The sequence below is a fragment of the Panthera tigris genome, chromosome A3 (genome assembly GCF_018350195.1).
Source record: "Panthera tigris isolate Pti1 chromosome A3, P.tigris_Pti1_mat1.1, whole genome shotgun sequence".
In the NCBI taxonomy this organism is placed as follows: Eukaryota; Metazoa; Chordata; class Mammalia; order Carnivora; family Felidae; genus Panthera; species Panthera tigris.
The window spans coordinates 4,831,677-5,116,326 of record NC_056662.1 but is presented as its reverse complement, the minus strand read 5'-3'; the positions used below and the strand labels follow the sequence as shown (position 1 = coordinate 5,116,326).

Below are 284,650 nucleotides of genomic sequence, written 5' to 3'. Positions count from 1 at the left end.
GAGGAGAAGGCACACATACCAATGCAGAAGTTCACCGAGACTAGGATGCTCAGAGATGACACGGGACCCAGCGAAACCGCACGAGATTTCTTTTTTCTTTTTAATTTAAATCCAAGTTGGTTAATATATAGTGTAATATTGGTTTCAGGAATAGAATTCAGTGATTTCTCACTTGTATATAACATCCAGTGCTCATCCCAACAAGCACCCTTTTTTATGACCATCCCTCATTTAACCCATCCCCCCCCCGCGACTGCCCTCCAGCAACCCTCAATTTGTTCTCTCTATTTGAGAATCTCTTATGGTTGGCCTCTCTTTCTGTTTTTATCTAATTTTTCCTTCCCTTCCCCTATGTTCATCTGTTTTGTTTCTTTCATCCACATGAGTGAAATCATATGATATTTGTCTTTCTCTAATTTCACTTAGCATAATACACTTTAGTTCTATCCACCTTGTTGCCAATGGCGAGATTTCAATCTTTTTGATCGCCGAGTAATACTCTATTGTATACATATACCATAACTTTATCCATTCATCAGTCGATGGACATTTGGGCTCTTTCCATACTTTGGCTATTGTTGATAGTGCTGCTATAAACATTGGGGTGCATGTACCCCTTCAAATCAGCACTCCTGTATCCTTTGGATAAACACCTACTAGTGCATTTGCTAGGTTGTAGGGCAGTTCTGTTTGAACCGCCATACTGTTTTCCACAATAGCTGCACTTGTTTGAATTTCTACCAGCAACGCAAAAGGGTTCGTCTTTCTCTGCATCCTCGCCAACATCTGCTGTTGCCTGAGTTGTTAATTTTAGCCATTCTGACAGGTGTGAGGTGGTATCTCATCATGGTTTTGATTTGCATTTCCCTGATGATGAGTGATGTTGAGCATCTTTTCATGTGTCTGTTGGCCATCTGGGTATCTTCTTTGGAGAAGTGTCTATTCATGTCTTCTGCCCATTTCTTCACTGGATCATTTGTGTTTTGGGTGAACAATACACAATTTCTTGGTATAAACATAGTGTGGCATAAGTATGCTCCGTGAAACTCAAATTTAACTGGACATCCTGTATTTACTGAATCTGGCAACCCTAGAGCCCTCGGTGGTCAAGCTGATTGAAGATTGGTCGTTCATGCTGACAGGAGGGTGAGTGGGGGCTCTGTTCATAGTTGGTTGAAGCAAATCCGTGCCCGTCAGTCAGGAAGGTGTCTTCAGGGAGCGCCTGCAGGTGGCAGCGCAGGGCCTCCGCCTCATCTGGGTCCTCCACCAACTTTGGCTGCCTGACAGCAGTTTCAGGGAGAGGCCCAGAACCTCGCAAGACCCACCGAAAGTTCAGGCAACACCTCAGGAAAACCAGAGCTGGGCTTCTTTCCCACTGTCCTTTGCTGCTTGGGTTGGACACCCACGGCCAAGCTCAGCTGCTTAAAAATCATCCAGAGAGAGAAGGGCCTCCTGATTATCAAGAGAGAGGAGGAGGATAGGATATGTGGACGCCCCATCTTCCTGCAGGCCCTGCTCCTAGGGAGGAAGAGTCACCCCCAAACCCAGAGTTCACGGTCAGACGAGGGCCTTTGAAGTTTGCTTCAAATCCTTTCTCTCCCACCAATTGTTCGAGCCGGTTTTCCATCCTACAAAATGTCACCGAAGGAATCCCTCCTTCGTGAAATTGGAGAATGTAAAGAAGGATCCAGCTGGGGTCCAGGGAATGCTGGCGCCATGATGGTTACTATGGCGCCTCAGGAAGGCCCACGGGGCTGCCCCAGGTGAGTGTAGCTCTCTCCCCTCTCAGGAAAGAAGGAATCCCGCCCTCCGGGCCAGTCCAACAGCCGCCCACCGCCTCTTCTTCAAAACTGACATCTTCAAGAAGCAAAGCCCAGCTCCAGTCAAGGCCTCATTTCCATCTCCCCACACTGTCTCCCAAACCTTCGTGCCTTTGGCCAAAGACGCCTCCTATGCCGAGGCAACCCACAGGCTGGTCGTTGGGCGACGTTCTCCGTTATTCGTGAGCACCAACCACTCTGGCAGCATGCAGAGCCATTCACATTTGCTCCCCCTACGCCACCTCCTCAGACCCCTACAAGTTCATTTGGCAGATGAGGACATGGGCTCAGAGAGGTCAACCAACTTTCCTGAGGCCACTGAGATGGAACACAGCAGAGGCAGGGCGTGAGGCCACATCCAGTCCCAAAGCTTGGACTTTGAACCTCAACCACTTCTCATCCTAGACCCATCCCCCAGGGTGGCCCATGCAGCTATTTCTGAGGAGAATGGGCAGAACTGGCAAACTCCTACTCATCCTTCAAAACCCAACTCACTCCTCGCCGCCTCTGTACTTCCCTGCCTCATCAGGGACACGCTCTAAATCACATCATCCTACTGTTACCCCATCCAGAATGATGAAACGATGCGTTATCATCTGGGGGCATTCACATCTGTGCCCCCACTCGACTGACCTCCTGGAAGGCACTGTCCTTGCTTGTCCATATCTGTACCCACCACACCTTCCAGGGATGCCTCCAGCTGCACTGGCCTCCTTAGTGTTCTCCAGACCCTCGGGGCCAGCTCAGCTCAGGACCTGGGCTTCCCTACCCACTCACAATAGTTCTTCCCATACCTCTCCCCTGACTCCCCATCACCTTGAACCTCCTTCCTGATTTAGCCTCCTCGGGCCAGACGTGTCTCCCTGGCATGAGCCGGTGTGTGCATTTGTTTATTGCCTCATTGTCTTTCCTCCAGACGTGTCCACCCCTCCCCCTGGGGCAGGGGCAAAGACTTAGTCCGTCTGGTCCCTTCCTGCATCACCGCGCACATCAGAGGTGCTCGGCAGACATTTGTAGAATGAATGAGCCCGGCATACAGAGACATTCAGTAAGTGAACTTACTCTTAATCATTTTAACAGAATCATCTCGGAAGCTTCCCGAAGGGAAAGCTGACTTTGCCCTCCTACATGATGGATCCTCCTCTCCCCGCCATCCACTGTTCACACAGCTTTCCAGATTACTTACCCCCTGTTGTAAGAATGGTGGCTTCACAAAAAAAGGCCCGAAAGAAAACCCTGAGCCCACCCGGACACTTGTCCAGCCTGCGGCAATCCGACCAGGCCCACCAGCTTGCTTGGCCAAGGGCATAATGTGTACCACATTCATGAATTAACCTATCCTCTCTAATTCCAGCCCCCACCCGGCCCCGTCACTGTTTTGGCTGAGTGGGCAAATGGGACCACCCCGATTTGGGGCCTCTACCCAGCACCTCCCAAGAGCCAAGAAAAATATACACGCCTTGGGTGCGGAGAACATTGTTATATGTAAATACATCCCCCAACAGCCCCATAAAAGCACTAATCTGTTGATAAGGGAGCAAGGAGGTCAGGGAAAGGGAGGGGGGCAGACATTCCAGGGAGAATCACAGGTACCCAACTGGAAGGTAAAACACCCACGCCCCCTCAGGTGACCTTGGTAATTATCCCAGAGATGGCCTGTAGTTCAGCAAAAGCATGATGACCCCCTTCGCTCAGTCCCATGAGTCTCTGGGCACCTGTGTACCTCTTGGCTGCTTGGGCAAAAAAACATGGCGCCCTGCCCTCCAAGTCTGTCCATTAACTGTTGTCTCTTAGACCCATTGTCCAATTCCAGGCCTCTGACAATGTGGGCTGGTGGAAACCTTGGGAGATCACCAAGTCAGTCAACGAACTGATTGAGAACCCCAGTCACGAAGGGTTGGTGTTGATGGGCATGAAGGAGGGTGTGGGTGTGGGGTGTGCAGGCCATATTATCTGTGCATTTCATGCAGGGGATTGTTATAAATGGTGAATACCAGCAGAAATGCATACATACGCGACGCTCTCCCCAAGCCATGTGCAGGAGCTGGGCTTTGCTTCTTGAAGATGTCAGTTTTGAAGAAGAGGCGGTGGGCGGCTGTTGGACTGGCCCAGAGGACGGGATTCCTTCTTTCCTGAGAGGGGAGAGAGCTACACTCACCTGGGGCAGCCCCGTGGGCCTTCCTGAGGCGCCATAGTAACCATCATGGCGCCAGCATTCCCTGGACCCCAGCTGGATCCTTCTTTACATTCTCCAATTTCACGAAGGAGGGATTCCTTCGGTGACATTTTGTAGAATGGAAAACCGGCTCGAACAATTGGTGGGAGAGAAAGGATTTGAAGCAAACTTCAAAGGCCCTCGTCTGACCGTGAACTCTGGGTTTGGGGGTGACTCTTCCTCCCTAGGAGCAGGGCCTGCAGGAAGATGGGGCGTCCACATATCCTATCCTCCTCCTCTCTCTTGATAATCAGGAGGCCCTTCTCTCTCTGGATGATTTTTAAGCAGCTGAGCTTGGCCGTGGGTGTCCAACCCAAGCAGCAAAGGACAGTGGGAAAGAAGCCCAGCTCTGGTTTTCCTGAGGTGTTGCCTGAACTTTCGGTGGGTCTTGCGAGGTTCTGGGCCTCTCCCTGAAACTGCTGTCAGGCAGCCAAAGTTGGTGGAGGACCCAGATGAGGCGGAGGCCCTGCGCTGCCACCTGCAGGCGCTCCCTGAAGACACCTTCCTGACTGACGGGCACGGATTTGCTTCAACCAACTATGAACAGAGCCCCCACTCACCGTCCTGTCAGCATGAACGACCAATCTTCAATCAGGAGCTCCAGCACTGGGGTGGCCAAAACCCCAAACCCCACCCCAGCGGCAGCAGGATAGACTTCGGGAGTGGAAACGAACAAAGAACACGCCCAGGCACGCACAGCAAGGTGGATGAACCTCTCAAACACAACCTTGGGCCCTGGACGAGTCACTTCTGCAAAGTTCAAATGCCAGGGAAACTAATCACCCCCCCAGAGAAGTGGACAAGGCGGGGGGGCTGGAAGGTCCTAGTTGATAATCCAGACCGTGGCTCCCGGGGGGTGCGTTCCTCTGTGACAGAATTCATCAAGCTTGGTACATTTAGGATGGGTACACTCGTGGGTGTGCGTACTTGCCTCGCAGGCCTAAATTTTAAAGGGGGAGGGTGGTGAGGCGGTGAGGCTTCCCTAGGGCTTCCCGCACAGGAGAAGGGCTGCCGCCGCCGCCAGGGCCAGGCAGGTGGGCAGGGAGGTGGGCGGAGGGCTCGGAGGCGGGCGGAGGAGGGCAGCGGGCGCACGGCCTCGGCTGGAGCCTCGCGCCCGCACCCCGCGCCAGGTGCAGCACAGCCTCCGCCTCCGCGTCCCGCGTTGCTGGGCAACCGGTCTCCCTGGCGACGCGAGACGCCGCCGAGCCCAGGGCTGGTGCGCGCCGGGAGCCCAGAGACCAAGAGCCCACATGACGCAGAAACCTCTCAGCACCGCTGCGGCCGAGCGCATGAACCTCGTCGCCCAAGACGAGATCTGGTAACGCCCGGGATCCCGTACCCGGTGGGCGGGGCCGTCCCCACCTCGAGCGTGCACACCTGGCGGCCTCAGTTTCCCCTCCAGCTCCTGGAGGCGGTCGACCTCCGGGCGCCAGGACCGTGTGCTGGAGGTGGTCTGGGCGACGTCAGGGACATGAGGGCCACCAGAAAGCCTTTCTCTTCTTAGGCCCACGACGAAAGATAAAAGATACTACATCTGGTTTTGCAATCATCTGCAAATCTTTGCTTGTTGAGCCGACCAACATGTTATTTTTAAGATTTACCAAATTACAAAAAAAAAATAAAAGAAATATCTTAATACTTAATTTGAATGAGGTATGCATAGGCTCTTTACATTCTTGATTTTCCTGCCTTTTTAAATAGTAAGACATTTCAATTTAAAAAACCGATCCATTTTCTAAAAGGTTTATGTTCAGCAGACATTTGTCATGGGTGTTTTTATTCGGCGCTCTATTGAATCGCTAAATACACCATCTCTGAAGTTTCCACCAATATGGGAGGTTACTAATTTAGATGCAAGTAAGTGAAGTTGAGTAACAATGAAGCATAATTGCTTACCTCTTAAACTTCAGTTATCCTGCTGGCCGTCTCTCTGATTTTTATCATTTCCTTGTAAAACCTGCGTTAATCACTTCATATTTTTCTTTAAACTGGCTTTCTTTTTCGCTCAAATTTATTTTTATAGGAAACTTTACCTCTCTCTTGTCAATGGGAAGCCAGAATCCTTTGGCATAAAATACACAGCTATTCATTGTTTTTTATCTTTGTCTCAGACACCTGTAAGACTGCCGTGACAGGTATGTTCCGTCCGTTTAAAATGCCCCTCCGTCCCTTCTCCACCAGACAAACTCATACTCATCCTTCAGGACCCAAATCAGATGCCCCCTCCTGTGTGAAGAGAGCCGGTTCAACCCTTAGACGGTTCTGTCCAACATCCAAAGTGGCTCCTGAGCCAGTGGCTGGCCCAAATTGGAACGAACTGTAAATGTAATAGAAACAACAGATTTCGAAGATTTCATACCCCCCAAAGAAACTAATATTAAAATTAACTTCAGCCGTTTATTTTCACTTTTCCGTTAGTGTGGCTTCTAGAAAATTGTTATTATGTACGTGGCTCATACCTGAGGCTCACGTTATATCTCCATTAGACTAGACTCTGCTTTAGATGCTCAGTGCCCAGAGCAGAAAGCTTGTTCGGGACCTCCAGAACGGTGGAGACACTGGGCTCTGGAGGGGTGGGGGGTGGGGGTGGGGTGGGGGTGCAGACACTGATTCCAAAAGAGGAAAAGAAGCTTGAAAGTCAAAATGAGTGAATGTTTAATTAGATGTGTGCAAAATGTGACAGGCCAGCCCTCAACTAGTAGGTCACTGTATATAAATCATATTTACTGTGGAGCACAAGCAGGACCAGGATTAGGGCGGGGCCAGTGGGGGATCTGGGGGGCAGTATTTAAGGAGGGCTCATTCTCAAGGTCAGGCCATGCTGGCTCTGCACTTGCCAGAATCTGGAAGTGAGCACCCCTTAAATTCTGCACTCCAGACGCCTCACCCCACCTCACTCACTTCACCAAAATAAGGACTCTAATACCTACATGGCCCCTCGGGCAGAGCCAGCCCCAAGTCTTGTCCCCAGCGTGCCATCCAACCCGTACCTCTGGGTCTTTAGACGCCTGTCACCCCTCGTGGTCCCCAGAGACCGGGACTCCTGCTCCCTCTGGCACCCAGCTCCCTTTCTGGCACAGAGGCATAGTTCAGTCGATAACACGCATGGAAAAAAGTAAAATTTTCCCCAGTGGACCTTTTAGAGCTTGCTACTTTAACCTTTTTCCAATGCCGCCCAGCACTTAGGACTTTTTTTTTTTTTCCAGGAAATACCGCCTGAAAGCTGAAACCGAAGCGCGGCAAAACTGGGCCCAGAACTGGGGATTTTTAGCAACCCCTCTCGAGGAGGTAAATAGAGATTTTATGAGCCTAGAGGTTACAGAATTGATTATTTCAAAGAATAAATGGTTAGGAAGTGCATAATTTGTAAGAATAAAGTTAAACGGAGTGCTGTGTACGAAAACCGGTAACTCTGAAACCTATAGGTTCCTTCCTTTCGCGAATTTATTGAGCACTTACTACGAGCCAGCCATGTTCTGGGTGCTTCATCCGAACCAGCTCGTTTAATCCACACAACAACTCTTGCACAGAAGGGAGTGCTGTTTTATGCCCATTTTCTGAATTAAGAAATTGAGCTCCAAGACTTGCAAAGTCATACAGTTAATACAGGGAAGCACCAAGGGGAGAAACTGGTCTGCCTGGTTGCAGGGCCACTTAGCCTCAGACTACCCATCTGTAAAATGGGTTGCTAGTCCTCAAGCGGCCTCATTGGGTGAGTGTGTAGTTCAGATGGGACGAGAATAGAAGCCAGGTGAATATATAGGGATTACCGGGGAAATATTCTAGGTATTTCCTAAACCAGCCAGGGAACAGAAACAGGCAGAAGCGCCAGGCGTAATTACTAGGGAGTGGGAGATGTGACTGTAGAAACCCCTGGGCCCATGCAGAGCTCATCAGCTCAGCTGAGTGCTACCTGATAGACAGGAGAAGTGCAGATGCCCCGTGGCTCAAGAGACTCCAGAAACCCACCCGTTTAAATGAAATCTGGCCAGGGGCGCCTGGGCGGCTCGGTCGGTTGACCGTCCGACTTCAGCTCAGGTCACGATCTCCCAGTTCACGGGTTCAAGCCCCGCGTCGGGCTCCGTGCTGACAGCTCAGAGCCTGGAGCCTGCTTCGGATTCTGTGTCTCCCTCTCTCTCTCTCTGCTCTCCCCACTCACTTTCTCTCTCTGGCTCGCTCGCTCTCTCAAAAATAAAAAAAATATTTCTTTAAAAAAAATTTTAAGTAAAGAAATGAAATCTGACTCTTGAGTAGTGGCTCGGGTCTGTAAATCACCTTACAGATGTAAAATGCTTGCATGGGCTTCAGTGGGACGGTGGCCACCAGACTACAACCTTTCTTTCTTTATGTTTATTTATTTTGAGAGAGAGAGCGAGTGGGGGAGGGGAAGAGAGAGAGGGAGGGAGAGAATCCCAAGCAGGCTCTGCACTGGCGGCCCAGAGTCTGACGCCAGGCTTGACCTCACAGACTGCAAGATCATGACCTGAGCCAAAACCGAGAGTCGGACACTCAACCGACTGAGCCACCCAGGCGCCCCATGACCACAGCCTTTCAAACTACCCCCAGGACACAACAACCTGGAGACCACATTTCTCGGGAGGGACCGCAGAACGGCACAATAATCGCATAATTCCAAACCCCATTTGTAATTGACCCCACCCGCTAGCTTTCAAATTATGCCACTCTTAATGAGTTTTTTCAATACTTACAGAATTCTACAACTTGAGATTTTATGCATAAAATGAGTCCTTATTAATACAAAATGCATAAAAAGAGTCTGTATTAATATTCCTCACATGTAATTAAGTTGGGATTTCGGAGTTCAAAATCGCTTTAAAAATTAAGAGGGGGGATGGGGACTCTCCTCTAATATTTTAAAGATTGGTCCTGGAAGCTTGTTGGCAAGTTTTTGAGTCCGCAACCTGTGAGGTTTTCCCAAATTACGACGCGGGAGTATAAATTAGCAGGTGCAAAAGCTGGTACAAGGCACAGCAGCCAAGCGCCGAGCTGACGGTCCCCAGTCTGCCCCTTTCTCTCAAGCTCCCCAACGTTTCTGAGCCCTGCTTCGGTCACCTGCAAACGGCGGCGTTCCGGGGGGACGGGGACGAGACGGCTCCCACTAACCTCAGTCTGAGGCTTCCCGTCTCTGGGGACTGTGTTTCAGTTGCTCAAGGGTGACGAAGAACCCCTCACCCCGAAGCCCAAAATCGAGCTTCCCGAGCGATTCCGCATCCGGCCCGTGACCCCAGTGGAAAAATACATCAAGGTTCGCCAAGTCGTTTTGAATACTTATTTTCCTAAGTAAGAAATGAGCCCTGCAGGGAACTGTGTTCGCCCCACTCCGCGGTAGGTAAGAAGGCGGTGGCGCCCAGCAGGTGGGAGGCCAGTTTCCAGGCCCTGTCGGAGCCCCCGTGCGGGGAACACATCAGGCTACCCGTCCCCACACGACACTCGCGAGGACCCCTGCGTCCAGCGCTGCAGAAGCAGAGGGCGGCCGAGAAAAGGATGGGGTTGGTCCCGTCATTCAGCAAACACTTCTAGGGGCTGGGCCCGAAACCGGGGCGGGGGAAGGACCGGGCCCAGACCACCGGGATCCAAATCCTGCTCGGCTGCTCACCCTCTGCGTGGTCTTGGGAGCGTCCGATTGCCCTGCGTCTCCTTTCCCTCCTGTACGATGGGGGCTAACGAAAGCACCTATTTCAGGGAATAGTGTCGGGGTTCCGTGGGAGAACGCCTGCGAAGGATTTGGAACGTTACCCGGTGGGTTTTAGAGAGTTCCAATGACGGTTAGCTGTTGGTGGGTGCCAGGGGCTTGCTTGGGTAAACAGTGGTAAACAGGAAGAAAAGACAAGGGGGTGGGGGGGGCCCACATGAAACAAGAAAATCAACACAATTGTTAGATGCTGTGCTGAATGCCATGGAGGAAAGAGACAGGTGAGGTTTTAGAGGGTAACAGAGGACAGGGTGATGCCCCTTGAGCTGAGGACTGAAGGATGACAAAGAGCCAGCCCGGACAAGCTTTCCAGGCAAAGGGAACAGCGTGTACAAAGGCCCTGAGGCAGAACAGGGCCTTATTTCAAATGGAAGGGGAGAAACTAATGTGAACATTTGCCCTCGTTTTCCAAATATTTCAAGTCTGTCCAGGGAATTGACGAACAAATCGGTGGTTTTTCATTTCAGACAGAGCCTCATTTTCCTTCGGTCTTTAATTATATTCTATCACTTTTCATTCCTGTGGCCTCTACAGTTTGGTGGGGGGGAGTGTGGGTGCATGCACACACGTTTCATAAAGCCTCCTGAGGAAAACGGGAGTATTTGTAACCGCCGGGATACCATCCGACAATATTGTTATATATTTTATAAAGGGGGATGTGAACTTACTTAATATGTCTTTTTTTTTAATGTTCACTTATTTTTGAGAGAGAGACAGAGCAGGGGAGGAGCAGAGAAAGAGAGAGAGGGGGAGACAAAGAATCCCAAGCAGGGGCTCTGTGCTGTCAGCGCAGAGCCCGGTGTGGGGCTCGAACTCGCAAACCGGGAGATCATGACCTGAGCTGAGACCAAGAGTCGGACACTTAACCAACTGAGCCACCCAGGTGCCCTGATATTTCTGAACCTTACTTTTTTTTTCCTTTTTGCTCTTTTATCAAATAAAAATTATCTTCCCAGGGGCGCCTGGGTGGCCCAGTCGGTTGAGCATCCGACTTCAGCTCAGGTCATGCTCTCGCGGTTCATAAGTTCGAGCCCCGCATCGGGCTCGCTGCTGTGAACCTGTCAGCCTGTCAGCACAGAGCCCATCTCAGATCCTCTGTCTCCCTGTCCCCCGCTTGTTCTCGCTCTCTCAAAAAATAAATAAAAACATTTATTAAAAAAACAATTACTTTCCTGGAGGCCATGAGTCAGTGTGTTAGGCATGACCAGATAAAGAATCACCCCTGGCTTCATGGTTTTGTGGCGAGAAGCGAGTCTCGGGGTCCAGCTGACCGGAGCGTGTGTACCTTGGGCGCATCTCACTTAGGGAGACCTTCCTGTCCTTTCCCCATCGGGCTTCATGTGCCGATCCTGGTGCCTCGGTGGGCACGCCCCGTGTCACTGTGGCCCAAGGTGGCTAAACCCCCTACGTCTCCATTCCAGATCCTTCCGTCCCCGCCAGTCCCGAAGACGACCCAGGGCTTCATCGGCTGGAGAGCCGGGGTGCCAGGCCTGAACAAGGGTCTGGCACACGCTTTTGAGATCAGGAGCTGCAAAGGGGCGTATGCCAAAGAGCTAGGCTGGCCGGAGCAAGGCATCCACTGAGTCCAGAGGCCAGCCGCTGGGCACCTGCCGGCCAAGCACCAGGCCGCTGATGTCGAAGCCAGCGCAGGGAGGAGCTCCCCAGCCCCCCCTCTGCAGATACAGCTCCCCTCCACGTTTGCTCAGGGGATGTTGCAAAGAACACAAAACAGCCCCTTGACATTTTCAATTCATCAACACCTCCCCTCCAGAACGTTCTCCTGACACACTCATTCCTGGCTAATATAATGAATAAGGCAAAATAGAGTCTCTGAATTCTGTTTTGATACCTTGGGAATTTCTAAGTATGGCTTTTAAAAAACAACGTGACTGAATTTTAAGAATCAAATTTTGTCTGGGCCCTTTATTGTCACTTTTGATCCTACCTGTCACCGTCCGTTCAATGTCGCGTATGGATATGTATTTGAATATATACATACGTACAACAGAATATTACTCGGTGATCAAAAAGAATGAAATCTTGCCATTTGCAACAACGTGCACGGAACTAGAGGGTATTATGCTAAGCGAAATAAGTCAGTCAGAAAAAGACAAATATATGATTTCACTCATGTGGAATTTAAGAAACAAAACATGAACATAGGGGAAGGGAAAGGAAAATAAGATAAAAACAGAATACAGAGAACAAAGTGAGGGTTTTGGGAGGGGAGGTAGGTGGGGGATGGGCTAGATGGGGGATGGGCATTAAGGAGGGCACTTGTTGGGATGAGCACTGGGTGTTACATGTAAGTGATGCATCACTAAATTCTATTCCTGAAACCATTATTCGACTAACTGTTAACACGGATTTAAATAAAATTTTAATAAAATAAAATAATAAAATAAAACCTCCCCCACTTACCTGCCCCAGCCACCCTGTCACAGCACCTACAGCAGCCGAGCTGGCCAAACCAGGCCGTTTTCCTTCTGCCGTGGACATGTGATATTAACCCTTTGGTTAACATTTTGCTTCTGGTCCCTGACGGGCCCTGAGGCTTTGTTCCAGGGCCTACAAATGAGGGATCGAGGTAGGTGTAGAAAGTGGGGGCATCCAGGTGGTCAGAGAGTGCCAGAAGGAAAAGTCAGCATGCTCACAGGCCCCTCCATCCGGGCCCCAAGGAGAGTTTGTAAGAGGCTTGTGGAAGCTGGTGTGTGTTTCTGAGGAGCAGACCTGGAGGGGGCAGGACGGGAGGGGCCATGCTCAGTCATCTGTCCTCCAGGGAGACACGGTCCTTCCCCCTTCAGCTCCTATGCGTCACTGGTCACAGTCCTCCCTGTGTTTGCTTGACTGGGGCCGGGGTGCGGGGACTTCTATATGGTTCGATCCACTTACAAAGCCCATCCACCCACTCCTTTCCTGCTCACCTTCCCGTCCAGGCATTGGGCGTGCTTTACCAATCCAAGAATCCCTCATCTAGAACCTTCCCCCAAGCCTCAACACTGGCCTCTCCAGCAGGCTCCTAAACGGACTCTGACTTTGAGGGCACCAGATACCAGGCGGACAGAATTCCTACTGAATCTGGGCTATGCCCTGCAAGGGGGGGCTCGGAGCCTCTAAATCCTAGAAGCCTCCGGAAGAAGAGCTTCTCGTGTTGTCCGCAGACGTAGTTCTCTGGAAGGTCTGCGGAACGTGACCTGATTGACTGCAGACACCTTTAAAGCCAGCTGCTCGGGTACTGAGAACAGAGCCGCATGGCCAAGCTCACCTGCAGCCGCCCGTTGGTACTCCCCCCACCCCACAGCCCTCCTCCAGCCCAGACTGGGCGACTCAGGTGCTCATGGCTTCACCTGGAAGAACCAGAACAGAAGCAGCCTCCGGGAAGCCTTTCCGGCCTCCCTGAGCAGGGGCACCCCCACTAATCACCTGCCACCCCGGCCGCAGCCGCCAGGAAAGCCCACAGGCATCTTGGCTCACGTCCCCCCTGCCACCCACAGATCACACAAAGAAAGGAGAAATGTCACAGCTCCTTAGGTTCTGAGGAAAAGAGAAGCCAGGTATTACGTGGGTTGAACTGTGTCTCCTCCTAGAAGGTATGTTGGAGTCTCCAGGGGCTGTGAACGTGACCTGAAATATTGCCGATGTGATGAGCTAAAGTGAGAGGAGGTCATACTGGAAGAGGGCAGGCCTTTCATTCAGTATGATGGGCGTCCTTATAAGAAAAGGAGAGAGACACCCGCAGGGAGGAGACGGACCGCCGTGTGAGGAACAGACGCGCAGGGGAGGAGGCCGCGTGGTGATGGGGGCAGAAAGCGGGGTGATGTGTCTACAAACCAAGGAAGGCTGAGCATTGCCGACAAGCTAACAGAAGCCAGGAGGAGGTAAGGAAGGATTCTACCCTGTAGGTGGGCAGAAGGAACATGGCCCGGCTGTCACCTTGCCTGGGGACTTCCAGGCTCCAGACCCATGAGAGAATCAGCTTCTGTTTCTCTCTCTCTCTCTCTCTCTCTCATTTTTTTAAATAATTTTTTTTAAATGTTCATTGATTTTTGAGAGAGAGAGACAGAGACACAGAGCACAAGTAGGGGAGGGGCAGAGGGAGAGGGAGACACAGAATCTAAAGCAGGTTCCAGGCTCCGAGCTGTCAGCACAGAGCCCGACGTGGGGCTCAAACTCACAAGCCATGATGGTGACCTGAGCCAAAGTCGGACGTTTAACAGACAAAGCCACCCAGGAGCCCCTCTCTCTCCTTTTTTTTTTAAGTTTATTTATTTATTTTGAGAAAAAGAGAGAGAGAGAGAGCAGGGGAGGGACAGAGAAGGAGAGAGAGAATCTCAAGCAGGATCTTCACTGTCAGCACGGAGCCCGACAAGGGACTTGAACTCACAAACCGTGACACCGTGACCAGAGCCGAAACCAAGATTTGGATGCTTAACCAAATGAGCCACCCAGGCGCCCCAAACTTCTGTTTCTCTAAGCCCCTGGGGTTGGTCCTTCCCTCAGGCCAGGACTGAGCACACCGGGTCTCCTCTCTCCTCCCCTGCCCAGAAAACACCCTCCTGAGAGCACGTGTCTCTCACTGGTCTTGACCCAGCTGCGTCTCCAGGAGAACCGGTCACGTGGCCCATTCAACTCCCAAGATGTCTCCAATCATCCAGATGTTTCGCCTGATGTAGACTAAACAACACGATGCTTGGCCAAGGCCGTCCCTTTCCAAACCTAATGTTTTGGCATCTTGGTCGTCACTGCAGGCAAGGCGTCTGCCCTTGAAGAAACCCACGTCACTTCTTGTGATCGGAGGCCACCACCACGGTTGAGCGGAGCAGCCAGGAAGGACGGCCGTGCGGGGCCAATCATCCAAACCCAGCAGGATCGTAATTCTGTCTGACCGTCAGGTGTGAGGCAGCGAACACCTGTGGTCCGGGGAGAGCCACCAAGGGCAGGTGTTGCTTTTTGTTCTAACCTTTTTTTTTTTCAGTAGGCTTCACATCTAGCATGGAGCCCAACATGGAGCTTGAATTCACGACCCTGAGATCAAGACCTGGGCTGGGATCAAGAGTCAGATGCTCAACCGACTGAGCTACCCAGGCGCCCCACTTTTTGTTCTAATTCCTGATCATAAAATGAATCTGAGAGCCATCTCGCACCGTGTGCACACTTGTAATGCTTTGGCCGCAAAAAAAGATGGGGTCCCTTGACCTGTCTTGACTCCTACCGGCATCCTGACCAAGCCTGGACAGGGATTCAACAAGCCCAGTTCAACTCCTCTGAAACTTGATGGTGTGACTTTGATTCTGTTTGTTTGTTTTTTTTTTTAATGTTTATTTATTTTTGAGAGAGAGAGAGAGAGCACGAGCGGGGAAGGGACAGAGAGAGGGGGAGACACAGAATCCGACGCAGACTTCAGGCTCTGAACTGACAGCACAGAGCCCGACGCGGGGCTCAAACCCATGAACGGTGAGATCGTGACCTGAGCCGAAGTCGGACGCTCAACCGATTGAGCCCCCCAGGTGCCCCACTTGTATTCTGGTTTTAACGGACTGGTCTGTGTGGCCTGGCAACCTCACTTTAGGGAGACAGGTCAGCAGATACCGTTGACAGAAACGACCACGGTGGAGCTGAGAAAGCACTCCACTGAGCCTCTAGGAAGACAACAAGTCAGGGCTGTAAAGGTTTGTGAGGCTGTGCTGCCCCTCGTGGTCACTGTGTACCAGTGGAGGAAGGGGGCCCACACCCTTGTTAGATCTTCCCAACTGTAGTTGCTCCCGAGCAAGAAACATTTCAAAGACCCAGATCAACCTAGTGCCCTATTGGTGGGAATGCAAACTGGTGCGGCCACTTTGGGAAAGAGTATGGGGGTTCCTGAAAAAATTAAAAATTGAACCACCATACGATCCAGCAATCCCACTCCTGGGTGCATAGCCAAAGGAAACAAAATCTCTGTCCCAAAGAGATGTCTGTACCCCTATGTTGATTGTAGCATTCGTTACAATGTCAAAGATATGGAAACATCCTAAGTGTCCCATCAGCTAATGACTGGATAAAGAAAATGTGGGGTGTACTTATATACACCATTGGCAACAATGTGGATGGGCCTTGAGGGCATCATGCTAAGTGAAATAAGTCAGAGAGAGAAAGACAAATACCGTAGGATCTCACCCATATGTGGGATCCAGAGGAACCAAACTCATACAAACAGAGAACAGATTGGTGGTTGTCAGAGGCAAGAAGAGAATGTGTGCAGGGAGTCAAAATGTACAAACTTCCTGGCACAAAAATGACACTCAGATCAATGGAGCAGAATAGAGAACCCAGAAATGGACCCACAAACGTATGGCCAACTCATCTCTGACAAAGCAGGAAAGAGTATCCAATGGAATAAAGACAGTCTCTTCGGCAAGTGGTGCTGGGAAAACTGGACAGCGACATGCAGAAGAATGAACCTGGACCGCTTTCTTACACCAGACACAAAAATAAACTCACAATGGATGAAAGACCTAAACATAAGACAGGAAGCCATCAAAATCCTCGAGGAGAAAGCAGGCAAAGACCTCTTTGATCTTGACCACAGCAACTTCTTACTCAACACGTCTCTGGAGGCAAGAGAAACAAAAGCAAAAATGAACCACTGGGACCTCATCAAGATAAAAAGCTTCTGCACAGCGAAGGAGACAATCAGCAAAACTAAAAGGCAACCGACAGAATGAGAGAAGATATTTGCAAATGACATATCAGATAAAGGGTTACTATCCAAAATCTATAAAGAACTTATCAAACTCAACAGCCAAAAAACAAATAACCCAGTGAAGAAATGGGCAAAAAACACGAATAGACACTTCTCCAAAGAAGACATCCAGATGGCCAGCCGACACATGAAAAGATGCTCCACATCGCTCCTCATCAGGAAAATACAAATCAAAACCACAATGAGATACCACCTTACCCATCAGAATGGCTCACATTAACAACTCAGACAGCAACAGATGTTGGTGAGGATGCGGAGAGAGAGCATCTCTCTTGCATCACTGGTGGGAATGCAAACTGGTGCAGCCACTCTGGAAGTTCCTCAAAAAACTAAAAATAGAACTACCCTACAACCCAGCAATTGCACTACTAGGCATTTATCCATGGGATACGGGTGTGCTGTTTCGAAGGGACACAGGCACCCCCATGTTTATAGCAGCACTATCGACAATAGCCAAAGTATGGAAAGACCCCAAATGTCCATCGATGGATGAACAAATAAAGAAGATGTAGTATATATATACAATGGAGTATTACTCGGCAATCAAGAAGAATGAAATCTTGCCATTGGCAACTACATGGATAGAACTGGAGGGTATCATGCTAAGCAAAATTAGTCAGAGAAAGACAAATGTCATATGACTTCACTCGTATGAGGACTTTAAGACACAGAACAGATGAACTCAAGGGAAGGGAAGCAAAAAGAATATAAAAACAGGGCGGGGGACAAAACAGAAGAGACTCTTAAATATGGAGAACAAACAGAGGGTTGCTGGAGGGGCTGTGGAAGGGGGGGATGGGCTAAATGGGGAAGGGGCACTAAGGAATCTACTCCTGAAATCATTGTTGCACTCGAGGCTAACTAACTTGGCTGTCAATTTAAAAATTTAAATTTAAATTTAAAAAAGTACAAACTTCCAGTTATAAAATAAATAAATTATGGGGATGCCGTGTACAGCATGGTGACCAGAAGTTCTAAAATTTGTTTTCAAAAAGAGAGAGACTCAGATTAAAGTCTGAAGATGCATACTCCCTTTGGACAGTGATTGAAGGATGAATTCCTTTTCACCCTTCTGTACTTGTTCATACGCAGATGGTTAGGTTTCATCAACTAACCAACACGTTGAAAACCTCAGTTGGTAGGGTCTTTCTGCCTCCGATAATTTACTTACCAACTAACCACATGTGTATTTCATTTTAAAAAGTGTAAATGAGGCAATATTTCTTCGGGTATCAAATTCCACTGCCCTGAGCCCCCCACTCCCACTGTGTCCCCTGGCCTCGGTCAGACCTAAGTAATTGGGGCTGCTCTTGTGGGCTCATAACAGCACGAACGTCCAGTCAACAGTCTCGGTTGAGAATCTAAGTGGACAGCGCTCCAGGATTCAATTACCCTGGACGGTTTCAAACTTGACATTTAATCTATGGAAATCAACCTCTTTGTGGGTGTCCAAATGGGCTCATAAATGTCACCACACACTGTAAAATACCACAACATTTCCAAGGTCGAGACGAGGCTGGTGAACCTGTGTACATGATGCCGAAATACATCACAGCAATGAACCTCCAGATGGGCCTTGGTCTAAATGAGCGGCCTCTGAAATGATGCAAAACATAATTGGGTTGGGGACTCAGAATGGATTCTGTCACAAGCACATCTCAGTCCGAGATAAATTAGAAACTCCTACGTCTGAGTTACAGGAGAACTGCAAGGTGCAAGAAAACAAAACCACTAGAAAACGCAGCTCTCGCTGCTACATGTTCAAATACACCTGTGTAGAAAGGCCCCAGCGGGCACTGATGTCCAGTGGCCAAAGCCTGAGGCCACGTGTGTTCGAGAATTTAGGACTTCGTCGATTTCTGTGTATCACGTTACCCCTCTGACAAGGTCTGGGGCAGCCCCACACAATTAAACCCATTAATCTTTCTGTAGCAAAACTTAAGACTATTCACGTGGAGTCAAGACTCTAAGGCACCAGGAATCAGTTAAGGTCAGGTTTTTGCCACCATATGAGCATTGCTGTCAAACTATAATAGTAACGTTTCTTAATTTGGGAGTATTTTGGCACTGGGGATTGATAAAGAGATTTTGGACTTAAAAGGTTATCAGCACTGGCACGCCCGGGTGGCTCAGCCGGCTCAGTGTCAGTCTTCAGCTCAGATCATGATCTCACCATTCACGGGTTCGAGCCCCGCGTGGGGCTCTGTGCTGACAGCTCAGAGCCCGGAGCCTGCTTCCGATTCTGTGTCTCCCTCCCTCTCTGCCCCTAACCCACTCGCACTCTGTCTCTCTCTCAAAATAAATAAAGGTGAAAATTTCTTTTAAAAAACTGTTCTTAGCAGGGAAAAGATAAAGCGAAATAAAATAAAATAAAATAAAATAAAATAAAATAAAACAAAATAAAATAAAATAAAACAAAATAAAACAAAATAAAAAATGAAATGAAATGAAATGTGTCCTTAGCAGTCTACGCGGGCTGGCTATATCTTCTCTTGAGTCAGTGGAAAGGTGAGGACACAGGCAGTGTGCTGCGTGGAGAGTGGGGCTCAAACCCAGGCCCTCTGCTTTCAGACCGTGTGGCTCATGGGCAGGTGGCCAGACCTCCCACCCCTGCTTCCTCAGCTGAGAAACGAGGACACAGAACTATCCCCTGGGGGTGGTGTAGGGATCAACAGGGATGAGGTTAGAAAGGGCTTGGCCGAGCATACACCACAAAAGGCGTTGGTTGCATCCCTTGAAGCAAAGGAATAGATTCTTTAGAAACAGCGTAAGGATAAAATGAGAAGCTGGCGATAAAGTATCTGTTAAGACGTCTAGCCTGGCCAAGGGATTCAGCCAAGGGTGAGTGTTGCTACTGTTACTGCTGTTCTTGTTGCTGGTTAGAACGATAGAACGATGCTCGCTCTTCAAGAGGTAGAATAGGGCTGTCCCCGGGCACTTTAGTTCATACACATGTATTCACCACGTACTACATTTAAGACCTGGCTGTTGCTAAGGCTCAAGAGAAAGCTGGGCGCTCCTTCCGAAATCCACAAGTAAATGCAACTCCGCCCATATCCCCGTGAAAAAGAGAAATCTTCACATCCTTCTGGGCCATTCACTCAAACTTTCAAGAGGGAGGCCGGAATAATTGTGGATTTTACACTCGCCATGTGTAATCGCATCTCCGGGAGGCAACCTGACTGGGCTTCAGTTTGGGGAGATGGTTGTGTGGCTAATAAGCTGCGTTCTTCATGGGCGGGTGACGATTCTGATTCCACGAGATGCAAACGATAACTCCTGGATAAGCCGCAGCCTTGGAATCCCGGCACCCGGAGGGAGCCGTCTGTTCCCCCGGAGACATTCAGACAGGAGTTGAGCCACTGTTGTCTGTGTGCTGGTGTGTGGGTATGATTGATCGATCTGGCGGTGCAGGATGCTCTCATTTAATTAGGAAATAAATCTTGCCTCTCGATGTCTGACTATAACATTCCCACGAGGACACACATGGAATTTTGAGCCGGGGGACACCGGGCAAAGAGAAAGCCACCTGCGCCGTATGGTGGGCACAGAGCAATAGAGCAGAGCCAGCCCCGGAACCAGAGGCTGGGACCCCGGGTGCCCCGCAGAAGGGGTGCGTTGCCAGGGCTGAGCCTGCTGGTGGTGCTCCTTATAGGGACAGCCACTGGGGGTGGAGGGAAGCATTCCTGGGTCTCTACGAAGCGTCAGTGTGATAGTCTGACCCCATGTTTTTATATCATACTGCTCACCCATCGGTCTCCCACTCTGCCCGCATCTGGGCACACGGGGAAGAAGGCAGGGCGCCCGATGCTTTGGCACCCGTGGCAAGTTCAGCCCCGCCCCGCCCCCAGCCACCACCGTAACCCCAGCCGTGCACCCCCTTGGTCTTTCCAAGAATCCTCACCACGTGAGTAATAAATTTGTCCCTGCCTTCCGGGTGTGTGCAAGGCCACCAGCCTCGACGGCCGACCAAAGTTGGAGTGGAGCCCGTTGTGTCTCTGTAGGCTGGGGGGTGGGGGTGGGGGCTGGCCACGGCACCAGAGGCTGCGCTATTTAGTGCCACACCAATGTGACGTCATCGTGGCTTTCGAGACTAAACAGAAAACCATCCAACTTCCCTCCTGTGAGCACCCACGTGGGCCACGGCACACCATGTTGCCTCCTGTCACCTGCCGTGGCGGACTTCCTGTGTAAATTGAGCAGGCCGCAGGGGTGCCCGGATCAAGCATTAATTCTGGGTGTGTCAGCGAGGGGGTTTCCCGGTGAGATTAGCATGACCGGAGACGGCCCTCCCCGATGGGGGCTGGGCTCACCCAATCCGCTGAGGGCCAGAATAGAGCAGAAGGTGGAGGAAGGAGAAATCCCCCCACATTTTCGTCCCGTCTGCCTGCTTGAGCTGGAATGTCTCACCCCGGGTTTCCTGGCCCTCCCTGGGCCTCCAGGCTCGGACCTCCCTGGGTCTCCAACTTGCCGATGGCAGATCACGGGACTTCTTAGCCTCCATAATTGCGTGAGCCAATTCCTTATGGAAAACAAATATATGCTTACTGGATATATATAATATATATAACATGAACATATATTACATTATCATTATATTGTATATCATATAATGAATATATTATATACTATACATATATTTTCTATATTATATCTAATGAATGTATATTATATTTTATTATATTATGCATATTATATATAAGGGATCTATAGTATATATTCTACATAAGTTATACGTATAACAAATATGTATATGCATACCTGTTTTATATATGTACATACAGATAGTTCTGGAGAACCCTAAAAAAATACCACGCCCATCTCTGTTGCAATGACATTCACGTGGGAGACCTTTGCCTCTCATCCCTGGTCTCGGCAATTCCTGTTTTCCCACTCGTCTTCGTGAAAGGATGACACTGAAATATAGGAGCACAGTCACAGGCTTGCACCGACAAAAGCCAAGGGTGCCCGGGGCCGTCCCGATCTTGGGTGTGCAGGTTGCCCCCGAGGCGGCCGCTGAAATTCCTCCGCTGGCTGAGACAGCAAGGGTGACCCTCTGACACACAAGAAAACGCACCAAGTGTAAGAAAAAGCACATGGCGTCCGAATTCCTCTGGAACATGACTCTCTTGCACCGTCTTTTGTTGAGCTAGTTTCAGCGGAGACGTGGGTGCGGAGGGCCCTCTCCACCGCAGCATCCTGAGTGAAGCAATGAATGGCAACTGACGTGCAGAGTCAGGGCCCCGGGGCCTCTGGGAATGGCAGTCGAGGTGGCAGATTGTATAGCGACCCTGCTCCTCAGCGCTGGCAGGTCGCCGCCGCGGGAAATTGGGGCCCAGCGTGGCCAGATCTGCCCATTATCCAAAGGAGGCAGGACACTTTGGATTTTATAAATGTAAAATCTCCCAAATTTTACAGGTTTTAAAATCTTTTTCCTGGGGCGCCTGGGTGGCTCAGTCGGTTAAGCATCCGGCTTCAGCTCAGGTCACGATCTCGTGGTCCGTGAGTTCGAGCCCCGCGTCGGGCTCTGGGCTGTTGGCTCAGAGCCTGGAGCCTGCTTCCGATTCTGTGTCTCCCTCTCTCTCTGCCCCTCCCCCGTTCATGCTCTCTCTCTGTCTCAAAAATAAATAAACGTTAAAAAAATAATAAAATAAAATAAAATCTTTTTCTTTCTTTGTATTTTTTAAATTTTTTTAACGTTTATTTATTTCTGAGACACAGAGAGACAGAGCACGAGTGGGGGAGGGGCAGAGAGAGAGGGAGGCACAGAATCGGAAGCAGGCTCCAGGCTCCGAGCTGTCAGCACAGAGCCCCACGCGGGGCTCGAACTCACAGCCCGTAAGATCATGACCTGAGCCGAAGTCGGACGCTTAACCGACTGAGCCACTAGGCGCCCCAACATCTTTTGTTTTTAATCTCTTGTGTTTAAATCACGGTTGAGTACAATGCCAGTTAAACCAAATACGCCAGCAGCCCAGTTTACAATTTCTAAAATAAATTCGTGTTTCCAAGTGCCTTTCTGACACCTGCTTTTGGATGCCGCAGAGGCATCTCCAAGTTGACGTGTCAAAAGAGAAATTCTCGATTCCAGCAGTTCTGTGGCCTCTGCTGCAGCCACACGTCTTGGCCTCCCCTGGCCCCAGACAACGATCCTTCTGCCACCACTGTCCCCGCAACAGAACGGTCATGGGGCGCGTGATCACACCGTTTGGGGGGGGTGATGGTGGTGATAGACGGCACGGTCCACGACAGATGTCACTGCACGCTGGCCTGGAGGCGACACGTGTCACTTCTGTTTACGGCTCATTACCCAACGTAAGTCTCCCAACCGCCCCTCAGTGTAAGGGGGGAAGAAATCTTCATGAGCATCAACAGCGTCGACTGCAGGGACTAACTACTTGTATCAGTAGTAAGTTTTTGTTTCGGTAAGTAAAGATATTTTTCAAATTTTTTTTAATGTTTATTTTTGAGACAGAGAGAGACAGAGTGCGAGCAGGGCAGGGGCAGAGAGAGAGGGAGACACAGAATCCGAAGCAGGCTCCGAGCTGTCAGCACAGAGCCCAACGCGGGGCTCGAACTCACCGACCGTGAGATCGTGACCTGAGCCGAAGTCGGACGCCCAACCGACGGAGCCACCCGGGCGCCCCAGTAAAGAATATTTAAAAGACATAACCATCAGCACCGTTTCTGAGAGGAGGGCTGGCCAAATCTGGCCTGCCACCTCTTTTTGTCAGTTAAGTCTTATGAGGAGGACACAGCCACGCTCATTTGTTTGCCTGCTGATGTGACTGCTTTCCTGCTATGTGGCCGTGGGGGGTGGTTTGCAACAGAGACACTGCAAAGCTGAAAATACCTGCTTTCTGGCCCTTTACAGAAAAGGTCTGCTACCCCCGGACAAGCACCATTTACAACGCAAGTATCTCATCAAAGAACAATTTAACACCAACGAAGTAAAGCACACAGTCTCTTGGAATAGAGGCCAGGTCTTAAATCAGACCTTGATGGAAGAGATGTGATGTCTTCATTTTCTTCATTGATCTGCAAAGACAGTGGCTCAGCAGAGACCTGCATGGGGCACAGACAGGTGTCCTTCAGGGGCTACGTAGTCGGAGGCTGGCGGGGGCGGGGAGCGGCCGGAAAGTGAAGTGGGTCCAATGGACCTAGAGCCACCTGCAGAGCTCAAGCTCTCCTGGTGGGGGCGCCACGCAGCTGAAGTCCCTGATGGTCACCGTGCTCAGCGCAGGGGCTTCTGATCCGCTCCAAGAGGCCAAAGCTACAGAGCTCAGGTTGCCCGTCAATTCCTAGTTTAAATTTTTAATGTTTATTTATTTTTGACGGCGGGGGGGGGGGGGGGGCGTGGGGGAGGAGCAGACACAGAGGGAGACACAGGACCTGAAGCGGGCTCCGTGCTGACACCTCAGAGCCCCACGCGGGGCTCGAACTCACGAACCGGGAGACCAGGACCTGAGCTGAAGTCGGGTGCTTAACGCGCCGAGCCACCCAGGCGCCCCCGTCAATTCCCAGCTTAAAGAGAAAACTGCCGGGGACTGATCGCATGCCTGGAATGGAGGAACAGGAACAGAAGCTCGTGGCAAAAGGGGACTCTTCCACCTTCTCGGTAATGTTTCATTGTTCGAAAAAAATGAACCACAAATGAGCAGAAGTCATAAAAAAGGAAATGCAGTACAGGAAAGCACTGACATGCGCTGCTCGCTACAACACGGATGAGCCTCAGAGACGTAACGCGAGTGAGAGAAATAAGACACAAAAGGCCACCTGTTGGACGGAAAACAGTCTGTAGGTCTCTGGGGGGAAACACAGAAATATCATACGATCCAGTAGTTCTACTGCTAGGTATTTATCCGAAGAAAACGAAAACACTAATCTGGGAAGATATATGCGCCCCTATGTTTACAGCAGCATTGTTTGCAACAGCCAAGATAGGGAAGCAACCTCCACGTCCATCGGTAGATGAATGGATAAAGCTGTGGTATACGTACACGATGGAATATTACTGAGCTGTGAAAAAGCATGAGGTCTTGCCATTTGCAACAACGTACATGGTGCTAGAGGGCATTGTGTCCGGTCCCACGGACGTGAACTCTCCCAGAGAGATAAACCCAGGGAGCCAGAAAGCGGGTTGGTGGTTAGCAGAGGCTGGAGGGGGTGGGGCACGGCAGAGACTGCCGATGGGGACCGCATTTCCCTTTGGAGGATGAAGATGGTTTAGAAGCAGAGGTGACGGCCGCACCACATCATGAATGTAATAAGCCAGACTGAATTGTGCATTTTATTTTATTTATCTATTTTTTTAATGTTTGCTTTTATTTTTGAGAGACACAGAGACAGAATGCGAGGGGGTTAAGGGCAGAGAGAGAGGGAGACACAGAATCCGAAGCAGGCTCCAGGCTCCGAGCCGTCCGCACAGAGCCCAGCCCCGAGCTCGAACTCATGAGCCGTGAGATCATGACCCTGGCCGAAGTCGGACGCTCAAGCGACTGAGTCACCCAGGCGCCCCTGCATTTTATTTTATTTTTTTTTAACGTTTTATTTATTTTTGAGAGAGCGAGAGAGCACATGTGAGCAGGGGAGGGGCAGAGAGAGAGGGAGACAGAGAATCCCAAACAGGCTCTGCAGCTGTCAGTGCAGAGCCTGATGCGGGGCTCAGACTCACGAACCGTGAGCTCATGACCTGAGCCGAAATTGAGAATCAGATGCTTAACCAACTGAGCCACCCAGGCGCCCCTGAACTGTGCATTTTCAATTTTTTTTATTACATTTATTTATTTTTGAGAAACAGAGTGAGACAAAGCGCGAGCAGGGGAGGGGCAGGGAGAGAAGGAGACACAGAATCCGAAGCAGTCAGCACAGAGCCTGACGCGGGGCTCGAACCTACGAACTCTGAGATCGTGACCCGAGCCGAAGTCGGATGCTCAACTGACTGAGCCACCCAGACCCCCCTGAACTGTGCATTTTTAAATGGCTCTTTTCATGTGATGTGAATCTCACCTCAATAACAACAACAACAACAAATGACCAGAAGTGTTTTAAGTTGTCAATTCTGGACAATGTGTGTGAAAATATTCTTTTGTATTTCCTCCACTTTGGTATATATATCAAAGTATCCGATAAGCACTGCATAGGTCAGATTAAGCCTGATGGAGGACGAGACAGGCCCCTGAGCCACCGGCCTGCCACCCTGGATCTCGAGCATCTGTGATGGCCATCTGGGCATCGCTCCTATAAGCCACAACCACCCAGTGGACCTGCTTCGCGGAATCTTTCCCCGCCTTTGGAAAACTGCTCTGGTGGGATCAGAGATAAAAATAAATCCCCAGCATGCTGGTCCAAGGAAGCCAGACACAAAGGAGAACGTGCCTTGTGATTCCATTTACATCAAGTGCAAGAGTTGGCAAGACTGAGGGAGCCAGAGAGAAGTCAGGGTGGCGGGGTCTTTGTGGGAGCAGGGGGCTCCGGGGCGGGGGGGGTGCAGAGGAGCAGGGGCCGGGGGGGGGGGTGGTCATCACAACGTGTGGCTTAATCTAGAGGACGGTGACACGGGCGTGTTCAGTTGTGAAACTGCACGAAGCCAGACAGTTAGGACGTATGCCCTCCCTGTGTCACGAGCACTTCCGTGTTAGAGAAGTTCCAAAATAAGTCGTAATTGCGTAAACCCATCAGATACATCTAACTTCCTGCCAAATCTTTGAAATGCAGACCCAGGCCTTGGCTTCAGGTTGCAAGCCGCCAGATGGGTGAGTCTGTGGCTCCAAACCTCCATCCCCTAGGATGCTAAGACGCCCCTGAAGGAAGTCGAACACAGGGGAGGTGGATTGCAATGGCTCATCACAGCTCTGTCCTCTGCACACAGAGCCTTTCCCCGCTCAGGATCCCCTCTGGACGGGGCGTACCCAGCTCGGGGAGCAGAGGGTCTACGCGTGCTCCTGTGGACATCCAGAGCTCAGGAAAGAACCCGGGGTGCCGGGATGCTACCAACCCAGACCAAACTGTTCTCAGGCTTGAAAGCGGGGAAAAGAGACACGGGCTTGCAGAGGGCAGACGCTTCTCTGATCCTTTTAGAAAGAATTCGAATGCTCTGGCCTGTTACTGAGTCCTTGGAGAAGCTTCTGGCCCCCACCTCCCCTCCAGGGGCTCACAGACACCTAGGAAGGCTGTGAAGGCCCAGGACCATGCCCAGAACGGCCTTCAGAGCTCCCAGCCCCCAATCCTGGCCCAGCGTCCCTGGCCCTTTGGGTCCGATACCATCAGCTCAGGAGTTTCCAGTTTGTCAACATCTGCGGCAAACGGCAGGCCGGGGATTCTATGAGAGGAGGGAGGGAAGAAAGTGAGGGAAAGGGTGGAGAGGCATTGATTTGTTTTCTTTCTTTCTTTCCTTTTCTTCCTCTGAACGTCCCCTGTGCTTTCCCAGGAAAGGGACAGCTCCCTAGAGGTGGCCAGTGATGTGCACTGAGCAACCAGCCTGAAACCAGATTGCATGAGTTCAAATCCTGGCTCCGTCCCGCTGGGCTGCATGACCCCAGGGATGAGCTGCCTTCTGGGTGACCAGGTGCTCATGCCCTCCCCCCGGGAGAGCGTGGGGGAGGCAAAGGGTGTCTGTACACACGGCACCAGGTGGTGGGCGAGTTCCTCCGACACCAGCGGCCCCCTCGCTAAGGAGGATCCCGGTGACACGATTGCCCGGTTTAGCATCTGTCCCAGGCAGAGCTGTCTGGCTTCTGCCACTTGCACTGTCCCCCTTGGTCACCGGCGGGGGCTGGCCTGGCTTCAAGCCCCACCTGCACCACCAACCTGGGCAACGTGGACCCCCACGGGTCACGTGGCCTGCGGCTGTCGTGTGGGTCAATGACACAGTGCACCTGCCGGCTCGAGATCCTTCCTTCAAGTTGGCAGTGAGGCTGGCAGAGCTCAGAACTGTCCCAACACTGGGACCAAGGATGCCCTTACAGGCCAAGCGTCACGGACCTTGTTCCTGACTGGGCACGTCAAGAACCCATCTTTTTTTTTTTTTTTTAATGTTTATTTTTTAGAGAGAGAGAGCATGAGCAGGGGAGGGACAGAGAGAGAGAAGGACAGAGGATCTGAAGCGGGCTCCGTGCTGACAACAGCACGCCCAACACGGGGCTCACCCTCACGAGCTGTGAGATCACGACCTGAGTCAAAGTCGGACGCCTGACCGACCGAGCCACGCAGGTGCCCCAAGAACCCATCTTAAGCAGGGTCCCCCAAAAGCGGAGCCCTTGATGAGCACTTGGGAGCTGGTGATCAGGGAAGAGAAAGTGAGGGAGAGAGACGGGCCAGGACGGTCCGTTTGAAGATGAGTATCTTGAGGCACGAAGTTGGGGAAGGGGCTGCCCACAGGCCCCAGCAAAGGGGGTGAGCCTACTTCAAACCCTGATGATCTGGCTCTGGATTCTGGCCGTTGATTCCCACAGACCTTAGCGGTCCCTTGAGGGCAGCGGCCAAGAATGGGGTCCAGGGGTCTGCAGACCCGAGGGCTCAGCACCAGAGTCCAGCTCAAGCCAACAGAGGTTTTTACCACCTTCCCCGGGGGCCACAAGGGCTGGGCCTCGGGTCCCCCGGCCCTGAAAAGCCCTCCCCGGCTCTCATTACCCCAGCCATGGCCCAGCCCGAGGCACCCCCCTTTCAAAAATAAAACACCAGAGTGGGGTTGTCGTTCAGCAAATTCTGTTCTCTGCCACTCATGGCAGGATCCTGAAGGAAGACAGGAACACAGAGTCCTGCTATCTTCTGGGATGGATAGAAAGAAAGGCAAACAGCAAGAACGCATCGCAAATTAATATCCTCATAAACCAGGAGGCCCCACGCTTGCTTTGTGAGGCGCTCACGGGCCTGTCGGGTCTCAGCCAGCCTGAACCCTGCCGGGATGCACTTCCCGCTTCCTGGGTGACAGTGGGGGCCTGACATTTAACGCAGAGGACATCTCTGAACCGGGGCCTAGACAAATAGCACTCACTTCTGAATCCATTCCTCCCAAAGGTCACCAGCCGGACACCCACGGAAAACGCGGCAGGCGCCGGCCATCCGTCATCCTTCTCACCCCTCCCCCTCCCTCTCTCCGTCCTGTGGAGCCGGCACAGGCCCAAGGGCACCCGCCAGACTGTCACCCTCCCGGCTCCTGGCATCCCCTGCTTCCCGCCTGGGGAGGGCCCAGCAGGAATGCTCACGCACCTGTCTCACCGTGGGAGGAGCAGGAGGCTCCTGGGCCCAGAACCTTCTCCTGCCGCCTGAGGTCCTTCCCTGCACCGGGAGGAGACAAAGCCCCGTGGCCAGGTGACAGCCCCACGCCCTGGGAAGGGAGGTCCTTCGTGAACCCACAGCAAGTGTAGACCCCTCCCCGCCAGGCGCCGTTCCCGCCAACGGAGCAGCTCACGCCCACAGGTTGCAAGCCTCGGCCCCCCGTGTGCCCCCCGACCCCTGCCAGCCTCCGCACATCCTTCGCTGCACCCGGAGCATCTCAAAGGTAGGCGGTCCACTCACCTGTGGGACCAGTAGCGGGCACGGTCCACAGCCCCACAGTCCGGAGGGGCTGGGCAGCTCTGTGCCTCAGTTTCCCCCTCTGAGCTCGCAGACGCAGTGAGTGGGGCCGCAGGGCCTCGCACATCCAGGTCTGTTGGCCCTGGACACGCCCTTTGCGGGACGCCACGCTCCCTGCGGACCCCAAAGGTTCTGACTTGTCTAAAGGGAATCTTCACCAGCTCTAGAAACGTCTGCGTTTTACACAGACCATGCTGGAGTCCCATCCGAGGGGGGCAGGGGGCAGGGAGTCAGGAGGGACGGCACCCTTTAGGGGTCTAGAGTCCCGGTCCACCTCTTCTGTGCTGTGTGACCTTTAGCAGTTTGCTTAACCTCTCTGGACCCCAGTTTTCCTGGGAAACGGGAACAATGATAAAAGGTGGTACCCACCTCACGAGGTTACTGTGGAGATAGCATTTGGTCACCACGACATAAAGGTCAGTGATTCTCACAGCTTGGGGGTGAACGCAGCGGCACACCCCGTCCTTCTGGAGGGGACAGTGGACAGACACTCATCGGCAACCCAGCCACCTGCTTCCCCTCATGCGGGAGACCACTTTTGACTAAGCATCCCGCTAAGAGCTCACTTTAGCTACATTTTCTCCGTTAATTTATGTCTAAATGTGCTTTTATCTAAGAGTCTTAATTTTTTGTGGTTTTCTTTTCACATTATGAAAGGCAAGGCACACTTGCCTTTGTAGAAAATGAGTAAAATATAAAATGCACAGAGATGAACAGAAGACCCCTCCCACCAGCTCTGGCCCCGGGGGCGGGGGGGGGGGGGGAGGGGGTCCCCCCTCCCCAGGTGCCACTCAGAGCTGTGATGTGCCCCCAGCCTCCTGGCACAGGCCCCTCATCCATGACATCACAGTGCCTAGAGCCACCCACAGCGACCGTACAGGGAGGAACCCAGGCCCCCACCATTATTCACTCCCTCGGGCCCCGTCATTTCTTCACTCGGTCACTCATTTGATGAGCTAAGGCCAGCAGCCCTGGGTCTGAATCCTAGCAGGCCTGTGACCTGGGCCCCCCCTTCCTCATCTGTAAAATGGGGCCACCCTAAGGATTCCATAGGGTAAATACCACAAGGCCCTTTCCGAAGTGCCTGGTATACAATAAGCGCTCAATAAATGCTATTGCTGGGGGGGGGCAATGGGGGGGGGGGCAAGGGGAGGTGTTCTCAAGGCCGACACCACCTGGGCCCCTGAGGCTCAAGCCCACGTGGGAAGTGGGGTGAGGCACCATACTTCCTCTGGTCATCTCACCTGCGGGGCATTGACTGCCACTCCCGCTGGACACTCCCGGGGAGGGGGGGTGGGGGCTGCCCCAAGGGGACGGTAACTCGCTGGCACTTGGGCCCGGACCCGAAGGTGGGGCTCGGGGAAGAGCTGCCCGGGACAGCTGCGGGGGCCGTAAGGGCTGATCCGTGCGGGCGGGGGGAGGGGCGCCGCCAGTTCCAGGCCCCCCGCGGAACCCCGTCATTGCAAAAGGCAGAATTTTGCGCAGCGAACCCGGCAGGTGTTGGGGGTAACAGCTCTCGGCTCTGCGAGCCCCTCAGAGTTCGGTGGAGACCGCACAGAAGCAGGTCCCCGTGGGCCACCGTTCAGAAGACAGGGCAACGGGGGAGACACATCCAGCCCAGATACCCCCCTCCCCTGTCCTGGGAGTCCCGCTCCCCTCAGCCACGGGGCGCACATCTACCAAGCGGGGCACTCGGGAGGAAAAGGCCCCGGGGCTGCAGGCTGGGAATGCGCGTGCCCACGCCGCCCCCTGCTGGACAGACGCGGAGTTGCAGGAACAGAGGGGGCGGCGCGCGGGGACTTGGGCGCCAGGGTGGGGTCCCCCGTGGAGGGGTGGAGGGAGGCGCGGGGCCTGGGGTCTCCCCTGCAGCCGCAGCCGCGGGCGTGAAACGCCTCCCTTGCCGTCTCGCGCCTTAGAGAAGGGGGAGCGGAGCTGACACAGGCTGGGGAGCGCCTCCGGAGGGATCGGGGCAAACGACCGTCCCAAACCTGCAAGGACAGGCCCGGAGAGACGGTGGCGGTGGCGCCCGCTGCCAGGTGGTCCCTGGAAACGCCCATATCCACTCCCCCGGTGCGTGCCCCCCAAGACACGGAGTGGGGTGAAATGGAGAGTAAGATTGAAAGAGGCACCAAAAAGCCAGCAAGCAAAAAACAGGGTTGAAGATAAACCACATTTTCAAATTCAAAATCAGGGGCCTCTGGGTGGCTCAGTCGGTTAAGCCTTGGACTCTTGGTTTCCGCTCGGGTCCTGATGTCGTGGTTCCTGAGTTCAAGCCCCACTTGACAGTGTGGAGCCTGCTTGGGATTCTCTCTCTCTCCCCTCCTCTGTCCCCCACCCTGTTCGTTCGATCTCTCTCTCTCTCTCTCCCTCTCTCTCCCTTAAACTTTAAAAAAAGTTTTTAGATAAATACAATAAAATTCAAAATCACTGCAGGCATAGCCATGACGAACAAAACATGAAAATTCTAAATGAAGACGGGATCGGTATTACTGATTTTTCCCTTTGCCCAGGGCTCCAATATGACTTAGAGCAGCACTGTTAGTTATCCATCTTTATTTAAAGCTTTGCTGTTTTGTTCTTCAGGGATTTTTTTCTAATTTTGATCTTTTAAAAATTGCATTAAAATATCATTTATCTTGATTACTGTTTCTGCCATCCCCTTACGTTTCTGCCCCAGGCGAGTGCCTTGCTGGCCTCACCGCTTGTCCCCTCCGGCTGTGCCTCCCCTTGGGCTCTGCAGGCAGCCAGCCCTGCTGTCGCCCCAGGGTGGCTTCTTAACCATCTCTGCTGCCTGGGGTAAATTACTCAGCCTCTCTGACCCTCTGTTTCTTCCTTCTTCTGACACAGTTGTTTCTACCACACAGGTTGTTGAACGGATTAAGTGAGCTAATGATGCGTGGGAAGCAATTAGCCTTAAGCCAACTGCTTTTGAAAAGCCTAGTGACAGCATTTGTTTCCCTAGTACACAATTCAGAGCCTAGTGATGGTTCGGAAGGAGGTGTACATGCAGCCCTTTAGCAGGAGAGGAAAAAAAAAAAAAAAATTCCAATTGCTGAGAACGCTCGTGGGGAACCCAAAGCCCGGAGCGAAACATCCAGTCCCTTCTCGATCTTCATCTACGTGGCACAAGAGAGTGGGGTCCCTGCGGACCTGAGTGCCACTCCTTGCTCCATCGTCCCTCTCTAGGACCCTTGGGACAAGTGACTTTGGCTCTCTGCCCGGCAGCCTCCTCCTCTCAACAGTGGGAATGCTGGCTGTGTCTCATAAGGTCCTACGAGCAAAACACCGGGACGGCACGCAGTAAATGGCAGCTAACGTGACCTTTATTAGGAGCATAATCGACACCACTGGCTGAGAGCACAGGCCACGTCTTTGTGCTAGGCCTTGCCAGCTCTGTGCACATGACCGCACGTCTTCAAGCCTCAGTCTCCTGGTCCACATCAAGAGATTGAGAACATTCTACATTCAACGTTGAACATTTAGCTCCCTGCCCCACCACCCCGGAGGGGGAGACACCCCCAGGGGAAGGGCTGGGAGAACTGGTGTGCAGGCCTCTCTCCTCCTCGGACGCCTGGCCCCCCAGCCCCCTGCACCCCAGGGGGTACATCATTCAGATATGAGACGTGTCCCGTTTTCATACGGTCAGCTGTCATTTCACGCGGTCTCTGGTGACAGGAGCCCACGCACACTCCGTGGTTTATGATCCCTACAGATGGAATTATAGCCTTACTATGTGTAATTGGCCACGTATAAGCCCACGTTTTATTTTTATGTATCATTATTGCTAGTTATACGGGCAACCCCTTGTCATGTAGGGAAGCATATAAATTATATCTCACTCATTTGTGCAGAAATGCTTTCCAAAGGAAGGAGAGTCAACAGGCCCATCTGTCTCAAGAAAGATTTTATGCTCATGTATCATACGTACATGCGTCCCCACACATACACGTATATTCCATATATTTTTATATACATATACACACATATAGATGGATACATGTACTTCCATTTCTTTCCCACCTCCTCCAACCTCCCAGGATCTGGGAGTTTATTTTCAAAGGAAGCCCCGTACAAAACAGACCGTTTGATGGGTCAACTTAGCCAGACTGCAGTCTCCAGGTAGGCAAGCAGATACTAATGATTTGCAGACGCGATTGCAGTCCATGATCAGGTGTCCTCGATGCTCTGGGTGGGCCTGGTCCAATCAGTTGAAAGGCCTTGAGAGCTGGGCTCAGGCTGTCTGGTGAAGAAGAAATTCCACCTGTGGGCTGCAGCTTTGGCTGGTGCCAGAAAGTTCGAGTCCTTCCGGATGGCCTGGCCCACGGATTCTGGACCTGCCCGGCTAGCTTCCACAATGGCCTACGGCAACTCCTTCCCCTACTGTGTACCTCCAGCTGGTTGAGACAAGGACCCACAAAACAGGCTGGGGGCTCATGAGCTGAGATCTGGTACAAACAATTTAAGTGAAATCATTGAAGTCCTGTGAGTCACTTAGGCCCTCTGAGTTTGGGAGAATCATTTTAAAACTCTAATTCTAAGAGGCCAGCAGCCTATTCCAATATCTTCAAGACCCATTAGCCCATCCTTTCAGTGGGGAAACTGAGCCTCAGGGAGGGTGTGGACCACATTGAGACCACCCAGGGAGGCCCAGCCTCCCCCATTTTCTCGGAATCATCAGGGCGCCTTCCCGTCCCCCCAAACACCAGCCGAGCACAGCTCTTCAGCGAGGGCTTCCCTGACTCTCCTGCCAGGTGCCCTGTTTCTCGCTCTCCGTACAGTCTCCCTGCAGCTGGTGATTATACAGTTATCTGCAGGGTCCCCTGTGGGCACCCCCCTCCCCAAGTGTGCTCACCATAGTGCCCCTGGTGCCCAGTCAGGGAATGTTCAAGGCACGTTTACTGACTGAGCTGATCGAAAAGCCGTCAACTGGCTGGGTGAGCAGGGGTGGATCTGTCCCTCCATCACTGGACAGAGATCTCAGGGCTGAGGGCCTGGGCTTCGGGGGTCTGGCCGGTCTAGCTCACCTCCGCACCTGGTCTAGCTCACCTGTGAGTCTAGACAAGCCTCCTGGAGGCATCGACGCCTCCTTCTCTCCCCGTGTGCCCTGGGAGGCCCTGTGCAGCTCTTGGTAAAACAAACCTTTCTCTCCAGGTGTCCCACCCGCCCCACATGCGGGCCGATGGCACCTCTCCCGTGGTCCTGGCCCTGTCATCTGCTGCCCTCTCTAAGCCCATCCTGTCCCCACCACCAGATCGTCCCAGGCCCCCCCGGGTAGGAATCCCAGCCCCGCCCCTCGGGTGCTGTGTGAGCTGGGGCGGGTCCCTTGGCTGTCTGAGTTCCCCCTTCCTTAAAGAAGGGTAACATTAACCCCTTCTTCACAGGTTGTCCTGAGGATTCGGTGGGTCAGGGACGGTTTGCGGTAAGGTCACTGTGAATGTTAGCCTCCACTGGCAGCATGAAAGTCCCCTCCTCCAGGAAGCCCCCGGCCCAGCCATAGCTAAGCGGCTTCCACTGCGGCCCCCACACCCGCCACTCTGTCACACCGCCCTGTTTCTGTCATTGCCCTGACCACAGTCTGGACTTTTCTGAGTTACTTGGTTTGGAGCACAAATCCCTCCTTCCCCCACCAAGTCCCTGTACTCCCTGAAGGGAGAGATTTCCAGATTTTTAGTGCTAGATAACAAGTCACTTTAAGATCTAGTGACATGATGACCCAAGCTTCTTGTGCCAGGGCTCTGGGCAGGGCTGGGCCGGATGGCTCACCTCTCTGCACGGAGGGGGTGCCATGGCCGGGGAATTGGGACCTGGGGCTGGCCGGGCCTCTGTTCTGTTTCTCTGTCTCTGTGGTCCCTCAACTATTTTCTTTTTTTCATTTTTTTAAAATTTTTTTAATGTTTATATTTGAGAGAGAGAGAGAGAGAGAGAGAGAACGAGTGGGGGAGGGGCAGAGAGAGGGAGACACAGAATCCAAAGCAGGCTCCAGGCGCTAAGCGATCAGCACAGAGCCTGACGTGGGGTTCGAACTCAAGGACCATGAGATCATGACCTGAGCTGAAGTCGGACGCTCAACCCACAGAGCCACCCCAGTGCCCCGTCTCAACTATTTTCTCTTTCCATCACAAGGTCAGTCAATGCACTTGAGAGCCGTGACCCCCACATTCCCCTGGGCCCCCCTGGGCCTGCAGATGTTCCCTCCCCCTTATTGGAAGATTCTACCTCACTCTTGCTTAAAGGACAGGCAGAGGCCCCAAAGGAGACGGGTGCCCCATAAGCCAATGCCCGCCCTCCTTACATCTGCCCCCAACACCACCGCCTTAACCGAGACCAAATCCCAACATGGTGACACCGGCTGCTGAGAAAAGAGGGGGCCCTGGCCCCCCACTCTGGGGAGAGTGGAGCCTACAGCAGGGGGAGGGGGCGTCAGAGAAGCAGAGCCAGGGTCAGTGGCCTCCGTACAGGTGAAGGTTCAGAGGCCTCACGACGTGGGTGTGGACATTGTCATCACACCCCACCTTCTCCCTCTAAGGGAAAGGTGTCTCTGGTCCTGGGGACCCCACATGCCACACCTGCTGCTGTGACCCACTTATCGGGCAGCACGGAAGGGGCCCAGAGCCGGAGAGGACTCCGTGGGGGTCCAGGCTGCAGCTCAGGCAGCTCACCTGCTTGGGCCACGGGACCCAGAAGATTCTGCGGTCACTAGAAACCAAGAAAGATGCCGTGGGACATCTCTGGGAAGCACCAACGGGAAAGTCACCGTGAAGGCCTCGGGCTGCCAGATCCCGGTTGTGGCAGAAAAAGCCACAGGAAGCTCCTGGCCTGCTGCCAGCTGCTGGTGGGACCTGGGCATCTGGCCACGGGACGTGAAGGGACCACGTGGCCAGACCACAAGGCCAGAGGGGTACAGCAGCACACAGGAAGAGGGCACACGGAGCCTGCATGAGCGCATGTCCTGACCACATCACCCACCACCACTGTGCCTTCTTAAAGGAGGTGGGGGGGCTGGTCCGTAAGGCGAGAAGAATATGTCTGGTGCTCCGGGGGCCGCCGTCGGAGCTCTGACGCCAGGGACAGCAGCCCTGGCCCCCTAAGGACGTGATACCAGGAGCTCAGACCCCTCCAGGATGAAGGTCTGGGTCGCCCCCCTGGGCAAAAAAGTGCCAGCCAAAGGGAGGCGGTGTCCAGAGTATCTGATGGGGGAGGGAGAGGGTGGGCAGCCGACATGACCGCAGGACACGTTCCTCGTCTCCCCCGCCCTCCCCTGAGGGAGGTCCTTCTGTCTGAGCCCAGGGCTGATCCCAGGAGGCAGATGAGGGGAGCAGCAAACACCGAAGGCAGCCCGTTCAGAAAGCCCTAGAAGGTCTTCAGGAAGAAACAATCTATTGGACAATGGATAGATACATCTGGATAGAAAGGAACTTCGGGCGACGGGCGAAAAGCTGGGGGTGAGTCAGTACGTTTAAAAGAAACACGCACACACACACACACACACACACACACACACACAGGAAAAGTAAACCAACAAGGAAAACGGTGGCTCGTAACCCCGGGAAAAACAAAGTCGGACAGAAAAGTAAAAACTGTCATCGTTTCCCATGTGGCCAAGCCACGTTTATATTGGACACGCTGACTGTTGATCTCTAACTCGAACAGGGGTAGGGTGGGTGCAAGCACGGGGGTGGGAACAGCAAAACCCCGCTTCCAAGGTAACCCCTAAAACGGCAGGATCGGGAAGGGAGCAAACCGAGCACCTGACAGGTCTCTCCCGAGTGGTCGGCTCCTTATCCGTGCCTGCTTCCAGCTGCTGGCATCTTGCCGCGTCCCCAACACACACCTCCGTGCCCCACACTTCAGGGATCCTTCTAGGGGAAATCTCCAACGTCGTGGGCTTGCCCTGAGCCGGCTCCAGGGCCCCGTCCCCCTGCCCTCGGGAACACGGAGCGTGGAGGGGACGCTGCCCGCGCCACCGTGTCTTTGCCGGGCACTCGGCCCTCCGCACGGACCAGGGCCGAGTGGACACCCAGCCGGGGAGAGAAGTCCGCCTCCCACGTCGCGGACGCCCCCCACCCCCGTTGCCGTGCTTCCCCTGAGCGTCCCTCGTTTGCCAACCTGCCGCGATCGAGTCCTTCAGAAACGAGGGACCAGGCGTCGTCCGAAGTCTTGGCTACATTTCTCATAGGATCAGGTGCCCTCACTAATATTTTGTTTGTAACAGTATAGCTGTGTTTGAGAAAGACCTTGTCTTAAAAAGGAGAAAGTGGGGTTTCGATCAACGCTATTTTACTTAGGGAAAGGGAAACTCACCTGGAGGCCATCAACAGGAGAGGAGAAAAAAATAGACGCCGTTGAGTTGGTCATTATCAGGAAACTGTCCTCGCAAGGGCCATTATTGGTTCCCGTCATAAATGAGTGCAGTAAAGGCAGAATTCTAAGATGACCATGATCCAGCTCCCACTGTCCACACCCTTGTGTTGTCCCTTCTTTGGAAAGTGGGCAGGACCTGTGACTCGCTTCTACCTGACAGAACAAGGCAAAGGTGAGGGAAAATCACCCCCGTGATTAAGTTATATGGCAAAGGTGAAGGGACTTTGCAGGCATAATTAACATCCCTAATCAGTTGCTTTGAATTACTCAAAAGGCAGATGATCCTCTGTGGGTGGGCCTGACACAGTCCAGGGAGCTCTTTAACAGAAGGTTTGGGGGCGTCTGGGTGGATCAGTCGGTTGAGCGTCCGACTCTTGATCTCAGCTCAGGTCATGATCTCACAGTTCACGGGTTCGAGCCCCATGTCAGGCTCTGTGCTGACAGCTCAGAGCCTGGGGCCTGCTTCAGCTTCTGTGTCTCCCCCTCTGTCTGCCTCCCTGCTCATACTCTCTCTCTTTCTCTCAAAATAAATAAACATTAAAAAAAATTAATTTTTAAAACTGAAAGAAGGTTTAGAGGTGAGAATCTCTCTCTGTGTCTCTCTCTCTCTCTCCTCTCCTGACCTCATAGAAACTTAAGAAAATTCTACAACCACAAGGAACTGCATTCTGCCAACAGCCTGACGGAGCTGGGGGGCTCCTACCCTAGTCAGGTCTCCAGATGAGATCGCGGGCTGACCAGCACTTTATCTCAGGCTCGTAAGATCCAAAAGGAGAAGCCGGCCAAGCGGTGCCAGACTTCTGACCTAAGGGCTGTGGGATGATACGTGGGTGTTGTTCTGAGCCACTAATTTTGTGCTAGTTTGTTACACGGGAACAGAAAACTAACATGACGAGCCAACTAAGATTCGCTTGAAGCTGCAATAAAGTCAGCGATCGCGCTGAGAAGATCACCAACACCCGTCGGGGATAAATGGGGCACGTGGCCCAACGTCAGGCACACGTGCCTTATAATCCCACGTTGAGCGACAGCCTCGTAGAGGGGATGTGGGAAGTGCTGTGTTTCTCGCCACCCGGCTGGGAAGGAAAATGGCGGAGCTCTGGAAAACGGGGGCCCCTCAAAAGGCCGGGCGATGACAAGGACACTGGAGGAGACCCACGTGAAGAGTTGGCCTAAAACTGATGGATGGAACGTGAAAAAAGGGATTCTCCTTGTTGCCAGAGTAACACCTCGCGTGTTGTGTGATTTTAAACACGCACGCAGCACTAGACGAAGAAACGTCGTGAGTAGGCATTTGACCATCTCATCCACGTCTCAGCCAATATGCTCTCTGTGCTCAGATCTTAGCGGGAAAATGGGGAGAGTCGCCTTCTGGTTCAGGTCCCCATGTAGTCAGGCATATATGGTGATTGTTGTCAGTGAATTCACGGGTGTCTGTTTCCCAAATAGGTTGGAAGGAGGGGTGCCAGGACGCAAAGCAACCACATTTGGCCTGAAGACCATCCTGTTCAGACTACTCTAGACACACCTGGAGGAAGTTTCCAGGACCGCAGGAATCCGCAGACGGCGGGGACATAGAGGTGGCCCTGGGCCCTTCCGCTGGAATCACAAGTGTCCACAGGCAGCAAGGCCAAGGCCCCTCCAGACTCCCCTAAACCTCTTGGTTCGGGTGCAAAAACCCACACATCTTCCCCGGCTCGTCCCTGAAACTCCCAGAGATAACAACTTGGCTTTCAACACAATTTCAGTTGTGTTAATGGAAAAAAAATATCCCTGAACTAAGGGTTTTAATGACCAGCCATACATTTCTCATTCCCCAGCCCATAGGGATATGGATCTTGTCCATTTACTGTCCCCACTGATATTTGGGGTAATGTGTCCCAGGAACCTAATTCTCAACCATAATGGCAGAGAGAGCCCATTTGGGGGCCACATTTTGAGTTAATGATATATACTCACTTAGCGTATGGACAGCTAAAAGCTAAAATGCGCAGACAGGAAATTACTGTCAAGTTCTACTTTTTTACTTTAATTTTGTTTTTTTGGTTTTTTTGTTTTAAGTTCCATATATCACAAGAGTTGTGAAAAGGTCTCAAACTTTGATAAAAAGCCACACATCAAGTTTGGTTCCCAAACTAGGCCAACTTAGGAAAAGAGATGTTGCCCCCCCCCTTTTTTTTAACCGTAAAAGAATTTAATGAATAGAAAAATTTATTCTTCCTACCCCACACCCTCTCCTTCAGGAGAGGTCCCAGGTGTGACTGGTACCCCATTCCCAACCAACATGTGTAGGGGACGGACCGTGAACCAGGCTGGCCAACCATAATGGAGTTATCCTGCTGGGCATGTGACTCGAGTGGGCCAATCAGAGACTTCCCTGGGACTTTATGCTAAGAGAACTTCTCTTTCTTGAGCTGTGAAGGGCAGGTAAGCTGGAGCTTCCTGCCACCATTGTCCCCAACACAGGGAGGGACCCAACCTCAGGAAAAGAGGGACACAAACGTGAAAGCAGAGATTAACGGAGCTGTGAGAGGAACAGAGAGAACAATCTGGTGATGCCACTAGATTCTCTGAAGCCTCTAGACCCGGTGGTACCCCTGAACTTCTCTGTTTCACGAGCCAACAGTGTCCAATGGGGGCCAAAGCCTGTTTGAGTGGATTTTCTGTCAGTTACACCCAAGATGTCGGATTGAGGCAGAGAACTTCTGTCATTCATTCATTCACGCACTCAGACGAGAGAGACGCAATCCTGTTCCATGGGGAGGACAGGGGAGCAGAGGCGGCAACTGTTGGACACAGGTGGCCCAGGGAGTTGGTCGCCAGGCGGGGCCCTCTGGGGCATGTGCCAAGGGAAGCCACCTCCAAACGGGGGACTCGGGGCATCTTCCCCAGAACTGACCCAGATGATTGACAACAGCTCCCAAACTCCCCGTTTTGGTCCTGTGGGATTTTCTTCTTTAAGTAAAACAAACACTGTCATCCCACTCTCGAGAGAGACACCTCCGCCTCCTCCCGTATAGAGATAAATACTCCTCGCTGTCACAGACAGCCCTTGGGGACAAATGAGCCGCCTGAAACAAAGTCTGGGGGGATGTGTGATCTCCTCGCTACCCCCGGAACGGACCACTGAGCATCTCCCAGGAGGACACGGGGGGCCCGCTGGCCTGCAGGCACGCGGACAGCATCCCACCGTGGCTCCGAGGTCCCCACATGCCATGCAGGGTCACATGCAGGAAACTCCCCAGAGAAGCTCTGCTTCCAAAGGAGCCAGCGGCCGGTAGTCACTAGGCTTGAAAAAGTGCCTGCGTGTTGGGGCACAGACGCCGTCCTCTGAGGGTGGCAGGCCCCGCCCAGCACCCCTGTTCTCGGCCAAGGGCACCGGACTGCCTGCCCCCCTCCAGAGTGGCTACCTTGCATCTGGGGGGACTGCCTCTCTAAGGGAGCCCCTCCTCCAAGGCCTGTGGGTCGCTGTGCAGAGTTGGCCCCATCATCTGGGTCCCCCACCCTGGCCACACCCTCGCCCCCCCCTGTTCTGGCCACACTGATGTCTCACCAGGGGTCACAAACACAGACACACCCATGCAACACACAGACATGCATGCACATAGAGACACAGACACAGACACACACAGATACACAAATACACAGACACACAGACACACGGCGGGGGTGGGGGGGGAGCAGAGGGTGTGGAGCTGAGTGTGAGAGGGAAGCAGAAGGGAGAAGGAAGAAGAAGGGACAGGATGGCCACAGACACTTGGGATCACCGTGGCTCCCTGCGGTGGGTCGGGGGATCGGGGCCCCAGCTTGGACTAGCCCAGGATTCAGCCGCCTCTGTGGGACAGACTGGATTGGAATCCCAGCTCCTCCCGGAGCTGCCTGAGCCTCAGGGGGGTCTTCCTGTAGAGGGTGGAGGTGACAGCAGCAGCCTCGGGGGGGGGGGTGTGGACCCCAGGGTCTTAGCACGGCGCCTGGCGCAGAGCAAGTACGCATTGCAGCCAGAACAGCCCTCATGATTTTAACACTGAGAAAGAAAGTTCCGCTGGCCCAGAGTCTGAATCAGAGAGGGAAGGAGAACAGGTGAGCTGCACCGTCACGTCGGAAGTAGCAGCCTCCCTAGAAACTCTGTAAGACGCTGGGCCCAGTCAGCACTGCTGGGGACCCCGACAGCATGACAGGAGCGCTCAGGGTCTCGTCCTCCCCTCCCCCGCAGCCCAGAGACGGTGGCCGCCGTGGCAGCGCCCAGGGACACCAGCAGAGGGCAGTGATGGCCAGCAGATAGACCCGTTCGGGAGGCCATATGTGACAACCTGGAATCCCCCAGAAATGTCTGGGCTTTCCTGGGGACCCAGGTGGCAAGGGCACATCTCGCTGATACTAGGCAATGAAAGTGGCCCCCCCCGGACCCCCCCCCCCCACACCGGCCAGTGAGAGACGGAAAGGTCAGGCCCATGAGCAGGACTCGTTCGTCCTGTTTGCAGAAGGAACAGGACTAGAGAGGCGTTGGGCTGGGAAGGATCCAAAAACACAGACAGCACAGACCCCGTGGAGATCAGCACTGGGTGCCACCCAGCCGCCAGCCAGAGGAGAGCGCGCCTCCTCCAGGGGGGACGAAGACAGCAGCCCCTGGGAAGGGGGGGGGGAAGGCCTTGGCCTTGCTCCTTCCCGCCTGAGGGTCGTGCAGCCCGTCTGCTTCTCCCAACACCCGACAGAGAATTTCTCTGTCTTTAAGTCCACAAACTTTCAGGCGTTAACTCTCTGCCGGCTCCCTTAAAGAAACACGGTTTCACGGAGATATAATTCACGTACCGCAAAGAGCACCTATTTCAAGTCTACGATTTCAATGTGTTTATACAATTCAACGGTTTGGGGTATTTTTACGGACTCACGCACCCATTGCCATAATTTCATCGTGGAGTGTTTTTGTCACCCCAAAAAGGCAGCTCCATTCCCATGAGCGGTCACCAGCATCCCCCTCCGCCACGCCCCCCTCCGCCACGCCTCCTTCCCAAGCAACCACTGATGTATTTTTCTGTCTCCGGGTTTGCCTGCACCGGGCATTTTATACCAATGAAATCCTACAATATGTGGCCTTTTGTGACGCGCTCCTTCCACTGCCCGTCCTGTTTCTGAGGTTTGCCTTCTAGATGCCACCATCCCCCCCACAAAGACACCCATGCGGTGTCAAAACAGCTGAGATGCTGGCCTTTCCTTCGTGCAGCTCCCCGCACTGAGACGGAAACGGAACAATGATGGCGGCGTAAATAGTTCGTTGTGACAAGTAAGGGGTGCTCGAAGGACCGTGCCAGGCCAATGGCGAGGGGCCTGCTGGGCGAGCAGCCACGCGGCCGCAGAAGGGGAGAGTAGGTGGGGTCAACCTGACGAGGAGAGCCAGAAAGAGCGTCCAGGCAGAGGGAACAGCATGTGCAAAGGGCCTGAGGAAGGGAGCGAATAAAAGAGGTCGCGGAGGAGAGGAATGTGGCCCAGAGCAAGACCCACATGAACTTGGTGGGGCAGGAAGAGTCTTGAGGCCTTCGTCGGGAGTCTTGACTTCCTTTGAAGAGCGAGGGCGGGGGAGGGGTCATGGAAAGTCTGCAAATATCAGCACAATTTTGCTTTCAGAGACTATTCTGAAGGCCGGGAGGAGAAGGGAGGGCAGCAGGGAGACACGAGACACTGCCCAGCGGGATGAGACTTGGTGGTGGGGCCTGGGACGGCTGTGCCACAGGCCTTGGAGATGGGGCGGGCACGGGAGCCACAGAGAGGCCGGGGCCCTGGTTTGGGCACCGTCCAAACAGTGTTCCGCACGATCTGGGGACAGTGCAGCTGGTGGCTTCCGGGCCTCAACCTCCCTACCGAAAGGCGGCTCGGCAATGAACTTGCATACGCGGCCCATCAGCCCGTGCGCGTTGTCGGGTAATTTAAAGGGCATCTGGCCCGCTCCTCCAAGCGGCTGCCACCTCGCTATTTCACATCAGCAGCAAACTGGCACCGTCGTAAAATGACGCTCCGCTCCCAGTCGATGCCTGAACCTTAACCGTTTGCTGTAACCAGCGCCCCTCGTGCCCGCTTTAATCCCCAACTGATTTATCGACCCGATCTATTATCAGGCCTCCACGCAATCAATACTGGCTGCGGTTCAGCCGGAAGAGGCGTCTGATTGGTGAACGCCGACACTCCGGGGGTGATTTGAGATCCCGCTTCTGCACGGCAGTGTCCCCCACCTCCCAAGTTCCCGGCCGGCCTCGCTGCAGGGCAAGCCAGAGTCAGCATCCAAATGACCAAGCCGAGCCGAGATGTGCCGGACCCTCTGGACGCCCTAGGCACGCTCTCCCTTCCCAAAGGGGCCCCCATCCTTGCTCCCGGAGCGCCCCGGCTGGCCCTGACCTCAGGACCCCCTGGGAAAGAAAACTTTCACAAACTACGAAGGCTCTGCGTAAACCCGAGCAGAAACGGGCCCTGGGAAGGGGGGGTGGGGGGGCGAAGGACATAGGTGCCCTGTATGAATTGTGTCTTACTACTCTAGGATCAGGGTCTAAACCAGATCCTTATCTTTTGGTCTCCGGACATATGAAAACAGGATGTCGGGGTTTCTTGTTCCCAAGGATTTAGCAAAACTTTTGCTTTAAAAAAAAAAAAAAAAAAGGAAAGAAAAAGAAAAAGATTCCAAAAGTTTTTCCTTCCAGAAGCAGGGTCATGGGGTCTGAAACCAAATATAAGAGGTCAAGGCCTTCCCTCTTGAACTTTCTCTGGCAAAGGCTCAATAGAATCATATCCGCTGATTCTAATTCTAAACTTCCTGGAGGCGGCGGACGGCAGGACGCCTTGCCCAATCTATAGCCTTTCTCAACATAAATCACCAGCAGGTCGTGGCAGCAACAGTTATTCAAATATTATTTGCTGTCTCCGTGTTTTTCCCCCCCGGCCCTCTCTTTAAGCAGACTTGGAAATGCCTTTAGGCAGGGAGAAAACTTATCAAAAGCTCGAACCAGTTATCTGGTACTACATGCCTTCAGGCGCCCACAAGTTGTGCAAACTGTGTGGCAGGACTAGGGGAAAGTCGTAAGGACTGGGGTAACCTTAGAAAGGAGCTCAGATACTGGGGTCCTTGGCCTTGCCAAAGCCTCTGGTGACACCCCGGCCCCCAAAATAGGTGCACGCGTCCTGTGCCATCAGGCCATGTGAGGACCAAGTGTCCTGGAACCGCTGATCGATGACCTAAGCTCGGCAGTCCAAAAAGATGAGCCCCCCCCCCCCCCCCGAGTCAAAACTTCAATCTACATCCGAGGAATATTTTCCCTTCTGCTTCCTCCCCCCATCGTGAACCTTCTCCTAGGGTGGGGAGCAAGCATTTGGTGCCATTGCCTCTGAGAAGGGGTCGGGGGGCGGGGGGGGGGGGGAGGGTTGGGCTGTGATCTGCAAAGAGGAGGAAAACCAGAATCGGTTCTCGGCTTTGGGATGTCAAAAGTCTCATCCTCAGAGAAGCGGGGAGCTATCGGGGATTGTGGAACTGGGAGCAGTTCTGGGGAGAAAAATAGGCTTCGTAGAAAACTTACTCCACCTCATCCATCCCTGACGTGGGCGAAGTTTCTCCAGGAGGGGATTGCTAGGGGGAGGGGGTCCTCTTTTCAGGAAGAAGCCCCTGGGAAAAGGACAAGGCCCTCACAAGGATGCGGCTTGCCCAGGGTTTCTAAGGCACAGAGGACACGAGCTGCTGTGGCAAGGAGGAGGGGCAGCAGAAGGGTGCTGGCTCCCCACCAGGGGTTAGCCCCAGGATGTCATGGGAGTAACTGGCTAGGGTCGTGTGGCCTCCCGGGCCCCCAGGTTGCTCCAGATGGTAGGGGAGCAGCTCAATGATCCCACTGTCCCAGAGAATAGAAGGGAAGTGGCCCAGAGACAGCGGGAGCAGGCAGGACCCCGCAAACATCCAAGGGAGGGTTTAGCGGTCATCTGCATGGAGCAGAGTCTGAAGGTCAGGCTGGACCACACATGTCCATGGAGGCCAGCTGCCCAGCCCTGCTGCCTACGTGTGCCACAAATGGCACAGAACAGAATTTTTTTTTTTTTAAGTTGCTTTCCCGTGTCTTCCGGTCGGAGGGCTTGGATCAGACACTCACCAAGCCTGGTGCTGAGGTTTCCCTGAGGCAGTGCTATGTTTGTGCAAAAGGGGATGGGAAACTTCTGGGAGAGGCGCTCAACTGGTAATGCACATGCAAATGTCCTGGGGTTTGTTGAAACGCACACTGACTCAGCAGGAACGGAGATTTGTGTGCCCAACACACTCCTGCGTGAAGGCATGCTGCGTGTCCAGGGAGTATACTTGGAGTAACGGAGTTCTAGAAGGTGTGGAGGGAAGACCCACGTCCTGGAATGCACTGGAAGCCCGGCCAAAGCTCAAACGCTGCCTCACTGGGGGCTTCTGGTACATTCTCTACCTGGGAATTAAAGTTAGCTGATAGGGGTGCCTGGGGGGCACAGTCGGTTGAGCGTCCGACTCCGGCTCAGCTCACGATCTCACAGTCTGTGGGTTCCAGCCCCGCATCGGGCTCTGTGCTGACGGCTCAGAGCCTGGAGCCTGCTTCGGCTTCTGTGTCTCCCCCTTTCTCTGCCCCTCCCCTGCTCGTGCTCTCTCTCTCTCTCTCTCAAAAATAAGCATTTAAAAAAAATTTTTTTTTAAGTTTAAAAAATAACAAAATAAAAGGACTCGGGGGGTGCCCCAGTAGCTCCGTCAGTTAAGCAGCCGACTTTTTTTTTTTTTTTTTAAGCATCTGACTCTTGACTTCAGCTCAGGTTTTGATCTCTGGGTCTTGAGTTCAAGCCCTGCGTTGGGCTCTACGCCAGGCATGAAGCCTGCCTAAAAAAATATGAAATGAAATGAAATGAAATGAAATGAAATGAAATGAAATGAAATGAAATAAAATAAAAGGACTCCAGACAGAGCAAGCACACGCAATGACCAAATGAAGAGGGCCCAGTGTGGAACGGCTGTAACAGACATTTGGGGGCAACTGGGGCGATCCGCACACGGACTGGCCGCTAGGCACTTTGCTCAGCTGGCAGACGGCCCCTGGAGATGCCCTGGGACCTGGGACGGGTTCTTACGTGCAACGTGCCTCTGCGGCTGTGAACCCTGAGAGGGGGAGTTACCCCGACCCCGTCGAAGCGTGACGCTTCTCATGGGGACAAGGAGGAGGGTGTGCCCGCGAGAGAGCAGATGTGGCCACGAGAGGCGGGCAGGGAGATGCCACGGGCGAGGCGGCCACGAGCCAAAGCGTGCAGGCGCCTCCGGAAGCTGGAAAAGGCGAGGGGGCGGACTCCCCGCTAGAGCCTCCCGGGGGAGCCAGCTCTGCCGACACCTGGAGGTTCAGCCCAGTGGACCCGTTTCAGGCTTCCGACCTCCGGAGTGGAAAAGTAACGAGTCGGTGCTGTTTTAAGCCCCTGCGTCACTGTGGTCATTTACGGCGGCCACGGCAGCCGCAGGAAGGGACCACAGAGGCCACGGGGAAGCTTTGTTGGTCTGTTAGGGCGTCGCAGTGGCACTGCCCGTGTCCTCAGAAGACGCAGACCACGCGGTTCGGGAGCGTGCCCGTGACCCTGGCCAGACGGCTCTACGGAGGAAGCGGATGCGGCCACAGTGAGCAGCTGCGGTCTGATCTGCGGGTTCTGTTGTCTTCGCGCTTGCTTATTTGTTGCGTTTGAGAAAGAGAGAGAGCATAGGGAAGAGGGGCAGAGAGAGAGAGAGAGAGAGAGAGAGAGAGTGTCTCAAGCAGGCTCCACGTGGTCAGCATGGAGCCTGACCCGGGGCTCAAACTCACCACCCTGGGCTCGTGACCCGAGCCGAAACCAGGAGTCGGACGCTCAACCCAAGTGAGCCACCAGGCGCCCCTGTTTGCTTCACGCTTAGACTTTTCTGCAATAACGAGGCGTTAAAAGCGTGGCTGCGGGACGGGCTCCGCCGTATCCGGGGATCCGGGCCTGGGCGGGGGAGGGGGAGGGGCCTCCGCGGACCCCTGGGCCTGCAGGAAGCAGCAGCCCCTCCGTCCCTGGGCCTCTCGGAGGGCCCGGCTCCCCCGAGAACTTCCCCTGGGGCCCGCTCCCCTCCCTCCCTGCCCCACGGTCCACCAGACCCTTCCCTTCGACACGTGAACCGGGCCCCCTGGCTCCCGGCTTTAAAACAGCACCTCCTGGGGCACCGTGGGGCCAAACTTCCAGAAGGAGCTGTCCTCACCCGCAGGCCCCTCTCCTCCAGGCTGGCTGCCGGCTCTGCAACCGCGCTGGCAAGGAGTCCAGTCCCCCGCGTGCCACTGAAGGTGGCCTTGTCAGGGACACTCATGATGCCACCTTCTCTCTCCACCGCCAGCTGGCTGGGCTTCTCGGCAGCTTTCGGCTCCAAAGACCACGCCCTCCACCCTCAGAGTCTCCCCCCTCCGCGCCCCCCTCCCCCCGCACCTGCTCTCCTCCTACTTTGCAGCCTCCCCCCCTTCCCTGAACTCTCTAGGAGCCCCTCAGCTCTGTCCGAACCGCTGCTCTGTTCCATCCAAAGCCTCCTCTCTCTGTAGTTTCCTCTTGACTCCACCTGCTGGCTGACAGCCACCTGCGACCCCCCCACCCCCCCCCCCCCAGCCATCTGTGCCCGACGTCCCCGTGGACCAGTGGTAGATACCCCCCGACAGAGCCACAGGGGTGGGTGGGGTGGAGGATAAGTCCACCTGGAACCTGTGAGTGTGACCTTCTTCGGAAAAAGGGTCTTTGCAGATGCGAGGAAGGGTCTTGAAACGAGATCGTGGAGTCGAGTGGCCCTAAACCCCATGACAAGTCCTTATAAGAGAAGCGGGCACAGACAGACACACAGAATGAGGCCGCGCAGAGACCGGAGTCGGGGCAGCGACGAGCCGGCGGATGTCTGGAGCCACCAGAGGAGGTCGGCCGTGCTGGTGCCTTGACTTGAGACTTCTGGCCTCCAGAACCGGGAGAACCGCCGAGTCCACAGCGGCCAACGGAAACGAACGCCCCGGCAGACACAGAAGCGCCCGTGACGGTCGCGACAGCCCTTCCCTTTCCTCGGCTTTCCCCTCCTTGGAAAACAGCCTCACCACACACTGGACGGCTCGGTGCTCTGTCTCTGACCCTCGCGTCCCCCCCATTCCCAAGCTCCTATCTCCGGACTCTGCCATCACAGCCCGGTCCAGCCACCGCCTTCTCTCACCTGGACATCAGCAACCTATTGGCTTCCACTCTTGCCTCCCACAAACTAGTCTCTTAAAACCGGCAGGTAGCTCACATCATCCCCCCTCCTGAGCCTTCAGTCACTCCCCCTTGCTCCCAGAACAAAATCGAGACGAGGGCGTCTGTGAGGGAGTAAGACATCGGCCCCAAGTCTTCACCCCTCTCAGCATCCAGCCCCTGCCACAGCCTCATCAGGGGTGGGGTTAATTTCTCGCCCCTTGACTTTAAAGTTGACCGCTTGACTTGCCTGTTCTATGATCTATTGTCAGGGGTCATCATTTGGTGGCTCTGAGCTGGTACCTCCAAGGGGCTTCACCAGTTTGGTGACGTGGCAAGACCACGCCCAGCCAACCTGCTCGGCCAAGGAGGGTGAGAGGCCTGTGGGGCAGAGCGGCTCCAGCCAAGCCCAGCCCGGAGCGGTCAGACCCCAGCTGCCTCACTGACATGTGAACGGGACTCTGTCACCCGGAGTCCTAAGTGGCTCCCCAGCATGGCCGTGCCAACGGCTGACTGGGACAGCCTCTGAGGCACCAGTCAACTGGCCCTGTCTCCTCTGCTGTGTTTGTTGGACCACGGCCCCCAGAACGGCAGGTTCCTGAGGCAGGGACGGACTGGCTTTGCCACGGTTTCTCAGAACGTCGAATAGGATGTCTCCTGCTTTCTTGGAATTTCAGCCGAGGAACACGGCTGCAGACGGGAAGTGAGGTGTCCCCATCTTCCAAAGAGAGGCACTTATCAGTCAGGTAACATCCGTACTTGCTAAGCGACGGCCAAAGCCACTTCAGAGACCCACACCCCGTTCCAAAGAAAATAGCTAGCCGCTATTTTCCAGAAGGTTAGAAACTCAGCACGGGGAGTGAGGATCTCTTTGGAGGGAGTTGTCCTCCTGTAGGGGGCTCTAGGCATCTCCCCCACTCTCCCCACCACCGAAAGCCAAGTGAAAAGCATCTAGAGACACCTTGACAGGGACTGGGCCGTCCCAAGGGAGACTGACATCTCACCCGCCCCGGGGAATATTTACCAGGCCGGTTAGAGACCTGGCTCATGGGAGCAGACCGTACCATACTTCAAGAATCTGGGAGGAAAAGGACAAGGATGTTTTCCCAGGGGCCAAGTGAACACATAGGAGGCAGGCAAAGGGGCAGGTCCCATCTTGAAAGCCTCCCCCTACCCAAGAGTCTTGCCTGCCCGTGGGACCCACAGAGGCCAGGTGGTGGACAGTCAGAGGGAGGAGGGCGGGTTTTATGAGGTCAGCAGGGGACCACCACTGTGAGCTGGAGGGGTCTCCAAACACCCATTCAGTGCCTGGAAACCCCAACAGAGGACTTTTGGCAGCCAGGGGAGAGTCACATGCCGCCTTCTGCCTTCACCCTGCAACCCCGTGCCCACCCCGCAGACATCAGAAACGGCTGGGCAAGTGGGCAGGAGTGGGGGACGGAGAATGAAGGCACACAGCCCACGGCCACCAGCAGAGCCCCTGGCAAGCCTGGGTCAGCCCTGAGCCGGCAGAGGGGGCTTCCGGAGAGGACTGATTGCAGTCTCTATTTGCACCAGGCTGGGCTTTTAAAGATTTGCAAAAGATGGCTGTTGACTAAAAGCAGAAAATGGACAAAGGGTCTGGTGACTGCTCAAGGCAGGCAGGGGAAGTCGAGCGGGCAGGTGTGCAGGGCAGTAGTGGGGCAGCGACGAAACCATTGCCCATGACCCCCAACCAGAGGGGCCTAGAGCCTAGAGGAACTTTCTAGCACCTGAAGTTCCACCACCAAATGTGTTGAATGCACATCAGACACCTCCCCTATCGCTGTCTGAAGTCTAACGCTCAAGCTGCTGGGTACCAATTCATTTCTTTTCAAAGGAAGTAGCTTTGTCTATCCAAGCCTCTGTCTCCCTGGGGTGGAGATACTAACACCTCCCAGGGTCCTTACAAGAAGCAAGTAAGATTATGGGGCGCCTGGGTGGCTCAGTCAGTTAAGCGTCCGACTTCAGCTCGGGTCATGATGTCACGGTTCGTGAGTTCTAGCCCCGCATCGGGCTCTGTGCTGACAGCTCGGAGCCTGGAGCCCGCTTCCAATTCTGTGTCTCCCTCTCTCTCCGCCCCTCCCCTGCTTGTGCTCTATCTCTCAAAAATAAATAAATGTAAAAAAAACCTTTTTTTTAAAAAGAGAAGCAAGTAAGATCCTTTGTAGGTCCGGCAATAGCAAATCTGATACATTTATTTCATTATTTCAGTATAATTCCTAAACCATGTGTGAGGTGAAACAGGTAGGAAATATACGGCAGTTTGCTACCGGGGAAGTAAATCATAAAGTTCTTTGAAGATGTAATTTGGTAAAAATAACGCCAATGTGGGTTCATTTCAGGCTCAGCCCTTCTCTGCAGGCTGGGGCATATATTTTGATGGGGGGTGGGGGTTGGGGAGAGATAACATTGAGGATCCTGGGTTGCAACCTACCTAAATTTGCAACACCCCTTCTTGCTTTTCTTGTTTGCAGCCCCTCCTTGATGATAGAGACATTATTTAAAACGTTCATTAGAACTGCAGGGAGGGTCCTGGACTTTTCCTCCTTTTGGGGGGTTAAAAGAAAAATGGAATTTATCTCTAAAGCTGGCTGGCTCTTATCCCTGACCCCTCACCCATAATCCGTGAGGCCCTGGAGGAAGAATCTTTGGGCGGGAGCACCGTGTTTCTTTCTGAATTCTTATGTTAACTTTCCGTGAAAGTACTAATTACGTAAAGTTAGGTTTTTTAAACATATTCTATACTATACACAGATCAAAGCAGCATGAAAGAATCAAGAATGGAAAGCCCTTGGGGCATAATGGTAGAGAGAGAGAGAGAGAGAGAGAGAGAGAGAGAGAGAGAGGAGAAAATGAAGGAATGCAACCCGGTCTACAGTTTCTGTGGGGCCCCTGAGACGCTCAGTCCGGATCAAAGGACGTTGCCGGCGCCCAGAGTTGATCCGCGGTCTCGCTGCGACACCTGCTGGCCGCCGCGCCCGCCCCCCCGAGACGGCAGCGCGCAGCAGCGCCACCTGGCGGGAGCGCCCGGCCGACGCTGGGAGGCCTGGGGAGGGTTCGGGAACCCCCAGGGGCCTGTCCCCGAGGTCGCCCCGAGGTTTGATTACCTGCTCCTCCATCCGGAGCTCTGCGCTGCCTGGTGGGGCCCAGCAGGGCTCTGGGTGAACACTCCTGTGATGCTTTGAAAATGAGGGCCAGTATTTTCTGCGTTTTACAAACAGGGAAAGGGGGTCTTGGGGGGGGGGTAACCAAGGTCACAGCCACCAGGCAGGCTGGTTCGCCGCTGGAGAAGAAGCGTGGCCTGGGATCAGAGAGGTTAACACCGTCAGGTGCTTGTTACCACCATGACCCAGGTCAGGTACCTTCACGCTGCCGTTTACGCGCTGTGTGACCCTGGGCAGGTTGCTGACTTCTCTGCGCCTCGGTTTCCGCAAGGCAAAAGGAGCACGGACTAGACCAGGCTCAGGGCCACTCAAAGCCAGCATCTCTGGGTGCGTGTTAGAAATCTCGGGCTCTGCCCCCGACCCACTGCATGCAGGGCTTCTGGGAGGTGGAACCCATCAATCTGTGCCTTTATAAGCCTGCCGTGTGACTGATGCAGGCTTAAGGTTGAAGACCTCTGACTCTCAGGATGGCTGAAAAGACTCAATGAGATCATGCATGCAAAATGTCTGGCCTGGCTTAGGTGCTCAATAAATGATTAGTCTCTCAAACTTCGGAGAGCTCCTGTGGCGATTTCTCTTCCCTTCATTTTTTTTTTTTTTTTTGATATGTTTTTAATTACAAATGTAACATGTGCCGTTAAACACAGAATTACCTCATGACCCAGTGGTTCCCCTTTTAGGTGTATACGCCAAAGAATTAAAAACAGATCCTCAAAAACCCTTATACCCTCATGCTTACACCAGCAGCAACATCCACAAGAGTCGAAGGCGCAAACCACCCAGACGGCCATCAACTAATGAAGGGACAGCAATCAGGTATTATTCAGCCAGAGACAGGAACGAAGTACTGACACATGCTATGATGTGGATGAACCCCAAAAGCATCAGGCTAAAAAGCCGGATACGTATTGACTAGATTTTTAAAAAAATCTTTTTTAATGTTTGTTTTTGAGAGAGACAGAGGGAGCCCGAGCAGGGCAGGGACCGAGCGAGAGGTAATGGAATCCGAAGCAGGCTCCTGGCTCTGAGCCGTCAGCACAGAGCCCGACGCGGGGCTTGAACTCACAAACCTTGAGTTCATGACCTGAGCCGAAGTCGGACGCTTTACTGACTGTGCCACCCGGGTGCCCCATATTGACTCGATTTATATGAAATATCCAGAATGGGCAAATCCAGAGAGACTGGAAATAAATTGGTGATTGTTCGGGGCTGGAGGGAATGGGGAGATGGGGGAAAGACTGTTCATGTGAATGGGTCCTGTGTTCCTTTTTAGGGTGATGGAATGTTCTAGAACTAGATAATGGTGATGGCTGCGGCCCACTGCAAACGTGCAAAACATCATTAAAGACAAATTGTACATCATGTGTATTTCACCATAATAAAAAAAAAAAAGAAGAAGAAGGAGAAACACTGGCTGTAGCAATTTCGAGATGTAAAAAGCAACCTCACTGCCCTGAAGTAGGCAATCGTAGGAGCTAGATCTTTGACATCATTATTTTTGCTCAAGTAAACGTATATGCACATTTATTGGAGGTGCCTCCTTTTTAAAATTGTAACTCAATGATCTCATGCACGTCTCCCGGGCAACCTGCTGTTTTTCACTTACTGACACATCACACTCCTCCCGGCCGTGCCTTGGCCCGTCCACACAAATCATTTCTTAACTGCTGCACAGCGTGTCACTGTCACCCTCACTGGTGGGCATTTGGAGCGTCTCCGGCGCTCGCCACCGTGAAGGCCCTCTCGAACATTCGCACACCCGTCTCATTACGTTCTGGGGCTCCGCCTCTGCAGAGTGGAGGCGCGAAAGTAGGGTAGCGGGGCTGAGTCGTGGGCATTGAGAGCCCGTGTGGTGGGATCGTCATGCCGCAGGGCCACCGGAACCGAACGGCTCCCCCGTGCACGGGAAGAGAAGCCACTTCCCAGGTCCCCCCCCCCCCCCAACCCCGGCCACCTGCGCGCGCACGCACAGGCCCGCGCCCATCACGGCGCCAGGCGTGGTCGGTATTTCTCGTCTTTCCAATTGCACGAGGCCGGGCCCAACCGCAGGGTAGCGGGTGACTCCAGACTGAGACGTGGATGTGATCTGACAACTGGCATGGTGGGCCTCGCGACGTGGCCCAGGTTTTGGAGCCTGTCGGGCAGGGGTCCACCGATCCTTCGAGGATGTGAGGGGGGCTGTCACTCCCCGCACCCCCCCCCCCCCCCCCGCTCAGAGCACGCGTGTGCGCGGACACGCACGTTCGCAGACAGCCGCGGGGCTTGGGGCAGAAAAGCCCGTCTGCGCGCCCCCGTCACCGAGCCCTGCTCTTGAGTTTCCAGTGCGGTGCAGGATCTGTAGCATCTCTGACATTTCCAGCGAACACAAACACCGGCGTTTTTCTAAATGTTAATGGGTTTCTGTGCCCTCTGCTGGATGCTCGCGTCGTCAGGGCGGCCCTGCGGAGGCCGAGCTGAGCGGCTGGAATTTTCCTCTCATCTCAGAGCCCTTTTTTTTTTTTTTTTTTTTTTTTTTTTTTGCCTCTCTCTCTCTCTCCTGCGGAACTGGCCACGCAGTTTTCAATTCAGAACGACTTTCTAGAAGTTGCTGAGGAAGCCCTGTACTTAATACCGAAATCAGCAAGTTTCAGGGCAATTATAATCTCCCACTTTGGGAATTATTAGCTCTGGATGGAGACTCTTACTGTATCGGGTTTGCGGAAAATTTATGAGGCTATCTGGAAACCGGGAGCGTATTGATTCCCGGTGAGTAAACATTTTAAGCAAATTAAGTGCTGGTGGTAATAATAATACTAACTGCCACTATTTTTCAAGTGTCTGCTCTGTGCCAGGCATTTAATCCCTCCAGTGGTGACAGGGGCAGATTTTATTACCCAAATGTTACCGACGAAGACGCTGAGGCTCGGAGAGGGGCAACTGCTTGGCCCCGGGACACGCAGCCAGTGGCGGGGGAAAGTTCTAGACCCGACCCGCCAGGCTGTGAGCCCAGCCAGCCACACGGACAAGGCTCCGGGCCCCGAGCGCACGGCTCACATCGGTCCCCTCACCTGAAAAACACGGCCAGGTTAGGATGGAGACAGTAGGGGCCTGTGACGGACAAAGAAAGCGGAGGCCTTTGGGAGGTGACAGTTTGCACCGAGGTCACACAGTAGTTAGGAGCGGAGAGAGGAATAGAATGCCGACTCACAAATATCCTGAAGACAAGCCCATGGCTTTCAATCCTAGCAAAATCTTCTTGCCTGCAGAAGCCTGCCCTTTGTGTGCATTTTTAAAGGGGAGATGAGTGGGGCGCCTGGGTGGCTCAGTCGGTTGAGCACCTGACTTCGGCTCAGGTCATGATCTCGTGGTTCGTGAGTTCGAGCCCCGTGTGGGGCTCTGTGCTGACGGCTCGGAGCCTGGAACCTTCTTCAGATTCTGTGTCTCCCTCTCTTTCCCTGTCCCTCCCTGCTCATGTTCTGTCTCTCTCTCTCTCTCTCTCAAAAATAAATAAACATTGAAATTTTTTTTTAAAAAAGTCATTTGGGGCACCTGGTGGCTCACTCAGTTGAGCATCTGACTTCAGCTCAGGTCATGATCTCGCAGTTAGTGAGTTCGAGCCCCACGTCGGGCTCTGTGCCGACAGCTCGGAACCTGGAACCTGCTTCGGATTCTGTGTCCCCCTCTCTCTGTTTCCCCACCCCTACTCATGCTCTCTCTCTCTTTCTCTCTCTCTGAAATAAACAAACATAAAAAGGGGGGATTAGCAAGGCTCAGAAAGGAGTCAAAAGCTCACTAACACCAAACACACTTTCTCCTTGTTGGAATCAGGACTCGGAGTAATTTGCACTGGGAATCACGTTTTCAGCCTGTGTCTCAGTGTCGTTCAATGCAGTGTCAGGGCCATCGAGAAAGTCCCCCACGTTGCCACCAGGGGGAATGTCCTTCCGCCTTTCCGGGGAGCTCTGGTTGCTGAATACTCCTCAGGCGAGGAGGCATCCAGGGCTGAGACGCACGGAAGATTCAATGGCAAGGGAGAGACCCAGGCAGTGGCTGATCAAGGCGCCCACATCCGGGTTCTGGAGGATGCTGGAGACCAGGCCATTAGAGCAGATGTAAAGTTCAGCACCTCTGTTCAGCTGCTTCTGAGACAACGGGAGCACAGCAGGGTGAACCAGAGGCTGGATGGCTAGGAGGCTGGGTCATCCCGGCCAGGCCTGGGCAGGATGTTCAAGTTATCCTCTGAGCCCCCATGGTGTGTGGGATCTCTTTCTGGGTTGTACTGCATTGACTTCCAGAAAAGATTTGAGGCAATTTACAAGTAAACGTGTGTCCAAGAAAGGGCAATTCATTATCACTCGTTCAGGGCAGGGGAGAAGTTAGGAGGAGGGGTACTTGCTCCCGCTAAGCATCCTGGCAGGCGAAGAGACTGGAAACGTAGGGCTGGCCCCGCTGGCATTTTCTGCTTCTAATGAGTCGTGCATTTCTCCAGAGGGCTCCCCAGCCTGGACTGGTTTCCAGGCTGACGCGAGGCAGAACGACAAGGGGAGTGTAACTGGATATTATACCCACGAGACTCACCAGAGCTCCTTTCCAAGAGGACCCCGTCCTTCGACACTCAAGGGAGGTCCACCTGGGCGGTCACAGACCACAGTTCCTTCACCGCTGAAGACCATCCCCCGGTCCCCTGGGCCAAAGAGGATTTCAGGGTCCCACAAAAACGCTTGAAATCTACCCCACAAAACAATTTTTTTTCTGTTAGTTCCTAAGTATGACCAAAAAAAAAAAAAAATCAAAGGCTTAAGGAAATACCTACAAAATATAACACAATTGTGACCAATCTCTTCTATGGCCATGAACATATTTTATTCAATGGGTGATACAGGCTTGTTTGGATATAAGAGGCCATACACTAAGAACGTCTAAGGGGCGCCTGGGTGGCTCAGTTGGTTGACCGTCCGACTTTGGCTCGGGTCATGGTCTCACAGTTCGTGAGTTCAATCCCCACGTCGGGCTCCGTGTTGCCAGCTCGGAGCCTGGAGCCTGCTTCGGATTCTGTGTCTCCCTCTCTCTCTGCCCCTCTCCTGCTCGCTCTCTCTCTCTCTCTCTCCCTTTCTCAAAAATAAATAAACATTAAAAAACTTTTTTTAAAGATTGCCTAAAATGAAGGCCCCTGGGACATGTGGGAGCGCACAGATGACCCCTGCCACAGACGGAGCAGAACTTTAACCACGGAGTTTGGAACTTGCCCCTTTTCTGGCCACGTGTTTAATTGAATTGGGGGCATATGAAGATACAGGGCCTGCCTCCAAAGTTTTGGGGACAAGTGTCGGGCAGTTGGCTCTGCTAACAACAAAGACAGCAAAACAAAGCCGCTGGCAAACACATCACTTTGAGTAATGCCACTTGTTACGTTAAAAGGGTCCCCAAGTCGCCCCGCCAACACCTCATTAGCTAAATGAATTGACCCGTTGGATGGGGTTATTTAATATCTGTCTACTGGCTTTGGAGAACGTCTGCCAGAAACAAGATCTCAGTTTTGACATAGTTGATGCTGAGCTGTATTTTTTTTTTTTTTTCCTGACGATTATTTGTCAAACAGATTGCTGAGCCGGGTACAGCCACGTCTCCTGAGTGGAAAGCCACATCGTCAACACAGATCTTCCTTGTTATGACAGCGGGAAATGCAGCCAATTAATTTAAAAGCCGAATCCGGTTATCGGGGTGTGCGGAGGAAAGAAGGGCGGCCGGGATACGGGGCCGTTTTCCATCACTTTACAAGCAGAACTTCCACGGTCGGGAGGCCAGCGTCACACAGGCCCCAGAGGTGTCAGACTATAGGGCTTTAGAGAAACACGCATAACCGCGCAGTGGGAGAGTGGAGGGTACCCATCGCCCAGCAAGACCCACGGCCGTCCGGCCTGTGGCTTCTGAGCCCTGCGTGTTCCAGGAGCCATTGGTGGCTTCTGCCGTTTTCCTCAGTGAAACGAAGTTTGGCGACGGGAGGCAGTTCCATAGGCGTGCCTCAAATCTGCTAATCCTTCTGTACCACGCCACCATTTTTAAAAAATTCAGGCCAGCCCTTCAAGATCGGGACTTATCTGGGGCGCCTGGGGGGCTCGGTCAGTTAAGCATCCCACTCCAGCTCAGGTCATGATCTTGGCAGTGGGTGAGTTCGAGCCCCCACGTGGGGCCCTGTGCTGACAGCTCGGAGCCTGGAGCCCGCTTCGGATTTTGTGTCTCCCTCTCCCTCGGCCCCTCCCCAGCTCACGCTCTCTCAAAAATAAATAAACGTTAATTTTTTTTTTTTTTTAAATCGGGACTTATGGTATCAAAACGCTCTGGAAAGATCTAGCAGCCTTTGGCTCACGTTTCCTCTGGAGCTGAGTCGCGGCGCCCCCTTCAGACAGGGGTGTGAACGTCCGCTCGCCCTGGTCCCCACCTTCCCCTCTTGCTCCTACTCCGGGCTCAGACACGTGGCAGGCTGGGTCCCCTGCAGGTGCACAGCCCTTGCGAGGTACGGAGCCCGGAACTAAGCGTAGGAAGGTTGGTGGTGCTTTCGCGGTTCTAGCAGGGAAAGGAGAGCGGACCACCGGGGGCGGGACAAAGGGAAAGAAGGTGCCAGCTCGGAGTCTCTCCTCCACGAGCTCATCAGCAGCCTTTACGCTGTCTCCTCCAAATCCAGTGGCGACACATCACCTTCAGCAAGACTACTAAGGCACCCCGTGGAGGACGTGTCTGGAGAACCAAGCTCTCTCTGCTCTTGCCGCCCCCCCCCCCCCACTTCTCCACCCCTCAAGCAGCAGGCCCCTCAGAGGCGGGCCAGGAAAACTTCCGGAACCTCGCTAGCTTGGGCGGCACGTAGCTCCTGGGTTTTTACAAGCCGAAATTCACAGCCCCCACGGCCCGCAACTTCGCGACATTCCCTGGCGCTGGTTTTATATGATGGAACAGTGCTATTCTCATTATTGCTATCACTTCTCTTATGCTGACGCATTAGATGGTCTCCAGACGGGAGGGAAGGTAATTGGTGCCCATCACCCCGAGCAGCGTTAGTGGAGGCAATGTACAAATAGCAGAAAATTAAAGGCTGGCGTCAGAGGCCGCTCAGTCCGTAATGGATTCCAGAAAGAGCACAAACTCACCTACCCCCTCCCCAACACCGTGCGCAAACAGGACAGATGATTTAGTACCTGATTCAGAGGAACTGCCACGTTTTCTTGGCTTCCTGCTCACCGAGGGCCACTGTGGACTTGAACTCCGAAAAGTGACCCAAGTCAGCTTCGACGTGCACACGTGGCCCGTGGGAGCTACATTTGGCCCTTCTTGGAGCCAAACCCACCCTTCACCCTGTGAGAAACCTGGTTCGCGAGCAGTTTCTTCGGGTCCGTCGTCCCTGACTTTGTCATCCAGTAGAAAAGGAACATCTGCCTCTCACTGTGTCTGCGGTTCATGCGCCGGGCGATGGACATGGGGGTCTCCCCCCTGGCATCTTTGTCGGTGACCGAGGCCCCGAAGTTGAGCAGCAGGTTTATACAGTCCAAACGGCCCATGGCCCCAGCCGCGTGCAGGGCGGTCCTGCCCATGGGGGTTTTTTGGAGACAGTTGGCTCCTGTAAAATAAGACAGCTGGCTGAGGGAGGGTCGCCCTCCCGGCCGCGAGCCTCCCCTTCGGAGTCACGTTCGAGAGAAGCGCGGGAGGGGCGAGGCCACGGAAAGAAAGCTCGGGAGAATCCAAACTGCCCCCGACCCCAGCAGCGAGTGTGAGAGGGGAGGCGTTGCTTCACTGGCCCCAGAACCCGGCACCGCCTTGCCTCCTGTCTGCCCAGAACGCACACTTGCTCCAACCCCATTTCTGACGTCCGCTATCCTTGCGGTGATTTTCTAGGTTGTCAGTGCTCTGTCTCACCTCTACCTCCCCCTATCACTTCCAGCATTACCCCCACCCACCCATGCTCTTTGCCCACTCCCTCCATGCTCCAATTATACCAGGCTTCTATCTTTATCGCTTAAACACACCCTGCTCCCTCATCCTGCCCCAGGCCTTTTGCATATGCTGTCTCCTTTGCTAAAAACCCCGTCACCTTTTTCCGCGCCCCCCCCTCCCCGCCCCGGGCTCTCTTGGCTATCCTTCATTTATTTCCTCAGGAAACCCTTCCTGAGCCCCTCTTCCCGTGTATCCCCCCCACCCCCATACGCTCAGTAGACACACCGTATCTTCAGAACATGCCATGCACGATTGACCATGGAATTAATTATTTGTAATAATTTGCTGACTTCCCTTCACAAACTCCACGGAGGCAGAAAACACACTTGTTTTGATCACCGCTGTTTTCATCCCCAGCACGTAGCACGATGCCTGGAGAAGACAGGCACTCGGGAAATGACAGACGATGGGCACCCTGACTCAGGGACAGATTTCACTTCGATTGAATTCCTCACTGCCTCCCGCAGATGGATGGGCTAATGACAGGTGTCCAATATGGACTTGTTGAATTGAATCAAATTCTGGGTAACAAATATCATGACACAGAAAACAAGGCGATTCAATTACATGCAGCTGACATTTCTGTAGCCAGTTTTTATGAGCTATGGCCGGTCGGCGAGGTAAAGTTTTAAATAGATTCTCCTAACGCCCAGCCTCAGCCACAGCATGGCTTTTTTGCAGCGGCTGTCTGCAAAGCCCAGAAAACCTTGCAGAACTGGCTGTAATGTTTTAACTGGTGCTTGCGAATACATCACAGTTCCATCAGAGTGAAAATGACTTTTTATGGGCTTAACGGACTGCTGGGCTGCGAACAGCCAAGGAGGAGGCCGCTCAGGAAAACCACCACCCGCCAGACAGGCGCAAGCACCATTCTGCCCAGGCCGCGGGGATACTCCCGCCCTGCTCGCTGGAAGCAGGGGGCGCAGAGAGGCTGGGGTCAAGGCCGCGGGCAGGAAAGAAAGGGTTCTGACTTGAGGGCAGGCTGATATGGGAAAGCCTGGGATGAGGCTCCCTTCTGAGCCTCAAACCACTGACCAAACGGCACGTCACGTTCTTCCTCTTCCCCAGGAAGCCGGCGGCCTGGGCCGTCTGCAACTATTGTCTATTGTTCTTGGATGGTCGGCACCTCGATCGGTCCGTGGGCCTCTTTGCCCAAAAATATCCTACGTCCAGGGAAGAGAAAGTATACCGTGGTAGGACTATACACAGAAGACTTTAATCCAGAGACAATGCAGACAAAGGCTTCTATGTCTTTCTTTCTTTGTTGTTTTTTTTTTTAAGTTTCTTTATTTATTTTGAGGGAGAGAGAGAATGAGCAGGAGAGGGGCCGAGAGACAGAGGGAGACAGAGAATCCCAAGCAGGCTCTGCACCACCAGCACAGAGCCCGACGCGGGGCTCGAACCCACGAGCCACGAGATCATGACCTGAGCCGCAGTCAGACGCTTGACTGCCCGAGCCCCCCCAGGTGCCCCGAAGGTTTCTATTTCTATGGACAGAGAGAGAAGGAGCAACTTGCCCTCTGGGTGGGGGTGGGGGGCAGAAATGAAAACGGGGTTTGGGGTAAGTGTCTTCTGAGCGAAATAAATCCAAAGCCTCAGAGAAAGGAGACTGGCCAGAGACCGATGCCGGCTTGGGGCTGGGTGCCTCGGACCGTTGCTGAAACCCAAGTTCAGGTGGGGCAGAAATAGCACAGACAGTTTGGGGACATCTCCGGCAGTGTGTCCGCTTTGGACGTAACAGGCCGGGAAGCCCTCGCGGCTGCTCCTGTGAATTCGTGTCCTGAAAGCTGCATCTCTCGCAACAGAAAGACTCTTCTGGAGTCCTGGCCAAGAGGGGGGGACACAGCCTTTAGTAGGCAGGTCCTAAGACGCCTCGGACAGACGGCGAGTGGTCCACCGGGACCGTGACTGGTGGTGGAGACAACTTGAATCCAGGATGCCATTGCCAAAGGGGCAGAAAGCCAAGCCACTGGGTCCCCCTACCCGCACAAGACCCCAGCTCGCGGACACACTCAGCTGTCTCTCCGAATTACCGTGCTCTAGAAGGTACTGCACAGCATCTGGGTGACCTCTGTGGGAGGTAATGTACAAGGCCACGAACGCCCTCTGACATATCCATTCCTTCCTCCGCTCGCCTCCAAGATGCTTTGAATTTGCGGTTTGGTAGACGGAGTCCTCGTCAACAGCAAGACAAGACAGCTGGGCAACAGAACGGGGTTCCGCACAGTGAGTCAGAGTTACTTCAAAAGGGCACAACCTGCCTGGTGGGGGCCGGGACCCTCCCCAGGGGGAGGTTTGCTCAAGTGGCAAGTTGAGGCTTGTGATGGACACAGAGGGGGGCAAACCCTAACTAAGAAGCCAGGACACCCCCCGGGGGAGGACATTGTTGACCACGCTATGCATGTCCAGGAAATACGCATTTACCATCAGGCAGGCTCGGGAGGCAGGAAATTCTTCCTGTCGGTGTTTTGAAGAGAAAATAACTTTTCTGGGTGTCCAGAGGAAGGTGGCTGTGGCCGTTAAGGAAGACACCAGCCAACACGAAGTGGCCTCCCCAGAGGGGAGTGCACTCCTCTGGAGACTTGATGAAGTCTGGCCTTCCGATCTATTTTCGGGCCCATTGTCTCTGCTAACTTTTGGAACGCTCTGAACTCCACTCGCGGATGAAAAATAGCCCCATAATATAATCATCTCATGCTGAACTAAGGCTGTGAGCACGCGGGCCCCGACAGAGAGGAACTCTGTCCTAGATCTGGGGCATCCGGCGTGGGAGCGGCCGTGCGGGGAAAGCAGAACCCGAAAGTGTGGGAGACAGGAGGGAATCCCGGGGTTCAGGGCAAGAGCCAGAAAACCCAGGCAGGGCCCAGGCCTCGGTGGCAGAGGGGAGGCAGGGGAAGGCCAGGAGCAGGAGGAGACCGGGGAAGGACCCGGGAGGGGAGCCCCTCCTTCTAAGGCTGCTGCACACAGGTGGGGGGAGGGGGTTCCAGTCAGCCCTGGCCCCGCCTCCCCGGAGACCACCCACCCTTCCCAGATCTAATTCCCAGCAACCCTCCTGCAGCCCGCCTTCCTCGACCCCTTCCCCGCACACTCACGGCCTTCCATCCAAATGTGCCTTCTAGAAGGAACATACACTTGCCCGCCCCTGTCCCCCCAGCCTCCCGTCTTCACTGTGGGGCAGACCGTTGGGTTCCCTCCTCCCTCCTCCCTCCTCCCCACTGCCCACCCAGAGCCCGGCCGAGAGCTACAGCTACGCACAAGGCCTGGCAAAGACCAGGCACCTGCTGTGTATCGAGTAGTGTTGCCTTAGGGGAGGGGCAGACCCGCATTAGGACTTTCTTTGGACTACGCGTGCCCAGCTACGGGGAGCTCTTCGCTCACTGTTCAGTCAGGTTTTCAACTTTACAAAATCTACATGCGGATAGAAAATGCACTGCCCTGTTTCGTTTGTGGGGTAGCGTGGGGCATGAGTGGGTTACAGGTGAACGCCGTGAGACAGCAAACCCGAGAGTGACTGGAACCACGCAGTGTAGGATTTGATCATTAGGGGCCCACGATTCCCACGCCACCCTCCCCCACACACATCCACAGTTTACGGTTGCTTCATGAAGTATAATATCCATTTAGAGAAGCGTGAAAACACCTTACTGGGATTCCCCTTCCACAGCCGCCAAAACCAGTTCCGTCCATCCATCATGATGCCAGATACATAATGAAATAATTCCACCAGGAACAACATCGTGGAACTTCAGTGTGGTATCATCCATCAAAACTCCTACAGGGAATAAGTTTCTCTTTAAAAAAAAAAAATCGGGTATTAAAGATAAACAGTTACATTGGTTAACTTAAGAGATTATCTGACCTTGGGCGTCACAAAGATAATTTTCAAACCTTGAGCGCCAATCTCATCTGATGACTCCACATGAGTCTGTTTGTGGTCGTCAATGCTTTTTGGAAAATTAATTTGGCTCAGCTCAAACAGAAGCGAAACCACCCCCCAAAATGGCAACAATTTATAAAATTCTGTAATTATAACTTGTTCTGTTGGGGAAAAAAAAAAAAAATACACGAGCCGGGAGAGTCATTTTATGAGGCGAACTCTAGAAATAGAACTACCTGACAGTAAACAGTACAACGTATGTGCGTCAGTCATACCTTAAAATAAAATACTAACTCTGGTTGGTGTTGTTAACAGTTGGCTAAAGATGTAACAATGACGGAACTCGGTTGCGTCTCTACCGCAGGGTTTCTCAATCTTGATGCTACTGACATGTCAGACTGGATCATTCTCTGTTGTGGGGGGGGTCACCCCGGGCATCGCCAGGTGTTAGCAGCATCCCTGGCCCCTACCCACCAGAGGCCAATAACCTGCTCACCTAGTTGTGACCATCAAAAGCGTCTCCCGGTGTTGCCAAAACGACCCCTGGGGGGACAACTCGCCCCAGCTGAGCACGTATGGTAAGGGAAGAATTGTAATGTTGACGTTCACCGTGATTTGGCCTTGAGACGTTACAACTCCTTTGTGTTATCGCCCAGAGCAGCCCTCCACGCACAGAAAAGGATGGGGTGAGTGGATCGACTCACACTTCATAAATTCAGACTCTTTGGGAAAGAATGTCAGGGCTATAGAAGACTCTAGAACATTTTCAGCAACGTTATCTTCAGCCTACCTTTTTAAATACACACTTCCTTACGTGGCCACCTATATTCTTGCTTAGGGGTCGCATAATTTCTTTTCTCCGCGAGCAACCCCACAAGCGCAAAGTCTCAACTCTGCCAGGCTGGATTTACCATTTATTCCGAGCGGAATTCATGAGTTTGGGGGATTCGCGACTGAGTGATTACTAAGCGCCTTGTACCGAGCGCCTACGTTCTTTAACCCTCGTGACAAGCTAAGTTTGTCATCTCTGAGTGTCGGTGAGCACACGGAGGCTCCCATGGCTAGGAAAGAGTAGAGCCAGGGCTCCGAACAGACCTGCCTTCCCTCCAGTGCCACGAGCTCGTCTCTCAAGGCTCCGCTGGCCCCCCCTTTGGTGACGAGAAACTTCAGACGGTGGATGTAAACAGGAGTAGCGATTAGCAAATTTGTTAATTAGGGTCCTGTCTGTGGTTCTCGCACAGAGGATAATCAGTCATCAGTCTTCAGCAAGACAACTTGACTTCCTAACGACTTTGAAAAAATTGAATCAAGCTGTGTTTCCCCAAGAAAGAGTGCAATTCACACATGCCGAACAGCTCGGCAATTCTCTGTTTACAGGCAGCAACTGCCTTCGGCTTAGACAAAGACTAATTATCACCAGCTAAATAAATTATTAGAGTTGACAACAGACGTGTAAGGTCGACCCTCATCCATGAATTTGCTCACCCCTTTTAGAATCGTGTCCCTCAAGGTTTTCACACACACGTGATCTCACGTAATCCTCCCTGGCAACCTTGCGGTGGGTAGAGAGGCATCAGCGGATCATTTATAGGCAGAAACCCAAATTTCTTTTATCAACGTAGTGACACCTTCTTCCCGTCTTGTTTGCTATCAACAGTAAGGACTGCAGCCGCGAGAGAGGTCAAGCTTCCAATGGTTGCTAAGTGCTTGCTGACTGGTAGGATTGTGACATCAGTGCTAAGTCACTCGGTCTCTTTCACTGCCTCTTGGCTTTCTCGGATTTACTGCTCAGCATAGCTCATCAGTGAAAATGAATTAACAGAACGGGTGCCAGACATTAACTGTCCCTCAGCCGCTCACCTCCTCGTTAGTGTGTTAAATACACTCTGGGTTCGAGATCTACTTCTCTCCAAATAAAGCCTCCGCCAGGCCCCCAGAGCATCTCCCAAACACTCCGATAGCAAATTAAATACGTCGCGGGAGATGCTTCACCTATTTCAAAGAGAGCGGAAGGAAGGTATTTTTGGCCTTCAATGTGCATTTTGAGTTTCCCGAGTCCTCTCTGCCCAGAGCGGGATACGGCCCTAAGGATTGGAGAGCTAAGAGGCTCTGTGTTACACATTAGGAAACTGAGCCCCGGAAGGGCAGCGTCTGGGGGAGCGGAGACTGTGGAGACAGGCTGCGCTCAGATCTCAGTCTCCATCGCTCCTGGCCCCTGCAGGGGTGCTACCGTATGTCTGCATTACGGGCTCCTCACGTTCTCTGTGCAGCAGCCCAGAGAGTTTTTTATATCTCCGTTTCCTTGAAGTCTTTTTGCACTGATTTCAACCGGGTGGGGAGATGATGGAGCCCAGGGGCGCTGATCCTGTCCTGTTCTCATATCCTAAACATTGTAGACACCGGGACGGGGACAGCCAGGTCCTCAGGCTGAGGGAAGGAGATCGATGGAGGGAGAGACTGGGCTCCGAGTCCTTACCCCACATGGGATCTGTCTGGATAGGGGGCCTTGGGGTCCTGATCTAGCCACAGTGAGCTTTGGGTGCTGGGTTCTGATTCTGACGGGGCTAGTTTTGAGCTCCTGATGTGGACAGGGGACACACCTTGAGATTCGGGGCTCTGGTACGAACTGAGTTAGTGCCAGTACTTGGGGTTCAAACGTGGCTAGAGTTTGTTTTGAGATTTGGGGTCCTGACGAGGGCAGTGTTTGCTCTGGATTTGGGGATTCTGACGAAGGCAATGTTTGCTTTCTGTTTGGGGGTCCTGGTGTGGGAAGGGTCTATTCTGGGATGTGGAATCCTTGTGTGGGCAAGACTTGTTTGGGGATTTGGGGTTCTAACACAGCCCTGCGTACTGTAGCAACGCAGGGTAAGGAATCGGACAGGTCAGCCCTGGGCTTTGAGGGTCTTGAAGGCGACAGGCTCTGCTCTGCGATTTGGGGTCCCGAGATGGTCAAGGTTTGGCCTAGAACTTGGGGTTCTGGTATTGGTAAGGTTGCCTGAGGGATTTGGGGTTTCAAATACAAACAGAGCTTGCTTCGAGTTTTGGGGTCCTCACGTAGGCAAGGCTCGCTTTGATCTTCGGCTTCCTTACATGGATATAGTTGGCTTAAACATGGTTTCCTTGAGACTTGGGTTTCAGAGATGGGTATGTTTGAGTTTTGGGGTCCTCTTGTGGGCAGAGTTTGCCCCATGCTTTGGAGCCCTTAGGAGGACATTTTGCTTAGGATTGGTGTTCTGGTGTCGTCACGGTGAGCTTGGGAACTAGCTCCCAGATGTGGGAAGAGCTCATTTTGGGTTCTGGCATCCTCACACAGACAGAGATGGCTGATGGATCGGGGTTCAAAGGCACAAGCGGTTAGAGACTGGGGGCTCAGAATTGGGCTTGTCCACTCTGAGCTTTGGCGTCATGATCTGGGAAGAATCTGCTTTGGGACTTAGGGTTCTGTTGTAAGCAGGGGTAGCTTGGGGAATTTTATTTGGGGTTCAAACTTGGGCATGGTTTGCATAGAGGTATGGGGTCCTGAGGTGGGCAGTTCGTCTCAGGCATTAGTATCCTTCAGCGGACACGGTTGCTAGAGGATTCGGGGTTTTGAGGGTCACAGGGTTAGCCTGGGGATCTGGGGTTCAGTCTTGGCCAAGTTTGTTCTTGGTTTGGGGGTCCGGGAGTGGGCAGCGTTTGTTCTGAGCTCAACGGCTGGCTGGAGGGCTGGGAGGATTTACGAGTCCAACATGGGGACTTGGAAGTTTGCGGTGAGTTTGGGGTCCCGATATGGGAAGGTTTGCCCTGGATTGTGGGGTCCCACTCAGGACAGGCTGTGTTTCAGGCTTCTGGTTTGGTGTGGACGCTGTTGGCTTTGGGATTTGGGCCCCTGATGGAGACACAGCAGCCCGAGGGTCTGAGGGGTCCGGCTGTGGCAGCGCCTGTGTTGAGATTCGGGGGTCCTGACGTGGACAGGTCTGACCAGACAGCTTGCTTCAGGATTGGAGTCCTGACGCGGGCAGGATTTGTGGGTTGGGGTCTTGCTGTGTGGACTGGGTCTGCCTTGAGATTTGAGGTCTAATGTGAACCTGGTTTGTCAGGGACTGGGAAGTCCTCGCGGGGGCCTGGGCTGGCTTTTCCATCTGGGGTCTCCTGGCGGGGGGTGGGGGGGGGTCTGTCCGGACACCTGGGGGCAGCACGTGGGACCCCACGCTGGGAAGGGCGGAGGCCAGGCACTTGGCGAGGGAAGGGGGCGGGCGGGGGCCACCTTGGTCCAGGTACTGGAGCCTCTGCAGGTCGAGGGGGATGCCGACGACGAGTTCCAGCTCCTCCTTGAGCTCGCGCACGGTCATGTCGCTGTGGCAGTGCGCCACCTGGAACATCTCCCCGGTCTCCTCCAGCAGCACCCGCAGGACGAAGACGTCCGGGGCCTGGTCCAGTGCCAGCGCGGGGCTCCCGAGGGCCGGGGACGGCGCGGGGAGGGGCCCCGGGCCCGCCGAGCCCGCCCCCCGCCCGGCGGGCCGGCCCACGGCGGGGTTGGGGTCCGGGGCGCCCCCCAGCGGCGCCCCACCGTCGCCGGCTGCCCGCCGCCGCCGCCGCCGCCGCCGCCGCCGCCGCCGCCGCCGCATGGTTCCCTGTCCCCCGGCCCGCGTCACCGGCGCCCCCGGCTGGCCCAGCCCCGCAGCGCAGACCGACCGCGGAGACGCCCCGCCCCCCAGGCCCTGCCCTTCGGGTCAGTTCCTGGGTCCACCGCCAGGACGCGGGCCCCTGGTGTCCACGTCCGGTTAAAGAACAGTCCTTGCCGAAGTCGGGGCCGGCCACGCGGGGTGAATAGCGCCCCAAATCCTCACCGCGGGCATCGACTACCGAGAGCTGTCAAGGGCAGTCTCCAGTCATGCTTCAAAATCCTATGCCGGGCACGAATGAAAAACCCAGCACGGCGTTAACAGGCGCCCTTCCTGCTCCCCGAGCGAGCGGAGACGCGCCGCCAGCCCCGCAGATGCCCCCGAACGCCCCCCAATTCCGGGAGACAGGTGCTCATGAAGACACTTAACACGGGGGTGACGCCTACTGGACGAGAAGCGGAGACGGTTCCATCGCGAAGAGACCTTTCAGAGGAGCGCCGTCTGCGAGAAACCCATCTTGTGCTTTTCCATTAATTCGCCCAAGAGGAGGCAGAGTGTTCAAGTGAACAGGAAGCTTACGTGAGATGCTCGGATCACACACACTTAACACCCCGCACCTATGAACAAGTAAGCTCATCAAGAGCTGAAGTGACGGCGTAAGCAGCCGGAGAGAAAGGAAGGAGACACAGAACCATCTTAGAAAAAAACCTCCGTTGTTACAAAAGAAGAACATAGGAGCTTTGCACATATTTTTTGGCAGAGAGATTAGTCATGAAAAAAAAAAAATCTTTGCACCGGAAAGGCATTCCTATCAAGTTATGGACGATCTTCAGTGTATAACCGGCAATGTTTAAAGGTTGGATTATTTACGGGAGAGTCCCTACAAGCACACTGGATTCGGCACCCAGATGCTACATTACACATCAGGACACAAACCGAGGGGAATTTTTTTTTCCTTAGTGGAAAATTAACCTCTGCACAGAACCCAAGATTCCAGTTGAATAATTCTACGTGCTGCTAGATCAACAGATTTTAACAATAGGCCAATCTCAATTTCTAACATGAAAAGGATCAAAAATGGTTTGTTACTGAAGCAAAACAATTAGCTCCATCTATTTCCTTGAAGAACACAAGATGGACTGATTTTTTTCCCCCCCCCTCTCTCTAATACGTAGCCTCCAATTTATTGGCTCACTCTTTGCTGAAGTTGCCAAAATGCTACCCTGGGTTACAATTTGAAATTCTCACACATGTACCTTATTTTCTTTGGCACGGTATAGATTCCTTCCTTTCTTTTTAAAGAATCAACTCAGTGGAATTTGGGGGAGGGGAGAACATCCTGTATTCCCGGAAATTCAATATATAGCTGCAGAGATTTTATTTTTTAAAAAAAGGGAGAAAGAAAAGACGGACAAGAAAAAGATCCAAGGGGAGAATGGCCACAGCAACATGACCTTTGCAGGCAGCTCTTGAACCCCAAATGGGCCTCTCCTTCCTTCCTTTGATGCCTACTTTCGAGAAGACAAAGATAGAAATAAAAAGAACACGAGCTTACACATTCTACAGAATTTATGCAAACGTCTGTAGAATCTTAAATGATTAATGGAAAACTTGTTTAAGTTTCCAGAGCATCTTTCTCTCACTCTAAATTTTAAAAGCGTGAAATGTTAAGTTCTGTGTACTCAGGTCAAGTTGAAGGGTGTCATAATCTAACCCCCCAAACGACTGGCAAGTATATGAACTGATCAGATCTGCGGGGTCCTATTTTTCTGTTACTTTCTGTTAAGATCCTAGAGCATTAGATACAAAGTCGATATCCATGCATCTCAATGATCAATTTCCCTCTCTCAAATGTATGATAATGAATCCATGTAAGAGCGAAAAATCTTTCTACTTTATGCTCTGTCAAAGGCCAGTACGTGTCTTTATGGATACAGTTCCTACGAGAAGGGGAGGGGTAAGTGCCTGAGGAACAGTTCCAAGTACAGTTTATACAAAAGTACAATATTAGAAAGACTTCCATAAATCATTCTTTAGTAGATTTCCTTAACTATCACATTTTTCAAAAGTAAACAAATTGGGCTATATTTGCAGTAACTCAAAGTGCAGCATAAATTTAAATGATGTATTTGTTCTGCTCACTGATAGGAGGCTAATGTTACGTTAATATATTAGCTCTTCCTGTCAAGAGCTATTTACATATGTACATTATTTCAGTTAAAAATAAAATGTGATACCATAAACTGTATTTTATAGGAAAGCATAAGGGAAGCCAAATGTGCAAGTCTATTAAAGACTTAAAATCTTCTAATAAACTACTTGATGTGTGGGGGGGGGGGGGGCGGGGGGGGGAGGGGGGGCTTAAATAATCTGGTCTGCGGGAGAGAGGGCAGTCTGATGTTCTGGAGGCCCCACCCCCAGCCACCCGCCTGGTTCCACCACCTTGGCCCGGACCTCCTGATCAGGCAGGGAGGGGCGCAGAAGCGTGGCGCCTGGCCCAGGTGCAGTCCCTGTGACTGCGGGAGGGGAAGGCGCCATCTGAGTGCCCACCCTCAAAGTTTCAGGAATCTTTCCTCCCTCGGAAGGTGTGACACAATCAGACCCCCCGACAAGCTGGGGTGAGCAGTCCGTGCCGCGTGCGAAGTGCCCAGAGCGTGCGCGACCACAGAGGGGTTAGTTCCGCTCTTCTAGCACACGGCTGTCTGCAGTACTCCGCCGCTTGGGTTGGAGAGTGGCAAAAAAGGACACGTCTGGGTCCGGGTCGGACTGCAGGGCCAGGACGGTCTCTTCAATGACTTCAAGATGAGGGTTACCGGCATTTCTCAAATACGCTAAAGACAGAAAACAGTAGTTGGGCTCGCGTGTGCCATGAACTGTGCTCCAACACAGACCCCAGTTTTGGGTTTTTCTGAAACCACACCTCAGGACAATAAATCGTTCTTCCCAGAATAATCACACACACAGGGCCTCGCAAAGATAAAATGATTGCCTCCATCAAAGGGTATTTCTTAAATTTCAAAGATGAAAGAATGGGTAGGTATGCACATTTTTAAAACTGTAGTTCAGAAATGTTCAATGTCATGTCTTCTCCCCTCTGCTACAAAATAACTGACAGCATGTGGAGTACGGTGTGGGGGGCGGGGGGCGCGCAGGTTTGCTGGCAGGGGGAGGTGTGGGAGGGAAGGGGCAAGGGAGGTACGTTCGGGGACAGAATGCCCCGCCCCACCCGTGGCTTAGATGTGATCGTGTCATCCGAGGGACACAATCTAAAGTTAAGTCCTGTTCAGGCTGAGCTCGACATTTTTCTGACTACAAAATTAATACCATCAAAACCTCAGTGTAATTAAGGCTTACATTTGCTGCCTTTCATAATGTCTATGTCCTAAGTCAACGTTTACAAAAGTTTCCCGCATTTCTAGAACACGGCGATGTTTTGCATTCTAGCATTACGTTCATTAAATGTGAAAACCGGACCACATTCATTTCCTTAGTCATTTTCTGAACAACGAACGATTCTGCATAAAAGTGAATACATCAAGTTATATAATAAGTCTGGAGTTTGCTATCATGCAATCTGCCACAATCTCCTAGAGGAAATCTAGCTGCTGCCCGATGAAGTTTTTAAAACGTGTAAGTTCAGAAAAGCGGTCCACATACCCTTTTCCAACAGCGTCTGCCGCAGAGCTCTGGCTAGTAAAACTCTCACGTTGGGCACAGGATCTGACACGAGGCTTAAAAGACTGGGGAGTAAGTGTTCGACAAACTGGTCTGCGGGGATACACTCTTCGCTCACCACCGCCTGTGATGGAAGAAAACCACAGTCAAAAATTGATACTCAAGAGTGATCAGCATGTTTTTTTCTAAATACGTACACTTCTGTAAATCCAAGCCTAACTTGGTCACTCATTAGCTTCACAGCTTTGAGTATATGGCTTCGCCTGTCTGGGTCTCAGTTTTCTCATCTGTGCAGTGGGGAAGTGATGGGCAGGGCAGATTGCTTCCGCAAAGAATCTAGCAAAGCGCCCACCTGTTAAGGTTAAGAACCCTCACCTTTGTTACTCACCAGACCTCAGGTTCTGAGGGCAGGGACCGCACCTGTCTTATCGACAGCCCAACCCCCATCTCCAATCCAGGCCGGGCCCTCTGCGAATACCCAACCAACACCGCCTCCGGGATGATCGCCAGCGCCTGCCCACCGCCACTCTGCTTACAGAGTCCCGTCTCATAGCCAGCCACGGGAATCGGCACAAGCCTAGTTTTACGGGTGAGGCAATTCTGGTCCAAAGTGGCGACGCCCAAAGGTCTCCTGATTCCAAGCTGAGCGTGTGGCTTCTAAGTCCTATACATCTTCCCACTACAGGGTAACAGCTGACATTTATTAAGTGCCAGGCAGTGTGCAAGGTACGTCAAATGCATCAGTTCATCCCCACCTGCCACGTGGGCCCTCACTAAACCCCAGGTTAGGATCCGTCCCTGGAGCGGCACTGAAATTGCCATCAAACGACCCTTTCCTTTTGTCTGTCTGTCTGTGGGTTTTCTAAATCTTTAATAATTAATTCGTGAAAGCACATACACATTGATTTTTCTTGAACAAAATTAGTTGGGTGTTTCTTCCTTTTATCTCATCATGGATTTTCTAAATCTCAGATGGAGAACTAAAAAATAAAAGCGAAGGTATCTCATTCGCCCTTTCTCCACAAAATGACCTGGGGCACTGACTTCTTCTTTGCAGAAATCTGTGGCGTCAGGCCTGCGGTCTGTTGAGTTTGGCACTTAAATCCGTCAGTCGCTGCACTCTGCAAAGCTGACCCCCAAAGTACCGTGTGATGCCCCTCCAGCCCAACAGGGGGCCCTGGTGAGTCCCTCAGTGGGGGAAGGGGGTGTGAGGGAGAGAAAGGGGGCTTTGGGGCTTGGGTGAGCTAGAGTCCCATTACAGCTTGACTGTAATATTGACAGAGCTGGGTGAGGGGTTCATGGAGAGTCATGCTGTTCCCTCCACCTTTGTACATGCTTGAACATGTGCATGGGGAAACATTAAAACTTCTTAAATAACACGTTAGCGGGAAAAGAAAAAAATCACGGCTTTATGTTTCCTGTGTGATTTTGACTGAGTCACTTAACCTCTCTGGGCTTCAACTGCTTCCCCTTCAAGAAAAAAAAAAAACCTGGTCTGAAAGTACACAGGTGTGAGGTGCCTGACACACGGCAGCTCTTGCCACTGAGGATCAGATGAGCAGGTACCTGGCACGCAGCAGCATTCCAGAAGTGGCAGCCATCAGCCCCAGGCAAACCTCGACCCCACCATTTCCAGGACACTAAGTAGGGACGGTGCCCAGGAGCCGGACCGGCTGACGTGAACTTCCCTGCAGAGATGAAATGGTCTCAGCCCCAACCCTACTGCTCTATTCTTCACCGCAGCCTCCCTCCAAGGCAGTTGGCTGAGGGGAGGTGCCACGATGGCCACTGCCCTGGACAGGGCGGGGGGGGGGGGGGGGGCAGGGCTGCGGGCCCGGCCCTCACCTCACCGGAGGGGAAGTGCTGGGAGAGCAGGAGCGAGTTGGCTCCGCACCGTCTAGAATGTGCCTGGCACACGGCAGGCGTTCAGTCAACGCCTTCAGGACGAATGCACAGACGGGCTGGGGAAGCCTGGGCAAATCATTCTGCCTGAGCGGGTTGGCCGCAATCTCCCGTGAGATCAAGGGGTTCGTTCGGTGCACTGATCTCCAGATGCCTGGCTGGTGACCTATGTCTGACGCATCTGATATCAGTCCGTGGCAACGTAAGAAAATCCCAGCGGAGAACCCTGCCCCACCCGGCCGCCCCTGGCCATGCTAACCTGACAAATGAAAGCGAAAGCTTGCCTTCCAACCCACTTAGCACAGTGCCGGAACCTTACGATGAGCTCATGGACGAAAGCTAACCCCAACGCACTTTCACTGTGTGAATAGAACTTCTGCAGAATGGCCACAACCTGTAACAAATATCAGAAGAGCACATTTAAAATGCTGCCATCTATTTGAATTATGAATCCTACTCTACGTGGAGACTAGGCATTTGTATGGCTCTTAAAATGAATTTATAAGCGTGGGAGAGGGTACTTTTTGTCACGGTCATCATTAGAACACAGAGGAGAAAAGACTTGTGCAATACACATACACTCGCACATGTAGAACCCTTCAGAAAATGAAATTCAAAAAAGGACTAGCATTAGGAAAATACATTCTTAATCTTAAGATTTCCAAATTTTAGGAAATGTCCTCTTGCATAATAACTAAATCATTACCTTTCGGAACATGCCACGTTTGTAAAATTTTAATACCATCAGAGTACCTTAGTAAGACAATATTTCCAAATGAGATTCCATCCCCCCACCCAGTATTCAGCTGGTTACAAGCCCAGGTAAGAAACAGGATAAGCCTTTTTTTCCATGACAGAGCTTTTGCTTACTAACTACTTTTCTACAAAACCATGCCGTAGGGTTAAGCCCAGCCTGTGTTTAAGGAAACACTAAGCCATCATTTACAGGGTCTCATATAGAAAATGATTTATCCATAATTTCTATCACTGAAGCATACAGCTTAAGAAAAAGGCTATCTTACGTGCTGATAAAACCATAATGCAGTTCCTAATTTCAAATTAAAAAGCTGGCTTCATAGGTATACTGAAAAATCAGCCCCAGAAAGTAAAAGGGTTAAAATGGAAGAAACAGAAATGTTCCTATTTCCAAAAATCACAAACAAACAGACAAACAAAAAAGCCACGATTCCTTACAAGCTTGAAGGAGATCCATCGAACTTCAGAAACTTTATCTGCACACAACTTCAAGGCAATATGCATTAAATAATCATAAACATCATGGGGATTATAGAGTTCCAAAATGAGTATCAGCTGTCTGAAGAAAGAAAAAAAAAAAAGGAAATTGGTTTTTAGGGCAAAAAAAATACCTTACTAATGTCTCCTTACTCTCATTTCATTTTATAGATAAAAAGAGCCGGGCTGGGAAATTAAGGGCACATGTGGACCTAGCGAGGCTTTCCGTCAGTAAAATGCCAAAAGCAGAAAGCCGAGGGAAATACCACGCAAAATAAAGTGGAAAAAGAAAATCGTCTGTCTTCATCTCACCCAAACAAATCCAACAAAAAGGAAATAAATTAAACTTTGTAAAACAGAGGCTGAGAAATTTATGAACAGGGATAATATTTCAATTCTGGGTTATCAGTTGGAAAGCACATAAAACTCTGAAAAATCAGATAACATAAAAATAGCCAGAACGCTGAAGTTCCCAGAGATCAACAGATCAGGGGAACCTCCGAGGAGCCTCGGCTTTGTTCCCCAAGCGGCCGGCAGGCAGCTCGAACCCTTTTTTTTTTTTTCCCCAATCAGCAAGGTCCGCTTGGAGAGAACTGGGAGCCTCGGCTCTCTACTCCAAGGGAAAAATTCATAAGATGGCTGGACGGGAAAACCTACCACCAAAGCTCTCACTCTCTTCTAAATGGGGATGGAGAGAAGGGGTATGAAAATAAATGGCATTATTTCCACGCTGGCAACGAAAGGAAATGAAAAAGAGATTGGAAGGAAGTTAGAACCAGAAACCAGGAGTGCCGGGGAATACTTTCATATCAAAAAGCACTGTTTTCAGAAAAATGATACCAGTACCGTGGGCGCGGGGAGCACAGAATTCATATCAGTGGCTCTGGCTTCAATAACCACGGCAGAGATGGGAGATAGCCAGGGCTCCGAGATAACGCTGTCGGCGGTGCGAGCCCCGCCGGCCCGGGGCCCGCGGAAGCCGGTCCTCGTGGCCAGGCCCCGGCTCCGTCCCCCACTCGGTCCCCCGCCGGGTCCCCATGCCCGGGGCCCCGGGAGGCGGGTCAGTCCGGCCCCGGTCCCTCGGTCCCAACCCCGTTCCCGGGAGGCAGGTCAGCCCGGCCCCGGCCCCCCCCGCCCCCACCCCATCGGTGCCGGGTCCCTGGCCCCATCCCCGGCCCCCATCCCCGGTGCCCAGCCACCGCCCCCGGCCGCCGGGGAAGCGGGAAGCGGGTCGGCCCGCCCGGAGACGGACCTGGCCGAGTTCCCGCGCGCTGCCGCTAGAGGGCGCAATGCTTTCATGGAAAACGTGGGCCTGTTTTTCTCGGTTCTCTGAGAATATAAACTAGGAACATGGCATAATGACTAAAACCTCAATCTCTCAAATTAAGCATAATGATTAAAGATCACAGCGAAGAGAAAATCTTTTAGTTTGCCCCTGGCATCGGCCAAATCATAGCCTGAATAGCTGCAAAAGCCTGATGGATTTCTACAGGGAAGACAATTATTTGAAAGATTTCTAGTTGAGGGCAAGAAAAATGAAAAGTAAAGCTACCGAGATAAATCCCGACAAGGTGAAAACTAACACCCACACGCCCACCATCGCCACCAAGTCCACCCAATACTGTGCGATGCACAATGACCTGCCTCAGGAAAGAGCCCTATTAACAGCTTTAACTCTTTGGGAATCAGGGACACCTTTAACATTCCCTGTGCCGGCACAGGCTGGGATTAAGGAAGTCCTTCACACACGAGATGATGTGCACAGAGGAGGCACCTTGGGGGACGTTTTTATGTAACAATCGTCTCGTCTCACTGAGCCCCTTTCGTGTCTCTCTCTGTAGCGTAATTTTCTTTAGGAGCTGAAGTGCATAAGCACGCTGTGCCCTGCAGAGAGGGCTACACTCAGAATGTTCGGGAAGGCTTTGGCAAAAACTCTTCCGATTAATAGGAGAATACTGAAGAGGGGGTGATTCATCTTTTATTTGGTTCGAATAAATTGCCTTAGAGAACAGCAGAACACTCTAATTCCAAAGTGACTCGAGCCCTGTCTTCATCAGAAAATGAATATCTCCCCGGAGACCGTGGTATTTGTAACTTAGTGCTGCGGAATTCACTTTATCCCTTAATAAAAACATAATCTCTTTATCCAAAAGAACGCTATTACTGCGAGCTTAGAAATCAATTATAAGGTAGGAAAATTAAGAATTATTCCATCTAATTTGCCTTCTCGTGTCCCCAAACAGGTTTTACTTACTCTGCTAGTTCATATCGAAACCTCCAATTCCTGCTGTTATCGGTCACTACAAATTCTTGAAGCTGATAAAGATATTCTCTCCTCTTGTCTTCATGAAGCAACTATTTTTGAAAAATGTATACATAAATGAAAGGGCAGAACCCCTCCGAACGACCCCGAATGTATTGTTTTATTACACTTGAACTCGTACGATCGTCCCCGGCAAGATCTGTGCATTCCCCCGATGCCTCGAGCCCCGTCTATCACCCGGTGTGGTTGTAAATTAAGGCTGCTGCTAAGGGACCTCACGTGTACCCCCGAATGCCTCCGACCTCCGCCCCGGTGGGTGTGTGTGCCTGTGTGTTCCTGAATGCCCCCGAGCTCTTCCCCCTCTCACGGTTTCCTGCCTGAAAACAACACGTGCGTGTGTGTTCAGAAAACAACGCCACTGCTGTTTCCCAGGGAGTCAGCTCTCTGCCGTCAGCAGGAGAGCAAAGCAGAGCCGGTGCGTCATGAGCCCCAGTCCGTCAAGGGCAGCTCGTGGTCGTGTGGATGCGAGTAATTAGTTTCTCTAGGTCATTTTTAAAGCCTTATTTTTACACTCATCATTCCTTTAAGACAAAAATTGGAGAGGCCGGAAGGGAAGCAGCAAGGTCTTGCAGAGAGAGCCCTCCCGCAGAACTGAGATTGGAGCGCAGCCGGCTTCTTCCCCCGGGTGACCCCGGGCACGGTGCGCACCACCCGGGGGGCCGGGGTTCCTTCGTCCTCACGGGGCGCGCTAGGCTACGCGTCTAGCATCCTCCGTGGGATGAGGCCTCCGAGGGACAGGAAGATTCAAAGGCAACAAATAACAACAGCCACCCATCACCGAGAACACCCTCTGTAAGACTCTGGATGGTAGACTTCAACCGAAGAAACCCAGACTAGTTGCTTTTTGTTTCTCACTGCTCCTTCACGCAGCCAGGGGTTTGTTTCTGTTTTTTTTAAGACATTGCTTTGAAGTGGGAAGGTCTGCTCTTTATTTTTAATCCTTCTTCCTACCTTTAGAAAGTCATACAGGTGTTTGAGAATTCCTATTCGTACTTCATCCAGGTCCTTTAAAAATCCGTTGAAGATGGGCACCAGGTCAGCTGCTGTTAGCTGGTCCCCAAGAATCGCAGCCAGCTCGTGAATAGAGAAGGCCAGGGTCCGCCGCACCTTCCACTGCGGGTGCACAGAACACAGATCACGGGAAGCAAGCGCGAGTCACCGTCACCAAGAGCACAGATGGCATTTTTAGGGCAGAACTGACACCTCCAGGGGTCGGCCACCAAAGCGTTCATCTCGTGAAGGCCTGGTAGGCGTGCCAGATGGCACCCACATGAGAAACAGGCCAGCACGCCCTGTGGCCCTTCCCTTTACTCCCAAGCAGACGACCACCGCGCCCCCCACCCCGCCCCCCCAGTTCCGCGTGTGCCGCCGAACGGGCTCGTTTTACCTGCACGTCAGAAGCCAGCGTTTCGTACGTATCTTTGAGGCAATGCCAGTTTTGCCTGCCCAAGGTAAGCGCCACCCCCGGGAGGCTGTAGGCGCAGTGCTTGGCGATGTCGGTATCGACAGTCTGGGCTCGAGCTGGGTCAGTCATCGACACGTACTGATCTAGCAGGGGCTGAGGTATTACATCCTGGGAAAGAGCAGAGAAAGGAGACCATCATGCTCGCAGGAGAGAAGGAAAATGCTGAGAAAAACAAGGAGTCTGGAATTTGGAGGTGAAAACAGCAAAGCAGAGACGTCAGAGGAACCAGAGGCCTTCGTCAAAGCTCAGGGCTCTGGATTGGTGAACTGCTCTGCAGGAGGTGAATTTTCGACTTGGACCGAATGAGGTTAAAGCAATGTCTAGACCCATCTTTTCCAAATTTGTCTAACATGGGATATTCCAGAGAACATTCTAGACACCAACATCTGGTTAGTCCGATGCACACGCTCTTGAGAACGGAAACCACCTTGTCTTGTGACTGCCTGGCACCTCGAGCCCATACACGCAGATTTTCACTAGCTTCTCCCAACTGATGGGATGGGTCACCGCCTTCCTCAGACATCACCCACTTACCTTTAGGTCTATAAGGATAATGGAATACAATCATTTAAAGCATTTAAGAGACCCTACATAACACAAGAAGCCAATCCACAAGATAGAACCAAGTCAAACATAGTTCAACCAAAGAATCTGTCAAAAATTTTTCAGACCAAAAAAACCCCCCAAAACCGAAATGACTTGTATAGATACTATTAAAGGACAGGTGTCACATTTTTTTCTCATACTTGATTTGCTTTATTAAAATACCGTTCTAGATTGTTCAAAAGACTCTAAACACTCCTTCAGAACTTGTGTTTTTTTTTTAAGTAAGTTACAGAGGAAATATCAGCAACACAGATGATGAACGAAGAGAAGTCATTAATATCGATGGGAACTCTCTGGTTCCCCTGGCCGTTCTTAAATTTAACTTCCAGAAAATGTGAAGTTTTCAACTGCTTTTCTTTTCAAGGAACAAACCTGTAATTTAGATTTATTCTCCTCGAGTGGGGCGGGGAGATGCCTCTGCTCGGTCTCCAGAGGGTCCCTGACTCCACCGCAGGGTTCGCCAGGGTCCTGCAGAGTTGATGGGACACGTTACGAACTTACCCCAAACAGGAAGCTGTCCTATTGTTCCCCCCTCAAGGAGTCCTCTTTCGGTGCCGGAAATGACCTCCACGGACCAATACTGGTGCTTCCCTTCCAGTCACTGGTATCTCTCCAGATGTGAAAAAATACATTTGCACGGTTACAGACGACATGGTAGAGGTCGGTCACCTTAAGTGCCAAGGCAAACAGATGTCGTACATTTTCATCTCAAGACTGCTTGAGGCCCTTAGAGAGGACAGGCTGATGTTGGTGAGAACCGACAACCTACACTGACCATCCTTTAAGCCCCAGGGTCCCGGGGTGGCTAATCAATGCCCGGCAAGTAATGTCACAAGTTTAAGACAAAAGCCATCCCAGAAGGCAGCTCGGAGCGAACTCGTCCGGCATTTCTCGGGAACTGGAGACACCCGCCGGGACGGATGGAGCGGAGTAAGGGGAAGACCTGTTCCGTCTGAGCGAAAAGACACAGCTGATAAAGGAGTATTTACCTGGAAAACCATTCTCGATTTTCACGTGTACAAACACTTCTAACGTTTGCTGATGGACCTTTACATTAGGTTAACAATTAAAATGAGCAGGAACACTCAGCGGTGACATATTGGTCTCTGATCATTGATTACATTAGCAGAGATGAACCTGACCTTCTCCTCCAACCGTCACATGGGTTCCTACGTGCACTTGAAATGTCATGCTGTCTGCCAGCTTAATGGATCCTGACAAATCAGCTCAATATATGATCCAGGAAAGTCGATTAATACACCGATAGATGCTTCGTTTGCTCCGAGGCATATGCTACCACAATCTTCAACCCCCCAGGTTTCCACTGAAACGTACTGCTTGTTTCAACAGAGGCCAGCCCCAAACAGAAAGGTTTTGGTATGGTAACCCAAGACCTCAATTTCCCCAAGTTAATAAATGCGTATATGTTAATACGCAACAAGTCATTCGTCTTCTCGCAGGAGTTAATCTGACTCCGAAGTCTCTGGTCCGGTTGTTATGCACAGCACTCGCCCCGGGTGCAACGTACCACCACCAGTGACAGCAAACCTCAAGAGGCACTGGAAGGTCATTTCCCCAGAAAACCACCACCTGGCAGTCAAGACACAGGTGAGAAGCTCCAGGGCACCATCCCCCCCCCCCCGCAACCGCCCCCCCCCCCCCCCCCCCCCCGCACTGGGCATCTCGCCACACGGACGGTGCGCGAAGAAGGCAGAGTAGACACAAGGGGCGGGGTCAACACCGAGGCACTGCACTAGCCAGCCGCCCGGCCTCGGCTGCTCTTCTGTCGTCTCTGGGAGAGAACACTGTCCTGATCACTTAAGCTCTGGGAGTTTTCTGTTCCCTTTCCCTTCTTTTGCAATGGGAAGCATCCTGACTGATCCCAGTGGAACCTAAGAGTCCAGCTGCGGATCCAAAAGCCCTGGCACCCACCCCAGAAGCCAAAGGCCTGCTTCACACGAGCCCTTTCCAATCCCTCACGCCACAGAGCCAACTCGGAGGAATCTGTCCGTTTTCTTTTCTCTCACTTCCGGATGTGACAAAGAAGCCAGATTCCGATCACGTCTCCACCACAGCAGACACGGCCATGCCTTTCTCCCTAACCTGTGATCTCCGCCCTCTAGGCAACACGCTACCAACGACAGTTTTCTTGCCTGTTTTTGAAAACAAACCAGCAAAACAGGACATCACCTCATTTCTTACTGATCAAAGACAACCTGGACAAACCCCTAAACATCTTATATTCAGGCTTTTCAAGCGGGTCTTTTGTTTTGTTTTATTGGAACAGGCCCAGAGGGGAAGGGAGGTGCGGAGTTCTCTCAGTCCCTAAGATCTCATTATGGACGGTGTGGGTGGTGCAGCCGCTGGGGCTCCGGCCCCCCCGAGGGCCTGAGACGATCCACCATGGCACAGGGACGGAGGAGAGGCCAACACGCCCATGATTTCATGGTCCTGGACTCCTCCCAGACTTTGAAGCTCTAGTCTCACCCCCTGAAGGACCCCAGCTCAAAGTGGCCCCAGAGCAAGTTACTAGGAGTTAGGAAGGCGTCAGAGCCTCTCGCCACTGGCGAGCTGGAAAGCTTAAGGGACCCGAAGTGAGAGCAGACTGCGGGCTCCCTCCTCTCCCTGAATGCAGACTCCCAGTCTCACGGGGGCCGGTTCCAGGCTGCAGGATAAAAACTGCTGAGCCGTTGGCCTTTCAAAGTCTCTCCTCCAAGAAACAGCATGCCGGGGCCACCACTGGAGCGACCATGTGCCAAGAGAGCATCTACAGGGCGAGGACCGGACATGGTGGGCCACCTGCTGAGGCCTGGGCCAACCTCCAGCTCTAGGAGCCGCCTGAACCCACCCTGTGCTATTACCAAAAGCTGTAAAACAGCGGTGAATCGGGGCATGTGTATGGTTAATCCTCCCCCAAAGAACCAAGATTCGTCCTCTTCGGAGAAGAGGGAAGATACTCGTTGGTCCCCCCACTCCTGTTTTTGTGGAGAAGAGTCAGGGTTATCAATCACCTGATTGATTGGTTGTCTAGTTATCCAAAACATGACCTTAAGAACAAAATTAAATTTGGCATTTATCATCTCTGCCAAGATATATTAATAAAAGAAAATGCAGCTTTGTGATTTCTGTCACATCCTCGGGGGCAGAGGGAGAGGGCAAACGCTTACTGTGCTTTGTAATATCCTGGCCACGGAGAGCTCCTTCTGCGATGATGAAGCCGACAGAGCCATCTGATTGTCAGAGGCAGGGCTGGGATCTGAAACGGACACTTCATTTAGACCTTCTGTCGGCTTGTGCGCGGGCTCATTCACAGAGTCAAGCTGTGCGGCTCTCAGTGCAGCTGATAATACCTGAACCTGAGCTGCAGGAAGAGAAGTTTCAAGAATTTTAATAACTTTATTTGATTTGCAGGGACTCACTTCAGAGGGGTGTTCACAACAAGGCAGCCTGGCTGTGGGTGTGCCACGTGAGCACGCGCCTTCTGCACATCTGTCCAGGCAGTAGCCGTGCTCCGGGGTCCCAGAACGAGCTCTCGGGGAGGTGGTGATATTTACGGCCATTAACTTTAACTGTTCCAACTAAACACGAGCCATGCACAGAGCATCAAATCTGAACTCGAAACGCCTCAATTAGGACAATCAGGGTTTGCCTCCATCATCTTCCACGGTGCCTGAATGCCAGTGTCTGTAAGGTCCACCTACTCGGTGAGGGGTCCTGCTCCCCATTTATAAAGCAAGATGGCTGCCTTCACCACATACACACACACACACACACACACACACACACACACACACACACACACACTAGTTCCTACATCCTGCTTTCTACTAGTTACATTCAACAGACCTCAAGATTCATTGAAATGTTTACAGCTTGGAGCTGGCTTCCCCGCTGGGCCCAGGGCAAGGTCCCACCTCCTTAACGCAGCACACCAGGCCCTTCCCAATGGCCCGAGTCACATTTCCAGCAGCAGCCAGTTCACAAATAGCCAGCGTGTCGTTTATTTCTGAAACTTTGGGGGTCACAGATCCCTATGAGCTCTGATGAAAAGCCACGGGTCCTTCTTCAAAAAAGAAATCAGGCACGCGCATACACGTGAGCTTTTACAAACGACGATTTCCAGGAGCTGAAGGAACCCTCTGAAACTCATCCCTCTCAACTCCTCTGGACGGCGGGCTCCTAGCCGTCGTCTTTCGGGGGCCACATCAAACGCTGCCCGCTCTGCAAGGCCTTCCCTCAGACACTTCCCCTGTCCTCAGGGGTCCTGCCCCGTGCTTCCATGGCGCACCATGCCTCCTCCCGTCCCAGCCCCTGCTGCACCCTGTACCCGTGGCTCGTTTACCCCTCCACCTGACCGTAAGGTCACTGCTGCCCCAACACCCGGCCCGGGTCCCAGCACTGAGATCAACGCAGCTTTCGAAATGTGTTTTCCAAAAACAGACCTTTGTCTGTAGCTATTAGAAGTGATATGTTACATGTGCTCAATCCTTCAGCAAACATTGACTTAATTTCCTTTATAAATTTAAAGAAACAGAATAATCAGAGGGCTAACTGGATTTTCACATTTCCTTTCCCGAAAGCTTCACAAATCTTTGCCCGGCAACAGCAGCCAGTGTTGTTTTTTCCAATTTCCCCAACCCAAGGAAGAATACAAATATAGCACTGTTTAGAGCAAGGAGAGGCGTGATAATGGATATGGATTGCAAGGCCCGGCTCCCAGATCAGATGCTCAGTGGGAGCACTAGTCATAAAACGAAAAATACCCCAGAGAAGAAGTTGTACTTTTCCTTGCTGTACAAAGACAAAAACCTTAAAGTTTGGCTAAGGGCTGAGTTAATAGGCTCCAAAAGGAGCACCATTCTCAGCGGTTTGTAACTAGAAAAAGCATTATAACGTGGGAAATGATGTAACAGCATCCAAGGAGCTCATAAAATTTCCACTGCTACAGACGGGCCCCGCAAACTATCTGCCTTTCTATTAAAGCTGACTTCGGCCTCGCACAGCTGCAAAACCAGGAGGCAAAACCCGACAGGTACCTGCACAGAGATCCCCAGAGCTCCAGCGTGGGGAGACCAAGAGAGAGTCTCTCCTGCCCACGTGGGCACTGTGTGCGTCGAGGTAAGCACACACAGGCGCTGTGGCGCACAGCCCAGAAAGGCCCCGTTTTCTCTTTAATCACGATGGATGACGTTTACCTTGAACATCTGGATCATCCATCACATGCTCCTGTAAACTATCAAGGACTTTCTGAATCTCGCTCCTGGCCACGCAGCTGTTTTGCACAGCCTCGGGTCTGCTGCAGCCTTTTTCGCGTGGCCCAGCCTCGCTCAGAAGCAGCTCTTCTAGGTCCTTGCTTATGTCAGGGAGAGGAGTTCGCCAATAGAGGAAATTATTGAATACGTCCTCAGGACTCTCTGGGCAGGTCCAAGAGCCGGGTCCAGGGTGGCTGTTGACGGGGAGGTCGTTCCTCTCAGGGAGCTTGAGGGTGGCACTGGCCTCTGGGGAGAGCCCGGTCAGCTCAGCTCCAGCCAAGGCAGAGTCTTCCACTGGGTTTCCCATCATGCCACGAGAGGAGCTACGGCACGGGAAATTGCTGGTTCCCGCGGACGTGCCTCCCGTGGGCAGGTCTGGCTCCGTGCGCGCCGGCCTTGCGGAACTAGGTTAAGATTGAGGGGGGCACTTTCAGCACCATGTAACAGACTGGAAGTAAGATGGGTAAACGTGAAATCCACATCCTCCCGGGCCCGGTCCTCCTCTTTCCCTGGCCACCCGACCCTCCCGGGCCTCCCGGGGGCGAGCAGATCATAGCCTCACGAGAGCATGAGAGGTCTACCCAGCCCCCTCTGCCCCACTGGGCGTATCGCGTGCAGTGAAAATGCCACGCAAAAGTTCAGCCAATCCCTCCATTATATGCAAGTGGGGAGTCACCCTGGCTTCTGCCGCCACATGCCCAAAGCCAGACTGCGTGTGCCTACCGCTCATTAGTACCCCACCGGGGGGCAGGCACCGGAAAACAAAAGGTACTGAGCGACACTGGTGAGCGCTATTTGCTCACCACTTGGAGACTCTTGAGGGACGTGTGCACTCGGGCCTAACATTCGGCAGGAGCTCAGTGAATGTGGAGGGACAACGATGGGGGGGAAGGACGCACCGGTCTCAAAAAGGAGGTGTGCTATCTGACGTGTAAATCACTACTCCCGTGCTCTGGTGTGATGTTGACAAGGGAGAGACGCTTGCAAACGACCTCGAGCGGTCTGGTTAGCGTTGTACCCGTGATCCTCAGACAAAAGATGAAAAAACTCCGAGATCGATCGCTAGAACTGACTAGAGAAGCAGCACAGCATCCGCCAACGGTGGGTCAGGAATGGCCCCTTTACGTGCACGCGATATCCCACGTTTACGCGCCCGTAACGTCATCCCACGGCATAAGCGTACATTTGAGGGATTTCACATCTTCGCTTGCGTAAGTCACCCAAAGAACTTCATTAATCAAAAAGTAAGAGAAAATTTTCTTTACAGGTTATTTAATCACTACTCTCAATGAATATTTTATCTAAATTTAGGAGACACAGTAGCTTCATTATTTATAACCCAGTAGTCATGCTTCAAAATCATTATTGCAATTACTTTTTGCTTCTTTACATAATTAAAGCTCTAATATTCCATCTTGCCCAGGAGGTCACTGTTACTAAAGCTCCAGACAAGATAATTGCTAAAATTTTAGGTGGACGCTTGAGGTGAAGCGCGGGCCCTGGTAATCATCCCGCTCGGAGCTCACCAGGCCGAGGACGTGCTTCCACAACTGCCTGTGCCGGGCGACCCCGGGGTGAAGTCAGAGTCCAGGCCCCGAGCCGGTGGTCGGATGCTGAGGGGGCCGTCTTCTCCAATATAAAGGCCAGCCCTGGGGGGGTTCGCGAAGGTGGAAATGAAGGGGCCCAGGGACTGGAAGGCCGCCTGGCGCACCTGCGAACGGAGAGAACAGAGCAGCAGATGTGGCGTCGGCCACACGAGTCAGGCCCCAGGCCGGGCAGCTGGCTGACCACCAGACTCGTCACTGTCCGCCGAACCGGGTCTAGCGAGGCAGGTTTTCTAAGGCTTTCTCCAAATTCCAAACAGACCATTTTTCAACGGAAAATAAGGGAAAACTCAGTCCCATCCTGTGGTTTCTATTCTCCCAGAATTGCAATCCCACATCGAGTGACTGCACACTTCACAAAGTGCCTGACCAGACTGTATGGACCACAACGGGCATGTTTGTGAGAGGAACGGAAAAGGTTAACTCTTCGGTCAGAGTGTTTTCCTTCTCGTTTCTCTGATACTCGTTCACGACAGGCATCAGGGTGTGTGCCGCCTGCTGACCACGCACCAGAGCTTCTGCGACTTTAAGCGCCCTCACCCTCGCAAGGTCTAAATACGCCAATCAGTAGCCGAAGAGACACAAGTCCAGGGGCCGAGACGAGGCCAGTCGGCCCGCGGTGGCTGGCGGCCAGCGCTGCCCAGCGGCCCGCACTTACCCATCGGCAGGGGTCGCTGATGAGTCTGATGAAGAGGGGTGACAGCTGCGCTCTGCGGACCTCCGGGGACGCGCTGTAGGACACAGCCATGAAGCACTCCGCACAGGCTTTTCGCATCCCCCACACATTATCTGAGCAGAGCTCCAAAAACTTTGGGATCTACCAAAGCAAACAAAACCGTGCTACTCAAACCTGATCACCCTGAGAAGGGCAGAAAGCTTTTTTGGTGCCTTTTTTCATTACGCCATATCCATAAATTAACGACAAAGAAGAGGGAGATACATCCTAATCATTTGAAAAGGAAAGAAACTATGGAAGGACATGAGGAAACATTTCCTTTAGAGATGGAAGTGATAGAAGGTAAATTGTTAAAAACTGACAGTAATGCAAAATAATTCCTATCCACAGAAATGCCAACGTGTCCGGTGGAATGTGCTCGATGATCACCCTGGGCGCTGAGCAGTTCTGAATCCGCATGCAAGTTCGCGTCGGTATCCCTTGGTCTGACCATGAACGCGTGGCCCTTCGAGTTCCCCAGTAAGCCAGGTGTTGGACCTTACCGGTTCCCTCACGAGTAAAGGACTTCAATAAAATCTTTGACCTCTTTCTTCACTTGCTATCTGTAGGAGGGTCATGACCACATCCTCTTTTAAAATGTATCCTTCAAAAACGAGGCTTTGTTTTTGATATCCCAACGTAAAATAACCAGCCAAAATGCTCCACAAACGTGAATACCCGACTGTGGAAATATCCACCGACAGAAAGGTTAGCATGTCGGGCACTGCTGTCCTTCATTCAGACTCATTACACAGAAGACTGTCGATTCAGAGCGACGGCCCACGAAGAATTATTTGGGGGGTCAGAAGAATGGTGATCTGGTGCCCATTTGAAATAAAACAAAATGAGCTTCTGAACTTGAATTTAAAAATCAATTTAGAGAGTATACTTTTTGAGCTTGCATTCTAACCATACAGGTGACACATCCTGTCCGGTAAAAATCCCGTCCAGTAAAAGTCAAATAAAAACGCAGGCTGGGCATCCTGTCAAATAAAAGCGGCCAGCCCCTATTTAGCATAGTTCTGCGTAGGCACCAGGGAAACAGAGAAGAACAGGAGAGGGTGAAGACCCCACATCAGCGGAACCATAATGAGGTGTGATGAGACATGCACGTACTCTGAGCAAAATGTTACGGGGGTGCTGAAAAGGGAGGGATTCATTCTCTCTGGCACAGTGGGTAGGTGAGCCTCGACAAGGAGAGGACTTTGGAGAGGCGTGTGCACATTCGAGCCGGGTTTGAAGCGCGAGTTGGGTCCCACCAGGTGGGGAAGACACTGGAAAGAGAGGGACGGTGAGGAGCAGAGGTGTGGCAGGGGGAAAGGCAGGAAGCGCCACGGGAGCCGAAAGGCCACCTGCTGGCTAGGGAAGTGGTTCTCTGTCCTGCCGTACATCAGGATCTCGAGGGGACTGACGGGAAATGCAGACCCCTGGGCTTTACCCACCCCCCGCCCCCCATGAGTAGGACACAAGGCCAAAGGTGAGACCCACCCAGACTAGGGGAGGTGGCAAGAGATGAGGCAGGAAAGGTACTTATGAAGGGCCCCCAAAGGCCAAGAAAGGTCTGAATTTTAACCTGTAACCTAGAAAACTCCCACTGGTCTGGGAGCCCAGGAGTGAGGGGGTAGAGTCTAGGTATTCTAGAAAGAGCAGAGGAGAAGGGACAGAGTAGCTTAGAGAGTAAGAAGAGACTGGGGGGGGGGAGGGGAGGTAGTGATCAGTGAGGAGGTGACAGCAAAAGGCCACAGTAAAGTGGGCCGGGGTTGCTTCCACTCTGTTCCATGGGCCAGCTGCCTAACACTTATGGGAAAAGGCTTCAGAAGTCAAGAAATTTGGAACGGATGAATGCAAAATTGAGCTGTCATTCCGAAGTAACAGATTCATAAGTACAAAACTTCACACTTGATTTTAAAAGTGCCCTAAGAAGTGCATCAGCGATTACAACTGGCAAAACTTCACATACCAGAAATTTCTCAGTGGCTTCTTGTCCAACGGCATGACAAATATCACCAAAATTTGTAGCACACACCTTAAAAAGGCAAAAGGCATACCCGTTATCCTCAGCTTTCTTTTTGTCTTTCCAAATCATGACAACTAACAAGCAGAAGCCTCGAGGGCAATGACTCCTCTAGTCAGGCACCTAACAAGCATTTACTGAGCCGGCCGCCCACACGGCACAGCCCAGTGCCCCTGGTGCGTTGGAAACAGAAGACTTAAAACAGAGTACCAAATCCTAGGACTTTCTGGCTCCCAACTGATCTCAATACATAATGCATTTGGTGAGCAATAAAGCAAAAGAGACCCCGAATATTCTCTGCGTGATCGATGAGACCTCTCTTCTTGCCGATGCGTCACAAGGAGAGACCAGAGGGAAGGTGGCCAGTGACGCAGCAAGGAGGAGGAGGAGGAGGCTGTCTGGGGAGGCGTGGCAGTGGCCTCGGAGAGGAAGAATCTGGTAACCAAGTGAACAAGCCACCGAAAGGGAAGGGGGAGGGCAGGGGTTGGAGTTGGAAGGTACGGCAAAGGCTAAGAGGGTTCTGGAACAAAGGGGCGCAGCTCCTGAAGGACTGTGCACGTTAGGGCACAGCACCTAACTGCAAGTCAGTGAGGTCCCGTTGCCCGTGTTCCTGCGACTAAGAGTAGGGGGCTGCCTCACGCAGGACCCCGTCTCCAGGTCCCTGCGCACACTCCTAGCTGCAGCCGACATGGGCAACGCTGTGCACAGGCTCCCCTCACGTGGTTCCCAGTGGCCACATTTTTCTTCCAGCCTGCGTCTACTAAAGCAGCCGAGAAACTGCCAAGGAATCGATTTCGAATTCTCCAACCGTTGGAATTTTTTGAGTTTCGAAACTCCGTGTCCCAACCTTCCGAACTTGAAAGAGCTTCCCGTCCCCACACAGTTCACAGAATCGAGGGAGCAGCAGGCGTTCAACTGTGCTCCTGTTCAGCACCGAAGCCAGTTTGCAGATGATCTAGAAGCAAGAGAAAAAGCAGAGTCACTTGACACACCACAGCCCACATACTGCACGCACCTCCCAGTAAATTCCAGAAGCTGATATTCAAAACACGGCCCAGATACCCAGGAGGTAAACGTGGAGAACACTTTCTTTTGAGTCCTGCCTAGTAATGTGATCGGTAGAAGGCCAAATAGTCCTCAAGGTTTCCTCAGATAAGAGTCCGTCTGAAGCTCAAGCATTGCCATTTGCCAGGTACCTAGCATGTGTCCGAAACATAAATGAACAACTTGTGTGTGTTAACTCACTTTCCTTTCCCCAAACCCTATGACCTGGGCATCATTTATCGTCACTTCTGCAGATAGAGAAACTAACACTCGGAGAGATTAATTAACGTGACCCAACCCCAGCAGTGGTGAGGCAGGAAGTACGTAACAGCTGGTCAGAGTAGAAAAACAGTTGTTGGCGATCCAGTAATGACACTACTGGATATTTACCCCCAAAATACAAAAACACTCATTCAAACACTATAAACACTATGCTTATGGCAGCGTTATTCACAACTGCCAAATTATGGAAGGCAGCACACACACAATGGACTATTACTCAGCCATAAAAAAGAATGAAATCTCGCCATTGGCAACAGCATGGATGGAGCTAGAGAGTATAATGGTAAATGAAATAAACCAATCGGAGAAAGAAAATTACCATATGATTTCACTCCTATGTGGAATTTAAGAAATAAAACAAATGAACAAAGGCAAAAAAAAAAAAAAAGAGAGAGAGAGACAGAGAGAGGGAGGGAGGCAAACCAAGAAACAGACTCTTAACTGCAGAGGGCACCGGTGGTCACCAGAGGCGAGGTGGGAGGGGGGATAGGTGAAATCGGTGATGAGGATGAAGAGGACATTTACCACGATGAGCACGGAGTGATGTATGCAAGTGCTGGATCACTGTATTGTACACCCGAAACTCACATTACACTGTATGTTACCTGTACCGCAATTAAAGTAAAACGAAAATGACTGGCTGCCACTGGGAAAAGATCAAGGGCTGGTAGAAACTACAGGAGAGCAGATCCTTGAGAGAAGGAGCCATGCTCCATAAAAATGCACCTTGCTTTTCTGCCCAGGCCTGACCCGCCCCGTTCTGCATTGCTACACAGTGTAACTGGACCTCAAGCAAAAAGTACAGCATTCCTGGCTTGAAAAGTCCGAGAACAGAGAGGGAGGTTGCCAGAGCAGCTGAAAAATGAGGGCAGAAATCCTAGGAAGGAAGGAAGGAAGGAAGGAAGGAAGGAAGGAAGGAAGGAAGGAAGGAAAGGAGAAAGGACAAAAAGGGCAAGCCCTGCTCCCCCAGGTCTGTGATTAAATACTCCTTTAATTCTTGGCTGAACTCAAAACCGTGCATACCCAGAGGAGATGGGGAGGTTCACAGGGAAAAGCAATTGCTCAAAGGCAGAAGGAACTGAATAGTCTCAGCTGCTGACTACCGCAGAGGGAAGAGAATCTGAACTATTTGCTAGAACAAAGGCAACACTCTTCAGAAGAAAATAACAGAATCCAGAGTGTCTACAATGTTTCGTCGGTTGCTAACAACAGACAATAAAAAGCTCACAGTACACTTACCACGAGGAACACGGAACACGGGGTGATGTATAGAATTGCTCAATCACTAGAATGTACCCCTGAAGGTAACATAACACTAGAGGTTAACTATATTGGAATTAAAATTAAAAACTTAATGTTGCAAAAAAATAAAAACAAAAACACAGATCTGGAAAAAAATTCATACACATGAGAGGAAATAGGAAAATGTGGCCCACAGTCAAGAAAAATAGTCAGTAGAAACAAACCCACAGAAGAGCCAGATGTTAGCATTACCAGACATTAAAAAGCCTCTGAAGCAGCTCAAAGGCTAAAAGGAAATAGAGTCCTAATGAATGAACAGAGAGGAAATCTCATCAAAGAAATGGAAACTATAGAAAAGAACCAAGCCTTCTGGTAATAACACAGTCAGCTTGATCTGACTTACCCTCCTGCACATGGCAACTACAGAATCTTGAAGAAAAAAAATTAAAAACAACCATTTAAGAGCACTGGAGAGCAACCAAAGGCGGAAACTAGAGGGGACGTTATCGTTAAAAGACGAGCTGCAATAGGAAAGATTTGCAGGGCAGCTCCAAAGTGCGTGCGTGATTCAATTTGCTAAAATCTGTGATGGACTGCTAAATTATACGTGCATGGGGGAGATCCTGGGAGACCCAGCAAACGAGTAGTGACCAGAGGTTTCAGCAGCTACACACCACAAAGGAGAGAGCAGGGAGGTGGAGATCAGACAAAACAAATGCCCGCTACATGAAAAATCACTTTTAGAGCACCTTATAAAACAAAATAGCCATCTTATGACCAAAAAAGGAAAAAAAAAAAAATCACGTCAGAGAAATAAAACAGAATCCAGACTCTCAACAGTGTATCATTTATAATGTCTGGTGTTCAATTAAAAATAACTACCTATGGGGGCGCCTGGGTGGCTCAGTCGGTTAAGCGTCCCACGTCATGATCTCACGGTTGGTGAGTTCGAGCCCTGAGTTGGGCTCTGTGCTGACAGCTCAGAGACTGAAGCCTGTTTCAGATTCTGTATTCCTCTCTCTCTGCCCTTCCCCCACTCATTCTCATTCTCTCTCTCTCTCTCTTAAAAATAAATAAACATTAAAAATTTAAAAAAGAAAAAACTACCTATGTGTTGACAGGAAAAGGTGATCCATAATAAAGAAAAAAAAGTGGTCAACAGAAATCGACACCAAGGTGAGATCCCATGTCACAACTATCAGACAAGGACTTTTAAAAAGCTCTTATAAATATATTCAAGGATTAAGAGGAAAATGTAAGCATTACGAAGGACACATTGGGGTGCCTTGGTGGCTCCGTCGGTTAAGTATCAGACTTCAGCTCAGGTCATGATCTCGCAGTTCATGGGTTCAAGCCCCGTGTCGGGCTCTGTGCCGACAGCTCAGAACCTGGAGCCTGCTTCAGATTCTGTGTCCCCTCTCTTGCTGCCCCTCCCCACTCATGTTCTCTCTCTCTCTCTCTCAAAAATAAACATTAAAAAGTTTTTTTAAAAAAAGGACACATAAAGAATCTCTGTATCACAGAGATTACAGAAACTATAAAAAAGGTCAGAGCAGAAATACTAGAGCTGAGAAATACAGCAACTGAAATTAAAAACCTAATGGGTAGGCCAAACAGCAGATTAAAGATGACAAAAAGAGTCACTGAACTTAAAGACAGATCAATAAAAATGATCAAATCTGAACATCAGAGAGAAAATGACTAAAAAACCAAACAGAACCTCAAAGACATGTGGGGCAGTGTGAAGCACCCCGACTCTGTGTGATCTAAGTCCCAGGACGAAAGGAGAAAACAAGAATGATACACAGAAGAAAAGCACTCGAAGGAACACCGGCCGAAATTTCCCGAGTCAGGTGCAGTGCACCAACACACAAATCCAAACAGTTCAATAAACACAAATCAGCATAAGCATTCACTCTGCAAAGATAAAGAGAAAAATTTTAAGAGCAGCCAGAGGAAGAAAGGTTACTATAAATACAGGACCGTATGAATGACAGCTCGCTTCTCCAGAAGACTACAGGGTGAGATCTTTAAAGCAATGCCAGAAAAAACAAAAATAAACCTATAAAGCCACAAGTCTGTATCTAGTGAAACCATCAGTCAAAAATGAAGGCGGGGCGCCTCGGTGCCTCAGTTGGTGGAGCATCCGACTCTTGATTTTAGCTCAGGTCATGATCCCAGGGTTGTGGGGTCGAGCCCCACATGGGACTCCGTGCTGAGCATACAGCCTGCTTAAAATTCTCTCTCTCTCCCTCCACCCCTCTCCCCCACTCATGTGTGTCCTCTCTCTCTCTCTCTCTAAGAAAAAAGAAAAAATGAAGGCAAAATAAAGATATTTTTAAATAAAAAATGGAGAGATTTCATCCTCAGTCAAGCTAAAAAAAATACTGAAGTTCTTTAGGCTGAAGGTATGATACCAGATGGAACTTTAGATCCAGGAAAGAAAGGAAGACTACCCAAACTGGTAAAAATGTGAGGCTATTTTTTTCTTTTCTTAATTTCTTCAAAATATATGATTGTTTAAATCAAAAATTGTAATACTGTATTATCAGGTTCATAAGGAAGGTATATGTCCCAATGTGTGTGAAAACAACAGCACACGAAATAGGAGAAGGAGGGTGTGGAATGACTTCATTGCAAGGTGTTACAGGTTTTGAAAATACTCACAGAGGAATTAAATTATAGCACTACAAAAATACTCAATTGGCCCAAAAGAAGGCAGGAAAGAATGAACAGAGGAACAAAAACAGACGAGACAAATGGAAAAAAAATAACAAAATGGCAGAATTCAATCCCAATATAATCAATAATTACATTAAACATAAACAGACTGAGTGCTCCCATTCAAGAGCAGAAACGGTCAGACTAGGTATACAAGCAAGGCCACCTCCATGCTCACGAAAGCGGAATACTTTAAATGTAAAGACACCTAATGAGGCGAGTAAAAGGACACACGCGAGTACACTGTGACAAACCGTAAGTGTAAGAGTCCTGGAGGAGTTCTACGAACATCGAAGTAGACCACAAGACGCAGATTGCGATCAGAAGCAGCATCGTTCCTTAATAAAAGGGTCAAAATAGCACAAAGATATAAACGTAAAAGCTTTACATGCTTAAAAGGGAAAAGATGGGCTTAAAAGTAGTTTTTCCTCCCTAATAAGCTAGAAAAATATAAGCAAACTGAAGTAAGTAGAAGGAAGGAAATAATAGTAGAAACCAATGAAAAAGAAAACAAGCAATAAAGAAATCAACAAAGACAAAAGTAGGTTCTTTGAAAACATCAATAAAATTGATAAAGCCCTAGCAAGACTGATCATGAAAGAAAAAAGGGGCGGGGGGGGGGGGAGGTGCGGCTGGATGCCTCAGTGGGTTAAGTGTCTGATTCAGGTCATGATCTCACACTTTGTGAGTTTGAGCCCCAAGTCAGGCTCCACACTGCCAGTGCAGAGCCTGCTTGGGATTCTCTCTCATCGTCTCTCTGTCCCTCCCCCACTCACTCTCTCTCTGTCTCTCTCTTTCAAAATAAATAAATAAACTTGAAAGAAAGAAGGAAGGAAGGAAGGGGAAAGAAAGAAAAAGAAAGAAAGAAAGAAAGAAAGAAAGAAAGAAAAGAAAGAAAGAAAAGACAAACTATCACTGTCATAATGAAAGGGGAAAATACTACAGATCTTACAGGCATTAAAGAAGGGATAAAGAGGGGCGCCTGGGTGGCGCAGTCGGTTAAGCATCCGACTTCAGCCAGGTCACGATCTCACGGTCCGTGAGTTCGAGCCCCGCGTCGGGCTCTGGGCTGATGGCTCGGAGCCTGGAGCCTGTTTCCGATTCTGTGTCTCCCTCTCTCTCTGTGCCTCCCCCGTTCATGCTCTGTCTCTCTCTGTCCCAAAAATAAAAAATAAATGTTGAAAAAAAAAAAAATTAAAAAAAAAAAAAAAAAAAAAGAAGGGATAAAGAAATAGTATAAACAACTTTAGCCCAATAAATTTAACAACTTAGATGAAATTAATGAATTCCCTAAAATACACAACTTACCCAATGACACAAATGAAATAACAAATCTGATTATAACCCCCTATCTGAATTGGACCTGCTATCAAAAGCCATCTCACAAAGAAAACCCTTGGACCAGAGGTTTTACTGGTAAATTCTAACAAATATTTAAATTCTAGCAAATATTTAAAGGGAAAAAACCACAAATTTTGAATAAGACCTTTCAGAAAACAAAAGAGCAAGGAAGGCTTCCCAACTCATTTCTTGAGGCCCAAATAACCCAGAGTCTAAAACCTGACAAAAAATATAACAGGAAAAGAAAATTGCCTACAATAGTCCTCTTGAATATAGATGCGAAAATCCTCAGCAAACCGTAAGCAAATAACAGAGAAGGGAGCACTCTTCATGGTAGATGGACTCGAACAGTCAATGGACGTATACTACTAGGTGGAAATTTGATGACGAGCACACTTACAAAGCCTCAAAGTAACTCCCCTTCTTACGTCCAGAGGGGAAAGAAGTCCCTAAAAGCTGGGCAGACACCGCCTCTATCTCCCCAATCACCAGAGTCCACAAAGGCCAACTTCAGAACAAACTGGAGTCTTGGGCCTCCCGCCAGGACACATGAGAACATGTTACTTCATGTTTCTTGCCAAACAGAGCCTGAATCCAATCATGAGGAAACATCAGACGAACCCAGATTGGGAGACATCCTACCAAAGAACTGGCCTGTGTCTTCACATGGAAACGTTACAAAACTCAGAGGCTCGGGGCCTGCTCCAGATAAAAGGAGACCGAAGAGATGGGACAATTCCATGCACCTAGTGATCCAGGACTGGATCCTGGACGAATGACAACATCTGAACTTGAACTGTGGAGGAGATAGCAGCATTGTACCAGTGCTAGATTTCCTGATTTTGATCAATGTGCTATGGTTGTTTAAGAGAGTATTTCCTTGTCTTTGGGAAATACACACTGAAATATTTCGGACTGAAGGGGCATAATGTCTCTCACTCCCAAATGGCTCCGATAAATACATACACATACATACATGTGTATCTGTGTGTGTGTGTGTGTGTGTGTGTGCGCGTGCGCGTACACGCACGCATAAGGAGGGAGACTCAAATAAATTCTCCCGGAGAAGCTGGATAGAGGGTATGCAAGAGTTCAAGAGTTCATTCCTGAGAATTTTCTACAAGTTGAAAATCAAAACAAAATGAGAAATTATCCACCCCCCCCAAATTCTTAAAGAACTCTCCCACTCCCCGCCAAAAAAGAAAAAAGTGGGGGGTCGGAAGGAAAAGACAAAAGGAGGGAGGGAGGAAGGGCTTCCTGACTCTGAACCTGCTTTCCTCACGGCACACACCGCCCGGGTCAGCAGCTCACCCGCTAGTCTACGTGGAATCTGCACACAGCAGACAAGAGGGGGCAGAACACTGACTGGTGGGAGGGCGGCGGGGGCGGGGGGCAGGGGGGAGGGCTGCGGAGGGGGGGAAGTTATCCTCACAACACGAAAAGGCTTGCGCGCCGAGCTGGGAGGACACGGCTCCCTGACCCGGCTCGAGGCAGACTTGTACAGAGTGGTGGCCGCAACAACTGAGCACGCAGGGCTCCCGTATCCAGGGCAACGGGCAACTGAAGAGTGCCCAGTCTCTCCAGCCGCCCCTCTCCTCCGCCACACCCACGTGACCTTAGTACAACCCGCAGAAAACACTTCCAGAATCATTAAAAGCCGGCCAGCGCGCCGAGCGACAGGAAGCGATATCCTGGTGGCCCCGGGAACGAGTCGCATGGAATGACCATCTTCACAAAGTTACTCGGAGCCAACTGTTCTTTAGAAGACACCACCACGGCCTCCTTTTTAAGGAAATGCGCAAATAAAGATGAGCTTAAGAACAGGAATGACGACAAAAAGCGAGGAAGCCTGAATGTGAAAACGTGTTGAGAGAGAAAAATAGGCTTCTGACAATTAGTTATAATCTCAGAATGCTAATGGCCTTCCTGCGAGCAAGAGGAATTCTAATTGGTCTCCGGTGGCCTGTTTATGCTGTCTAGATATAATTACAGAATGTGGCGCTGCCGGTCTCTACCGATTCATTCATTCAACAACTAACATTTATTTAGTACTGACTCTGGGCCTGGCACTGTGCTGGGTGCCGATGGGAGAAAGCCACCTGTGTTCAGAAGCTCACACTTCTGAAGGAGAAATCAACACACGGCGCAGTTGCCAAATGACGGAAGACAGATGATGAAGCCAGCCTTCTGACTGCACGGAGGAGGGGGTCACGGGCGCCGTCTGCCAGACAGAGAGAGATTTCACGAACCGGGATGCGTGTGCCCGTGAGAGAGCAGGGTGGAAGAAACCAGCCTGTAATTTCCATCGCATAACTCAATTTACAAATGCCCAGGCCACGTCTCGTTGGCTACCTCTGATTTCCCTAATCAAGTGCGCACCAGGGTCGCCGGCACCAGCATGAGCTGACTGTCGCCTCGAATGGGAGCGAAGGGAAAAAAGTGCACATGCACATTTTGCCTCCAGAGGCACCCGGGTTCCTCTGGGCGAGACGCGGAGAACCGCACTGTTCTAGGAGCGCGCGCGCACGCGCGTGTGTGTGTGTGTGTGTGTGTGTGTGTGTGTGTGTGTGTTTCCGTGTGGTCGGCCGCGTGGCTGGAAAGAGAGTCCAAAGCACGAGGGTGTCGGAGCAGCACAACTGACTGCTCTCCTCACCTGTCACCTCACAAGCACAAGTGGGTGCTCACAGTGTTCGGGGGTCACTCACGGACCAGCTGAGAGCCCTGCCCTCCTTGGGGAGCTCTGAAAACCACACGTGTGGGCTTCTCCTTGGGGAAGGAAATCTGCTCTCTGCCCATCCTGTCACTTCTGAGCTAAAGAGAACGGTGCCCTCTGTGCACCTTGACACAGCGTGTCCGAGGGGTGGGTCCTCTCCAGGAACGACCCCCTCTTGGCCTCCGGGCTCCAGGAAAGGGACACAGAACAGCTTCTGAATCTGACCAAAGCATGCATGGGTTGGACAAGACAGCCTGAATCCTGCTTCCAACAGGGCTCCATGGGAAGGGAAGGGGGGCTCCTCCAGAAATACCCTGAAACGTGGGTGCATCCTGGCCTGCAAAGGGTTCAAGACTAAACGTTCTTTGCAGCCACGTCTGGAAGCTTTCACATTCAAGTAATGATATCAGTCACTCACTTAGAATGAAAAACACAATTTATGTAAACTAATTTGTTCTGTAAGTGATTTGCGGAGATAGCTTTTTGAAGGCTTGTTGTATTTTCCAAATATTTTCGCCAGAAGAAAAAAGGAGGAGGAGGAAGAGGAGGAGGGGAAAAAGAATATTGCTGGCAAGAATGTAGTGGTTGAAACAAAACCAAATAAAAATCATGCAAAAATGCCTCCAGCATTATTTTTCACGGTATTATCAGGCTGGAGGGATAAGATACTTGGTTGTCGGTCGTAACCTCGGGTACTTGCCTAACCAACTTCCCAACAAAAAAGATCTAGCTGGCAAAGTTCACTGCTCAACTGCCAAATAGTCCAACTAAATGCTATTATCCGAGTTCATTTTGCAAAATAAATTTAATTTCTTATAGGGAAACTTGAAATTTATAAAAGAACCCTGGAGAATTTGAATTTTAATAATCAATTATTCTTCAGCCTGATTCATCTTACAAACATATGGAATATGCAAAAACGTAAATTAGTTTAAAAAGCCAGCCCTGTAACTCACAGTTGAGGAAAACTTCTACATAAATGAAGAAGAATTACCAAACGCCCTCATGCTACAATAGAATTTTCTAGCTCCGTGCTGCTTGTTTCCTCACTTCGAGAAAGAATCCTTTTCTCTCACCTCATTCTTCTTCAACCAAGAAAACAGCCGTCTCCTGGATCTTATTGTATTCAGAAATAAGGCCCAGGATTTTTTAAATCCTTACGTGTGGTTTTTCTAAACTGCTAGGATAATTCTGGGGTATTTACTCTCGTAAGAGAAACACGGGGCGGGGGAGGGGGCGTGCCGTGCAGCGGCAGTGACCCACTGCTTGGGTCAGTGGACAGGGGAGCAGCCGCACAAAACAAGATGGCCGCGGGTACGCTTCCCTCGGGCCACAGAGGAGAAGGCATGAGAGTCTTCGAGAGTCTTCGTCTAAGCCCGGGAGTCTCTGTGTAAGGCGATACGTGAAAGCTGGTACTGGCTCATTAGCAGCTACTTCGTGAGTGAAGGTTCCAGAAGCCAGGAGAAAGCCCACGACTATACAGTCACTTCACAATGGGTACAGAATCATACAAACCCAGGGATGCCACGAAATTAACTATTTTTTTAAGTTTATTTATTTATTTTTGAGAGAGAAAGAGGAAGCGCGCGTGAGTGGGGAAGGAACAGAGAGAGTGGGCAACGGAGAGTCCCAAGCAGGCTCCGCACTGTCAGCCCAGAGCCCGACACGGGGCTCGAACTCACGAGCCGTGGGATATGACCCAAGCTGGAATCAAGAGTCTGACGCTTAGCCCGCTGAGCCACCCAGGCGCCCCTAGAATTCAAAGAAGAAAATGGAGTATTTGCCCTAGTCCTCTCACTATACACCTTGCACTGGTGTGAGCACCGATACTTGAGTGGGGCATGTCTCAAACTGCTGCGCTCTCCAGAGTGGACTCTCATACCCACTGACACACCTACGTCCGGCCTGTCCTCACCTATCAACAGACACACAGGCCGACTGGATCTTTCCTGATCGCCCAAGGACTACCCAAAAGCATCTCCCGTACTACACTGGGCCCCTTACTTTGGGAAACAAGGCCCATGATCCCAGTGGGTTCAAGGACTGACCGACCTATAAATCTCTGCATCTCGCCCGGCAGAAGTCTGTATCTTGCCTCAACTCTGCCTAAACTTTGATTTCGACAGCTCTGCTGTCTTGAAACAACCGTCGACCCGAGGATGATTGCTTTCGAAACGCGCACGCGTCCGAACTGTGGACCTTCTCCGGCCAAGGCCGAATCGCCCGGCGCCACGTTCGGGCAAGTGCCGGCCAACACCGAACACCTGTCATACTGCCAGTCGGGCTCACTCCGAGCTTGGGACCGTCCACCGGGGTGTGGGGCTGTCGTTCCCTAGACAGACTCACGTTCACGGCTTCTGCTTTATATTCGTCGTCGCTGTCTGGGGCAGAGAGTGCCAGCAGGATCGGACACACTTTGTTTTCAATATCGTGCTGGGAAATTAGATCTTGTTCCAGAAGAATCAAGAGCACTTCCTGACTTGACTTTCTAACCTAGAAGAGGACAAAAGGCCAAAGGTGAAACACGGAACGAGCGGAGGTGCTCTCGGGACCCAAACTCCCGACGCAGGGTGCCAAGCTGGCCCTGTCCCCTGCCGCATGCATGGGCCACACAAGGCCTCCCGCCTTCCACCCGTGCTTCTTCCCGGAGGCCCTCCCCAGAATACGCCGCTCCCCCTGCCGGGCTGGTTCCCTCCGTTCCTCTCCTCTCAGGCCAAACATCCCTTTCCCCAGAACCCCTCTCAAGGCATGTCCCCCATCGGTCTGTGACATGCCCCCCCTTTTCCCTCACGACCTGTACCCCAGCTTTCTACACGGACACTCGCCTACGCACACATAGGGGGCCGGGGGGCAGGGGCCCAGAGAAGACCCTGCAAGACAGGACCCAGAGGATGCCTCAGTCCAGACCAGAGAGGAGCCAGGCCGACGAGCTCTTTGTTCTTCAGAGTGTGGGGGGGGCGAGCGAACACTGCAACTCGGGGGGATCCCAGGAAGCTGCCCAGAGAACACGCTTGGGGAAATGAAAGCGCAGGAAATTCCAATTTACAGCCCAGGTAATGGCAGACGCGCGGCCCAGCACGGTGAGGCTGAGGCAGGAGAAGAGGAGCGGGGCCGAGGGTGTGAAGACAGAGTGGCAGCTTGGCAGACGACAGTTACAAAAGACGCCACGCAGGCACTCTGACGCGGAAGCCTCCCAGCAAGTGACAAGATGAAAACAGTCTTCTGGAAAGATCATTCCGGCAGTGGTGTTCCAAGTAAATTGGAGGCGATGAAAGACCGAGGGCAGAAAGGTCGGCAAGGCGGCTACTGCCACAGTCCCCGTGGGAGGGGCGGGGAGAGAAAAGATGATGCCCCGGCAATATTGCCAGGCTGAGGTGACAGGAGCTGGTGTCCGACTAGAGGCAGCAAAAGCCCCCAATAACTGAGGTGTCAAACGCTTATTGAGCTTCTGGCGCATGCCTGGAGCAGAGACCGGGAGAGCAGCGCAGACCAGGAGGGCCGGCCCCAGTCCCAGGTGGCAGCTGAGGCGCAGCAGGCAGGAAGGGCAGGGCCTGGGCGGACGCGGAGGAGAACGTCAAAGGCGGTGAGAAGCCAAGGTTAGACGCCGGGGGCGGTGGGCGAAGCTATGTGTGCATCCGATCTCTGGAGCCTTTGAACGCGACCTCCTTTGGAAAACAGGGTCTCCGCAGATGGGATTGGGGGTCACGGTAAGGACCGGAAGGCCATCCAAGATTGCCAGGATGACCCTAAGTGAAATCACAAGTCTCCTCACAAGAGAGAGGCGAGGGGGGAGGACGGACTGAGGAGGGGGCAGCACATGCAGACACAGGCAGAGGCTGGGGATGCGGCCAGCAGCCAAGGGAGTCGGCACCTCCGGGAGCCGGAAGAGGCAACGAACAGATTCTCCCCTGGAGCCTGGAGAGCGAGCGTGACCCTGACGACACCTGGGTCTGGGACTTCCAGCCTCCGCATCTGTGACAGAATAAACGTGCGCCGTTTTAAGCCCCCTGCCTTGTGGCGCTGTTTCGGCCGCTCCCGGGCACTGCTAGAGCAAGCAAGGGATGGGGACAGGACAGCACAGCACATGAGCCGAGACACGAGACAGGGACACGGGCGGCCCAGGGGAGGGAGGCTGAAGGGCCGGCTGGGGTCGGGCAGGGCTGGGGCCTCTGGCGATGACTCCCGGACACCGGGAGCCCCACGCGTGGGAAAGCAGAGGAGTGACAAGACCAGACACGGCTTCGGGGAGGGTGACCCGTGAGAAGCCTCAAGCGGCCCTGAGGGCTGCAAGGGCGGGTGAGGGGTCCCGGGGCACAGCTGCTCTGGCTTTGAGCGAGGCATGGTTTCGGGGGGTGGGGCACAGAGAGGAGAGGGGAGGTTTGAGAGACGCTGCCGAAGAGAGCTCAGCTGGTCACTGCAGACGATCCTGGAAATCAGCTATGCCTCGGGCTACCTCCGATCACCACATGGAAGACATGGAAAGAGGGGCAAGACCGAAGGTAAACAGAACAAGAGTGGGTGCTGGAGTCTGAGGGCCCGACGCGACGCAACAGATGCCCCGGGAGAACCATCAGGGCGCTGTGGGGACGCGCCAGCTCTGGAGGCCTGGGTGAGAGGCAGCCACGTGCCCGCAGAGGCAGAGGGGATCACCCAGGGAATCCGACACCGAGAAAACGATACCGTGGAGGGCGGGCCAGGGCCAGGGCCAGGGCCTGGGGAGGACCAGACCGGCAGGAAGGCAAGGGGTTGGGGGGACACTTGGGTCGCCCATAGGAGACACCGCAGTGGTTTCAAGGCTGCGCCTCATCTGCATCCCACAATCAGTAGCTGGGCCCCCTCGGGCAAGGGGCTGAGCCTCCTGGAGCCTCGGCTTCTCGTCCACAGAAGGGCACGATGGCCTCACCCGCCTCCCAGGGCAGCCATGGGGGGCACGACCAAGGGCTCAGAACGGTGTGAGGGGCCCAGTGGCCCCCAAATGAATGCCGCTTCACTGTCACTGAAATCATATGGCTAGTCACCAAGACAGAGACATAGGCAGTGAGGTGACCCTGGTGCACATCTGCTTGACGACGAGCTCCGGGAGGAACGGAGAACGTGGCCCGGTCGGCCCTGTGCCCCATCATGGGGGAGAGCAACGTTAAGTGGCCAGGAGACATCCAAGAAAGGTTCTTCAAAAACCCGAAAGTAGTTAATGGTGACAAAGGGCACAAAAAGATCACGTAAAGGCAAAAAAGAAGTCACTCAAAAGATAAATAAATTGTGGAAAAAGTATGAATGCAATAGTTTCAAATAGTTAAGATGAATGACCAAGAGCTCTCTGGATCAGTGTGGCTAGATCTTAAAACGGAGGAATGAAAGCAAGGGGCAGAAGGCAAAGTACGGTCTGATGCCATTGATTTAAGGTTCTAGAGCACCTGAAACAAGGCACTCTCTTACTCGGGGCCACCTGCATGACCGGTGGGAGTCTAAAACTCTGGATGGGAAGGGACACCCCAGGCTCAGGGTGGTAGTTTCCTACAAAAGGGGAGAGAGGGAGAGGAATGGCATGAGAAGGGGCACAGCACAGTTTTAACCGTATCTGTAACCTATAAAGAAAGAAATTACATAGGTCTAAGGCAAAACTACGAAAGGCTAACATTCGTTGAGTGAGTGTGTAGGTATACCGCTATTTATTACACAGTCCTCTCGTGTCATTAAAATATTCCACGGTATTTTAAAGATCAAAACTATTTTTGAAGAAACAGAAACACTGGATTTCACAGTAAGACAGCTGAGTCCCCAGCAGGACACGTCTCCATCGGCTGCAGTGGGTTGGGTTGCCGCCTGGCTGGGAGCCCTTGCAGGGAAGAGGCTACGGACGCTCCTCTTTCAAGAAGCTCGGCAGTGGTCCGCTCAGGGTCAAGGCCAGGGAACAGGAGGCTGAAGGAGATGTAGGCATGATGATACTCAAAACAGAAAAGCCAGTGCGGGAGACTGGAAAAGTAAGGCAGCTAGGAGACAAGAAGCGGGAACAAAGAGGGAAATGAAGCCATCAAACGTGAAGAGGGGTCGGGACGCCCATTCCCCGGAGACAGAAGCCAAGTAGCTCAGGACAGCTGAAGAAATGTGGCTACACTAGCGAATGGCGTCGGCTCATTCAGTTCTACAGCCCTCCACTCCAACTCTACCGGGTCCCAGGCCCTGGGCTCCGTCTCAGAGATGTATCGCATGAAGACGCGGTTCCTACAGTCAGTGCTCAGAGCCTGAAATGGCGGAGAAAATACTAGTTCCAGGATCCAGAAGAGCCCGGGCAATCCCCGAACACCTACCAGATGAGCCTCAGGAAACCAAGCCCCGCATCCCGGGGTCCTTCTCCAGCTCAGCCGCGCCCCAGCACACACAACCACGTTTCTCTGCACCTCAGCTCCCTCACCTCTAAAACAAAGAGGAACTAATGAGCCCCTACTTTGCAGGGTGGTTAGGAAGGGTAAACAAGATAATCCTCGCTAATCCTGGAGCATGGCGCATCACATGGTGGGAGATCAAGAAACGGAAGCTGTTCACAGTACCAGCGACCACAGTAAGGATACGGACACCCGGCATGATTCTGTGATTTCACACCTCCCACGAGTCACTGCAAGTGCAAAGGCCAGAAAGAGTACCCGATGACGATGACATGATGATGACGGACGGAGGAAGGCCTGGGTTGAGCTGCAGACACTCCGGGACCGGGACCGGGGACGGACACACACCCCCTTCTCATATGCAAAAGAATCTGGATCTTGGCCTAATTCAGATCTTGCTACCCCCTGGGGACCGTGAGGCACTCCCACAGGGTGGGAGGGGGGATTTCTGAAAGGGCTGGCCTCAGTCACAGTGAGGCAGAGCTAGACAGGAGGAGGAGAAGAGGGGCCTCTGGAAGGAGCAAGGCTACCAGCCTGGGCAGAGTGAGGGGGAGGCACCAATTGGAGGTGCCATGGCGGGTGGGGGGCTGGCGGCCCATGGGGTCGGCTGTGCCCGAAGGCATTGCAGAGTCTGAAGGAAAACCCTCCGGGGAGATCGGACTCTGCTGCCTTTCTATGTTTGAAGGTGATAAGAACGGAGAAGAGGGGGCGCACTCAAGAGTTGTATGTTTATCGTGGACAGAAAGGACACACGGCAAGGTCCAGCTGGGCGAGGGAGGCGGGAGAAGGGAGGATTTCGATGGCCCCAGGCTGCGGCTCCGGGGGACTGGAAGAAGCAGACGCGGCTTCCACTCATCGAGGGAGGGGATGAAGACCGAAGGTCTCTATTTCCTCTGTGGAGGCAAAGGCCAGGTCACCTGTTTGGTGCCAGGCAGGGCAAGGTGAAGAGGCTTGATGACAGTGGCAGAGGCCTGAAAGAGCTGCCTTGGGCGACGTGGGAGCAGCTGAGCAGGGACAAGTGAAAGGGTAGGCGGACAGTGGTGCAGTCGGCTGCGATCGAATCCATAAATGTGCGATGGCACCAATCAGTGCACCCCCCGCCCCGCAGACTCAGCCTCCGTGATGCAGGAGGGCTGTGATGGGCAGGCAGGACCAGAGCGGCAGAGGCACTGTCAGAAGGACACAACTGGGGGCGGGGGGGCCGCGGGGGAGGGTGCCAGTGGAGAGACCAGAAAGGGGGACATGAGGGAGGGGACAGCCGAGGAGGACCTCAGGGACCCGTGAAGCCTCAGCGCGGTGGCCGAGCAGGGAGGGCAGGCTGCGGTGAGGGGGTGGAAGGCCCTCTTAGGGACTTGAGCTCCGGAGACGCCAAGGCAAAAGGAGTGGCCACCGTGCGAGGGCAGTGGGTCTGGCTGTCGCAGGGCCTGAGCCACTGATATGACTCTTCGGCACACACAGCCGAGAGCCTGGGGTCCAAACCACCGTTCTAGCCTCTCCCCTTCTGGAACCAAACAGATGGCAGTGATCTATGACAAAGGTCAAGGAAATGTCAAGTTCTCTGACCCAGTGCAATCTCATTTTCAAAAAGAACAGACGCTCACTGCATCTACCGTATCAAAAAAGCTGGAAGAAAGCTAAGCATTCAACCAAAGTAAAAACAGGAAGAATATGAAGATGTACAATGTCCACTACGTGCAGATTCGCTTTCTGGGGCAGGAAATCGGTCCCACTCAGGTCTTTATCCCCAGCACAAAGCACCACGCTTGGCTCATATCGGGCACTCAGAAACCGCCGGAATAAATGAATGGATGGGGAAAACTGCATCACGTTAAGCTCAGACCTATGTGGGGGAAGATGGAAGCACCTAGACAAGAACACGTAAAAGTAATCAAAACACTGACATCAGGAGAGTGGAAACAGAAGGACTTTCTTCCTTACTGGAACACTACCTTTAATCCTGCCATAGTTAACAGCTCAAGTATTTGCTTTTTAAAAATACTCAGAGCAAAAAAAAAAAAAAATTTTTAAATAAAAAAAAAAAAAAAGGGGTGCCTGGGTGGCTCAGTCGGTTGAGCGTCCGACTTCAGCTCAGGTCACGATCTCGCGGTCCGTGAGTTCTAGCCCCGCGTCGGGCTCTGGGCTGATAGCTCAGAGCCTGGAGCCTGCTTCCGATTCTGTCTCCCTCTCTGTCTGCCCCTCCCCCGTTCATGCTCTGTCTCTCTCTGTCTCAAAAATAAATAAATGTTAAAAAAAAAAAAATTTATAAAAATACTCAGAGCAAGGGAGAAATAGCAAGCCAAAATGGCAGAACTTCCTGAAAACAGTAATAATGAAAACTTGGCAGATCATTAAAAATCATAAATACATTTAGCCTCTGGGGTGCCTGGCTGGCTCAGTTCATGAAGCATCCAACTCCTGGTTTCAGCTCAGGTCATGGCCCGCGTCGGGCTCTGCACTGACAGCACGGACCCTGCTCGGGATTCTGTCTCTCCCTCTCGCTTCTCCCTCCCCTGCTCCCATTCTCTCTCTCACAATAAATAAATAAACTTAAAAAAAAAAATACATTTAGCCTTTGTGCAAATCCCAGAGTAACTGACAAATAGAAAGGCTGCGAGGCTACCTGTGGCAACAATTCTGAAGTGACAGAAAAGTAGAAAGAACCCAAATGTCTATCAATAAACTACGCTCCATCCTTGTAGTGGAGGAGCTTGCTACTGGAAAAAGGGATGAGGGAGCTTTGCCTAGACTGCAAAGGCGTGATCTGCAGAATACCCTGGATGGTGTGGAAAGCAAGGGACAGAGCATCAGGCATGGCCCGCCACTTTGCATCTGAGAAACGAACAAGGAACACAAGGACATACACGTATCTGCTCAGAGTTACCCGCTTGTGTGCACTAAAAAAAAAAAAAAATTTTTAATGTTTATTTATTTTTGAGAGACAGAGAGAGAGGGAGGCAGACTGCACGCAGGGGAGAAGCAGAGAGAGGGAGACACAGAATCCGAAGCAGGCTCCAGGCTCTGAGCTGAGCTGTCGGCAGAGACCCCGACGCGGGGCTCGAACTCACGGACTGCGAGATCATGACCTCAGGTGAAGTTGGACGCTTAACTGACTGAGCCACCCAGGGGCCCCCCCTCTGTGTATTTTTTAAAGGTAAGAATAAATTAAAACCTAAGGGGCGCCTGGGTGGCTCAGTCTGTTGAGCATCCCACTCGATTTTGGCTGAGGTCACGATCTCATGGTTCGTGAGTTCAAGCTCTGCCTCGGGCTCTGTGCTGATAGCACGGAGCCTGCTTGGGATTCTCTTTCTCTGCCCCTCCCCTGCTCATGATCCATCTCTGTCTCTTTTGCTCTCTCTCAAAATAAAAAAATAAACTTTTTTCTTTTTTTAAAGAAAAAAAGAATAAATCAAAACATAGAAAAAATGGCTATCTACAGAAGGAGGAGGGAACAGATGGAGGAGGTAGGGATAGAAGTCAGATGTTTCTGAATGTGCTTTGTTTTACAGTTTTGACTTGGAATCATGGACAAACATCTTAAATAATTATTATAAGTCTAAATTAAATCCAAATGTAAAAGCTAAAGCAATTCCTAAAACTCAAAAATAAATGAAGATAAATGAGCCTAACGGCAGATCAAGTTGAGAGCTTAGGCACAAAAAGGGTTAATACAAGTAACTTTGAAACACAGTCTCATTACTACTAATGTTAATACGACTGTGCGACTGTGCGTCTCTAGTGGGAGACAGTCCAAAAACAAAAAGAACGGCAAAGAAACCTTAAACTATATTCGGTTATCCCACCAAACTGTTAGTAATCATACTGGCATTTTTATTTTGGACACACACACACACACACACACACACACACACACACACACTAATGCCATTAAAAAGCAAGATGTGTACCGTGTAAAAAGACAAAAACAAAACAGAAAAAAACCACAAGAGTTACAAACATAAAATCAAATAAGTAAAAGCCCTATAATCCTCAGTTTAACTTGGAAATATCAATACAAACTCATGGTGGGGAATTTTGTAAAGAACAGATAAGGCTGACAAAACCCAAGCCACACTGCTTTTGTGCTTCCTGATCTGATACAGCAGCAGGGCCTAAAAAGGATTCTTATCCAACAACCCAAAACTCTGAGTCTGTCCAAGGCTGTAGGCTTAACTAGCAGTTCGTAGGAAGTACTGGCAACAGAGGAACATCTCAAACCACACTATGGGGATGTGATCAGCCAGATCCCAAATGTGGGGAATCCTATAGTCTTATGACTTAGTTTCCTTAGAGCAGAGGAATAAAAGGGAGGATGAATTATGACAAATTAAAAGAAATTGTAAAAGGTACATCAGTCAAATGTAATATATGGACCTCATGTGGATTTGATTTAAAGAGACTGCCCGCGTCAAACCAGATTTCTGAGAAAAGTGAAAAATCTGAACAATGACTAGAGATTAGTGAAATAGCAAAGATCTATTCATAAATTCTATCCATGTGATAATGGGATTGCTATTATGTGTTTTAAAAAGTATCTGTATTTCTCAGAGAGTAATACTAAAGCATCTGCAGTAGAAATGATACGGTCTCTGGGAAATGCTTTTATCCGGGTTGGATTATCTTAAGATAAATGAGAAAACACTGGTCAAATGTTAATGACAGTCGAAGCTGGGTAGAGAGTACACGGACATTCATTTTAATATTCCCTCTACTGCTGTGTGTTTGAAAATTTCCATAATAAAAAGTTAAAAAAAAAAAAGAGGTATCTCATGATAATGAGAATGAGCGCTATGTGCCTGAACAATTGGAGGAACCGAGCACAAATAGATCTTTTGTTCTTGAATCACTTAACTCCACAAAGCTGCTTTCTGAATTATGGATATCAGCTACAAATATGACGAAGGAGAATTCGCTGCACAGATCGTAAGGTTACAATTTTTCACACCTGGTTGTTCGGATCCGTGAGGTACCTCACTACGATCGGTGTAAGACAGTCAGTGAGCACCCCTGGAAAATTCGATCTGTTTTCTTGTAAAAAGACGGCAATGGGAGGAATCTGTTCCATCAGGTCGGTCCGCACCGTGGGCTCTGCAGCAATAAAAAATCAGAAAAGAATCGTGTAAGAATAAGCCAGGCATCTTACAGAGTGTATGGCGATAGTTTCTAGCTTTTCTTACTAAAATACTTCATCGAGGAAATTAGACAAACGCAGTTTAAAAATCATTTCCCGTTTAGAGTATTTATGCTACAGACAGGCTTAAAAAGCTAATAAGCTATCCAGCAATATAAAAACATAAAAGGAAGGGAGAATGACAACTCTATTATAACAAGCCATATATAAATCGAGGAGGGAGCAGGCAGTCTGCAACGCTGGGCCAGCGTCCAAAAGCCATTACAACTAATGGCACATATGCCAGACCTATGGGTTGTGCTTATTTAAATTCCAGCCGGAATGTATACATTATAAATAATTCTTTCATAAATGCACTCCCCCACAATCCACGCATCCCAATTATTTCTAAGGCAGAGCATTAAACAAAAGAGCGGCTCTAGCTCCAATATACCACATTAAATTTAACACAAATATATAATTGCTTCAGTACTGTAAATGGTGACTCATTTACAAAGAGAACCCATTTAAGGATTCAAAACATCCACTTGGGCCTTTTTGAAAGCATTGTGTCATATTCATCTGAATATTTTAAACTAATACAGGAGCTATATGGAATGCTTATTTTTCTATTTTCAGTGAAAATGATCAAAATCTAAAGCAGTGTTAAGATTTCAGAAACTTTCTGAAGCTGTTCACTGATCGTTACAAATGGGGGGTCGGGGGGGCGCAGGGCAGCTCTCAGTACTGGTAACCCCACCACTCACTCCTGCGTGCACGGGGGAGGAGGGGCGAGGAGGGACATCTCAGTGTCTACCACCCAGCAGCGTGCTTTCCTCCCCGGAGTGCAATCATGGAGAAGTAGACAGAGAGAGAGAGAGAGAGAGAGAGAGAGAGAAATCAAGATCAGCCTACAAAGATTACAGGTGACGGAAACTAATGACTGGGATTGTTCTAATCCAAAAGACTTGTTTTGATGTGGTCTTTCTTAGCAACCAACAGTCGGGCAAAATGCATGAAATACAAAAGGCCTTAACTGCCAGGGCAAATGGCATTCATGGCCATTAGTCATTCTAATTTTCTAAAAATAAGGATAATTTGATGCCAAATAAGACACCCATTGTTGATGACAATATCCATTCATGCTTAGACATTGCTTAAAATTTTCGATCAATACCCAGGTTTTCTTTTTAATTCACTATCGGTGGTTATATGCAATTTCTTGGAAACACACAAGTGAAAAAATAAACGTACACAATCCTGGTACACACCTGCGTCTTCTGACAATCTGACCACAATCTCCATGACCGTTAAGAAGTCCTCCTCGTTGTTACTGAAGTCCCGGAGGATGTCATTCAGCCCTCTGGCAATAATCTGACTGTGGAGATGAGAAATGATCTACACAGTTACTTGGGCAACACTGAGTGGCGGTATGCTAATTACAGGCACTGTGTGAAGGGCAGGTAGTAAAACCAAGGAACAAAGCAAAGTCAGTGACCTCTGTCCAGAGGGAGGAGAGACGGTCAAGGAACGTCCAAAGATAGTCATTCCCATGTGGGTCACTGTCCTATAGGAACCAGACCTGTGTCCTCTGGTCTGGTGGTCACTGGAGGTTGAAACCGTCCACTTGGAACTGGAGAAAAACGACTTTCTCCTTTTTGGATTGATTCTTCAGGCCTAGATAGACTCGGGAGAGAGGCTCCATGACAGTAGGCGGGAATTCAGTGACCAGTAAATGCAGAAGGAAAAGGTCCCAAGAGGCATCCAACGGCCACCTCAATCTCAAATGGCCTCTACCCACTAGGTGTCAGTAGAATCCCCCTGGCTGCCCCCCACCCCATGATGTGACAACTAAACTATGTCTCCGGACATTGCGACAGGTCTATGGGGGCAAAAATCAGCCCTGGTTGAGAACCATCTCATTAGGAGATTAAAGGTATAAGGAACCCTCTGTACTAGCTTTGCAACTCTTCTGTAAATCTGAAACTGCTGAGGGGCACCTGGGGGCCACAGTCAGTTAAGCATCCGACTCTTGATCTCAGCTCAGGTCTTGATCTCAGGGTCGTGAGTTCAAGCCCCACAATGGGCGTGGAGCCTACTTAAAATAAAATTTAAAAATTAAAAAAAATAACTAAAATTAATACTTTTATTAAAAGCCAACACCTTTGCTGGCTTTTTATTAAAAGCCAACACCTTTGCTGGCACAGATATGGGGCAACAGGAACCCACAGATACTGTTGGTAGGAATGCAAAATAGTACAGAAATTTAGAAAACGGTAGGTTCTTAAAAAGCTAAATATGCATTTATCATTCAATCCAGCAATTCATTCTTAGGTATTTGGCCAGATGAAATGAAAACTCATGTCCACACACAGACTTGTGCACAAATGTTCATACTGGCGCGATTCACAATAGCCACAAAGTGGAAGAATTTCCATGTTCCTCGCCGAGGGAATATACACACAAGGCACCAACTGTCCATACAATGGACTAGGACGCAGCACTAAAAAGGGAACAGCCTAGTGGTAATAACGGGGATAACTTCCCAACGTATTTTACTAAGGAAAAGAAGCCAGAGAGAAAAGACAACACGACACACCATTCCGTTTATAAGGAATTCTAGAAAAGGCAAAATCTTCGCCTCCAGACACAAATCGCTGGTTGCCTGGTCCGCAGTGGGGAGGAAGCGAGGGACAGAGGGCAAAAGCAAGAACAAGGACACAAGGCGGTGATGGCAATGTTCAAATGTGCCTCTGGTTGAGGGTTGCGTGACTGTTGACACGTATCCACCTGGGTGCTTTAGGTGGGTGAATTTTATTGCCTGACATATATGCCTCAGTAAAGCAGCGTTTTGTTTTGTTTTGTTTCTCAATGTGTATTTATTGTTGAGACACAGGGAGAGACAAGCACGAACACGAGTGGGGTAGGGGCAGAGAGAGAGAGAGAGAGATAGAAACTGAAGCAGGCTGCAGGCTCTGAGCTGTCAGCACAGAGCCCGACGTGGGGCTTGAATCCACAAACCATGAGATCACGATATGAGTCAAAGTCGGACGCTTAACCAACTGAGCCACCCAGGCGCCCCAGGAAAGCAGTTTTAAACAAAGACATTAATACAGGGGAAAGTCAGTGTGATCAGCTGTGGCCTGGAGGCCTCTGCCCAAGATGAGGGACAGGCACTCTGGAAAGGCTTCTTGGAGCCAATGGAAAGGAGCCCCTGCCCGCCTCTGCCTGTTCCTCTGAGCCCCTCACAACCCAGGAACAGCACGCATCATTTCTGGCCGTACATCAGAATTAGCTGAAGTTGCAAACCCACCTTGATTTGCAGGAAAAGACTGGAAATGTGGAATTCAAAGAGGTAGTCGTTTGGCCCAGCACACGACAGGAAAAAAATCCAACTCAAGCCTGTCCTCGGAGAGACTTATACCACCCCTGGGATGAAAGGTCGAGATCTGGCAGCCAGGAGGTTTGGGAAAGTCGAAAACAGACACTATAAAGTCCCTGATTACATTTCACTAGGCCACATTCAGGTTGGCCTCCCCTGGGAAATCAAGCAACTAAGATCCCCAATCTGCTTCCAGGGCCATAGAATGGATAGACAGACCTGAATCCAGCTTTGAGTGGTCGCAAGGGACCTGCCCTCTTAAGGGAAGTGAGGAGAGGGGCAAGAGAGGGCCCCTGAAGCAGGGAGCGACAGTGTATCCGCTGCAGTGAATACAGAACGGGAAAGCTAAAGACTCCCACACGCCAGTGCTCTGGCACCAACACTTTGGAAAACTTGGCTGCTTTGGGCTGGAATGACCTGGAGAGGTCATAGTGGATGAGCACAGTCCAGAAGCATCAGGCTCAGTCCTTCTCAGTGCCAGCTATGCTAATGAGGAGAAAGGAGAGAGAACAACTGTGCGTGATTCAGAAAGCATTAGAAAGTTCGATGAGCTCAGCCACCGGAAGCTCAGGGCATGGTCCCTGGCCCGTGGTAAGCCCTCAAGCGCATCAGCCATCAGTATCACAATACAAGCAAAGAACTGCAATTAAAATGTCTAGCAAAAGAGGGAAGCTTAAAGAAGTTATGCTAGATCTATCCATGGGCATGCTGTATAAGCAGTTTCAAAGTTACCGATAGATATGCCCTGACTTAGAAAGACGCCTGTGATACCGTAAATGAAAAGATGACGTGAAGAATTTTATATACAGTATGAGCCCATTTCTTAATACAAACTATGTTTACGTATGTATGTGCGATACACGTTACTTGCCTATGCATACGCTCATTTAGGGAAAAGTCTGGAAGCATATATTACCTTAGACTGTAGTGGTGGGGGAGCGAGACTCCCTGTTTCAGAGAACTCCTGAAATTGCTAAATGTTTCAAGAATGTGTTATTTTTGTGAATTTTTTGAAATATAAAGTGGATGACTCAATTTTACTCAGCAATGTTCCCTGGAACTCTTAGCATGGAAGTAACCTCTTGTGTCTTCGTCCTTCCTTCTCCCACCCACTGGTGCGGTCACTGTCGTGAGTCTGTGAGTTAGCCCAATTACCCAGCCCCAGACGCAGGGCCAAGAGATGCCCGTGTTCCAGGGCCTGCCCTGAGGGGCACAGCTCCCACCGGGATGTAGGCAAGCAAATGAACGAGGATGGACAGTGACAAGACCCTCAAGAGAGGGGAGGAGAACACAGGGGAGTGAGCCAGATGTGCAGGAGGAAGGCAGGAGGACATGGAGGGGGAGGACATGGGACCCAGACACAGACCGATCACACAAGGACTTTAAAATAAGCATGATTATCATGCAGAAGGGCTGGGGTGCCTGGTGGGGGGGGGGGGGGCTCCATCGGTTAAACGCCAGACTTCGGCTCAGGTCATGATCTCACGGTTCGTGGGTTTGAGCCCCACGTCGGGCTCTGTGCTGACGGCTCAGAGCCTGGATGGAGGGATGGAGCCTGCTTCGGATTCTGTGTCTCCCTCTCTCTCTGCCCCTCCCCTGCTCATGCTCTGTCTCTTTCTGTCTTTCTCTCTCAAAAATAAGCAAACATTAAACAAAAATTAAAAAAAAAAAAAACACGTGGAAGGGCTGCTGGGAAGGCTGGACGTGCTCAGACAGTGAAGGATACAGGAACTCTGCATGCTCGGCTTGATTTTTCTTGAAATCCAAAACTATGCTCAAAATTAAAGTTTATTAACTAAATGGAAGCGAAATAAAGACTGTTTCAGATAAAAGCTTGTGAGAATTCATGGACAGCAGTCTTAGACTAACAAGAATCGAAAAGGAGGTTCTTGCGGCCAAAGGATGCCGAGTGAGAATGGGCATTTCACAAAAAGAAATGAAAAGCACAAAAACAGCCTAAATGATGGCAAATATCAAAAAAGTATGTTCCTCATTTTCATTGCTTTAGAAGATAGTTGGCTATCTCCAGGAGATAAAGTAGCAAGGTACGGTGGGTGGGAGGCATGATGGCGTGCACTACAGAAAAACAAGAGGACCAAAGGTGGGAAGAGGCAAGGGAAGCCCCCCGAGCGTAGTCTGTACTCTCAGGACGTGCTCACGCAGGACCTCGCACCGTATGCAGAGTGGCATCATTTCATTGGAATACATGTTGTAATAAGTTAGCGAAGTACATTATACTCCCTAGAACAACCAATACAAATTTATTAAAGGAAGCGTAACTAATAAGCCGATAGCGAAGATAAACTGGAATCGTAAAAATGGAACCAAAAAAAGTCCAAAAAAAAATGATTCTTCTATTTCAAATATGAAATACAAATTGTTTATGTTCACACACCCCCTCTCTGAAAGCAGCAGCAAAGGAGAAAAACAGCAAGACGAGTGGAGTCGATAGAAAACGAAAAGGGGGCATCTGGGTGGCTCAGTCAGTTAAGCGACTTTGGCTCAGGTCATGATCTCATGGTTCATGGGTTCGAGCCCCGCGTCGGGCTCTGTGCCGACAGCTCGTGGAGCCTGGAGCCTGCTTCGGAATCTGTGACTCCCCCCCACCCCCGCCCCGTCCCCTCCCCAGCTCATGCTCTGTCTCTGTCTCTCAAAAAATAAACAAACGTTAAAAAAATTTTTTAAAAAAGAAAACGAAAAGAACGATGGTTGACTTCAACCAACCAACCATATCAATCGTCACTTCAAATGTGTATGACCTAAACATTCATATTAAAAGGCAGAGATTATTAAATTGGGTAAAAAGGCAAGACCCAACTCTATGCCTTCTATAATAACTACACTCCAAATATAAGACATGAATAGGTTAAAAACATACGAACATACGAACAGAAATATATCATACAATCAGTAATCAAAGGAAAGTGCATATGTTAAATTCAGGGAGTAAGGTTCAGAGAAAGGAGTATTTACTAGGGACAAAGAGAGGCATTACACAGAGACAGATAGATCAATTTATTCAAGAAAACAGAACACTACTAAATGTGTATGCACCCAAGCACAGAGGTTCAAAATACACCAAAGAAGCTGTTAGAATTGAAAAATAGACAAATCCATAATCACAGCAGCAGATTCCAACATCCCTCTCTCAGTAACTGACAGAACAAGCAGACGGAAAATAAGTAAGAACACAGAAGACCTAGACAGTGTTTTCAGCCAACTTGCCCTAACTGACGTTTATAAGAAGATACTGTACCCCAAAATACTGGGATGCACATTCCCTTCAAGTGTCCGTGGAACTTCCACCACCTAAAGCAGTTTCAGAAACGTTAAAGGAAGAGAAATAATACAGAGTAAGTTCTCTGACCACAGAAGACTTAAACTAAGAATACAATTAACATAAAGATACCTGGAAAATCTTCAAATACTTGGAAATTAAACAATGTACTTCTAAATAACTCATTGGTCAAAGGAGAAATCATTGTAGACATCAAAAATACTTGATAGCAAAAAGCAATATAAATATTACTATCAGAATTTGAGGATGCAGCTAATCTAACACTTAAGTATTTCCAGTACTTAACAGCAACCTGACAATGTTATTTTAAAAAAGGCCAGGGGGTGTCTGGGTTGCTCAGTGGGTTAAGCGTCCAACTCCTGATTCCCGCTCAGGTCATGATCTCAGGTTCATGAGTTCAAGTCCCACGTTGGGCTCCGTGATGACAGTGAGGAACCTGCTTAGGATCCTCTCTCCCTCCCTCCTTCTCTGCTCCTTCCCCTACCTCAAAATAAGTAAATAAACTCAAAAAAAAAAAAGGCCAAAAAAATAGCTAAACATACCTCACAAGAAAAAGAACAGCAACAAAACTCCCCTCAAAAAAGAAAATAATATGAATTCGAGGAGAAATTATTGAACTAGAAAATAAACACAACATAGGGAATATCAAAGCCAAAACTTGATTCTTCAACATAACTAATATACTTGATAATCCCCTGGTAAGAATTATCCAGGGGGAAAAGAAAGAAAAGGCAATAATAACAAAAAACAGAATGGAAAATGGGGCCATACTACAGATTTCACAGACAATAAAAAGAAAATTACCATTTTCTAACACAGAATGAGATAATAGATCTAAGCAATGATTATTTGTGACCACTAAAGTCATGAGAAGAAAGGCTGGTGGGGAATTTTATAATGAAAGAATCCAACACCTACACCCACTGCTCGACATGAACATCTCCAAAAGTGGAACACCCGGACATTGTTTCGGGATGTTTTGTAATGAGAAATATACAAAACAACACAAGAAGTATTGTTTAAAAAAAAAAAAATTGAAGCAAAATCTAATCAAGTCTCCAAGTGTAATTTTTGGTTCACAGAAAACACAAAGAACAAAGGAATATGTTAAATTACACCATGAGAATAATGACCACCAAACCCAGAATGTGGAAAATTCTACAAGACTAATGACCCCTTCAACAAATAGATGATGTAGGGAAAAGATGAGAGGGAGAATCAATTAGAGATTAAAAGGGATTCAAGATCAAAAGGAAAAAAAAAAAACTGCAAACCAAAAAAGACTTAAGAGACACATCTACCTAATGAAATGTGTGGACCTTCTTTGGATCATGATTCAAACAAATCAACCATAAAAAGGCATTTCTGAGACAGGAAAAATTTAACATAGATTGGTAGGCTGAAGGCATTCTTGTTAATTGGGTTGAGTGCGATAATGGTACTGCAGTTAGATTTAAGTCTTTAACTGGATAAAATGAAATGTCTTGAATTTCTTTAAAAATACACCAGCAAAAAAAAAAAGCGCAAAACTTCCACAGAGAAAATGACCAGATTTTTATCGGGACATTCAAGAAAACCTACATAAAGAGAAAGATATACCATGTTTATGGATTGGAAGTCTAAATATTGTAAAGAGGACAATACTCCCCAAACTGATATATCCATTCAATGCAAACCCAAGCAAAATCCCAAGAAGTGTTTTGTTTTATTAGAATCTGATGAGCTGATTTTGAAATTTATATGAAAATTCGAAGGACCAAATCATGTCAGAGAAGAAAAACAAGGTGGCAAGTCTTGCTCAATCAAGTATCAAGACCCACTACTAATCTACAGCAATCAAGACAGTGTGGTACTGGCTGAGGGGGAGACGAACAGACTGCTGGAAGAAGAGACAGCCCAATCACAGACTGGATTATAACGGAGGTGGCACCCCAGCGCAACGGGGACAGACCTATTTTTGCAAAGTGGTATTGTCATAATTAGGAAAATGAAACTGGGCCGCTTGTTCATACAAGGAACAAAAATTACTTTCAGACGGATCACAGACCCAAATGTGAAAGAAAATAAAAATCTTTAAAGCAATATAAAACATTATGTTATGATCTTGGGGTAAAGGAAGACATTTTAAGGAAGCTTCAAAATGCACTAAGGCTAAAAGAAAATGTTGATAAATTTACATCAAAATGAATAGCTTCTGGTCACCAAAAGAACACCATAAAGACAGCCGAAACACAAGCCACAAGATGAGGAAAGATGTTTACCGTACATAACTGACCAAGGTTTGAAATCCAGAATATACAAAGAGGTCCTACAAGTCAATAATAAAAAGAGAGATTGGGAATGCAAACAGGTGCAGCCACTCTGGAAAACAGTATGGAGGTTCCTCAAAAAATTAAAAATGGAACTACCCTACGACCCAGCAATTGCACTACTAGGTATTTATCCAAGGGATACAGGGGTGCTGTTTCGAAGGGGCACATGCACCCCCATGTTTACAGCAGCACTACCAACAATAGCCAAAGTATGGAAAGAGCCCAAATGTCCATTGATGGATGAATGGATAGAGAAGATGTGGTATATATACAATGGAGTATTACTCGGCAATCAGAAAGAATGAAATCTTGCCATTTGCAACTACGTGGATGGAACCGGAGGGTATTATGCTAAGCGAAATTAGTCAGTCAGAGAAAGACAAATATCCTAGCACTTCACTCATATGAGGACTTATGGAGAACAAACTGAGGGTTGCTGGAGGGGTTGTGGGAGGGGGGGATGGGCTAAATGGGTAAGGGGCACTAAGGAATCTACTGAAATCATTGTTGCACTAGGTGCTAACTTGGATGTAAATTTAAAAAATAAATTAAATTAAAATTAAAAAAAAATAATAATAGTAATAAAAAGAGAGACAATCTGTCTTCCTCACCAAAGAAAGATTTCAGCAGGCACTTCACAAAAAAGAAATACAGATGTCCAACACACATATTAAAAGGTGTTCAAACTCATAAATAAGATGTAAATTAAAATCACAAAGCAATACTGTCATATCTACCAGCACACTACCAGACTGGCTAATATCTTAAAATGTGACAATACCAACTGGCAGATAAAATGTGGGGCAAAGGTGGGAATACACACTGATGCAACCACTTTGGAAAACTGGCACCATCTCCTAAAGCAGAAGACAAGCATGTCTCATCACTTAGGAGTTCTTGCCTGGCTGTACGTCTTACAGAGATGTGTACTAATTTGCACCCGTCTACATATATTAGATTGTTTATGGCAAAATTGTTCATAAGAGTGAGAAAACCTGGGGCACCTGGGTGGCTGAGTCGGTTGAGCGTCCGACTTCGGCTCAGGTCATGATCCCGCGGTTCGTGGGTTCGAGCCCCGCGTCGGGCTCTGTGCTGACAGCTCAGAACCTGGAGCCTGCTTTGGATTGTCTCCCTCCCTCCCCCCTCTCCTCCATTTGTGCTCTGTCTCTGTCTCTCTCTCAAAAATAAAAAGGAAGAAAACTTGAAGTACTCTAACAGTGGATGGATAAGATATCAGTACAGTATATTCAAACAGCACACTGTTATAAAATCAACAAACTCAAAACGACATGCAAAACCACAAAGTGACATATCCTATATGATTTCCCACATTTCAAGTTCAGAAACAACAAAATTAACTTGTTCTATTTGGAAGCAGATACTTAGGTGCTAAGACCGGAAACAAAATGAAGGATGTAATGAACATAAACATCAGAAGGTGGCCACCGCATGGCAGGGAGGGAGTGGTGGTCAGGAGGGTAGGGAGGACACGCATCTGGGATGACCTCAGTCATGGCCACACGGGCATTTACTTCATAAACACTTCTTGGGTTTTTCATACACGTTTTATCCAATTATCTGCAAGTGCTATATTTCATAACAAAAGAAGTTTTCAAGAAAGTTGGAAAAAGATTAAAGGAGAAAAGCCATCTTCAACAGATATAAAAGAAGCATTATATAAAATGCAGACCTCATTGAGGATTTTTTGAAAAACTCTTAGTAAGTTTATTCTATATAATAAATCACCTGTACTCTTCAAAACTGTCAAGAGTATCACGAGAGGCGAAGAAAGGCTGAGAAACTGTTAGAGATTGAATGAGCCTGAAGAAACATGACAATCAAATACAATACACAATGCTGGGTTGGATTCTAGACCTGAAAACCAACCAAACAGACAAAAACCCTGATTTAAAGGACACTCTTAGGACCACTAGAAAATTTGATTAAAATCTAGATATTAGGTAACAGTATTGTATCAAAATTGAATTTCCTGAGTTGGATCACTATTCTGTGATTATATACGTGAACAGTGAATGTCCTTGTTAGAAAAAAAGCACAAGGAAGTCATTAAAGAGAAAGCAACATGATGGGCACATTTACTCTCAAATGGCTTTGAAAAACCGGGAAAATAAAGACAGACTGAATGTTGAAACAAACTTGATGAATCTGAGTAAAAAACAGACAGGAATTCTTTATATTACTCTTAAAACTTTTCTGTAAGTCTGAAATTATTTTTATTTTTATATTTTTTAACATTTTTTTAATATTTATTTTTGAGAGAGAGTGAACGTGACGAGGGGAAGGGCAGAGAGAGAAGGAGACACAGAATCCGAAGCAGGTTCCAGGTTCTGAGCTGTCAGCACAGAGCCCAAGATGGGTCTTGAACCCACAAACCGTGAGATCATGACCTGAGCTGAAGTCGGACGCTTAACCAACCGAGCCACCAAGGTGCCCCTGAAATTATTTTTAGAAGTTTAAAAACAGGAGCACCAGATGGGCTCGGTCAGTAGAGCATGAGACTCTTCATCTCAGGGTTGTCAGTTCGAGCCCCACGTTAAGTGCAGAGATTCTTATAAAACTTTTAAAAAATTGGTTTTCATTTAAGAAAAAAGTTGAAACATAATCTCTTAGCAAATAAGAAATACACATTTTCTTTTTTTCTTTTAACGTTTATTTATTTTTGAGAGAGAGAGAGAGAGAGAGAGAGAGAGAGAGAGAGAGACAGGGTGCGAGCGGGAAAGGGGCAGAGAGACAGGGAGACACAGCATCCAAAGCAGGCTCCAGGCTCCGAGCTGTCAGCACAGAGCCCGACGCGGGGCTCGAACTCACGAACTGTGAGATCGTGCCCTGAGCTGAAGTCAGATGCTTAACTGACTGAGCCACCTAGGCGCCCCAGAAATATACATTTTCTTAAGCTGATAAGATGTAGCTACTAAAAATATAAAACAAGATAGGAAAGGAAGAAATAAAACTATCATTTTTCACAGACATCATTGTAGTATGTAGAAAACCCAAAGAACCCCCAGGGAAGTTATTAAAATTAATAAGTAAACTTAGCATAATCAATGGAGACAAAATCAAAGTATAAAAATGAATTCCATTTTCATATTATCAACAACCATTAGAATATAAAAATTTTAAGAAATGATACAATTTACATTCACCTAAAAGATCAAATACCTAAAACTAAATGGAAACGATACAGATCTCTACAACAACGGAAAACCATGTATCATAGTTTTAGTTATTTATGTGTATGTACACACAGAAATTTAAGAAAATCTTCAAAAAAATGGAAGTATCAGAAAACTAAATATAGTGCAAAGGTGTCAATTCTTTACAAATTGATTTATAGATGCAACGCAATTCCAATGAAAATCCCAGCGGGTTTTTTTCTAGAGATTGATGAACTGGTGCTAAAATGCATTTGGAAATGCAGAAAGTCCAGAACAGCCAAGACCATTTGAAGAACAAAGTGGGAGGACTTTCTTTGCTTTATACCAAGATTGTGATGATAAAAATTGCAGAAATGAAGACAGCGCGGTCCCAGCGCAATGACAGACAAACAGACCAAAGGGAGCAGACCAGAAAGTCCAGACGTGAACACTTGATTTAAGACCAAGGTGGCAAAGCGAAGCGCAGATAAAAGGCAGTATTTTCAATAAACGGCACTGGGTCAAGTGGATACCGTATGGAAGGAAATGAACCTTGACGCCCACCTCACATCAAACACAAAGAAAGCAATTCCAGGTGGACTGCAGTTCCAAACGTGAAAGGTAAAACAATAAAACATCAAGAAGACAATATAAGGAAATATCTTGATGGCCTTGGGGGAGAACGTTTCTTATACGTGACAAGAAAGCCCCGAGCATAAAAGAAAAAGTTTCAAAATCGTGAACTACATTTAAATTAAGAAGTGCTCATCAAAAGACATCATTCAGAGTACCATCATTTCTCTATCTGTAAAATTGGGATAATAATCGGACTCACTCAGCAGCAATTGCTGTGAACCTTCCACGATTTAATAGACAGAGAGGCACAGAATGTAATGTTTTTAAAGAGGCAACGGAAGGCAGGGAGACTCAACGAGTATCATCCAGCCTTCCCAGAACGGTGTACTTAAAGACAGGTATGAGGCAAGGCCACAGGTAGACAAGGCCAGAGGACTGTTTGGAATGAGAAACACACAACGGCTTGTGAGTGGAAGGAAAGGGTGTGTGTCACAGGCGAGAAGGAGGATGCTGAAGATAGCAGGTGTATGTGAGGGGGGAAGGGAGACAAGAAGAGAGATGCCTCCTCCCGCCCACTCGCCCCCAAGACAGGAGGGAAGAATGCCCTCAGACTCAGGTTTGGGCAGACTGTAAGGTGAAAAGAGGTGCCTTAGTTTCTTACTTCTTTAGGAAATAACAGTCAAGGTCATCTGTCAAAGAGGCACGGTCTGAGGCTGGAGAAGAGTCCCGCCAGCACCCCAAGGAGTGACATCACATTGGGACAATCTGCAGGAAAGTTCCGGTCAAAAATCAAAACAAGAGAGCCATGCTCCCAACGGATGCTCCTCAATTATGGGGACGCATTTTACTTTTCTGCGAATTGCACAGGTGGAAAGAAAGCCGGTCAGCAATCCTATCTAAACACCATTAAACTGCGTCACCATTTTATTCCTGGCTTGTACCAGGTGATCAGCAAAACGGTCACAAGAGTAACAGAAAAATCTAATCAAATGGCGCCACTCAGACAGGATCCGGCACCCTGGGAACAGCCCGCGTTCCACCTCATCCACGACAGTCCTCAGAGCTGTCACAGAGAAACGGCCACTGTTGTCAGCTCAAACCAGACCCAACAGAGGGCTGCGAGCGTGGGAAGGACTGGCGAGCTCACCGGTTGAAGACGTTCTCACTGAAAGCATACTTTTCCAGGCGAGCGAGGGGAGGCAGGTTACCCTGGCCTGGAACGTCCAGAAAGGCCGTTAGCCTCGTGCTGTCACGATCCGGGCCGTAGTCTTCAAATCCATCTAAAGGGGAAGAGGGGACAAAGCCACACTCATCAGGTCACACCTGAGCAAAAGCAGGTCCTCGCAGCAAACCTTCTACCTTCACACCCTTTCCCGTGGGAGTCTTGAGAACTTGACCGACTCCTCTAAAATGAAGTGAGTAGGCTATAACGCAAGAGAAGGGTGACCGGACCAGAGTCATAAAGAAAAGCTAAGTGCCTTTCTTTCAGGGCTGTCGACCTGACTTGGGAGTCACCTCTCATCAACAGGATGGGAACCTCTCCTCTACTGGGGAACTCAGAAGCGAGGGAATGAAGCAGCTGGCCGAGCCCTGGCAGAAATGTCCGTGGAGTGCTATGCAAACAAGTGTCAAATGGTCAAAAGAAAAACATATGGGGCGGCGGGGGGGGGCGCCTGGGTGGCTCAGTCGGTTAAGGGGCCGACTTCGGCTCGGGTCATGATCTCGCAGTTTGCGAGTTCGAACCTCGCGTCGGGCTCTGTGGGCCGATACCTGGGAGCCTGGAGCCTGCTTCGGATTCTGTGTCTCCCTCTCTCTGCCCCTCCCCTGCTTGCGCTCTGTGTGTGTGTGTCTCTCTCTCTTAAAAATAAATAAACATTTAAAAAAATATTTAAAAAAAAAAAAAAAAGAAAAGAAAACAGGTGAGTTTGACCTCGTAACCAAGAATCGGAAAGAAAGTCCGCCCCGTATCTTGTCTCGCCCTTAACGTGCTTGTCGCGCAGCTTCACACACTCCGTGACACTGATTCCCATCAAAGCACGTGGCGACACCCAAGCGGAGCCCTCCACGTGGATGTCTAACGGCTTCCTCCAACTCAGCCTGGCCAAACACGAGCCCGCTGCCACACCGACTCTTCCCCACTAAGCCAGCTCTTCCCTGCCTCCCCAGCGGACGGCAGGCAACCCTCGCTCCAGGGCAGTGGGGAAGCGCGGCCGAGCTCACGGGCACTGGAACCGAACGTCCCTGAAATGAAATGAATCCCACGACCGCAACTCACTAGCTTCGTGCCCACGTTAAGTGATTTAACCTGTCTCCACCTCCGTGCTCTTACGTTAGGGACGATGTAAAAACGCGCTCTCAGGATGCTAAAACAAGGGAGACTGGGCATGTCAAGCCCCGCAGATCTGGCCCCTCACGGTCTGGCCAACCTCGATGGTGGCCACCACCCTTTCCCCACCCACGCATCAGGGGCATGAACGCTTCCCTACTGTCCCCTGCACGGAAATAGCTGAACAGGAAATGCTACTCACGCAAAAAAGCAGAGGCTTCCTACCTGGCAGAGAGGAAAACCAGCTGATTTAGGCAGTAACTGATAAGAGTCTAAAATAAGAAATGACACGTTTGTGCCTAGGTGTTTACTTTGAAACACTAACCACATTTTCCCTCCACAAATTCTTTTAGGCTAGTAATTAGAGCTTATTAAAAATTTACATTGTGTAACAGTTACCCAGAGAATTTTAATAAAGAAGTATACGTCTGTAGAAAAACTACGTGTGACGCACTCAAATACATCATTTCTTGCAGGACCCCTGCCAGGGAGGAGTGGGTCCCCACTGAATCACAGCCAAGCCCCCACCTCACCCCCGACCACAGTCACTTTGTAGGAGCTATTTTCAGTGCGTTTCAGGGCCCATGAGGAACACACAGCCTCCAACCCACAGACATTTACAAAGCAGCGTGAACCTAGCCTGCAGGGGACTTTAAAAACATGAAGTTTAAAAAGCCGAGGTGTCTTGGGGCGCCTGGGTGGCTCAGTCGGTTGAGCGTCTGACTTCAGCTCAGGTCACGATCTTGCAGTTCGTGAGTTCGAGCCCCGCGTCGGGCCCTGTGCCGACGCCTCAGAGCCCAGAGCCTGCTTCGGATTCTTTCTCTCCCTCTCTCTGCCCCTTCCCCGCTCGCGCTCTGTCTCTCAAAAATAAACATTAAAAAAAAAATAAATAAAGCTGAGGTGTCTAAAATGTTTGGGGTCACAGAGAGCTTTGGAACTGGATGACGCCCACAGACATACATACTCAGAACTTTTCCTAAAGAATCAAGGGTTTCAAAAGATCCCCCGAGACCCACCTACGTACTTGGTGGGTTAAGAGGCACTCTTCAAAAAAACTCTATCTGCGAACTAAAGAACTTAGCAATTAGTTCCACAAAGAATAACTGTTATCAGGGAATATTAATGATTCTATTATATTAACTATATAACATTATACTAACTATATACGTGGAAATAAAAGCCATAAACCATAAACTACTGGGTGATAACTAATCTTCATTGATCTTTCTATAGGCCAGGAACCCTGCTAAGAGCTTCGCGGATAGCGGTGGTTCATCAAATCCTGACAACCGCACTATCCCCACGTTTCTGTTAAGGGAGCTGAGGCTGAGAGGATCCGAGACAGCTGGAAAGGCCACACAGCCAGAGAGGAGCAGAGTCGGAATGAGAACCAAACAGTCGGACTCTACGGGGCGCCTGGGGGGCTCCGTGAGTCCAGCGTCCCATTTTTAAAAATTTTTTTTAACGTTTCTTTCTTTTTGAGACAGAGAGAGACAGAGCATGAGCAGGGGAGGAGAGGGGCAGAGAGAGAGGGAGACTCAGGCTCCAGGCTCTGAGCTGTCAGCACAGAGCCCGACGCGGGGCTCAAACCCACAAACTGTGAGAGCGTGACCTGAGCCGAAGTCGGGAGCTCAACCGACTGAGCCCCCCAGGTGCCCCTCCAGTGTCCCATTCTTGATTTCAGCTCAGGTCATGACCCCAGGGTCGTGGGATTGAGGCCCGTCAGGCTCTGCACTGCTTGGAATTCTTTCTCATTCTCCCTCTTTCTCTCTGCCCCTCCCCCAATCACACTCACGTGCTCTCTCTAAAATTAAACACACACACACACACACACACACACACACACACAAAACACAGTCAGACTCTAGACACAGCACTATGCTGTACTGCCAGAGAGGAAACCGACATTTTAATTTTCGAAGAAATTCCTCCCACGTCCCTCTCTGGGCTTCAGGCACGGTGACCTTCCCTTAGTTCTTCAAATGCACCAAAGTCCTTCACCTCAGTGATTTTCTACGTGTTGTTTCCACTGCCCGGGACGCTGTCATTTCTTACCCCGTAGCCCCACCCCAGCTGAGGTCCCCCTCCGGGGACGCCAGAGAGAAGGCCCCGCCTCTGCGTATAGCCTCTCACGGAGCTGGGGACTCGCCTGTCCTAACACTCCCCATGAAAGTGGCAGCATCGGGCTTTGTGACTGTCTTGAGTTCGTCTCCGAGCTCCGTGGAGGCGCTGTGACCCCAGTGGCCAGTATAGTACCTGACAAGTAATAGGTGCTCAATGAAAAGCAGCGAAATGAGGAATGATACCACCAAAAGAAACTTAAATAAAGAAAAACAAACGCTGAAACAAATGGGTGGTCTCATACAGACTCGTAAAGAAGAAGGAACCTTACAGCATGCCTCGATAAACTCCCTCACTTTATAGACCACTAAAGAGGCGCACCCCCAAAGCCAGCGGCAGAGCTAGGATTCCTAGAGCCTAAATGTTCCGTGTTCCAGGCCAGTGCTCTTTCAGGAGATGAGCAGAAAGTCTACTCAGGTGAGGCTAAAGGAATCAAAGAACACCAAGGCCGGAGGGAAGGGTTATGGTCTCCGAGGGAACTGAAGGAAAGTCAAAGACTTCCGTTTCCAGCCAAGACGGTAAAAAGGCCTCACGTTTTACACGTCTAGAAAGCCAGAAAACCGTCCATGAAACCAGTCTTCAGGCGCTAGACAACAGGTAGCGCAGGACCAGGGCCCTCAGACAAGGGACGCAAATAAGGAAGCCCTGAGACAGCAGCCTCCGATCGCCCAGAGTCCCAGCTGTGGAGAAGGAAATGTGAGGGGGCCAAAGAGGATGGAGTCTGCAAAGGAGGGAGTGGCAGCGGCCAGCCCAGTAGCCTCTGGAAGCTTCCACCGTGTACTGAGCCATGCACACGTGATGGAGAACTACCGAGACTCGGGAGGAAACATCAGAAAGGAGCCAGCGGGTCCTTCCCGGCACTGACCTGTAGGGAATAGCAGTCTGTTCCCAACAGCCAGAGGAGAAAGACCCATAACACGGCGTTGTCTTAGCAGTAGGGCTAAATTGCTCTAGACTAACGCCTGCTCTAGACCCACCCCAAGAGATCTTACACCAAGCCTCAACAGAATCAAGCACAATCCAAGAAAGTTCACTGCACACCATAACAAAATCCAGCATTACTGGATTCATACAATTTGTACTGTGAAATCTAATAGCTAACAACCCCAAATTCTTAATGTCTGGCATCCAGTCAAATATTACCACACATGAAAAGAAGTCAAATAATATGACCACGATCAGGAATAATGAAGAAAAAAATCCCCCAAAATGTCAGAGATGATAGAATAGAAAATTATCTTTAAACAGCAATTAAAAGAATGTGCCATAGGGGCTCCAGGGTGGTTCAGCTGATTGAGCATCCGACTCTTGATTTCAGCTCAGGCCATGATCTCACGCTTCCTGGAATGGAGCCCCGCATCAGGCTCTGTGCTATCAGTGCAGAGCCTGCTTGGGATTGTCTCTCTTTGCCCCTCCCCCACTCACGCATTTTCTCTCTCTTTCTCTCCCAAAATAAATAAACATTAAAAAAAAAAAAAGAATGTGCCATATATTCCATGAAAAAAATGTTGATGAGAAAAATAGAAATTAAAAAAAGACCCCAGTGTAAATTCAAGAGATGAAAAACACAATAAATGAATCAAAACATAAACTGAAAGAAATGAACAGATTAGAGAACTAAAAAAAAAAAAAAAAAAAAAAAAAAAAAAAAAATTCAGAGAATTTGAAGATACAGCAATAGAAACTATCCAAACTGGGGCGCCTGGGCGGCTCAGTTGGTTAAGCGTCCAGCTTCAGCTCAGGTCATGATCTCACAGTTCGTGAGTTCAAGCCCCATGTCAGGCTCTGTGTTGACAGCTCAGAGCCTGGAGCCTGCTCCAGATTCCGTGTCTCCCTCTCTCTCTGCCCCTCCGCTACTCACACTCTGTCTCTCTCTCTCAAAAATAAACATCAGAAAAAAAAAATTAAAACAAAAGAAACTATCCAAACTGCAGCACAAAAAGAAAAACATAAAAAAGAAAAAAAAAAAAAACACACAAAGCATCAGTTACTAGGAGACGTTATCAAGCACCATAACATATGTATAACTGGAGTCCCAGAAAAAGAGAGGGCAAAAAAAAAAAAAGACAGAGATGGAGAAAACATTAAAAATTTTAGAAGAATGGCTGAAAAAATTTTAAATTTGATAAAAACTGTAAGCTTAAAGATTCAAAAAACTGAACCCCCCAAAATTACACATAATGAAATATCACACACTGAGACACAACATAATCAATTGCTAAAACTTAGTGATCAAGAAAAAAATCTAAAAAAGCAGTCAGAAAAAAAAAATACAGATTACATTAAAAAAGAGATTATAAGGGCACCTGGGTGGCTCAGTCGATTGAGCATCCAATTTTGGCTCAGGTCATGATCTCACAGTTCGTGGGTTTACGCATGGGGCTCACTGCTGTCAGCATGGAACCCACTTCTGTTTCCCTTTCTCTCTGCCCCTCCCCTGTTCTCTCTCAAAACTAAAAACATGTTAAAAAGGAAAGAGATTACAGACTTCATGTCAAATATCATTAAGGAAAAAGAAGATAAAAGGTGTCTTTAGAAGGCTGAAAGAAAAACCACTAGTCAGAACTCCTGAAGAAATCTTTTTCAAATTTTAAGGGGAAACAGACTTTTTCAAACAAACAAAAGTAGAACAAATTCATCACCAGCACACATGTGCTACGAGAAATGTGAAAGGCAGTTCTTCAAACAGGAGAAAATGATACCAAGATGGAAATCCGAAGCTACTCAAATAGAAGGGGCTCAAGGATGGTGTATGTGTGGGTCAATACAAACAACCACCGTCTTCTCATTCTATAAAGTCTCTTAAAAACGCCTTAAAACAAAAATAATAACAACGTATTACTGAGTTCATAGCATATGTAGAAGTGAAATAGCAATAAGGCAAGAAAATCAAATAGAACATACAGATTGGAAAGTGAAAGGAAAAGTAAAACTGTCTTTGTTCACAAGCATGATTGTCCAAGCAAAAGAGCCTAATGAGATTACAAAGAAACCACCAGAACTAATAGGTGAGTTTTGCAAGACTGCAGGAGGCTGCGCATGTATGGGGGCAGGGGTGTAAGGAAAATCTCTGTACCTTCCTTCAATTTTGCTGCGACCCTAAAATAGCTCTCAAAAATCGTCTTTTTTAAAAATAGAGTTATACCATTTTCATGGATCTGTATTGGACTGAATCCATTTTATAGATTCAATATTGTTAAGATGTCAATCTTGCCAAATTTACCTATAAATTCAATGTTATGCCAATCAATTTGCAGAAATCAATAAGCTGATTCTAAATTTATACGGAAATGCAAAGGACTGACAATAGTCAAAGCAATTTTGAAAAAGAAAACAAAACACCGGGCGCCTGAGTGGCTCAGTCAGTTGAGCGTCCAACTTCGGCTGAGGTCATGCTGAGAGCTCAGAGCCTGGAGCCTGCCTCGGATTCTGTGTCTGCCTCTCTTTCTCTCTGCCCCTTCCCCTCTCACGCTGTCTCTCTCTCTCTCTCTATCAAAAATAATTTTAAAAAATTTTTAACTCACAATTCCAAACCTCAAGATTTAGTATCACGAAACTGTGATATTGGCTTCAGGGTAACATACAGGTTAACAGAACATAAGAGAGAACCTACAAATAGATCTGCAAATCTAAGTCCAATGCATTTTTCACAAAGGTGTCGAGGTAATTTAATTCAGCAAACAGAGCTAGAATAACTGAATAAACACGTGAGGGAAAACGTCCTTTGTTCTTACACCACAAAAAATAATTGACTCAAAACAGATCACGGACGTAAAAAACGTAAAATGATAAAACTTCTAGAAGAAGACACAGAAAAACCTTTGTGCTCTTTAGTTACGCAAACATTTCCTAGAGTGGTGCAAAAAGCATGTGCCATGAAAAGAGATACGGATGAATTCAACTTGATCAAATGGAGAACTTTTGCTCTTCAACCGACATTGGTAACAAAATGGAACACCAGTTGGAACACCCGGCTGGCTAATTGGTGGAACATGTAGCTTTTGAGCTCAGGGTTGTGGGCTCAAGAGCCACTCTGGGTGTAAAGATTACTTAAAAATAGTACCTTAAAAAAAAAAGAAAAGAAAGAGGGGCGCCTGGGTGGCTCAGTCTGTTGGGCATCTGACTTCGGCTCAGGTCACGATCTCACGGTCCGTGAGTTCGAGCCCCCGCATCGGGCTCTGTGCTGATGGCTCAGGCCCTAGAGCCTGCTTCGGATTCTGTGTCTCCCTCTCTCTCTGCCCCTCCCCTGCTCATGTTCTGTCTCTCTCTGTCTCAAAAATAAATAAAAACATTAAAAAAAAAAAAAAGGAAAGAAAATGGAATACTGAGCCACAGACTGGGAAGAAAATACGTGTAAAACACACATCTGATAAAGAATCTGTATCCGGAAGACATAAAGAACACTTGGAGCTCAATCTTTAAAATGGGGGCGGGGGGGAACCAAAAACTGAACAGACACGTCACCACAGAAGATACCCAAATGACAGCTAAGCACGGGAAAAGATGTTAACATCATTAGTAATCATTAGTAATCATGGAAATGTCAATTAAAAGCACAGTGAAATACTACCCACCCACTAGGAAGGCTAAGAAAATTTTTCAAACTGTATTAAACGTGTTGCAAGCAGCAAGTGGATCTCATTCATTGCTGGTGAAAATGCAAAATGGTACAGCTACTAAAATGGTTTGGCAGTTGCTTCAAAAAAGAAATATACACTTAACCACAATCCCACTCCTCAGTGCCTGCAGAGGAGAAATGAAAACACATGTATATTTATACTAAGACCTGTATTTGTGCGTTCACAGCAGCTTTATTCAAAACAGCCAAAAACTGGAAATAACCAAAATATCTATCCGCAAAGTGGATAAACAAATTGTAGTATACCCATACAAAGGAATACTCCTCAATAACAAAAAGGAATGAGCCGCTTATATGCAACAATATAGATGCATCTCAAGAGCATCATATCAACTGAAAGAAGCCAGACACATACAACTTCATTTTGCAGGATTCTGCTAATGTGAAATTCTAGGAAGGACAAAACCATAGTATTATATAGCAGATCAGTGGTCGTCTGGGGTCAGAGGTGGGGAAAGGTGTGATGGCGAATGGCTATGACACGACTTCCGGCAGGTGCAGGAAATGTTTTATTTCCTGGTTGTGGTTGTGGTCACACAACAGTACATACTTGGTAAGATTCATTTTAACAAATTAACCTTCAGTGAATATTATTATATATAAATTATACTTCAGTAGAGGTGGAAAAAAGCAAAAGAGAAAAGGGAGGAAGGAAGAAAGGGAAGGAGAGAGGGAGGAAGGGAGGGAAGGGGAGAAGAGACTGGCCATTCTTCTACTCTTCCCAAGCCCACCTTACGAAGGCTAGCATGAAACTACCTGGCAGGTTGCTGGCAGCACAGTGATTAAAAGAATTCTTAAGAGTATCTAACTTCCTTTGCTCTGATTCTATATTTATGAAGTGAGCTTGAGATCTTAATCTCCTTGAGAACTCCGATTCAAATCCAGAGAACGCACAGTACTTATAAGACCACAGGGAGCTGTGTGGTCTTCAGGTAAAACTTCAATTCGTATTAAAGGCATGCAGGAACGCATCTCGAAATTGCCAGGGTGTTCATATTTGTCAGTAGGGTGCCATCTGCCCCTGAATGGTGTGGAAAAAAAAAAAGAAAAAAGCACTGTCCGGTTCCTATTCTAGACTTTGTCCAGTGGGGAGGTACTGATCTACCCACCACAATACCTTAGCCTTCTGGGCAAATATTCACCTCCTTCTAGCAAGTAATAAACTGATATTTTGATTTCTTTTTTTTTTTTTTAATGTTTACTTATTTTTGAGAGAAAGAGAGAGAGACCACAGGGGAGGCGCACAGAGAGGAAGACAGAGGATCCGAAGTGGGCTACTCACACAGCAGACAGCCCGACACAGGGCTCAAACCCACAAACTGGGAGACCGTGACGGCAGCTGAAGTCAGACACTTAACCGACTGAGCCACCCAAGTGCCCCCTGACATTTTGATTTCTATTCTGACCCCAGACCCCTTTTTCCATCCCCATTATTACCAACTTAACCCAGCACAGATTACCATAGGAGCAGAGGCTCTGACAACTCCATTCAAACCCCAGTTACTGGGATTTCCGACAACTTACGGTGGGCTGAAGAGAAAGGAACCCCTTCCCACCACAAAAAAATAAAAATAAAAAGTAGAAAATACAGAAATGTAGATATTTTAAAATGCAGGAAGGCAGGAAAGAAGGCAGAAAGGACATCCTCAATGCTAGAAAGGAAGATAGAAAAGTGAGAGCAGTTAGCCTACGTTGACACCCCAGGATCAACATTTAAGACCTAGACACAGGTCTTAGGCACTAAGACTTTTTTTTATTATTATTATTATTATTTTTTAATGTTTATTTATTTTTGAGACAGAGAGAGACAGAGCATGAATGGGGGAGGGGTAGAGAGAGGGAGACAGAATCTGAAGCAGGGTCCAGGCTCTGAGCTGTCAGCACAGAACCCAACGTGGGGCTCAAACCCACGAACCGTGAGATCATGACCTGAGCCGAAGTCGGAGGCTCAACCGACTGAGACCCCCAGGGGTACCAGGCACTAAGACTTCTGAAGCCCACATGGGGATAAAAGATATGGGTAGTGAATTCGAAACCAAGCCCCCATATAAGACAGTTGAGGAAAGGGACTACAGTTAGGGTGGGAGTGGAGAGAGGCGTAGTCACTCGTGAGAAATCAAACCACAGGCCTACGTGACCTATGAGCGCAGAGTCAACTGACACCCCTGCAGAGGAAAGGAGCCCTGCCCTGAGCTACGAGAGGATCGCTGTCCAGAGAACTCCAGTTCTAGGCATCCCGGCAAAAGCGAACAAGAAGCTGCTCTAAAGAGCCGTTCACAATCCAATAAGCATGCAATTTCACAAAACAATCCCTGCTGAAGATAAATAGGCGAGAAAAAATTTCAAACTGTATATGGCTACAAGCCTTCAAGACAAAGACTTAGCAGATACAACAAATGGGAATTTGCACCCCCAAGATTCGAAATATTAGAAAAATGTAAAATAGACTATAGGATTTAAAATATACACATCATAATGGAAAAAAAAGATGCGCAAGGGTGGGGAGAAAAGGCACATTTGAAAAAGAACCATGTAGAAATGAAAAATAGAGACAATTTAATTAAAAATTCAATAGCTGGCTTAAATAGCAGTTTAGACACAGCTCAAGAGAGAGTTAGTGAGCTGGAAGATTGATCTGACAAATCACCCAGAACACTGCACAGAGAAAAAGGGAATTGGAAAATCTGGGATGGCAATTAAGGCACATGAAGAATGGAAAGCTAACATCTAAGATAAGTCCAATAAGAATTCCAGGAAGAGGGATTAATGAAAATAGGAAGAGGCAATATTCAAAGAGATAATGGCAAACAATTTTCCAGAATGGAAAAAAAAAAATGAATATTCAATTTGAAGAAGTACAAATCCTGAACTGAATGATTAATAACAGATCCATACTGGGGCACCTGGGTGGCTCAGTTGGTTGAGCATCTAACTCTTAATTTGGGCTCAGGTCATGATCTCATCGTCATGAGATCAAGCCCCACATCAGCACTGAGCATGGAGCCTGCTTGAGATTCTCTCTCTCTCCTTCTCCCTATTCCCCTCCCCTGCTCCCAATCTCTCACTCACTCTCTCAAAAACAAACAAGCAAAAACCCACAAATCCGTATGTAGATGCATACTGTAGAACACCCATGGCAAAGAAAAGCATCAAAAAAAAAAAAAAAAAAAAGATAGATTAAAAATTAAACCCCAGATCTCTCACTGAAAAGATGTTACAGGCCTATTACTTATTACTTATAATCAATAAGAGTGTGAGTCCTTGAGTTAAAATACCTGGTTATGAAATCCACGCTGCCTCTTAGAAGGTATGTAACTCGGGATAGAAAGCTCCCCTCTCTGATTCTGTTTCCTTACCCTAAAATGGATGCCTGCCTCAGATGATTGCTGTAGTGGAGATTAAATGACATTAGACAGATACAGTTAGAACCTGAAACACATAAGCACTTCGAAAAGATCAGCTGCTATTATTATTATTAAATCACTGAGCACATCATATTACCAATATTGCTTATGTTTCTATCTCCAGGCTTCAGGGCAACCATAGCCACTAGAAAGTACGGCAGGAAGTGGGGGGAATTCTCAGAAAGGGAAACATCAGAGGGGGAAGCCTCTGTATTAAACTTGGCCTAAACTCTATCTTGACCCCTAGACCATGCATGTTTGTGGCAAATTCTACAGCACAGCTAAAGCTAAGAGAACTGAACTGAGATCTGGGATACTACCCACCACAGGAGAGACCGTTAACAGTGGGACCTCATTCTTGTTAAGTACCTCCTGAAACAAAACAAAGAAATCTACACTCTTTGGAGGCATATAACAGAATCCAGAGACCGTATAGCATGTAATATTCACAATATCCAGGTTACAATCCAAAATTACTCAATAAACAAAGAAACAGAAAAACATGAGCTAGCCTTTTTAAAAGACAAAAAAAATCACAGAGTGACTCTGAAGGGACCCAGATGTTGGAAATAGACAAGGATTTTATTTTACTTTATTAAATACTTTTTAAGTTTATTTATTTATTTTGAGAGGGGAGAGAGAGAGCAGGGGAAGGGCAGAGAACCAAGCAGGCTCCGTGCTGTAGCACAGAGCCTCATGCAGGGCTCAAACCCACAAACCATGAGATCGTGACTTCAGCCAAAACCAAGAGTTGGGACGCTTAACTGACTGAGCCACCCAGGTATCCCTAGAAATACACAAGGATTTTAAAGTAACTATTATAAAGTGCTTATGGCTATAATAGAAATACACCTGTAATGACTACAAAGATCCTGAATCTCAGCAAAGACGTGGTGACTATTAAAAGATATTAAGTAAAAATTCTCAAGTTGAAGTACTGTCTGAAATTGAGAAATTCACTGAGTGGACTTAACGGAATGATAAAATAATGGCAAATCCCCCAAATTTGGTGAAAGAAGTAACTGTACAGAATCAAGGATCTCAGCAAAGCCCAAGAAGATAGATACACAGAAACCACACCTAGACACATCCTAGTCAGACTGCTGCTGACCTTGAAAACAGCAGAGAAGAGCGAACACTATGTCTACGCAAAGAAGGAGGGCTGGAATGCTCTCTAGCGCCTGCCAGAAGCAGTGGGGGCAGGAGAACGTTCAGATCACATCCGTGAAGGACTCACAGGAAAACCTATCAATCCAGAACGAGATATCTGGTGACACACCCTTTGGGAATGATGATGAGGTAGGGCCACTGTCAGACGACAACAAAAGGGGGGAAAATTGTTTTTAACACATCCTTTTAAACAGAGCCAGCCAACACAGACCATAAGAAATGGTAAAAGTGTTCTGCAGACTGAAGAGACATGGTATCATCTGGAAACTTTATCTTCAAAAGGAATCCAGAACGTTGGAAATGGTAAATATGTTGGTAAGTTTTTTTTAAAAACTAGATTTCTTCTTAATTTCTTCAAAAATATGTACGATAATCTAGAGCAATACAAAGCAAACACGATAATCTTGTTTTTGTGGAATTTATAGCATCTGCAGATACACTATATAATAAAAACTATAATGTGAAGTAGGAGGGTAGTGAATGGAACCAGACAGTGGTCAGGTTTCACCGTTTTACATAAAGGTGCTGCATTATGAACTCTAAGTAGACGGTTTCTGGCTCCACCGTTGGGACTTGGGGACCCTTTAAAACCCTGGACCGTGTCACATAATGCCTGGCACACGGCAGACACTTAATAAATATTGGCTTCTGTAGAAGTCAGTCTCCCGAGACTTTGATTACCGGGATTCAATTCAGGAGTCCAGCAGCCCCTGAGAAAGCGGAGAAAATCTAGTTTCCACAACGACAAATGTGAGACGTGGCAGCGAGCCACCCCCACAACCCGAGTTACAAAGCAACCAGGACATGAATTCGCTTCTGCTTGCAAAAGTGAGAGATCTTAGTCTCAAAAGGAGAGAAAGCAGGTCACAAACCGCCGTACAATTGCTAAAATAAGGTGAAGGCACTCGAACATTCAATATAAAGTACACGAGTTAATCAAAAATATCCAATCATCCTAACAATGGATATAGTAGAAGGAAGGTATTGGGGATTCACAGGAAACATGTCAGGAAGGGCAGAGGGAGTCAAGATGTGTCAAGCACATCTGAAATAGTAAGAGATCTGAGTTACAGGGATTTTTAAGAACCAGGGGCGCAGATTCCGTCTTCTACAGAACAAAGACCCCAGCGATCTGAGAGTCGCTGGTCTGGGGAGCCCTGCATCAATATGCTGCTGGCAGCCAGTCCGAGCCAGAGAGCCGGACTCCAGTGCGCCTCGAGTTGGTCCAACACTCTCCGACTGCAGCTCTGACCCAAGCCAGCCGGCCACCTGGCCACAGAGCAGGGACAGCTAGGGACATTGCGTCCCCCAGTGCGGCACAGGGAAGGTACATGGAGCATCGCTAACTCACACAGTGGAAAAGTTATTCCCATTCAATCCTCTGATTAAATCAACAAAGTCTCCTCTTGGTGCTCGGACGCCTTGAACTCTTCCCTAAAACTGGTGAACCTTCCTTTTTAATACAGCACAGGTCTTGCGCTGGCAACTGTCTAGAATTGAACGTCATTTTCTTTTTATCTCGTGATATTTCGGTTAAGTTTCATGTTGAGCAACTGCTACAAGTTTTCCAAATTTGCTTAAAAATAAGCCATTTGACATAAAGAAAAATACAAATGGCATAGAGAGAAAGCAAAAATAAGAAAAGCAGTACAGAAATGACTGACTTCTGGGGGCTCCTGGGTGGCTCAGTTGGTTGAGCATCTGACTCTGATTTCGGCTCAGGTCATGATCTCCTGGCTCTTGGGAGCAGTCTCAGAGTCAGGCTCTGCGCTGATGGTACAGAGCCTGCTTGGGAGTCCTTCTCTCCCTCTCTCTCTGCCCCTCCCCCACTCGCTCCCACTCTCTCTCTCTCTCTCAAAACAAATAATCATTAAAAAAAAAAAAAAAGACTGACTTCTGAAAAATACTGGATTAGTGTAATCCAAGGAAAATATTCCCATTGATAACGTCACATTCATGTGCAAATAATAATGCCTTTTATTCCAAGTACCGAAAGAACATTTTTTAGGTAAACATTTTCCCTCCTGTGGATCAACATCCTTGGCCCTTTTCAAAATTAGAAAATCCTACTGGAGTCTGAATTAATGAGATTATCAGTGAGATTATTACTATTTACCTATAAATGACAGATTAGATTTTTTCTTTACCTATCTCATGAAAGCACCAGAGTTTACCAAAACGTCCATGCAAGCAAGGTTCGGATCCCCTTTCCCCAAAGCGAATGAAAATGGCCAGCATTATCTTCGATGTCACTTGTGAAGGCACCTGACCAGGGGCTGTGATTAATCACCTCTTTCCGTGGTGTCTTGATGTGTTTCTTTGTTTTATTAAGTTTTCCAAGACAGACTGAATCAATCAACAGCTGATAAACTATATAACACTAGCCTAGGATTTCTCCACTCAGCACTACTGACCCGCTCACTCTCCGTGGCGGGGAGGGGGGGGGGGGCATGCACTGCAGGATGCCCTGCAACATTCCTGGCTTCAACTCCCTAGATGCCAGGAGCACCTTCTCCCCGAGTTGTGACAATCACAAACATCTCTAGTCGCTGCCACAAGCCCCCATTTGAGAACCACTATAAAAGAGAGGATCAGGTGTCCTTACCTGAACAGCCCCTGGTGAGAGGTTGGTCCCACGAAGGGCAGGGTCTGGGGTCAGTAGGAAAGATCCACCTTTGCCCCTCTGGGCACTCCCACTCCTCCTTCTCCCCTTCACCTCCCCTCCTCCAGCCACGTGGCTCCCAGCTACTTCCCAAACACTCCAGGCCCTTCTCTGGTTAAGGGCCATTGCACTGCAGGGTGGTTCCCTCCACCTGGAACTTTCTGATAACCTTCAGATGTCCTTTCTGATAACCTCCTCTTTTTTTTTTAACACTTTTTTTTAATGTTTATTTATTTATTTTTGAGAGACAAAGCAAGCAAGAGTGGGGGAGGGGCAGAGAGAGAGAGAGAGAGAGAGAGAGAGGGAGAGAGAGAGAGAGAGAGAGAATCCCTAGGAGGCTCCGCCTTCTCAGTGCAGAGCCCACGTGGGGCTTGAACTCACCAACTGTGAGATCATGCCCTGAGCCAAGATCAAGAGTCAGACGTTTAACCAACTGAGCCACCCAGGCACCCCTTCTTTTTCTCTTCAAAATCTGCCCTTTCATCCACTCAGTGAGGTCCTCCCTGACCTTTATTTTGAAATTGCAAGCCTCCCACCTATTCCCCACCTTACCATGATCTAGCATCCTATTTTTCCAGAGAAATTATCACCTTATAACACACAAAATGTTTACATCCTAGGTCTACTGTTTATCAGCTGGTCCACTCCTCTCCCCACACCCCTGAAAAATCTTTGATTCACTGATATGCCTGGTACACAGCAGGCACTCAGTCAAAGTTGCTGAATGAGGGGCCCCTGGGTGGCCCAGTCAGTTGAGCGTCTGACTTCGGCTCAGGTCGTGATCTCACAGCTCGTGAGTTCGAGCCCCGCGTCGGGCTCTGTGCTGACGGCTCGGAGCCTGGGGCCTGCTTTGGATTCTGTGTCTCCCTCTCTCTGCCCCTCCCCCCAATCGCATTCTGTCTCTTTCTCTCAAAAATAAATAAATATTAAAAAAAATTTTTTTAAGTTGCTGAATGAATGAATGAATGGTAAAGATCTGCCAAGCCAGCTTGCTGTGCCTCCTGACAGGTCCGTAGCTCATAAGATGACTCCTGCTCTCACAAAGAATTTTCTAGAGCTTACATCTCTAGCCCTGCTAAGAGGGCCTATTGTCTGGTGAACTGTTCACAGGAACCCAAGAGCTGAGGTCTAAGTGGTGATATCCTGAGTAGTCAATGACTCTCGGACCCAGCAAGTCTAGGTCACCCACAAACACCGGAATCTCAAGCTTTCAAGTTAGAAATATGAGGTACAGGGGCACCTGGGTGGGGGGGGTGCGGTCAGTCAGTTAAGTGTCCTACTCTCGGTTTCAGCTCAGGTCATGATCTCACTGTTGTGAGTTCGAGCCGTCCACAGGGCTCCATGCTGACAGTGTGGAACCTGCTTGGGATTCCCTCTCTTCCTCCCTCTCTGCCCCACCCCTGCTCACCCTCTGAGTTTCTGCCACGCACCAAGTTTATCCGCAAGTTCATCACTGACCCTCTACCAAAAACGACTGATAATTTAAAGCTAACAAAGACCACTAGGGGAAGGGTTTGGAATGATTGTAGTTTGATACGGTGGGGTGGGCTGTATGAAATGCTCAGCACCCTGACCCGCCCTGCACACCCACGTGCCGCCATGCTTCCCTGAACTGTATGGCCAACATCCCAGCGGCCATCCGGTCAGCGGCTGTGGCTGCTACCTGTCCTCCGCAGGGACAGTCCCGGTTTTAAAACCCAGCTAACTAGCTAAAAGATATGCAGCTCACCTCCACCATCCAACCCAAACCAGAGTGGTTCTGAAGCAGTAGCCCTGAGCCCACACAACCCGAGATGAGATGGGCTTCTCTTCGATGAGGTTCCGATCAATTTGCAAAGAATAACGTCATCCCTAATCCTTTAACCGGACGCTAGGTAGCGAAATCGAAGAAAAAAAAAATCTCTTCCTTGATTTAAAGCTCCACCAGAAAAACAGATTTCTGGAACCTACAACTCTGAGGAAAAAAGGATTCATCCTCTTTTATGCTAACTCAAGGGTCATCTACCAAAAATAATGAACACAGCCAGTATATTCATCATTTAAAACAGTCTGGGGCATGGAATAAATGAGATGAGCACGCTCTAGTGGAAACACAATGGATCCTTGAACACTTGCCTGTGTGTCAACGTTCTTCACAAGACACCGATCTGTCTTGAAAAAGGCTAAGCACAAATGAACGTTTTAAGTATAACGTTAGGTGAACGTGCTTTTACAGGTTCAAAGCACAGAACGTATACTCGAATAGAAAGAAAGAAAAGAAATGTCACTGGCCATCTTGCACTAAGAAGATGAAATGATCTAGTACCAAAACCGAAAGCATGTTAATGGCGAACCCACCTCAAACATGTTTTCCCCCCCACGGCGGTTAGCTTCAGGTGACGACGGTAAACCATAATTCAATATTCAGCTGGGTACTGGTGATTCAGGGATGAGAAAGACATGGTCCCGGGGCCCGAAAAGCTCCCAAGGGAACAAAGAGCATCGCACCCATAATAACCCACTCTGGTGGCCAAGAGCCATAGGATAGCGATGGAAACAAGCCAGGAAAGAAGCCAGCTCTGCCTGGAAGCGGAAGGTGAGCTGGCAGATGCTTCCCTACGCCAGGGTGCTATTCGAGCTGGGCCTTGAAGGGCAAGTGGGAATTCACCATAAGGGAAGAGAGAGAGGATCTGGGAAAGGGAAAAAGAACATTCCAGATGAAGGGAAGAGCGTTAACAGAGGAAAGTATGCTGAGTGCCTGCTGCCTTTGACCAGTTTGGGGAAGCCAGAGATGTCACAGGAAGCCACCAGACCCTGACTGAACAGACACGCTAGAATTGGGTTTAAGTGGGAAGGTGAGAAAAAATAAACACAATAAAACATACCCAACGAGATCCCTTTATCGGCCCAGACGTGAACAGAGGTAGAGACGGAGGCAGAACATTAAAGCATGTCTATCCTGGCAAGCATTTTCATTAAGAACCCATTCTCCAGGCATTCCCAATATTTACGATTCCCCATTCAACATGCCATCCTGTCACTATAAGTCTATGTGAGCTATGCCACCCTGGGCCAGCCCAATTTTCCATACAATCCAATATTCTGTCTCTGACACAGCACTAGGGGACATCGGTGGGGAGAACACGATGGATGTGGCCCACTCTGTCTATGTCCATCTCAGAATGTTAGAATATTGGTTGATGGTGAAGAAGGACTTTAGCCTTTTTGCAAAATTTGTGCTTAAAAAAAAAAAAGAAGAATGCAGTAATGCAGAACTTACATAATTGATAACTTTATAGAGCGTCTCATTAGCCACTCTTCGATGAACAATTACTAAGTCTTTGTAAGGCCTTAAACAATTTTGGGAGGAACCACAGTAAACCATCCATTAATGTGGTATTTAAAGTGGTTTCATTCATCAACGCCGATTCCTCTATTGGGACTATTTCTAATAGCTAGACTAGACAAACCTGGCCCATCTAAAAGCGAAAGAACACTCTTGATTCTTCACTGGCTTTTAGGGGGAAACTGACCCCCAAACACTGCAGGTCCTTGTTGACTTAACTAAATTTCAACAGCAAGTTGCACGAGCAAACTTTCTCTATACAAATGCCATTCTCTAACAAGACCCACGCTGATTGATTAGCTCTTGTATGAGCAGATCCGACCAATGCATAATGTTTTCTATTGCAAATCTTTGAAGGCTACCGATGGTTATTACTAGCGCTACGCAATGGGCTGGCCGAAAAGACCAACTTAATTCATGAGCAGCCGTCCTTTCCACACCATGCATACGTGGAAATTCCCCTTTGATTTGTGGCTTTAATCACGGCTTCCAAAACCTGTCATTATTTATGACTCTGACTTTTACACTGACGGTTAACGGGAAACATTTACTCGGGCTACCTGATAGGAAAGAACTCTGCAGCTCAAAGCAGAGCATGTACTTACTCCATTCTGACACTACACATCTCCATTTTCCTGCCGACTCACCAGGTTGGGGATCGAGTTAGAGGAGGTGGGAGAGTGCCAGGCGTGACATAATATTACTGCATGGAAAGATATTACTTAAATATGCAGTGACTTCTCCAGTCAGATGTGAGGCAGATTTGAAAAGGAAAACAGGTTGTAAGACAAAACCAACAACCTTTGGGGTTTGTGTATGTGCACGTGGGTCTCAGCATTCCTACTGTTCAAAATATTTGAAATCGTCAAGCAATGCTGACCAACATGAAGTCACTTCTCTACTGACCACCTTGGCCAAGCTGCCAGGAAGGCCGCCCTCCTTCTTCTAGGAAAGAAGCACACTCTTCTATGGGTGCACCAAGCTCTAGTCTGGTCTCATACAATCCAACCCCCACAGTCTTCCACTCTTTCTGCTCTGTCGTCTTTCGCTTTAGGGAGCGCCTGGCTCGCTCAGTCAGCAGAACATGGGACTCTTGATCTTGGGGTGGTGAATTCAAGCCCCAGGATGGGTGTAGAGATGACTTAAAATAAATAAATAAAAAGCTGTTTTAAAAAAAGTCAGGGGGCGCCTGGGTGGCTCAGTCGGTTGGGCGGCCGACTTCGGCTCAGGTCATGATCTCGCGGTCCGTGAGTTCGAGCCCCGTGTCGGGCTCTGTGCTGACAGCTCAGAGCCTGGAGCCTGTTTCAGATTCTGTGTCTCCCTCTCTCTGACCCTCCCCCGTTCATGCTCTGTCTCTCTCTGTCTCAAAAATAAATAAAAACGTTAAAAAAAAAAATTAAAAAAAAAAAGTCACTATGTCACCTTTCCCTTTTCATGGACTCCTTCTCCTCAGTCCATGGTTATACTCTCCCTTGCACCTTGATTCTAAAAATCAGTGCCTTCTAAAAAATCCAAGCATAACACTATATGGAAAAGTGTACAAATAGCAAGCGTTCCACTTGAAGGATTTTCACAAACTGAACACACTGGGGTGACCAGCACTCGGCTCAACAATTTTACCAGCACCTCCAAAAGCCCCTCGGCCCCCTTCCACTTCCTCTCCTACCCCAAGGATGACCACTCTCCTGCCTTCAAGCAGCCCAGATGCCATTAGCTTTGCTTGTTCCTGTAGTTCATATAAATGCCATCGTGCAGTATGTACCCTTTTGTGTCTGGCTTCGATCACTCATTATTATGTTTGCGAAGTTCATCCACATTATTAGGTAGACTCCTAGATCATTCACTATTATAGCTACATAGTTTTCCTTGTATGAATGGAACCACAATTCATAATCCATGATGGATTGTATTCATGATGGATGTGTGGGTGGGTTCCCGTTTCTGACTATTGAGAATAGTGCTACTATTTGATGGGTGAAACAGATAAAGGAGACTAAGAGCACACTTATTGTGGGGCACCTGGGGGGCTCAGTCGATAAAGCATCTGACTTCGGCTCAGGTCATGGTCTCACGGCCCATGAGTTGGAGCCCCACGTCGGGCTCTGTGCTGACAGCTCAGAGCCTGGAGCCTGCTTCGGAATCTGTGTCTCCCTCTCTCTGCCCCTCCCCCGCTCATGCTCGCTCTCTCTCTCTCTCTCTCAAAAATAAACATAAAAAAAATTTAGTAAGAGCACACTTATCATGATGAGCAGTGAGTAATGTATAGAATTGTTGATCGTTACAGTACACAACTAACATAACACTATGTTAATTACAGTTCCATAAAAAATTTAAAAAAAAATAAAACCAATAAATTATATATATATATAAAATATATATGCAGTGTGAGAGAAAAAATTATCAGTTCTAGAATCACTAAGAAAATTTATCCAGAGTAAATAATACAATGTCAGGTAACAGTACATAGGCAATAAATTATTACATGACTTTTTTTCCCCTAACCTATTCAATGTATCTAAAGTGTTAATCTATGGATGAAGTTAACAAGGCTCTGAAACCACAATGAGTGCTTAAGATTTAAGACAAAAGAAAGAATAGTGCTACTATGACCATGTCTTTTTGAGAAGAATATGTTCACATCTTAAAGTAGAATTGTTGGGCCGTTCAAATTATACGCATATAATATACATCATACGATATACATATATACTATATATATATATATATATATATATAAAGGGTTTCAGAGTAGATATAAACAATGCAAATGTGTTCTGGGCTCTTCTATCCAAGAAAAGCAACTGACCTCCATCCTTCCAGCTGCTTCTCCTTCAAAGGGTCTGTTTTCCCCTGCCGGGCTGTGAGCTCACAAGAACGGCGACCATTCCCAAAAGTGCCCAACTACTAGCCAGTGCCTGGAATACAAGGACTAGCCAATAAGTGACCACTCAGCTAGTGAACTAAACGTGACATTGCCTTAACTCCTCGTGCCTTCCCAACTGATTCTGGTCTGGCTTCTGCTCCTTGGCTGCCTTGGAAAAGCTCGCACTGAGGTCACCGTAGACCCTCCGAACTACCAGAACCCGTGGCTGCCCTTCAGTCCCCACCTCACCTGACCCTTCTGTGGCAAGTGGCAGAGATGATCGACCCAAACGGAACAACCCAAAGAAACCAAACCCTTGGCTTCAAGGGTCCCCTCGTTTCTTACCGCTGGGATATGTGTTCTCCAGGGCTCCGCTACTGGAAGCTTCTGCTGCCCGGGGCTCCGTTCCTCGGCTCAGGCTTCCACCCACCAGTAATGACCCTCTTCAGTCCTAACTCTGCTCCGGAACCCTACAAGGGGGCTTTCCGGTGGCCTCCCAGACTGTGTCCCCGGGACCTCCTGTCCACGCCTCAAAAGCGTGTCAGGTGGAAAATACGAACTCCACCCTCGCATAATGCCTGGTGTACTTATTCAGCGTGAACTTCTGCAGGTCTGTTGTGCTGCCATTCAGCATGCTAGACCCTGGGGATCCAAGACGGGGGAGAGAGGCCCTGATGGACAAGAACGGACATCTGGCCATGCTGGGCTTAGATGCCACCACAGGGCTCAGGGAGGACGAGGAGAGGTGCCCAGCCCAGCCTGGGTGGAGGGAGGCACAGGGTCTGTCTCTGAGCTGACTCTCCCCTGTCAGAACTATCTATCGACCCCACTCGCTGCTCTCACACCCACCCCCGCCATCGAGACCCCATTGCCCTTGCCTGGATCCCTGGACCACAGCGCTTTTTCCAGGCCTGGCTTGTTTCTCCACAGTCTGTCCTTTACAATGTAACTCAGCTTTGGGCACTACTCTGACTAGAACTCTCCAGTGGCACCCCCTGGCCCCTTGAGCAAAAGGCAAACCCCTTATCCCGTGAGGGACCAAAGGGCACACGTGGGAGTGTCCCCCCTCCTCCCATTCCTGTGTCCAGTGCTCAGCGTCCTCCAGATGCACAAGTCCCGGCCAACAACAAGCCCGTCCAGCCTCCGAGCCTGCGCCCTTGCCGTCTGCCATGCCCGGACGCCTTCTCCAGCTCCACGAGGAAACATCTCCGTCTTGTTATTCAAATCCTAGAGCACCTGTCAGAGCTCCTGACAAGCCTTCTCTGGCCACTCGAGGTAAAGCAGCAACTCCGTCGCTCCAACAGCCCTGCCTGGCACTTCTGATCACACTCACCTGTCACACGTCCTACACCACCACTCCCGAACTTAGCTCACTCATTTATGTTGGCTTTTTCAAGGCTATCTCTGCCGATGGACTGAAAGCTCCGTGAGAGCAGAAATGCGGTTTGATCTATTCTCCTCTGCGTTCATAAGGCCTGGTGTAGTGCCTGGGACTTAATAGGTCCTTAATAAATATTAGTCATGCACTAAAGCCAAAGCATGGCAGCTTTGTACAAATTCTGTAGCCCAGACTCCCTGTTCTGAATCCCACCTCTGCCAATCACTAGCTGTGTAGCCTGGGGCCAGAGACGTAGTCTTTTTGTGCCCCTTGGGAGCTTTGCTTGGTAACAAAATAAAGTTAAAAATACTCTGCCTGAGGGCAGCTGGGTGGCTCAGGTCATGATCTCTAGTGGTCTGTGAGTTCGAGCCCCGCGTCCGGCTCTGTGCTGACAGCTCAGAGCCTGGAGCCTGCTTCGGATTCGGTGTCTCCCTCTCTCTCTGCCCCTCCCCCGCTCACGCTCTGTTTCTCTGTCTCTTAAAAATAAACCAACATTAGAAAAACACTTTCTAAAAAGAAGAACAAAACAAACAACAACAACAACAACAACAACAGCAACAATAAAAAAACCCTCTCTTTTTAAACAGAGACAATTTCAGGGAATCTGTGATGTTCATCTGTTTGTCTCACAGGAAATGGAAAATACAGAGCAACAAAAGTAAAATGCGTTATGATGATCAGAGGGGAAGCAAAGTTGATACTGAGTCCACCACTCTGACTCTTTTGTTCCTTGCCACCTCATCCTGCTGGGAGGAAAGAGGTACATGTTTTTATCCCCAGTACACCAACAGGAAAAATGAGATGCGAACCCTGAGCATTATGTCAGGGGTTACTTAACAAAACAGAGGCTGTACTAGCAGAGGTCAGCTCTTCAAACCGAACCTGGTGGGAAAGACAGCCCGTTAAGGTTGGCTTAGCTAATACGCTCAGAGGCTCTGAAAGAGTGAGATCAGAATGATTTGGCCCGCGGACCGAATCCAGCCCCCTGGGTGTATGCGTAAATAAAGTTTTATTAGAAAATAGCCGTGCCCATTCGTTTAGGCATGTCTGTGAGTCCTTCCAGGTTACAACAGCAGGCTTGACTGGATGCATCAGACCTTCCAGCCCACAAAGCCTAAAATATTTACTATCAGAGCCTGTATAGAACAAAAATTGCCCATCTCTGATTTAGAGAATAGTGCCATGTGTCCGGACTGTGTTCTATTTCACAAGTATCAGCATACTCAAGTTCCTGTTCCTGTTCAAACCAGTTCACTTAACAGGGAGGGTTTGGGGGGTTGTTTAATTGACAATCTTTGATTCAAGTGTATCTTATAGTTCAGAGAAAGAGTTCAGTGGTTTGGTTCTGGGCTCAAATTAATACAGCGTGTCCACTTTGGGGGCACACAGTTTGCCCGTGGTCCTTGAACAGAACATTTTTACAAACTTGGAACAAAGCAGGTGAAATGGAATGCTTTTTGCTCTGGAGGATGTCTCTTATTCAAGCTTAAACATACACTGCTCCTTCCAGCAATAAGATCCAAGTAGGCTGTCTATATTCCTCTGACTTAACAATCCTATTTTCTACAAAAGTTCAGATATCCTTTGCGGACCCCTAGGTTTTCCATTCGATAGAAGCATGCCCTCTCCAACTTCTTTCATAGATAGATACCTCTTAAAAACTAAACCTCTGAAAAACAAACACACTGTTCCCTCAATGCTAATACAGTCTATCAGTCTGTCTTTTGAAGCTAAAAATGCATCTTACTGTAACTCTGTAGTGCCTTCAGAACTGGGAATCCAGCTTTCCAACTCTTTGCGCAGATGTTTGGTCACAGATGAAACTTCCATTTTTTAAAACCTGTACTGTGGACATTTTCACACACATGCAAAAACAGAGAGAACAGTATAATAAACCCGCTGTCCCCGGCAACCAGCCTCAACAAGTATCAATATTCTGCCCTTCTTCTCCCCCTTATCCTTCCTCCCAACTTTGTGCCTGTTTATTGTTTGCTGCGGTATCTGAAAGCAGACCTCCCGCATCAAATCATTTCGCCCATAAACACTTGCTTGTTTCTGTTAGATAAGGCCTTTTCTCCTTTGAACGAAACTGATGTGACTATCACATCTGACAGAATTCATAATAATCCTTACCATCAGCTACCACCCAGTCCAAGTTCAATTTTCCCCAACTGTCTCAATAATGTCTTGTTAAAGCTGGTTTGTTCAACTAAGAGCCCAAGTATAGGTCACTTAGGTGTCTTTTCATCCACAATGGATTGCGCTCGGGGTGTTTTTTGGTGTGTTTTTTTTCCCACCTACCACCGACACAGGCTTACATTCTAATTGGCCGACAGACCTTACTGAGAGTAATACCTCTTCAGGCTGCACACGCTGTAAGCAAATTCATAGGCCCCTTAGGCACAAACTCACAAAGCTCCACTTTCCAGTGCAATCCTCCACCGGGACCAATATGCCAGGCCACCGCACACACTTTCTGCTCTCGAGAGAAGGAATTTAGCAAGCTAACTCTCTAAAATTAAATTTTTTCTGTGCTGCGATGGCCTGAAGACTCTGAATGATTTTTAAAAAACAAGGCATCCATTCATTAAGGCTTTTTTTTTTTTTAAGTTAGTCAAATTTAATCAAGAATCCCCAAGTAAATCAGACAAGCCTTGCAATCCATTACTGTTCCAAGTCACAACTGTAATTAATTAATTATATGCCTAGCTCACACAGGACATTGGGTTATACAAAGGGTGACCTGTGTCCCTGCCCACCGCGACTGACCGCCTAAATGAAGCAGTTACCGCATCACTTGGACAAAACACCCAAGGAAGATGACACAAAACCACTCAAACTGACAGCTGTGCCCCTAGCATTAGGTTAAGAATATTTGAGGTAGATCTGGGTGGCAGGAAAAAAAAGGACAAGGGTCAAAAGGGACAGAGCGTGACTGCTGGTTCGACCACTTATGAGCTGTAGCAGATTCAGAGCCATAATGGTAGTTTCCTTCTCTGTTGGGGCAAGTCTTCAGCAGTCTGCTACAGAATATTTAAGGCCTCCTCTAGTATTAGGTCCAAATACCCAGTACTTGCTCAAACAAGGCCAAAGTAAAATCACAGTTATTTTTTCCTAGAGTCTTACTTCCTTTTGGTACATATATACAAAAAAGACAAGGACGTGAGCCGCCAGAAAAGAGGTCCAACTGCCTGCAGCCACCATGCTTTGAGAATCCCAACCAAACCAAGTGGAAAAGACACCTGGAGAACAGAGGTCCTGTCTGGCAGTCCTGTGAGATCTCCTGCGCGTGAAGCCATCTCAGACCTTCTCACCTTCCCAGAGTTCAACGGAGAACACATGAAGCTTCTGAATCACCCAGTCAACCCACAGAACTGTTAGCAATAATAAAATGCTGTTGGTTTAAGTCATTAAGTTTTGGGGTGATTCGTTAGGTAAGGAAAACCGTCAGCAATCAGCCTTTCCAGCCAGGCCAAATGGCAAATCCATCAATAAAAGGGGACTTAACAGAAGCTCACTGATGTTCACCAATGGAAATGCTACGTTCCTTCCATTCACAGATGCCCCCTGGCTGAAAACACTCATCTCTGTGAACCCAGGGTCTATACTGCATCTGGCTCACCAGTGTTAAGCAAGTATGAATAATGACCACGTTGATAACAATAATGATAGCAGCTATTGTTTACTGAGTGTTTATATACAGGGCTTGACGCAAAACCTTTTACTCACTTTACTTCACAAAAGCCTTTGACATGGAACACTATTATGCCCCTTTTACAGATGAGGCCACTGAGGCCAAGATCACATAGCCAGTAAAGATGACACAGGACCTCCTTCATCCTCTGGCCATTTGACTCCAGAACCTGTGCTCCTAACCATTGGCTTTATTACCCCTTCAAGTGCCATCCTACTTCAATAATGTTGCTTCCTTCTAAAAGAGATAAATGTCTGTAAAGCAAAGCGTTTAAAACCGTGCCTGACCCGTGGTAAGTTTCCAGCAAACACCAACTCTTGCTATTAGGAACCTGTGGACGGGGAAGGAAATTAACAGTAGCTATTTTCATGCGTGTTCAGGACTCCTTTACCAGCCAAGCATCCCAGGGTTGGGTCGTTTTGTTTACAAGTCAGCTCTCCTCCTGGACTGTGAACCCCTGGGCGCTGCCCCTGTTTCTGGTTCTTCTTTGTAGGTCTAGAGAGCTGCACGTGGCCTGGCCCAGAACAAGTAGGTGCTCAAGAAATGTTTGTTGAACGGAAAGGAAATGCTTCATTTACCACAAATGGGGATTTGCATTTACAGGATGACACCTCCCCCCGCCCTCAGTCCTTAAGGCGATTCCAAAGAGAAGGAGAGCGCAGGAAGGGCCAAGTTCAGGAGACCCACCCCAGGAAGGAAGGCGCCAAAGGGGCTCCTTGGGATAAGTGATGGAGCTGGGCTTGTGGCCAGTCCACGTGAGAAGTCCGTGCAAGTCTGTGGCCGGCCACAAGGAGGGCGGGACCAACCAAACTCTGAAACTCCGCGGCACTGGGAAAAGTCCCAGGGAAAAAGTGGAGGCCCTGGGTGGGAGGTGGCCGCGCCTCCTCTCGCCCCCAGTCACCAGGACTTGGGGCAAGCCCCCGCACCCTCCCCGGCCGCCGCGGGCGAGGAGGAGGAAGAGAAAGAAAGTGACCGGAAGTCAGAAGTTTCCCAACAACGACCAAAATCCTCCCTCAGGAGGGGAGGGCTCCCCATCCTCGCCCGGCTCCGCCCAGTGAGGAGGGACCGCCACCAGCGCATCCAGGAAGTTGGGGGTCCTGTTCTTCGGTCCCAACAGGGAGGGCCTGGCCTGTAGCTCTCCCGCGGCGTTCCGTGCACCCCGAATTCCGTGAGAGGTTCCCCGGGAGGGGCGGGGGCGCCCCAACTGATACTTACAATCGTCTAAGTCATCGTGCAAGTCCACAAAGTACAGAGGGATCTCTGAAAACCAAGAAACACACAGGAGTTACACATAAGGAGGGGGACCGCGGCAGGCGGGCTCAGGGGCGGGCGGGGGTCCCCGGGCCTCCTGGGGTGGTCCGGCTTGGGGGGGAGGGGGCCGCCCCTGCGCCCAGGGAGCCAACCCCACTCACCCGCCATCTTGGGATGGGCCAGGAGGCGGGGTCCGCGCGGGGGGGGCGGGGCCTAGGGCTCCGGGCCCCGCCCCCCAGGGCCGGCACCTCCCCGCGAGCCTCGCGGCGCCGGCCGACCCCGCCCTCCCGGCGAAGGTGGCTGCCGAGGTGGGCGGGGAGGTCAGGTGACCCGGCAAGGCGTCCCAAGATGGCGGCGGCGGCGGCGCCCGGGAGGCCGGAGCACCGTCCAGGCTGCTGAGGCGGGCCCCGCGCGGCTGGCGGCGGACGGGACGGGCCGAGGGCTGGCGAGCGGACGGCCGCCGCCTCTGCGCGCCCCGCGGCCGGGGCTGAGCCGTGCGGCGGCGGCGCCGGGGGATGCTCGTGCTGGGCCCGGCCTCTCCCTCTTCAACTTAGGGCGGCGGCGGGCCCGCGCCCCTGGCTCCCGGGCCATGGCGCTGAGGGAGCTCAAAGTGTGTCTGCTGGGGGTGAGTGGCGGCCGGCCGGCCGGGAGGGCCGCGGGAGGCCGGGCAGGCCGAGGACCCCAGCGTGCCCGAGTCCCCTCCGCCCCTTCCCCCAGCCCCCGTGCGGGACTTGCCCCGGGACCCTCCCTCCGGCCCCCGGGTCATCCTTGCCCCCCTTGCCACCCGCCCCTGAGGGTCCTACTGGCCGGAGGGACCCTCTCCCCTGTTCCTCCCTGGAGCCCCGGGACTCCTCCCGCCCCCAGAGGGTGAGGAGCCTTCCCTGCCTCTCCGTTGCGTCTAGGTTGAGAGCAGCTCCCAAATAGTTTCCTACTAAGGTACTAGTTAGAAGTTGGCCAAGTCTTCCAGAGTGAAACCAATAGCAGGTCTTCAGGTTTTACAAGCAGCGTCCTCTCCTTTCTCGTTCGTTTGGAGTTTTTGAACTTGTGGGGTAACCCCCCCCCTCCCCCCTTCTCGCAGAGTTACTTTCTTGGGGGAAAGTTCAGACCACGAAACTCCAAGAACTAGTTGGAAGCTTCAGCTTCCTGCCTTGTCAGGGCAACGTTGCCTCTTGAGATCCCGCTTTGCACAGAGAATGCTCTCCTGCCTGAGTTGCTGCTGTAGAGAGTGGAAGGGATTCCAATAACTAGCCTGCCCCCTTCCCAAATAGGGTGGGGCTGTGATTTATCCGGGATTACTCAGAAGGAATTCAAGAGTTCATAGTTTACTTATACACGTTAACAAGAGAGTTTGTCACTTTTCACACTAAGCCGCGACTTTGGGTTTTTCAGAAGGTTCTAATGGCTCCTAGAAACTGCAAAACCCCTCTCCTGCAGTGCATTTTGAAATCTAATTACTCCCGCTGGATGTTTATGAAAACCTTCTTTGTGTCTCTTAACTTCTGAAACTTAGCACGTACAGCGATTTTTCTGAAATCCTGCACCCATGGCCCAACGTAGTTTTCGCTGTCTGCAAGCAAGGAGATTTATTTGTGTGTCTCCTTCTCTTTCAGGATACAGGTGTAGGTAAATCGAGCATCGTATGGCGGTTCGTGGAAGACAGTTTTGATCCGAACATCAACCCGACAATAGGGTAAGAGATTAAATCTGTTGACTGTGTAGCTAAAGGCGTATCGGAAGTCCTTCCAAATTAAAAAGTGTGTTACGGGAGAGGGAGTGGGTGTGCGTTCACCGGTGGCAGTTTCCATCATCTCTGGAAGGACTTGAAAGTACCGTGAGGGGCGCCTGGGTGGCTCAGTCGGTTGAGTGGCCGACTTCGGCTCAGGTCACGATCTCGCGGTCCGTGAGTTCGAGCCCCGCGTCGGGCTCTGGGCTGACGGCTGGGAGCCTGGAGCCTGTTTCGGATTCTGTGTCTCCCTCTCTCTGACCCTCCCCCGTTCATGCTCTGTCTCTCTCTGTCTCAAAAATAAATAAACGTTAAAAAAAATTTTTTTTTTAATTAAAAAAAGAAAAAAAGAAAAAAAAAGAAAGTACCGTGAGGACCGGTGTGTTTGGGGAAAGTCGTCTTTTGGTTTGTGAGGTGAACACTTCACACTAAAAATCCAAGTTAAAGTTTTACGTAGAGCGTGCTTCAGTCTGTAAATATGAACGACAATTACGTCTTGAAATAAAGCAGAAGAAAAGAGGTCCTGGTAATCCTCTTTCAGGGACATCAACTGGAAGATACTTAGATGGTTTTAGTTCTTTTCCTGAAAAGTGGGAGGCATCTGTCAGACTGGGAGGGCTGGCACGTGGGTAAGCGGACGCCCAGGACAGCGCTTCTGGCCGCGTCACCACTGCTCCTGTCTCCTTCTCATACATTCCTGCGCAAGTAGGAATAATGAATTAATGCATTAATGTTGAAATGGCAGCTTTTTCCTGGTGTCTGGTTCTTTGGGTAAGTGAAACTGACTGGCTATATAGGTTTTCGTGAGAAAACCTTTCAGGGTAACTAAGTATTGTAATACTAAGACTTTTGCTGTGAGAAGTTGTGTCTTACAGGTTTTACTACTGTGCGAGGCTTATAAAATTAAATAGCTGCTATGCTATTTTTATTGCAAACCCCCAATCAAATGGTATCTTCCATTTAAAGAAACATTCAGTGCTCCTGCAGAAACACTTTACAACGTACACAATCCCGTTTGCAGGCATGGAGGTGAAACCACCGCTATCGTTCTGAAATTAAAATGCCTTTCTGTATCCTTCAAGAAAGAACCGCGTATGTGCACTTGTGTAAAACGTGACCTCATCCGCCTTCGGGCCTGCCTGTTGCTACCTGCCTGGGAAAGCGAAGTGACAGGAAGTGATAGCAAGTCGTGCTGGTGACTCAGTGCGTGACACATTTCACACCAGGTCAGAGCTGGAAACACGGCTCTGGAATACGCAGACGCCACCTTGGTGAAAAGTGCTCTCTCAGACAAGGAGACAGAACAGGAGGGGTACGGTTCCGGTGGTGGTGATGAGGCCAGCAGCCCTGTCCTGGGCGTCCACTTCCCCAGCCTGGGTTCCCCAGCCTGGGTGGGTTCCCCCACCTTGACTCCCGCTCTCTTCACCAGGGGGTCTTGGCTCACATTTCACAGGCAAGAGGAAGATGAGGTTTCCCTTCATTTCCTTCCACTTGTCCTGGTTTCTTTTCTCTCGGCCTCCGCAGGTATCTTCCTCCTTTTGTGACCAGCTCCCCTCATCACCACTTGTCCCTTTCTTCTTCCCGCGCCCCGCCTCCTTGTCACGGCCTGCAAACGTGTCCCCGACTCACCTGCTGTCCTAAGACCGTACCATTTCCCAAGCCTGCCGTGCCGGTGGCGGGAACTCCTGGAAGAGAGGTTGCTGCTCCCTCAACTGCCGTTCACTCTTGGACCTACTGTTGTCTCCATTCCACCCCCAGCATCCCACTGAAACCACCTTCCCTCCGTACTGGTTTCCATCGAGTTGACAAAAACAAGAAACAAGGGCTTTTTTTTTTTTTTTTTTCTTTATTCATTGAGCGCTTTCTATATGCCACATGCTGGACTGGGTGCTGGTAATTTAAGCCAGGGGTCAGCAGACCGGACCTTTGGCCTCCCTGCTGTTTTTATAGATAAAACTTTACCGAATCACAGTCGTACTTACGCACACACTGTCTCCGCTGCTCTCTGGCTACAGTGGTAGAGTTGAATAGTTGTGACTAAGGTCCTGTAGCCCAGAAAGTTGAATATATGTGCTGTTGGGCCCTTCTCAGAAAGTTGGCCAACCCCTAATGTAGCTAGAATCGGTTCCTGCCCTGGTGGACCTTCCCTACAAGGAGGAAAGAGATACATCCTAAAACTAACGTGCAGGAAATGATTTATTGGACCTTTATCTGTGCTACCAAAGAGAAACATGGGAGTGTGCTGAGAGCATAATAGGTAACAGGGGCTTGGCCAAACATAAAGGAATGGCTGATTCTCGAGGGAAACAGTGGAGGTGTAAAGCATTTGGAAGCCCTGTTTAAAAATTGGAAGATGAGTGGATGATGCAGTCTTTAATTTTAGCTGTGTTGGAGGGTGCGTGGTAGTACCTCATTCTGGTTTTAATTTCCATTTCCCAAAGATGGACGGAGGGCATAGGTGCAGAGGGAGGTAGGAGGGGCAGAATGTCCAAATTCCCATCTTCCACAGAAAGCTCCAATTTAAGTCCAGGCCTGATGGCTCCTAGGGCCCATGCTTCCCCTCACCCCACCCTGTGTGACATATTTGGCCATTAGGGAAGGCCCATGAGTATGGGAGGAGTGAGGGCCTTAGGACAGGAACAGGGATGGCTACCAAGTTCTGCAGGGGACGAGGTCCAAATCACGGGTTGGAAATATGGGCCTGGCCCTAAGGGGAAGCCTGGAGAAGTTGACTTGAGACTACAGTGCACAGGTGAAGTTGAGTTGTGGGAGGGATGAGAGCACTCGTGGGAAACGTGGGGAGCAGGACACAGCTGGGGAAGACCTACATCTGCAAAACAAGCGTTGGGGGGACGGGAGAGGAGAAGACAACAAGGGAGCATGATCACGGAGGAAGAGAACTAGGGAAGACAAGGGTTGCCCTCCAGCACGCCAACACCTGGTAAGGGGTGTTGGAGCCTCCCCTGAACTCCAGGACCTGGCCACCCCCCGCTATGCCCTGTTCTCCCGCCTCATCGTTGCTGCCGTTCCCCCTGCCGCTCACTTCCCTCACCGCCAACAACTAGTTAACTTCCACACTTCAAAAACTTTCTTCTTAAACTTTCGATTACAGTTTCTTTTAAAGAGCAAAGGTGTTTTTTGATCAAGTCCAGTGTATCAATTATTTTTATAGTTCATGTTTTTTTGTCTTACGCATCCATCCAAAATCATCAAGATTTTCTCCTATGCTTTTGTTTAGAATTCTTACGCCTTTATGTTTTAAATCTTAGTTTATGACTTAATTCTAGCTGTAGTTTACTGTGCGAAGGAAGTCAAGGATCATTTTTTTCCCATGTGTCGGTCTAGTCATTATAGCAACATTTGTTAATGATGAATTCTGCATTTATTTAATTAAATTACCTTGGCGCTTCTGTCAAAAATTAGTATGTATGTGCGGGTCCATTTCTGTTGCATGGATCCATTTGTGTATCGTAGTGGTAGTACGATACGTGGCCCTGGTTGCTGTAGATTTGTAGACATCTTGAAATCTGCAAATGTTGAAATCAGGTAGTGTACGGCCATTGTATTCATAGTTTTAAAAATCTGTTTGACTCCTCTCAGTCCTTTATATTTCTGTTTGAACTTTAGGATCGGAATGCCCAATTTGTGAAGAAAAGAAAAACAAAAAAACCCTGAAATTTTCATCGGGAATATAGCTAATCTACTGAATAATTTGGAGACAGTCGACATCTTAACAATATTGTGTCTTCTTATCCGTAAACATGGCATACTTCTGCACTAACTTCTGATTTCTGTCCACAAAGTTTTTTAGTTGTCAGTGTGCAGGCTTTGCACATATTTTGTTAAATTTTTCCCAAGTAGTTTGTGTGTTTTTATGATTAGCAGATGGAATTTTTTTATTTCAGTTTTTATTTATTTATTTTGAGAGAGAGAGAGAGAGAGAGGGCACGTGAGAGCAAGCACACGAGCAGGGGTGGGGCAGAGAGAGAAGGAGAGATGGGGGGGGGGGGGGAGAGAGAGAATCCCAAGCAAACTCATGCTCAGCATGGAGCCAAACGTGAGGCTCAATCTCATGACTGAGATCATGACCTGAGCTGAGCTCAAGAGTCAGCCGCGGGACGCCTGGGTAGCTCAATCCGTTGAGCCTCCAGCTCACCTCAGGTCATGAACTTGTGATTCGTGAGTTTGAGCCCCATGTCGGGCTCTGCTGACAGCTCAGAGCCTGGAGCCTGCTTTGGATTCTGTGTCTCCCTCTCCCTCTGTTCCTCCCTTCCCCCGCCCCCCCCCCCCATACTTTGTCTCTCTGTCTCTCAAAATAAAGATTAAAAAAAAAAAAAAAGAGTCAGTGCTTAACCAACTGAGCCACCCAGCTGCCCCTAATTTCAATTTATTTTTAATGTAATTTGTCAATCTGGCTAACATACAGTGTGTAAAGTGTGCTCTTGGTTTTTGGGGTAGTTTCCTGTAATCTCAATTTTTTTTAATGTTTTTATTTTTGAGAGGGAGGGTGGGAGCATGAGTGGGGGAGGGGCAGAGAGAGAGGGAGACAGAGGATCTGAAGCAGGCTCCACACTGTCACTGCAGGGCCCACTGTGGGGCTTGGACTCATGAACCGCGAGATTATGACTTGAGCCAAAGTCAGCCGCTTAACCGACTGAGCCACGCGGGCACCCCCCTAAATTCAATTTTTAATTGTTTGTTGCTGAAATATAGAATAAATTTTATTTATATGTGTTGGCCTTGTATCTTGTGACTTCCTAAATTTACTTAGTTCAGGCACTTTTTTCGTAGATGCCTTGGGATTTTCTTAGGTGTAAAATCATGTCCTAGGTAATAGACTGTTTTACCTCTTCCTTTCCAATCGGTATGTCTTTTATTCTTTTTTTTTTTTTTTTTTTTTTTTTGCTTGCCATATTACATTAGCTGAGACCTCCAGTACTTTGTTGAGAAGTGGTGAGAGCAGATGTCTTTACCTTATACCCGATCTTGGGGTAGGAAACATTAGATCTTTTACCATTAAGTTAGATGGTTAGGCCCTAGGTTTTTTTATAGGTGCCCACTGTCAGGTTGAAAAGAAAATGTTCTCCTCTATCCCTAAATCAGTGAGATCTTTCATCAGGAATTATGTTGAATTCTGTCAGGGGGTTTTGTTTTGTGTTTTGTTTTTACATGTTTTGAACTGTTCTTATTTTCTTTTCGAGTCTTAAAATAGTGGATAACAACAATCTATACTAAAAGATTAAACGTGTTCCTAGGGAAAATTTCACTTGGTTATTGTGCATTATTTAATACATTATTGGGTTTGGGGGCACCTGGATGGCTCCGCCGGTTAGGCGTCCAACTTCAGCTCAGGTCATGATCTCATGGTTCATGAGTTCGAGCCCCACATGGGCCTCACTGCTGGCTGCCCATCCCCCACTCATTCTCTCTCCATCTCTCACCCCCCCTCCAAAATACATTATTGGGTTTGATTTATTAAAATTTTGCTAAGGGTTTTTGCCTCTATGAGGTGAAGAATTCTCTGTAGTTTTCTATAATGTCTTTTTCTTGTTTCGGTATCAGGGCCTCATAAAATAAGTTAGGAAATGTTTTCTCCTTTTCTACTTTTTTGCAAGGGTTTATGTAGAATTGGTGTTATTTCTTCCTTAAAGGTTTCGCGTGATTCACAAATGAAGCCATCTGAGTAAGGAGTTTTCTTTGTCAGAGAAATTAACTACAGGGGCGCCTGGCTGGCTCAGTTGAGCATCTAACTCTTAATCTCCACTCAGGTCCTGATCTCACGGTTTGTGAGTTGGAGCCCTGCGTTGGGCTCTGTGCTGTCAGCTCGAAGCCTGCTTAAGATTCTCTCTCCCTCCCTCCCTCCCTCTCTCTCTCTGCCCCTCCTCACCTCTCTCTCTCTCAAACATTTTTTTTTAATTATTAAAAACAAAATTTTAACAACAGATTAAATTTCTTTAGTAGATACAGGTGTATTCATTTCTTCCCAAGTAAGCTTTGGTAGTTTGTGTTTTACAGTGAATTTGTCTGTTGTATCTATTTTTTAATTTATTGACATAAAATTCATTTAAAACATTTATTATCATTTTAATATCTTTAGGATCTGTCCAGTTTACTAATTTTAATGATCTTTTCAAAGAACCAGCTTATTTCATTAATATTTCTATATTTTCTATTTCATTGATTTTTGCTTTTTGGTTTCTTTTTTTTTCCTCATTTGCTTATTTTGGCTAATTCTTTTTTTTTAAGTTTTTTAACCTGGAAGTTTACAATATTGATTTTTAGGGCTTTTTTTTTTTTTTTCCATTATATGAGCATTCAAAACTGTAAATTGGGGCACCTGGGTGGCTCAGTTAAGCATCCGACTTCAGCTCGGGTCATGATCTCACACTCCATGAGTTTGAGCCCCACATCAGGCTCTGTGCTGACAGCTCAGAGCCTGGAGACTGCTTTGGATTCTGTGTCTCCCTCTCTCTCTGCCCCTCCCCGGCTCATGCTCTGTCTCTGTCTCAAAAATAAAATAAAAACAATTAAAAAAAAAATTAAAAAAAAAAACAATTAAAAAAATTAAAAAAAAAAAAACCTGTAAATTTCCCTGTAAGAACTGGTTTAAGCGAATCCTACAGATTTTGATACACTGTATTTTCATTTTCATTTAGTTCAGAGTATTTATTTCCCTTGTGATTTGCTTGACCTGTTGGTTGTTGAGAAGTAGTCCCTAACCTCTAATTATTAGGGATTTTCCCGAAATTTTTCGATAATTGATTTCTAGTTTAAATCTATTGTGGTCAGAAAATGTATTCACTATTATTTCAGACCTTTTACATCTGACATTTGTTTTATGGTCTAGAATATGGTCTTCGCGAATGTTCATGTGCACGAGAAAAAAATGTGTTCTATAAATGTTAGCTTGGTTAACAGCACTGTTTATGTCTTTATCTTTACTGTTTTTCCCCCCCTCTCATTTGCAGTGACAGGAGTGTTTGAAATCCAACCCGAATTGAGAATTTGTCTGTTTCTCTTTTGTTCAATTTAATCAATTTTTGTTCATGTATTTTGAAGCTCTTAGATTGAGTGTTTCCACGTGTCGCATTATTTTTCTTGATAACTTGACCCCCTCGCCATCATAAAACATCTTTTTCCCTGGTAATAGCCCTGATTCTGAATTTTACTTTAGAAATTAATACAGGCTCTTCAGCTCTCTGTTGATTAGTGTTTGCGTATCTTTTCCCATCCATTTACATTTAACCCGTTTATGTCATCTATTTGAAGGAGGTTTCTTGTAGACAGCATTATGGGTCCAGCTTTTAAGCTTAATCTGACAGTCTCTACTTTTAAATTGGAGTGTTTAGACCTTTACTGTTCAGCACGGTTGCCAAAGCCCCATGTGGCTATTTGAACTTAAGTTAATATTAAAAATTTGGTTCCTCAGTCATCCGAGCTATCTTTCAGTTCTCATGAAAAGAAGCTGTGTGGCATAATACTGATTTGAACCATTTTGGGGGCACCTGGGTGGCTCAACCAGTTAGGCGTCTGACTTCGGCTCAGGTCCTGATCTCACCGTTCGTGGGTTTGAGCCCCACGTGGGGCTCTCTGCTCTCAGCCAGCACAGAGCCCGCTTCAGATCCTCTGTTCCCTTCTCTCTCTGCCCCTCCCCCGCTTGCACGCGTGCAGTCTCTCAAAAATAAAATAAATGTTAAAACAGACAAACCATTTTTACTTCTTTGAAAAAGACCATTTTTATTGCTTGTAACCATCAATATGGTTTGGCTTAAATCTACCTTCCTATTTGGCCCATGTTGATGATTCCATTTCAGCTCCATTGTCTGCTTGGTAGCTCTGTTTCTTTGCTTTATCACTTTGGTGGTTGCGCTAGGATTTACAACGTACTTTGTTTTCGGTCTACCTTCAAATAATACACAATTTTCACATATGGTAGAAGAACCTTACAAGAATATACTTTCGTTTTCCCTCTTGTGCTTTGTGCTATTACTGGGATATGTTTCACTCTTCACTCCTGCATCTTACAAGATTCATAATATACTTTTTTTTTTTTTTTTGGCCTCAGTCAGAATGGATCAGCGATCCTTTAAAGAGACTGTTGGTCTTTTTTTCCCGGGTCCTTGTGCCAATATCACAGTTTTTTCACTTCTGTATCTTTGTGATGAGTCTTAATGTCCAATGATGTGGCCTTGTGTTATTCTTCAAGAATGTCTTGCCTTGCATTTCCATATAAACATTAAAAAATCGTCTTGTCCATTCTCACACATACCAACATGTTAATCTCCACTGTTTCTGATTGGCATTCCACGGAATTTATAGATCAGTTTGGAAAGAAATGACCTTTTTATGATATTGAATTTTCTAATGTATGAACATTGATTATTCCATTTATTAGACAAGCTTCTTTATTTTCTCTCAGTGTTTTTTCTACTTCTCTATATAGTGGACTTGCACATTTTTCATTATATTTATCCTAAGGGTTTGATGTTCCAAAGCAATTTTATGCTGTTAATATACTATATGGTACTGTTTTGAAATGTACTCATTTCTAATCTTAAACTTTTTATTTCTTTTTTTATTGAATTGAGTAGGATCTCCAGTACAATATTTAATAGAAATGTGGTCCTGGGTATCCTTATTCTAATCTTAGGGGGAAAGCTTTCACTGTCATACTATTAAATATATTTGCTGTAGGTTTTTTGTTTTTTGAGTGTTTTTTTTTTTTTTTTTTTGTCCATGTGCCTCATCACATTACAGAGTGTCCTTCTTTACATCATTTGCTGGGATTTTTTTTTCTTTTTTTACGTGAACAAGTGTGGGGTTTATCAAAAGATTTTTGTACATCTACTGGATCAGTCATGTAATTATTCTCTTTTATGCTGTTAATGTGGTAAATTACACTGCTGAATTTTCTTGGAATAGATCCACTTAGATCATGATGTATTATTCTTTTTATATATCACTGGCTTTAGTTCGCTATTTTTTGGGCTTTTTGTGTATGTTTCAGTAAGATTGTCATGTAATAATTTTGTAATGTGCATGTCAAGTTTGGTGTCAGGGTTTTGCTTCTCTTACAAAATGAGCTGGGATACTCTTCTACCGAAGAGTTTGTATAAAATTGCTCTTAGTTTTTAAGTGATTAGTAAAATTCATCAGTGATGCCATCTGGGCTTCTAGGCATCCTTGTAGAGTGGAGTTTAAGGAGCCAATTTCTTTTCAGAGTTGTAAGGTTATTCATTTACACATTATCTATTTCTTCTTGTATTGGTTTTGATATTGGAGTCTTGTGGGTTTTTTAAGGATTTTGGCTCTTCCATAAACTTTTTCCAATTCGCATAAAGATGTTAAGATTCTAAACTGATAACCCCTTTTACATTTCTAACATGAGTTTTGCCCTTGATCGGCTCTACACTATGTCCACTTTGTAATTCATTAATTTCTGCTCGTATCTTGATTGTTTCTGTCCTATTCAATGTGCTGCTCTTTTCTAACTTCTTGAGGTAGATGATTATATCATTGATTCTCAGTCCCTATTTTTTTCACGCCCGCAAGACGGGGAGGGGCAGAGAGAGAGCATCCCCAGCAGGGATTCCGATATGGACCTCAGTCTCACGAACTGTGAGATCACCACCGGAGCCAAAATCAGGAGCTGGACACTCAACCGACTGAGCCACCCAGGCACCCCAGTTGTAGTGATTACATTTTGAAACCTTAACCATAGCTCTTGCTGATTCCAACAAGTTTTTGTATATGATAATTTCCTTATCGTTCATTTCAGAATGTTTTTCACTTTCTGGTAAGATTACATCCTTGTGGGGGGGTTGGGTGCAGCGCCTGGGAGGCTCAGTCGGTTGAGCTTCCGACTTCGGCTCAGGTCATGATCTCACAGTTCTTGAGATTGAGCCCCACATCAGGCTCTATGCTGACAGCTCAGAGCTCGGAGCCTGCTTCAGAGTCTGTGTCTCCTCTCTCTCTTTCTCTCTGTCCCTCCCCAACTCACACTCTGTCTCTCTCAAAAATAAATAAATGTAAAAAAATAAAAAAACAAAAACAAAAAGATTACATCCTTGGGGCGGCTGGGTGGTTCAGTCGGTTAAGCTTCTGACATCGGCTCCGGTCATGATCTCACGGTTGATGGGTTTGAGCCCCGCATCTGGCTCTCTGCTGTCAGCATGGAACCCACTTTGGATTCTCTGTCCACACCCCCTCTCTCTGCCCCTCCCCTCCTTGTGTGTACACGCTTGCTTTCTCTCAAAAATAAACATTTTTTTAAAAAAAGATTACATCCTTGATTTAAGTGTCATTTAGATGTGTTTCTCAATTTTCAAATACAAGGAAGTTCTCTAGTTAACTTTTTGTTAATGATCACTGACATAATTGTACTGAGGTGACAACGTAATTTTATGATTTAAGTCCTTTAAAATATGATACAGTTTACTATGTGACACAGCATATGTCAATTTTAGGAACACGTATTCCATATGTGTTTGAAAAGTTTGCATACTGTGCACCTGTTAGGTGCTGTATTCTATGAATGGAGTTAGGTCAAGTTCATTAATCATGTTGTTTATTCTTTCTGTTATCCTTGCTAGTTTTTTGGTCTGTCTAAATCCAACAGTTCCTGAGAGGAGTGGATTAGAAACTCTCACCATGGTTATGTGTTTATCTGTTTACCCTGTTCATTCTGTTTCATTTTATCAAAACATTAAGTACCTATAAATTTAGAATTTTATATCTTCCTGGTAATGCAAGCCTTCTAACATTCTGAAATGTACTCTTTTAAGTTCTAGGGTGCATTTTGCCTTGAAGTATAATTTCTTTTGGTTGGGAATTGCGTGCTGCATATTTTCTCATTCTTTTGTTTTTTAACCCTTCCGTGTCTTTTACATTTAAGGTGGGTCTCATAAGCAGCTTATGATTTGATTCTGGTAATGTATCTGGGAGGGTGTATAAAACCAACACCCTAATTAAACTCCAGAAATTTACATCACCTCAGAAGGTTCCTTCTGTGAGTCTCATTCCCCTAAGCAGCAGCTGTGGTGATCTCAGTCACTATGGATGGATTTGCCTGTTCTTGAATTTCACCTAAATGAAATAAATGGTGTCTAGTTTATTCTTCATAAAACAAATGTTTTGGAGATTCAGCTGTGTTGCTACATGTATTATAGTACTGCCAATTTTTTAATTGGTGAGTGATGTTCTCATATGAATGGGTCACAATTTATCTCTTCGGGTTTTGGACCTCCAGATCGTTTCCAGGTTTTGGCTCTTGTGACCATAGATACCGTGAACCTTCTTTTACAAGTCTTCTTGTACACATAGGTTTTCATTTCCCTTGGGTAAATAACTAGGTTTGGAATTTCTAGTTCACAGAGTAGGTGGATATATAATTTCATAAGAGGTTTGCAGACAGTTGTCTAGCGTAGTTGTATCATTTTACCCTCCCACTATCAGTCAATGTGTAGAATTCCAGCTGTTCTACGTTCTCACCTGTATTTGTCTGTCTTTTTCACATTAGTTGTCCTAGTGGATACAAAATGGTATCTCATTGCACCCTTAATCTGCATTTCCGAGATGACGGATAATGTTACGTATCTTTGCGCATGCTTTTTTGTCACTCGCCTGTCTTTTATGAAGTGGTATTCAATATTCAGGTCTGTCGCCCATTTTCATTTAGGGTTTGTTTTCTTTTTTATTTTTTAATTTGTTTTAATGTTTATTTATTTTTGAGAGAGAGACAGAGCATGAGCGAGGGAGGGGCACAGAGAGAAGGAGAGGGAGACACAGAATCTGAAGCAGGCTTCAGGCTCCAGACTCTGAGCTCAAAGCATGGAGCCTGACGTGGGGCTCAAACCCACAAACTGCAAAATCATGACCTGAGCCGAGGTCAGACACTTAACTAACTGAGCCACCCGGGCGCCCCTGGAGTTTGTTTTAATTTCCTTAATGAGTTCTTCTGATAAAGAGGAGTTTTAATTTTGATAAAGCCCACGCTATCAATTTTGTCTTTTTTTTTGTTTGTTTATTTAAAAAAATTTTTTTTAATGTTTATTTTTGACAGAGACAGAACATGGGCGGGGGAGGGGCAGAGAGAGAGGGAGACACAGAATCCCAAGCAGGCTCCAGGCTCCGAGCGGTCAGCACAGAGCCCGACGCGGGGCTCGAACTCACAGACCGGGAGATCATGACCTGAGCCGAAGTCAGCTCAACCGACTGAGCCACCCACGCGCCCCTCAATTTTGTCTTATTTGATTCATGCTTATTTGGTCCTCTCTAAGAAAACTCTGCCTGTCCCAGAGTCTCCACAATATTCTTCTATATTTCCTTCATAGTTTTAGCTTTACGTTGAGTTCTTTGGTCTATCTCAAATTGATTTCTCACCCTTCCTGTGGATCAGGGATCTGAGAGGCTTAGCTGGTGATGGTTCTAGCTCAGAGTCTTTCGTGGTGTTGCAGTCAGTCGGGGCCACAGTCAAATGAAGGCTTGCCTGGGACCGAAGGATCTGCTTCCAAGATGGTGCCCTCACACAGCCGGTGGCCGGAGGCCTCAGCTCAGAACTCTGCCACACGAGCCTCTCCACAGGGCCGCTTACGTGTCCTCAGACAAGGCCGCTGACTTTCCCCAGGACAGGCGAGCCACAGGAGAGCGAGGGGGGGTCGCAGTATACTTCATGACGCATTTAGGAGTCCCCTGCCATGGCTTCTGTTCTTTAGAGGGGTGACCACATTACCCACCCCACGTGTGCAGCACACAGAATGGCGCTCCGCTCTTGAAGTTGGGGGGGGGGGTGGGGTTGAAACACAAAAACGGGAACATATTCTATAGCTGCCACAATTACATTAAGTGAACTTTATAACTGTGATCATCCCTGATGGGTCTGATTGTGAGCCAACATCTGAGAAATTCAAACTGAGAAAAACATTTTACTAAACAACAGGCTTGTAATCTTCAAAAGTCCAGAAAAGTCAAGAAAGACTGAAAAACCGATCCAGATTGAAGGAGGCTAAAGAGTCATGACCACTAGTTACAACATGTGACTTTGAACTGGGTTTTTTACCCAAAACTCGATCACTGGGACAGTTGGCAAAACTCAGATGGGTTCTGAGAAATGCGTGGTGATGGTGTATCGTGAATTTCATGATTTTTAGGCTCCTTGTGCTCATGGAGGAGAATATTCGTGCTGTTAAGAAATGCCTGCTGACCTTCAGAGGTGATGAGGCAGCTTATTGTCACATGGTTCAGGATAAATAAATTCTGTGCTCCTAAGTTTTCTCTAAATTGAGGACTGTTTTAATTTTTTTTTTTTTTTTTTTTTTTTTTTAGTGATGGTTAACTTACTGCAAAGAAAGGTATTAAAAAACAAGTGGCTTTTTTTTTTTTTTACTAATGTCATTGAAAGACAACTGGCTGTTTGGTGTAAAGAAAGCATGGTTAACATTGTGCTCTCGGTGCTTCTTCACCTTCCACGGGCCCTCAGAGCCCAGGGCCCCTTCCTCTCCCCAGGTGGGGACTCCTGACTTTGGCCAGCCGCCATACCTCACTCTGGGCCACTCCACCCCTCCACCTGAATGGCCCACCTAACTAGCAACTGTGACATTAAGCAGTCACTCAGGGCAGGAAGACGAAGAGGAGCAAAAAAATTTCTTGTTATTGGGGCACCTGGGGGGCTCAGTCGGTTGAGCATCCGACTTCGGCTCAGGTCATGGTCTCGCAGTTCGTGAGTTCGAGCCCTGCGTCGGGCTCTGTGCTGACGGCTTGGAGCCTGGAACCTGCTTCGGATTCTGTGTCTCCCTCTCTCTTCACCTCTCCCCTGCTCATGCTCTGTCTCTCAAAAATAAATAAATGTTTAAAAAAAAATTTTTTTTAATTTCTTGTTATTTTACACACATACTGCCATATCCACTGCTGCTCATTCCTTCCTGGAGAAGTGAGTTTTCATCCGACGTCATTTCCTTTTGGCCTAAGAACTTTCTTAGTGTTTCATGTATTCCGGGCAACTGGCGACAGGTTCCCTCAGTTTTTGTTTATCGGAAGACGTCGTGCCTGTACTGCATTCTCACTTCTGAAGGATATTTTTGCCAGCTAAGAGATTTCCGGGTCGATTTTTGTTGTTACCGTCGTGTACCATAATGATTCGATACTTGTACCTATTGTGTACAATAAGTTTAGTTAACACCCATCGCCACACATAGTCACAAAAGCTTTTTTTCTTGAGATGAGAACTTTTAAGTCACTCTCTTAGCAACTCTAAATACACAAGACGGTATTATTAACTATAGCACCACGCCGTACGTTACATAGTCGAAATGGGTGAAGGTGGTCAAAAGGTACAAACTCCCCGTTGGAAAGTAAGTCCTGGGGATTTAGTGTACAGATTTTTCTTTCATGATTTTAAATATGTTATTCTATTATATTCTGGTCTCATGGTTTCTGTTGAGGGGCCTATAATCATCCTTAACTTTGTTACTCTATATGTGATGAATCTTTTTATTTTTGGGCTGCTTTTAAGATCTGCTATCTTTTTTTTCTCTTTTTTTCAGCAGTTCACTATAATATGCTGGGTGCATAAAATACTCTGGATTCATTGGATCAGAGTTTCTTAGAATAGAAATTTGATTATTTGGGACATTTTCAGCCATTATTTTTATTTTATTTTATTTGAGAGAGAGAGAGCAAGTGAAGGGGCAGGGTTGGGGGGGTGGGGGGACAGAATCCCAAGCAGGTTCTGTGCTGTCAGTGTAGAACCCTATGCAGGGCTCAAACCCACCAACCGTGAGATCGTGCCCTGTACTGAAATCAAGAATTGAATGCTTAACCGACTGAGCCACCCAGGCCCCCCCGCCCCCAGCCATTATTTCTTTAAATGTTTTGTCTACCCCATTCTTTTGCTCTGCCTATGGGATTCCGGTTATAAGTATATTAACCTGTTAGATACGATCTAACAGATGACTGAGCCTTGGGGCTTCTGAGTTTGTTTTGGTTTTTTTCCATCTTTTCCTTTGTGTTCTTAGGATCCTGTTATATCTGATCTGTCTTTAAGTTCAAGTGATCCTTTCTTCTGTCTCTGAAGTACATCTAGTGTATATTTTTACTCAAATACTATCCTTAATTCTAGAGTTTCATAGGATTCTTTTTTATATTTTATATGCTTCGATTCCCCATCTGTTCACTCAATCTGATTCTTTTTCTTTAAGTCCTGACTATATTCATAATAGCCTCTTTTAGAGCGCCTGTCTGCTAATGCCAACATCTGGATCAGCTCAGGATCTATTGCTGTTTACTCTTTTCTCTTGACCTTGGGTCACGCTGCTTTGCATAGCTAGTGTTTTTTTATTATATCCTGGATCCTGCAGAAGATAGGTCGCAGAGATCTTAGATTCTCTTATCTTCTGTTGAGGAGCGCTGAGTTCTGCTGGAGCAGACAGTGAAGTTAGGGAGCCCTTCCACTTGGTTACGATGGTCGTCTCGGAGTGTCGCCGTTAGCCTCGTGGCAAACCCTTCTTCCCAGGATATCGTCTTTACCTCTCAGGTACTGTTTGTGGGTTTTCATTCAGGGTGTTCTCTGGGCGCCTGTGAGTTGGCAGGATTCAGACTCCCGGCTTTTTCCCAGCCTTCCGAGAGTTGCTGTCCTTGGAATCTCCCCCGTGTGTGTGCGCGGTTTGGAGTCAGCCGTGGATTTGAGATGAGTGTATGTATAGATTCAAGGCTCTCCCCTCTGCAGCTCCTTCCTTTCTAGGACATTCCCACTCTATTTCCAGCCACGGCAGTGGCCTCCAATGAGGTCCTCTAGCCAGGAGCACTGGTTTTCCACTTGACCAGTTGATGGCGGTTATTCCGGTGCAAGTTACCGGCACCACTGCTGGACTCGGGACTCCCCAACTAGACTTTTAATTTCAGTGTATATTTTACCTTTCGTATAGTTACCGATGTCTTTCTGTTTAAACTTATGGTTTTACACTTTGCTTTTTATTTACCCTGCCCTATATTCTTTCGGATTGAATTTTGTTTTGTTTTGTTTTTAGTGCTATGTTTCTCCCTTCTGTTATCTTGGTAATTATACATTCCTTTATTATTCTTTAAGTGTTTACTCTAGAAATTACTTTATGCATCCTGGACTTATTTGAGTCTTAACATAAATTACTTTCACCACATTTCCCGACAATACAGGGGTCTCAAATCTAATTTCTCTGCTTCCTGCCTTGCATGCTCCTATAGTGTATTTTAATTCTAGATCTCACAGGACATTTGTTATTGTTATACAGTGCACATTCCTGTTGATTTCTTCCATATGTCTACTCCCTCCGTTGCTCTGCGTTCCTGCTGCATTTCTGACCTTCCATCTGGGATCATTTACTTCATTGTGAAGAACACTGTTTTGTATTTGCTTTAGTATCCTCTTCTGGTACAGGGTTGTCTACCTGAAAATGTCTTAATTTTAATTTATCTTTTTTTTTTTAACTGAGCTTTTATTTACATGCAATAAAATGTGTAGTTCTGTGGATTTTTACCTTGTGTCTGTTCACGTACCATCGAGATACAGAATATTTCCGTTCCCTCAGACAGCGGCCTTCCTCGTATACCTACCCCGCCTCACCGGCATAACCACGTTCTGCCTTCTGTCACCGTAGAGTACGTGGGTGTTTTGTGAACTTCAAGTAAACGGAGTCCTATTACTTATACTCATTCATGCTGCCTTCTTGTGCTCAACACGCTGTTATTGAGGTTTATCCATGTTCCTTTTTATTGCTGGCTGGTATCCTATCGTGTGAACGTCCCACAATTTGTTTATCCAGTCTCCTAGTGACGGACATTTAAATAGAGTCCAGTTTTGAGCTACTATGAATAAAGCGGCTGTGAATATCTGCATACAGGTCTTTTTGTGGGCATGTCCGTGTGTGACTCTTGGGCACATACCTGAGGGTCAAGTTTCTGAAGAACATAGGCATGTTCGTCACCTGTCTTCGTGTAACACGTTAATTACCCTTACACTTAGCAGCTTAAAAAAGAAAAAAAAAAAACACGAACATGCAGCATCTCTCACAGTTGTTGTGGGTCAGGAATTCGGGAGCAGCTTAGCAGGGTGATCCTGGCTCTTGGCCGTGTAGACCCCTGCCTCCGACCGCTTGAGCGTCCTCACCGCACAAGAGCCGTCATCCTCAGGATGAGGAGTCCGTGAGAGCCCGGGATGGAAGCTGCCGTGTCTTTATGACCACCTGTCATTTCCGTGACGTCCTCTTGGCCGCACGGAGCCCTGTGCCCCATGGGAGCGGCCCGTGCAAGGACATCGGCGCCAGGAGTGAGGACCCCGAGGGCCGCCTGGGTGCTGGCTGCCGCGGCGGGTTGAAAGGCGTGTGTAACTTTTGAAGAAAGTGGTGTTTTCCTGCGTGGGCCCCCACGCTCCCCCCCCCTCCCCGCCGGCAGTGTGCGAGCGCCCCGCAGGCCGCTCGGCCTCCCGACACCTGCTTTGAATCGTAGGTCAGGATCGCTTCGGAGGTTCGCTTTCGCTGAGCGTAGAATTCCCGGTTTTTCCTTACTGTCTCTTGGATGCCTCCGGAAACACGTGCCCCGTTCGCTCCCAGCTCCCTCCGCCTCCCCTGAGGTCAGGAGTCAGGCTTGCTTCTCTCTTGACTTCGTGTTCTTCCTCCGGGTGCCTCCCACGTTTCCCTTTCTCCTCTGGCCTTCCGCTGCCCCCCTTTGGTGTTCCAGGAGAGGCTCTCCTTGTATTTATCCTGCCTGGGTTCGTGGCACTTCGGGCACCTGTGGTGTGATGCCTTTCAAGTTGGACGGTTGTCAGCCGTTATCTCTTCAATACTGCTTTTGTTCCATTTTCTCTCCTCGTCTCTCACTGTCACGCGGCTGTTACTGTAGTCTAGAAGTTTCCATGTCGGTGTCCCATACTTCTCTGCATTTTCCATCATTCTTTTCCTCATGCTTCCGTCTACGTATTTTTCCTAGCCTTTCATCTAGTTCGTTAATCACTTTTTCATCTAACTAATCTGATTAGAAGCCTGCTTAAAGAACCATGAAGTTCTTGACTTCAGTTAAAGTTCTAGTATATCCCTTAAGGTTTGTTTTAGTTTCCCTTTTCTCTGCTGAGATTGTTAGTCTGGGTTTGGGTTTTTGGTTTTTAAATTTTACTTATTTCCTTTAATCTCCACACCCGGCATGAGGCTCCCAACTCACGACCCCGACGTCAGGAGTTGCGTGCCCTCCCGGCAGAGCCAGCCAGGGGCCCCTGGGTTTTTGTTTTCTTAAATGGGCTAGACATGGTTATTTTCAAGTCCATTTTTAATAACATAACGCAGTGCAAAGTGTTATGGATTATTGGAGTTGGGTAATGGATTCTACTTTTGTGAGTGAGACTTTTCATAATAAAAGTTAAAAATAAGCATGTCTGATAACCAATCCATTCTCCAGATGACCTTCTCTTCATTGTCTTGATTGTCGATCACAGTGACTTATCCCCTCTTATGCACAGCATTTTTTAAATTGCATTCCAGACATTGTTTATTACAGTTTTATAAATAATTAGAGGCTCTAGTTCAGGGTCAGCAAACTTACGACCCAGGAGCCAAATCCAGTCACACCAGTTCGTGTACATACTGTTCATGGCCGCTCCTGCGCTACAGCGGGAAAGGTGACGAGACCGTGACCAGCAGAACCGCAGACATCGGCCTTTGACGGAAGAAGTTCACCGGCTCCTGTGCTACATGTTTTCCGCCAGACTCACAAATCCAGTCCCTGCTTCCGCCTTCTGCTGCCTTCACCCCAAACCTAGGACTCTGGACCTGGGTGACGGCTTACAGTTTCACAGCCTCCCTGCAGTGTCACCTCGTCTTATCTTTGCGTGTATGATTGCAGCTCCCTGAGCACACGTACTGTAGAACACGCCTGTACATGTTCCGCTTATCTCGTAACGTGTCAGTCACACTGTTTTCTCGTTGTGGGAGCTCTCCCTGAACACGGTCACTTGGTCTCTGTTTTGCCAACTTGCCACTTGCTGCCGTGCTCTGTCCTCCGTTCTGCCAGATTTTACGACGGTTTACCTGCGCCTTGCCCTAGCCTGAGTCCTTGAAGGCTTTATTTCTCGGGCCTAACACGGATTGGCCCTCTGGGTGTGTTTTTGAGGGCATGACAGGAAAGGTGTCCTGCTCCTCTCGTCTTGCGCTCCGGAGCTCATTGCTTCCTCTTTAGAGGGGCACCTGGCTCTCTGAATTGAGCCCTTCTTTTCCTCTGTCTCCACGGTCTTCATCCACTCCTATTCACCCCAGACACACGACTTCCAACTGAAAAGCATTCTGTCGTTGGATCTGTGTTCATTTGTTAGCCTTTTAGGAAATGGCGCCTGTCTTCTTCCCTCTCACTGTCCGTCCCGTCAGACCTCAAATCCAGGAGACATCCTTGAGTCCTCCTTCATTTTTACACTTTATATTCAATCCATCTGTAAGTCTTGTTTGTTCTTGGTCTTAAAATACATTCATATCTTTACACTGCCCTTCATATCGTCTTAATTTGATAGTATCAATTGGATGGTCTTATTTTTCTTTAAAAATCTTTAGTGGCTTCCTATTACCCTGAGAATAATAACTAGAAACTTCACTGTGATTTTTATCACTTTTTCCTCTGTCACTGCACTGTGGCCACAGCCCTTTCCAAACACCTGTTCTCTCCTGCCTCAGGGCCCTTGCACTTCCTGTTTTCCCCTTTTTGAAATGTTTTCTTCTTTCCCAATTTTCACATGGCTAGATCTTCTCACGTGTTAGGGTTTATCCGAGAGGTTTTTCCTACCGTCCGATCCCAAATTACCACTTCAATCACTATCACCACACGATGGTTTGATATCTTCATAGTAAGTAAAAATCTTTAATCGTCCATCTATTTATCTACCTATTTATTGTCAGCTCCTACCACACCAGTAGAAGTTCTGTGAGAGGAGAAACCTCATCTGAAAAGATCACAAATGTATCCCCAGTGCCTAGCCCATAGTACTTGCTGAGTAAAAAGTTGTTCTTTGATTGCAGGATTTCTGTAATTGTGTACTCTTACTGGCTTCTGCCCCATTATTCCACTGGAACCCCTGTTGGAGAGTTGAACGTCAGCTTGTGAGTAGCCAGATAGGAGCTACAGGTTGCTTTTTATTGTATTCGTTCTCTCTAGAAGTATCTGGCATTGTCTTGATACCCTTTTCTTTTTCCTGCAAAGCCTCTGGCGTCCCAGGACACAGCTCTGATTCTCCTCCTCCCCACCTCTTGGGGTAGTCTTCCGTTTTGTTTCTCAGCCTCAGTGTCCGGATTCTGTCGGGCGCCGCGGGCGTAAGGGCTCAGTCCCACCAGGCCGCGGGCACTTCCCACGCCAGCTGCGAGTTGTGAGCGCCCACACTTCTGCCCGACGTGGCCATCACCTCGAGAGTTCCCACGACCGCCCCCGCTTCAGGTTGGATAATTTGCCAGGACTGTTCACAGAACTCAGGAACACGCTTTACTCACGTCTACTGGTTTAGTATAAAGGACACAAACGAATGGCCAGATGAAGAGGTGCATAGGGCTGGAAGGGCCTCAAGCATAGGAGCTTCTTGTCCCGTAACGTTGGGATACGCCACTAACCCAGCGGCTCTTCGAACCCAGTCGTTAAGGCGTTTTTACAGGGGTCTGATTACTAGATGTGATTCATTGAATCGCTGGGCAGCACCTGCAGCCCCTCACAGCTCCCCAAGGTTGCGGGATGAGACTGAAAGTTCCAGCACTCTAGTCAGTATTTGGTCTTCGTGGCAGCCGGCGCCTCCCTCCCCGGTCCCGGGACAGCGTCGGAGCCGCCAGGAGTCACCTCCTGAGAACTAAAGACACTCCTGTCACTTCAGAAATTCCAAGAGATTTAGGGTATTTGTATCAGAACCTGATGACAAAGACCAGACGTATGTTTCTCATTATACCTCAGTCGCCTGCGCCTCATTGGCATCCCAGAAAGGGGGAAAAGAATGGAACAAAAGAAGTAATTCAAAAGATAAAGGGCAAGAACTTTCCAAGATTGATGAAAGTGACCAATATGTAAATACAAAAATATCTCTAAACTCTAACCAGGATAAATACAAAACAAACCGTAGCCTAGATACGCTGTAGGCTGCTCAAACTGCTCAAAACCAAAGAGCAGATCTTAAAAGCGATCAGAGGGGGTATTGAAAAAACACAATCTATGTGGGAGAACGGCGATAAGAGTTATCACCGACTTCTCAACAGAAACACAAGAGGACGGAAGACAGTAGTGTGGCATCTTCAGGTTGGGGGTGCAGAGGGGGACCTGCCAAGCAAAAATTGTACATCCGGCAAAACTTTTTCTCAAAACTAAAGGTGAAATAAAGACATTTTCAGCCCAGACCCGGGCCAGAAGAAATGCTGAAAGAAATTCTAAAAAGACTACTGGCTTTAAAAATAACAATGACTATATTTATTTATAACATATGAAGAAGTGTAAGGCAGCAGGAATACAGTAGGTGGGAGGGGGATTCGTTGAATTACACCACCCTAGATCGTGAGCTGTTCGTCAAATAGCAGATTATGTGGAAATGCGCCAAAACTTGCAGTCACATTATAATCTCTCGAGAAACCGTTGAATAAATGGTCACACAAAAAGAAAGCTAGAAATTCCATACAAGAGAAAAAAACGAGAATGAAAAAAAAAGTGATTTATCCAAAAGAAGGCAGAAAAGGAGCGAAGAGACAAATGCCAGAATGGGAAATACCGCCAGCCATCTAAATGATTGCATTAAATGTCAGTTTTCTTGTTCCTCGCATTTATATATTTTCTAGATGCCACAGAGCGTTCTACATTTCTGCGTACGCTGTCGTGTTTGTAAGTATGACCTCTGTGACAGTTTGGCAGTTTTGACCGTCTTTGGGCCTTCTTTTTTCTCTTTGTGTTGGCTAGACGCTCCGGCCGGATGTTGGGTAGTAGCGGTGAGGGCGGGCATCCACGCCTCGTCCGTAGAGCGTGGCCACGGTTGGAATGGATGTGGGCCAGCCAGAGCTTGATGCGTTGCTGGTGGGAGTGCATGCGATGCTCCTGCTTTGAGGGACTCTCTTTTCATAGCAGTTAAACATGCATCTACCCCGTGACTCCACAGATCCCCTCTTAGGTAGTTACCCAAGAGAAGTTGACGTACATCCCTCCAGAAAGACCTGTGCAAGAGGTCTTATCCATAGAAGCCAAAAACTTGATATTTGGAGAATATCCCAAATATCCCTCAACAGGAGAATGGAGAGAGTGGTGTATCCATCAGCGGAATACCATACAGCAATAAAGAATTAACTACCACATAATACAGATGGATTTCAAAATCACCGTTAAATGAAAGAAACTAGACAGAACAGAGTGTATTTTATGATTTCACTGATAGATCCAAAAACAATCAAAACTAATCTGTGAAGTTGAAGTCACAGTGGTTTGTGTGGCATGGGTACAAGAACGAACTAAAAATGGGCAGGAGGGAACTTTCTGGGGTGATGGAGGTGTTCTCTGGTTTGGGGCAATAGTGATAAGGGTATATGAACTGTCAAAACTCATTGAACCTAAAACCTGTGCCCTGCTTTTTATTTTACTTATTACTTTATTATTACTTAATTATTACTTATTACTTAATTATACTTCAACAAAATATATATGTTTCTGTATATTTTCAAAGCCCTGTGTTATCGGTACTGAAGTTCTTCCCAGTTTTCAAACGAGAGAATTGGGCAGAGAGAGGTCTGTTGACTTGCTCAGTGATACACAGTTCGTGGCAAAAGCTGGGTGGTCTGGCTTAACGGTCCACACCCTTGCCCGGCGCCCTCATCTCGTACCCTGGCCCGGCAGTTCCCTGTCATGGACTTTATCCTTCAGATAAACTCACATTAGTTCCACACAACAAAGTTAATAATTGTGCAAGGTTAGTCATTGCAGAATTGCTGATCAGTAGGGGTCTGGTTATATGATTTATAGTGCAGTCATTCAATAGAATATGATAGAGGGCAAGAGCCAGCTTGAGAAAAGCTTACATATTTTTAATTAAAAATGTTTTTAATATTTATTTATTTTTGAGAGAGAGAGCACGAGCAGGGGAGGGACAGAGAGAGGGAGACACAGAATCCGAAGCAGGCTCCAGGCTCTGAGCTGTCAGCACAGAGCCCGACATGGGGCTCGAACTCACAAACGGTGAGATCATGACCTGAGCCAAAGTCGGACGCTTAACCGACTGAGCCACCCAGGCGCCCCTGGAAAACCTTATGTTTTTATATTGGATGATCTCCTGGGTATAGGGTAGAGTGGAGACAAATCAAAGATACGGACTACATGCTACCACCTGTATTAAAAATAAATGAAAGTACAAGGGACACTGTATATACCTGTGCTTGTGGAATCCCGAAGCATTTCTGAAAGGAGACTTAAGAAGCTGTGACATGAGCTTCCAGGGAGAGGAATTGAAGATCTGGGCAGAAGGGGTGGGAGGGAGACGTTCCGGCAGGCACCCGTTCCGTACATCTTGGGTAATGAAGCATATGAGTCTATATTACCTATTCAAAAAAATGAATGAATACAATTCCAATTTGGAAATGACTGAAATAGCTCATCACCACCTATTTGCCTGAGCTGACAGAAGCCGGCCTCAGACTCCTCAGAACCGTCCCTCTCCCTCACGACAGTCAATGCCCTGTGGCTTGTGTGTGTCAGCCTCAACGTGTCCCTCCCTTTCCATCGAGCCTACCGTGTCTTTCTCCTGGATCATTTCTCTCCCTCCCTTCCTTCCTTGCTTCCTTATTTACTCCCCTGCCCCTTTGCCATTCCTGCCCTTTTTCCCTCCGTCTTATCCGTGCCCTCGCTCTCTGGTGTCCCCCAGGTTTTGCCTGCATACCCACGCCTGCTTCTGCCCTGCGAGCTCCTTAAAAGCAGAAGTCCATCTCGCTCATGCATGGCTTATTAAAGGCCTGGTATCTGACAGAGGGACCCCAGAGCTCTGTTGCCTGCTTCCAGAATTCACCTCTAAAACAGGTCTGATAACAACATCCCTTCCCCTTCAGGGGCCCCCTCTTGACCTCTAGCTGTCTTTCCCAAACTCCATCTGTAAATGACTTGTGATGGTGTGCAGAGGAACATTTTAAGTTTCTATCAGGTGTCTTACGGTCTCTCAGTCCGTGAAACCGGCGGGCTTTTAATTTTACCAACATTACTGCTTAGACAGACAAGGCAAAGTTAAGAAATAGGAGAGTGAGTTTTCTTTTTTACCGTATTCAGTAGTGAGTAACACAGATGGATCAAGGGGCAGAAGTGACGGTGGTGGAGATCTGGCCTTTGGGGAGCTGCTCGCTTACGGGAAACAGGGGGGCCTCCCACGGGGTAGACGCTTATCACTATGGAGAGTACAGTGGCTTCTGTCCCCAGCCTACCTAGAGCCTCTTCTGTGGTTCCCCATCGGCACGTACCACCCCCCCCCCCCGCCCAGTCTAACCATGCAGAACCCCTGGGATTCTTCCCGTACGTTCACAACTTTGTGCTTTTGTTCCTGCTGTTTATCTTTATAGAATGTGACCCCCTTCTCCCTTGGGTCCTGTGTCCCTATCAGCTGGGCAGACTCCCTCCTTAACTTGTGGGTTTAGCCCAGACTTCACCTCTTCTCTGAAGTCCTCGTTAGCGTACTAGTTTCTTGTTGCTTCTCTGACGAGTTACTGCAACCTTAACTGGCTCACGGGAACACAGGTTTGTCATTTTATGGTTCTGAAAGTCGGAAGTCTGACACCTGATTCACTGGCCGAAACTCAGGCTGTTGGCAGAACTGGTTCCTTCCAGAGCCTCTGAGGGAAGACTCTGTTCCCTTGCCTTTGTCAGTTTCTGGTGGCTGCCTTAGTTTGGGGTTCGTTTGCCCGTCCGCCTTCAGGACACATTGTCCTGGTCTCCGCCTCCGTCTTCACATCGCCTTCTCCCCCGGCCCCGCCTCCTCCGGCCCTTAGAAGGAGCCTTGTGATTTCATTGGGCCCATCAGGATCATCCAGGATCTTCACCCCATCGCGAGATTCTTAACCACATCTGCAAGATCCCTTCTGCCACGGAAGGTAACATAATCACAGGTTCTGGGATTGGGGTGTGGACATTCTGCGGGGGTAGAAGCATTATTCAGCCTCCCACACCTGGCATCACCGCTTTCCTGGGTAGATTTGGCTTTCCCTTTGTACCCCCACAACTCTGCCCTTCAGGATCTCCCAGAATATCTGCCTTGTAATTATCCGTTCACCTGACCGGTCCTCCCGCCGTGAGCCTCCTGGGGGCAGGGACGGAGGTACACTCACGTGGCCTGCCCAGTATTCCTGCCGTGCGGTAGAAGGCCACGTGTCTGAGGGAGTAGACGACCCAGTGGAAGACAGCACCACAGGGCCGTGCTTCCGAGGACAGGGTCAGGGGCCTGGCCACCTGGCCAAGGATCGTAGCCGTGCCACTCACTGGCTGTGTCCCCCCATGTCTTGTCTGCAAATTGCTGAGGAAGAGTCAGACCCAACTCAGAGACGCACAGTAAGGACTGAATGGGTCACACGTGTAAAAGTATGAGAATCCCCGGGAGTGCCTGGGTGGCTCAGTCAGTTGAGTATCTGACTCTTGATTTCGGCTCAGGTCATGATCTCACAGTTCACAGGATCGGGCCCCTCACAGAATCTGCTTGGGATTCTCCCCCTCTCTCTGCCCCTCCCCTGCTCGTGCGTGCATGCATGCGTTCTCTCTCTCTCTCTCTCTCTCTCTCTCTCTCTCTCTCTGTCTCTCTCTCTGTCTCTCTCTCTGTCTCTCTCTCTCTCAAAATAAGTAATCTTTAAAAAAAAAAAAAAAGGCATGAAAATCCTTGACAGTAAAGAACACTGAACCCTGTCAGGATAGCTAGCTTCATCACTGTTATTGTTGATTTTATTGTTTATGATATGGAAGCTTTTATATTACTGTAAGTTCTTCTTGACAAACTTAGGAAAGAGGAGGCTAAATTGTTACTAGATTTAGTTAGCTTTATGTTTAAAGTAATGTTTTCCTGGGTGCCTGGGTGGCTCAGTCGGTTAAGTGTTCGGTTCGATTTCAGCTCAGGTCGTGATCTCACAGTTTGTGGAGTCAAGCCCCCCATCGGGCTCTGTGCTGATAGTGTGGAACCTGCTTGGGATTCTCTCTCTCCTGCTGTCTCTGCCCCTACCCTGTTAGCACATGCTCTCTCTCTCTCTCTCTCCATCTCTCCAAAATAAATAAAAACATTAGAAATATAGAAAAAAATAATAAAGTAATGTTTTCCTTGGTTTTAAATATTTTTTCAAAAGTTGTTAAAATGACAAAAGTATAGAAAGCCCTAAGGGATTTGCTTAGGGTGACGGCGGACCTGTGGAGCAAACCATCCACGCTGTGCAGTGACTGCCAAGAAGGAAGAACCACGCGGGGGGGTCGTAACCCTCAGACCTCGTCAGCCTAAGAGACACTAGCGTTTGAAGGAGCGGTTAGAGATAGTCCTGACCGCAGAGCCCACTTAAGTAACTGGACTCATGGATACTCAGAGACTTCTGGCTCTTGGAAGCCACGCTAACAGGAGACGCACGTGCCCTTCCATCCACTCAGTCCCCACCGAGCACCCATCGAGTGCCTTGCGCCTTCCGCAGCTCTTTCCGAGACCCCCGGTGTGTCCGCTAGAGGAACTGCTAAGTTGCATGTACTTCGGGTTTCTCATGTCTCAATCTTGGCACATCAGTGGCCTTTCTATGACTATACCCGGAGATCCGAGCATTGTTTGCGTGAAATTTAGAGTCGGCTGAGACACATTGAGTTGCTCATCCTTCAGAGGCACCACATAGCATCATAGGGATGAGCCTCCCGCGTGCCATTCCAAGAAAGGGGCTGGTAGTCAAAAGAGCTATGGGAATGTGGTGGCGGGCACGCCCGTGTGCCGAGAGCGCTAACCGAGTCTACTCCAGTTAAAGGCACTTTTGAGATACCTCGTGGCAAGTATTCTCATTGGGAACACGTACTCCGACCAAAGATCACGACTACTTGGTGTGCAGAGAAGTCGTATTTTTAGAATGTCATGAAAAATGGAGAAGTATATGAAAGGCATTCTAGCTTTAGGAAATAATGCTGGTGGGGATTTTAGATTAAAGAGGTAATAAGATCTGCCTAGCAGAGTGAAGAGAGATGGTTTAGTAGTGAAAAATAAGGTTATCAGACAAGTAAATGGCAGGCTGGAAAATAAAAATGTATCATTTGGATGGCAGGAAGCCATTGCCTGTTTTTCAAAAAGCAAGATACTGAAGTTATCAGACCGTCCGCATCATTTCACTTGAAGGCGAGAGGAGCGATCCTGCAGCGTGAGTGGCGATGGGAGGGACAAATTGTCGTAGTCCTGCTCCAAGATTAGGGTCCAATTTGGGAATTTATCTCGGGGGTTAAGGTTCAAGTATAGATCAAATATAAAATGAAGAACCAGACAGTTCTGCAAAACCGGATGCAAGTAACAAAGGACAAAGAGCAGTTGCCGACCAGTCCGCGTCCTGTGGGAGGCAGACACGGCGTTCCGATGGGGCACGCCGAGTTTGGTGCTGTTGCGCGGCGTGTGGAGTAAGCCCTGTGTTCCCTGTACGTGTGACACGGTGGTGAAGTATCTGGGTCGTTTACGGTTCGGCGAGGCTTGATCACGTGTACAAAAGTGCTGTCGTCAACAGAGAAAAATGTGAATCTCGGGGAGGGGTTCGTTGGGGTGAGTCATGCAGGAGACCTTCTGCCCCAGGGCCAGCCCGGGGCTCCGCCGGGGTCACTTGGGGGAGACACGGGCGACACCCCCCCCCCCCACCCCGGGTCTGGCCCTAAGTCCGTGTGTTACCGCTGCGTAGACTAATCAAACCCAAAGGCTGAAGAGGAAGAACTAGCTCTCACAGGTGGGATAGGCCAAGATTTCAGACGGTCACAAATCAACAGAGATGCCTGTTGTAATGAAGAGGCCCTTGGGGGGCTCCGGGGAAGAGAGGAGAGGTGGGGGAGAGCTCCCGACTCCACACATGAAGCAGCAGCAGAAAGAGCCCGTAGAGAGCCACCGCTTTCTCCTCGGCAGGACCCCAGAGGTCCCAGTGGAGGAGGGCACCGTAATTCTTCGCGACGACCCCCCCCAGCATTGCCTGTTTGCTGGCACAGAGCTGAGCGCCTGTGGCTGAGCAGGAGTGGGCAGGGAGGACTTCCCGGGCAGAGTCAGCCCTGTGCTGTCGAGCCTCATGCCCCCCGTCCGCGAGGGCGCTCACCTGGCTGCGGTTGAAGGGCCGGGGTCCCCTGTAATTTCAGCTCTCCCCGCACTTCCGAAGTGCTGGGCCAAGATGCCCTGGTCCTGGTGAAGTGATGGATGGCAGGGTGGTTTATGGCAACACGGTAAATGTTTTGTCCGAAATCTAGGGGGGAGGTGAGGAAGATACCCCCGTTACAGAGAAGGAGCTACAACGAGGCCCCTGAACTGGGTTTACATTTTCCTCAGGGGACTCAGACATTGCACAGGCAAATTAAAACAAAAAACAACCCGCAAACAAGCCGGTCGGACGTGGCGCACAGATAGGTAGTAGGCGTCCTGGAGACAAATGGGGTCGGGTGCAGTTTGCAGGGCGGAAGCTGCCTGGTTTCGGGGCACTGCGCGGGCTTCTGGGATCATTGGCAATTGAGCTGAGGTGGGAAGAAGAAGGACTGTAGCCATGGGTCAGCTGGGGGAAGAGTACTGCAGGAAAAGGGGCCGCCAGTGTGAAGGCAGAAGCAGGAACGGTTGGAAGGATCTGAGACGGGGAGCAGAAGACCACGTGGCTGTAGCGGCCCGGACAGGATGTGCCAGATCGGGCGACAGAAAAGACCTCTCTGACGCCGCCGAGGTGAGAAAGACGGAAGTCACAGCCAGTGTGAATGGCGGTGTGTTTATTCTCAAGCTGGGAGGGTTGACTGGGGAACACTTTGGGGGACTGAGGGCTTATGCCCTTTGTTGTCTCTGAGAAGGCCGAACCAAGCTGCTGCCCGAAAGGGAGTGGAGCGGGGGTGGAGGGGACTGGAAAGTAGTCACAGCAAATCATGGGGAGTAATTAGGAGTAATTGCCATGTGGAACGAGAGGCCACAGAGGTGGCGCAGCTCTAAAAGGACAGTCTCCACGCTGGTCCACGCAGCTCTGAGGCTCTCCTCCAGCAAGGCAGTCCCCCCACCCCCCAACCCCCCGCCCCCCGCCGGAGGGGACCAGGTGTAGGGGCCGCTTGGGGCCCTCGGCCCTTCCCTGCTTCCGCCTGTACCACAACCTTTGTTTCACCCACGGAGATACAAGGTTAAGTTGGGAGTGGATTTGGGTGCTCCTCGTGGATTGGTGTCAGCATATGGGAGCCTTAGGGGACCTGACTGGGAGCACGCAGGCCTGGAAAGGCACCTGGCAGCGTGACTTGACTTGGCTGGCCAGACTGTCACGGCACTTACTGGCCTCCCGGGGAAAGGGAGCCCCTCCTTCCGGTGACTGGCTTCAGCTTTTCTGGTGCTAGCGAGGCGGGGAATTCGGTACCTCTCCGTGGGCGTCCGTGTGGGTGAGCGGGCGCGTGTGCTTGTGGACGTGTGCCTGCACTCACGGACATTAGAACCAAACGCAATTACCTTTGTGACCAGGGGGCTGGGTCTTTGGCCCCGGTTCACCCCCTCCCTCTCCTCTGGGATTTGGCACATTCAACTTGGTGCCCGTGGCCGGGCATGCAGCTGTGCGTCTGTCTGGTCCATTCGAGAATGGTCCACGCCCCACACTAGCTAGAGACGGATCGGGGGAGAGAACAGGAAAAACCACTCCCTGATTTGTAAGTCACACGAAGCCACAGTCGAACTCTGATAGGCCGATGTCATTCCTGTGTGCTGGTTCGAAGGACAGCAGCAGAGCCAGAGCAGTGAGAAAGCCGGGGACTGTGAACGCAGACCCCAGACCTTGCTTGCACTGGTTAGGGAATCCCGGGTCGCCTCGGCTGGAGGGGAGGGAGCAGCTCTGGGCCCGGAGATGATAGTCACACGAGACTCATTCAGAGTGGAAGGCCAGGTCACCTCCCCAGCCACCCTCTCTTCTCTGGGGCCCTCCACTTCTGGTTGACTTCTGAGGCCCGTCCCATCCATCCACTCCTTTAGTTCCTTGAATCTCATCCACATCAGCCCCCTCCCATCTCCTGCCTCTGGCCCCCTGGTATAACTCCCCCCCCCCCCCCCACTGTCTCTCCTAAGACAGACGTCAAAGGATGCCCTAAGAGGGTCTTCCCAAAGGGTGCTTGCTCAGACACTGTCGCTATGTCAGAGTTCGTTTCTTTGCTTCTCTCTTGTCTTCAGACTGTAAGGGGCAGGGGTTGTAACTCAGCGCCGCCTGCACCCCCCAGCACACTGGGGATTGTAAGTATGTTCAGTGATAACAAAGACAGTAGACCAAAGGGGTGTGATGAACTAAGCGTTAACGTGTTTGTTGCAGATGTGATCCAGGCCTCAAGGGCAGGCTCTGGAGCTGCTGTGGGCTAGGAAGTCATATGTGCTTTGAAATGTCCGCTCCTTGAGTGCCCAGCATCTGGTGGGCCTGGGGTGCTGGGGGCCAGTGAGGAAACTCGACCTTCTGGTGCGCCATCAGTGGGTGTTCGCGATGAATGAGACGCTGCATTCGCGCTGTCGAGCCCTTGCCAATGTGCTCGCTTCTCATAAGAAAAAGCCCGGAGACTTTTCTGGGTGGTCGAGACAGAAGGACAGATGAGATTCCTACAGACACGAAGAACAAGAAGCCAGCAGATGTGGCTGCAAGAAGACCTAAGTTGAGCTTGCAGAGCTCAGTTGACTCGCCAGAGCTCCGTGTAGACAAGAAGGAGGTGTGTCAAGAGTGACGACCGTGGGGAGCTGGGAGAGTGGTCTCGGGTCAGACAGGAATTTGGATTTAATCTGTCAGATTCTTATGTTGCATCGCAGCTGCCATTTTACGTGTCTTTCACCTGTCTGAGTAGTGAGCCCGTGTATTCGTTAAAGGAGAAATCGTTGGCGGATGGGTTGAACTTTGGGGAATTCTGATTCTGGAATGAAACATTCCCTTTTAATTGTTGCGTATACCTTTCTCGTCTTTTTGTCTCCTTGAAGCATATTTCTTCTCTTGCTCTTTGAGCGGCCAAAATGGATGTGTTGGGTGCATTGGTTCTGTTCACAGGCCTCTTGGATGCCTGTTGTCACTCTTAAATGTAACACCACAGCCGTAATTGATGGAGAGTTGAGCTGTAAGCTTTTAGGACTAATTGCAGAGTCTAAACTAAAACATTTCCTGGAGCTGCCTTTAAATAATAATGATAATACCTTGTATGGGTGTAGTGCTTTACAATTTACAAAGCACTTCCCCATGCCTCATAGCATTTAATCTTCACAAGAAACACTGCTTTTTGAATGCTCAGATCTTTCCTAAGTGAGAGATCACGTCGCACATCCTGATTTAATCATGGTGGGTCGTCAGAAGTTTTTGATACGATAACCATTTATCGAGCACCGTCTATGCATAAAGCACTTTACTAAGGATACCAAGGGGTAAATTTCCAGTAAATAAATATCCAGTAAATAGTACCTGTCCAATAAATGTGATCTTGCTTCCTCATCACAGTCACTATTCCAGAGGCTGCTTGCTAAACCATAAACTGATATAAATATTGCCAGGCATTCATTGTATTAGAGTTTAAGTTTTTAAAACTAAGGATTCTGATACTTCACTGATACTTCAGTGATTCTTCAGAAAGTCATTCTATGGATTTCAGCTTGCACTTTCTTAAAGAACTTGGACAATTAACTTGAATCTCAAAAAGTATTTCAGACATCCTGTGTATTTGAAAATGCCTAGCCATCGCATTCATGTCCTGATTAAGATGATTAGGGTAGGATTCTAAGAGTACGACTTGGCCCTCGGCCCCAGAAGGCTTGTTATCCAGTACAAAAGAAGGCATAATCATTTCTGGGTTCTGCCAGCAGCCTGATAGGCCACGTGGAGGAGCCTGGGGGACAAAGGACTTCCCAGGAGGGAGCTGTCTGCCTGAGACGCGGGTAGAAGATAACTTTGGAGCTGAGCCCGGCCCCAGGACTTTGAGCCTGTGTCCAGGAGCCCCCGGAGTGTCCAGGCATACGCTCTGGGCCACCGTGGCTCCTCACAGGATCTCCAAAGAGGGGAAGACCCCCAAACGCTAGGGACCTTTCAAGGCCTTGGGGCAGAGTGGTCTCTCAGAGGGAGAGACCTACCCACCCTCCCTCCTTCCCCATCGAGGGCGGGGTCAGGCCCAGAGGGCTGGTGTGGCCCGCCGGTCAGCTGGAACTCGGAAGTGGCCCCCACGGTCATCATTTCTTCGGCCATCCTCTCACTCCTTGTTTGGCACCTTAATTTTATTAACTCTAGCGTTGCACTACCTCTCACTCAGCTACTTGTATAGTCGTGTGGTTGGGGAATGGGGAGCACAAACCTCAACGGCCTGTTAGTTTGTATTAGTGCGCTCGCTTCCTGGACACACGGGTTTTTCTAGAAAGTTTTCCCACGATACCATGTTTGTTCATAACAGCTTCTGTGTAGTTTGCAAGGGAGGTCCATATCTAGATTACCAGACCGTCTCTGGGTTCTTTGGATAAGGAGCTTAGGCGATCCCAAACCAAGGAACTCTTTGGGGCAGATGTGCCGAATGCTTTCTTTTGACCCAGCATATGCAGCTAGCGCCCGAGCCTCCCATAAATACTCCAGAGAGGACCACGATTAGGGGATGGGGTGGAGCGGGAGTGTGAGCTTAAGTCTAAGTGATGTTTCCAACTGGGGCTGGCGTCGTGCTTTAAATAAAAGTATTTTATTTCTAAATAAAAGTATTCTGATCATTTAGGTCTCTCTTTATAGGGCATCTTTTATGACCAAGACTGTCCAGTACCAAAATGAGCTACACAAATTCCTAATCTGGGATACAGCTGGACAAGAACGAGTAAGTTGCCCTTTAATTTACTATGTGTTCTTCTGAGGCCCACAGTAAAGCTCCGACCAAAGTGTCGTTGTCCCCATCGTTCCACGTCACTCACTTCTCTCCTGCGCACCAGAGACGCATTTATTTCCATTTGCGTGGGCCAGCCTTTTTCTTTTCAATTAGAGCCACAAAGTGCACTGATGGAGAAAGTGATAATGGGCACTGAGGGCATTTTTATATTTTTTAGTGTCTCGGAGTCAATGCTGACTAACAGGCCTGATAAAATCCCACTCAGAGCATCGTGTGTAATTTGGGGCTCCGTCCTCTCGCAAAGATATAAAAGAATTAGCGGTAGAAAGGGAGAGTTAAGCACATCTCATTTATAGCTGCCTTTTAAAAGCTAAAGAGGGAACTTTACAGCATATAAACTTTGAGGTTTAAGTGAAACGGATGAGCTAACACGGAGCTGAGCAATAGGCAGTTAATAAACGCCTGACGATAAAATTGTCCGAGATGGTTCTCTGCGTAAGGAAGAGCCTGAACCGGGGGTGGGGCCCGGGCCAGGGCATCCTGTGCAGAATGGGATTTCCTGAGGCCCACCCGTGGCGGACAGGGGTGGGAAGGCAGGGAAGGGGACAGACACTTCCCTGCTGCCTCGTTTTCCCTCTGGGCTCCGTGTCTGATTTCCCTGTCGGGCCTCTGGCAGCCACCCCATTATTCAGCTGCTGTTTAATTTTGTTTTCAAGCAGTACTATCAAAACAGAACATCTGATGGATGCACGGCGCTATCGTAAGCTCTTAAAAGGGTAGCAGAAGTAACCAGGAGAAATAGTCTGTCGTCACGGTCTTATCTAAGACGCCATAGATACCGCGTGTGCTAACAGATCTGACAAGAGTCGTCACAGACAAATGGAGGAAGACAAAACAAGCCATTACTGTTGTCCTAGACGTAGACACCATACATTTGTACAGATTTCACGTCTTGAGTTGGCTCTGTTTGGTTTCTTCTGTCGTTCTCTCGTTTGTCTTTTAACGCTGGATGTCGTGCCCTGCGGCCAATCACTCATCTGAGCTATGTCTGCCTAATCTCCCACTCCCCACTCCTGCTCTGTTTGTGTTGTGCATCTAGAATGGAGCAGGGAAGACAGCTAGACCTTTGCTAACCATCACTCTCCCAGCCTTCACAAGCGTGGCTTCCCGTAGCCTTTGTGAATGTATCTGTAGACACGGCCCTGGCGTCTGTCCTGTTAGCCGAGAACGCCTGTGGCTCTTCGTACCAATAATATATGTACCTTTCACCGAATCCCCAAGTTCCAGTTACCCCCTCCCATATATTTGATGATCCAGCAAAACCCTCATCGTAAAGAATCATGCTAGAATATAGATTCCATTATACTTTGAATCAGAGCCTGTCCTAGGATACACCATGATGGATAACATCTCCTTTTTCTAGAACATAAAAAAAGAATAACAGCGCTTTCCGCCTCTCCCTTACCACTACCATAATAGCAGGTTCTTGAAAGTTTTGTAATTAGCTGGCTCTCCTGCCTCTTGTTGCCCCACTTGTGATTGATTCTGCGGTGGGGGTGGTTGCTCCGGGACGCACGTCTACCTCCCCCTGACCCGAAGCTGGGGGCTGGCTTAGGGGATGGGCGGCGGGCGGGCAGGCGGACAGGCAGGGCTGGGGAGAGCCGCCCCGTGGAACCCCGTGCCGGGGAGACCGTCGGGAGAGGAACGCCAGCTACGGGGCAGGAGTGACATCCAAGCCAGCCAGGCCGCACGGGGTTTAAGAAAAGCAAAACATCTGACAGCCGACCACAGACGGTTGAAGTGCTGTGAGCCTCCTACGAGACCCGTCCGTGGGCTCGCTCTGACTGCCAGCTTGTCCTGGGCGAGGCCTTTAAGACCTGAGTGTGCCACACTCGGCCAGACTCCATTTTCGTCACTTCCCCCCAGTTTAACTTTGGGACCAGACTGCTTATGGTCCTCCACCGTGCCATGTGGTCCCCTCCCCTCGTCCCTGTGCACTGTTGTTCCCTCGGCTCGGAATACCCTCCCTCCCACTTGAGCCTAGAAAGCTCATATCCAGCCTTCCAAACTCACCTCTGATGTCTCCTCAAGGGGGGCTTTCCTAGCATCCCTGCTCTTCTCAGAGAAGTGACCGCGTTGCCGCACACCCGAGTCTGGAAGTCGCCCTGGACGCGTCCTTCCTCAGCTGCCCTCACATTTTGCTCATTCCGCGTGCCGGGCGGCTGTGTCTTCTGAGTGTACGTCACATATGGTCACCTCCCTCCACCTCTCCTGCCAGCGCTCCGCTCTCAGCCGCCTGTGACTCACAGAGGGTCCCTGTAGCCTTTTAACTGGTCCCCTGCTTCCCCCTTCCCAGCCTGCCACCCTGTGTCACTTCTCCTCACGGGACCTGGAGGGATCTTCTGAAAACAGGAATCAGACGCTACTTTCTTCCTTCAGTGGCTTCCCACTGCTTCTCTCACAATAGCCAAGGCCTAAATGGCGGCCTGCAAAGTCCTGCACGGCCTGCCCTGCCTTCTAGCCCCGGTGCCCCTCCTGGCTCATCCACCCTCTCACCCGCCGAGTTCCAGCCCACTAGCCTCCACTCAGTTCCTCAAATGCCCCAGGGCCCTTGCCTCCCAGGCCTGAGGTACATGCCTCCTTCTACTCTCTTCCTCTGCTCAGAACATGGCCCGCCGGCCCAGCCTGTTAGGCTCAGGTTCAATGACACACCCTAGAGTTTTCCCTAAGCCCCCTGTACCGAAGCAGGACCCCAGTGCGTGCTCCATCACTGCCCCTGTTCATTTTCCTGAGGACCCTCATTACAGGTTGCAGTTAGATGACCTGTCTACTGAACTTGATTGACAAGAGCCGGAACCAGTGTCCTGTTCACTGCCCTGTTCCTGTGGCCTAGCATAGTGCCTGACAAAGCACTGATGATCGTTGGTTGAACCGATCGGTGAAGGAACTCTTCAGAGTATTTCCTTGTGTCCCACACGGTCTTTGATTGCCCCCGTCCACGGGATGGTCGATTTCCTCACTTGTGTCTTCTGTTAGACTGTGAGCTCCTAGTGGGCAGAGACTGTGTCACGTCTGTGCTCTCAGCCCCTGGCACACAGTATTGATGTCAGTGGACTTATGTCATTTGACTGCCAGCCCTATCTTTGCACAGATGAGAAGGACAGATCCTCTGCCTACTGTTACCATGTGAGTATTGCATGCCTCAAATTATAAAGTTCTGGTATTTGCATACGTGTTGTTCAGTTCTCTATAGTAGTAACGTACATCATGGAACCAGAAGGCGTCATGAAATGAGAATCCTTTCTGATGAACCGACCGTTCAGACATCCTCCCCATTGGACCCTCGCATCTGTTGCTGTCTATGGTTTTGGCAGGTGGATTGTCTTTCTGATGGTCCGGTGGCAATTGATTTGCAAATTGATTTCATTACATCAACGAAAGTGATTTTGGAGAACTTCACAAATGTCATGCAAAACCATGGACAGTAGGGATCTTGTTAAATGATGAGGAAAATACCGATAAGGATGATGATATAAGTGTTTCAGAAGATAATGATTTGTGGACCAAAGAGTTGAGCAGCCTAGGAAAAGCTGATGGAGTCCTCAGATATTTTTGTGAAAATTTCCTTTTTATGACAGGATAGGAGAGTCGAGCATGAAATGAAAGACAGACATCGTATTGTGCTAGCATATTGTTTCATCAGGAGAATCACAGGTCCTCAATCAACTTCGATGCAGTGTTCATTCAGGAAACTAGCTCGTGCTTGCGATGATAAACCCAATGTTTTCCCTAACATCACATGAAGTGAAACTTGTTTTCATAATTTAAATTTATTTTCTCAAGAGAGTGCCTTTGTCAGATCTTTATGTCGCTATTTGCTACCCTAAGTGAATTCATTTGAAGTGACCTCCCTCCACCAGTCATCCTTCACTAACAAGGACGTCAGCGGTGGCATGGAGGCAGGGTCAGCAGCACGCACGCAAGCTCCACAGATCCCATAAATACCCCGGAAATGGAGAAACATTTCAGATACTTTTGCCAAGAAAGCTTCTGAACCACAATCTAATAGATGCTGTGTCCAGTCCTTAGATTTATGACTCGGAATCTTAATGTGGATTCTCCTGATGACCGTTCCCAGAGGTCAGAGCGCCAGGAAGGCACAAAGTCTGTTACTGTCCTGTTTTAAAATCCGGAAAATGTGTAGTAGCCGAGTATCATGCTAGAGCTGGGGTTGACACTGGCTTGTCAACCAATGCAGCCTGCTGCCTGTTTCTAGAAGTAAAGTTTTATTGATATACAACCGTACTTTTTTGTTGATGTAGTCCATAGCTGCTTTCAGTAGATTTCTTTAGTAGTAGAGTTGAGTAGCTGTGACAGAGATCAAATGACCCACAAAGCCCAAAATCTTGACTACGTGGTCTTTTCCAGAAAAAGTTTTGCCAACCTTGATCCAGAGACAGATTTGGAGCAGAGATGTGCAGATGTCCTCTGAGTGTCTTTTTAAACCACCACTTTCTTTCTTTACATCAAAAGGTCGTGGAAAGAGTTTCAGTGTCAATAACGGCAGAGTGGCTTATAAGGGACTAACCCTCCCAGAGACAACAACTATATACAAACTCTGGACAAAACATTAAAAAACGATTCTGAAGGCACTGCCGAAAGTAGTCAGGGACTACAGAAGGGATGGCCACGGTGAGGCTCATGTTTTTTGTAGCTTTTCCCCAGAGGCCACTCTCCAGACCATGCAGCACAAGGTAGCCAGGACTCACACAGAAAGCCCTGGTTTTTAGCTTGTGGTATTTGAGGACAGAGTTTGATGCTGCTAGAGACGCTGGGGAAAAGGGGGTGCAAATCCCAGAAAAGATGGACCCAACAAGGAAGCGACCTCTAAAATCCGCTCATGAATTCCCCTCAAGCCTCCATTTGACCCCCAGTTGCAAATGCACAGGGGAGACGCTAAGGAACTGGACAGAAAAACAACAGCTAGAGTGGTGACGAGGCTGAGCAGAGATTCGGCCCCTGCTCGTCACAGGAGAAGCAGAGTCCGGAGGTGGAGTCCAGTCCTGCCTTATTGGAGAGGAGTGCCAGCACGACACCCTGGGCTTCCGCTGGAACCTCGGAAGGGCCGGGCCTTTCAGGTGAGACCACGTCCCAGACCACAAGTAGGCCCAAGTAGGCCCTCCCTCGCCACGTGTAAAACCAACGTCAGGGCGAGTGTCCGGTATTTTAACACTCTTCAGACGGGCTAATAGAAGCCAGATAGTTTAAATATGTTCAGAGACTTCAAGGAAAAGTAGTCTTACTGACTTAACTACACATGGGGACCCTCGCACAGAAAGGAAACTAAGGATCAGACCGACAGAAATGCTGAAGCTGAAAAGCTGCAGTGCCTACGATAGAAACTCCCCTGCACGGGTGGCAAACAGGTTAGCCAGTCAGAACAGAGAAAGAGCAGGAAGTCCGAACACTGTCTCCATACTGCTGGGACAGATCCAGACAACCTGATTTGTGCAACTAGAGACCCAGCAGTGGTGAAGAGACAGGGGAAACAAGGAGAAGATCCTCCCAAGAAAATTTCCCAGATTTGGCGAAACACATCATCAACTCACAGATCCAGGAAGTTCCAGCAGACCTGTCAGTACGAAGAAACCACAGAGACTGCTGAAAACCGGAGTCAAAGAGGGTCACCTCGAAAGCATCAGGACGGTAGACACACTGTGCGCAAGGAACAGCAGTGCGCGGGGGGCCCCGGCTTGTCACCAAGACAGCGGCGGCTGGAAGACAGTGGGACAAGGTATCTTGAAAGGGCTGAGAGCAGAAAGATGTCCGTCTGCCAGAATTCTCTCTCAAATATGAAGTCAAAGGAATGACCTTTGTAGACGAACAAGAGCAGAGAAGACTCAGCCGCAGCCCCAGAGAGTCTGTCTGGCCAGACAGACGCACCGCCGGGTGGCAACTCGTCCCCGTGAGAATGGCTGCCGGAAAGGGTAAAGAGGAAAGCCTGTCTTTTGTTTTCTTATTTACTGGCTATGAATGTAAACATCCTAACGTTGGATCGTATGGCTTCTAGTACATGTAGACTTTGAATATTTGACAGCACAGAGACCAATGGGATTTAAAAAATTAGACTCTTGCAAGGTCCTGATATTTTATGCAAGGTGACGCATTTTAAACTCTTAAATAGACACTGAGAAAAAAGCGTGTATTGTAGTCACAAGAGCAACCACTTAAAAATACAAGAAGGTGTGTGGGGCGCCCGGGTGGCTCGGTCGGTCGAGCGTCCGACTTCGGCTCAGGTCACGATCCCACAGTTCGTGGGTTCGAGCCCCGCGTCGGGCTCTGTGCTGACAGCTCGGAGCCCGGAGCCTGCTTGGGATTCTGTCTCCTTCTCTCTCTGCCCCTCCCCACTTGTGCTCTGTCTCTCAAAAAGAAATAAATGTCAAAAAAAAATTTTTTTTTTTTTAAATACAAGAAGGTGTAGCTAAAAGGCTAGTGGGCAAATTAAGATGTTAAAATTGAGTGCTAAAAATAGTGAAAAAAAGAGGGGATGAAAGGAAAAACAGGATTGTGTTTTTAATGAAATAAATCTAAAACAAATAGCAAAATGGGAGACCTTCTAACCAGGACATAGTTCAAGCCTGGTTTTTGATGCAATCTGATAACATCTGCCTTTTAAACAGAATATTCAGTTCCTTTACCTTTAATGTACTTACTGATGTAAGAAGATTACCTTCACTGTTAAAACATAGCTTGAAAATAAGAGAATGGAAAAGCCTATTCTGTGTAAATCATAAGCAAAAGGAAATTATTGTGGTTACATCGCCATCAACAAATACCAATGAAATAGACTTGGAGACAAGAGCGATTATCAGGAATAAAGAAGGGGTGTGATAAGAGGGACGTTAAAGAACTTTCCGTATTGATAGAAATATTTTATATCTTGCTTGGTGTTTGCATGGATGTATACATACACGTTGGTCGTTTTATCAAAACTTAAGATCTTTTATCTAAGTTAAGATCTTTGCATTTCTCTACATGAATTTTACCCTTACAAATTTAAAAAGAAAACCAAAAACCCAACAACTTTATAAAGGTTGTTGCCAGTATCATACATCAAAAGTGAAAGCTAAGGGACACCTGGGTGGCTCAGTCAGTTGAGCGTCTAACTTCGGTTCAGGTCATGATCCCACAGTTCGTGGGTTCGAGCCCTGAGTTGGGCTCTTGTGCTGATGGCTCAGAGCTTGGAGCCTGCTTCGGACTCTGTGTCTTCCTGTCTCTCTGCCCCTCCCAGGCTCGCTTTGTCTGTGTCTCTCAAAAATAAATGAACATTAAAAAAATTTTTTTTCTCTTAAAAACGAAAGCTAAAATTATATATCCGATAAGGGGTTAATACCCAAAATATTTAAAGAGCTTAACACAGTTCAGCATCCAGAAAACAGCAACAGATAATCTGATTTTAAAATGGGCAGAGGAACTGAATAGACATTTTTCCAAAGAAGACACACAGGTGCTCAACAGACAGATAGAAAGATGCTCGACATCACCAGTCACCAGCGAAACACAAAACCACGAAGAGATATCATCTCACAGCTGTCAGAATGGCTAGTCTCTAAAAACACAAGAAACAACAAGTGCTGGTGAGGATGTGGAGAAAAAGGAGCCCTCGTGCCCTGTTGGTGGGAATGCAAACTGGTGCAGCCACTGTGGAAAACAGGGTGGGGCTTCGTCAAACAGTAAAACTAGAACCACCATATGATCTGGTAGTTCCACTACTGAGTGTTTAACCAAAGAAAGTGAAAGCATTAATTCAAAGAGCTATATGTACCCCTTGTTTATTGCAGCGTTATTTACAGTAGCCAAGATATGGAAGCAACCTATGTGTCCGTTGATAGACAAACAGATACAGAGATGTGTGTGTGTGTGTGTGTGTGTGTGTGTACACACACATAACAATAGAATATTTCTCAGCCATTAAAAAAAATGAGATCTTGCCGTCTGCAACAATATGGACGGAGCTAGAGAGTATGATGCTAAGGAAATAAGTCAGAGAAAGACAAATACCATATGATTTCACTTATATGTGGAATCTAAAAAAAAAAGCAGAAACAGATCCATAAATACAGAGAACAAACTGGTGATTGCGGGAGAGAAGCAGGGTGGGGAGGTGGGCAAAATGGGTGAAGGGGAGCGGAATGAAGAAGTCACGAGGAGGGCAGGAGCGGCAGGAAAAGTCGGTCAGTGGTGCTGTACTTGCAGTGACAGACTGGCAGCCGTCCTGACCAGGGGCACAGCACGACGCATAAACTTGTCAGGTCCCCTGCCGCACACCTGGAACTAGCAGAACGTTGTGCGTCCGCGGTGTGTGACAGCAGCGGACGGATGACCGAATGCACAAAGGGAAGAAGGGACTGGAAAGGGAAGCTAACACGTCACCCGCTGTGCTGCCTCACCCCGTGGAAGCCAGTCCACGGTCTTTGCCGTCCGGTAACGTAGCTTCCTGCTCTGTAGTGCTTTCTTCCTTACCATCTTTTGTTATTTTCTCGCGCAAACAGAACCTGTTTGTTTAGAAATCGTCAGGGTTTCACCCCGGAGGCAGAGATCTTTCTCCCAAAGCGTAGTAACACTCCATACGTACGGCTGTGCCGTCTGGCGCTCAGCTGGTCGCGTCACCTCATCCTGAAACCGTTCCCGATTCACTCGCTCCCCGATTCGTGCTCACCGACAGCCTGCCAGGCACAGGCTCCAGAGATGAGGTGGCACACGGAGCGGACATGCTCTTCCCTCACAGAGCTTGCAGTCAGAGTTTCACTTTCTCGTACGAAACTCAAATTAACTTAAAAGTTTAGAAGCCAAGGGTTAAGCTCATTGGAAAAGACGTTGCAAAATCTGTAATTCTGCACGTGAGTTGTACCGTGTGCCAGATACTCAGCTGTGACGACGGCTCCCGCCTGTATTTGGGGGTCAGCCACCAGAACAGAGAACAGTGGTATCGCGTCAGCCGTAGGTGGGCTCAGCTTTCAAAGTCGGGGTCTACAGCGAAGATCGGCTGTAGGTAAACGTCACGTCCACTGAGCAAGATGCCCAGCAAGCAGCGTCCCGTGTTCCGCTTTCCGTCTCGCGCGCTCCTCGGGAGAGGTGGCTGCTGAGGGGGCCCTGCGGTTATCCGGGCCGGGGGCCGGGGGCCGGGGGTGCGAGGGGTGGGGAGGGGCCGCGCAGGACAGTGAGATCCACGTAAACGGAATGAGATTCGCGCCCGCGTTTGGGAACTGCCACGTGCGCAGAGAGATCAGACAAGCAAGCTACAGAGTCCCCCGAGTAGCGAATGCAAACGCGGACGCGTTTCTGTAGTACGATCAGCATTTAGATTACAGGGTTATCTTTACGACACCCAAACGCAGCCACTTCTCTGGAGAACGATTCACGGCATTATTTTTATCTCCGTGATAGTTTTGCAAGCCAAAGTGTAAAGGACTATTGAACAAATGGATTCGGGGATTATAACACGGAGTTCAATTAAGAAGCCTTTTTAGCTGAAACAGTTGTTTATAGCACCATATTTAATTCCTATAAAACTGTATTCTAAACTATCTTCTGAGAGACATTCAGCGTTACGTTAAAGGTTTTTTGCCTTTGGTAATTACCGGTTCATCTGCTCTAACGCATCACGTCATCTTCTTTGGCTTGAGAGAAAGATTACCTTTTGTGCAGGGATAATGGGCCTAAAAGTCAAATAAAAAACATCTTTAACCCGCTTTCCCAATTTTGTTGTTTCTTCCCCCCCTTCTCCGCAGTTTCGTGCCTTAGCACCCATGTACTACCGAGGGTCGGCTGCAGCTATAATTGTTTATGATATCACAAAAGAAGTAAGACTTTCCATTTTCCTTAGACTGTTCCGAAACCCCTGTTTTGGCTGCTTAGCCCTCCAGCCGCTTTCCTTTCTTGTGTTCCAGGAGACATTTTCAACATTAAAGAACTGGGTGAGGGAGCTCCGACAGCATGGCCCGCCCAATATTGTGGTTGCCATAGCAGGAAATAAGTGTGATCTTATCGACGTCAGGTAAGTTATTAGAACGGGAGATTACGGTGCTGATTATGTGTTCCTTTTCTTCCTGAGCAATATCCAATATAAGAATCTTGCTTTTATTTTATCTCTGACATTGAAAAATTCCTTTTGGTTCAGTTGAAGTCCTGAAGTTTCCAACAAAAATTAAGAGTTCAGACATTTGGGGGTGATTAGATTACAGAGAGAGAGAGAGAGAGAGAGACGGGCGTGTGCTTTATTTAAGCACAGGTGACATCATACTTGACGTTATCTGAGGTTAGTCTAGCCCCCACCCCGTTCCCATGACATAGGGTACTTGAATAGGGGAAAACATGTATACCTTAAGGAAGGCGCATTTATTGGCAATTTCTCTGGACCACTTCCGCGATTCCCAAAGCGAGGACTTTCCTTTGGGGGGTGGGGGGAGGGAAACCCCCCCTTGCCATTCTGTGACCGTTCTATCAGATAGCTGGATTGCTCGTACTGCTGGGTTCTGTTTTGTTTTGTGGAACCATATAAGTGGTGTAATCGGGAGGACCATGTTTTCAGGGCTCAGTCGCTAGCCGTTCATGACATCCTTTGTCATCACAAATCTGGTTAATTACCGGGTAATTGTTGCCTTCCAGAGAAGTCATGGAGAGAGACGCTAAGGACTACGCCGACTCCATCCACGCGATTTTTGTGGAGACCAGCGCGAAAAACGCAATAAACATAAATGAACTCTTTATAGAAATTAGTGAGTATCTCTGTGCCTTATGGGTTTCCTCTGTGCAGAGCAACCTAATACAGAATTACATGGCTGGGGAGAATTCCCTCCGTACATAGAATAGTCTGGTCTCTGACATCGTTCTCAGTGGCACGAGATTGGAGAATGTAAGTGGCGGCTGGGTTTCAGCTCGTGTTCTCATTGCTGGAGAGCCCCTGCCTGATGACTGCGACCCCTCTCAAAAGAATGTTGCTGCCGAATAAATAATGCTCAGGGCCTTGAGGTCCTGGAAGCTGTCGTCTTGCGCTCTGTCTCTCTAAATGTGTTTCAATTAGCCATCCAGAGTCATCGACGATGAACAAAACAATAAAGGGAAGTGAAATTCAAGTGTGATTCCACTGTAAGAAAACCCTCAAAAATTAATACCAGGAGAGTAAAAAGTAAGACCTCCCCTTCCCATCCCTCCCCCTTCCCTTTCCAGAAGTGTTAATATGATGCTGCTAGATGGAAGGAGGCTGCCGCATACCTTGGGGACCCTCTACAGATTGTATCTATGTTTATTCATTTCATTCAAATTCATCAAAATATTTATTGAGAACCGTTCCTGGCTCAGGGGAGACGGCGGTGAACAAGACAGGCGTGGCCCTGCTCTCCTGAAGCGCACTTTCTGCTTCGACAGGCAGGCAGCGAGCACAGATATGAGTAAGATCCCTCCCGGTGATCTGCAGTGATGGGAAACGGTAGTGTGGGATGAAGGGAAGGCGTGTCCGCTGGTGGTCAGGGAGGGCCTCCCCGAGGAGGTGAGACTGGACGGGTCAAGCTCTGCAGGGACCTGGGGTTCACGTTAGCCGGACGCGTCCGACTTGCAGGTGACCAGGAGAAGGCTGACAGGGCACGGTGAACTTACTCGTCCAGATCCGTCGACGGTGTGAGGTCAGAGGTCACTGAGGCCGGAAGGGCACTTGGCCATCGTGTAGAGGAGGGAGCGGGGAGTGCAGCACCCAGCACGGCCAGGCAGGGACGGGCCCCCAGCCCTGGGACGCGGAAGCCGCAGACAGCCCCCGCGACCCCGACAGCTGGCGTGTGGGGCCCCGCACCAGCAGGTGGGGTCACACTGGCATGTAGGCCCCTGGTTGCCCAGGTGCTGGGGTGGTTTTTATCTTTATTCTTCGATGGTTTTAGTTGGTTCAGGGTCTGGATTTTATGTGATACGTCCCATTGTTTAGACCGGGCCACCGATTCAAGCGTCGTCCGAGTACCGTGCGAGAGTCCTCGGAGTCCTTTCAGAGTATTGCCGAGGCCATCTGCCACCACAGAGGGCCACTGGCCCGCTGATCTCCAGCCCCACATCCAGTCCCTTCACTTCAGCGTTTGAAGTCATGACGTGTAGTGCCTTCCTGGACCGTAAATAGCAGTTACCCAAATACATACTTGAAAGGCAACATGAGGCCAGTCAGGAATTTTTCAGTTCAAGCGGAAACATCCAAGAGTGTGCTGGAGTGAGCGTGCCAGAATCGTTGCCATTTTTTTGGCGTGTTCTTCAGCAGTATTAAAAACAAAGGTAGTGAATGATGCCAACAGTGACAACTCTTAAATAAAAACTAGCACGTACGTGCTCGTTTTCACTGTGAAAAATAAAAAAATCTATGTTCCCAAAGATCAGAAAAATTTAGAGAGACGTAAATTGAGTTTATTGTTTACCGGGTGTAGTAAAACGCATCAGCGCAGTGCCTGGCATGCGGACTTTTTATTGAAGCAGAATACGCGTCCAGGAGGGCGCTTAGAATTACGGAGCTCAAGGAATTTTCACAGAGTGAGTATTCTCCTGTAATCAGGACTGAGATCAAGACCCGCCAGCACCCCAGGAGCTCCCGCGTGCCCTTCCTGTCCTTCCTGTCCCCACCCAGGGAACCGCTGTCCTGACCGCTAGCTCTTCAGATTGGTTTTGCCTACTTTTGTACTTTTTTTTTTTTTTTTTAAACCTACCGTATTTACTCTTTGGCGTCTGGCTTCTTGAGTTCTACGTTGCATTTGTCAGATCCACCCGGATCGTCGCCGGACTCGTTCTCGTTACCGTAGAATGTGTGCGTGTGCGTGTGGAGAAGGGGGTGACATCCACGGTGTAGTCACCCGTTCTGTTGATGGGGGTTTGAGGAGATGTTTGCAGCTCAGAGCTATTGCCGGTGGTAGTGTGAGCGTTCCGCTCCGTGTCCAGGGTGCACCCTCTGTGCACGCTTGTTTGTCGGGTCTGTTTAGACCCAGAAGAACGATCGCTGAGTCTCGGGGTGTGCAGGTGCCCATAGGAATTTGCTGCCAGACGGTCTCCGAACCGGTTACACCAGCGGACACTCGGGCTGGTGGCCGCATCCGCTCTGTGGGTCTTGATCTGCAGTTACGACCTGCAGTTGATGACGTTGAGCCCCTTTCTCCATATTTATTTACATTTATGTGAACAGATCTGGATATCCTCTTTTGTGAACCTTTGCCCGTTTTCCTGTTGGGCTACCTGCCTTTTTCTTAACTATGTTTATCACTTATTTTGGATACGAGGCTGTCGTTGATCACGTGTACTGGTGGCTTGACTTTCATTTGTGAAGCGAATGTTTTGGTGAGCTGGGGTTTTTAATATAATATGTTAATATGTAATATATTAGTAATACCTTATATTGTTATATGTGATTATACCTAATATAATATATTATATTATAAACCTTCACATAATCCGGTTTATCCTTATTTCCGTTTACGGTTAGCACTTTCTGGCTCCTACTTAAGAGATTGTGGTCTGTTCCGAGGTCATGAAGATGTTCTCCTCTACTTTCTTCTAAGACTGTTTCAGAGGTGGCAGCACCAGCTGCATTTCCACGATCCGTTTATTGGAAACGTGTAACAAGAAGCTTCAGTAAGGCTTGTAAATAAATTTGCAGTTTATTCACAGCCGTGTCTACAGGCATCTGAATAGTCGCTGTAGGACGCTCTGGGGGACACTTTCCAGCGTAGACACCATGTCACGTATTATCCACCTGAATTTGCGGGCCGCTCAGCCTGCTGGAGGCTCCAGGCTTGGCGACCAAGGCCCTGAGAGCGGCGGGTTCCACCTCAGCCTCGTTCGTGCAGAAAGATGCACGTATCCATTCATTCCATGCTTTCAAAATACCTCCGTTCCCGGTAGTGTGCTCAATAGACCCCAGAAACAAAGATGGAGAGACAGGACCTTTTGCCTCGCACAGCGTAGGGTCTGATTCAAGGAACATAGTTCCGTAAGCAAATAAGTAACGTGCTTCTGGCTCCTGACTGACTTTAGGGTCGGAGGTGTTGGAGAGAGCTGGGAAGCGGGAGGGCCTCAGGAAGGCCTCCGTGCACGGACGCAACTCTTGCGTTCCCGTCTGGGTGGGTGGATGGCGATTTAAGGTTGCTCCCGAAATTGACATTATGCTTCACGGAGCAGTAAAGTGAAACCTGTTCATTCTCATGCGTTGTTGGTAGGAGGATAAAGTGGCACAGCCTCTTCAGAGAGCAATTTGGTGGCATCTGTCCAAATTTAAAGTGCACGTCCTTCTTGCATTTGTGCTAGATAGACACTGGGAATGTGGTGTAGGTGTCAGATGAATACCCAGGGGCAGAATAGCGTGACCCGGTTCTTCCCCTCCTGTTAATTTATCTTCCGCGTCGGTTCACAGAGATATTCTTTACACTGTTGTTAATACCATCACAGTGTTGGAAACAAACTAAATATCCATCGACAGGGGAGCGGTTAAATAAATTCCGGTGCCTCCATGCAGTGCAGTAGCTCGGAGCCGTGAAAAACCGTGGCTAGAACAGCCCCCAGAATACGTTCAGCGGGAGCAGCAACGTGGACGACCGCGCACGTGGCTGCCCCTCTCGGGGCCGAAGGAGGGGGACAGCCAGAGGTGTGGGTGCATACCTGTCTGTGGACGGGTGGCTCTGCCCCGAGGCAGAGGGACAGCATGTTCTGATGGTGGAATTTTGTGTACCGGGGTGCGTACGTTCCCTGCTTATTAAAACGTTTGTCAACATGTAATTTCTTTCTGATTAAAAACGGTTTTGCTAAATGCAACGTTGATATCCTCGTGTGGACCCCTGCACAGAAACAGGACATGAGTGGAAGAACCGCGGTCATCTGATAAAAGTCTGAACCTTAGTTAGTTAGTTAGATGTGCCAGCATGGGATTCTTCATCGTCACAAGTGGTCCGTGGGAATGGGAGATGTTAGCACACCCCGGGTGAAGGACGTGCGACAGCTGTCTACGATTATCTTTGCAGCTTTTCTATAAATCGAAAATTGAAAATCTGTGAAATCCTTTTTACTCTAGTGAAACCTGTCAAGCTGCATGTGCACAATCGTTGCGTCTGGGAACCAACCGATTGGAAAATTAAAGCTCGTTCCCTTCTCTCCTCTCCTCTCTGTCTAGGTCGAAGAATTCCGTCCGCCGACGCCAGCCCACCATCTGGCGGGAAGGGCTTCAAGCTCCGGAGACAGCCTTCCGAGCCGCAGCGAAGCTGCTGCTGACCGAGCCTCGGCCTCCGGACTGGGTGATGATGAAGTAGGTGGTCCAGAGAGTTAACAGGAGGGCTGGGGGCCCTGCTGGCAGGTTTCGCCTCGCCGGTTTAGGGTCTTCTTCGTGCAAAAAGGATTCAGAGAAATTGGCCAGTTCCGCTTCCTCTTTGGAGACTGCAGCAGTACCATTTCAGTCTGCGGACCTCCTTCCCGTAGAGTCTGCTGTGCAAAGGAAGGGACTGTATCACTTGACCTTGCGGAAAAGGAACATGTAATTGTATGGATGGCAGGATCAAACTGTTGAGTAGTTTTGTAATCAAGGTTTTATGTAACATTTGTAAAGGGAAAATTAGCACTTTTGTGGTTCTCGAGGGAAAAAAGACCTTGTGGAGATTGTAATTTCCTTGGCGTCCCGTTACCGCCGCTACGGGGAGTCGTAGCGTTTAAGATGTGGTAGGTGACGGTAAGCGGAGGGATGGCAATTATCATATGAAGCTAGATAGAGTGGGTTATTTATAGGCCCGATGGAAATGACTCCATCCCCCCCCCCCCCCATCTCAAAAGCACTTTTCCTTGAAGACTTTAGCCCGTGACGCATCCAGCAAATCAATACAGCCCCAACAGGTGCACGGCTCACCCGAGGCTGGCATTCCGGCCTTGTCCCGTATGTGTCACAAAATACATTACTGGCACCTTTTTAAATACGCTCTCGCGATCAAGGTGGCGGTGGCGGAGAAGGTGCCTGGAATGAACCAAACTGCATACGTTGGAACTGACTAGCGGTGGTTTTAAAAAGAGGAAGAAGAGAGAGCGCAAAGCGGTGTAAACGGTGGGGAAGCCAGTTCTCTGTTGCTCAGCATATGTAAAGTTGTAGTCTATATTTATGAGACCGTTGCTTAAAGATTATAAATTATGTAAATACATGAATAAACTCTATGTTTCCTCCAGCACTCCATTTAATCTTGCACCCCGTGTCTTCGTGTGCCCGCCCACTTTTCAGCCCGTCCACAGGAGACTCTGAAGCACGTTCGTGTCGTGCGAGGGCACAGAGCGCTTGGCTCTCAGCCTTTAAAGAGGTCTCTGCCTCACCTTCCACGCACCCTCCCTTCCACACCCCATCCGGAAATCACAATAAAGACATATGCCACTCTGACAAGCCTGACTAGCCCTTCCTAGCCTGGGGGTAAAAGATTAAGCTCCACGGTCCCGTCATTTCACCTGGTCTGGGCGATCAGTTTCTCGTAGCATTTACAGCGACCCCAGACAAGTGTTTTAAGGGAGCTTTCCTTGTTAACAATCCAGCTTATCTTTCTGTTTCCTTTATTCCCCTGCCTCTGTTAGTGGTTAACACTCTTTCCCTCAGGGAGCCTAATGAGGTTTTTAATATAATCTAAAAATAAAGCACTGAAGTGAAGTTGGTGACAATTTGCTCCTGGTCTAATTTGGCACCCTTCCAACCTGAGTATTGTAAGGGAAGGAAATTTACAAGATTAAATAGGAAATGAAACAGCTTGAATTTCAAACTAAATTGTGTTTTCAGAGCTGTCCTTAAACTGAACAGTTGAAACTTTTAAAAATAATTGTTATTTCCCTGTGCTCCCCCCCACTTGATAGGGGTAGATTTTAATGGGAAAATTATAACGCAGATTAAGTAAAAAACGATTCCCTCTTCCCTGGTGGATATCTTAAGCATTTGAAATTATTTATTCTCTTCCTGAAATCATATGGAAGGAATGTGGCTAGGGAAAATTCTAACGTTGTGTTTAAAATACGTGTGGACTCTGCCCTCCCAGCCTCTTGCTGCCTTCCCACCGTGCAGTTAGCTCTGAGAGAAAAACACACGGTTCTAAGCGTGGGCTCCTAACACCTGAAGTGGGCGGGCAGGGGACGGTGAACTTTATTTCCCATATATCCAGATGGGGCAGGACATCTGGCCCACGCCCTGGTATGTCCCTGACATCCCCGCTGCTGGGCCTCTCTCTCCGCGAAGGCCAACAAAATAGAAACAAAGGTTGCTTGACTCCGAACTTTGAGGCGATGCACGCGTGGCCCTTTTTTGGCTTGTTCCGCCAAAGGATGCTGCAAGTCTGTGACCTGCACATTTTTTTCCTCCAGACCTGTCGGTGATTTCACGGTGCCTGGGTGCGCAGGGGAAGGCGGTCCCGTGCCTCTTACCGGCGAGGCGCTGGGAGGCGCCCCTCCCTGTTGTGCCCTCGGCTGCATGCGGCCCAAAGAGGGCCAGCTTCTCAGCCCCCCACAGCTGCTTTCTCTTCATGACTTCTCATGCGCCTCCCCGTTGTCGAGGGCATTTCTGTCGGGTTGCAGCCACGCGTTTTATCCAGAGAGTGGATGATGTGGGGTGCCCAAGTGGCTCAGTCGGTTAGGCTCCTGACTCTTGATTTCGGCTCGCGTCACGATCTCACAGTTCGTGGGTTCGAGCCCCGCGTCGGGCTCCATGCTGACAGTGCCTCCTTCCTTCCTCCTCGTTTCCATCAGACCGTCTCGGGAAGGGACGGGACCCTGCTCCTCCCGTGGTTGTCACCTTCCTGCTCAGCAGCAGATTCTTATCTGAGATCCGTGTGGTCCATACCCCATGAAAACAGGGGGGAAGTGTTTCCATTTGTTTTGTTTGCTTGTGTGATACAAAAGAGGAATGTTAGGGGCAGAAGCGGTGTTTTGTTTTGAACACACTTTGGATTAACGACCTGACCAAGCAATGATCTGATACACATTTGGTACGTTCTCTGTTGTTCTGTCTTAGGAGGAAAAAAACTAGATTTCAAAGGAATTGAGACACAGCCCATCTCTAAAAATCTTCTTTTTGGTTCCCTTCTGACAAAGGGCCATCTGAAAAAACTTTGGGGACTGGAAGGAGAAAAAGCACTAATTAGCTGCAAGTGTATATCGATTCCTCTCAGAGAAATTGAAATGAGCTCTTTTGCAGGTGTCCAGTCCCAGGAACCATCGGTCTCCAGAACTCTCCTTTCACACAAGTGTTTTTCTGATTCTATGATAACTAATTAGCCATCATTTGGTGATTAAAAGAACATAAAGTAAGAGTGTGATTAAGTGTCCTTCATTTTAAACTCTCTGTAAGAAGTGATTAGGGAGAAGTACCTATTGGAAGCCCTTCTGGTTCCAAATGAAACCTCCATCACCTGCTTTTCAGCCGCAGGCAGCCCGAGTGCCACGCACAGCAACTGAAAGATTTAGTTCTTTTAAAATAACACACCTCCTTGTTGCCCATCTGTGATTTTGTTTGAAGCGGACGCCTCCCGTATCTGGAGGATCGAGCCGTTTGTATTAGAGGCTTGACCTCCCCCCGGCCCCCCCTTTGCGTGGGCTGGTGCCCTTCTCGAGGTGATCGATTCTCATTATTTTTCAATATATTAAAGAGGCAAAGAAGACCACATTTAATCTGAGAACTTCTAAGTCTTGTATTTTCTTTTTTTCTGTTCTCAAGAAGGAAAACAGGTCTAGGAGACCTTCTAAATTAAACTCTGGGAGATAAAGTAACGCAAATGTCCTTTAGGTAGCTTGCATGGCTTTCCTGGAGATGTCAGACCAAAATATCTGTACTTTCACGGCACTGTGTTCAAACGGCCAGGTCGGATTCAGGTTACACGGCACTAATTGGCAAGTTAGCCTCAGAGCTTGGAAAGCCATTTGTTCATGGTCGTAGGCACCTGTTACCTTCTGCGGGTGAGATGCTAAAGATCTGTAAACTCTTGTAAGCGTTTTTTTCCCCTCGTTTGTTTCTGGTTGGGTTTGGCTTTTTTTCTTCTTTCCTTTTTTTTTCTTTTTTTTCCAGAGCACACTGAGAACATGCTTCATGGCCCCTTGGTCATATAAGATATAGGAGCCCGGTATGTTATACATGACAAATGGGCCCTCACACGTTCACGTCTTTGCAAGAACCGGTATGAGTACTGAGAGAAGCCTTTCCTTCTGGGGAAAAGTTACTGAAAGCCCTCGGATATCTACTAGGCACCTGCTTTAGAAGGTTGTGGTGGGGGGGGGGGGGGGGGAGAGACAGCCCACAAACTCAGGCTGGCTCGCTCCTCTTTTTTTTTTTTTTTTTTTAATGTTTATTTATTTTTGAGAGAGAGAGACAGAGCGTGAGCAGAAGAGAGGGAGACACAGAATCCAAAGCACGTTCCAGGCTCCGAGCTGTCGTCAAAGAGCCCGCGCGACGCGGGGCTCGAACCCACGAACCGTGAGATCATGACCTGAGCCCAAGTCGGACACTCAACCGATTGAGCCACCCAGGCGCCCCTGGCTCTCGGCTCTAAACCCTGTAGTCTGTAAATGTTCCTCCCACCTCCATAATGATGCAAGTTAAAGGCAGCCATAAGCTAGATGGTGTGAGCTTGTGGGAAATCTCCCTCGTTTAAATTTGTTTCAAGGGGACTAGGAGCACGACTTGTGTTTCCTCTTTGACTTCAGGAGTCCCTCTACCTCTTAACGCTTCCAGTGTGTTTTAAAGGAAGCAATGGAAGGGACCTTTAAGGAGCAAGCTGTTACTGTGTACCTGCCTTCAGTTAGCTTGGTACATCAAAAGTTCAATAGCGATGCAAGGTAATGTTTAGGAGACTTATTTTAAGCCCTGTGGTGCTATGATAAAAAACAGTCCAAGCAACAGATTTATCCGAGAGCTATGCATTATACTGCGTAGTTTTAGAAAAGGGGCGTGGGGTGGAAATTCAGCTGAGGAGTGGAAGAAACGACCTCTGCCAGTTCTCCTGGACAGCAGAGTTACTTGTCTTGACTTCCAGGAATAGAAATCCAGGCAATTTGATGATCTGATTTGCAAAAAAACATGAGCGGCATTCTGGGGGCATTCGTCCTGTTTTGTGTGCAAATGAAGGTCTCTAAAATATTAGAAGGGTGTTACATTTTTCAGGAGCCTCTACTTTTTCAATCTAAGAGAATGATAAGAGAGACCTCGTGCGATGAAGTTTCATTAGACGTAATGAAGAAAGTAAATAAATAAAACAGAATCCCCATATTTCTCCGTCTGTCCTTCAGAATTCTCTGAGTATATAGGAAAATGATTTACTTTCCAAATCTAGAAGGACTTCCAGTCGGCATAGATCAACTTTAATTTGATGGTCTGCGCCATCAGAAATAACTAATATCTGTGTTCTTCCCTTTTAGAGTGTAATCAATTACAGATGCTAGAATATTTTTGGCTTCAAAACGAAAGGGCTCCGAAGTTTAATAAAAAGCAAAATCTTAACCCTTCCATCTTCTCCTTTTATTGCATTGAATATTTTAGATGGTGAGATGAGGACGTGTCATCAGCGGACACTGGAATTAAAACCATGGAGTCTGAACACACTTAACAACAGCAACAGCGTCTATTGCTAGTTCATTTTCAAATGTGTATGGTGCCCCGTACCTCATCCACATGCTTCATAAATGAAACAGACAAAAATCGGGGTGGCTTTCCATGCACGGGAACCCAAGGGCCCAGAATTCAGCTAATGAACGGGAAAGGTAGTAATGATTTTTTTGAAAAAGCCCTCTTTAACTGGCAGTCTTGAACTGCAGGTCTTCGTGTTCCCCTTAATCACGCAGCGGAAACAAAACATGCTGGTCTTCGTGCCACTTCTTGATTCGGGAACTTGTCCTTGTTTCTGGAAGCGAATTGTTTAAGGCAGCAGTTTGAAGGAGCTCTGTCCAAACAGCATACTGTGCACAAGGCCAATCATCTTCACGCGGAACCGAAATTGTCCAGGAAACTCGCGCATCCTGTGTCGGGTTGTGGAAAAGCGGAGCCCGCCTCCTTCGCCAGGGCGAGTCCGAGCCCGCCGGCTCCCCAGGCTGGCCGCGTGGCAGGCGGCACACCCACCCCCACTCTGGAACACTGTTGGGCGGGCATTTCGCTCTGGGGCCTCGTTCTAGTACCATTTGGGCTTGATCACGTTTCTCATCGAATTTGTGCTTGAACGGTCCGTTTTAGCCCCTGAAACATTTTGAAAACAAGGCTGAAGTTTGTGTGCCCCTGCTGACTTCGCATACGAGGTTATTACGCAGTTGATGGAACTTTGTGTTCGTGCGGGCCACGCACGTGATGTCGGGGTGCCTGGTCGATTGGGCGCGGGCGGTGGAGTTATCGGCAGGTGGCCAGTCAGAGCAACTGACGGGTGGCTCCATGTTTAAACCATTTGTTGTCTTGTGTAGACAGAGCTGTATTGCCCCGGAAAAGATTTTTCTTTTTTTACTCTCCTCCAGCTCAGTCTTTCCATCATTTCGCTTGATGAGTCATTCGCATAACTGTCAATCATGCCTCTGACCTTCTTAAGAATTGATGTCTTGCCTTCTCTGTGATCGAAACAGACTTCTTGCCTTACTTCTCTTCTTCTCACTTGGCGGTGGGCTCTCCCTTAAGGACGCAGGGCACCGGCCGCCTCCTTAGTGCATGTGGCGCCCTTCCCGGGGCTGCCTGGCAGTGGGCTGCGCCCGCCACGTCCAGCGAGCGCTGGTGGAAATCGCGAAGGCTGGATAATTCTAGGTGAGGGGCTCCCATGCTTCCAGAGAGGGGATGGGCAGCACCGGCGGACGGTGGCAACACGACTGAGTGGCAGGATGGAGTTTAGAGTCGGTGATGAGATAGTTGGTCAGAACGCTGCGTAATTTGTGACAGGGCGTTTGGGAAAGCGTGTGGAAACACACGTCTAAAGTCTTGAAGAGAAACAGCTGTGGAGATGAGCCTCGACTTTTAAAAACGAACAAAAAAATAAACAAATAGAAGCTATGCTGTCGTACCAGCAACTCTCATTTCTCCTAAGAATGTCATGCCTTTTCAAGACCCGATGCAAGGAGTAAGATATTTGTGCCTTTCTATACTAGCATCTATTATGAAAACACACACACACACACACACACACACACACACAATTAAGTTGCTTACAGCTTAGACTGCTTTGTAGCACTATAAACAGCCTGCATTTATAGCCGTGGCTTCACCGCATGACACATCGCTTGATTGCCCGTGATGGAATACTGTCGGGGGGATGGCCAAGCTCGTACGGACGTCGAAGACTTTATTTTTGCAGTGTATACCTTGGGCTGGACCTAAGTCTACATGTGAACCGTATGATGTCTGTATCGTTTGTAGACGCTGACAAAAGAAAACCAGATCTTTTGATTTTTTTCTTGTTGTTGTAAGATTTTTCTTTCTCTACGTAACGCTGGTAGAAGGTAGTTTGCGAGCAGTGGTAGGTTTGGCATACTTTTATTGAACTGTATTGCTTTAGCTTGAGTATTCTGTAATCAACTTTTATAGCGCGTAACATGCTAAATCACTCCAAAGTTTGTTGCATTGTAAGAAGGGTGTAAACATTTTGTTAATAAAATGCTGTGTTTACAAATACGTGTATTTGCCTTTCAAATGGTTTGGTCTCTCTTTGTGGCAGTACTGAGCACGTGCCTTTCTTAGCCACATACCCTGAAACGGTTTGAAAACTCTTTTGGAAAAGTGCCCAGGCTTTGCCAACCGCCCCCCACCCCCACCCCGGCTGGTGAGCAGCAAGGCGGTTGTGTCACTGCTCCCGCCTCCCGGCCCCCTGCGGCGCCCTCTCCGTGCCCTTGCTCCTTGACCTTCCTCACTGAAGGTGGACGTGAGGCCGGGGCAGGGCTGCTGGGGCCACACTCGCATCTGCTAAGTGAGGAAGCGCTTCGCACCATCCCCCGTCCTCCGCGGGGTCTCATCCAAGGTGCCGTTCCGTTCTGGCCTCGGCTGGAACCCTGGAGTCCCTCGGTGCCTTCTTTGCCTACACGAGTGCAGCCCCACCTGCTCGTTCTCTTTTCCACGTCCCTCGCACAGAAGTACCTTTGTCCACCCGCTACGATTGTGTAGACCGCACTGACGGGTTCAGTGCGGGCACCAGAGAGGACTCTAGACGGACAGACCTGGGTTTGAGTGTCAGCCAGCCCCTTTCTAGGCTTTGGGGCCCTGGAGAAAGCTCTCAACCTCTCTGAGTTGCGTTCCCTTCATCTGTAAAATGGGAAGCTGATACTAGGGGACGATACCTACGGGGCTGGCGTTCAGCGCAGCGTTAACAGAGAGTAAGCACTCTTCGTATAATCTGTTGTGTTTTTTTTTTAAATATATTTGACCCTACAACTTTTTTTTAAATTGTTTATTTTTAAGAAAGAGAGCGTGGGGGAGGGACAGGGAGAAAGGGGGACAGAGGATCCGAAGTAGGCTCCGCACTGACAGCAGAGAGCCCGACGCGGGGCTCAAACTCACGAACCACCAGATCACGACCTCAGCCAAAGGCAGACGCTCAACCAACTGAGCCACCCGGGCCCCCCTAATTTGTTTTTAAAAGCCGTCTCCCTGGTCATCTTTATCTGATTCAGTTTAAAAAACTATTTGTCATTAGCTTGTTGGGTTTTTTTGCATTTTTTTCTGAAGTAGAACATGTACAGAAAATGCCATAAATACTGGGGAAGCCTCGTTACATTTTCACAAAGGAGACACCCTCGTAACCACTGCTCAGATCGAAAAGCACATCATCCATAACCCAGAAGGCCCCGCGTGTGCCTCCTTCCAGTCGCTATCCTGTTTTCTAACATCGCAGGTCACTTAGGCCTGGTTTTGAACTTCATGCGCACACCTGCGGTTCCGGTCTGGCTTCATTCAACACGGCGTGTGCTGCTCAAGTTTGTTCTCACAGCTGCATACTCTTCGGTCGTGTGAGTAAACTGCCGATCGACCCATTCTGCGCTCGCGGGTGCTGGATCGTTTCAGATGTTTGCCGTTCTGAGCGTTGCACAGCAAACGTCCTTACACATGTCTTTGGCGTCTTCTTAAAAAAAGAAGAAGAAAATTTTTAAAAAGTGAACCAAAAAATGGGAGGAAATACTGGCTACATATACAGAAGAATGGATTACTATCTTTAGTTTTCTAAGAGTGTCTATAAAGCAAAAAGAACGCCCCTCAAAAAAGGAAATGATCCACATTTGAAAACCCCAGACAGGTTCCATAGAAGAATTCCTAAGTCAACGAGGGTCGCGCTGCAACCTCGTTTATTACTTTTGGAGAAGAACGTAAACAAACTGTCACATACGAATTAGTGGGAAGTTGCCCAGTACACAGTTGAGTGAAAACAGCTATGCGTGTGGAGTCCGACTCTGTTTATATAAAACAACTGACACCCTTGCACATGCCTTCACGATACGTGCATGCTTTTAAAATGCACAGATGCGTCCTGCAAGCTGTTAGCAGGCACTGTCTCTGAGGAAAGAGGCTTGGATGACAAAGCCACCTTTTATTCTCTCTGTGCTTTATATACGCTCGCGTGCTTTTTACATTTCTTTGCTGGGTGTGCGTGTGTGGGTTTTTTCTTATTAAAACCAAGCAAAACTTCAGGAATTCCTGCACCCTATGGCTGTCTCTGATCCCGAATGAAAACGGGCTGAATAGATAGATGGAAGTGACCTGCGCCCTATGCTTCCTTTTTAAAACACACCTCTCCCCTTCGAACCCTCGTGCCCAGTAGGTGAGACTGCAATCAGGTGCTGCCGCTCCGGAAAGCAGGGTGGAGGTTCCTCAAAAAGTTACAAAGAGAACTACCCTGTGATCCAGTAATCGCACTCCTGGGTATTTACCCCAAAAATAACAAAAGCACTAATTCAAAGGGGTACATGCCCCCTCCCCATGTTTATTGCAGCATTGTTGGCAATAGCCAAATTATGGAAACAGCCCAGGTATCTTTCGACTGATGAATGGATAAAGAAGATGTGGTGTATATGTACAAGGGAACATTACTCAGCCATCAAAAAGAATGAAATCTTGCCATTTGCAACCACATGGATGGAGCTGGAGAATATTATTCCGAGCAAAATGCCGGTCAGAGAAAGACAAATATATGATTTCCCTCACATGGAATTTAAGAAACGAACACAGGGGAAAACCGACAAACCAAGAAACAGACTTTTTTTTAAAAAGATCGTTTGTTTATTTATTTATTTATTTACTTACTTATTTACTTATTTTAGAGCAAGCACGAGCAGGGGAGAGGGGTGGAGGGAGAGCGAGAGAATCTCAAGCAGGGTCCACACTTAGCATGGAACCAATACTGGGCTCGATCCCACGATCCTGGGATCATGACCTGAGCCAAAACCAAGAGACAGGGGCTCCTGGGTGGCTCAGTCAGTTGAGCATCCGACTTCCGCTCGGGTCATGATCTCACCATTCATGGGTTCGAGCCCCGCGTCAGGCTCGGTGCTGACAGCTCGGAGCCTGGAGCCTGCTTCGGATTCTGTGTCTGCCTCTCTCTCTGTCCTTCCCCCACTCATACTGTCTCTGTCTCTCAAAAAAAAAATGAATAAATGTTATAAAAAAAAAAAAGAATCCCATGTGGGGAAAGCTGTATATATAGAAAAAACAAACAAACAAAAAAAACAAGAGTCAGATGCTCAACCTAAGGAGCCACCCAGGTCCCCCAACAGACTCTTAACTAGCTGATGGTCACCAGAGGGGAGTTGGGCGGGGAGATGGAAATAGGTGATGGGGGTGGGAAATACACTTATCACGATGAGCACAGGGTGATATATGGAACTCTGAATCGCTATATTGTACACCTGAAACTATCATTACACTGCGTGTTAACTAACTGGAATTTAAATAAGAACTTAAAAACTAAACTTAAAGAATAAACCACACCCCTCCCCTTCAAGGTGGTCAGTGAAAAGCTTAGCGGCACATCTGCAAGTATGTAGAACTTTACACGCTTTGTGATATTTGATGTAAATCTTCAAGCTGCCCTAAATCCTCTTGGAGGGGATATAAATAAATATATGTTAAGAAGAAGAATATTAATCTATAGCCTGTCAAAATAGTACTGTTGGGAAACCAGTCTCATGTATGGATGCCAAGAAAAAGAGAATGACTCTATGCCAAAAAGGAAGAAACAAATTAGCACCCACCCGAAACAAATAGGGATGTTTTAAACGCATACACTAAACAAATTAGCTTTATTTTTCCACAAGCAATTGGCTGCTTGCCTTAGAGCGTATAAGAACCAAATCACGGACCTGGGTTTCCAAGCAACCTTAATGTTTATTGCAGATTTTTTTTTTCCATCAAAAGTTAAGAACTAGATTGCCATTATGATGGTAAATTATAAAATAAAATGCAAAGCCTTTTAAAATTTCCGGTTGTTTGGCTTATAATAATAGTAGCCAAAAACATGATTTTTCTACTAAAAATGTCAGCGTTGGTTAGGAAGTCAAGAATCTCCGCTCTCTCGAATTTACCCCTCGGGAGAATCAAAGGATCACTTCTATACCCTTTCCAAGGGACCACTGCTGGAGTTTATAAGAGAGAGGAAAGGAGGGGCGCCAGGGTGGCTCATTCAGTTGAGGGGCTGACTCTTGGTTTCGGCTCAGGTCGTGATTTCATGGTTCGTGGGACAGAGTCCCACATCAGGCTCTTCACGACAGCACGGAGCCCGCTTAGGATTCTCTCTCTCTCTCTCTTTCTTCTCCCTCCCTCTCTCTCTGCCTCTTACCCCACCCCCAGTGCATGCTCTCTTTCAAAATAAATAAACATTTTTTTATTTATTTTTTAATTTTTTTTAACATTTATTTTTGAGACAGAGAGAGACAGAGCATGAAAAGGGGAGGGGCAGAGAGAGAGGGAGACACAGAATCCGAAACAGGCTCCAGGCTCTGAGCACAGAGCCCGACGCGGGGCTCGAACTCACGGACCGTGAGATCATGACCTGAGCCGAAGTCGGACGCTTAACCGACCAAGCCACCCAGGCGCCCCTCCTTTCCTCTCTTTTAAAAAAATGTTTAGGGGCGCCTGGGTGGCTCGGCCGGTTAAGCATCCGACTTCGGCTCAGGTCATGATCTCACGGTCCGTGAGTTCGAGCCCCGCGTCGGGCTCTGTGCTGACCGCTCAGAGCCTGGAGCCTGTTTCCGATTCTGTGTCTCCCTCTCTCTCTGCCCCTCCCCTTTCCATGCTCTGTCTCTGTCTCAAAAATAAATAAACGTTAAAAAAAAAATTAAAGAAAAAGAGAGGAGAGGAAAGGAAAAAAGACTTCTAACACCTTGTCAGAATGAATCGGTTCGTTAATTACGATTTTTAACCCGACCTCTGGTCACTTGCATTTTTTACCTTCAGCACAACCTTTCAGCACCTTCCAGGAAACAATGTAAGAATGCGGAGATCACCTTTTTAAGGTTGATACAACCACAGCTCTTGCTGTTAAAGCAGCGGGAAGAAGGAAGGAGGACCAGAATCCTCTCCGTTAATGCTCGGCCTAGAGTGTTACCTCCAGGCCTCTGCTAAAACAAAAGAGACGGAAAACATAATGAGAAAGCTATGAAGTCTCCATTCCATTCGAGACCATTTTAAGAAGACAACTGCAGGGTCGTGAATGGAGAGCAGAGGTAACACACGATCTTAGGGCACAGGAGCCGGGCCCGTGGTATACTATCATCGACGTTCAAATTTCAATCCGCTGCCCCAGCAGTGGGGTGAAGTCATGTCTTCTTTGCATATAAAGGAGAACACATCACAGTTTTGGGTTTTTTAATTAAAAAAACTAATAAAGTGAGCCGATACTACGGCAATGACACGGGGGTTCTGTATCAACAGGTGATCTGTAGTCCGGCTCAGTCAGTCATTCCCGTCTGGGCCTCCAGATCATGAAATATCCCACCAAGAACGTTTTGCTTGAATTTATTCTTCTATTTCCTATCTCCAGTGTGATAGCTTCATGTTAAAGAAGTAGGATCCCTGTGGGTTTTCTCACCCTGTTCTTAAATTACTTCTCTCAAAACAAATCTTCTGAATGTAATAAGAGATGGGAACATGGGTGGCCAAGAGGCAGTTTTTATAAACGGCCCGTCAACAACCTTGTGGGTGCTGAAGTTTCAAAGCCTCTTATAGTCCGTATATGGAGATGATTATTGAGTATATCCAATTACCCCCTGGCCCTCCCCCCTCCCTCCCCTCCCTAGATACACAGCCCCCTTGACCAGAAGAAGAATCTCACCAAGCTGGAAAGGCCCTTTGGCATGAGCTAGTTTAAAATGATGTGCAGGTTTAAGTGATCCGGAAATCTTGAAGAGAACATTTCAAGAAGGAAAATAAAATTGCGTTTACTTGGGAAATCGCCTCTGAGATGAATGGCCCGGGGCTCCTGTTTCAAAGAGGGCTCCGAGGCCAGCAAGAAGACGCTTTTTTTGCTGACTCAGTCACTGTGCTGAGACTTTGGCTGCTTCCTCTGTGAGTCCGAGTGTGATTTTATTTGCAAAATGATAATGATGCAACTTTATGGGGTGACTGAAGAGCTAATGATGGCAAGCAGTCAAGCCATGTAAATCAATAGTATTAATCGCACCAATGATAAACCTATAAATTCCATTACCAGCCCTGGCCTCCAACTGTCTGTTACAAAACCACAACGCGTTTAGTGCCTGCTTGCTTGTTGTTTTCTGTTTTTGTTTTTGTTTTTTTTTTTCACCATGAATCCATCAGGGACTTCTTTATTGTTTCTATAATACAGCCTAAGAAAATATAAAAAAAAAAAAATTGCCTTGACTTTTCATAATGCTGTGATTTAAAGAAATACACACGCCCACACATACCCACGAGTACACACACAAACACGAAATGGAGAAAATACAAATGATTTAAATTGCAAAGTAAAGTGAGCAAAAAACAAAAGATTGCTTAGAGCTCCAGCTGCATAAGAACAACACAGCTCGAAGAAGCTCGGAGGAAGCCCAGGCAGCAGAGAGAAGGTGGAGAGGGACAAGTGCAGCTGAAGGGACAAGCATCTGTAAACAGTGCCTTGGCAACGACAAGGGACACTTGTCACCCCCTCCCCTCCCAGATGCCAGCTTTCAGAGGCTGGCACATCATCATTTATTACTCAAATTGTCGAACGTTAAAACTCAGGCCACTAGAAGCCCCCACGTCTCAGCGCAGAAGAATAAATAAATGAAAAATCGGGACAGGGTTTTATGACTCCTGTCGCACCCCGTGTGTTATCACGGCACAAACACATGAGGACCCCAGGAGGCCATTTATCTGCTGAGCGTGCGCTTTTGTGATGCGGGGGACATAACGGAAGGTCTCTACCACGCGGCCCCTTTTGTCATCGCTCAAGTTAGGAAGTGTTTACTTTTGTTTAGTAACGTTTATTTAGGGGGCAGCTGGGCGGCCCAGTCAGTTAAGCGTCCAGCTTCGGCTCGGGTCACGATCTCACGGTCCGTGAGTTCGAGCCCTGCGTCGGGCTCTGTGCTGACAGAGCCCGCTTCGGATTCTGTGTCTCCCTCTCTCTCTGCCCATCCCCGCTCACGCTCTGCGTCTCTCAAAAATAAATAAGCATTTAAAAAATTAACGTTTATTTAAAGACCGCGGGAGAGGGGATATCTTCACAGAGTTACAAATTGGTGACAACGCACCAGTTTTGTCTTTGTTCTTGTCTTTAGGTCACCTTCACCCCCAACGTGGTGCTCAAACCCACAGCCCTGAGAGCAAGAGTCCAAGAGTGGCTGGCTGCACCCACTGAGCCAGCCGGGGACCGAAGAACGAGTTGTTAATGCCTTGTTTCCTGGATGTGGGGGGGGGGGGGGGGGGGGGGGGGGGGGTTGTCCTACGTGCTGAGCTCATTTCCTCACAAAGTATCCAAAGCCCTGCAAACCTTCCCCGGGATTCCGATAATCCCCAGGAGCATGACAGCTCCCCCGTCCACCAGCCTCCCAGATGTCACGCCCGAGGCCTGGGGGACTCTTCGAAATGCACCCCGATGATAATAGCGAATACTTCATCCGGGCTTTTGCCCCCATGCCGGCCACGCGGCACTGAGAACCCGTCTTGCGCTCGTTCACTGAACCGTCCCCAGATCTAGGAGGCGGGAACCGTCACCCTGCACCCTCCGCACGGGAGACAGGCGCTGCCCGGACCCCCGCACCAGGCCCGCCCGCCCCCGTGACCACCGTGGGTCAAGGCAAAACCAAGACCACTCCGTAATCATTCCGGGCCAGAGAAAGCAAGATCAAAACCCCCGAGCTGGCCAGACCTCCCCTCTCCTGGCTAATCTGAGCGATGATCATCGTGGCTGTGGCTTTGCCGGTTGGCTGTAGGCTCTAGTCCGCCATTCCCATGTACCCACCCGGCCATAGACCTACCCCTTGGAGCACCCGACCCAGGGCCAAACCCCACTTCCTTTAACTCCTCCCCCCCCCCCAAGCTGCTGGGACTGGGTGGGCACCAGGCTGCAGGGCTCTGGCACCCACGACGGGGCGGGAGATGCTGGGGCTTCAGCAACATCCGATTGGATTCGATTCGGATTCCGGGGGATGCTTCCATTGCTTGACACACAGGGGTCCCCTGGCTTTGTGTGTCCTCCGGATAGAAACGCGAAGTCGGAAGGGTCACCGGGGAATCTGTGGTCCCAAGCATCCCTGGGAGTGGAGCCCTTTCTCTCTCCCCCTTCCCTCTCCGTTCCCCCCTCCATTCTCCTCCCTCTCACTCTATCCCTCACTCCTTCCCACTCTCTTTCCTTCTTCTCTCTCTCTCTCTCCACCCCTCTTCCTCCTGACCTCAGCCCCCAGCGCTCCCACCCCGCCACCTGCTGGGGTCAAGGCAGGCCGGGCCACCTTCCTTCCCCTGTGACACTGCCAGCCAGGCTGCCGCACAGGTTCTGTTCCCCGAGGGCCATGGGGGCGGCCGCTGGGTCAGCAGGACGGTGGATGTGGGTAACGATATCCGTCTAGACCTAGACCTACAGATTTTTTTTTACATGCTATTGTCATTTATTCGGGGTGGCCGGGGAGAGGCAGACAGAGATCAGGGGGAGGAGTGTAACACTCCCAGCCCCCAGTCACTCTCTGGAGGGGCCACTGGAAACTGTCTTGCTTTGCTTTGACTCCTGGCTGGAGAGAGCAAGAGGGGTCCCCAGCACTCAACCGATGCGCCCCTCCAAGAATGAAGGCCACACAGTGGGCGATCACTAGGGCTTAGGGAAAAAGAGAGCTATGCAAATTGTACACGCACACACACACACACACACACACACACGGATGCGTTTCCTATTCCCTCAACCCCTAACACGCTGGAAATAATCTGTGGGGACCCTGCAAAGTCTCCCCACAATAAGACCATGCTCGCTCCCTGCCTCATCAAACATTTATCATGTAGCTCTGCCTCATGCTGCCTTGGGGGAACAATGAGGTAAATATACCTTCCTTACCCCTGAGGAGCAAGGAATCTAATTATCTTCTAGAGATCCTTTGGGGATCTGCTTAATAAATCAATACAAATGATTTGTAATTAGAATATCAATTATTTGTATGCAAATGTGGCCTTCTGGGTGCTCGGGGACAAGTCCTAAGGATTGAAAAGACTCTCCCCCCAACTCCCCCCTCCCCAAATTCTTAATTACATTATTTCGTTCATTCATCAAACATTTATTGAGCACCTTTTACGTGCCAGGCACAGAGATGGGGACCAAGAATCCGTCCCTGGTGGGGGATCCGTTCACAGTCGGGAACGAAGAACCAAGGGAGTCGTGGGCGCTGGGAGCGCTGGTCTCTGGGGGTGAGAACGGTAAAAGCAACGGCCTCCCCCTGCCCCCCAAACCTCCCAGCGTCCACCTTGTTCACTGAGACCCTCAACCGAGCGGGCAGCTGCTCCCGAGCTCTCCCGCCAGAGGCTGGAGGGGCCCCCCGTTTGGGCAAGGGTTAGGCCACGTGACTGCACCCGTTTGCAGACCCGTGGGTGTGGCTCTGACTCTGGGACCTCCCCAGCCCCCACCCAGGCCGGTGCCCAGCTGCCCAGTGCGCGTGGGTTTCAACGCATCCTGTGCACCAGCTGGTCCTGAACCGTCGATGCCTGGTGATCCCGGCTCGTCATTCATTCGTTGCATCCTTCCTTTCTTCACTGGTTCCTCAGTTGCTCGCTGGGCTTCCCGCCTCCGCCAAGGGTTGGGGGGTAGGGCGTCAAATCGGGGATGGGGCCCTGACCGAGCTGGCTTCCCAGTGGGAGACAGACAATGGAAGAGCTGGGAAGGGAGGGAGAGCAGACTCAGGGAAGCTTTCCAGAACGGCATTCTAGGACCGGCCATTGGAGAAACCAGGACGGCTCACACCCACGCACAGTCGCCTTTTCACACTCCATCCCCGTGCCCCGCTGTGTGTTTTCTTCGGAGGACTCCCTTCCCGTGGCTCGTTTTCACTCGCGTGCGTGTGTCTCCTGTGCCCTGAAAACAGGCTCCACACGTCCCCGGCACCTGGCAAGATGCCCAACACGCGGCAGGTATTCGAGAAGCTGTGTAATGACAGTGACGGTGTAGAGACAGCCTCGGGAAGGCCAGTGCAGGCGAGGACAGCACGTGCAAAGGGCCTGTGGCAGGGCCAGTGGAACTCCTGGGCTTGACCCCGTTCCCGCACCAGGGCCCCTGGTTCTGACGAGTGTGCCCCTCGCTCGCCCCGGTGGTCTCCTTCATCTAAGTCTTCCCCTCCATCTCCAGCGTCTCTCTCCTCCTGGGTAAGTTTCTAAACCTCCGTGCCTTGGTGTCCTCACCTGTAAACCAGAGAAGATAATGTTACGACGTCATTGTTGTGAGAATGTGTGAGGCACAGGAAGCTCTTGGCACAGTTTCCTGCTCGGGGCACTTGGTCAACAGCAGCTGTCCTTGTTTTTTTCATATCAGTCCATCCTCCAGTTGGCTTCTGGAGGACGTCTGTGAAAAACAGACTTGCCGAACACAATGTGGGAACTTTGGGGCGGGGGAAGGACACCAGTGGAAAACCCGGTGACATCCAAAAATAGTCTGGAGTTTAGTTAATAATAATGGCCCAATATTGCTACCATGAACGGTAAAAATGATGTGAAAATGATAACGCTGGGGGAGGCCTGGGTGGCTCAGTCAGTTAAGCGTCCGACTCTCCATCTCGGCTCAGGTCATGATCTCACGGTTCGTGAGTTTGAGCCTCCTGTCGGGCTTTGCGTGGACAGTGTAGAGCCTGCCTGGGATTCTCTGTCTCCCGCTCTCTCTGCCCCTCTCCCTCCCACATATGTGCACTCTCTCTCGCTCCCTCTCTCTCTCTCTCAAAATAAATAAACTTTAAAAAATAAAATTACTGCACAAAAAACTTTATTTAAAAACATTTTTTAAAAACAAAAAAATACAAACAAACCAAACAAACAAAATAAAAAAGACACGAGGAATTTTTAAAAATTTCTTTAACGTTTATTCATTTTTTTGATAGAGAGACAGAGCATGAATGGGGGAGGGGCAGAGAGAGGGAGACACAGAATCCGAAGCAGGCTCCAGGCTCCGAGCTGTCAGCACAGAGCCCGACACGGGGCTTGAACCCACGGACCGGGAGATCATGACCCGAGCTGACGTCGGTCGCCTAACCAGTCGACTGAGCCACCCAGGTGCCCCGGACACAAGGAGTTTTTAAACAATACAATAAAAAAAATACCAGGTCACGTTACTTCTCTGGACAAGAACATTGGGATGGGTGAGGGTTTCCGAAGGATAAAACCTAGCGATAAAACCAAGGATAAGACTCTCAAGCATAACAGAAGATCCTGTCGCCACTGGCCCTTGTTGGCCATACTCCTTAAGCTTTGGTCTCATCTGTAAAGTGGGATAAATGACCCCCGCGCCCACCTGGCGTCCTCTCAGAGGCCCCGCAGTGCTGGCCAGTCCACACCCCCTCCTCAGAAGTCCCCTCCCACCTGCACGAAGCCCCTCTTCCTGGGGTCTAATGACTGTGTCTCTCCACTCCAGCTACCCTAGGCAGGGAGTTCAAGATCAAAGCCTGCCACACTCCCTGTCTGGTGAGAGCCTACTTCCTGGCTCACGGCCCAACATTTCCCCTGCCCTCTGGGGCTTCTTCTAGAAAGACACTAATCCTGGGGTGCCTGGGTGGCTCAGTTGGTCGAGTATCCCACTCTTGGTTTCGGCTCAGGTCGTGACCTCACGGTTTCATGGGTTCAAGCCCCCCCATCGGGCTCTGTGCTGATAGTGTGGAGCCTGCTTGGGATTCTCTCTCTCTCTGTCTCTCTCTCTGCCTCTCCCCTGCTCATGCTGTCTCTGTCTCCCTCAAAATAAAATAATACACTTAAAAAAAAATTTAGAAGGACGCCAATCCTATTGACCAGGGCTTCACCCTCACGACTTCAGCTCCTCCCACAGGCCCCACCCCCTAACACCATCACCTGGGGGATTAGGTTTCAACTTATGAACTGGGGGAGGATACGGATGTTCAGTCTGTAGAGCATCTATCCTGCTTGAATTCGCAGGGTTTTCTGAATTTGCTGTTTGGTATCTTTCATCTGATTCTAGAAAATTCTCAGACATTAGAAATTCATTCCGTTGTTTTTTTTTTTTTTTTTTTTTTTTAACGTTTATTCATTATTGAAAGATAGAGACAGAGCATGAGCAGGGGAGGGGCAGAGAGAGAGGGAGACACAGAATCCTAAGCCGGCTCCAGGCTCCGAGCTGTCAGCACAGAGCCCCACGCGGGGCTCGAACTCACAGACCGCGAGATCGTGACCTGAGCCGAAGTCGGACGCTCAACCGTCTGAGCCCCCCAGGCGCCCCCATTCCGTTGTTGTAAGAGACACGTAACATAGAATTGACCAGCTTGGCCATTTTAGGTGTGCCGTTCGGTGATATGGAATACGTTCACATTGTTGTGAGGCCGCACCACCATCCATCTCCAGAATTCTTCCTCCTGCAAAACTGGACCTGCACACCCAGTAAACAACGACTCCCCATAACAACTCCTAGTAACCACGGCTCTACTGTCCGTCTTTGTGAATCGGACCACTCCAGAGACCTCCTCCAAGTGGAATCACACAGTGTTTGTCCCCTTGTGCCTGGCATATGGCACCTGGCGTAATGTCCTCCAGGTTCATCCGTATTGGAGCAGGTGCGAAAACATCTCCTTTAAATATTGCCTCGGCCCAAGTCTCTCGCTGTTCTCTTCTGGATGTTGGGCTAGTGGTTTATTCAACCAGTGTTATTCAAAGTGTAGGTTGTTTCCCAAGAGTGACTTATAAAATCAATTTAGTAGGTTGTTACCAGCGCCGAGAAAGAAAATAAATAGCAAATATAAGAGTGTATTGTATTATTTCATGGAGCTTCTGTTTCGGTTGTATTGATTAACATACTTATACATATATCTATGTAGCGAGTCACAAATAAAATGCATTTATTACTGTGGGCTGTGCTAAAGAGAGAGACCGAGAAAGAGAGGTCTGTAAAACATATCATTCTCCATATCTCTTTACTTATCATAGCTTATCATAGCTTAATCTCTCATTTTTATGTCCCACATCATGGATATTTCTTCAGACCTCCCTTGCAGTCACTAATTTTCCCTTAGGCTGCTGATAAACCTGTTTCAGGAGTTTTTAAAAATTTTTTAAACGTTTATTTTTGAGAGAGAGAGAGAGAGAGAGAGCATGAACAGGGGAGGGGCAGAGAGAGAGAGAGAGAGACGGAGACACAGAATCGGAAGCAGGCTCCAGGCTCCGAGCTGTCAGCACAGATCCCGACACGGGCCTCGAACTCACACACTGTGAGATCATGACCTGAGCTGAAGTCTGACGCTCAAGCGACTGAACCACCCAGGCGTCCCTGTTTCGGGAGTTTTTCATTTCAGGGTTTATTTATTTATTTATTTACTTACTTTTTGAGTCTGTAAGTCCTGCTTTGTTTTTTGACATATCTAAGTGGTCACTTGGCAGGTTTCTAACGTCGGGTTTAGCCTGCACCCCTACTCAGGGAAGGGTGCCATATTGGTTTTAGGGTTCGTCTTCACAGGGGTCACTGCAGGCACTCAGCGGTGGCCAGGTCAGCTTGATGAGGGACGCTCGTGTTCTTGGGTCCACACACAGCTTCCTCATCTGCGCCATGACCATTTTGTAAATAAACCCAATGGCACAGCGGGGAAAAGAGACTGTCGTCCGCAAAACGTGTCACCTTGTCCACTTGATGACTGGAGAGTCACCGCTTCGGTGGATGCCCTCAGGTGGGCACTCGCATGGGACGCCGGTATCTTCTCACTGTTCCCGTCCCGAGAACCATCCACATCCCTGCTTTCCACACCTGCTTCTCCTCGTATCCAGCTCCGCCGTGCGTGTCCCTGGCCCTGGCTGCCGCTCAGTGTACATTTGTGCTCTCTGGTCATCTCTCAGCCAAAGTAGACATCCAAAAGGTACTGCTTGAGATTTTGGCAAATCTGTGAATTCCATTTCGGTTGTAATTCTGCAACCTGCCTAATTAACTTTCGGGTGTGATTTTCAACAAGGTAAAACACCTGTTGCTACTAGAAATAGATGATTCTTGTAGGGCTCCGCAGAATCTCCCCGGTTTTCTGACTGTGACTGAAGCTAAGAGTTGAAAGAGCTTATCACTTCCTTTCTGGAATGGCTCCAGCGAACCTGGGTGCGGCTGGCCCCACCCCGCAGTCCTCTGTCCTCACTGCTACCTAAGTGGAGCCGCCACTCAGCTCTCCAAGGCCCTTCTTGGGGCGCCGTGTCACAATCACATGCAGCTGATGGTGTAATTAGCAAGGATATCAGCAATGATGTCACCATGTATATTGCTTGTAGATTCCTTGTAACACACGCTGTATGCTAACCTAGCTCTCTGGAGAAACAACAACAACAACAACTCTGATTTGTAGTTCTTCCAGATTTCTGCGGTGCAAACACTCCCACCATGACTGATTTTAAGCAATTTATGGGATGTCACTGAACGGAGTTGAGAAGTGACGTGCACCGTTGGCTCTTACAAGCTGATAGGAGCTCACTCCAGCCGGGCCCTGCTTGTCTCCCACATCCCACTGGCCCTGCCGTCCGGCAGGATGACGTGACCACATCAGACCCAGAATACCTTCTTGGAGGCTCTGTGTCCTGGGACCACTCTTGGCACCACGTAGTGTCAGTGAAGGTCCAGCCAGGAAAGCAGAAATTCCAAGGGTTATCTTGACAAAGGTAGTTTAGTGTCAGGGAACGGTTAATCAGGTAACGGAAAATGTAAAAGCCAGAAGACACTGAGGGTCACGAGGCTAGGAAAGTGAGTGGGGGGGGGGGGTACTGTTTAGTGGGTGTGCAGGTCCAGTTTTGCAAGAGGAAGAATTCTGGAGATGGATGGTGGTGTGGCCTCACAACAATGTGAACGTATTCCATATCACCGAACGGCACGCTTAAAACAGTCAAGCTAGTAAATTCTATGTTATGTGTATCTTACAACAATGAAATGAATTTCTAATGTTGTCTGAGAATTTTCTAGAATCAGATGAAAGATACCCAACGGCAAATTCAGAAAACCCTGCGAATTCAAGCAGGATAGATGCTCTACAGACTGAACATCCGTATCCTCCCCCAGTTCATAAATTGAAACCTAATCCCCCAGGTGATGGTGTTAGGGGGTGGGGCCTGTGGGAGGAGCTGAAGTCGTGAGGGTGAAGCCCTGGTCAATAGGATTAGCATTTTTTCTAGAAGGAGCCCCAGAGAGCAGGAGAAATGTCGGGCTGTGAACCAGGAAGTGGGCTCTCACCAGACAGGGAGTGGCTGCGCTTTGATCTTGGACTTCCCAGTCTCCAGAACTGTGAGAAGTCAATGTTATTTAAGGCATCCAGTCCATGCCATTTTGTCATAGCAGTCTGAATGGGCTAAGACAATAAATAAAAAGCTATATCATGGTAAAACTGCAGAACCCCAGAATAGGTGGAAAAACAGATCACCTTTGAGGGGACGATGGGGTTGTCATCTGGGATCTCAACAGTAACAGTGGTAGCCAGAAACCCGTGAATGATACCTTCCGGGGTGTTGAGAGAGACCTGTCGCTCATAAGCCTGCCAAAGGATGTTTCAAGAACAAGGGCAAAGTAAAGTCATTTTCAGATTAACAAAAACGGAGAGAGTTTGCCTCAACGAACTCTCCGTGAAACAGAATTTAAAGAATGTACTTCAAAGTCACAAGGAAGTGAAAGTGATCCTAGTTGTTAAGTTCCGAGATGCAAGAAGAAAAGATGAGCAAATTATTTTGAAAGAGAGAGAGAGAGAATACAAGCAGGGGAGGGCCAGAGAGAGAGGGAGAGAGAGAGAATCCCATGCGGGCTCTGTGCTGAGACCATGGAGCCTGATGCAAGGCTCGAACTCAGGAAGTGTGAGATCATGACCTGAGCCGAAACCAAGAGTTGGATGCTTAACCGATGGAGCCACCCAGACGCCCCTAAAACAATTTAGTAATGACTCATGGCATGAAAAGGAAAAAGTAAACCTGAAATACACCGTAATGAAGGCGTATAATTTGGGGGATGGGTGGTTAGAGTTAATGTGTCCCAAAGTCCTCAGATTTCAAGGGAGCATGGTAAAGGCATTTTAAAAATTGGACTTTCATAAATACCCATGTCACAGTTTCTAGGGTAATCAAGAAAACAGCAGAAATAGTGTGTAAGAGGAAGAAAAAGAGAAAGAGGAAAAAAAAAAAAAACAGCCCTAAAGAAGAAGGGAGAGGAAAAAGAAAAAAACAGGCATGTTTTTAGAAAGACATTTTAGAAATAGAAAGCACAAAAATAAGACAGTAGAAATGAATCCCGATATATATTAGTAAATATAATAAGTGTAAATGGACCAAATGCTCTAGTTAAAAGACAAAGATTATCTTTTTAAAAACTTTTTTTTACAAAAAATTTCAAGTGTATGGAAAAATGGAAGGAATACTACAAAGAATACCACAGTAAAGCCAACTTTAACTATTTGCTGTTTGTTTCCTCTACATGTGTATACATATAGGAGACTAGTAAGAACACATATTTTATGTAGTGAACATTACATAAGGACATAATATTTAAATGGGCATTAATGTAGTGTCCACTTTGGAGGCTGAGCAGATCTGGGTTCCCAGCAATCTTTAATAGCATAGTTTATTTGCGTGGTTATCTTTCCAAAGGCTGTCCTTCCAACAGACTCTAGTTGGAGGGTAGGGACCAGGTCAATTTCTCTGATCATTGTATTTGTAAATATTGGTTGCGTCTATTAAGAAAGGATGCAGCACAGTGCTTGTAACATGGTAAACATTTAATGGAGAGTAGTTTTCATTACATTCGATGCTGCTGTTATTGAAGGCGCTCAGCAGAGTGGCACAAAAGAAGCAAGCAATGGTGGTAGCTCACTGTGTATTTATTGCCTGCCATGTGTCACAGCGCCTAGAACACACCATTCACTTATAAACATGTTTATAATAAGAATAAATAGTACTTTCATTATTATTCAAAGTCTCTACCAGTGCCTGGCACTACATAAGCAAGGGAAAAGTGGAAGTTTCTTCTTATGGAGTAAAGCACTTCACACAATGGCTGGCTCCCACGTGTCCCGAATAAACAACCTCCGGGATGACTGTTCTCAGGGCTGAGCGGCCCGGCCCGGCCCGGCCCCGCCTCCAGACCTGCACGAGGCCCCGCCCCCTGCCTCCCGGTGGCCCCGCCCCGCGGCCAACGCCGCGCCTGCGCACAACCCCGGGAGGGGCCCCGCGCGCGCAGCTTCCCGCCGCCCGAGCGCGCGCAGGGCCGAACCGGCCAGCCCGCTGCGTGCCTGCGTGCGTGCGTCGCTGCGTGCGTGCGTGCGTGCCGTGCGCTCGCCGGGCACCGCGGCCTCGCCCTCGCCCTCCGCCCCTGCGCCTGCACCGCGTAGGCCGCCCCCTCCCCCCCCCCCGCGCGCGCGCACCCCGTAGACGACCCCCGCCCGCATCCCGGCCGGCCCCCCCTTTCCAAATTTAAAGGGGGCGCAGCATTAAGGCCTCCCGCCTCAGGTGACCTCTTAGGGGTCTCCCCGCCAGAGGTGCCCCGCCGCTGAGGAACATGGCGAAGGTGGAGCAGGTCCTGAGCCTCGAGCCGCAGCACGAGCTCAAATTCCGAGGTAAGCCGGAGGCCCGCCATGTTCGGCCGCGGGCCCGGCCCCGCCGCCCCGCGCCCCCGCCCGCAGGCCCCGGCGGCGCGGCGGTGACGTGGGTCCCCGCGCGGCCCGCGGTCCCCGCCCCGCCCCGCCCCGCCCGACGGCGCGTCCGCCCCGCGCACCGAGCCCGTCGGGCAGCCGGGGCCTCCCCGTGCACGCCGTCCGGTCAGGGGCTCTTCCGGCCGAGGGTCAGCTGTTTCCCCCCCCCACACCCCTCCCGCGGGGCCGACCTGCCCGGGGTTCGCCCACCTGTCGCCGCCCCCGAGAGGCCCGCTCCGACGCCCCCCTTCCCCCGCCCCGCGGCGGACACCTGCAGCCGTTCCCCGTCACACCCCTGCTCCGCGTCTGCACGGCGCTCACACCATCTCCGAGGGCAGTTTTACGCACTCGTGTGCTGCGTTCCCACGCTAGAAGGGAAACTCCATGAGGACAGGACTTGGCCATTTCTCCGCTGCGTGCCCGGCGCTCGTCGGGAGCCCGGGGGACGTCTGCTGCGCAAATGAACGAAGAGCCCCTCGGCGGTTCTGATGGGACGTGGCCCAGCTTGCCTGCCTCTGCCTTCCTCGTGCCCGGGGCTCACGTCCGTGCAGCGGGGGGTGGGGGGGGTGGGGGGCAGGGGCGAGCCGGAGGAAGCCTAGTGCGCCACGTGTGCCTGTGGCCAACCGGGGCCCTTTGGATCGCCAGGCTTCACGCCGCCCGTGTGTTTTCTCCACTGCCAGTGTAAGCGTCGTGGGGCAGAGGGGGCCGCGTCAGGCTTGCCCGTTCCTACTTTTCAGATGTGTTGAGTAAACCGTGTGTGCTCGCTCCGTGCTGAGCCCTGGAGAGACCAGGAATGGACCGCAGACAGGTCCCCAGCTGTCATAGTGCTTACCTTCTCGCGAGGGGAGACGAAGCCGCAAAGCAAAACTCTTTTCAGGTAGTGCTGAGGTCTGGGAAGGAGATCCAGCGGGTGATACGGGGAGAGGACACCTCGTGCGGGGTGGCGAGGGCGCGGTCGGAGCTCAGGCGGAGTTTGTGGAGCCAATGCTGACCGGAGGCACCCTGCTTCCTGTGCGTTGGCAGGAGGTAGTTTAGGGTCACTCTGACTTACCCAGAGAGACCCTGTTGGCATGTGACACATGTGAACTCAGACTTCAGAGCTTAGACTCTTTTCTTGATTGATTGATTTATTATTTATTTATCTAGAGGGAGAGCACGCAGGGGAGGGGCAAAGACAGAGAGAGAGCATTCCAAGCAGGCTTCGCACTGCCAGCGCAGAGCCCGACGTGGGGCTCGAACCCACAAACCATGAGATGACCTGAGTGGAAATCAAGAGTTGGACCCTTACCCAGCTGAGCCACCCCGGTGCCCCCCAGAGCTCACAGTCCTTCACGATTATGCTGTCTGACCCCTGGGAAATACTCCAGAACTGTGGCTGTCACTTTGCCTCCCAAAATAACAATCGGAAACGATTCTAAATGTGTAAAGAACCGAAGGGTTTCCGGCTGAAAGGAACATCAGACAAAAACAAAAAAGCCCCACGAACCCAACGTGGATTGTCCTTCGGCTTGCGTGGTGTTCTCCCGGCCTCATTCTAGAGCAGCCAGGCTGGGAAGGGAACCCGAGTAGCTACAGTGAATGTGGAGGGCGACGGTTTCCACTTGAATTGTCCGAGGTTCTGTACCCCAGAAGCAGGGGCTGGCTACTCCTGAGTATTGGCCCTTTCATTCATCTTGTTCACACACGTTTACTGAGTGCCTGTTCCACGTGTCAGAAACCAGGGGAGATGAGTCCCCTTCTCCCTCAACCCCTCACTCCAGGACTTAAGGGAAGGGGGCAGATGACAGAATCAACCAGGACAGTGCCATGATCTCAGGTGATCGTAGAGCTCCGAGAGCACCAGGGAGGTCCGCTCCTGAACAAGATGTCATTTGAGCTGAGTTGAAAGGTCAGCTGGAAGCAAACTAGAGGAAGAAATGGGTGGGGAGTGTGTCAGGCAGAGGGAATGCCATGTCTGGAGGCAGGAAGGCCGAGTGAGCCCCTTTGGGGTGCCACTGGTAGTTCTGAGTGACAGCAGCAAGCGGCATTCGCTGGGGTTGCAGGGCAAGGTAGGGCGTGAGGCTAGCTAGGAGACAGGAGTAAGGCTCAAGGCCTGTGCGCAGACACAGCCAGGATCCAAATTCAAATTGTGTTGCTTCTCCTTAGGTAGTCCCTTGATTGATTCCCAACCCCCCGAACCTGCCCCCGGTACATAACACTCCTGTAATGTTGTGTCATGGAAAGAGGCACTGATTTGAGAAAATTGAAGTTTTTGTTCTGGTTCTTTCACTTAAAGATGTTTGATATTGGGCTGGCAACTTCACTGCACGAAGTCTGGGGTGAACTCAGTCCGTGGGATGGAACTCATATCTACCTAGCCTCCCGTAGAAAGTTTTGTTGTTGCTTTGGAGTGATGTTATGGCTGTTCAGCAGCTTTGTAAATGCACAGTATTTTACAGAGCTTGGTGGTTGTATTTTTAGACAACTGGTTTCATCATTTCAACTTCTTTACCTGCGAGGTGTAGCTAGAGAAACAATGACCCTTCTGGCCCTAGGTTGGCCAAAGTCATGATGGCCAAAGTCACTGGATATTTGTGCTAGGAGAGTGGTCCAAGAAAAGTCAGGGTGTCAGATTGTTGAAAAAGCTGTTGGCTCATGACTTCAGAAAAGGCCATCTGCAGGCATATGTAGATACTGCTTTATGAGATTGGTTTATTTGCTTTAAGCTGAGGGCTAAGACAATTTAGAATAGAGACTCTGTCCTCTGGCTTGCTGTATACAGTTCATTCATTCCAGGATGAGAATTGCCACTTTTAACAGATGTCTTCCAAGTTACTTAGGGTGATGACTCTGACTTCAGGTGGTTTACTTCGATGAATCAAACCTGCAAGCTCACTTAATAAGGCATTAATTAAAATGCCTAGAATAACACAAATTATCATCCAAAGGAAAACAGTTAATTATCTTTTATTTTTATTTTTTTAAAGTTTATTTTGAGAGCGACAAGGAGAGAGACCAGGCATGGGAGAGCAGGGGAGGGGCAGAGAGAGAGGGAGAGAGAGAATCCCAGGCTGTCAGCACAGAGCCCAATGTGGGGTTCACGCCCATGAACTGTGAGATCGTGACCTAGGCGGAAACCAAGAGTCGGACGCTTAACTGACTGAGCCATCCAGGTGCCCTAAAAGTTAATTATCTTTTAAAGGAATAAAATAATCATCTTTTATTTATTTTTTTAAAAATATCTATTTATTTACTTAATTATCTTAGAGAGAGAGAACATGTGCACACATGTGCACGAGTGGGGAGGAGCAGAGAGAGGGAGAGAGAATCCCAAGCAGGCTCCGTACTGTCAGCACAGAGCCCAGTGTGGGGCTCGAACCCACAAACCATGAGATCATGACCTGAGCCGAAATTGGGAGTCTGACACCTAACCAGCTGAGCCACCCAGGTGCCCCAAGAGTCATCTTTTTTTTCTTTTTTTAAATTTTTCATGTTTAGTTTTGAGAGAGAGAGAGAGCGCAAACGGAGGAGGGGCAGAGAGAGAGAGGGAGACACAGAGTCCAAAGCAGGCTCAAGACTCTGAGCTGTCAACATAGAGTCTGACGCGGGGCTGGAACTCATGAACCGTGAGATTATGACCTGAGCCAAACTTGGAGGCTTTAAGCAACTGAGCCCCCCCAGGAACCATCTTTCAGATTCAGCCTTAGATGATATGGGATTATATATGTTTGAATCTTTTTCATTTTGGACATTTTTTTTCTTTCTTTTTCTTTCTTTTCTTTTTTTTTTTTTTTTCCTTGAGTTTATTTTGAGAGGGGTGTGTGTGTGTGTAGGGGAGGGGCAGAGAGGGAGAATCCCAAGCAGGCTCCAAGTTGCCCGTGCAGAGCCTGATGTGGGGCTTGAACTCAAGAACTGTGAGATGATGACCTGAGCTAAAACCAAGAGTTGGACGCTGAACCGACTGAGCCATCCAGGAGCCCCACATCTCGGACATCTGTGTGATTATGTTGAAGTTAAGGATGTTACAGAGGAAAAGAACATAGACTTATGTGACTTGTTGTTCAGACTTCCAGAAAGTGCCGGGCTGCCGGTGTTAAGTATTAGAAGGAGAAGGACTGCAGGCTTCCTGGAAGAAGCGTGGCACCGTGACATCTGCCGTGTTGAAATAGTAGAGGCTCATTTGGACTGGAGGACCTTTCTGAAAGAGTTGAGGGTCTTCGGAAACCTGTCAAGTGTGTGCTTTGCATCGTGGCTCTTTCTGTTGATCTCATTTCTTTCAAGGCCTAACTACTTTCCTTTGTGGCTCCCAACTCTGAGGTCCCACTCGTTGCCCAGCTCAGAGGCAGCTTTCTGAACAAGTCACTTTCAGGGCGTTTTGGTCTCTTATTTTCTTTCCGTTCTCTATCCCCTTCTATCGGATTCCGTCTGCGGTAAATAGTACGTCTTGTGTTTTTTTGGTCATTGTCCAGGACTCTTAATCCTTCTTCACATCCTAGCCCATGATACCGTCACATGAGAGTGGTCTGTTAACCGTCCTCATGGGTGATTAGTTAAGGTTTAAACCCGCTGTGGATCTTTGCTTTAGTCTGAGACTAAACCCCTGGCCTTCAAGAAGTCTCGCTGTTGGTCAGTAGGGATGGTGCCAGTAGACTGGTTGGTTAATTACCACCTTGGGGAGAAAACAGGAACCTGGGCACAGTGGATGGAAGATAGGTTCGCGAGCCTGTCTTTTGTGTGAAGAAAGCATGCTGGGAATCACTAGTCCATCCCCTTAAGTTAATGTGTAATTCAATATTGTTTAGGAAGCCAAAAAATATAAAACCTTGTAGATATAGTCAGTTCGATGCAGTAATTATCTTTCAGATGCTAAGTACAACATTAGTTCTTTTGCTTTAGTATAGCACTGATTTCCTTAACATTTCTTGATCACGTAGAACAGACTGTGTTTTACAGCACAACAAAATGTCAGCAGTGTGCTTAAGATTCTTTATGGTCGTGGTTTCAATCCATCCTGAATAGATTATCTTCATTTATTTAATTATTAACCAGCTTGCTCATCAAAAGCAAGTGGCATTAAACTTACTAAGCTTTAATCAAACTTAAGTCTTCTTAGATTGTACTATTTACTTCTGACTTTATGTTCCTGGGGAAAAATGTGAACCAGAAGTTAACTTTCTTTTATTCGCTTACTTACCGTCTTCGTGGTTAACTCCTTAAGTGGAAAAAATGGGTAGACTTGGCCATGTCCTCGTATCTGGAAAATGGTGATAGTTCCTAGATGTGTGTGGTTGTAACTTGCATCATAGCTATCTTCATAATTACCTGGTAGCTTTGCATCTGTGTGTGGATTTATTAAAATAATTAGTCTGAGCTGATGCTTATTAAAGACATGAAATCTTAAACATTATTGTCACTGTCTGTTATTTATTACAATGGGATAGCGTCTTTTTTTCTAATGCTGAGGACAAAATACTGAGGACTTTGACCCTGCGATATGACCACTGCGTAGTTGAAAATTAGGGGAAGAGTCAAGGGAGTAAACTATGTTGGTTACTCCTGGTAACTCCATGCGAACCATAATAAACTGCACATAACTCCATGGATACTCCGTGTAACTCCATGTAAACTATGTTGGTACTCCCCTGAGGCTCGGTTTTTAAAATCTGAAACTTGAATTTTTACATAAGGAATCATCTCCAAAGAGCGCCTCATCCACTCCCCATCTGTACTTGAAAAATTTGCCGTCTGAAGGCTGACCATGATTTGGAACAAATGAGCGCAGCTTTCAGCAAGGTGACAAGAAAGAGTGCTGAGTTCCATTAGTCAAGACAAGGTTGCCATAGAGTGTCTTTAATAAAATAAAATAAAAGCCTTCCGCGCAGTAATTTTGCAGCAGGGATTGTGTTAAAAACAAAGTTACATTATGCTTTCTAGGCTCGCTTCCTCGTTTTCTATCCTTTTAGGCCCCTTTCAGGCTGTCACCAGCATAGCGTATCTGCGCTTGCTTCGGCCCTTGCTCAGTGGCTGTGTGCCTTCTTTGAAGTTTCTACCTGACGGACCTGGGCTGCTGGCTTTACAAAAACAAGAGTCGTTTAAAGAAGCTTTGTTTATGGAAACAAAGTTACCGGACTTGACAGACATTTTAAGATTTTTTTTTTTTTTTTTTTTTTAAATCAGCGGGGCAGAAAAGTATCTCTAGAATATCTATTTTTCAAAATGTTAAATGTGTTAACAGAAGCTGTTTATGTTTAGATACAACTTAAAGCGCTTTAGCGTTTCTTGCCTTGCCTGGGAAAAAAAGTCATTGAGAAAATGGCACGGTTCCATGGGAAGCACTCCTGAAGTGCTTTCTTTTCATAACGCTTGAGACAGAACTGTAAAGCTGTAGAAACACCACCTTAGAGTTTTCCTTTATCCTCTCAGAGGGTTATCATCAGTCTTTGACTAGTAGGTTAGTTTTCCTTTTCATCAGTGTCAGATAATGTCTTCATCGGACTCTGTGGTTTATGGGCATGTGTCCACGTCCGCGTGGGCAGCCGTGTTGCTGGTGGGTCCACATTGTGGCAGATAACCTGTGATAATGTTTGAGTTTGTATACGGTTGGCAGGTCGGTAGGCTCCTGCAGGGTCAGCCTATCTGGGAAGGGTGGTTAGGGAAATAGATATTTGGGGGAGAGATGGAGACTGATGTTTGTGCCTTTTGGATTGTTCTCCAAGGCAACGGAATGGACCCCGGGACCATTTACCTCCATGTAAATTGCTCGTGATGCGGCTTGGAACCTTTACAACTCTGAGTCGCTTGGGTTGTCTAAGGCTTGGAGAGCGCCGGAGAACGGCGGAACGGAAAGCTGAACCTAGCGAGCGTATTTACTTGTAAGGGGCTGAGTGGGCGACTCCCCCTGCTGCCCCTCTGGGTTGGGCGTGGAGTCAAAAGCAGTGGCCGTATGCGGATGTTCATTTGGAAGAGCAAAGGTGGGGGAAGGACGAACATTTCTGGAAGGTGGATGTTTAATTTCCAGGAAATAGCGCACAGAGTGTAAGGACTGTCCGTGGATGCTTTCTGTTTTCTGTCTTGTTTAACCCGCGCCACCGTGCCGTGAGGTCAGCTACTCGGTGGTTAGACAGCGGGCCCCTGGAGGAGGCTGCGGCGGTAAATGGTGGTGCAGGGATTTCACCCTGGCGTGCCTGGCGCTAAAGCCCGTTTCTTTTCGGTACGTCCCCGTCAGCTCTTTAGAACGAACTCATAAAGGGATTCGTTCCTGGGGGAGGAATGCAGAGGATTCATAACCGTTAAGGAAGTGTTAGTAGCCGTCAGGATAATTTCTTAAGAACGTTAATTAATTAAAAATTATCCTTCGTGGAGTTTTTTATGGAGGATTCTGGACCGTACTTTTTATTTAAAAAGTTCATGTCGATGACTGTGTAGCATTCTTTGGTTTACCTTGTGAATATTCACTTTTTATATCAGATCTCGATGGTACTTAATGATTCTGTGTATGTAGAAAACATTAGCTTTCGAGTAATTTGCAGCTGTGTTATTGAGTCTTTGGATGGTAGTGTGAAATGTGTGCGTGATAGGGAAGTCACAGGCTTGCAGTTTTGCGAAGTGGCTATCATAGAAGGTAAGATAGGAATATCTAACATAAATGACCCTTCAGGTGCCACCTTCGGCTCTGCTGGTGGGGCTATAAACCCTTTAGTCCCGATGCTCCTGCTAGGCCCCTGCCTTCAGCCGGAAGCGAAAAGGTAAGTTAATAGATAACCAGAGGTTTCTCGACTGCCGAAAGCGACTGCTTCACGGGGTACAGTAACAGAAAGTGCTGTTTTATTCTGTACGAGGTGTGCTTTGGGAAGCCTCGCTCCCCCGCGTGATGACCTACACGCAGACACGTCCAGCTGGAGAGGGTTTGGAGACCTGCACGGATATGATGATTGTGTGCGTAACAGACGATCGTCCAGTTGTGAATATTTTGGGTGTCTTCCTTTTCCACAGCTCATCCTTTGAGGTTTTCTTCATGGACAGACCACGCCTTCCTGTCTGGTGGAAGGAACAGAACATGGCTGATGGAGGGTGGGTTCCCCCACCACATAGTGAAAGCTTCCTGTGGACCAGGCATTGGGTCGGGGACTGAGGAGTCCTGGCTCGCAAGGTTCCCAGCCTGTAGGTGGTAGAGGGCAGGGCAGACCCTGGAGACCGCGCACTTACGGGCCGTCTCCACCTGGGAGCTTAGACGAAGCTGTGCGGGTTCCTCTTTGGGGTTTCGATCTCACAGGGAAGGGGGCATCTGAGATTTGTGACTTGGTGGGCTCTTACTGTGTGCGAGGCATTTTTCTGTACCTGCTCATTCATGTAGTTCTTACAACAGCTTAGGAAGTGGAAACGGTTAGGATGTTCAGGTTCAGGAACCTGAATTGGGGTGGAGCTGGGATTGGAACGAGATCTGCCCGCAAAGCCCGTGTCCTTTATCCTTATGTTGGCTGTATCTCTTCCCTTCGCGACCAGTGGGCGTGTGGCCGAGTAGGAAGGCCCTAGGTTTTCTTATTTATTATGTTGTTGGGAAGATGAAAGGGGGTCTGGAAGTAGGACAGTGGGCCTCGAGAAGGAGAATTGAAAGAGAAACGAGAGAAAAAGAAAGGAAAGGTGCTTCCTTGTAATCTCGGCCCGTAACGGCCTCCTTGCATGCTGACGTGAAGCGCAGAGTTGTTCTGGAACCTTGGAGTGCCTGACTGACGCTAAACATACCTTTCTTCCAGTTCTCTTCTCCCCTAAGAACTCACGTTCTAACTCGATCGCTTCTGACCGTGTCATTAATGTGTTAGCGTTAAAAATTGTGTCCTGGTATTATCACCGCATCTTCCCTTCTGCCACCCGTCGGCCTACGTGAAGCCCTTTATTTTCTGGTGCCTGCGACCCCCATATGATTGTCGCTTAGCTGCTACTATTTTCCTTCGGTTGCATCATTCAGCAGCTATGGTAGGGTAGAAAAAAGGGAAGGAAAGGAATGGTACCTGCCTGAGAAGTCAGTATCATCATCATCTCCGGTTTAGAAGTGAGAGGACCTAGGCCTGGACTCTGAAGAGGTATAATTTGCACCAGAGTCTCTCAGCGGCACAACGTGTGTGTTTTGTATGACGAAGGGAGGCTTTGTTGCCTCTGGCGCTCTCACTTGGGAGACCCTCCGCTAATCTCACTGGCTTTGACTTCCTCTTCTGTTGGATGAGGGGGCTCGACCTGAACATCACTGGCTGTTCCATCCAGCTCTAGCCTTGAGAACGGGACATTCGAGTCTATTTTAGCTGAAGCAGAAAGATGGAAAGCCCCTTGAGGGCAGAAACTGGGGCTTGTGTTTCCCATAGAACCTACTAGTGCCTTAGTGGGCGCCCGGGTATTTAATTAACAAACCCTCTTGGTCCTGTTTAAAAGTTCAGTCAGTGTCAGGATTCTGTCAACCTTTCCTGAGTATTCTTAGACCTTTTCTCATCTAGTTTTTTTCTGCATCTCCTCAGATGGCACAGATTGTATATCATTTGCATATTTTATGTCTTACCCTTGGGTGCTTCATTTTCTAACTGCTTTATTTTCTCTTCTAGAATGCAAACTCCTGTAGGTTTTGTTTCTTTAGTTTTTCCAGCAATGACTAATAGAATATGCCTTCTTTTTTTCCAGGTACTTTTTAAGACCCTCACCTTTCCTTTTTTGTTTGTTTTTTTTGTTTTGTTTTGTTTTCTTCTTTTTTTTTTTTTTGGAGCAGTTTTAGATTCCCGGTAAAGGTAACAGGAAGGTACAGAGATTTTGTATATACCCTTTGTTCCCGCAGGCATAGCCTCCCCCGTTACCAACACCGCCCATGGGAGTAGCACATTTGTCACAATTTATGAACCTACACGGCTACATCATAATCACCTAAAGTCCATAGCTTGTATTATGGTTCACACTTTGGGTTTGGACAACGTATAATGATACGTATCTACCATAATAATATTATGAAGAGTAATTTCATTGCCCTAAAAATCCTGTTTTCAACCTACTCATCCCTCTCTTCTCTCCAGCCCCTGGCAACTACTGATCTTTTTACTGTCTCCATAGTTTTATCTTTTTCAGAATATCGTGGAGTTGGAATCATAGAGTATGTAGCTTTTTAGATTGATTTCTCTCACTTAGTAATGAATATATTCTTTTCCTATGGTTTTCTTCCACTAACCCCAAAGAAAGGACACAACCCTGGACATGGTCATCTTTTTAGTATTCCGTAGGACCGTTTGAAATAGAAGCATACATAAGACTAGAAAGAGGGATTTGCTGAAAAACCAAAGGTTTGTCCTTGTGGAGGCTTATTTGAATTCTCATTCTGTTGGTTGAATTGATTTGTTGGCATATAAATGTATCCTGATGGACTGCTCTGAAAATCTAAGTCCATGCTTTTTGACCTTTTTAAAGTCAGACGCTGCTTTACTAATTGGATGAAGGAAAGCCATGAATCACTCCTTAGAGAATCTGCAGGTGTATTCATTCAGAACTTCTCGTGTAATTTGGGGACAGAAGGGTCGCAGTTACCGTGGGTGTCTCGTTGACCTCCGGTGTCAGAGAATGGCGGAGGGGGAGAAACGTGCGAGGTGGTCTGGAGAAGTCCCGAGGAACTTCGTCGGTTCATTTGGGTCTTTTTATTTTCTCCTCTCGTTATTTTTTTAAACGAACGCGTCTGCTGCCTTTCTCCCGCAGAGATAGTTTCTGTCTTTCTTTACTGTCCGACGCCGAGCGCGGTGCTGGGTGCTGGCGGCTTAGTCATTTGCGGTGCGCACCTGAGCGTCGTCTCGTCCGCCTCGGTCTTGGTTGCCCTCCCTTACTTGTTCCCCCTTCCCGTTCCTTCTTTTCCTCACAAGCTCCTGGATGTCGCGGTCCTGATGGCCGTTTCCCCGGCACCCGGGCACCCCCCTGTTGCCGCCTCAGCACGCGCCCCTCTGCTCCCGAGCCCTGCTTCCGTCCCCAGCCTCGTCCCCGCGGGCTTCTCCCGCCCAGGGGCCCACTTTTGCCCGCTCCGCCTGGAGTCCTGCTGCGAAGGCTCAGGGCGATAGGCGTTCTCCGCCTCTTGTCGCTTTTCCTTCTCGGCGTCCCGCACCGTCCTCCCTCGTCCCCGCTGGGGAGGTCTTCCTTGGCACTTGCGGGCGACCCGGTGACCGCCGGAGGACCGCAGGCCTGACCCGAGCCCATACGCGCGGCCGCGGGGGCGGGGGGTGCAGTAGGTGCCGGGCCGCACCCCTCGCTCCCTCGTCTTCTTCTCTTCGCGGCTCCTCGTCCCGCAGCGACTGCCGTGTGAGCGGGGCCCGCGTCCGCGCGGTTGACCAGTTCGGTGACTCAGGAAGCCCGCGACTCAGATCTGCCCCTTCTTCCTTGTTCCTCCGTGGCCGCCTCGCTTCCCCCGGGTGGCCGTCGTACCTCTTCGCCGGCCTTCCGGGCTGAGCCCTCCGTCTTGTCTCCGTCCTGGTGACGCTTTCACATGCGCAGGCCCGGCTCACCTCTGGCTTGCCCGAAATCGTCGAACGTCTCCCCGTTGTCCAAAGAGCGAAGCGTACGTTTTTTAACAAGACCCGGAAAACGGTCCGTGCCGGTCGCCCTTGGTCTCCAGCGTCTTCTCTCCTCCACTCGGGTGCCAGCCGCTCCTTCTCCCCGGTGCTGGGGCTCTGCAGAGGTTGTCTCCCGCCACCACGCAGAATGGGTCCATTCCTCCCCCTGTGTCGCTGCTCCCTGCCACGTACCTCAGGGCTCGACACGGCGTCCGTCCTTGAGGTTGCTTTCCTGTCGCCCTCGCCACTCACGCTGTCCTGTGTCCTGTGCTCCCACACTTACATAGCAAGGAGTGTTTGGTTTCTTGACCCCCTTCCTCGTTGGCTTACAAGCCCTTTGTGTTTCGTCCCCAGACGCCGGTGCCCTGCACGGTGCACGGCCCGGGGCAGGCTCTCCAGGCGTTCGTTGATGGTGTCCGGGCTTAAGAATATTGAGAAAGGGGAGCAGGGAGAGGAGAAGACTTTCTGCGGGGAAGGATGGGGAGGTCCACCCATCAGCAAAGCTAGCCGGGAGCAGCTGGGCCGTGTGGACCCCGTGCCCTCCGCTCAGAAATATTTAAGGTTTCCTACCGTGCTGGCGCTTCCGTCCGTCTGCACGCTTCTCTTCCCACCCGTCCTCCCCGCCCTTTCAGAGTCAGAACCGCTCCCTCACCCTGTATCCCTTACCCGCTGCTTTCCCGTCGCAGATGGTATCTTGCTCGGTTAGCCAGCCCGTTCCGGTGTCTCACACTTGTCCTCTACTTACCTCCTGCCCGGTGCCTGCAGACGTGCTTCCGTTGCCCTTCCTGAAAAGAAGTCGCGGACCCCAGGTCTTCCCTGCGTACGCGGACGCCCAGTCTTCCGTCACAACTAAACTTCTGGAAACACTGACTCTCGGTCACTGGCTTACGCCTTCACTTCCCTGTCGGTTCTCAGGCCTCACCGCTCCACTGAAACCTCCCGTGCTTCACCGGGTTTCTCTCTGCGACATGTATCTTTGGCTTTTCCCGTGAACTGCCCACCTCTTCGTCGTTTCTTTTACCGGGTGTCGACATTACCCAGGCTCTGTCCTCCGTCTTCTCCATTTAACCGTTTTCTTTCTCCTTCCTCATTAACAGCGCCCTCGGCTGTCCCTTCTGCACAGAAAACTTCCAAATTTGTATCTCCAAGCAGGTCTCTTGATCTCTGGGGTGTGCCTCCTGCCATCCCTGCCTGTCTGGTTGTCACGCAAGTGCCCCAGACTCCACGTATCCCGCGCTCTGCGTGCAGAGTTCACCCACGTGTTCCCGTCCAGCGGGTCTTCCGCGTCTTGGGAATGGCCCCTACAGTCTGCTGGGTGATCCACAAGTCCCAAACTCCTGTCGCCCCCGAGGCTCCACCTCGACACCCGCCCGAGCCGTCGCATTCAGCACCACGTGCCCCCCTTTGCTCCTTCGATCTCCACTGCCACATCCTGAGGATAGGCCCCTTCCCTTCCGGATTATTCCCCCTGTCCCAGCTCCGTTCCTGATTCTCCCTACTTCCCTCGCCCTTCAAACTATCCTGTATACAGTTTTCAGAGTTATTTTTCTAAAATTGAAATTTGATCGTGTCATTTCTTTATTTTAAAGCGTTCATTGGCTCCCTAGATCACAGGGGTTAGTGTTCAGAATTCCTAGGCCAGGATCAAAGCCTTTCAAAATTGGGCTTTCGTTTTCCTTTTTTTGAACAGTGTCAGCTTTTATTTTCCATGTTAACAACTATAGTATTTATATGCTGTTCAGAATAAGAAGCCCTCAGACACACACGCACACGCACACATGCGCTCACACTCATATACATAGTCAAATATGTGCAAATACATGCCTTCTTATTTCTGGTTTATTCTAAGTGCTGTAGAGGCAGTGGAAACTTTCAGAGCCCCTGTCAGAAAAGAGAAGTTTACCTTCCTAGAATTATTTTTTTTTAATTTTTTATTAAAAAAATTTTTTTAATGTTTATTTATTTTTGAGAGAGAGACACACAGAGTCTTATCTGTGGGGGAGGGGGAGAGAGAAGGGGAGACACAGAATCCGAAGAAGGCTCCAGGCCCCAAGCTTCCAGCACAGAGCCCAGCACGGGGCTCGAACTCATATACTGTGAGATCATGACCTGAGCTGAAGTTGGACATTCAAGCAACTGAGCCACCCAGGCCCCCCCACCCCCGGAATTATTTTAATATTCTTCCTTTCATTTCCTCATGCAGAGCTCATTGTCATACTTGCATAGGGTTAAGGTAATTAGTTTTTACAGTTTACTTTTACTTAAACTGTAAGGTTTTTATTTTATTTTTTATTTTTTTAAGTTTATTTATGTTGCGATTTAGAGAGAGATTGAGCGGGGGTGGGGGGTGGGGAGCGAGAGCGAGAGAGAGCGAGAGAATCCCGAGCTGGCTCTGTGCTGTCAGCAGAGAGTCCGGTGCGGGGACTCAGTTCCACGAACCATGAGATCAGGTCCTGAGCCGAGACTGAGAGCTGGAAGCTCAACCGACTGAACCACCCAGGTGCCCTGAACTGTAAACTTTTTAAAGAGCATGTGTCGGCTTCATCCACTTCCCTCGTGCCGCCTCGGCCGTGACCCTCTGTTTTCCTCCGTGAAGACCCCACTTCAGTCACTTCACACTGCTTTCACCAGGGCTTTCCTCCAGCCCCGAAAGCGTGTCGGTTCATCTTTTCAGACTCCAGCCCTTCCCTCGGCGTTCAGCCCCCCACTGTCCCCACCCTCCTGTGTTTCCGTAAAATGTTACGTATTACCTTTAATATAGCATTCAGCGCAGTGAGTGGTGATATAAAACCCTTGAGTTAAAAGAGTGTGAACTCTGGGGCCAAACTGCTTGGATGTGAATGGGTCATAAGATCTTTGGTAAAGTGTTTAACTTCCCTGTGCCTCGTATTCTTCACTATGGGGCATGTTAGGATTAAATGAGTTAATACAGGTGAAGTGTTTAAAATAGACCTGGCACGTAGATACATTTATTTGTGTATGTATGTATGTATGTATGTATGTACGTTTATTTTTGAGAGAGAGTGCGTGCGAGTGTTTTTGCAAGTGGGGGAGGGGCAGAGAGGGGGGGACAGAGGATCGGAAGCAGGCTCTGCACTGACAGCAGCCAGCCCGATGTGGGGCTTGAACTCATGAACTGCGAGATCATGACCTGAGCCAAAGTTGGACGCTCGACCGAGCCACCCAGGTGCCCCTATTTATTCATTTTTCAGAAGATTTCCTATCTTAGTTTTTTAATATTATCTCTGCCCACAACTCGGGGCTTGACTTACAACCCCGAGGTCCAAGAGTCGCATGCTCTACTGACGAGCCAGCCAGGCATCCCAGACCTGGCACGACTGAATGTTAACTGGTGTCTGATCATTTCTTCCCCCTCCCCCTGCAGACATATCGTCCTAGAGCCTCAGTCCCACATTCCTGTTTCCTAATTCTGGATGGGTCCTGGAATGGTCCTCCCAGCATGCTTCAGATCTCCCCGGGCTTCGGGTAGGAGCAGCAGAGCCATGTCTGTGGCTGGGGGCTTAGCACAGCTGCCGGGTAGTTCATTCATCAGTTCCTGTTTGAATGCCTGTAACGTGCTAAGTATCGTTCTGGATACTTGAGAGACCAAGGTGAAAAACTGACAAACCCTTGCCTTAGTGAGCTCATCTTCCAGTAGGGACGAGGGGCACTAAATAAATACACAAACAGGAAATGTGTATAACTTGGTGCCAGATAATAGTAGCCGCTGAGTGGGGCAGTGGGAAGGGAGGTGTTGTGCACAGGTCAAAGGGGTTTGGCAGTGGGTTTTCTTTTCAAGAGGCTGACTGGAGGGGCGCCTGGGTGGCTCAGTCGGTGAAACATCTGACTTTGGCTCAGGTCGTAATCTCATGGCTTGTGAGTTCGAGCCCCTTGTTGGGCTCTATGTTGACGGCTCAGAGCCTGGAGCCTGCTTCAGATTCTCTGTCTCCCTCTCTCTCTGCCCTTCCCTGATCATGCTCTGTCTCTCTCTCCTTCAAAAATAAATAAACATTAAAAAAATAAAAGAAAGAAAGAAACGGAAAGAGAAGGAAAGAAAGAAAGAGAGAGAGAGAAGGAAGGAAAGAAGGAAAGCAAGCAAGCAAGCAGTGACTGGAGAAGGCTGTGTTCCTGAGAAGGTGATATTTGAGCTGAGACCTGTTGGAAATGAGTGTGCAAGCCATACACACATCTGAGGGAAGAGCATTCCAGACAGGCAAGGGCAGGGGCAAGTGCAGGGCCCCAGAAGGCACTGAGCTTGGAGTGTTCAAGGAGCAGGAAGCTCAGGTGCCCGCAGAAGAGGAGTTCTCTAGTGGACAGTAGAGGAGGGGCTCAGAGAGGAAGGAGGAGCCCTCTGGTAGGCCAGCCACAGCAGGGATTTGGGATTTCGTTGTGAGTGCTCGAGACACCATGGAGGGTTCTGAGCAAGAGTCTGATTTCCTCTCCTCTCCTCTCCTCTCCTCTCCTCTCCTCTCCTCTCCTCTCCTCTCCTCTCCTCTCCTCTCCTCTCCTCTCCCCCCTCCCCCTCCCCCTCCCCCTCCCCCTCCATTTATTTAATGTATTACGATTTTAAGTAATCTACACCCCATGCGGAGCTCGAACTTAAAACCCTAAGATCAGGGGTTGCATGCTCTACTGTCTGAACCAGCAGGCTCCCCTGGAGTCTGTGTTTAAATGGCCACGGCGTGGGGTGGGGAGAGTGGGCTCTGAGAGACGGGAGGTGTGTGGGTGATGGCGTGTACGGAAGCCGTAAGGCTACTACAATAACCCAGGCCAGGTGTACAAGACGGACCGTGGCCAGGACCAGGGAGGGCGGCGGCCGTGGAGACAATGTGGTGACGGGTGCTCGCGTTCCAGATGTGCGTCGTAGGTAGACCTGGCTGATGGGTTTCGTGCAGAGTGGAGCGTGGAGGAGAGGGAACTAAGATCCCTGCTTTTGGCCCGAGTATTTTGGCGAGGGGTGGTTCCTTTTCCTGAGATGGGGCAGCAGTGGGTTTGGGGCAGGGGAGTGGGACTCCAGAGGGTGGTTGGTGCCTGATAAACTTCAGATGCTTGGCGCACCTGCAGGCCAACATCCAGGGAGAGGAGCGGGCTGTGGATAGAGATTCAGCAGTCCTTAGCTTATTGTTAGGATGTGGTACCGGAAGGAATCCTTGGTTTTCCAGTTGAGAGATTAGGTAAGCCTTTCCAAAAGAGGAGGCATTTGAGCGATACTTTGAAGGGTAAGTGTGATTCCTAAAGGCAGAGAAGGGGCGAAGTAGATATTTGTTATCCAAGCCTCACAGCCTTTTCCCCTGGTCTCTGGTTGAATCTGTTTAAGAAGCTGCTGACCTGGTTGGTAATCTCTTTCCTGGGGTCTCCACTTCGGTTCTCTGTTGAAAAGGAAACCAGAGCAGATGGCACACTGACTGACAGAGCACGTTCTGCTCTCTCATTGTTCACCAACTGAAAATGCAAGGTGGACCGCGGGGGCGCAGAACGCCGCACAGGCTTTGCTTCACCCCTCCGTGTGTCTGCTGCCAACGGGGATGTGTTCGTTGTGGTGTGGAAGCCTTTCATGTGCTGTCGTCTTCGCTAAAGATTGGACACTTCGGGGGAGTTTTTACTCGTGTTGGTATCTTACCCACTCGACTTGAACTGTTAATTTACATTTTTTTTTAATGCTTATTTATTTTTGAGAGAGAGAAAGAGCACGAGCGGGGAAGGGGCAGGGAAAGAGGGAGACATAGAATCGGAAGCAGGGTCCAGGCTCTGAGCTGTCAGCACGGAGCCCGACGTGGGGCTCGAACCCACAAACTGTGAGATCGTGACCTGAGCTGAAGTTGGACGCTCAACCGACTGAGCCCCCCAGGCGCCCCTTGGACTTTTAATTTTTCACTTACTCGAATTAAAACCGCAACTACCACCATGAGAAATTGGGACCCCTTGTTCCCTTACCACTTATGTCCCTCACTTGGGCATAATGTCTGTCTTTTCTTTTTTTCAAGTTTCTTTATTTTGAGAGAATGCTAGTGGGGGAGGGACAAGAGAGAGAATTCCAAATAGGCTCAGTACCATCAGCACAGAGCCCCATCCCACGAACCGTGAGATCACGACCTGAGCCGAAATCAAGAGTCAGATGCTCAACCGACTGAGCCACCCAAGGCGCCCCCATAATGTCTGTCTGGACTCCTGTTGCTTTGTGTGAAAAAAATGAGTCACATTTCGCACTCTCCTGTTGAGGTAGAATTTTATTTGGAGTGGCATATTGCTTATCTTCTTATTTTTGAAATCACTGTAATCACAAATTTTGGTCTTCTGGTAGGAGAAAAGTGACTAGATGTTTGTTAGTCAATGCATAAAGATTGTGCTTTGAAAAAATTCAGTTAAATTAGACCATTAATGGTCTAAGACACTTTTAGAACTGATACATAAAATTCATACTAGTCGGGTGTGGTGTTATTACCTTAAAATACTCTTCAACTGTCTGCTCTTGTCTTAGTACTGAGTATAGATAGGATTATAAAGCTTCAGCCCTTATGTAATACTTTTAGCTCTTTTTCTATTTAGAAAAAAAAAGTGTTGCATTAACGGAAAGTAGTGATAGTACTTAATCTCTAGATGGGTCAAGGCTTCCAGTCTTCACAGTTCTAATCATAGATTTTGTCAACATTTTAGGTTTGCATCTTTGTCTTGAATTAATGAGACCACTGCTACATTAACCATATTTTTAAATGATAACCTTGATTTTTTTTAAGGTTTACTTATTTTGAGAGAGAGAGAGAGAGAGAGAGAGTGAGTGAGTGTGTGTGAGGGGCAGAGAGAGAGGGAGAGAGAATCCCAGGCAGGCTCTGTGCTGTGAGCGTGGAGCCTGATGCAGGGCTCGAACCCACAATCTGTGAGATAAGGACCTGAGCCGAAATCAAGAGTCCGATGCTTAACTGCCTGAGCCACCCAGGCACCCCTAGCCTTGATTTTTATAAATGACACAAGAATGGCTGTTGATGTAGGTATTTCGGTTTTCAGCAACTCCACAATTCAGGATTCCAGTATTTTTATATATACAAGGCATTCTGGGCAAGAAGAAAATGATTTCAAACATTGCCTAGATCTGATGTAAACCAAAGGTAGCTTTCTTTATGTGGAGAAAAACTTAAATACAGAAAAACACAGATAATGTAGTAAACAGCCAAATACAGAACAGCAAAATGTTAATAGTCTGTTACAGTTGCTTTAAGTCTTCCTTTCTTTAATAAGTAAACTTTACTAAGAGTTTGAAGACACTCCTGCGCATTCATGCTCCTCTCTTTTCTTTATTCTCCAGAGGAGTTTGCTGTGAACCGCCTCCATTTTTGTCTGCGTGATTTTCCGTGGCCTCATGGCACAAGTATCACTGAGCGTGCTTTTGAGAACCATCTCCTGTTGAAATACAGGTCTGGTTCATTCTTCTCAGTTGGTGTATAGTATTCCTTCATAAGAATGTAGCGTATTTATTAATGAGTCCTTTGTGTAGTCTGAATAATAACTGGCTATCTTTTAACATCGGCTACAAAGAGTTTTCAGTTTCCTCAGCTGTTCCTTGCTGTCTAGCCGTATGTCTTTTTTGGGTAGCTTTCCTGAGTTTGATCTCAGGCCTTCCACAGTACTTTTCTCTATTGAATTCTCACACTATGGCAGACTGCCTTGCGGTCTCTTTTTCCCACCCATGGAGCTGGTGGCAGACTGACTTTTAGTTCTTTCTGCTCCAGAGGAGCTAGGAAGCTAGTGAGTTGAATAAACAGCCTGAAAGGTTGCTGGAGTCTGTTTCAGTCGGGCTGGCTTCTGGCATGCCTTTGATGGCATCATTAGTATTCTTGGTGTTGATTTCTCTTGCTCTAATAACGGGTGTGATGTGTTTGTCTCCGGAGGATATTTTATTTTATTTACTTTATGAATTTAAAGGTTAATTTATTAATTTAGAACACTTTGCATTCTAAGGTTTCTTCAGGAAAGGGATGTGTCTATGCAGGGTTCTTTCTGTGTGGTTATTTCAAAATAAGACCTACACAATTAGGCTTTCTGTTGATATGTTGGAATCCAATATCTGCATTAAAAATATATTGGTTGCAAAGCTTTATTTTTGTTTCTGAAGCATTGATTTAATGCGAGAGCTAACAATTCAATCAAGAAAATAGATTAAAAAAACATTTTCTCCCAGTGTCCTTACTGTTGAATTCATAGTTATTTAAGAGCCTACCCTCTTTGAGTATCTGTTACTATGATATCTTTTTTTCATTTTTTTAGAGGGGGTGACTGTAAACAAAATTATCATAGAATAATAATGATGAAAACATTATTGACTCAAGTCAACATTTTTAATACCTTCAACCTGTATGTGAACAGCACAAATTCATCATGACTTCAGATCCCAGTTATGGAGTAGGCATCTGTTTATAGGAAACATGCCAGGATCAGAGTCGAGTTGCCCCTAAGGAAGTCTGGAGTTATTCATGTTGTACACATTTATTGAACCCGAACCCCTTTACTACTTGGGATGTCTGTTCTAGGCTCAGGGCATCCGGTGATGAATAGGACAGACACAGCTTCCTCTCACATGGGGGTTTACTCTAGGTAGGAAGCAGTCAGGAGAGGAACACATGTAACCATCAGGTGACCGGGAACAGCACAGTCCTGTGCTGATGGTGAAAAGGGTGATAGTGCTGGGAAGGGAGCAGCATCCGTCTCGACCTTCATTCACCTGGAGCCTGGTTGTGCATACAGGGGAGGCATGCGTGCAGAGTAAACCTTTGCTTAAAATAGCTAGTCTCGGGGCACCTGCATGGCTCCATCGGTTAAATGCCTGACTCTTGATTTCAGCTCGGGTCTGTGGGTTCGAACCCCACCTGGGGCTCTACACTGACAGTGTGGAGCCTGCTTGGAATTCTCTCTCTCTCACTCTTACTCTCTCTGCCCTGCTTGTGTGCTCTCGCTCTCCCTCTCTGAAATAAATAGATATACTTAAAACAAAGCTAGGGTCATGGTGTGACCATTCATGCAGAAAATTTACTGAGTATTTTGCTCTGTGTCTGGAAGTATTCTAGATGCTGATCATCAGTAGTGAACAAGAGGGACAGAAATGTCTCAGTTTTCATGGAGTTTCCATTTTGGAAGGGGAAGACTTACATAAACAAGGGAAAAACCACGAGGATCCGTGCACTGCAGATGGTTAGGGAGAGCAGGAAGCAGCAGGGTCCTTTAAGGAAAATACACCGTCAGAGGGTAAAGTTTAAAGACCTCCATAAGATGTCCAACAGACTGTACTTTAGAGTGTCCATTTCTCCCCATTGTAATCTACTTTTCCCAGGCACAGAGTCTATTGTATCGAAACCTCAAGCATGATTTTATTGTCTTAACAAAATCTATCATCAGTCCTAGGCTTCTGGAGACGGATTATTACCTTCCCAGAAGGTAATCTTTTCAGAGTGGAAGTGAAATATGGTAAGTTGTTTTTTGGAAGGGTTGAAGAAAGGAGAGATACAGCACCTAAATTGTGTTTGCAAAAATATAAAATAATACAGCTCTTTTTATGCAGAGTGAAAAAAAAGCTGTTTTGGAGCTAATAACTTTAAGTTTATATCTGGAAAGCTGAGACTTGATAGATTATATATCAGTTTGGTATAGAAGTTATCTGGCAACACATACAGTTTGAATTTCAAAGTATTGTAGCTACATCAGGAACATATTACAAAGGAAGGATGTGTATTTCTAACACCAGAATTTCATGAACTCCAGAAAAAGGAAGAAAAGCAGTTTATTTGCAAAGCAAAGCATCTTTCTTCGTGTATACGTGTGTGTGTATACACACTTTATTCATTTATGTGTATACATGTAACATACATAAATATTTCAAAGTCACATTAATATTTCATATCAGAAATGTTGGGAGTGCTACCGAAAGTGAACTGATAGAAAGTCCAAGTCCAAATACTTTTTTCCTCTCTCTTGTTTGTTTGTTTGGGTTTTTTTGGGAAAAAATAAAAAAACCTTTATTTTTTAAAGCAGTTTCAAGTTCACAGCAAATTTGAGCAGAAGATATAGAGTTTCCATATACCCCTGGCACCACAGGTACCCAGCCTGCTCAACTAGCGGCATCCAGCACACGAGTGATACATTTGTCAAAACTGATAAACTACATTGGCATGCCATTATCACCCAAAGCCCGTAGTCTCCACCAGGGTCCGGGCTCGGTGTTGTACTTTCTGGGGGTTTTGACAAGTCTGTACACAGTGATAAGCATCTGCCCTTACAGTGTCACGGATGATAGTTTCACTGCCCTAACTAACCCGCTACTCCCTCTGTTCAGTCCTTCTCCCTGTTCCTGGCAACCGCTGGTCTCTTAGTTTCCATATTGTTTCCATAGTTTTGCCTATTTGCTATATAATTGAAAACATACAGGATGAAGTCTTTATAGATTGGCTTCTTTAACTTAGCAATATGCATTTAAGATTCTTCCATGTGTGAATTTTAGTGTGATAGCTCATTTTAGTGCTGAATACTATTCCATTGTCCGGACGGACTACAGTTTATCCATTCACTTACTGGAAGACATCTTCATTACTTCCAAGTTTTGACAGTATGAATAAAGCCGCTGTGAACATCTACGTGCAGGTTTTTGTGTGGACGCGAGTTTTTGACTCTTCTGGTGAAAACCAGGGCATGCAGTTGCTGGATTGTGTGGCAGGAATATGTTTAGTTTTTGTAAGAAACAGCCAAGCTGTCTCCCAAAGAGGCTGTACCATTGTTGCATTCCCACCAGCAATGAGTGAGAGTTCCTACTGCTCCACAGCCTGGCCGGCGCTTGGTGATGTCAGCGCTTTACATTTCGGCCCTTCTGATAGGTGTGTGTGGATGTGTCACTGTTTGATCATTGTTGTAATTTGCAGTTTCTTTCTTTCTTTCTTGTAATTTGCTGTTCCTTAATGACATGTAGAACATGTTTTTATTTGTATGTTTTTTCCATTTGTTTGTCTTTCCATCTGTAGATCTTTGGTGTGGTATCTGTTCAGATCTTCGGCCCGTTTCTCGTGTTGTTCGTTTTCTTGCTGAATTCCCAGAGTTCTTTGTATGTTTGGATGAAGTGTGTCTTCTGCACGTGTTTCCTCCTGGTCTGTGGCTTGCCCGTCTTCTTACTGTCTCGACACTGCCTGTTGCAAAGCAGGTACTTTTCCTTTTCATGAAGCCCGGCTCATCAGTGATTTCTCCCATGGGCTGTGCTTCTGCTGTTGTGTCTGAAAAGTCACCGTCCGACCCAAGGCCATCTAGAGTTTCTTCTGTGTTGTCTTCTTACAGTTTCTTGCGATGTCTGTATCTACAGATTGATCTATCCATCTATCCTTCTATCCATCTATATGTGTTCTAGTTGAATTGCCAAGTAAAAATGAAATGATACATTTACCCCTTAAAAATTTCCATGTCGCTGGGGCGCCTGGGTGGCGCAGTCGGTTAAGCGTCCGACTTCAGCCAGGTCACGATCTCACGGTCCGTGAGTTCGAGCCCCGCGTCAGGCTCTGGGCTGATGGCTCGGAGCCTGGAGCCTGTTTCCGATTCTGTGTCTCCCTCTCTCTCTGCCCCTCCCCCGTTCATGCTCTGTCTCTCTCTGTCTCAAAAATAAATAAAAAAACGTTGAAAAAAAAAAAAATTTCCATGTCGCTTTTTACAGATGGGGTGATAAGGTGTGCTGGAGGTTACACAGAGAAGTAAGGCCCAGATGGAGTTTTGAGTTCACTTGGAGCTTTCACTCTTACCTTATACGGTTGTTGGGACCTGAACTCTCAAGTTATCTTTTATAAAAATGGTATTTGCATTTCCTGAAAGGAAGAGTTTTATTGGTCGTTTTTTCTCTGGGTCTCTGAATGAACGAACGAACGAACGATTACAGGAAAGAGGTGCAAATTCTTGTACTGTACATAGATTGGTAAAAGGTTTAAAGATTTAATGGAATACTTTTTCTACAAAATGCTCCTGTGTTTCCTGCTTGATAAGTTTATCCAGACATTTTTGATGAGATTTTCAAATTAAAAAAAACTTGTTTGAAGTTTATTTCTGAGAGAGAGAGAGAGACAGAGAGAGCGAGCAGGGGAGGGGCAGAGAGAGGGAGAAAGAGAGTCCCAAGCTGGACTCGAACCCATGAACCCTGAGATCATGACCTGAGCCGAAACCAAGAGTTGGATGCTTAACCGTCTGAGCCACCCAGGTGCCCGATGAAATTGTCAATACTTGGAACCTGACCTCTTACTGTTGAGAAGTTTGCTGGATTGTGACCTCCTTTCCTTGACCTTTAAACAAGCGCTTTATAATTCCAAGGCTCCATTTTTGTAAGACTGAAAAATGAACTGTTTCTCCTTTCACTTTCGATGCCATGCATACTTCTGCTCGCAATGGATTCTTTGTCGTATTTGCATTCTAAGACAGGTGAGTTCCAGATCTCCTTACTGTCTGAGAATGTACACTTGGGAATGACTGTAAGTCACGCCTTGGTGGATGAAATCGTTTACACTGTGCCAGCTTCATCTAAATACCATTGAGAACGTGTCAGGGAGTCCATACTCCCTCGTGAGCATCGACAGACCCAAGACTTTTCACAGATGAATATACATAATATAGGATGTTAAGGTTATTATTCAAATTGTTAAAAAGGGAAAAAATGTTAAACATCATTCCTGTTTTCTCCCAAATTCTTATTGCTTTATTTCTTTGACCTTCATCTCACATTTTAGATCCTTAGTTCCTAGTTTTATATAAACATTATTTGAAATAAAGAATAGAAAACTGGAAAGAAAAATGATTAAAAGTATTTGCTGTGGTCCTAGAGATACCAAATCATTTTTTCATTTCTTGTAAGAAAAAAGTCTAACTTTGGAAGGAGATTTCATTTGTAAGCTTGACTCTGTACTTTATAAGCAATGTTTAAATTCGTTCGGTGATAAATGTGCATGTTGGGACAGTAAAATCCCAGTTTTTACATAATGCTTTAATGGAAGTGGCAGTTTTATGAAATGAAAGTGACTAGGAAAAATCTGAATGATGCTCATAAGCCCTTACATCATTTTTATTGAGGTTTTTGTATATTCTAATTCATTAATACAGGGGAAAAGGAGATCACTAACATGGTTTATTTCCTATAATTACTCAAATTGAATATAATTTATTTTCAATAAAATTCTTAGAGTACATTGCCCAGGGTGGGGAGAGGAGGGCTGGCGTGGTTTTACAAAATGTCTGGATTTTTACTCGTGAGACTTCGCTGTTTTAACGATGTTGTTCACTCGCATGTATTTTTGGCATAGTTCCCTCTAGATTTCTACAGATAAAAACCTATGTAAGCCCAAGAAATCCCAAACACTTAAAGGCCCAAGATTGAGTGTTGAGAGAGAAATCTGGGTTATTTATTTTATCCTGCTTATTACTTACTATAAATAGGATTTGTCTTTTAATAAGACTACCTTTTATGTGATTCGTATGGGTTGAAACATTTAATAAACTGGGGGAATTTCCAAAAATCATTTAGTGTTTGCAGTTAAATCTGGTTTATTTTGTGGGACACCTAGAAGAAAAGGTCAGTGTAAGGGATAAACAAATACGTAAATTTTGGTGCTCCCTCCCCCACCCCCAACTTCATGAGGTAGGGCGCACAGGAAGAGACGCTACAGACTGAGGTGGAAAGAGTAAATGTTCTTAGTTTCATCACAGTGAAATTTTGCCGGCAGCCCTGTTTCTGCTCAGTATACTTCAGACCACCTTAGGAAAGTCTCTCTTTTTTTGGATGAGATTGTGGCCCGTTATGAATTCTTGGCATTCTGATGTGAAGATGCTCCCATGTTCTTGAGACAGAATTTTATTGGAACTAATAACTTTAAGCTTCTGTCCGGAAGATGTGAAGGCCTGATAGTTTTATAAGTCACCTTCAAATTGCCGGTGCCTACCGGCTCCCGGCCCCAGGCTTTATATTTGAAAGCTCACCCCTTTTCGGGTGTCTCTCTGTGTTGACCTGTGTCTTGTCTGTTTTCTCCTCCTTTGCCCCAGCGGCAGCGTCGGGGCGGGAGCCGTGCTCATGTGGAGGTTTTGTGATTGGCAGTCCTGGTAAAGGCCAGGGAATGTGCATATGTGGTGATTATGCCCATGTAGGGGTGTGTGTGTGTGTGTGTGTGTGTGTGTGTGTGTGTGTGTGTATTTAGTTGCTTTCTTAGACCCCAGAAAAGCAGAGTGGCGTTTATTAGCTTTTCTTTTTTCCTTTTGCCATTGCTGCAGTGATCTCCACTCTCGGGCAGGCAGAGAGGCCTATTTATGAGGGATAAGACTTTCTCCGTCTTCGTCATGAGTCAGATTGTGCGCTTTGTGGGGGGTGAGCCACAGAGAGCTGCTGCCTCCATAATCCCCCAAACACTGTCTCAGCACCAGGTTTCCTGTTTCTCCCTTGATGCCAAAAACTTGGTGCAAGGATGGAGCGTTGTCGGCATGTGTGGCTCCCTCTCACCGTAGCTGAAAATCTTAGGCCACGGGGTACCTGCCCTCTTGGGTAAGCTTTTAGTTTTCGGTAAGGAGACGACTGGGGCGTAGTGAGAGGGTCGTTTGTGATGGGGGTCAGGAGGGGAGTTGCACTAGCGAAGGTGTTTTTGCCCACACCTGGCTACGGCTGGTGCTTGACTTCCAGAGGGCCAAAGACAGGGCTTATTGGAAAGGTAATCAAATGGAAGAATTCTCTTTCGGCCTTTCATTCTTGAAGGTGTGGCGTTGTCCATGGAATGAGCGTAACTTCTAGTGTAGATGATCCAGGAGTGTAGTCGATTCTGCTGTAATGCAACATACGCATTCCTAAAAATCACCGCGCACGATAAAAACGACACGGGTCACAAGAGGGAAGTGAGGCTGAGTGCACAGCACTCAAAAACTTTGTGGGTCACACACACACACGGATCGGAACCTAATAAGTGAAGTAACATGGTTTTTCACACATTAAATGGGTGGGAAACACATTAATACTTAAGTAAACATGGCACTGCACCTCGAAAGAGACGTGGAGTTTGCCTCTGGAAGCAGCCGTAGGAAGACGTGGTGTTCGTGAGTCGCTGTTCGTTGGGTGGAGGAAGGACGGACGGCAGGTGTAACACCAGGTTCCGGTGGGTGTGGCTGCCAGCCCACAGGTGAACTGAGGTAGCTGCTAGGGGGTCGAGGTGTAAGTAGGGGTGTATTTTATGTATTTCCAGGCAGCTTGGTTCAGCTGGCTGCAGTTTTCTGTGTTCGCATAGCATTTCTTGCAGACAAAATCATGCCTAAGCAAATGTGAAATTTGTTTTATGCTCAGATTGTCTCCCTAATACGCACATCAATCACATTGGAACAAATTCACGTTTTCAAAATAAGCTTTATAGCAGAACTGGCTGTAGTTTATTTGATTTTGGAATTGAGTCCCTTTTTCTTTCTTCCTTTCCATCATCATTGATTTCTTAATTTATATTTAAGTTAAGCCCCTATCGAATTGATTTTTTATACCCTGAGCACTTTCGAAGGAGAGAAAGCAGCCTGAGATTGTAATTTTGCTAGCGCTTATCCACCAGGTAGTTTTCTCCTTGGTGGATATGCTCGCCTGCCTGCTTGTCTGTCTCTCTGTTTGTCTGTCTAGATAACGACCCTGAGACGTTTACTAGATGCCAGGCACAGTGCCTGGAAATGCAGAACATATTCTGTATTCTGGAATTGAGAACACTGGTAAGGTATCATCCTGAATCTTCAGGAGCTCAGAGTCTCGCTGAGAATTTTTAAAGGCACAAGGTCTTGGTTGGGTCTCCGTAGGGAACAGATGGACCAACATTGTGTTATTTCTTGGTTTTCGAGCATAGGGGCACACAGACCTTTCCACCCCGTCGCCTAACTTCTCTGCAGACACAGAGATGGGAGTCAAGAGCTTGCTTGGAAAAAACACAGAGATACCCTTCATTTACATGGCGAAAAGGTGGCAATTTAAAAAAGGGTTGAAAAGGACCGAAGAGGTGTCGGAGTCAACCCTCCCACTAGACTCCTTAGTAAACCTAGTGGTCAGGTGTCCGTGGTGGAGTGGTGAGTGGTAAATGGGAAGAAAACAGGCTTCAGAGTCATGTGAATGGTAAGATCCCCTTTGGTAGTTCCCCTCTCTGTACGTGTGTGTGTACTGTTTGTATCAGCATAGATGATGTGAAAAGATCTCCCATATTAGTTACCTCGGGGGACAAGGGAAAGCTTATTAACTTCCTCTTTATACATCTTTTATTGTTTGTCTTGTTTTAAGAAGCATGTTTTACTTTTTTAATTAAAAAATCTAATAAAGTAGAAAATGAATAAATAATAATAATAGAGAATATCCTCAGGGCACTGAGCTTTGTTTCAATCTTCCCAGTAGCCCGAGTAGTTATAAACTGAACGTGACGTTTTAGGTGTGGGCTGCCTGGCAGGACTCTGAACTTGCTGTAGCCTAAGACGCCGTGAACTTTCCTGGCAGCAACACCATATTGTTAGGGGGTTCTGTGTTTATGGACCATTAACACCTCACAGTCTTTCCTACATCTGCTACCCTTGGCACGCTCTGCCCTTGATAATCATTTTGGACTCCAGTCTGGTCCTTCACATTCTCCTCATTAGAGTTCATCTTATTATCGTGGAAATCAGTATTTAACACAGGTTGGTTAAGAACCGGCCTTGGATTCAGGCTGCCTCGTCCAGATTCTGACCACTTACCGCTAACTGGCATGAGCGCCTAGACGGGAAATGCGCGTTCCTGAGCCTCCGTTTTCTCGTCTGTAAAGCTGCAGTGACCGTAGCGTTGTGTGATTTCAAGGAGAGCCTGGATGCTAGCACGCTTCCCTAGGTTGCCTGGTGGCGTGGTGACAACGTGCTGGATTTCAGATGCTCCTGCTGGTGCGTTGACCTCAGTTCCTTTCTCCCATCCAAGAGGGTGAGCTGGTTTGGGATCTTGAATCTTCCCTTGCCCCGTTCCATAGCCCTTCCCAGCCCGGAGCATAAATCGGTCAGTCTTCTGAACTTCCCTCACAAGATCTCCAATGTGGCTCTGTCTCATTCCACAGGTCCCTTCACCGATGTCGTCACCACCAACCTGAAGCTTGGCAACCCAACAGACCGAAACGTGTGTTTTAAAGTGAAGACCACGGCACCACGTAGGTACTGTGTGAGACCCAACAGTGGGATCATCGATGCAGGGGCCTCGATTAATGTATCTGGTAAGTCCTGAGGCCGGAGGCCAGTAGGGTGGCCTAAAAAGTCCCCCTGAAGCCAGCGGGAGTTCTTAAAAGTTTGCCCTTGGTCTAGCAAAACCAGGCGATAGCCGTCTCCCTCCACCGTCCACCCTCTGATTGAAGAGCTTAGTGGGTCCCACTCACCTGTTGGTTTTTCCATAATTAACGCCTCTTTGCTTTCGTGCTTACAGCCTTCTGCGCCTCAGTGGTTAGAGCAGAATTAAAGTGGTAACTTCGGACTTTACTTCAGTATGAGTTTGGTCTCCACTCCCTTGCAATTCAATCTGCCCTTTGGCAATAAATAAAAAAGGGCTCAACAAACTTAATTTTACTTTGTGGGAGAACGCTAAATGGAGTTATTTTCTTATTTAGGCCGAATGGTTTCTGACATTAGGCTCATGTCATTCCCGATGATCGGTAACTGCACTTTACTGATTGTGAAAAGCTCGGGGAGATGAGAGCCGAGGAGACTGGAATATATTCAAGGGCGTAAGTTTTGTGCGTGTCTGATGGGTGTTTCTTTTCCTGTCTGAGGATGCGTATCTTTTCCAAAGTCCAACTTCTGCAAAGATGCCGGTGAAGTGCCCGGGTTGAGAATTAAGGACTTGGGAGCGATGGATTTGAGTATAAATGTCTCTTAGGAATGGAATAAACTTGCAGTGAGCGCATCACAACTTCTGGATCCAGCGTGCCTTCTGTCTTTGCGGCGGGGCTGGCGGGGGGTGGTTATCCTGCACGTTTCAGGAGACTGTGTGTCACCGAGGCTTCTGCATCATTAGAGGCTGCTGCTCGTTTGAAACGGGTACCTGACTGGCTTTTTCCACAACAGATTTTGATTGTGATGCATTTGGCTATTCATTTGATACCTAAAAGAAAACAATTCGCCTCTTTGGAAAGATATAAGGTGTCTCGTTATCTGATCATTTCTGCAAACTCTCATTCCCCACATCCTTTGGTCTTTCTCATTATGGTGCTCCATCGCCAGCTATCTCCCCGTGTGCTTCTCTCTGAGGCTGCAAGACCTGATCTGGACTCTTGAATTGGGTTGTTATCCAGGGAGTCAGGAGGGTGAGAGCCGGGTTTTATCGAGGGTCTCCTTTGTGCTGGGCCAGCACACACATTATCTCACGTAGTTTCTGTTGTCTGCCCTGTGAGGAATGCATCGCTACCTGCCTTGTACTGAGAAAGAGACCAGTGGCTGTAGGCTCATGAAGCTAGCAAGGGACAGAGCCAAGGTGTGGATCATTCTGTCTGGCTCTGCAGCCCAGACTGGACTTGAGCACGCTGGGGAAAGGAAGGGGTCTGAGATGTTGGCATTTCTGTACCCCTTGGATCCATATGGTTTCGGTTGGTCTGTTGAAATCAAGGGTAGCTGAAATCTTTTATTCCTTTTTATTGACTTACTCTTTTCCTCTTCATTTCTTTGCCCATATCAGATTTGAGCCAGGTTGTCAGTAGATGAGAATTACCAATTTTCACAGTAAATAAGGGGGCAGCAACATGGTTTCTCAATAAAATAGCCTGAACGGGTGGTTGTACAGCGTAGGTGTGCTTTCCAGTATTAAATATAAGAGTGAGTGTGTGTGTGTGTGTGTGTGTATTTCAGAAAGAGTCCTCCTTCCCCCATCACAGGAATGTTTTTTAGAGTGATAACCCTGGGCATTTGTTTTGATTTATAATTACCTGCTTAAGGAAAACCCAAGTTTCTGTGGTCGTGGGCTTTCTCTTGCACACAAGAAGGTAAGGTATGGAGAGTGGGTGTGATTATCTAGCGTCATGTGGGTGATTAGTGGCACAGCTGGTGTTCGAAACCAGCCTCGCTCCTGATGCAGTGACGCTTCTGGGATAGGCAGCTGCCTCCACAGCGTCGTCATGGGTTCTCAACATGGAATGTATCTGGGGGGACGTTATTGAGTCCTGAAATACCCATGTGTCTGCGGGCCTTACTCCTAGATGAATCAAGATGATGTCCGCACACGAGAAAGGGCTCCCTTGTTTTTGTTCGGTGTGTGTTTATTCAGTGCTTGAGGTGCCCGTGGGTGAAAGCAGATGCCATTGCCTTTCTGGGTCGGCGTCTCCAGTTGGCAAAGGAGGCTTGTGCCGTTCGCTGCAGTTTTATGTGTTGAGGGGCCATTGTGTCATCTATTACACCTTCGTATCTTGATGTGAAAAGCCCTGGGCTCCTCCGAGGTCCTCTTAAAATGCAGCTATATGATGACACCTCGGTGAGTACCTAGAGTTTCTGGGCTCCTTTGGGAGAGGAACCATCCTCAGGACCAGAAAGACACCTGCAGACAGGTAGCGCAGAGTGTCCAAAGGCCAGCCTTCCCTTTTCCCCAGGTGTGCGCGTGGCCGGGCTTGGTGCCACCCGCTCTCCTCAAAGCTCACTAGATTTGGGAGCTGGGAACCTGAGCAGGAAGCGTGGTGGTGCTGTTTAACCTGTTGGCTGATCTTTGGCTGCTCCACTCCTGTCTCTAGCTGGTAATTTTCTCATTTGTAAAGCGGAAGGAGTAGCATCTATCTCACAGAGTATTTCCCAGGGCTGTGTTAACTGATTGCGTGGTGCGAGAGTGTGATGGCATCATCTTCCCCCTAGTTTTGACGAAAACTGGCTGGTTTTTGTTGAAGGGGGATTGTACCTATTCGAATGATACCTTTCTAGAAATAGATTCATTCCATACATTTTATTAATCAATGGAGTTTTTCTGATTTTCAGAAGAGAGACGTGGTTTTTTTCTTTCTATGGTACGCATTTGTCTTCTAGTGAAATCTCAGATACAGTCTGTAGAAAGGTGGTCATCACATCAGCTTCAAACATCACTACCAGTATTGCCCTGTACCACACGGAGTGTCACAGCACGCCTGGAGAGGACATGCCTAGTGCAAGATTTCTCTCCCATTTCTGAAAACTCTTGGGATGCGCTCTCAGGGAAGGTTACAAATCATTCTTTGAGAGAGTGGGGCGGGAAGGAAAGAGGAGGAGGAGGAGGAGGATGCCACCCAGGTAGCTGGCCAGAGGGAGCGAGGTTTTGAAGGCACACAAATCGGGGTTGTATCGGGGGAGGAGGCGAGACTTTGTAGTTGTCAGATGTCTTCCCAACACACCCCGTGAAGCTCTTCTCGGCTTTCAGGTAGGCTTGATACTCAAGGGAGCTTACGCTGCGCGTCAGAAGTCCACACTCTGACCTATCACGTTATTGTCTTCAGACGATGGCAAATTACTTATTGAGTCCTGAAAAAATAACAGTTCTGTTTTATAAACCTAGGTGGGAAAGTAATGGTTGGAAACAGGCATGACAAATGTTCTGGAATGTGTTGGAAACACACATAACAAATGCGTGGATTTCTCCAAGGGATGATTTGCGGTCTGGTCACCTGGGTCTAGGGTGGGAGTCCTCTTCTTTGTCCTTTCTGTAGATGCTCGTCTCGGCCCATTCTTCTCGCGGCCCGTTCTGGGATCTGTGCCTGCTGGACGAGGCAGTGTGGCAGGTGAGGGGTGCGGAGGGCTTTCTGTTGGCGTGAATTGGCCCCGAAGGCCGTGGTTCTGGCCCTCGCTCCTCGACACACACCGTCTACTGGAGATGGTTTTGAATTATTCAGATCTGGACCTCAGCAAAATAGCTACACTTAAATGGAGATTGCAGAAGAGGAGATGGGATTTCCCCCCCCCCCCCTGAGATTTTAAATGCAAGGAAAATAGAACTTTTTGAATTAATGAATTGTTTGAAGCAGTGGGGGGTCTCCCCATTTGTTCTAGCTTTACAAAATTAAATCTATTTTCTGAACTGTCTGGTGGGAAAATATTTTTAAGGGAGATAATTTCTGCAAATGTCTTTGTGGTAAGCTGTTAGTGGTTGTGAATTTTTTTTTTCATACTGCAGTTTAATAATGAGGGAGTTTTCCATTAATATTCCAAAGCATGTTTGCCAGCGGATACAGCAGGTGAAGTGGTAAAATTATGGGCCCATCAAAAATACTTATGCTTCCTGTAATATGATATTAAGTTTAATATTTTTATAACCTTCACTGAATTCTAATTCCATAAAGTAGCGAGCATGCTTCCATTTGCAGTTCAATTATGCACATTGGTTGCCTTTGTACCAAGCAAATTAGAAATGCAAAATATCTGTGGGGGGGGGGGCGTTGGAAAGAGTCATTAAAGATACCAATATTTAGGTACAGATACACTTTACTAAGTGTACCCTGGGAATTGAAAATGGATTAAAGACAAACAAATTTAGTGTCTGCATCTGTATTTTAAATTAAAATTCAAAGAATTAAGGAGCAGTATTCACTCCTGACATACAGCCCTTTTCAGCACTTATTTCAATCACATTTTAAAGCATAAAGTTCTTCCAGTAAAATCCTAAGGAGAGAGAATGAATATCAGCAACTCTTCTTGGATGGAAACATTGGTCAATTAATGTAATTGGGTAGTATTGCCATTGATAATTAATCCTTTTAAGGTTTTGCTGACTCAGTTTAACGGAGCTGCTTGCTTGCCCTGGACCCGTCAACCTTGGGCTGCGGCTTTTAGGTGATTAGCACCAGCATATAAGCGCACTGCCCTTAGAGAGAGAAGTCAGCCATTCATCTGTCAAGTGCTGATAGTAGGAGCTAAATTTGGGGGGTTTGGGCATCTTAACAGCAGCATTCTTCTTCGTTTGATCATTTGCTTTGGAAGTCTCTGATAAGCGAACTCTTTTATAAATGGTTTTCACGAACCAAGTTTATTGCTCTCCGATAAGAACAGCTCACATTTATACTTAAAAGATGTCTTTAATCTTTTTCACCAGATGAGAGATTCTGGTGTTTTACAAAAGGAAGTTAACAAAAATTCAGCCTAATTATGTTTTTTAAGATTTGTTTTTCAAAGTTTACTGTACTATTTAAGTTTCTTAAGAAGAATCCTGTGTTTCTCTTTTTAGGAGTATGACACGATTTATTTGTTCTTTACATTTTCAAAGAGCAGGATCAAGAGGACCTGTCAGGGACACTGAGTCTGCCTCACTTCGTGGAAGGCAGCTTCAGCTTTCTGCAGAGTCACTGAGGAGCAAAAAATTAATGAGCAGCCAAAAGTAACGTTCTTTTTACTCAGGATAGTTTCTTGGGTATTTCTACCCCTGAGCGCCTCATCTCGACTCTCTTGTTTACTCTTACTTTAAACTCGCCGTTAGCCTTGTCCTCGTGTTCGGCCCATCACAGGCTGGAATGAGGTCAGAGGGCTTTGGGAAGTGGCCACAGGGAAGGGCTGGACAGGAATACCACAAAGAGCGAGTGGGGGAGAGGATTTGGAAACCACAGCCGGGATCTGGGATCGCTCAAGCTTCGGGGCAGACCGTTCTCCGTATTTCAGTTAATCCATCTCAGGGGCCCTTGTAGGTCTTTCTCAGATTGTATATGATGGGTGTTCATAATCCCCAGAGGAGTCACGAAAGGCTATGTTGTATTCCATCGTGCAGTATCATAGGAGACAGGAAAGCATGTTGGCGTTTGTAAAACCGTGTGTATTTTAAAGGATATTTGTGAAAAAGAGTGAACGAGCCCTGTGTTTTGGCCAGTGCCTGCATCTGACACATCTCATCTTCTAGTGACGCCGAGGTACATTTGTACTGGTCTCTGCACAAATAAATTAACGAGACAGTGGGAGTTTGTTATCTGAGATGCGCTGTGCTGAATTGGAAAATCCTGTGGAGAACACAGAGACAATTCAGTGTTAACTTATTTATAAATGGATAAAATTATTTATCTGCTACATTCCTACTTCCATCAATAGTTCCATCCTATCTGTGGATAGGCAGAGTCCCAGAAAGCAGTTATGGTTTCAAGACTTTGAGAATCCTAACAGAAGGATACATGTACTCATGATAAGGGTGCTTAAGTCTCTTAAGCTGATCGTGAGCTCTGACTTGTTTCTGATTAGCTTAGAAAAGCAGAGCGGTGACCACTTTACTACGCCACAAATGCGGTTTGGGAGAGAATAGCCTTGTTTGTGTACAGGTGATACGAAAGGAGGGAGAGAGGGAGAAGGAGAGGCGATGGGGAGATTGGGAACTATGTCCTAACCCATGGGTACGAGGGTGACTGGCTCCGGGAGGTAGGAGAGAAGGGAAGCCAGACGGTTGAGGGTTGAAAAGGGCTTTCTCTCTTTGTGCTGCCCCAGTGAGGTTTCTAGAGGGAACGCGATTCAGGTGTGCTTTGAATGTTGCAAGGGAAGAAGGTGCACACCCGGAGCGTGAGACACCAGAACAGGGAGTCCTGCTCCCGGTCTAATTGGGTAGAAGGGCAGACGCATGGGAAGGAGCTTAGGCATCTTCATGTCAACAGTGTCCACTGGTAGAATAAGGTTCCCAAGTAAGAATGAGCGTGTGAGATAGCATTCTGGTGGCAGCCCCAATGTTAGGCGATGTATCGAACATGCGTTCTCGGGGTGTGGTCCCTGGGCCGGCAGAATCAGTACCATGTTGGAAACACACGTTCGCGGCCCCGCCCCAAGTCCGTTGAATCAGAAGCTCTGGAGGTGGGGTCCTGCCACCTGTGTTGTAACAAGAACTCCAGGTGATTCTGACGTATGCTGAACCTTGAGACCCCCTCATGGCCAAGTCAGATTAGTGGGTTCAGCCCTGGCAGGTTGGTATATTGAGGTGTGAGTAGGGCAGGAAGACCCAGAGAGACATGCCAGGTGCGGCCAACGTGATAAGAAGAGGCTGGGGTCATGACACAGCACCCTGTGTGGGTGTGGGCACATGGCCAACACACGTGCACCCATGTTGTGGGTTCAGACCAGGAAATCTGAGGAGACCGGGAGGAGTTGAACTGATTGTCTCTTACTTGGGAGAGAGGGTTGTTCTGTAGGAGGGTTTTGGTCTGAGGAATATGGTGAGGGTGAGTAGGGTGTGTAGGGGGGAGATGACATTTGTAGGGTTATAAGGGCTGTGCAGGGTGACTTGATTTGGAAGAGAAACTGGGAGGAAGGGAGAAGATCTCTTAGGTGGAGAAATCTAGATGTCCGTGGAGGCCTGAGCTGAGATTTGGTCACATAAATGAGGAGAGAGACATCTTGATGGTAAGATGATGAGGTCAGGGGTGCCTGGGTGGCTTAGGCGGTTGAGCGTCTGACTCTTGGTTTCAGGTCAGGTCATGATCGCAGTGACGATGGAGCCTGCTTGGGATTCATTCATCCTCTCTCTCTCTCTCTCTCTCTCTCTCTCTCTCTCTCTCTCTCTGTCCATCTCTGCCCCTCTTCCCTGCTTGCACTCTTCTCTCTCTAAAGTAAAAAAGAAAAAAAGAAAAAAGAAAAGATTCTGAGATTAAAAATAATAAAGCGTGTGCCGTGGTGCTTGCAAGACTTTCATTCGCTTGCTCTGTTCGCACCGCGATGCGGACGAAAGTGCATGTGTAACTCGCCTGGCTTCTCCTGGGAAGCTTTTGTCCTGTGCTCAGTCAGCTCGTCACTTCTCTGAGGGGTGTGTGTGGTAAGTGGCATATATTCTGCATTTCTTCTCTTCTGAAGAAGGTCTGATCTTACTGACCCTCTCTTTTATGACCCCCGAAGGCCCTTTCCTAGCAGGACCCTGCTTTTGCCATCTGTGACACGGCCGACATTGTTTCATAAAGCGTTAATGTTGGTGAATGGTGAGCGGTCTCCTGGTAACCGGCTTCTTTTTAATGTAGTATCAGCACATACATTTTAAAAGTAGGATAGATGGTTCGTTTAAGAGGGTTTTATCATCAGTGTCTCCGATATTCAAGTGAAATAAATTAAGTTAATGGGAAGCTCTTTTATAGCCTGTCACGGAAAAAAGTACATAATTTCTGTCACCATTTGCATGTATGGAGCTGAAAGAACAAACGATTAACAACATTTATTCTGTCATGTTCTCATAAAGTTCCAGCTAATAGGGAGTAGCAAACTGAACTGGGCAGGACGTGGTGGTAGCTGAGAAATACAGACTTTCTGGCGTGAGTTGGGGGCAGCGGTGGACACGCTGTGGGTTCTGGGCACAACGAGGGTTTACGAAGCTTCTGGAGGTCTGGGTGGACACTTGCTGTCCTCTCCAGCTGCTGATCGCGAGCCCGCGAGGAAAGGAGAGCTGGTCGGTGGCAGGTGGAAGGGGGACCGTTGCCGGGGGGGAGGGGCTGAGCGCCGCTTGGACCCCGAGTCTCCTGGAGGCCCGCCAGCAGGCCGTGGTTTTCACTCACGGTGTCGCGTTTTCAGCTCGCCGGCCTCGCTAGCGCGTGGGGCACGCGTGTTTCCATTTCACGAGTCCCGCCCTTCGGAGGGGTCATCTGGCCTGCCGCCTGCGGCTGTCTCCCCGTGCTCTTTCGAGGCGATTTGCTCACCGCCCGTCCCCGCTGCTCTTGTCGTCACGTTCGTGTTGAACTCGGGTCCGAACGTCAGGGATACCTTGTAGCGCTTCTTTCAGACCGCACCGCGGCGGCTCGGGAGGCGGGATGTTCTCTAGGCCTGCGGTTGTGCTGGTGACGTCTGTGACGTCTGAGGGTGGCGGGGGATCTCCGCACCCTTCTGCAGGGGTGGAGCGAGCAGCCGCGAGGAGGTTTGGTTAGCGGAGCACGGGGGGCCCCGGACCCCTTCCCGTGGTGGGTGTGCTCGCGTGGGCGCTCCCGTCTCCACCCAAGGCCTGGGTACATGCTGGAGCTCACGGCTCGGTGTGTGGGAAGTGACTTTCTCTTTTATGTACTTACTTGTAAGTAATCTCTACACCCAGCCTGGGGCTCGAACTCACAACCTGGAGGTCAGGACTCGCACGCTCCGCCCGCTGAGCCAGCCAGGCGCCCGGGTTGCTTCTCTCTTTTAAACCGCACTTTCTCCCAAGAGGCACGACACAAAGCTGCCGGTGCCTCACTTGAATGATTTAGCCAGATCATTTTCCTGCTGGAGGGGCACGTGAGGCAGCTTGTGTAGAATACTAGCACTCAGCCGTTTGGTCCCAAGACTCTTTTATACTCCTGGGAACTGAAGACCCAAAGAACTTTTTCATTTGTGGGTTGTATCGGTATTTATCATATTATACGTTGAAGTGAGACATTTTAAGCGTACTCATTCATTTAATAACGTTAGTGAGTCACTTACACGCTAAGAGTGACATAGTCAATGAAAAATAACTTCAAAAATTTAGTGAAAAGCCTGGCATTATTTGGCATGTTTTGTAACTCTCCTTCATGTCTGGCTCGGTAGAGGACGGGCTGAACTCTCCCATCTGCTTTTGCAGTTAGTGTGTTACAGCGTGTTGTTCTGGTGAATGTATGTGAAGAGAAACCACTCTACACACATCTGTGGTTCCGGAAGGGAGGAGTATCTTCAGCAGCCTTTCCAGATAATTCTGGACATTGTACTTTTAATACTACACCAAAACTTGACAAGGGGCACTTTTCTTCAAGTTTGGTGTAGTGTGGAATCGGAAGCCATGTCCGTGAGCTACTTGAACTTTGCTTCACTGAAATGTGTTGGTCTCTCCTTGCACTTGGAATGGGCTTCTGAATACTGAATATCAGCGGAGTCACGCAGATCTTCCAAATGCTGACAGACTTCATGACACAGCATCAAAAAATTGCCGATCTCATCAGAAAAGTCTTGAAGTGTTTGGGAAACTGAGCTCTTGATGGCAGATACCAGCTTTCCAAGAGTCTCATCTTTGGTACAAAGCTTGGATTTTCTCGTTGGCGCCAACTATTAAAAGTCGTTTTCTTGAAGGGACAGGCGCACTTCGTTTTCGAGACGATGTCTGCCGTCCAGCCAGGTCTGCGTGGCCGTGGTTTTTCTGTCGATTGTTCTTTCGAGTAAGTGGCGTTCCGTGACAAAGTCCTAGCTCCGCTCACGACCCAACAGCTGTACGGCCGCTTTCCTGGGACAGCGGGTGCTGCGCGCGCATTCGCATTTCATCGCGCCGAGCGTTCGGATGTGTCGTCAGGGGTCGAGGTTCAGTAAAATTAGTGACGGTTACGGCTTCGTCCAGGATATTAATAAGGGAAAATGGCCTTTAAAAAACCCTGCCGGTGTGCAGGACACCTGACACGGAGACCCCGCCCCGTGCTGCTTCTGCTCTGCTTTTGGCCCGGCCGGCCCTGCGGATCTCAGCATCTCCGCACCGGCACGGGGACGGACATCTTGGGATTACCACGACCACGCCGTTGATCTGCTGGATCACCTCTTGGGGTGGGGGGGGGGGTGGGGGGGCTTCGGTCTGTGGAAGTGCTTTGAGCAGTCGGGTGTGGAATCTGACTCTGGAAGCGAGGCCAGTGTTGGCGTGCCGGCTCCATCGTCAGTCTGCCGGCCGTGGGGTCCGAGGGAGACCGGTCAGCCTTTCTCAGCCCTTGTCTGGGGGGAAGCGCGGGCTTCTTGGGTGGGTTGTCGCGAGGACCGGATGGGAGAAGTAATGCGAGCGTGCCTTCTGCGGTGCCCGGTAGGGAGTAGGCACCCGCGCGGCCGTCTTTCTTTCCTTCCTGGGACCTTGTGACGCCACCGGAGCGGTGGGGGCGGGGAGGTGGAAAGGTCAGTCTTGCCCTAGCGCAGGCCTAGAATCCACATGCGGGTCTCTTGGCTCTTGCTTCCCACTTGCCCTGTTTCCAGGATTGGGGAGAAGAAGGAAAGGGAACAGCAGGTCTCTCCGAGGCTGTTTGTGGGTAGAAGGGCGTTCTCGGGTTCTCTGGACCCGTCTGTCCGTTGTGTACGTGTGACCCACTGGAGCTTGAACTAAAAGGCCAGCTTCTCTGAGATGAGCAGTGTCTTCTGAGTGCTGTCGTCTCCTGAGCACTGCGGGCTCTTTACAGATCATTCTGGTTCAGCCTCATCGGTCTCCATGGTGGAGGATGATGGGGGGCCGTTCACAGCCGAGAAAGTGCCGTCTCAAGGGCGAGGCAGTTTTTGCTCCTGGAGCCTGTGAGCTGCTGGAAGTCTGAGTGTGGTCTAGGACACAGTTCTCTCCCTTCCTGTCCTGACAGAATAGCAAAGCATGACTTTGTCACAGCCACGTGAAACCGGAAATTCTCAAAACCTGATTCACATTACTTTTTAACAATGAACATCTGACAGTAGTTTGCAGACTGACCCAGCTTCAAAAAAGGTTGACAGCCCCCGTCCAAGAAGGATGACGGTACCTGTGCAGACATTGGCTCCTTAGTTGATAATGTGGGTTTTCCTCATTGTGGTCTTGGGGGTGGAAAAAGCATGATGGGAACTGAACTTTGAAGAGAAGAGTCTGTGCTGTTGACCCGTTGGTCTGGTCACTTGTCCCTTAGGTTAAATGTCAAGCCCACGTGTGGACTGACCCCCCAGGTCTGTCCTCAGAAGAGCCCTTGCCAGCTCAGTGGTGCCAGGGTGGGAGTTAGCTGCGTCCGGGCCCAAAGCCACCAGCGAGGACTGCTCTTTCGCGAGGGAACCGTGCGCCTACACCTCAGTGGCCTGTGTTTTAAGTGACCTTTTGTTCTCCCCGCTGATGGTCATGCTGAATTTGGGGTACTCGGGACAACTTTGTTGGCTCTAGACTTGATGTCGTGTGTGCGTAAGCCCTGACTTTTAAAAAGGTTTGCACGTTTATCGATTTTTGTCCTGAAGAAGTTTCCCGGTAACGCCTCCTGTCGCTCAGAGCACTCAGATGGGTGATGCGGGCCGCGGGACCGCCCGGGTGACCGCCCGTGCTGTCAGACTGCAGTGGACTTTCTGTGTCCCCAAGAGGGAGGGGACTCTGCCTCCGCAGCCTGAATGGCCGAGCTGTTTGCGTTTCTCCTCTCCGTCGCGGTCCTTCGCGAGATGCGTGGCGGTGCTCCTGGGGTGCAGGGTGTGCGTCTGCCTCATGTTGGAGCGACCGGTGTGGCCGAAGGGGGTGCTGGCTTGCACTTGGCCCCTCGGAGAAGTTGCGCTGCTTCCTGGCACCGTGGCTTTGAGGAAGTCGCTTCCGTGTGTTGCTCTTCCTTTGTAAGCTAGGGTGGAGGACGCGGACCCCCTCTCGGCTGCAGGGGCGGTTGGTCATGGCACTTCAGAGGGGGGCTCAGAGGCAGGAGGACACCGGGGAGCGTTGCGCGGCAGAGGTGCCGGTGGAGAACGACGGCGGCTGGCGCCCTTAGTGGGTGGGGACTCGGTCGCTGGCGGAGGCCCGCCCGCTCTGAGCGTCCGCCCCTTCGTGCTGTGACCTCGGGCGAGTCGGGTAACCTTTCTGTGCTTCGGTTTTTTCGCCTGCAACGGGCATTAAAACAACTTCCGGAGCGGTACCTACCTCGCACAGACTAAATGAGCTAATAGTAGACCTGAAGTACAGCCCGGGTTCCTGCGCGTGGGAGATGCCGAGTCCACGTCGGCTCTTAGCGGGGTCCGGATGCCTTTTCCTGCGTGTGAAGAGGTTGTGTGTCGGAGAACTTAGCCAGGTGTGTGCTTCGGCCAGAGCCTTGTAGCAGATGCTGTATTTTAAAGCCGCTACTATTTGGGGCGCCTGGGTGGCTCGGTCGGTTAAGCATCCGACTTCATCTCAGGTCACGATCTCACGGCTCATGGGTTCGAGCCCCGCGTCGGGCTCTGTGCCGTCAGAGCCTGTTTGGGAGTCTGCGTCTCCCCCCCCCCCCCCCCCCCCCCCCCCCCCCCCCCCGCTCACGTTCTGTCTCTCTGTCTCTCAAAAATAAACATAAAAGAAAAATTAAAACAAAAATAAAGCCGCCACCATTTAACGAGGAGGGTGGGTTCTAAGGAAGCCAGTGGGAACGGGAAGGGGCCTCCTCAGTGCAGTGGGTGTGACGTAGCCAAGGGAGCCTTTCTGGGAGGCCCCTCCAGGTTTGGGGAGAAAATGTGGGGTGCACCCAGGTGGTGTTTGCCCCTCGCTGTGAGTGTGCGGGCTGTGAACGTTTCCTGACGTCCTATCGGCCAGATCGTATTTGCAGCGCTACCTTGAATGCCTTATACGGGAAATGGGACAGAGAAAAGCTAAAACTCAACGGTCACTTAAATGTCTTGGATTATCGTTTCACTTCCTGAAGAGATGGTTTGGGCGTGTTCCCCGGAGCACCACCGGCAGGTGCCGTTTCCGCCGGTTCGCCTGTCCCGCAAGGGCCGTGGCGGACGCGGCGCCAGGCGCACGGTGGGGAAAGGGCGGCGGACTGGGGGTCGGGAGGCCCGAATCCCCCGCCCGAGTCGGCTGTGCCGCTACCCGCCGCGTGGCGTGGGGCGAGGCCCCCGGCCTTTCTGGATCTCAGGCTTGAGCCCAGAAGAGCCGAGAAGACGCCGGTCGTCTTGCCCTGCTAAGCTCACCTGGGTGTCGGGAGGCTCGGCGAGAGCCCTGGTAAGCTGCTGTACGACCGGAATACGGGTTTGAACGTGACAAATGGCTGCTGCTAACCGAGCTCTGACCCTCCTAATGAAATATTTTCTTTCCCAGTGATGTTACAGCCTTTCGATTATGATCCCAATGAGAAAAGTAAACACAAGTTTATGGTTCAGTCTATGTTTGCTCCAACTGACACTTCTGATATGGAAGCAGTAGTAAGTACCGAATGCTTCTTACTTGTTTTCTTTTGTTTGTTTCAGTAATTCAAAGAAAATGATGAGGTGCAGAATTTTGGGTGCATGCATTTCAAAATGTGTCAACATTGTTTTTAAAGGGGAGTGTTGTTTTCAAGGAGGTTTGTACTTTGACTGCCTTTCCGGTTTTTCTCAAACTTTGATTTTCACCTTTTATGGAACTTTCCAGAATACTCTTCTGACTTTCACATCCGTTAGCTTCAGCACTTCCTTGCTCTGATGGATGGTGTCTTGAATGTTTGAGGACTCCCTCCCCTTTATGTGTCTCCCCTCCCATCCCCCACAGAAAAGGATACCTCTCATTATACGGGACATTTCTTACCGTGTCCTCCCCATCACTCCCCCAAGAACCCAGAGGGACGTGAGAGAGTGGGATGCTAAATGTCCTCTGATGCTTAAGGGTTGAGTTTTTGCTTGTTTCTAGTAAGCATGGATTCCCCCCCTGCCTCCCTTGTTTCCCTCATTTCATTTTTCTCTGCTTCAATACGTGTTAAACTCTGTCTCTAATTTTGGTAAAAATAAGATGGCTTTGTTTTTATAAAACAAAGAAGTGATACTATATTACTGGGTTTTCTGGAAAAAGATTATAATGGGAATTCTCCTGAAAATAGGCTCCTTACGCATTTAAATGAATCGGCAGGCATTCTGGTGCCATGGGAATCATGTGTGGATAACCTCCTGGGCCACCGCCCCAGCTAGGCCGGACTGGCCAGTCCTCACGGATGGGAGAGAAGGGCAGGGTTCCATCACTTTCCAGCTCGCCAGCCCAGGCTAGGAGACCGGTCACCCGAGGTGTGCCTGCAGACGTGAGACTGCGGCGGCTCACACGGCACTGTGGTTTTTCTCTTCCAAAATTCTGTGCTGAGGGCTTTTTACGCACAGCTTCCCGCCTCGTCCCAGTGTCACCGCTCGGCCTTTTCGGTCAGTCTTAGAAAAGCATTACTGGCCATCCTGGTGGATGTTCACGTTTGGGGCAGGAAATAAAGGGGAAGCCAGATACTTTGAGGTTCGAGAGAGATTGGTGATAATAGGCGATCTTCCCCTTTTCCTAAGAATGATTGTTGAGGCATTCACTACTTTCTCTTCTGTTTCCCAGAACGTGATGTGTCACTTCACGTTGATTTGTGTGAGCGAGGAAATACGTGGCAGATGGGACGCTGGGGACTCCAAGAGTGTGTTCTGCTTGGCTTTGGCTGCATGGCTCAGAGACCAGAGCGTGGGCTTGGGCGTCTGTGGTGCGGAGCTGAGTCCTGCCTTTTCCTACCGTTGTGGCCGCGGGCAGTTTTCATTAACTCTCCCTAGGGTCTGGTCACCTGTAAAATGGGGCTAAAAACCCAACTGACTCCGTTGCCGTGGGACCCAGCGTGCTGTGTGTCTCCGACACCGGGCACGGAGTCCAGAGTTGCCGTGTCTGAGGGCCGTCGTAGGCCAGGCCCCCGTTTCGCTCCCTTTAGGATGATTTTTATAAGAGTTAAAAATTCTTCTAGGGAATGTCCATCGTAGGAAGCCGTGGAAATACACACGTAAGCAAAACTAAAACCAAAAGTAACTAAAACTAAAAGATTTGCTTATGCTCGACCTAACCACTGTTTTTGAGAGCCTTGTGCCATTTCTTTAAACTATTTTTTTGTGTGTGTTTTGATGTACAGGAAGTAGAAAAAACTATATCGTGACTACTCATATAAACTTTGCCCAGATTTACCATCTAACACTTGGCCACATTTGCTTCATTTCTGTTGTAAACTCTTTTTTCGCTGAACCGCTTGGTTGTAAGATGCAGGCTTCACGACTCTTCGGTCGTGCGTGCTTCAGGGCGGGGACAGTCTCTGGCGTAGCCACAGCACTGTCCCCCTGGCTGAGAAAATTGGCGTTAATTCAGTCATATTATCTAGCAGAAAGACCCTGATGCAGCATTTTCCAGTTACTCCAGACTGGCCTGGAGTTGTTCTTAGTCTAGTAGAGTACTCTCAACCTTTTTTGTTTTTGTGGCTTTGAAGTTTTTAGAGTCCAGGCCAGTTAGCTTGTTGTACGCCCCACATTCTGGACTTGTTCGGTTATTTCCTCACGATCACATTCAGGTTAAATGCGTTTTGGCAAGAATATTCCGTAAGTAACATCCTGTACGCACCGTACCAGGAGGCACGGAGTACTGGCTCGTCCCTCTATTGGTGATGCTAAGTTGGATCACTTGGTTGCGATGGCGAGGTGACTGCCAACGTCCCCGCGTCCAAGCGCAGTTGCCCCTTGGGGAATAGGTACTCTGTGATACCCTTGAGTAATCAGGTACTTGGAGACCATGTGAACGTCCTGCTCGCCAGCAGTCTCGCCCTCACCCGGTGGTTGCAGCGTCCAGCGGTGATCCTTGCTTGATGCTCTTTTGACACACACACACACGCACACAGACGTGTGCTCGTGTGTGCGTGCAGAGGAACAAACTTAAGATCTTGTTTCTGGCTTCTTCACTTAATGTTCGGTGCGAGCAAACACTCTTCGGTATCATTTGAATGGCGTGCGGTTCCACCGAATGGACCTGCCCCGATGCATCTGGCCGCTCTGATGTTTGGCGCGTTGCTGGCTCTTGCGACCACTGTTGCTCTGGCTGCCTCCTGCATGGTCCCGGGTGAGGGGGGAGTAGTGTGAACGTCCTGCCGTGCTGGCCTGCACTTCTCAGCATGCCCTGGGATTCCCGTCCTCACTGCCAGGAGGAGGGGGATCGAGCCAGGAGCACATCATGCCAGAGCATGGATTTGATTTAGCCGGCAAGGTGTTCCCACCAGCAGGCTGGAGGGAGTGGGGGGCCACCCGGACACTGGCTTGCTAGCTGTGCCCCGTTGGTAGTGGGCAGTGTGGTTCTAAGTCCACTCCCAGGTAGTGTACGTTGCCTCTCTCTACGAAGGGTGTATCCCGCAAAGTCCATTTTATCTTCCTAAGGAGAGCCAAAGTTGCCTCCGGTCATTCGGACGTAATTTAGACAATTCCTCTTCCTTTGGTGATGGTCAGTCGTCTCTGTTCCACGCGCTTCCCATAGAGCAGCAGCAGGGAGGAGCATTGGTTGGTGTGGAGGGATCGGGCGGCGGGACTGGGCTTGTGAAGCGTGATAAGCGTTCGGGGAAAGCTGTGTGTTTAATCTTGTCGTTAGAACTACTGAAATCTCTGCAGACCTAAGTTCCTTATTCGATACACATCAGGGCTTCCTCATTGAGCGTGTTTTTCTGAAATTGTCAGTTATAGGAAGAAAATCATTCCTCCGGCAGCTTTGTAATATCTTGATTATTAAATTTAAATTGTTTTAGTGGAAGGAGGCAAAACCGGAAGACCTTATGGATTCAAAACTTAGATGTGTGTTTGAATTGCCAGCAGAAAATGATAAACCAGTAAGTATGTTTACGGTTAACAATAATTGAATGTTGCAAGCTGATGCTTATTTGCATACCATCTCGTACAAAACCAAGATTTAAGTTGGCAAATTATTTTCCTTCCTCTGACGTGTGATGAAAAAAATAAGCTGAAGTCAACAAGTAAGCGGGCCTCCAGGAAATCAGCCTTTGAGAGGCTTGCAGAAAGACACCTAATTGAAACAATTTTTTTTTTCTTAAAAAGTGCAGCCTGTTGGCCGTTGCAATGTCCTAAATCCTAAAGCACTTCTTTGACTTGGCAAAGTTATAGGTTGCTGTAAAACAGTGGGTGAGTCTGAAACAGGGAATAATTTGCCGTTGATCATGGTGCTTGACGGACAGGCTCTCGGGTTCTGTTCCACAGACCTCCGTCGCGGGTCTCCCTGTCCGTCCGCTCTTTCCCCTTCCCCCTCCTGCCTCTTTAGGGTTTCTCAACCTCAGCACTATTAACATCGGGGTGGGTCATCCTCTGCTGGGGGCCCATCCTGGCCCTTGTAGGCTGTTCAGCAGCACCCCTGGCCTCTGCTCACTAGATGCGAGTAGTCCCCCCTCTTGTGTGACAACCAAAGGTGTCTCCAGACATTGCCCGTTGTGCATGGGTGGGGGCGGAATCATCGCCTCCATTGGGAGTCACACCCCCCCCCCCCCCGTGTTGCTGGAGGGGGTCGCTGAAAGGACCGGCTTCCTCCAAGCTGTCGACTGGCTTTTCTCTGGGAAGTCAAGGGACAAGCCTGTCATGGCCCTTGCCTGTGGCCAGTTGAAGAGAGAAGACTGTATCCGAAGTGCTAATTTGGACCTTCTTTCAACCTAGTCAGAAAAGCTTCAATTGTATTAAAAGCACTGTTTGAAACACACAGAATATTCAACTACCCTGGCTGTTAATAGCTGGGGTTGGGAAATCGAAGCGCCCACATTGTTAACATCGTCCACAGCAGCGTCCAGGGATGCTGTTGATAACGTGTCACCACTGCTTAGTATTTTCTTCCTGCTCAGTGACTGACCACTGCCGTTATCCTGTTTCTCGGATGGGTAGTGGGCTGTTTTGTTGTTGCTTTTTCCTCTTCCCGCTGCACATCCCGGTAAGGTCGGCATCGCTGTTCGGCTCCCGGCCCTGTGCTGAGCCAGCTTTGTGGAGGCGGGGGTGGGGGGGCGCCCTGGCAGGAACCCCTCCTCTCCTCTGGAAGACGAGGGGTCGAGCCCGAGGGTGCGATAGGGAGAGCTAGTCGTTTTCCGGGGGCCGCACGGAGCCCTCAGCACGCTGGTCCCCGCCTGTTCTATTTTCCCCGGCACACCTGAACATCCCCGCCCCGGGCACTCTCCGGAGGCCGTCGTGACCGTCTTGGCCGGGACGTGGGGGACGCGCACGTCCCTGGATTGACATATCACAGACGCCGAGCTCGTTTCACCTGCAACGCAGCTTCAGAGTTCTGAGTTCGTGACATAAATCGCCCTCGGTGTCACGTTCTCCTTGGCCTCCCCCGTCCCCCCTCCACCGTCCCAGCCCATCCTGGGGATGTTCAGGGCTTCCTGGTGACAGTAACTCGTGGCCAGGAACTCCTGAGCTTGTACGATTACGATACGCTACTGTTTGCATGGCGGGGATTTGCTAGTGCGGTGTGCACGGCCCTTTTCCTCTTTCTTTGAAGTATTAGTCTCAGCCGAACTTCATTATTTGCCCTCATCCATAATTTCTGGGGCCCCGTTGCTTTAGATTATTAAGATACTAGATAAAGTGATCCATTTTTAAAATAAATGTGGCATTTTACAGTGTGGATGAAACACTACCACGTGTGGTGTTTGCTGAGAACTACTTTACTTTGCATAAAAAAGTCCTTTATTACATAGTTGGTGACACTTGGGCTTTCATTTATTTCTGAACAGCATGATGTAGAAATAAATAAAATCATACCCACAACCGCATCCAAGACAGAAACCCCAACGGTGTCTAAAGCTCTGAGCTCCTCTTTGGATGACACTGAGGTTAAGAAGGTCATGGAGGAGTGTAAGAGGCTGCAAGGTGAAGTTCAGAGGCTGCGGGAGGAGAACAAGCAATTCAAGGTAATGGCTTTTTCTTCTTTTTTCTTGTCTTGTCTTTTCTTGTCTTTTCTGTCTTGTCTTGTCTTGTCTTGTCTTTTCTTTTCTTTCTTTTTTGTTTTTTTAAAGAGTTTATAAGTCTTTTAAGTAATCTCCACACCCAACATGGGGCTCGAACTCAACGACCCCAAGACCAAGAGTCACATGCTGTACCGACTGAGCCAGCCAGGTGCCCTAGTGGTATTTTATTCCTGACAATCTGCAGAAAACAAGGGCTTTCCTCCTGTGGTCTTGGGTGGTGAAGTTGATGAATCCCTGAATTTGTAGAGTTGTTTTGTATTTGCACATTCTTTCCTCAGGGAGAGATGTCTGTGGCTTTCATCAGGTTCTCAAAAGAGCTCTGAACAACCAACCCCCTGCCCTGTAATTAACCAGCGTCCCTTGAGCAGAAGTTTCTCAGCTATTCAAATTCTTGTTCCCTTGTACTTTGTGTGTTATAATTTATTTGATCTTCTAAACCCTTTGGTGAAGTGTAGGGATTATCATCATCCCCACTTTACAGATGAGGAAACTGAGGAACAGAGAGGTTAAGTGACTTGCCTGAGATCACACGGTCAGTGAGATGAGAAGCCGGGCTGTGTGCCCCAGAGTCCCCATCTTTCCCATTCTCCCGCTTCAGCCTGCAGACTCTTGTCCTCGTGTTGAGAAACAAAGCCTCTGTCATCCTCCCACTAGTATAAATTGAAGATAAATTCTGAGATTAAAAACAAAACCACAGTGGGTATCCTGACTTCACATTTTCAAATCCTACTCCATCCCCACTGGATGAGAGCCCTTTTTTAGGAGGGTAAATACTGACCTGTACTCTGTTTTAACACAGGCGTCACTCTGGATTTTGGAGATTCTACGTGGGTCTGGGCAGTAGGGTCTCAACAAACTACTAATGTGGTGAGGAGCTCGGAGACAGGAAGTTGTCACGGCAGACAGGTGGAGCCCACAGAAGGAGACCCCCGAGTCTCTGGTGGGCGGATGCTGACGGAGGGGTCGGCACTGGCGTTAGAGGGTCGGGCTGCACGGGTGGGGGAGGGGGGAGGCAGGGCGTACCTCATTTGGCCCCGGAGCCCTCACGTGTTGTGGTAGTGAGCGCTCACACTTGACCCGCTCTGAGTCTGTGGTGGTCACGGCGTCTCCTGGGCCTCCACTCACAGAACGTGTCTGAGGCCCCTCCTGGCTTTAAGAGTATGTGTGTTTCAGACGGGGTCTTGGGTCTTGAAGAGGTTTCTGAGCATCTGATCCTAGGAACTTCTGTTGCAGCTTAAGTATGAGGCCGGCCTGTTGTCTTCTTCTCGGTCCTGCTGCCCAACCAGGCCCTGGACTGTCGCTCTTTAACTACCGTGGCACCAGATGCACATGAGAAATTCAGCTCAGTTGACTTTTCCTTCTTTCATGCTGACAGTGTAGTACATACAGGAGAACTGACAGTGTCTGGAAAATGGCATCATCTTCTTTCTTTGCAGGAATCTTGATGTGCCTCATTCAGTAACTTTTAGTATGGAGTAAATTATGAAGCTGACACTTTACTTTTTGGCTAAAAATCTAAGATCTGCCTGAAGCTTCTCCTTGAGTGTATTTCTCTTCAGAAACGTTTAAAGTGATAAATAGGTAGAAATAGCTTCTATATAAACCCAATAAAATAAATGCTGTATTTTGCTGTGCCCATTTTTTTTTTGAAGTTAATCGAATAACGCCGCTCATTCATCACTGTGCAGTGGTGTTGGCCATGCCCCGTGAGCAGAACATCTTCACAATACTAGCAGACCAGTCTTGACGCTAGAAGATTCTTTATCCTGCCAAACACCGATTTCTTGTTTTGTGTCCTTTCCCTCTGTCGTTTGGCCAACACATCTCTCGAGGCCCTCCCCTGTACCCGGCACTGCGGGTGCATACGTGAGCTGTCCCTGCCGTGGAGGAGCTCCCCGTTGACCGGGGTCGCTGGGGAGACACGGACACGGGTCCCGGAGACCCGACTGATGAGTGGTCCCGCAGAGATGGCCCCAAGTGCCTGGAGAGTCAGCTTGGCGGGCTGGCTGCCTGTTGTCTCCAGGACCTACGAGTCTGGGGATGAGCAGACGGGGTCGTTAGCCGGAGGCACGCCGGGGACCACATAGAGAGACGCATGCCCTGTTGAGGAATGTGCACTGGGCCTTGGGATCAGTGAAGAAAGAAAGGGTTTCTATTCTGTGCATATCTACGTAGTTGAGGGAAAAGTGTGGCCGAATGTCTGTAGAGATGTGAAAAAGGATGTCGCTCCTTTGGCGGGAATTCCTTGCTTTAAGTCGAAAATATTTGAGATGCATTGATCAAACTGTGTCACATTTTAATATTATTCCAGATACCATTGTTTTCTATCCAGCAGTCTCCATGTAACTCATCAACTACAGAGCTCTGCACTGGAAGCCTTGTGGGCCCCCTACCTGTGTAGCTTCTTGTGATTTTTTAGATTTGTGCTTCGGGAAATGCCTGTCGTTCACCCATTGATGACCTGAGCAGGGAAGACTGCTCATCAGAGGAAGAAGGACAGAGAGGGTTGGGGTCGGGTGTAGAAGGGTGGCCCGGAGACGCGGCCAGGACGGTGGGTGGTCCCAGGTCTCAGATGTGCCTGGCGGACCCCGTCGGGAGCTTTTTCTCTGTAAGTCACGGGGAACCGAGGCCCTGCTTTAGATGTGTGGTATAAAAAGGTACACTGGCAGCCTCGTGTAGGTGGGTAGAAGGAAAGAGGGGCCAGCTGCTGGCAGCGTTTTCTCCCTGGCCTCAAGCCAGTGCCTTCTTCTCTGTGGGATTCAGTTTCTCCCTTTGAAAAGTGAGGAGGCTGGACCACACCACGTGATCCAAGTCTGTGCTTAAAAGCCCACCCTGCTCTGCTAAACTGTACAGCTGACTTCTGCTTCTGGGGCCTTGGGTTGTCTTTGAAAATGTGCATTTGCTTCCGTAGGAAGAAGACGGACTTCGCATGAGGAAGACGGTGCAGAGCCACAGCCCCGTCCCCGCGTCAGCCACGGCTGGGAAGGAGGAGGGCCTCAGCGCCCGGCTCCTTGCTCTCGTGGTTTTGTTCTTCATTGTCGGTGTGATCATAGGGAAGATCGCCTTGTAGACGCGGCAGGCGGAGGGTGGCACACTGCGTTGACGGGCCCGCCATTCTGTGGGGTTTGAATTTATCATAACCATGTGTCAAAAGAAGTTAATGTATGATGACATCTCACAGGTCTTGCCTTTAAATTACCCCCTCCCCACGCGTGCGCACGCGTGCACATACACACAAACACACACACACACACACACACACACACAAATTATAAAGTAACAATCTTTTAGAAAGTTAAAAATGTATAGTAAGTGATCGGGGGAACATAATGATCTTTGTGAATGACAAGGGAAACCGTGATTAAACCATGATGGCATGTTGGAAGTGTCATTTTAAACATTTGTAGCCTTGGTACGTGTGGCTGGACTGATTACCTCTCTTAGAACGAGACAGTCTTCCTGCCGGTTGGTGCTGGCCCTCAGGGGAGCCGGAGCCCGGTGCGGTGGGGGTGGGGAGGGCCGTCCCCTCCCCAGAGCAACCCCCCACCTGCCCCCCTCGCTCCCCGGGCTGCTTCTCCACGTTCTGCCCTGGCCGTCGGTTCCCTGGGACTGACGAACAGGGTCAGAAGCCAGAAGAATTGTGCTGTGGCAGCGTCAGATCTGCCCGTCGGGAGCGGGAGGCGGACGGTGACCGACTGACCCACCACTTTGGAAATTAAAGTCAATGCTTTGTTCTCTGAAAGGGACCAAGCTGAATTACTGTTGGTTCATGTAGTGAGATGGAATTGTTCTTCAGAGATGTGTAACGCATATTTAACTTATTTAATGTATTTCCTCTCATGTTTCCTTATTGCCACGAGATCATGATTAATGCTGTGGCCTCCAAATCACCTGTGCTGCCGGAGGGCTGCGGGCCCCTCCCCCCCCCGAGGCTCTGGGCTCTGCGCGTCGATGCAGGTGGGGGTGCTGTGAACGTTGGGGAACAGCTGCCACGAAGCGTTTCTCTGTGTAGACGAACGACAGCCGTCACCGAGAGGGAATTTTTCTTAGTATCAGCGGTCAACTCTGTCACCCTTTCTGATGGAGAAGAGTAGCTGACGTTCTTTCTTGTTCCTTCGTTGTCCCTCAGCCACCACTTACACTTCCAGCACGTGCGCCCCGAGTCTGGTCCTGACCTTTCCCGTGTGGCCCTGGCCCGAAATGGGGCGGCAGGGTGGTGGCGGAGAGGGAGCCAGCTGGGTGGGGGCCGGGAGAGGGGCCACAGGCTCTTCAGATAGTCGTCAAGTAGTTATTGAGAGTTTGACTGTAAATTAATTTTATGCCATAAAAGACCAATCCAATTCTGTTCGACTATGTAGCATCTTAAAAAGAAAAAAAATTAAAATAAAGCCCCAGAATTAAGAGTTCTTTTGTCATTTTGTCACCTTTGCTGTAGAGGGGAAGTTATTATTTTTGTGATCCTCGTTATTATTTTGTTATTGGAAGGTTGGCTTTAAAATGAGCCCTATCAATGAAAATACATGTTTAATGATTTAAATATAGATATAGCTATATACGTGTGTGTGTGTGTGTGTGTGTGTGTGTGTGTGTGTGTGCGCGCGCGTGCGTGTGGCGTTGGCTTCAACTGAAAGTATAAAAATAAAACTGTTGAAAATCTTAAGCAACTGGTCACCCTCGCCCTTCCATTACCTTGCCCTTCGGGAGGAAAAGAACTCTCCTTTGGGTCAAGGAGCCAGGCAGGAAAGATGAGTGAAAGGCAGGCTGAGTGTGGCTCCAGGGAGTGGGTGGGTTTGAAAAGACAGATCCGTCAAAAGGAAGAAGGTCGTTAGAAGTCATTCGCTTGAGTCACATTGCTCCTGAACTTGGCTGGGGCGCAAGGGCCTTGGCTGTGGCTCTGGGGGTCTGGTCAGGGACCTAAAGCCTGGCAGCTGGATGCCTGTAGGCTGAGTAAGTAAGTAGCTTCTGTCTTCACGAGAAGTTCCTGTGCGTCCCGAGTGCTCACGGTGAACACGGAGTGGCCCTGCTTCTCAGCCACACACCTGTTGGTCAGACCGCGTTGAGAGCGCCCGACGTGGAGGGCCACCCGAGTAGAAGTTAGTGTCCAGTCTTCTCTCGTGCGTGCGGATCCGGGGGCTTCCGGAACAGAATGAGACGCTTTCTGCCGTGAGTTTTCTGTAAGCGGACTCCAGTCTGTCCAGGTGTGGGAGCTGCAGCGAACCACTCTTCGTGGCTGGCAGCACCCGATGGCCTTGACGGGAAGTGACCAGCAGAGTCTCCAGCTGTTCCCGTTTCTCTAGAGCAGAGGGCTGCAGACTTGTTCTCGAAGGGCGTGGCTGTGCGTTCCCACAAAACCTCACTCACAGGAACGGCTGGTGGGGTTTGGCCGGTGAGGCTGGAGTCTGCCCGTGCCCATCCTGGGGCGAGTGAGTTCTTGAAAAGAGTGCCTCGGATATCCGTTCTGTTTTGGGTCTTGCAAAGCGATTCAGTGTCTCATGTATATGTAGGAGCCAGCATTCAGCTTCTCAAAGATGAGGGCATTTTGCTCACAGCTGAAAATCGGAATTTGAGATCCAGAGTTGTCTTCTTTCTGACTAATCATCCTGTAAAATCTCTTTCTCCTTTGGAGGTTAAGATTTGGTGAGCGCATGTTAGTTTATGGAACTTTCTGAGCAGAAGAAGGGAACTCCCCGGGGAGAGACAGAGGGTGATGGTGGGCAGACTGGATGTCCTGGAACCATGCAGTTGGTGAAGGGCGTGTCAGGAGAGGGTGAGTGTGTGGGGGGCAAGCACTGCCAAGGGTCTGGGACCGTTGCGGGAGCCACAGACAGTCAAGATCTGGAGCCTGGAGGAGTACGCACCTTTTGAGTGTCTTTTGCTCAGATGAGAATGACAGAAGAGAAGGAATGAGAGGAAAGGCAAAGAGGTGGATGTGTGTTCCCCTGACGTGGGTCTGTCCTGCCCCAAGAGGAGGTAATCAGAACAAACTGGCCTGGCGCGGGCAGGGCTGATGCCGCCGGGGTGCCAGCCCGGAAGCAAGCCACCCCTCCCCCCGCCCCCCCCCCCCCGCCTGCCCTCGGGCACCGCTTTCCAGCCCCTCTGGGAGCGGTGCCCTCATAGGGACCTGCCACCAAGCCCACAAATACATAAGCAATGTAAGCAATAAGAGAGTCCTCTAAATTTTTATTGATTGAATTTTTAAATTGATAATTTAAGCTCTCTCCACACAGTACCAAAATACCTCTTGAAGACAGCAGGCTGTGTTATTTGTAGGTATGAGGACCCGGCTTTAATTTTTTTCCTTCTCCTAGTTTGCATGTTTCGTTTCCCTCCCTAGTCTTCTAAATTGCTGGCACCAGCAGTAATAAATACTGATAAAATCAAAATTGATTTTTACCAGTGGACAGTTTATGCCTAGAGAGACGGCTTATACCTACATAACACAGAAGGGGGAAAAATGAGGAACCTCCAGTGATCCGTGAAAACCTAAACGCTTTCAAACAAATCCCAGGAACAGAATTGCTATCGAAAGATATCAGCGCGGACTTGCAGGCTGTGTTGAGTCAGATATAACTGAATGCAGTGATGGCTCAGAGCTAAATAGCCTTTCAAATTAATTTGAAAACAAACTCGTGTGTGTGTGTGTGTGTGTGTGCGCGTGTGTGCGTGTGTGTGTAGCATATGTACCATATGTAAGTAGCTTAACATTTTTCAAATGGTGCCTATATTTTTTGCACTCACAAATCTTTATATTTGCAAACTCAGAATCCATGCCAAAATGCAACAGCGTTTGTCATTTTCAGCCCCTTTCTCTAAAGAACTGGACCATTTACAAGTTTCTGGTTACGGTTTGTGGAATTCTTGGTTTGAAAAGGAAAAAACGAGAGAGATGGGACCTGGGAGTCAGTCACCTTGAACCCTTGAGTAACGCCCCTCTCCCAGCCCTTCTCAGGTGAAGAGGGCCGCTGCGCCCCCTGCTGGCGATGGCAGCTCACTGAGGGCGGCCTCCCCGGCCCCTTTCTGTTGAGTCCGGCCGGCTGGAGGCGGACCGACTCAAAACTCTGGAGTTGTCAGAAGCGAGCACTCTGGGCAGCCCTGTCTCGGTTAAGCTTGGGTGTGTTTGCCGCTGGCTGGAAGCGAATGCTTCCAAAGACCAGCAGAAACGGACTCGTATTTAGAAAGCCCCCCGAACAGTGGACGGATGTCCCTGGTCCCCGTGCACAGATCTGGCGCGGCCTGCGATTACTCTCCGGTACCCGAAGGGCAGCTCGGAGACCACACGTGCCGCACGTAAAGTGGGGTCCCTCAGGGTGGCCCTGGCCTGATTGGATCTGTAGGTGGCTTCCCCCTCCCCTCCCCTCCCCTCCCCTCCCCTCTTTGTAGCCTTCCTCAGAGCCGCTTTGATAGGGGCCTTTTAGAGAAAGTTGCCACTGTTGCGACGCTCCCTCCGCTCGGTACATTCCGCCACGGAGCCGAATCCTCCCGACTGCTGTGACCCAGGGGGCACGGGGGCTCTGTTGTGCACACGAGGAAATGGAACCTCCGAGAGGTTGAGTCGAGCGAGTGCTTAGATCCTCCCATTTGGCACCAAGGCTGCCTCTGAGCGGGTCCCACTCGGAGCAGTCGTGTGTAAGGCTGCTGAGCGAGCTCTCCCTGCCCCGGCCGCTCCGACCGGCCGCGCACCTCGATGTGTTCGCCTCCGTAGCTTGTGCGCTCATTCTGAAGACCAAGCGAGCTTCGCCGAGATGCGTTTTATTTTTCCTTTTGAAACTAAACACACTTCAGGCGGTGCAGAAATGCGCGTGTTTCCATTTTCTCATCGCCTGAAGATCTCTGCCTGATGCTCCTGGGGAATGAATTTGGGGGCCGTAGAAAGAAAATTGCCCGTCTGTCTCGGCGAGGCAGTGGCGAGGATGCTTCTCTGCGGAGGCTTTACATAACTTGTAAATTAAATGCGGAGCGAGGGCAGTTCATTAAAACTGGCATCCCGGAAGTGGCCCGCCGGGGTTTGAAAACCGCCGAGCTGCCAGGCTCAGACCTCTCCCCGAGTCAGCGCTGCCCTTCTCCGGGAAGTCACGGAAGGGAGCGAGTCACAGCAGACCCTGATGGGGGGGGGGGGGGGGCAGCAGCCCAGAGGCAGGCCCGGAAGGCTGTGAGCGTGCGTCTCCAGCGAGACCCCCAGCCGGCTCACCCCTGCGCCCGAGTCCCGTCCACGGGGCTCAGACTCCCCGGGTGTTACCTGGGGTGCACGAGGCCTCCCGCCCCTTGCCGTGGGGGGGGGGGGGATCCAGACCTCCCTCCGTGGGGGTGTTCAGCTACATCGGTTCCGCTGAAAAACAAGGTTTCGTTTTACTCGCTTTCATTACAGAAACATCTAGGAGACACGAACGCACACGAACCGTTGCGTCTGATAGTTAGAAGGGAACCCGTGGAGGCAGGTGAGACGTGGTCTCGAGTCATACAGTCACTTCCGATGTTTTCCCTAATGGAATTAATTCATCACAGAATGTCTGCATCGACTCTGTAGAAGAGGCAGAAAAAGCCAGCAACCAAAATACAGCTGTTACCTAACTTGCCGTAGATATTTGCAATTACGATACCTTGGAATGTTGCCACAATATGGATTGCTTTGATTAAAAGATGTCAGTTGAATAAAACAGTACCCTGGGATAATAGTTTTCTGCTGCTAGATAAATGCTGATGTTTATTTTGAAACCAGGAAACATTGATCCTGTGACAATGCCCTATTAGAATTACTTTATTATATAGCACAGGGTTGACGTATATTTAATCATTTGGCTAATGGACGTGGGTGCAGGACTGACGGACACTCACTGCATCCTGACGAGCGGCAGGAGCCCAGCCCGGCCTCTGCAGGCCCGGCTGCCGCCCCAGCCTTTCATTTGACTCCCACCCAACGCCTTGGCCGGCCGCAGCCAAACAGGTTGCCTTTGACTTCGCGTTTCCCTTCAGTGCAGACCGGCTAGGGTAGACACAGCAGATATCTCAGCACGGTTTCATTACGGCTAACAAGGATGCATCGCTTTTTGTGATTTAAAAACGAATGTAGATTAGCATGCATGTTTCTCAACGTCGTCTCCGTGGTCTTCCATGCGATACGAACAAGGTCTGGTTCTTTTTTGAAGAGCCGGATGCCTGCATTCCCATCTTTCTTTTGTTATCTTAGAAGTAAACTCCACTCAGCTGTTACCCTCTCCCGCGGCATTCATAGAAGGATATTTTTTCCCATTGACTCTTTTACTTGGATTCAAAGGTCAGAATTTATTGTCTGCGATACTGAGACCATGTGTACAAGAGCCGCCCGCTTCCAACAGTCACTCATCTGGCAACCACTTACCCGTTTACCTTGTGTGTGTTAGATACTGTAGGAGATGCGGAGGAAGTAATCAATGGGAGCGATTTGTTTTTGTGTGTTCCGTTTGTAAGCAGCCTCGGTAAGGTGCTGCAAGCTTCTGTATACACGCAAGACGGCAAAATGCATTTGGCTCTCGTTTCTGCGGCTCGCATTTCCTTTCTTAAAGAATTTATAAACTGCTGCCATTTGAAACTTCCTCTGAGAAACTCAGAGTGGTCTGTTTAAAGGTCCCCCTCACCTTCCCCTCTCCTCTGTGAGCAAAGAGTCATTTCGACGGCACATGCCGTCCCTGGTCTGCCTTACGTCTTTCTCTCCGCAGTATGTGGCGTGTGTTTTTGCCCTGACTTCGATGTACAGGAACGTCTTGGGAATCGAGTATTTTAAGCGACGTCTTAGAATGCTTTCGTGTTCTTAACGTTTCTTTTCTGTATTTTAAGTTGTTATTTCCTGTTTTGACATAGAATCCATTTTAAAAGTTTGTGCAGGAAAGGCCTCTTTCCCATCATACGTTTTGGTTATCTGATATGTAATAAATTCATGGTTTTATGGCTGACTTTACGTTTCCCGGAGGGAAGGAGATGTATTTCTGCAGCGCCCTGATCGAAGGAGCCATTCACAGCATGTTCTTACATGTTCCGTGTCAGCCTGACGAGACCTGTCCGGCCGAGGCATAAACTTTTGTACTAGCTGTCTCCGTATTCTGTTCAATAAATTCTGTGCTCTGAATATATTTAAAGGATGCTTCAGTGTAAAATTATTTTGAACGGATGGCTTAAGAGCATTCGGGTATGCTTTAGAGAACACACTAGAGCCCGTCGCTTTATTCTTTCACCGACTCTTAGGAACATAAAATCCGTGTAAATGGAAAATCATAGATACTTTGCGTGACGGGAGCCGACTTAAGGGTCAACTTCCTCACTTTACTGATGAGGAAACTGGTCCAGGGAGACTCAGTATGGGGGCCAGGCACGCATTCCTGCACTTTCCTGGGGGAGCGGGGTGGGGGGCATTTGTCACTGATTGTATATACAGAGTCCT

The 284,650-nt window shown here is 49.0% G+C and overlaps 5 protein-coding genes and 1 long non-coding RNA gene across 22 annotated transcripts; 3 read left to right on the top strand and 3 right to left on the bottom strand.

Moving 5' to 3' along the window:
- The first annotated feature begins 5,232 nt into the window (after window positions 1–5,232).
- Window positions 5,233–11,656, top strand: CA3H20orf85 (chromosome A3 C20orf85 homolog). Of its 2 annotated transcripts, XM_042979690.1 has the most exons (5): window positions 5,233–5,353; window positions 7,242–7,323; window positions 9,200–9,301; window positions 9,739–9,795; window positions 11,170–11,656. In XM_042979690.1, the coding sequence occupies exons 1-5, from the start codon at window positions 5,286–5,288 to the stop codon at window positions 11,329–11,331; spliced, it is 471 nt and encodes a 156-aa protein (XP_042835624.1). In that variant the 5' UTR covers window positions 5,233–5,285; the 3' UTR covers window positions 11,332–11,656. The 2 variants fall into 2 exon arrangements, with proteins under 2 accessions (XP_042835624.1, XP_007087103.2); XM_007087041.3 differs by lacking the exon at window positions 9,739–9,795.
- Window positions 11,657–20,614: 8,958 nt separating this feature from the next.
- Window positions 20,615–28,902, bottom strand: LOC122237141. The gene is made up of 3 exons (XR_006215348.1): window positions 28,701–28,902; window positions 21,252–21,406; window positions 20,615–21,012 (listed from the first exon to the last, which is right to left on the bottom strand). It is a non-coding gene; the product is annotated as an uncharacterized LOC122237141 (long non-coding RNA).
- Window positions 28,903–58,878: 29,976 nt separating this feature from the next.
- ANKRD60 (ankyrin repeat domain 60) lies at window positions 58,879–70,816 on the bottom strand. Its single transcript, XM_042979656.1, has 6 exons — window positions 70,708–70,816; window positions 67,921–68,232; window positions 63,443–63,569; window positions 62,282–62,285; window positions 61,831–61,996; window positions 58,879–59,423 (listed from the first exon to the last, which is right to left on the bottom strand). Exons 1-6 carry the CDS (start codon window positions 70,814–70,816, stop codon window positions 59,122–59,124), a joined length of 1,020 nt encoding a protein of 339 aa, XP_042835590.1. The 3' UTR covers window positions 58,879–59,121.
- On the bottom strand, window positions 68,975–151,659 carry LOC102965516 (serine/threonine-protein phosphatase 4 regulatory subunit 1-like). Of its 10 annotated transcripts, XM_042980074.1 has the most exons (21): window positions 151,421–151,513; window positions 148,259–148,356; window positions 145,077–145,185; window positions 123,771–123,903; window positions 111,172–111,278; window positions 109,736–109,878; window positions 100,757–100,903; window positions 89,915–90,022; window positions 89,014–89,079; window positions 86,997–87,155; window positions 86,261–86,445; window positions 84,678–85,138; window positions 82,650–82,843; window positions 79,855–79,950; window positions 78,799–78,984; window positions 78,363–78,524; window positions 77,343–77,443; window positions 75,050–75,170; window positions 74,115–74,249; window positions 71,936–72,077; window positions 68,975–71,109 (listed from the first exon to the last, which is right to left on the bottom strand). In XM_042980074.1, exons 5-21 carry the CDS (start codon window positions 111,203–111,205, stop codon window positions 70,952–70,954), a joined length of 2,598 nt encoding a protein of 865 aa, XP_042836008.1. In that variant the 5' UTR covers window positions 111,206–111,278; window positions 123,771–123,903; window positions 145,077–145,185; window positions 148,259–148,356; window positions 151,421–151,513; the 3' UTR covers window positions 68,975–70,951. The 10 variants fall into 10 exon arrangements, 9 of the variants coding, with proteins under 9 accessions (XP_042836008.1, XP_042836003.1, XP_042836006.1 ...); XM_042980069.1 differs by lacking the exons at window positions 145,077–145,185; window positions 148,259–148,356 and adding an exon at window positions 151,618–151,657 and having other exon boundaries at window positions 151,421–151,465; XM_042980072.1 differs by lacking the exons at window positions 145,077–145,185; window positions 148,259–148,356 and adding an exon at window positions 151,618–151,657 and having other exon boundaries at window positions 82,650–82,738; window positions 151,421–151,465.
- An 84-nt stretch (window positions 151,660–151,743) lies between these two features.
- RAB22A (RAB22A, member RAS oncogene family) lies at window positions 151,744–215,913 on the top strand. Of its 6 annotated transcripts, none has more exons than XM_042980065.1 (8): window positions 151,749–152,081; window positions 153,067–153,146; window positions 186,074–186,155; window positions 195,956–196,027; window positions 196,115–196,221; window positions 196,833–196,942; window positions 201,346–201,477; window positions 215,895–215,913. In XM_042980065.1, exons 1-7 carry the CDS (start codon window positions 152,046–152,048, stop codon window positions 201,441–201,443), a joined length of 585 nt encoding a protein of 194 aa, XP_042835999.1. In that variant the 5' UTR covers window positions 151,749–152,045; the 3' UTR covers window positions 201,444–201,477; window positions 215,895–215,913. The 6 variants fall into 6 exon arrangements, with proteins under 6 accessions (XP_042836000.1, XP_042836002.1, XP_042836001.1 ...); XM_042980063.1 differs by lacking the exon at window positions 215,895–215,913 and adding an exon at window positions 206,710–208,804; XM_042980066.1 differs by lacking the exons at window positions 196,833–196,942; window positions 215,895–215,913 and adding an exon at window positions 206,710–208,804 and having other exon boundaries at window positions 151,744–152,081.
- A 10,244-nt stretch (window positions 215,914–226,157) lies between these two features.
- On the top strand, window positions 226,158–278,808 carry VAPB (VAMP associated protein B and C). Of its 2 annotated transcripts, none has more exons than XM_042980061.1 (6): window positions 226,158–226,352; window positions 255,037–255,189; window positions 268,587–268,690; window positions 272,023–272,103; window positions 274,006–274,182; window positions 277,151–278,807. In XM_042980061.1, exons 1-6 carry the CDS (start codon window positions 226,295–226,297, stop codon window positions 277,307–277,309), a joined length of 732 nt encoding a protein of 243 aa, XP_042835995.1. In that variant the 5' UTR covers window positions 226,158–226,294; the 3' UTR covers window positions 277,310–278,807. The 2 variants fall into 2 exon arrangements, with proteins under 2 accessions (XP_042835995.1, XP_042835994.1); XM_042980060.1 differs by lacking the exon at window positions 226,158–226,352 and adding an exon at window positions 254,742–254,869 and having other exon boundaries at window positions 277,151–278,808.
- Window positions 278,809–284,650: the final 5,842 nt, after the last annotated feature.

Excerpts from the sequence above, each read along its gene's own strand:
- CA3H20orf85 (XM_042979690.1), top strand. The coding sequence starts at position 5,286 with ATGACGCAGAAACCTCTCAGCACCGCTGCGGCCGAGCGCATGAACCTC. Across the intron at positions 7,324-9,199 it reads TAGCAACCCCTCTCGAGGAG|TTGCTCAAGGGTGACGAAGA; the intron begins GTAAATAGAGAT and ends ACTGTGTTTCAG. Across the intron at positions 9,302-9,738 it reads CAGTGGAAAAATACATCAAG|GGAATAGTGTCGGGGTTCCG; the intron begins GTTCGCCAAGTC and ends CACCTATTTCAG.
- ANKRD60 (XM_042979656.1), bottom strand. The coding sequence starts at position 70,816 with ATGGCGCCTTCCCCTCCCGCAGTCACAGGGACTGCACCTGGGCCAGGC. Across the intron at positions 63,570-67,920 it reads GCTCCAGTACCTGGACCAAG|GAGTTTTGATGGATGATACC; the intron begins GTGGCCCCCGCC and ends TATTCCCTGTAG. Across the intron at positions 59,424-61,830 it reads GCAGTACCTTCTAGAGCACG|GAGCCAACTGTCTCCAAAAA; the intron begins GTAATTCGGAGA and ends CTTATTTTACAG.
- LOC102965516 (XM_042980069.1), bottom strand. Across the intron at positions 111,279-123,770 it reads AGTGAGAACGTCTTCAACCG|TCAGATTATTGCCAGAGGGC; the intron begins GTGAGCTCGCCA and ends TCATCTCCACAG. Across the intron at positions 77,444-78,362 it reads ACCTGTATGACTTTCTAAAG|TTGCTTCATGAAGACAAGAG; the intron begins GTAGGAAGAAGG and ends TTTCAAAAATAG.
- RAB22A (XM_042980065.1), top strand. The coding sequence starts at position 152,046 with ATGGCGCTGAGGGAGCTCAAAGTGTGTCTGCTGGGG. Across the intron at positions 186,156-195,955 it reads ATACAGCTGGACAAGAACGA|TTTCGTGCCTTAGCACCCAT; the intron begins GTAAGTTGCCCT and ends CCTTCTCCGCAG. Across the intron at positions 196,222-196,832 it reads TGTGATCTTATCGACGTCAG|AGAAGTCATGGAGAGAGACG; the intron begins GTAAGTTATTAG and ends GTTGCCTTCCAG.
- VAPB (XM_042980060.1), top strand. The coding sequence starts at position 254,800 with ATGCTAGCACGCTTCCCTAGGTTGCCTGGTGGCGTGGTGACAACGTGC. Across the intron at positions 268,691-272,022 it reads CTTCTGATATGGAAGCAGTA|TGGAAGGAGGCAAAACCGGA; the intron begins GTAAGTACCGAA and ends AAATTGTTTTAG. Across the intron at positions 274,183-277,150 it reads AGGAGAACAAGCAATTCAAG|GAAGAAGACGGACTTCGCAT; the intron begins GTAATGGCTTTT and ends TTGCTTCCGTAG.